A 288,358-nucleotide genomic window follows, 5' to 3' on the forward strand; every position below is an offset into this window, starting at 1 on the left:
GGAAAATGATAAAACTAAGACTAATTGTGACATACCAAACAGACCATGTGATCCTGAGATATACCTGCAAATTTGACTTAAAACTTCTTCAAAGGTCAAAGAAGGGAGGAAATATAGCTGACTACAAGATTTAGAGTCTCAAAAAGATGAAAAACTAAATGATATTCAGAAAGAGCACAGTGTTTACAGACTCTGAAATATGAGCAAAATTTCTCTTCCAGGCTCTAATAAAGAGGACGCTGTTTGCTTTCTTGGTATTATGACAGTAAATTAAGTAAGCGTATTCTCTTAAATTGTTCTTTAATGTCAAATTAAAATAATGCTGCTTAAATTTGGATTTATCTAGTATCTACTGGACTGCTCATATAAAAATTATTTTATAAATAGCATTTCTTCTGGTCTGGCTTTTGATGAGGTTTGGACTACAGAGAGTTAAAGGTTGTAGTCTCTGGTAAGGATCTGTATACAATATGTCAACAGGGCTGGGTTCCCTTCTGGAGGCTCTAGGGAAGACTCTTCTAGGGGACAATCTGTTTCTTTGCCTTTTCCAGCTTCTAGAGATGCTTGTATACTTTGGATCATGGCCTCCTCCCTGAATTCAAAGCCAGGAACTTTGAATGTCTCTAATCCTGTTTCCTTTCTTATATTACCCTTTGATTCTGACTTCATCTGCAAAAGGTTCTCCACTTCAAATGTTCTATGTGATTAGGTTGGGTCCCAAGTAATCTCTCCACGTCAAGGTCTTTAACCTTGATCACATTTGCACAATCCTGTTTCCTTGTGAGGTAACTTATTCATGGGTTCCAGTGTAAGGATTCAGATATCTTTGGTGGTCATTAATCTGCCTACTAAAAATGCTTTAGAGATAAGGAAACCTTATTTTAGCCCTTTTTCTCCTTCTCTATTCCACCTGCATCCTTGCCTGTTTCATGGATTTCTTGGGGACTAAGTTTCACCCTTACCAGTGAACACAGCAGTAGCAAATTTCTTACAAGGCTAACATGGTGGCCAGTTGTTCTCAACACTGGCATCAAAGGACTTGTAAAGGTTAACTCATATATCCTTGCAGGGCAGAAAGGGTGACCAAAACAGATCTTCAGGCATTTGTGAGTTCCCTAGAGAAGTAGGAACTATTTGAAGAAGAGAATCTGGGGTCAACACTGGTCTTTCTTGCATGAGCATTTGGAGGAAGAGAAACAACAGAATTTGGGAGATTAATTTAAATTTGAACTAATTTCTTCTCAAAAGTTGGTGAAGCTTGAGACATACCAGTTACAATTGAATAAATATATTGTTCCTTGTTATAGCTGCTTTTTATACTATACTCAAAGTCTGACTTGCTATTTATCAGAATAAATACCAGAGAAACACAACTGCACACGTACTCAAACACACACACACACACACACACATATATACATGAATAAAGAAAACCATTTTTAAAATGAAACCTCCATAGAGACACAAGATTTAACTTCTTTTCTTCATTTCCCTGCCGGGAGCCTGCAATAGTCTATTAATAGCATCCCCTAGCCTATGACGTTCTGCAGATGTGCCCATAAAGCTGAATTTTTTCACATCCAAGCATATTACCAATTGTCTGTATTTTCATTTTTGGAGGTTAAACCAGAAAGAGCATTAACTGCAGTGCTGTCGTAGCATTTCTTCCCAGTGTCAGCAAGGTTGTAGCAATTTTTACATAAAATATTTTGAAAAATTTAATTTAAAAACATTTCCATGGTTGAGTTTATTAAAACTCATCTATTGTAATGATATCCTCATATTGCAGAGTCATACATCTTCTACCTGTGAAATCCTTAAAATAAGGATAATAGAAATAGTAACAGTGGGCCAAATCAAAATGCAAGAGGTGGGAGAGAAAAGGGAAAGAAGGAGCAGAGAATGATGTGTGTGTTTTTCATATTCAGGGAGAAAGCATTGATTGGAAACAGGTCTCAACTCCCTAAGAGAGTTCATTTTCTAAAGTGTTTTGGGGATCTCTATTTTTGGCACCAGATGAAACATATCAATTTGAAAAGAGATTTTCATGTATTGATATGCAAAGAAACAAAGCATTCTGTACATTTGAAATGATCTTTTACTTTCTTTTGTTCAAATTTTGGCAGGACTATTGCTTGTGCTGATTTGATATACCCTCCTTAGATATGAGCATATGTTAGAGAGAAAAGGAAGAGACTTGATTAAATGCTTCATCTGTTCCATGAACCTTCCCTAAATGTGCATTTGCTCAAATTTTTAAGAGAAATTAATTCAATATATGTTTTGGATTTCAAATGTTATGCTTGATTCAAACAATAAAACAGACTGCATTCTCCTGTCTGGCTGAGCCTGAGTGTGACTCAGACCTATGTCAATCTGTATCCGTTTGTATTCAAGTAATGCACTATTAGTCTTACACATCTTTTATGAGAAAATTCTTGGCAACAAGGGTGAAGGATACTGGATGATGATCGGTCACTGATGTATGACAACACTTTGCTTTTTGTCATAAAAATAAATAAGGTGAATCGATAAGTTTATGCTTATTTTATGGGGGGAAGACACACAGATTCCCAGAAACTTCATCTTTCCTTTTGAGTAACTAAACTGGAACAAAACTTCAGGAGAAGGTTGGAGGTTCTGTGCTTTTGGCTGAGCTCCTCTTGAAAGCCATGGGCCTCTGTGGACACTGGGGATTCATTCATTACACTTTGCAAGACTTGGGGTATTAGTCACTTGCGCCTGACCCAGCTGCTGATCTTCACTTCATCTTCTATTTTTGTCTTCCCCTCAGGCTGGAGCTCTCTGCTTCAGAAGACAATGCACCCAACTATTTGATGTTTTCCCAGAAAAAGGTGGAATGCTTAAGTCCTTATCAAGACAAAGGGGGTTTTAATTCCTAGAGGTCAACCATTTGACAAAGAATAGACTAGATATGTCCACATGTCTATGGCTTACTCTAAAAAAAATAATTCAGGTTTTGAGTCAATAAATCAGAGCTGCTTACTAATGTATGTGACCTTGAGTAGTGAGACTAAATTTTATGTATTCAGTGTTTGCTCCATGATTGTTCCTTCTGACTTCTCATATGGTACCTTATTTAGTCCTTGTGATTACCCTTTAAAGTATATTTTGTTGTCATTTGTATTTTACAGATAAAGGAAAAGATGCTCACACAGGTTAAGCCAATTGTCCAAAGTCACACCAAGACTGAGTGTTGGGGGCATATCTCAATCTGAAAGTGTTTTACTCCAAAGCCTATGCTCGTTCTTTCTCACATATTATTTTCCTGAATCATAGTCTCTACAGTTATGAAAGTGGACTTGACAGTGTCTAACTTGCATAATTGCTGAGAAAGTTAAAAATAATATGTGTAGGGTAGTTGGCACATTAAGTGTTGAATAAATTTAACCATTCACTGAAAAAGTAGTTATTAAATATATGTTATATACTGAGCATGGTTCGAGGTGCTAAGGAGCACAGTGGCAAATAATCATAATGTGGCCTTTGATATCCCGAAACTTCTTTGTTTGATATTATCCCATTTTATTGTCCGTGATTTCAATGTATGGGTGGGGGTGGGTGAGGGTGAAGAGTGTATTAGTTAGCTAGGGCTGCCATAACACAAATACCATGAACTGATTGGCTTAAATGACCAAAATTTATTATCTCACAGCTCTTGAGGCTAGAAATTTGAGATCAAGATGTTGGTAGGATTGGTTCCTTCTAAAGGCTCTAAGGAAGAATCTGTTCCATGCCTCTCTCCTAGTTACCAGTGATTTTCTGGCAATCTTTAGTGTTCTTTGGTATGTAGAAGCATCAGCCCAATCTCTACCTTCATGTTCACCTGGTGTTCTCCTTGCATGTGTGTCTGTGTCTAAATGTCCCCTTTTATTAATATATAAAGGCACCAGTCATGTAGGATTAGAGCCCCATCCTACTCTGGTGTGACTTCATCTCATGTAATTACTCTACAACAATCCCATTTCCAATAAAGTTCACATCTGAGGTACTGGAGGTTAAGACTTCAACATACACACACACACACACTAAATATATGTGTGTGTGTGTGTGTTTCAATTTTTATTCATTTATCCATTGATGGACACGTAGGGTGTTTCTATATCTTGGCTATTGTAAATAATGATGCAATGAACATATGAAAAGAGATATTTTTCAAGGTACCAATTTCATTTTCTTTGTGTATAATTCAGCTTTTAAAAAGAAACAGATTCTGGTATTGCAACAAAATAAATGAAACTGGAGTACATTATGCTAAATGAAGTGCTAAACATAAAAAGGCAAATACTGCATGATCTCACTTATATGTGAAACCTAAAAAAGTTGAGTACGGGAGCAGAGAGAACAGTGGTTACTAGGGGAGGGGAGGTGGGAGAAATGGAAAGAGGTGGGTGAAAGTTATACTTTGGTAGGATGAATAAGTCTAGAGATGTAATGTACAGCATGGTGACTATAGTTAATAAAACTGTACCATGTACTGTAAATTTGCTGAAAGAGTAGATTTCAAGTGCTCTCACCACACACACACACACACATATACACATAAACAAATTGGTAATTATGTGAAGAGATAAAGTAGCTTGACATAGTAGCTTGACATAGTAATCATTTCACTATACATATCAGAACATCAAGCTATACACCTTTAATATATATAGTTTTTATTTTAAAAGAGACTTCAACATATCAATTTTAGGTGATACAATTCAACCCATAACAAGGAGTTTGTCAATACAAATAATATTTGATTTTCCTTTGTTTGGTACAAGAAAATATTTTGCAGTCAAGCCTTTCTGCAATGGAATAGGCACAGGAAATTTGTTCACAAAAGTGAATATACTATTGTGCTACTAGTCTACAAGTTCTGGGAATTGTAGCCACAGCCTCTGAAACATTGAACTAAGGATAGGTTCATAATGTTCCCTGAAATAGGATCAGCTTTCAAGGTAAGTGGCTTCTTTGAACACTGAATTGCTTTTTTCTGATGAGTCATGAATGGTAAAGTTGACTCCCACAGTGAATGCTCAGGGTGGCAATGCCAGTATTTGGCCTCTAATCTCTCTAAGGAAAGCCAACACCAGAGTCAACCACCACCGCTCGCCTTCAGAGGATGGAAGCTGGAGGATGATCTGGGAATGTTTGTTAAGTCATTTAAAAAGCATTTGGCTTTCTAAGTACAAAGCTTTCCACTAGTAAGGATAATTAATAGAGTGTGGTCTTTGTCCAATAAAGGCTAAATATTCTCCCACAAAATACTATGAAAACAGTAAGCCTGACCATTTGTCTATCTTATCTAATACTCACAAGAGAAGAGGAATTAAATGAGATTCAAAAGCTGATCTTAACATTTACAGACCACCCCACCTTCCATGTATGTTAACTTATTTACTCCTCAGGGTAACCCTGTGAGGGAAAAAAACAAAGTTCACAAAATTTAGTCACAAAATTGCCTCAAAATTGGTGGAGCTGATATCATGTCTAGATCTATTTGACATCAAGTTTCAAGCTGATTACACAATACCAGCTAGAAATAGCTGGGGATTATATAGCATGGATGGGAACACATGAACCCCAAATTTTATTATCATCTGGAATTTCTCCATGTCTGTAATTTTATTTTATTTTGTTTTATTTTTTGAGACAGAATCTCACTCTGTTGCTGGAGCTAGAGTGCCATAGCATCAGCCTAGCTCACAACAACCTCAAACCCCTGGGCTCAAGTGATCCTCCTGCCTCAGCCTCCCGACTAGCTGGAACTACAGGCATGAGCCACCATGCCCGGCTAATATATATATATATATATTTAGTTGTCCAGCTAATTTCTTTATATGTTTTTTTTTAGTAGAGACGGGGTCTTGCTCTTGCTCAGGCTGGTCTCAAACTCCTGAGCTCAAACGATCCGCCTGCCTCGGCCTCCCAGAGTGCTAGGATTACAGGTGTGAGCCACCGTGCCCGGCCCATGTCTGTAATTTTAAATTCTTGTATTCCACACACTGATCTCCACTTTTTATGCTTTCCAAACTCATGGAAGGTTTTCAGACCTTAATAGTCCCCATCCCCCTCCTAGCCACCTACCTAGTATATCATTTCTATTTTAGAGTCGTTTAATGCCATACTTAGAAAGGCATGGTCCACCACTTAACACTTCATTCTGAATCTCACCAACATACGCCTTTCTTGCTATGTGAATCTTCTAAAATCCTACATCCAACTACTAAATACTTGTTGAGAAGATCACAAAATCCTGTGATTTTATGCCATTTCCAATTTGTGACTTTTCACTGGGCCCATTTTCAGTTAGACACTTCACACTGGTTAATTCTTTTTCTTGCCCATGGTCAGATCACTTTCCAATTCCTTTGTTAACCTCTTTACTCCACTGGCTGCTGCTTTCTTGAAACTTTTTCCTCCTATGTTTGTTAAGACCAGAATTTCCTGATTTTATTTTACCTGGATGGTCATCCTAAGAGAAAGCCTGAAAATCATGCCTTTCCTTTCCTTCTCTTTCACCTCTCTATAAGTCCAAGTGCTTTTAGTTTCTAATGATCTCTGTGATACATCTTATACTATCCATAACTGTTGCCTCAGTCCTGGATCTGATCTTCAGTATCTCTTGCCTGGGTGAGGGAGGATAGCAGTGATTAAGAGCAATGACTCTAAAATTTAAAAAGACGTGAGTTTTGAATTCTGGGTCTATTAATTTTTGCTTGTGTGATTGTAAACAAGTTATTGAACTTCATTTTCCTTATCTGTAAAATAGGAATAATAATAATGGTAATAATGATGATGAGGGTGATATCTATTGTATAGGTTTGTTATAATCAAAACCTATGTCTGTCTAACACTAAGTCTCTGCACTTCACACCCTGCCTTGAATTTGGTACTTGGAGTTTCTTCCAAAACACAGTATTACCACCCTAGGGAGCCTGCCCTGTCCAGAATTTGGATGACATGATCTGCATCTACTTTGTTTAATGATAATCTCTGTTTCACTCCAACATTTTCCAGCTGGTTCTGATACCAGATTGCAGCAAGTAATAGATCTATAGGATCATATCTTTAAAAAGAAAAAAAAAACATTAAAATACATAAAAGAAAACATATTCTCTGAGAATCTCACTGATATTCTTAGTATAGAAGAAAAGAGACTATTAGTAAATATTCGTAAATTCTTTGATTATGACAGTCAACATTTTTTGTGTTCTCAGTATACGTCCTATATTGGGCACTTTAACACATCTTCCCATTTATTCTCAGGGCTATTGAATTTGGCTGTGCAGGTTGTCCATTCTACAAGGCTACCCCATCTAAAAGCACTATTCTCATCATAGACATCACAATCCTATGTATTTTTTGTGGTAATTTTCCATCTGATGAGTGTATAGTGGCTTAATTTAATAAAATTAGAATATTACAGATTTCTGAGATAAATATAGAATGTGCGAAAGAAAGTTTTAGCTTGCATTTCCCTGATGATTAATGATGTTGAGCATTGTTTCATATGTTTATGTTGGCCATTCGTCTTTCTTCTTTTGAGAAGCTTCTGTTCATGTCTTTTGTCCACTTTTTAATAGGGCTGTTTATTTTTTTCTTGCTGATTTGCCTGAGTTCTTTGTAAATTTTGGCTATTAGCCCTTTATTGGATGTGTAGCTTGTGAATATTTTCTCCCATTCTGTAGGTTGTCTATTTATTGATTATTTCCTTAGTGGTGCAGAAGCTTTTTAGTTTAATCAAGTCCCATTTATTAATTTTTGTTGTTGCCACGATTGCCACTAGGGTCTTAGTCATAAATTCTTTGTCTAGGCCAATATCTAGAATTTAGAATGGCTTTTATTAAAAAGTTCAAAAACCATAGATGCTGGTGTGGATTTGGAAAGAAAGGAATTGCTTATACACTGTTGGTAGGACTGCAAATTAGTACTGCCCTTATGGAAAACAATATGGAGAGTCATCAAAGAACTAAAAATAGACCTACCATTTGATCCAACAATCCCACTATTGGATAGCTACCCAAAGGAAAAGAAGACTTTTCATCAAAAAGACACCTATAGTTGAATATTTATTGTAGCACAATTCACAATTGCAAAAATATAGAATCAACCCAAGTGTCCACCAATTCATGAGTGGATTAATAAAATGTAGTATATGTATACCATAGAGTACTATTCAGCCATAAAAAGGATGAATTAACACATTTTGCAACAATCTGGATGGAACTAGAGACCATTCTCTTAAGTGAAATATCTCAAGAATGAAAAAAACACTATGTGTACTCATTATTAAATTGGAACTAACCAATGAGCACACATGTGCACAGAGGGAAGTAAAACTTAGTAGAAATCAACAAGGGGGGAGAGGAGAGGAGGGAAGGAGCAAAAACCTACCTAATGGGTCCAATGAACACCATTTGGGTGATGGGCACAGCTATAGCCAAGACTCAAGCATTACAAAAGCGATCCATGTAACCTATTTTTTTTATTTCAGCTTATTATGGGGGTACAAAAGTTTAGGTTATGTATATTTCCCATGCCTCCCCACCCCCCGAGTCAGAGCTTCAAGTGTGTCCATTCCCCAGACAGTGCACTATTAATAAAATATTTGTCCCCCTCTTAATATTTTGAAATTTTTAAAAAAGAATGTAAAAAAAAACACATGCTTATTTTATTTTACACATGCACTGACTGTGGACAATTCAGACAATATTGCAAGAATAAAGAATAATCTTTTTCCTTCCTATGAGCTTATTACAATAAACATGTATTTTAAAGAAAAAAATACAATGTGGAGGAACTAGGCAGACTTCAGAGAAGGAAAGCAGGTTTATATGATAAAAGATAAAATTGGAATCTTATCCTAAGAAGAAAAGATTAACAGATTATTTTATTTTGGCTTTAGATATTTAGAGGATCTTTATAAACTAGAGGCTGATTAGCTGTTCATGAGATTTGTGAAGGAGATAACAAAATGGAATACTCATAAATTAAAACATGAAGATTTAAAAATGCCAAAAAAATAAAGAATGTGCTAAAAAAGAGATGTTATTCTCCAATGGCACAAATGTACCACAGGGCCTGCCATGGTCATGAGTATCATCATTATCATCTCTTCACCTTTGTCATCTTCATCTTTATTGTTTCTTTTTTTGTTGTTGTTATCTTCTTTTCACAGGTGAGAAATCTGAGATTCGGGGAGGTTAAAAGACTTGCTCGGCATGTCACAGGCAGCAAGTGGCAGAACTGTGATTTGAATTGTCTGTTGGAATCTCTGCACCACACTACACTGCACATCTCCCATGGCCCCTTGTTCAGTGCTCAGCCTGTAGCAGTTGTCCAAGTGATACCAAAATGAGAGGAGTCAAGATGCTGAGTAAAACACAATTTTTAAAATGATGAAAACTCTAAGATAGGTGAATAAGGAGATTTTGATAATAGGCAAAAATCAGACATTCTGTGATTCTGATTCCATTTCTTTTGCCTGTGTCTACTTATCTGTAGGGCAATGATGACTTTGGATAATACAAGTTATTGAAGCCTTCTTTTGAAGAGAAGTGACATTTCAGAAAAGCCACAGCATATTGACTTAGTGAGGGAATCTGGGCACTGACTATCTTCTCAACCTTCCTATCAGAGCTGAGGCAGAGGACTATGGTACATTTTCCAGGACAGGGATAGCTCTGCAGTTTCAAATGATGGCCTGTTGGGGAATGCCAGGAATAGGTTGTGTTTGCAGCCCCAGTGAAATCATATGAATCATACAGCTAAGCATGTTCAATCACAGAAGGAGGAAAATAAATGCCCTGGAAGGTCAGGCACAAACATGAAATGAGCCTGATCTCAAGCCTCTTTGTCATCTGGGGCAATAAGGAATCCTAGCCAAGCACAGCAGCTGTCCCAGATGTCCTCCCTGCATGGTCTCTTACCTCTTTCAGGTGTGAGATCTAAAAATAGTAGTTCAAAGCACTGGAAAAAAATCCTCTCTGCAATGCTTTTAACTTTGAATAAAATGCTGGTATTATTTATTCCTCTAGCCTTCTACTTTATTTGGAATTTTAGATAAATGTTTTAATAAAACAGGAAAAGATAATGACGCTGACATCTCTATTACTTCAGATGGAATTAATAGAGAACCATGATGACTGGAAATTATAGCCTAGGCAAAATCATGAACAGGATGATGTTTTTCCTGGTGCTTTCAGCCATCTGATTCCGCATGCTTTCAATATGTTGGGAGCGTCCCTTATTTTTGGTGTATAATCTGATAATATCTATCAAGTTTTAAAGTACATGTAGCGATCACACTGAGTACAGGAAAAAAGCTAAAGAGATTAAATAAACTATTGGGTATAACATACAGTGTTCCAGCAATGGAGAAAAAAAATCAACTCAGCATAAAGATAACTCAAGTCCTTTAAGGAATTCAACAAATGAATAGGAAAGAGAATTTTCAAAGAGTCAACTGATTAAAATTTCTTTGAAATGAAGAAAAGACTATATTGATCAATTGTAGGAACTCTTGATATGCAAAAACAAATTGATTCAGAACTGTAGAAACTGAAATAGATCCTAGGTAAGTTATTGAACTCAAAGTATAAAGAAAGAATTCTTCAGTCATCTGGCAAAAAACCAAATACAACCCATAAGGAAAGAATATTCAAATGATTTCATTTTTTTCATATCAGTCTTCAATGGAATAATGTCTACAAAATGCTGAAGGATAAAAAGTGTAATGTAGGTTCATTGTATCCATAAAAGTCATATTTCAAGAGTAAAAGCCACAGACAGGCTTTCTCAAAGATGAAAAGAAATATGGCACCCAAAAGTCCCTCTGGAAAAAAGAAAAAAAAAAAAAAAAAAGCACTGAAATCCAGACAAACATGAACTGGATCAAAAGGAAGAATTTAACAGTGGAGTACTATGGTAAAATGGCTAAACGTAAGCATTTAATCCACTAAAATATGGAACCAAGACTAAATAATGAAAAGAATTATGGTGGCAGATGAGAATGTCAGAATGTAAATGCCACTTATCCACATAAAGTAAGAATACAAATATCAAAGATTGAAAAGTGAGGGGGATATGAAAGGGATGGAAACGTAAGAATGCCAATCAGTTCTCTCATCAAAGAAAGACAATAAAAGATGTCTGAACTGGAAATGCATTTCTTAAATGACATAATTGTTCTAATCTTAGCGGTTCAAATAATCTTTCTTCCTGAAACTTAGAGGGATATCGTAGAATTGCATATATTGTTAATGACATGTTTATCAGAAAAGACTGATAATTTCTTCTGTTTCTTTGTTAAATTGAAATAAATTTAATTATTTTTGTTTAAGGTATATATTTGATGATCTCATTGTTTTAGAGTTATTTCTATATTTTTTTGGATCTTTGTATTTATGCATCTATATATCATTCTGAATACGTTGTGTGTGTACGTATGTATGTATTTATATAATTATATATGTGTATGTACACATATACACACATGCAGATGAAGAGAGAGAGAGCTATAGGTAATAAGAGTGACTAATATTAATACAGTAAAATGCCCTCAGCAATGGCCCAGTCATCTACCTTGCATAAGAACTGTGTGCTCCAAGGCTTTCTCAAGAGAGATAGGTCACCACCACACAGAATTGAATTAGTAGCAATTTAATTGGTCAGTTTCTCTCTACTTCTTTATTAGAAAACCTCTGACTCTACAGCTAGAAGGTTTTTTACCTTTATGTGTCTCTACAAATCCTCCTTAATTTTCCCCAGTAGATCTTTGTGGCTAAGACATCTGACCACATATCCATAGATACTAATGATGATGAAGTCTCATGGTCCTGGTCTCTCTGGCCACAGCTGTTTAAGAATAGACATCTACTCCAGATGGGGCAATGAGCCTCTTCACAGGAATTTGGATATTTTCATTATTCTCTTCCAGCTTTAGCCTGGCTAGAACCTTGAATATAATGCCACAAATTGTGAAGGGCCACTTTCCACCACAACATCTAGGAAACCAAGATGGCCAGAGTGCAGTGAAACAGCAGACACAAAAGATGACTTATGGCATCTCAGTGTGTCTTTATTGCTCCACTTTTGTTTTTCTTTTGTTTCTGGCCAACAGACATGTTTATTTTGTGTTTGAACGTGGAACATAGCTATTAAAATTTTTTTCCCTTTATGTTTTATGCCTTTGGATTCTATGTACACCTCTGTTCCTTCATAGTAAATCCATCTATTTAAGTCAATTTGAGACAATTTTTTTCTGCCAAAATAATTCTTGTTAAAAATTCTTCAAATTTCATCATTGTGCAATCCATGTAAAAAAATTTATACTTGTTTCCCTTAAATTCATACAAATTAATAAAAACAAAATTCTTCAGAAGTGAAACATGTAATAAATCTTTTGTGACATTTGAATTAATGTAATGGGATTTATAATAAAAATATCAGTGCCCTTGGTTCCTGCCATATTTCAAAATGAAAATACTGACAATTCTTTAATCTTTCAACAAATATTTATTAAGCTTACTACAAGCGAAGTACTTTTCGAGGTATTTAAACAAAACAGACAAAATCCTTGTTCTTATGGAAGTTACACTTTGGTAAAGGCATATAGTCTTCCAGTTTTTGGATAGAATTAAAAAGTGAAATATTTGGGAAATAGATGAATTCATTTGGGAGTAATCAATTTAATCATTCCATAAACACAAAACAATTGAATAAAAATTAAGAGATCTCTCAATATATAAGAGAATATCACATATTTTGGGATTGTCAGATAAACTTAATAGAACAATAAAAATATTTCATGCACCTGTGTTTTAGTGAAGTTACTTAATGAAGGAAATTATGCCTCCAGGTTTCAGCTTTTATTAACACATAAAGAGAAGCTGCCCAAAAAAGCTCATTTAGAGGTAACTGAACAAAAAGTAAATGTTCAAGAAATATTTGTTGTATGGATGAATGAAAAGTTTCTGGTCTCAAAGAGCTAACACCAGAAATAGGGGGAACATCACTATATTTTCAACCTTTCAAGTTCTATTGAAAAATGTACATCAAATTTACTGATGCGTTCTTCAGCTATATCTAAAATTTATAATATCAATTTGGTTTTTTTCAATAAAATATCTTCATATTTAGGATTTATAATATATTCTTACTCTGCCTATTCTTCAATTATATTAATAACAATTTTAAGTTACGCAAAGGAGCATTATTATCCTCCTGAGTTAAAATTGATTCAATCCATAACAATGTGTTTGTATTGAGGAATATGGTGTGTTTTTTGCTGAGTTTATTTTACTACTCAGAAAATTCAAGCTGATGCTGATGATATCAATTTGTTCTTTTATTCAATTAATTTGAAGTATTCACTGAGTGAATTTTACCTTTGCAAGCTTAAAAGTTTCAGAGCATTGTTTTTAAAAATCACAATTATTTATAGCTGCAGCTTGTTATAATTGTCTAACATGCAGTTTTTTAGGCCTTTATAGGTATACAACTTAATGTAAATCATGCACTCATTTTTTTTCACTTCAAATATGTATTTAGTGCCTATGATATGGCAGGCGCTGGGCTAGGTGTCTGAGATGTAATAGTGAGCAAACACAGACGTGTTTCTGGCACTGATGAAACTGATACACCCTAATGGAGAAAATAGAAAATAATCAAATAATTACAAAATGAATGAAAATTAAAATTATTTTAAGTATTATGAATGAGTGATACTAGGTAATGTGTGGGGATAATTAGAAGATTTTACTAAATCAGGGATTCATGGAGGAATTCTCTGGGGAGAGAGTTTAAAGTTCACATAGAAGTAAATTCGGTATGGAGGAGGAGGCATATTCTCTGCAGAGGATAGGATGTGCCAAGGTCCTGTTGAAAGAAAACACATGAGTTTTTCAGTGAACCAAAATAAGATAGTGTGTTTGGAGAATTTTCATTATGGGGAAGAGTGTCTTAAGATGAGGCTGGAAGATCAGACAGGGCAGAATATGCATGGCCTTACAGTCCGGTTAAATTCTTTGGATTTTATCCTTGGAACAATAAAAAGGATTTAAAATATTCAAAAGTTGTTCTGGTTGCAGGATGAGAATGGACCATTGATGAGTGAAAGCAGGTGTAGGTAGACCAGGCTGAGGGGCTGTTATACTCCAGGCAAGAGAAGACAGTAGCCTGAATGAAGCAGTGGGAGTGGTCATGGAGGGAAGTGAATGAATTAAAGAAGAATTTAGAAAATAAAATTGACAGGAGATAATTAGAAGAAGGTGATCAGAATGGTTCCCCATTCTGCATATCTCCATGCAAGTTCTCCATCTTGGGTATCTGACCATGTAATGATATCTTTCATAGCAATAGGGATACTGGAAGAGGACTTTGTTTCAAGGAGAAGGTCCAATGGTGTCTTATTAGTTTGAGGTGCTTTTAAGATATTTGAGGAAAGATGTCAATAGGTTTTTGGACATATAGCCTTGGAACTCAGATGGCAGTTCTGGACTAGGATATAATTTTGTGAGTTACTTTCGTATAGTGGTGGGACTGGATTAGATCACCCAGGGAAAACGTATAGAGGAAAAAGAGAAGAAGGTTCAGGCTTGAAACTTAACCTAACAGATTACTGTTTGGATAAAGAATGAGGAGTCAACAGAAGAGACTTGAAGCTGTCAGAATGCAAGGAGGAAATTTAGAAGAGTGCTATGTGATCGGGTCCTATGAAGACAATGATTCAAGGACAGTTTGTTCAACACTGTCGATTGCCATTGAAAATATATATAAAAAAGAAGAAAATGGAATTTAGTGGTAGGGAGATCTTGGTGACATAATGAAGATGAAAGCCAGATTAGAAAAAGTTGACAAGAAAGTAGAAGGTGAGGAAATGTACCTTGTGGGAATAGAAAGAAACTTGCTCTGAAAAAGAAACTAGAGATACAGCTGTGTCTGAAGGACAGTTGGGAGAGTCTTGTGTGTGTTTAAAAGCTGATGTCAAGGAGAAGTATGGAGCAAGACGTCCTAGTAGAACCCTCCAACATCATTCTCCCACAGGGACACTGAATTCAACAACTAACCATGTAAGAAATCACCTTCAGAAGAACCCAAAATCAGGTGAGTGATCATAGTACCTGATTTTAACATTATATCAGGGAAAGAGACACTGAAGAGGGCAGGAAAGACAGTTTTTATGGACTACGCCACCCCTCCCCGTCCCTCGGCAGTGCCATGCCAGCACACTGGGTAGAGAGTGAATCTGTGTGTCGGGGGAGGGAGAGTGAAGTGATCATAGGAGTTTGCATTGGAACTTAGGGCTACTGTGTCACAGGGGAACACACAACAGGGCATAATTCTGCCAGCACCAATGAAGGGAGCATTTAGACCAGCCTAGTCAGAGTGGAATCCTCTGCCCCAGTGGTAGAAATCTGAGTTGTGGCTAGCCCCACCACTGGCTGAACGAAGCAGCCTGGGGCCCAGAACAAATTCATAAGGCAGACAGGCCACAAAGACTGCCCTCTGTGGGCAAGTCCTATATCTGTGCTGGCTTGAAGCCAGTGGACTTGGGGGATGCACATGACCCGGTGAGACACTAGCAGCAACTGCCAAGGGAGTGACTGTTTCTTCCCTCCCTAAACTCCAGGCAGTATAGCTTGGGGAAAGTCTTCTTCTTAGAGAAAAGAAAGGGAAGAACACATAGGACTCTGTTTTGCAACCTGGGTACCAGCTCAGCCACAGTTAAATAAAGTACCAAGCAGATTCCTGAAGCCCCTGAATCCAGGCCTTAGTCAACCTAAGTGTCCATCAACAGATGAATGGATAAAGAAAATGTGCATATACACAATGGAATATTATTCATCCATAAACAAGAATAAAATCCTGTCATTTGCAACACGATAGAAAGAACTGGAGGACATTATGTTAAGTGAAATCAGCCAAGCACAGAAAGACAAATCTCACACGTTCTCACTCATATGAGGGTGGTAAATATTAAAAACAATTGATCTCATGGAGACAGAGAGTAGAGTGATTGTTACCAGAGGGTGGGAAGGGTAGACAGGATGGGGGTAACCAAGGGGGATGGCTAATGGGTAAAAAAATATACTTAGATGGAATTAACAATATTTGATAGCACAACAAAGTGACTATAATCAATAATAAGTTAGAGATACTTTAAAATAACTATTAATAAAAGAGTGGGATTGAAATGTTCCTAACAAAGAAATGATAAATACTTGAGGTGATGGATACTTTAATAGTTCTGATTTGATTAATACACATTATATGCCTATATTAAAATACCACATGTACTCTATTTAATATATACAACTATTATGTACCAATAATAATTAAAAATAAAAAATTTTAAACATAACTTCAAAAAACAATGAAGTCAACAGTCACTTTTAAAGATGTATGTATATTATTAAGTAAATCTTTTTTGCTTTTGACATTTGAAAAAATTTTCATTTGGTCATGTAAGCAAGAGTAATAAAGCTCTGGTTTTTCATAATGTATTACAGTTTAAGAAAATGCTTCTATTCATAATCTTATTTCTATTCTTACAGTAATGCTGTGACTTAATATTATTTTTTACCTTTGCAACACAGACTCTTCCCGTCATGTTCAATATTGGGTCTCCCATGCTTACAAAGTGCCTGAAAACAGGACGCACTAGATAAATATTTATTGGAGAGATGTATAATGTTCATCATCTACAGGAGGAAACTGAGCCTTAGAGGTTAAGTTCTTGGTCAAGTTTACACAGTTGTTAGGGGCAATGTTGGGTCTTTTAAATCCAGGTTTAGTGGTTTTTCCATTTTAGACTACAGGAATATTAGAGATTAAACTAATTTAAAGCTTGGTTGGGTGTTTTGTAATCATTTTTGTCTTTTCTAGAGACAATAATTCTAAAACTTTTAAAAGAATAGCATTTGTAAGTAAAACCCAGCAACTATTTTGTCTTTTAAAACCTATGACTCTTGAATAATTAAATTGTGGCCACCATTACAGAGATAAGCAGGACTAGTCATTGCTCTGTGAAGTGTGAAGATCACCAACCTGATGCACTTTCATTTAGATTTTAGTGAAATTCTTTAAAATTGGTCAACAAATCCAATACAGGTAAAATGACAATTGATCTGTAACAACTAGCATAACAATGCTTCTTAGATATTTTCTACAATGTCCACTTATTTCTGGATGATATGAAATGAACAAAATATTCTTTCAATTATAACTACAATGTAAGAAGAGAGAGAGGGTTAGAGAAAGAGACAAAGTGACAGAGTGAGAGAGAGAGAAACACGGAGAAATTAGTTTTAGCAGTCAAGCAGGATATGTTACATCTTCAGTCTTGGGTATATACACGTTTACATCCAAAATATCAAATATTAATAATTAAGGATTAATCTGTAAAAGTCTTATGATACTTTATGTATTTTGCCTTGAACAATATTATTGAACCAAATACCCATTGGTTCAGTTACACGTTGTAAAGGGTAATTCAATTAAATTCACCAAAATAACCCATTTATATTGATTAAATTATGCTTTTAGCTAAATAATTTATGTATGTAGCATATACTCGTATATACTACAAGACACATAACTCTAAGCGGCATTATTTCCTTACTCTTTCCTAGTCTTGAATATCGTGTCTCCAAAAAATTCACTTCCAAATCATTAACTATTCTTTCTGATATTTAACCTTTCATTTATAAATAATATATTTTCTCCTTTAATTATTGTGGCTTTTAAATTTTAGAAATTGTCTAGATTGTCATTTACCTTATTTTTTATTTCAGAATGTTGCAGGGTACAAACAATTTCATTACATGTTTTGCTTTTGTGCAGTTTGAGTCAAAATTATAAGTGTGCCCAACACCAAGGTAGCATGCATTGTATCTATTGGGATGTAAATTTACCCGTCCCTTCCTCCTCCCTCCCACCTACTTGGTTTCGGTTGAGTTTTACTACCATATGTGCATGACTATTTGATCTATTAGTTTCAATTTAATAGTGAGTACATGTGGTGTCTGTTTTTCCATTCTTGTGATACTTCTCTTAAAAGAATGGTCTCCAGTTCCATCCAAGTTGCTGCAAAAGGTATTAGTTCACCATTTTTATGGCTGCATAGTACTCCATACTATACATATATCATATTTTATTAATTCAGTCCTGTATTTCTGAGTACTTGGGTTGATTCCACATCTTTGCAATTGTGAATTATGCTGCAATAAACATTTGAGTGCAAGTGTCTTTTTCATAAAATAACTGTTTTTCCTTTGGGTAAATATCAATAATGGGATTGCTGGATCAAATGGTAGGTCTAATTTTAGTTCTTTGAGGTATCTCAATACTATTTTCCATAGAGGTTGTACTAGTTTGCAGTCTCACCAACAGTGTTTAAGTGTTCCCTTCTCTCTGCATCCATGCCAGAGTCTGTTGTTAGATTGTCTTTTAGCTTTCAGTATTACCTCTAATGTCATTCTTATTTTCCATTCTTTAAATTTGAGTTTTAATTTTGACTTGTTTTTGGAAGTACTCAATTTTTGAAGGTATTCTGCTTTAGATGCCTTAAAATTGAGAAATTAGCTTTTATCTCTCAAAGGGAAGGAATTAGCATTAATATATTCTCCTTAAAGGTTTTATCTCCTACCCCCAGAAATTTTTCAGGTATTATTCATTAATATGAATTTGCCTTTGTAATTCTTTTTACTGTCTGTAGGGAGGTTTTTGTAGATTTATTTCAGAGTCTTTCTTGGTGCATATATGTTATCATAATAAAGTAAAAGCCAAATAAGCTAACATCTAAAGCGTGTAGAGAGAATATTTTGAAATACTGTCTAAGAATGCAGTAAAAAGCATGTGCTGAAATTTATAATATAGATTAGAAGATTCCAACCTTGCATTAAAATTATATGGGAGCATTCTAAAGACAATTCCAATTTCCATGACCTAAATTTTGATTGCATAGACTTCTGGAATACTATGGACAATTTTCTATTTTTAAAATCTATCTAGCTGATTCTGGTGAATAATCAAGTTTGGAGGACCTGATCAGTCCTTTAATCCTACAGATATACAGAAAAAGGATAAATGTAATTTATCATTCCTTGTTTAAGTGATATTATCTGTTCACAAATCTTCCTTTCCTCTGGGCCCTTGTCATAGCTTTCCTATGGGTAGAGTATAGTTCTCTATGCTATTGATTTGGAAGCTTCTGGTGACTTGCTTTGACCAAGAGTGTGTGGGCAGAGGTGATAATGTATTAGTTGTGAGAAGAGACTTTAAGATTCATTGCAAGTGTCCACCTGTAAGCTCGTGCAGAGCACGTACTGTGCCATGAGAAGACCTAATCTAACCCGCAGTCTGGAGTCCAACCCAGCCAAAACCAGCTGGCCCATAGCCAAACCACAGACAACTTGTAGATCTGTGAATAGGAAATACAATGCCTATATTTATAAACCACTGAGATTTTACTTTGTTATTTATCATTAAAGAAGCAAAGACTGGAAAAAATTACTGCCTGTTGGCTATTTCACTCTGGGTTTGTAAAGAGATAACTTATGGGGTTTGGGATTGCCTTAAAAAAATTACTCTAGAGAAGAATAATCCCAACGCCTTTGCTCAAGCATGAAAGCCAACAGAATATACTTAGTCTCTTCTGTTCTGCCCTAGTATGAGTTTCAGAGAGCCAGGGATGGGAAAAGTCATCTGGGATTTTGATGATATTAACCCCAACAGAAAATTGCTAAAGTGAAAGGTTGTATCTTGAGGCATCAACCCGTTCTAACCTTATATTCGTATTAGGTAAACAAATTGGAAAATAAGAAGAACCCTTTATGTGGAAACAGATTTTATTATTTTCTTAAGCAACTCTATTCTACAACTACTAGTGGCAAAATATAGCTGCAGTTTTAATTAAGCATTGGTCATATGACTTTACCCGAATTCCTACTATCTACTAATGGAGACAAAAGTCATCAAGGGAAGGTTTCAGAAACAATCCAGATTAAAACTTTTAAAATTAAAATATGACTCCAAATGGCTGTTCAAGTGACTTCTATATGGCTACAAAATATTTTTTTGTTTGTAAAATAATTACCTCTTGCCATTTTTTCTTGAAAATCTATTACTTTTATTATTTGTTATTTATTATTTATTATTATTTCCTCTAGCCTTAAATTCTATCTCTGACTTTATATGTCCCACATTTAAAGAATAAGTTTTTGTTTTTCAATGCTTTTGTTTGCTTGTGTTTTTAAAATTATTATTTGTAATGTGCAACACATTGGATTGCACATGTGTACTGAATCTATTCACATTTCCAGAAAATCTCAGATTGGTGCTAATCTATCTTTTGGGGCTCTCATGGTTGAGAAATAATTTATCACCATATGATTTATAGGCTATAGGTAAAGAAATAAATAGAGCTGGAACCCATTCTACTAAGTGACGTATCCCAAGAATGGAAAAATAAGCACCACATGTACTCACCATCAAATTGGTTTCACTGATCATCACCTAAGAGCACATTTAGGAATAACATTAATCGGGTGTCGGGCAGATGTGGTGGGGGGGATGGGTGTATACATACACAATGAGTGCAATGCGCACCGTTTAGGGGATGGGCATGCTTGAAGCTCTGATTCAGGGGAGTGGAGGGCAAGGGCAATATATGTAAACTAAACTTTTGTACCCCCATAATATGCTGAAATAAAAAACAGAAAAAAACCCAATATGTTATTAATGTTAATCTATATGTCCCTTGGGGAAAAAAAAGAGAAAATATATTAATAGCATAATAGTGGGTATCCCTGGGTGGAAAAAAAATAATACTGAATTTATACAATCTCACCTTAGATTGTATGTCAAGCTAGGTATTAGGGCTGAGAAGGAAACATATCTAAAAATACTCTTTTAAGTTTGTTTTTGACGACTAACACAAAAGATAATACTATGGTAAAGATCTTGATGGGAGGCTGAGGCGGGTGGATCGCTCGAGGTCAGGAGTTCGAGACCAGCCTGAGCAAGAGCGAGACCCCGTCTCTACTAAAAATAGAAAGAAATTATATGGACAACTAAAATATATATATACAAAAAATTAGCCGGGCATGGTGGCGCATGCCTGTAGTCCCAGCTACTCGGGAGGCTGAGGCAGTAGGATCGCTTAAGCCCAGGAGTTTGAGGTTGCTGTGAGCTAGACTGACGCCACGGCACTCACTCTAGCCCGGGCAACAAAGCGAGACTCTGTCTCAAAAAAAAAAAAATAAATAAAAAAAAAAAAAAAAAAAAAAAAGATCTTGAAATCTTTGTTGTCTATCATTTCACCGCTTTGCTAACAGTTATCTTTTCTGATTCTACTATACAGCATATTGCCACAAAAATAGAATAGAATAAAAACAATGGTGAAATAATACATGTATTGTAAGTTGGGTTAGAAAGTGGCTAAAATTTCTCCAAATTTCTGTTTCTTCATTTCTACAATGTTTCTTTGGTAAGTTATGTGAAAATTTAATGAGATAAAATATGTAAATGGAATCTAACACAAAGCAGGCCTCAGAGATTATAGCTACTTTTTACTTTTTGCACGAAATAATTATGAAAGTAAAAAGATGAGCAGGAATGTAGGTTTGCAGAAATAAATTTCCTTAAAATATTTGAAATAAAACTTTTGTAGTTAAAGGAGACTTCCAATGTAGAATTGGACCAACTGCAATAAAAATGTTCTTTCTTGGCAATAAATCCACATATTGCTATTAGAATAACTACTGCTCAGTGAGAAACACAAAGGTCTGCAGAATTGTGATAGAAATTCCAAATTGCTACAACCTCAAAAGACTACATCTAATGTTTACTTTACATTTTGCATATAAGGTAATTCAGAAGTTACATTAGATAGTGTTATAGCATATGTTTGTATTACTGCATATACTTCAACAAGCAGAATTCAATGCTCTGACCATGCCAGATGGCAGACTTTGGGCAGAGTATATTAACAAGAAATAAAGAATGAAGAACTTAAGAAATAAGATTTCCTGTAGATTAAACTATATTGTTTGTTTTTTGCATGCATCTCTACTACCTTTTGACACTAAAACAACAGTAAAGAATACAAGCACTGTAAACCCATAAAGACAAAGAATAATAGGAAACAAAAAAAGAAAAACAGAAAAAGAGGCTGAGAAACTGTCACAAATTCTGGAAACGTTGATAGTTTGTGCTGTCTTTGGATAAGGGTAGAATATTCAGACATTCAGAAACACTATATGCTTCATTTACAGTTTGATGTATGATAGGTTATATGGATATATTTTTTGAATTGTATGTGAAGAGGGTGTGTATATGTGTGGGGGTGTTTTATTAAAATAAGTGGAATTTAGTGGAAATCTTTATTTGTTTTGTAATACTCAAGGTATCACAACTCAATAAATAATTGCATAATAATATCAACAAATTATTAGGAGTTACATCATTAGACATATTATTTCTTTTCACAATGAGAGGAAATCTTATTTGATAATATTTTCTGAATTTCTTTGTGAAGCCAGGTGCCCATATAGAGTCATGGCCATGTTACAGTGTATATTATATATACTGTAACAAATGAGGCAATTAATTTGGATTTGTTTCCACAGAATAAGCCATTTGCTATTTCTGTACTCTTTATGGCAAATTAGTTTTGATCATTGTAGATTATTAAATTCTTTTTGTGTCATTAAGAGCTTTTACTGACGTGTATCAGACTGTGTTTTGAAGCATTGCCATTATGTTTAAAACATATAATTTGTAGATAGAAGTAACGGCATGAAGCTTGTCAAATATGCTTTTATTTCATATTGAAAAAAGGAAGCAAATGCTTCAATGTTGAATTATTACCAGATAGAGAAATCAGTAGAAAAATGGATACTTAAAAAAGAAAGTGTTGTTTCAATATGTGCAAGTGAACTGTGGTGAAGTTTGCTAATGTTTTTCCTATGTGGTTATTCTCTCCTTCCCGAGAACATAGCAGGAATCTGCTTCCCAGAACCCTTTGCAGTTATGTTAGACCTTGAGACTAACTGTAGCCAGTGAAATGTGGATGAGACTGATGCATTTTACTTCTGGCTAAGGCTTTTAAGAACAAGCATGCCAACTCCCTGAGCTCTCTTCCTTTTGACAGTGACTGTGGAGGCCACTTATTGAAATGGTGGTACTCAAAAAGTAATCAGCCTGAGTCACCACCTGGAGAAAAGCAGCTCCGGAAAGATATTTGATTGACACTAGACTCTGTGTGCATGAGAAATAAGCTTTTGCTATTTACAATGCTTTTGCTGCAACTAACTGAAACAGGTATGTTTTATTATACAAAATCTGTGTATAAATTTTAATTTTATTGAACAGGACCATACTTTAACAGGACAGAGATAATCACTATTTAAAGGAACCCCAAGGTAATAAATTGTTCCTTTAATAGAAAAATTAAGTGTAAATAAGCACTACTTAATTTATATAAGTTTTAACTAATACATGAGATTATAAAATTATATGATTAAAAAATTAAGAGGTTATGGGGTCAATTGTAGTCTTTATTGTTCAATAATAGAACTGTGTATGTATGTGTGTGTATGAGAGTGTCTGAGAAAAAAAGTTAATATTTACATGTGGTCATATTTTTTAGCCATTAAATTAGGTGACATAATTTGTTACAGCAATGTGTAAGCTTAAAAGTCATAAAATATAAACAAATCAATAGCATAGTCATCATCATTATCATCACCATCAAAACCTTGCTTCATTTAACATCTCAGGGCTGGCCATGCACTTCAGAGGGGTCTACATATAATACTCCATTAGTTGATATAATAAGATATTAATTCAGTCAATTGACTAAATTTACTTTCTGTACATGGTACTGAGCAACCTATTTAACTGATTTGCATGTTAATGGGCAATTCATTTCCTTGACTGATAGAGTACGTGGTCTTGGTTTCATGTAGACATGATAGTTGCAAATTGTTGTCCAAGCTCTACACGCCAAGGTAGATGCTCTGAAGCAGAACTGTGTCCCATGAGAGGGGACATCCAAAGGTACCATTGGGGGGCAGTGGCTCTGTGCAGAGGCACAGGTTATCTGTGTGTGTGTGTGCATGCATGTCTTCCCTAAAGCTTCTCCTACAGTATTATTATTATTTTTATTTTTTGCCAGCATTTTACATTCTGGTTTCATCAGACCTGCTTGTCTCATCACGTTTTATCTGATGTGACATAAATTTCTATTTTAGAGAATCAGTATCACTTATATCCACCTGTGATTTAGATCACATCAATTCCTTTTCTTCAGGCGTCTGCTCCATCAATGTACAAACTCTCTCCTCTTAAGCTTCAACTTCTTTCTCTCAGCCAGCTTCTTTATGGTTCAAAAAGTTCTCTGATCCCCAAATATCTTCCATCCCCCATACCAATATTCTTATAAATGAGATTTTCTCTCTCCTTTCCTTTCTCATTTTCCTTCAGTTTCGATACCAGGGATATGTGAGCTTTATAAAATGAATTCAGGAGCTTTTTCCTTTTTTTCTATTCTCAAAGATGATATGTGTGATATAGTAGTTAGTTGTTTCTTGAAGTGTTGATAAGACCTGTATTTAAAATCAGCTGGGCTTAGTATCTTTTAGAGCAAGAAAGGGTATGAATACTAATTATTTTCTTTGATGATTAGTGTTTTATTAAAGTATTCCATTTCTTCTGTTGTCTATATTAGTAAAATAATTTTTTCTAAAAATTGACCATTTCTTCTAGGTTTCAAAATTATTAGGAAATCATGTACATATAGAACTTAAAATTATAATTTGGAGATACATCTAGTTTTTTGCTCCTATTATTTGTGTTTTTTCCTCTCTTTTAATTGTCAAATCTTTCCAGGTTTATTTTATTGGGTTTTTTTCTTCCAAAAAAATGTTTGCTTTTGTTGATTATCTCTATCGATTTTTATTTCCTTCCCATATCTTCTTATTTTTATTATTTCCTTCTTTCCTCTTTCTTTAGGTTTATGAAGGTGGATTATTTATAGTAAAGACTGATGATAATACCAAGCAATGCATGCAGAGGATACCAGAGCCAAATAAACCTAGATTAAATACTGGCTCTGCTACTTACAGTTCAGTATTTTCATCTGTAAGTGGGGATCACTATAGAATGAACTTTGTAAAACTGCTTAGAAGGTTAAATAAAATAATTTATGCAGAGTACTTAGTAATGCCTGTTAATACAGTGAGCACTCTGGGGAAATGAGCTTGTATAAGGGCTCAGGGAACAGCGCAATCCCTGGGAAGCATCTGTGGACGCTGGGGCAAGTGGGAGTGCGTCAGGGAAAGCCTTGGATGACAGCAGAAGCATAGCATAGGCCTACGAGGTCAAGGACTGCAAGTCACTCAGCTCGGCATCCCTGGTCCGTAGCCCCATATCTGGTACGTATCACCCAGCCACCAAATCTGTGTTAATTGAATGAATACAAAAGGTCAAATTCTAAACATTGCATAAAGAATGATATCAGAGACATACAAGCAATGAAATATGTTTCAAAATATGTTCAAAGTTGAAAGTACTTACCAAAACATATTTAAGTAGAGGAGGCAGGAATCCTTGAAAGGAACAAAATATTGGCATTTTGGCAAAGAAAAAAGTAAAAAGTAATAATCTCTGTTTTCACTTATTCTTACAAACAGAAATGATTTATTTCTTCCTCTCAGAGACCTTTTATTCATTGGTATCCAACTAGCAGCTACAAAATGCAATCAGGGAGCCTGGCCTTGTGGATATGTGCCATACCACCTGGGTAAGGTAACGACATTGAAACAGCTACAGACAATATTTACTTTGTAGGATAGTTAGGGACTTGGGGTTGTTTATACAATGAATCACCCAAATAGAAATGGAAGGGAATTAGAGAGAAATGAGAATCTGTTCTCTCTTTTCAGAGTATAATCACCACTACTCACCTTTCTGACTTTCTATCTATATCTGAAATCTCTCTGTATCAGCCATTAATGAGGTTAATGCCCATTCACCCTCTCTTTACTATTCCCCACACAGATCCATATTCACCCTAAATTTGAGGGCTAGAATACATAGCTAAAGACATAGGGAATTGAGTCGTAATGTATTCTACCATTTTAGTCCTGACTGGGGAATATGCCAGAATCTTAGGGATATCAAAGAACATTAATAATTATAGTTAATCTTTATTGAAATCCTAAGATAATATGTATGTGTGTGTGTATATACAGGGGAAGGAGAGTGGGAGAAGAGGGGGAAAATAATGAATTAGGTAGGGTAGGAAGGATCCAGATCATGCAATATCTTGAGGGCCACATTAAGATTTTGGTCTTTGTCTTAAGGACATCGAGAAGCCTTTGAAAGGTACAAGATGATATCATTGGACTTGCCTGTGCCATGGCTGTAGAATGCTAGAATGCACTTTGAGGTATCTCCATATTACTTTCCACAGAGGTTGTACTAGTTTACAGTCCCATCAGCAGTGTATGAGTGTTCCTATCTCTCCATATCCATGCCAACATTTAATGTTTTGGGACTTCTTGATAAAAGCCATTCTCACTGGAGTTAAGTGGTATCTCATCATGGTGTTGATTTGCATTTCCCTAATGATTAGAAATGTTGAGCATTTTTTCGTATGTTTGTTGGCCATTAGTCTGTCTTCTTTTGAAAAGTTTCTGTTTATGTCCTTTGCCCACTTTTTAATGGGGTTGTTTGACTTTTTCTTGCTGATTTTCCTGAGTTCTATATAGACTCTAGTTATTAGCCCTGGATGTAAACAGGTGGAAAACCATACCATGCTCATGGGTTGGAAGAATCAACATTGTTAAAATGTCTGTACTACCCAAAGTGACCTGTAGTTTCAGTGCAATCCCTATTAAAATACCAACATCATTTTTGGCAGATCTAGAAAAAATAATTCTATGCTTCATATGGAACCAGAGAAGACCCCAGATAGCAAAAGCAATCTTAAGCAAAAAGAACAAATTGGGAGGCATCAGTTTACCAGGCTTCAAGCTATACTACAAGGCTATAGTAACCAAAACAGCATGATACTGTAACCTTTGCTTTCTTTACCCTAATGTGTGGTACATATGTTAATGCTGGTTTTTTTTTTTTTTTTTTTTTTTTTTTTGAGACAGAGTTTCACTCTGTTGCCCGGGCTAGAGTGAATGCCATGGCATCAGCCTAGCTCACAGCAACCTCAAACTCCTGGGCTCAAGCAATCCTCTTGCCTCAGCCTCCCAAGTAGCTGGGACTACAGGCATGTGCCACCATGCCTGGCTAATTTTTTCTATATATATTTTTAGCTGTCCGTATAATTTTTTTTCTATTTTTAGTAGAGACGGGATCTCGCTCTTGCTCAGGCTGGTCTCGAACTCCTGAGCTCAAACAATCCACCTGCCTCGGCCTCCCTGAGTGCTAGGATTACAGGCGTGAGCCACCGCACCCGGCCTAGTTTTTTTATTATTGGCAAATTTTGTGTACAAGATTAGGAAGCAGTCTTCTATTTAGTTTAACGAAAATCTATTGACTACCTATTATAATATTTTTGCACACTGACAGATTCTTTGCTTGGCCAAATTTTAGTCAAGCTTCTAAACCTTCTCTTGAGCCCATCTGTATATTTACTTATAAAATAAAATTTTAGCAAAGAGCCCTGCTAAGTAAGTTTAGCATGAACACTCTGAGTCTCCATACCTGATCACATTCAATATATGATCGGATCTTTCTTCTTCTACCATCCCCTGGGTGATGGATGTCTGATCAGCCTGGCCTATCTTCAGCAAGAATCCTGTTAGGTAGGCTTAGCCAGAATCCCCTTTACTCCTAATGTTTCCTCTTAGTCATTTTCCATCCACTGACTCTCACCCTGCTTCTTGGCTATAAATTTCTACATGCTTATGGCTGTATTTGGAATTGAGCCCAGTCTCTCTTCCCCACCACCAGACCCTATTGTAGTGACCCCTGTACTTACTTATCTTGATGATCCTGAATAAAGTCTTCCTTACTGTGCTTTAACAAGTATCACTGAAGAATTTTTTCTTTCATACACATACACATGTGTGTGTATCATCTATATCTATTTATCTATCTCTTTCTATATATATGAATAAATCTTCCTGTTAACATGTAAACTCTAAGAGGACAGGGCCATTGCCTATGTTATTCATCCCTGTATTCTCAGTTCCATGAATTATACCTGGCACTTGTGTGGTGCTTATTATATACTTGTAAAATGAAGCATTCTGACATATATTAGAGGTACGATTTATGACTATAACATGGCCTCTGCACTTGAGAAACCTGCAGATGAGAAGAAAGGTTTTCAGTCCATATTGTTCTCTGGCTGCATGTCTACCTTTGGGGACCCTGCGTGAGATAGAGCAGGAAGTGTGATTTATAATGAGTCTCCTGATATCCCCTTGTGTTTTTAATGGATCCTTAAGATAATTTCTAAGACCAAAAGGCTCCTCTTGGCCGTCATGCAGCAGCATTCACGTGGCTTTTTTCGAGGCTCCAGTAGGCATGTAGAAGGAGATGTTACAGCTTATATGCCTGATCATCCTCTACTGAGTTAAGAGGCATGTACCCAGTCTATTTTATTACAGGTTAAAGGTTGTGCTTTCTCCATCATTACAGAATCATTCACACAGAATCATTTTAGTCTGACCAATTGCCTGCCAAGTAGAATGACTGAGACTGACTGATCTGAGCAGAAATTGTGGTCTATAATGGTTTTTCTGCTTCATGTGCAGAAACAGCCTCCAGCTGGATCTAGTTGAGCCAGACTAAATTGCATTTGATTCATCGACTTTGCTGCAATTGGTCTATGTAACAATATGGCAGAGATTCAGAACTGCAATCCTTTTGTTCACATGGCATTAAAATGATACGTAGTAAGTTAGATAGACTGAATCTTTCAATCTCATTTTTTATTTGCTCTGGTCACTTAAATCATAGGAATTGCACACACATACAAATATCAAGACATTTTAACACCATCTACATGTGTTGAATCACAGTATCATCTTTAGAGAATTTTCTTTATCTAAATTTTATTTTTCTTAGGAATTTTTACCAGTAATATGTTAAATGATATGATAATTATGTGCCATATATTATGCTACATCCTTTTTGATTATTAGTTGTTTTAATCTCACAGAAAACCTTATCAAATCAGATACTATTATCACCATCCTCATTAACAGCTGATGGCACTGGGATTGGAGAGGTTAAGTGGCCTGATTAATGTCATACAGATACTAAGTAGTAGTTGGGATTTGAGCTCAGGCAGTTAGGGTCCACAGTTAGTTCTGTTACCCTCCCTGCTTACTGTTTTTCCGCCTTCTCTCCCTCCCTCCCTTCCTTCCTTTTTTTCTCCATAAGGCAAGCATTTTTTGAGGACGTATTCTTTTTAGGCACTTAACCACAAAGAAGCATGTATTTCAGTCTCTTAAAGGCCTTACAGACAAGTGAGGAAAATAATTACATAAACAAAATTTACATCAAAATATGGTGAATGCTCTAATAGATTAGAATAGTGTTCTAATATAATGCTCTAGTATAATGTACAATGTAATATAGGATTAGACCAACATAATCTCTATGAGGTCATGTTTAATGTCAGTTCTATTCACCACTCTAGTCTCAGACTGAGAACACTAAACTTGCAAGAAGCTCAGAAAATACGTGTTCATTGAATCACTAAAAGCAGTCTCACGAAAGAGAATATTTAACTTCGTTATCAAACATATCTCTAGTATGGTGATTTATCGTATGTCAAGTATTCGTTTAAGCATTTTGAAAATGCAAACATAAAAAATCCTCATAACAATTACCAGCCCCATTTTCTGGATGCAGACGTGGATCTGCAGAGAGGTGGAGGAATTTGCTGCAGCCGGAATGTGGCAGAGCCAGGACTCAAACGTGCGCAGTCTGGCTGCAGGACCTGGGCTCCCAACCACCACCCTGTGCTTCCCGGGAGTGCCAGGAGCTTCAGGCCACCTTCTCCAGCAGCTTAACAGTCAAACACGCATTTCTCTTTTCTTTCTAAATATTCTGTCCTTTTGTCTTGATATACATGACGACATATTTTCATCTTTATTTCCGTAAAGATAGAAAATTGGAATTCATGCTTTCAGGGTATGATTTATATAAATACAAGAAAATGGGTTTTAGTTGGCTTTTTTTATTTTTTTTATTTCAGCTTATCATCATGGGGGGTACAAAAGTTCAGGCCACATACACTGCCCATGTCCTGCCCATCCCCCCCGAGTCAGAACTTCAAGCGTGTCCATTCCCCAGATAGTGCGCATTGCACTCATCATGTAGTTATACCCCCATCCCCTCCCCTGGTTTTGACAAACTCCTGTCACAGTTGAGTGTACATAAGTGCATGAAGTACTGTTGGGGGTACTCTGGGGTTTTTGGTTCTTTTCTGAATATCTGATTCTCACCTAAGTAGCTGTAGTTTTTTCAGCTTGTCCTTTTGTATCTCCACCTGTACCTTTGTCACATCAGAACCATGTCAGGCATTAGGGAGAGTAAATGAAAGTGGTCCTCGACTTGTGGTTTACTGTCCTAGTATTGAGTTAAATGCTGCCTGGCTGTATGACCTAGTGCTTCTAGGCAAAACGTTTGGAATCGGGGAGAACTTTGCTGAAATTTCTAATTCTAAGTATGTAACTTGGGACAAATTATTGAACCTCTAGGAGTCAGTTTCTTGTCTGCATTACAAGAGACAATATTGCTCACTATGTCAGGTCTCATGAGTCAGTGCATATACAAAGTGCTTGGCTCTGCACCTGGCTCAGTAAATGATGGTTATTATTAAAATAATTTCAATCATGGAGAATGATTGCTGCACTTCTGAACTTACGTTTTTGCTTGTCACATCTTAGCAAACCATCTTTGACTTGGCTTCTTGGAAAAGATTGCTACTTCCCTCTGTCTTAGGCTTTCTAATAGGACTTTCAAAGGCTGGCTCTTCAGACCTCAGGTACTTCAGCCCTCATAAAAATGCTATGCACAAATCCATCTTGTTGATTGCCCCCTAGAAGAAGTAAAAATTTCTTGGTCTGAATTTCATAGCTTGCTATATTTTGATCTCCTCGCCTACCTCACAATATTTTTTTTCCCTCAGACACATTCCCTTTTCTCACTACTTTTTACCCTCAAAAAGACACGGTATTTCCTCTCATCTAAGGGATGTCCCTCTCATCTAGGTGATAATCAGAATTAATCACATTTGTAATTACAGTTGCACCTTCTTTTTTTTAACTTCTTTATTCAAGACCTGAGGAGATCAATGTGTCCAGGCAGAAGTCTGAATTTTAAGTGTAATAAAATACTTACTGTATCATCTAGTGGAAGCTATATTTTCTGGGAAACTAATACTTTTAAACCAAGAAAGTCCAAAGTTTCATGGCTGAGAAGAAAAAATTTTTGCTAGATTACTTGGAGTAATATTAAAAGGGACCACTTTCATTTCCATATTTGATTCCAAGGCTCATAAATTCTGCCTATGAAAGAAATAGCTGATTGCTGTTTCTGGTTGCTAATTTGCTGGTTGCTTATTTAAAGCATATCCTGAGGACATAACTAAGCCTGTCAAAGTATTGTCACCCAGCTGGTGCTGTGACTGAGACTTGAAAAGGCCATTCTGCCATTCCATCAGGCCAGCTACTTCAGGGTGATGGAAAATGTGGAAGACAAGTGAATTCCATAGACCTGCATCAATTATCACACTTCATTCGCTATGAGTTCCTGTGAAAGCAATGCTGTTTGAAAGCAATGCTGACAAGTACCAAGATGTGTAAAAGGAATTTATTGAGTCCACAGTTGGAGGATTTTCTGGAAGCATTGCAGGCAGGGATGAGAAGTCAGTATCCAGGATGTGTGATTCCAATGAAAGCAAAACCCTATCCCATCCATGATAGAAGTGATTGTGTATAATTGATTTCTCACTTGGTGGCTGCCTGATCCCCTGAGAAATGGCGTCATATTGAAGTCTCTGTTGGCAGATTAGACCTGTAGCAGTGGCTGAAGCGGATGGAAAACCTTGATTGCCTCCACAATGGCTGCTTTTTTCATGAGCCCATTGGCTGGGGAAAGAAGCTGCCTAAGGTCTACTGAATTAGTCTTCTTTTCTAATTAATTATTTAGATCCTCCTCTGATGAGAATGTGTCTTGGTGAGCATTTGCATTTGACACATATAGTTTCATATTGTGTCTATTCAGAGAAATTCATTCACCTATTCCTTCTCCAGATCTCTTTGTCGCTATGTGTTTTCCAAGTTCCTAATCATCCAAAAAAATCATTAAATATTGACTTTGAATCAGTGTAAATCCATACTTCTGGTCATCTCTCCTTTTAAGCAAAATGAATGACCTGGTATACTGCTCTACGTTCTGACCCCTGGGTGAGTTTCCTTCCACTGTCATTCAAAAATGGACCAGAAAGTGGCTGTAGTTTTGTGGCCATTTACCTCTGGGTAGTGCCAGTATACTAGACAGAACTATCTGCACAAATGCCCAATTATTTTTCTTTCCCAATCAACTCTCCATAAGGCTGTGGGTTCAGATTGAAAAGCAGGAGACAATGTAGAAGGAAAATGGGCCATGGACATTTGGGCCACTGGCCTATGCAACAACTTGTACCTTCAGAAACTGAACTCAATCTCATATCTACCAATTTCATTTGATGATGCAATGCAAGTATACTCTTTCAAGATTGTGGATTGGTGGATCATACAACGCCCAGATGGGTAGTTCAGGTCATAAGGTAATTTTAGGTAATTTGGTGGGCAATGGTTAGGTGTTGGGTTGTTACTAAGGCCCAGCAGCAAGTCAGAGATATTTTTCAAAAGGGCAATGATTATCTGCAAAGGAAAGCATAGCTCTACTTCAAAATCCTCAGGGTCTTCTCTGTGAATCTGGACCACTTTTACAGACTGAGAAAGGTTCCATACAGTCTTCCTATTTGACAAAGATGCTTCAAGTATGCTCATATTTTGTGGGTTCCATAGCCCAGATGATAAAAAAAATTTACTTGTCATCCTTTACATATTGCAGGACCTTCTTTTGTTCTGACCTCCATCAAAACTAAAAGATTTTTTTGGTTACTAGGGAAATGGGTAAGAGTAGCATGTCCAAATGACATATATTTGCATCCAACATTCAGAGAGGTCCACCTAGTGCTCTTTCTTTAGTAGTGGGAGAGGTCAGATGCAGCTATCTGTCCTTCATTTCGGAAAGGACATCTTGACATGCCCTAAGACCATTGGATCTCTAGAAATATAATGAATTTTTGTGGAATTCAGTTCCTATCTTCTAAGATATTTATAAACAATACCATCCTGCCCAATTAGCTAAATATTATAAATAAAACGGATCATTATGATATTCTACTGAATGTGGAGAGAATCAAGGTCCTACAGACTAGATTATAGCATAGGCTGGAGAATTGATGTCACCCTGAGGTATGATAGTTACGATGTATTGTTGGCTTAGACAGCTGAAAGTAAGCTGCTTCTGATGGACTTTACTAACAGGTATGAAGCAAAGAAAATTTGCCAGATCAATAGCCCCATACCATATGCCAGGGAATATGTTGATTTGCTCTAGTAACAAAACCACATCTGAAAGAGCAAATGCAATTGGAGTCACCATCTGGTTAAGTTTATGGAAATCCACTGTCATTTTCCAAGATCCATCTGTCTTCCACATAGGCCAAATAAACAAGTTAAATGGGATGCAGTAGGAATTATTACCCTTGCATATTTCAAGTCTTTAATGGTGGCACTAATCTCTCCAATCCCTGTAGAATGCAATATTATTTTTGGTTTACTGTTTAGGTGGTTCTAGGGACTTCTACTTGGCTTTTTCTAACATAACAGCCATTACTTCCCAGGTCAGAAAACCAAAGTGGGAATTCTGCCAGTTGCTGTGAATGTCTATTCCAATCATGCATTCTGCAATCTGGAAAATACCCACAGGATGAGTTTGGAGACTCACTGATCCACTACACAATAGACGCAAGCCAAAACTCCAGTGATCTCAGAGCTTCATCAACCCCACTATTGCTAGTATACCACAGTGACATGTTGGTCTCCAATAATTAGTTTAAGTTTAGAGCCAATATCTAGCAATCCCTCAAAAATATCATTATGTCCTCTTCTGCAACTCACAATTACCCTGGTAAAAAGCTACACATCCTTTGAGGGGAAGGCTAGAAGATTTATATTACAAATTTTCACCTGTGTAATAGGATTCTTTCTAAAGGTTATCTGGCCTTCCCTTCATTTAATGGGCTCTGGGTCTGTGAACCAGTTCATATCTGGAAATTTGTTGAAATGTATGTTCCTCAATTGTAAAATTTTGTCAGGTTTTCTATTCACTAAACCTAGAGTTTTTCTGTGTATGCAAACCAAGTAAGACTTTAGTATGTTGATCATCTATTTTAATTTGAGGATTCTATGATCAAACTAGCTAACTAGAACATTTAGCCTCTTGCTTTGACTCAGTTTCCATTAACTGTGTAATTGCGGGATTTGATTAAACAATTATGTACAGCTGGTGCTTGCCATGTCTCATTCTGGGCCTGAAGATAGCAGGGCAGGCAATAAAAAACAAAACTAAAAACCAAAAGTTAGACAGGAAGTGAGGTAGCAAGGACAAACAAAATCAACAGGGGTGAGCTGGAATATATATCTGTTTCTCATCACATCCAACCATGCCCCCGACTTCAATGATGCCAGTAACTAGCTGGAGAAGCTAATGCCCAGGATTTGGAGAGCTAATGGAGATCCAATAAGAGTTGAGTTGTTGCAATCCTAGATGTTGTCCCAGTTGCTGCAAACACAAGGATTTATTAACAGTGATGCAGGAGATTCAACTGAGGTTGAAGAAACTGCAGGGTTACCTGCAACAGCATTTGGTGCCCAGCACTGACCAAGTATAAGAAGAATGTGGCTGCTGTTTCACTTTTGCCCTCAAAATGTCAAGCAAAATGTCTCTTGTGGTCCACGCTAATAGGGAAATATGCAGGTGCAAAGTGAAAAGTGTATCAGATTAACATTAAACAGGGAAGGAATATTTTATTCAAGGCTATTACAATAGGAGAGAAAGATCAAAACTCAATCTGAGTTCAACTCCACTGAAACAAGTAGTAGTAGAGTTTTTAAGAGCTAGAGGAGTATGGGGAATCATAGACCATCTGTGTTTGCTAATTGGCCTTAACCTCCACAAAAGTAAACTTTCTTTTATCTTAATATCAGGAAGCAGTTTTACAACTTGGAGAAAGGTGTCCACTGAAGTTAGGTTACTATCCTTCCACAGAGACTGGGAGATAAGGCATTAGTTTTCTTGAGAATTACATTTCAAAAGAATGGCTCCAGACCCTGAGAAAGACAGTCTTTGGTTGTAAAACTGGCTTTTAAAACATTTGCATATTAAAGTGGCAGAGAAAAAATTTATAATTACAAGTTGTCTAAAGTAAATACTCTTTTTCTTTTTCTTTTATTTCAGCATATTACAGGGGTACAAATGTTTAGGTTACGTATATTGCGCTTGCCCCCGCCCCTCCAGTCAGAGCTTCAAGCGTGCCCATCCCCCAGACGGTGCTCATCACACTCATTGTGTGTGTATATATCCATCCCCTCCTCCCCTCTCCCATCTGCCCAACGCCTGATGAATGTTATTGCTATATGTGCACTTAGGTGTTGATCAGTGAAACCAATTTGATGGTGAGTACATGTGGTGCTTATTTTTCCATTCTTGGGATACTTCACTTAGTAGAATGGGTTCCAGCTCTATCCAGGAAAATACAAGAGGTGCTATATCATCATTATTTCTTATAGCTGAGTAGCACTCCATGGTATACATATACCACATTTTATTAAGCCACTCATGTATTGATGGGCAGTGGGGTTGTTTCCACATCTTTGCAATTGTGAATTGTACTGCTATAAACATTTAAGTGCAGATGCCTTTTAAAGGGAGGACAGGGCCAGAGTCTGGACAAAGTCTGTCTAAAGTTCATTTAGGCTGAGGGCCCATCTTGGTCTCAGGAAAGGGGACTTGAGAAAACTCAGTTTTAGCTTAGCTAAACTGATACAGCACACATCCAGTACAGTGCTCTGTTCTACATTCCTGTTGGCATGATGAGTCCTTCAGTACTTATCTGTTTTGTTAAGAAACTCTATCCAAACCTAGGAAATAGGATAAAAGAATGAACACATGAACTTTAAATGTCATACTGGAGCATAGCCTATGTGGGAATTATTTAATCCTTGTTGCAAATGAAAAGCAGCTATAAACCTATATGATGGATGAGTGTGGCTGTATGTTTCAGTGTATTTTCCTTAAAAAGACAAAACAGATGGTAGGTCAGATTTGGCCCACTGGTGGAAGTTTTCCAACCTCTGCTCTAGAGGAATGTAGGTTTGTTTGATTTAGCATTTACCATAGATTATGGCCTGGACTCGTGAAGTGAAATATTAACTTGCGGATTTATATGTTTTGCATGATTTTTGTCTAAAAGAGATATAATAGTTTTCTACTCAGTGGAAAAGATAATCTTAAATATTATAGTTTGTTTGCACTACAGGACATTAACCATTTTTGTGCCTTACATCGTAATCTTATTTCGGGAGTCTTTCGTTAACTATAAATACTTCCATTTCTCCTATATGCTCTTTTGAACTAGCTTTATCAACTCCTGTTTTCCTCATTATTACCCTACATAAATCTTTGATGCATGTTTACTGTATACTTGCTGTAAACTCAAAGTTTTAACTTTTAAAAGCTATGCTTTGATAGTTCTCTAGTTGTTTTCAGTATTGTACCTCCTTCCCCTTTCTCAGAAGCGAGGGCCTCTCCTGCTAAGCTCAAAGGAAAAGAAGAAACAGCTGAGCTTAACCTGTTTCCATGTTTTTCCTAATAAGATCAATTAGTCCTCCTCCTCCTAGTCACTCTGGAGAATTGAGTTAGGCTGTGAACTTAAGCAGAAGTTTCCCTCTAGCTCTGTAGTTCTCCAAGTGTGGTCCCCAGACCAGCTGCATCAGCAACCCCAGCAGTTGTTAACATTGTCAACCCACGGGTTCTACCCAGACCTACTGAATCAGAAATTCCCCATGGTGGAGTTCAGCAATCTTCATTTTGAGGAGCCTTCCAGGTGAATTTAATGCAAACTAAAGTTTGAAAACCTCTGCTCAAAAGATGTTCCATGGGAATTCAAGTACTACTTACCCAGTAGGCATTTTTTATAAAGTTTAGCCTTTTTCTATAGTATGCACTTTTTCAGGTGAGAGTCTACCCTCAGCACATCATGATGCTGCAGGTGGGAGGTTTTCAGGTGTGTTTTATTTTATAAGTGTGGCTTGTTCATTTTTTAATAACTTACTATTTAATTGACAAGTTAAATTTCATTTTCCTGTGGAATTTATTCTTTAAAGACAGATACAAATTAATATGAGAAAGTGGTGTGAGAAGCCCAGTCACTTTTCTCCTTGCCCTCTGCACCTATGATTTACAGTTGTTTTCATAATGACAAAGATTTAAAATGCATTTCTACATCATCTCTGATTCCTTTTCCATCCATAATTCATTTCCATTCAGACAGATGACCTAAAGGGAGAAAAGTACAGGGAGAGAATTGTAATGCAGCGTCAGAATGTGATGCAAGCATCTGTATACTTAGAGGGGGATACAGAGGTTGGTCCTCAGCAGAGCATTTCATTCTGTTGCTTTAAAAGTTATGGTGGGCTTTCTGGAAATGTCTGCTTCATAATAACCCATTGGGTACATCTCAAGTCAAGCTGAAGAATGAGTGAACAAACGAGACAAGCAATAATAATGTAGACAGCCTTATGGGGCTTTTTGATACAGTTCACTAGTGGGGTGAAGCCTTTCCTGCAACCATAATTAATCCAAATGGAAAGTAACAGATTGCCATGGAAAGCTCATGGTAGCAATGCATTTTCTTCTTGGAGGATCAGGCTTGACTACTGATCCAGGATACTAGGAAAACCACTTTATGTCACATTGACCCATTCTGACCCATGAAGGGTAAGTGGGCTGCATTTGCTGCACAGCTCATTACTGTCACAACCCTGGATGTCTTGCTGCCTTGTGAGGCTTGAAATGTTCCTGCAGTGCAGCAGCATCTCAAGCCTAGTGTTCAGATTTACAGCAGCACAGGGCAGGTCTCCTCGTGAGATAATTTCTTTCCATAATCAAGACTTCTATTTTTCATAAGGTATCCAAAACATATGCTTCCTTGAAGCAGAAGGCCCTCATGCAAAAAATATTTCAGAAAAAAATATTCCAGGAATACAACCCTTTTTTTCCAATCGTCATCATCTCTCTACAACAATCAGCAGCTTTGGTCACTTGGAAAGCTATCTGTAAGGTCATTCTGGATTCATCTTGGCTCTGAATAATCTAAATGACTTTGACTGCATTTCGGCAGGTCTATCAGACCAAGGCAGAGGGCAGCCCTTTACTAGTCCTCAGGCCGATTGTCATAGAGTGGGTGCTGCCCAGGAGAGTCTGACCTGGAATTCACTGGTCCCAAGTGGCTGTTCTGTCCTCTTTGCTACCTGTCTCCAGCCTCAGAGTTCACAACCGTAATTTCATCATTATGTATGATGCAGATCAGGCTCTAAAAGATGTTTCAGTCTAAATAAAATGAACAAAGAATGATAGCTTATTTATTAATTTGCAAGAAAAGGTAACTACTCATATTACAGTTTTAAGATATTTATGTTAATTGTTTGATGAGTACTAGATTGGCATTAGTATTAAATATTGATATAAATGTTATTTTAAAAATAGTGATAGGTGTGATTTATTGAATACTTAACATATTCCAGGTGCTGTGATAAATACTTACATTTGTAATAGGGTGTATTTTAAAAATTATATTTTAGTTCTTTCTTTATTAATTAGAAAATAAATATTGCACATATTTATGGTAGACAAGATTGTTTTTAATTTTATTTTTAACGGGCAAATACTTGCATGTATTTATGGGGTACAATGTGATGTTTTGATACATATTTTCACTGTGGAGTGATTAAATCAATCGAATTAACACCTCTGTCACTTCAAATACTATTTCTTGTGGTGACAAATGTTTAAAATATTTTTTTGCAATTTTGAAATATACAGTGCATTATTATTTATTATAGTCACCATTCTATGTGATATATCACTAAATCTTATTCCTCCTAACTGAAATTTTTTACCCTTTGGTCAACATCTCCTCTCTCCCCATTTTCCCTCCTCCCCCAGCCTCTGATAACCACTATTCTACTCTCTATTTCTGTGAATTCAACTTTTTTAGAATTCTACATATATGTGAGATCATGCAGTATTTGTCTTTCTGTGCTTGGCTTAAGCAATAGCTAATTCATGCTAATAAACATATTCATTATCTCCTATTTTTATCATATTTTTGTGGTGAGAATACTTAAAATCTATGCTTATCAATTTTCAAGTATACAATACATTGTTGTTAGCCATAGTCACCATGTTGTACAATGGATATCCTGAACTAATTCCTTCTGTATAACTGAAATCTTGTGTCCTTTGACAATTATTAATGTGCAAATACCTGTTGTCTTTGTGAGCAACTGACCCCTTACTATCATGTGCCTAGGGATTCAGAATAGTGATTATAATTTGCTCTCCAGAAGGAATGCTACAAGAAAGAGAGTATTAACATTAAAAATATTATCTACAGCAAGATGATACTAATCTTAAAAACTGTGAATGTCTTGATAAATGAATCTTTACCTTTCTTCATCTTACACTTTAATAACTCAATTGCCAAAGCTGGCAGAATAGAACAAAAGTTTTACCTAAAACAAAGAGGAAATGTATAATGATGATAGAGGGAGGGGAACTTAAGGACCATATATTTGCACTTGATAAGTGAAGGTCACACGAAGAGCAGAAAGGAGCTCTGGACTCTGTTCACCTTAAAAAGTTCTGGAAAGAGGTCAGATCCTGGGCTTCTCATTGGCCAATCTGGGAAGCAGTCCCATAGCAGGTGACCCTGATGTTTGCCTGCCTGATCTACCCTTGGGTCACATGTCTGCTGTAGACAAGAGTCAGAAGGAGCTGAGCATTGGCTGGGTTGCAGGAGAGGTGTTGTAAGATGACTCTCCAGCATGGGAGCAGAGTGGACCACAGATAGAGGGACAATCAGAGAGAACTAAGGTTTGAATCTAGTTCTCTTGAACTTCCAGCCTCTGCTCCTGTAGTGGAATGTTCTTAGGAGAGATTCCCTTTATGCTGACATAGCCTGTCAAACTTCACTGCATGCTGTACTGCCACTAAGAATGGAAAAATGCTATCTGATGATAGCCTGACCTCCTCTTCAGAGTACTGAAAGCTTCTCTCTTTTTCCTATTTTCTTTCTTTTCTTATGCTTTAAATATTTTTCATAAAGTCATTACATCAAGCCCTTAAAAATGTTTTTGTTCTAGTCAATACAAGCAGTTTGGGTTGATGTTTCCATGTAGATAGAGCCAGAACATAACTTTATACTTCGATGACTAGACCAGTTATTTAGAAAACTGCTTTGGTTATTGCTCCATTAATAAATATTAGAAAATATTTATTTATAAGAATTACATTAAGAGAATATTGACAATGAAAGCATTATTGACATTTCTTTAATTGTAGTAAAGGAGGAGTATAATAACCAAAGATGATAATAGCCAAATAACCAAACAGTGACTCAGAACATATACCCTTATCTAAGATCTTGAGTAATTTTATTAGTCTTAGGAAATAGGAAGACATTTGTACCCTAACAAAGACTTTTGAAACAGCTATATTATTGCTGGGTTTATTGATGTGTTTTGTGTGTGTATACATGTGTGCCCATTGGTTAGTTCCCAGTTTGTTTTTCCATTCTTGAGATATTCACTTAGGATAAATAATCTCTGGTTCCATCCAAATTGCTGCAGAAGGCAATAACTCATCCTTTTTTATGGCTGAGTAGTACCAGGTTATATACATATACCACATTTTATTAATGCATTCATGAATTGATGGGCACTTGGGTTGATTCCACTTCTTTGCAATTGTGAATTGTGCTGCAATAAACATTTGAGTGCAGGTATTTTTTGATAAGATGATTTCTTTTCCTTTGGGTAGAAACCCAGTAGTGAGATTGCTGGATAAAGAAAAGCTTCTGCACAGCTAAGGAAATAATCAACAAAGCAAATAGATAACCTATAGAATGGGAGAAAATATTCACAAGCTGTATATTTGATAAAGGGTTAATATCCAGAATCCACAAAGAACTCAAACAAATCCACAAGATAAAAACAACAACCCCATTAAAAAGTGGGCAAAAGATATGAACAGAAGTTTTCCAATAGACAAATGGCCAAGAAACAGATGAAAAAATGCTCCACATTATTAATCATTAGGGAAATGCAAATTGAAACCACAATGACATATCACCTTACCTCTGTTAGAATGGCTTTTGTTAAAAAGTCCAAAAACAATAGATGCTGGTATGGATGCAGAGAGAAAGGAACACTTATCCACTATTGCTGGGACTACAAATTAATACAACCTCTTTGGAAAACAGTATGGAGCTTTCTCAAAGAACTAAAAATAGACCTACCATTTGATCTAGCAATCCCATGACTGGGTATTTATCAAAAAGCAAAGAAGTCATTTTTCCTATTTTCATGAATAACACCATTTTTCTTATTGCACTTGTCATTACAGCATCTCTTCATTTGGGTATAATTTCAACATGTGCTATAACCACAATTTTATAGATATGCCACTGATTATATTTAAGCCCTGCTGTTACCGGATGGCATGCAGAAAGACACCTTTTTCCCCCCATCTGTATAATGATTTAGAATCAAGCAGTAGAATGAGTAACTTCTGGGAAGGGTTCCATATTCAACAAAAATCTTCTAATCTCCTTCAGGCCATATGGATTTTTTTTAATTATTATTATTTCAGCATATTATGGGGGTACAGAGCTTCAAGCGTATCCATCCCCTAGACAGTGCGCATCGCACTCATTATATATGTATATGCCTATCCCCCCCCCCATACATCTGCCCGACACCCGATTAATGTTATTCCTAAATGTGCTCTTAGGTGGTGATCAGTGAAACCAGTGTGATGGTGAGTACATGTGGTGCTTATTTTTCCATTCTTGGGATACTTCACTTAGTAGAATGGGTTCCAGCTCTATCCAGGAAAATACAAGAGGTGCTATATCATCATTATTTCTTATAGCTGAGTAGCACTCCATGGTATACATATACCACATTTTATTAAGCCACTCATGTATTGATGGGCACTTGGGTTGTTTCCACATCTTTGCAATTGTGAATTGTGCTGCTATAAACATTTGAGTGCAGATGTCTTTATTATAGAATGTCTTTTGTTCTTTTTGGTAGATGCCCAATAATGGGATTGCTGGATCAAATGGTAGGTCTACTTGTATCTGTTTAAGGTATCTCCATATTGCTTTCCACAGAGGTTGCACTAGTTTGCAGTCCCACCAGCAGTGTATGAGTGTTCCTGTTTCTCTGCATCCATGCCAACATTTATTGTTTTGGGAGTTTTTGATAAAGGCCATTCTCACTGGAGTTAAATGATATCTCATTGTGGTTTTGATTTTAATTTCCCTGATGATTAGAGATGTTGAGTATTTTTTCATATGTCTGTTGCCCATTCTTCTGTCTTCTTTTGAAAAATTTCTATTCATGTTCTTTGCCTACTTTTTGATAGGGTTGTTTGATTTTTTTCTTGCTGATTTTCCTGAGTTCTAAATAGATTCTAGTTATTAGTCCTTTATCAGATGTGTAGCCTGCAAAAATTTTTCCCATTCTGTAAGTTGTCTATTTGCTCTCATGACAGTTTCTCTGGCTGTGAAGAAGCTTTTTAATTTAATCAGGTCCCATTGATTTATTTTTGTTGTTGCTGTCATTGCCTTTGGGGTCTTCTTCATAAATTCTTTGCCTAGGCCAATGTCTATTTCTTGCTGGCTACATTCCCTGAGGGTGAGCATCCCTGCTCTGTCTCAGTCATCTAGTTTATTTCTGATTTTGGCCTCCCTCATTTATTGTCTTAAATTCTAGGCTCCATTTTCCTTCGAGGTCTCAATCTTTGTGTTCACTCACTGTATATATGACATATGCATTTAATAGTACATTATTCTCAAAAAGTTCTTTTCGATCATTTTTATTATTTCTTCTATATGTCCTAGTGAGGAAACAAATTGGACTTTTTCCCTAGTATAAAGAAGGGGAACTTGGAAGTTAAATGATGCTACTCAGGAGAGCTGGAGATATACCCACGGCAGAAGGATCCAAGGCCTTTAAAATCATGTATCTGCCTTACTTGACATGTCCTTTGACCATGATAAATAAAACATGAAGTTTGCATTTAAGCTATTTACATATCTCCTTGCTCTGAGGAAAATGCAGTCACACAGATTTCCCTCTTCTTGTTCCAGTGTATTTCAGAGCCTAGTTGATAGGACTAAACTGACAAATGAGATTCTTGGGCTTATAAGAATAGAGTGGTAGCCCACTGACCCAGTATTCCTTGAGCTGGACTTGCCCATGCCCCAGGATAAAGGTTCAATTTGGCATGCAATGAGGCGGGAGTCTGAAGAGCTTGATTTGGCAACCATTCACTTTTATTTTGTTCATGGTTTTTGTCCTATCCTGAGATTTTCTGATATGACTTTATTTTTCTGCTGGCCTTGAATTTTTATTCTGAATGTTAGGCTATTTTCAAGAACCTTTTGCCTATCTACTTCTGATTCTTCATTAAATTAGAATATTATTACTGTATACCTATAATTATGAGGCTTATTTTGCTAATTTAAAACATGAGAATAAATAGTAGCCACCTTATGTGATAGTTTTCTTCTTAGAGTCTAAAGATATCCAAATAATTTTCATAAATTATCAAACTCATTAAAAATACTGTTATTAATACTACCTCTGCCACCACTACCACCAATATTTTGTGCTACATTTATAACTAGTAATATATCCTTACTTGGAGGCCTTTATGTTATTAACACTCAGCAATATTTGGCACATAACAGATGTGTAGTACCTGTAGTTAAATTATATCAAATTCATTTCTGACATTGACTGCTTAAATTCATAATCTGTTTTTTGGTTGCTTTATTTTTTTTCATATTATTTGCTTTCATTGACATTTACAACTGAATGATTGATTGCTCAGAAAATCTGAGAGAAACATCTTTCCTTCATTTCATTTTCCATGATTTTGATTCTCACACTGTGTTTTGTTGTATTTTACAGTTAAGAGAATTATGAGTAAATCCAAGGATCACTCACAGAGATATAAAAGTGCAGAAATCAGATTCAGTAAATCTGAACTAATAGGGGTACTATGCAATTTCCTCTTATTTAGATTCAGTAATTATTGATTCTTAATCATAAGCAAGACATTAGTAGGGCCAGTGGTGCAAGGGGCCTGCTGTAGAAAGGCCCAGGACAGTACCACTGAGGATGTTAAAATTACATCTGGAAGAATATCCATGTGCCATCTAAACATTTAGTTTGGATTGTATTGTATTGAAGAATAAACTCATTCTGATAATCCATCAATTAATACACTCATTTTGACTAATTAGTTGATTGAATATATCAAATCAACTGGTTGATTGGGACATTATGAAAAAACAGTATGTTGAAACCAGGATCAGAGCCAATGTAAGGAGAGCCTCTCCCTTAGATTACAGAGTGTTTCTTATCTGCCAGGAACATAGTCACTGGAACTGCACCGGTGATGAGTAGGAGTGAGTCATTATAAGAGCTGTTTTGAAGAAAAAGCAAAAAGGCTTAAAATTAAAAGAAAACCATTTTTGAAATTAATGTCAAATAATTTATATATGGCTCATTTTTAGAAACCTCTGGTATTTGAAAATGTATTTTTATATTAAAATATAATAAATTGGGGTAACGAATATATCCATCCAAAGAAGTACAATTCCTGTACTAACAAAGTTCCCTGTACTCAAGTTTTATTTGTGGTTCTCTCTAAATTAAATATTTTAAAAATTTAAAGTACACCTTTGTAGTAGGGAATATTTATATTGTACCCTCCATATTCTCATCCGGGGGGTAAAATGTATACTTCAGTCCTCAGGAGAAAAGAGAATGCAAGAAATATTTCTATCTTCTTTGTATTTATCACTCATTCTTCCCCAAGAAAGGATAAATGGCTCTCCTATAGATAGATCATCTCTCATTTTTATACTTCCAGGGAAGTATCAAAAGCTAGACTGTAGCTTTCTATCCAAGTTGTGTTCTCCACATTCTTTTTTTAAACAATAACAAAGTTTATATATTTATCTTATTTCCATCTGCTGAATACTAGTTTTACTCCTTCAATGGTTCCTAACCCAGAGATAGAGGGAGACAATTGTAATTAACTATAAAATCAAACCCAAAATATCTGTATTTCTTCTTACCTATAAAAACAAGCTTTTAATTGCCACTTAGAACTTGATTTGCTTTCACAAGGAAATTGTAAGATACTGTATCCTAAATCAAAAACTTGTGATTAAACTTGTCTTGATTGAATATATTTTCAGTGGGGAAAAGATTGTCACCAAGTTATTGATATTCAGACTAATTGATTTTCATTTAACAGTTTTTGTAGGTTTTCAACTAACATTTTTATAAAACATACTATAATGGATACTTCTGAATATTTGCACTCTCATGTTCTTATTCAGTTGATTCAAATGCATTTGAAAAATTTGATGTGTGTGTGTATTGACACCATAAACTCTTTAGACATAATCTTCTTAGTGATTTTCCATGAAGTTTTCCATGTATTTCATATGTGCCAGAGTTGAAAACACTATTGTGGATGGCAGGCATGGAAATCTCTTTTGTAGATTACATGTCAGATTCACCTAGGAGCAGATACCTACAAAAATACACTCAAAGGCTTTAATACTGGGGATTATAATTAAGTATATCTTGAGTGTGGCTTTTTTGGTGATTCCAAAGTATGGACAGGTATGAGAACCTCAGTTTAGATCATCTCACTTCTTACAGCTACTTTCTAGCACCATGGACAGCACCATCCACTTAAAAATAGGAAGGTGGTATTCTAGAATTTTACATGATTTGAGTAAAAGGAATCTTTGAGATAATAAAAAGAGGTATCATATTTTCTAGGTTATGAAACTAAATCATATGAAAAAATTAAAATATTTTGCAAAGGTCACATAAGCAGGGAGTAGGTGCTGACAATCTTATCTCTCATCATTCTTCTCAATTCTCCATCTACACTGAACTTTCTTCATTGTGTAGGACACACAGTGCCTCCCATCTCCCAGACTTCATTTGCTTTTTAAACTCCTCCTCTTCCATCAGGTTTCAGTGTCATTTCCTCAGGAACTCATCTCTGACTTCCCTGACTGAGTCACTTATTGTTATCATATCCTTTATAGATACATGTAGCTACCTAGGATATCTTTTATCTCAACATTAATTATAGAATCATAAATATGATTATTGGGTTAAAATTTTCCCCTGTCAGGATATGAACTTCAGAGTTTTGGGCATTTTGTTGCTTATCTTCATGTCCTTTCCCTTAGCACAGTGCAAGGCAGACAATGAATATTTGTTTAATTAAATTAAATTTATTAGCAACCATAATATGATGGAATTTTCCCATTCCTAATTTAAAATCTAATAAATGTCTTGCTCATACCATTTACTTTTGACTTCACTGTGCTGTTTATGACCAATACTAACATGTGCAAGAAGATATTTCACTATCACATAAAAAGTTCTTTATGATAGTAAACTGTTTGCTGTTTTCAGTTATGTATGAGTTATAAAGAAAAATGTACTGGCTTGTTGGAAAGCAGAAAAATTTTAGTGAATCCATTCAGAAACCTACAAGATACATTTTAATTTTTTTTCTGCAGTTATATATAGAACTCTCTGTGGAGTGATTAGATAGATATAGAGATGGATATATATATGTGTGTATGTGTGTATACACACACACACCCCGCCACATATATGGTCTGCTTTTCTTTCTAATTAACAACCCTCCCTGTATGAAAAATGATGAAATTCAAATAATATACTAACAGAAATACATTTTTCAAATATTTACATTCAATGTCTAGGCAATCTTATCTGGGCCCTTAGCTTTAAATGGTACTTATGTTATTATGACTGGTAAATGTGTATTTCTAGTCTGACCTTTTCCTTGAACTTGAGGCTACTATGTCAACTTCCTTCCTACTCAAATTCTTCACTTGGATATCTAACAGGAATTTCTAATTTAACATGTCCAAAACTAACATCTTGATTCCCATCCACAAATTTCTACCTCCATCTTTCCCACTTCAATATATTCCAGTACAGTTCATTGAGATGCTCAAGTGGAATAAATGTAGTCATCCTAAATCAATATCTCTTCCTCAATTCTCATTTCCAAGCAAGCTGCATGTGCACTGACATCAAAACATATCCTATTCTTGGGATACTTCACTTAGCAGAATGGGTTCCAACTCTTTCCAGGAAAATACAAGAGGTGCTATATCACCATTGTTTCTTATAGCTGCGTAGTACTCCATGGTATACATATACCACATTTTATTAATCCACTCATGTATTGATGGGCACTTGGGTTGTTTTCACATCTTTGCAATTGTGAATTGTGCTGCTATAAACATTCAAGTGCAGATATCTTTGTTATAGATCCCAAGAATGGAAAAATAAGCATCACATGTACTCACCATCAAATTGGTTTCACTGATCATCACCTAAGAGCACATTTAGGAATAACATTGATCTGGTGTTGGGCAGATATGGGTGGGAGAGGGGATGGGTGTATACATACATAATGAGTGCGATGTGCATTATCTAGGGGATGGACACATTTGAAGCTCTGACTCGGGGGGGGGGGGCAAGGGCAATATATGTAACCTAAACTTTTGTACCCCCACAATATGCTGAAATAAGAATAAAAATAAAAAAAACAAAAAATATCCTATTTTTACCATTTCCAATGTTCTCAACTCAGACAAAGTTAAACTCATTTTCGCACTGGTCTCCCTGTGTCTAGTCTTGACTTCACATAGCAACCAGGGTGGGCAAATAATCAGATTATGTGACTTCTATCCTCTAACTCTCCAATAGCTTCCCAACTCTCACATCATAAATGCCATGCCTAAAAAAACTAATATAATATGGTTGCCTACAACTCTCTGATCTCATTTTCTGCTACTCCATCCCTCATTCATTTGCTTCAGCTCACTTCCCTTCTTGCTGGGAAATATTCCAGGCACATTTCTGTATCAGAACCTTTGGAATTTCTGTTCATTCTGATTGGAACAGACTTCTGCCAGGTCACCAGGGTAGCACCCCTCACCTCACTCAGATTTCTTCTCACAGGGGTCACCTTTTTAGAGCAAAGCCTTCCCTCCTGGTAAACTCTTTCAAATCACATCTCTGTTTCTACCCCTCCACCATGGTTTATTTTATATTCAAAATACTTATAGCTACCTGACATTTTATTATGTGACAGATTAAGTTTAACAAATTCTAGCAAAAAGAATCTTAAAGAAGTGATGAGCCCTAATTATGTATGCTTCTCTTTGAGGTCTGAGGGGCCTCGGATGATATGGGTACCTGCAGGGCCTGTGGAAGGGGCTCTCCTTGGGAGTGTGAAGGGGAATATCAATGGCCAACATAGATAATTTATTGGGAAGTGAGCAATGCAGTGTTCAGACTTGGTACTGGGAATGGAAGACAATTTATCAGATGAAAGTAATTTTATAAATCTTTTTCCTTAATGAGATGATTAGATTATCATTATTATTTATACATTACTCAACTCAAATTTCCTATGGAATCCAGTAATTTTTTGATGTTCTCTTTTGCTTTATTTTTCCCCTTTAAACTTGTTGAATTTCTTTATATTTCCCATGTATCCCATTTGAGAATATGCAATAGCAATATTGCATTTTGAAATTGTAACTTTTTTCATGTGGAACCAAAATACCCAAACAGTTTATACCAACAAATATTCTTTGAATGTCTCTTTTAGAAAAATTTTTGTCTCTGATTAAGCAGGGAATACAAAACTAAATAAGAAAAAGGACATGTCCTGTATGATTCCACTTATATTAAGTGCCTAAAGTAATCAAAATCATAAAGACAGAAAGTAGAATGGGGTTGCCAGGAAATGAGGGTGGTGGTGCAGAGAAGGGACTGGGAGTTATTGTTTCACAGGCATGGGGGTTTCAGTTTTGCAAGATGAAAAGATTTCTGGAGATGGGTGTAAATGGCTGCATAAAAATGTGAAAGTACTTAGTGCCATAGAACTGTACACTTAAACATGGTTAAAATGCTAAATTTTATATTAAGTACATTTTACTACAATAAATAGAAAACTAAGAGATCATGTCTGCCTTCAAAGCTCTTAATCTAGTTAGCATGAAATGTAGATGGCCTTGGCAACTTATGGCTAATGCTTAGTATCTTAGGCAGTTTATGGATCAAGTTTAAGACCTTGGTCCTAGAATAAGGTTTGACAACCTTAGTAGAATGTGGTCACTTCTACTGGGCCAGTGTAGTGCTGATTGGAAGACACAGTCTTGACTCATCAAAGTGAAGATATCTGCTAAATCAGGCAATTCACTCCAGCTAAACATGACTTTACAAAATGACTCAGTAAAATGTGCTTAGAGGTCAGTTTTTCTGTGTTAAGCAAGAAGGCAATGCCCAGTAAGTAATGCTATTGCTTTGGTAGGATGCTGATTAAGTGTGATATTGTCTTACTGTTTTAGAGTTCCTGGATTTTCTCCCTGTTTTCTAGCCTGATCCTGTACTTCACACAGAGTGGTGCAGATTAAACTTTGGTTTGTCAGTGAATATTGAGAATCTTAAGAAAGAATTCTATTGGCTTTGATTTCTTTTTTAAATATATATATATTTTTCAATTTAGCTGAGGCAGAAAGCTCTGCAAAACTCTCCAAGTAAAAGCACTATTGATTATTGTCCTAATCCAGCTGGGGTTACCATGGATACTTAGGATAGAAAACATAATGGCAGAAAGGGTTGGGTGTGAAATGTTTGTGTTGAGGCATAGGACTAACGTGGGAGAGTTATCAATAGGCAGAGAGCTGTGTTCTACCAGGATAGATCTGATTTAATAAAGCTTAGGTGGTACCCAGGAATCTCCATTTTAAGAACCCCAGTCTTTTTGTTTGTTTTTCATAGAAACCCTGAAATAAGATAAAAAGAAAACCTATCAGCTTAAGGAGAATGTTCAGCAATAGTGTCTATTGGCAACAAAGATAACAGGAATACTCAAGATTCGCGAGGGATACTCGAGATTCTCGTCTTCATTAAGCCACACTACTGTGGATAAAATATGTAAGCAATACTTAAAGCTGCAATGGCAAAGGGACAAAATGAGAAAAGTCAGTAAAGCGGTCAGTCTTTTCATTTAGATCACTACATCAGGGATCCTAACATAAGGTTGACTAACTTTTTATTAAACAGTTTATTAAACAGTGGTCAGTTATGACTATCGATTGGACTAATTGATACAATTAATAGGCTCTTTCAGTATCATTGAAACAATGTCTTTAATCTCCTTGTTTCTTGGCCTGTGTTTAATTAAATTTTTAAAAAATTAATGGTATGGTCACCAAGGGGTGTTGAAAAGCAATATGGTGTAGAAAAAAATAGATCTAGGGCTGAATCTACTCTATTTCTGTGCTGCTCTGGTATCACCATTACCACCATGACTACAGCTTTTATCACCTTCTATTTTTTGAGTACTATTAGATACAGAACATTATTCTGATATTCAGAACAGCACTTCTAGGTAGAAATTTTCAAATTCTTTTGCAGATATGTGAACTGAGGCTCAGAGAGGTTAAGTGACTTGCTTAAGATCACACAGCTAGTAAGTGATAATATGAATCAAAAGTTTCACCTGACAAACAGTGGACTTCCCCCCATTCTAGCTGGATAATCTTAGAATAATTTATAATCTTCATTTTAATTTCCTCATTTTCCAAGTGGAAATAATACTTCCCTCACCATGTCATTGTTAGGATTAGCAAAGGTAGTCCCTGATTTGTAGGTTATTGAGAAACTGTAGTACTATGGTGTGGCAGATATATAAGGTTTCTTCCAATATTCATTTTCTATTTATTTCATAGTATAAAAACTAAATTTTTATTGGACATACAGCTTCTCAGATTTTTCCTGCCCACTCCCCACCATCCCCCCACCTTACAGCTAAGTGGGGCCATGTACCAATGAGATTAAAGCAAAAACATGCGGCAGCTGCCAGCAATCTTCCTTTCACGAGAAACAACTGCTGAGTGTCCTGCCTTCAACTTCTTCCTCACCACTTTCTCCATGAACTTGCTTAGGGATGATAGAGCAGTTATAAGGAAAGGAGAGCCTGGGTCTTTGCACACCTCATGGAGAAGAGCTGCATATTAACCTGGGCTGCCTATCTCCAAACATTTACATGAAAGAGAAGTACACTATCCTCTTCTTCAAACTCTTGAATAATAAATATATATAATAAATATTGTAAATAATATTGTAATATTGTGTGGAATATTGTAAGATACTGTTATGTACTTTATGTAATATGTGATATAATATACTCCATATTAATACAGACATATCTATATATCTATGCACATAGAGAGATGAATGGATAGATTTGTTTTAAAAAATATATATATATACATATATATATAAATATCCTGTTGCTTCTGTTTTTCTGGAGAAGCCAAATACAGTAACACAAGCCAATTAGAAATTATTCCACTATTGATTTGATATTTCCTTTCTTTTTTTCTCTAGTGTTGACATTTTCAGGTTTATGAATACCGTGCTTAAGAAAAATTTGTACATAATCAGTTATCATTATTTGAATACCTACTAAATGACAGGCATTTATCTCATGAACTTCATTCCTCCAAAATTTTTTCTGCTATGAGTTAAATATTGTTTTTCACCTTACATCTGTATAGAAAAAGAGGCTATAACAATTAATACATTTTAAATAAAATCACATTAAACTAAAATAACTGAAATGCATTTTCTAGTCTTAAGAATATCAGCTTTTTTTGTATATTTATCTGAAATATTTAATTAATTGTTTTATAGTGTTAACTTTATTTTATTTAAGTATCTCCTCAAATCATTTGCCTCCTCACTAAGCTCTACTTTTCTAACACTTATCATCCATATGTTATTTATTAATATACTTACTTGTTTATTATGTCTTTACACTCTAGAAAGTGAAATCCATGAGAGTAGTGATTCTGTCCATTTGCTTTCCTGCTCTTTCACAAGCATCAAAAGGAGTTTATGCATAAAAATATCTGTTAGATAAATAAATTAATAAGATGACAAAACCAGAATTTGAATAGTGGACATTCAGTGTGTCTCTGTGGACACACTGCTTACATGACTACAATTCTCATTATGCCAAGAAAATGGCAATTTTTAATATAGATCCTTTCAGGAGCAGGAAGAATATTCGATATAGTAAATTCTAGACATGGTAACAGATAAGTCCTAAATAATTTTAAGAGTTTTAGTACTGTAGAAGTTTATTTATTGCTCACTAACCCTTTAATGTGGTTATTCAGCAGCAGACATCTATAAACCAATTCAGGGATGGAGGCTCCTTCCAATTTGAGTTTCTACCATCCCCTAGGGGGGTGGTCCCCAACGCCCCCAGTACTGGTTGGTGGCCTGTTAGGAACGGAGCCACACATCATTGCCTGAGCTCTGCCTCCCCTCTCCATCCCATCCGTGGAAAAATTGTCTTCCATGAAACTTAGGAAGGGGAGGGGTGGTCCGCATAGGAGGAGGTGAGCGGTGGGCCAGCGAGGGAAGCTTCATCCGTATTTACACTCGCTTCATTCCCCGTCCTTCACTTCACCATCTGAGCTCTCCCTCCACCATCCCGAAAAATTGTCTTTCATGAAACCAGTCCCCGGTGCCAAAAAACCTGTGGATCACTGCTCTAGGGGATCAATATCCTTGACAGGCAGACGGGGTAAAGAGTGAGAGAAGTTTGCATGAGGTTTCCAGTCTCCAATCAGAGGTGACATGCATCATTTCCTTCCACAGTCCATTGATGAGACCTATGCACAGGGCCACCAGTAAATGCTAAGGAATCTAGAAACATATTCTAGGTACATGTGATGAAGAAAAGAGAAAGAGATTTAAGGAAAACCAATGTCTGCCAGAGAATATCAGGTTACAAATACAGGTCATACAAACCTGCAAGGTTGTTATGGGTAATGTCTATTAAACTACTTTGTGTATCCAATAACTTTGGCTCTAAGTTTATGGCGTAAATACATAAATCACTAGCTTAAAGTTGCAGTCTTGATGGAGGCACCACCTCTATCCATCTCTGTACACCTTGTAATGCCTGATAGTTTGCCTGCCAGTCATTAAATTAGATTATTTGAATTCCCTTAACTAATTAACACAAAATTTTCCATTAAATTGTTGTAACCACAAGAAGTGAATAGGTTAGACTGGTTTTGAAATGGCTGTGTGGCCATTATTATTTCTGTTCCTATTCGAAGAGAGATGTCTGTTAACTATCCTTTTCTTCAGGAGTAATAGTTATGGCTCAAATGAAGATAGTCTGTGACAAAACTACATAGATATATAGAGAGAGATAGATATTTATTTTTATTTCAAAATATTATGGGGGTAGGGATGTTTTTAATTACATGTATCAATTTCCTTATACTTGAGTCAAAGTGTGCCCACCACCCAGATAGTGCTGTTTGGACCTGTTAGGTAGGTTTTCACCAATCCCTTCTCCCTCTCTCCACTACTTCTTGTCCACTAAGTTTTACTTCACTCTGTACACATGTGTGCTCACTGGTTAGTTCCAATTTATTAGAGAGTAAATGTGGTACTTGTTTTTCCATTCTTTAGATACTTAGGAAAATGGTTTGCAGTTCCAACCAAATTATTGCAAAAGGCCATAATTCATACTTTTCTTGGCTGAATAGTATTCCATAGTATACATATATCACACTTTGTTAATCCACTCATGAATTGATGGGCACTTGGGTTGATTCCACATCTTTACAATTGTGAATTGTGTTGCAACAAACATTAGAGTGCAGGTATATTTTTTTATAAAATGACTTCATTTCCTTTGGGTAAATACACAATAGTGGGATTGTTGGATCAAATGGTAGGTCAATTTTAGTTCTTTGAGGTATCTCTATACTGTTTTCCATAAAAATTGCACTAATTTTCAGTCCCACCAAGAGTTCATAAGTGTCCCTTTCTCTCTGCATCCATGCCAGCATCTATTGTTTTTGGACTTTTTAATAAAAGCCATTCCAACTGGGGAAGGTAATATCTCATTTTGGTTTTAGTTTGCATTTCACTGATAATTAATGATGTTGAGCATTTCTTCATGTTTACTGGCCATTTGTCTATCTTCTTTTGAAAAGACTAAGTTCATGTCTTTTGCCCACTTTTTAATGTGGTTGTTTTTTCCTTGCTGATTTGCTTGAGTTCTTTGTAGATTCTGGGTATTAGCCCTTTATCAGATGCATAGTTTGTAAATATATTATCCAATTCTGTAAGCTGTCTATTTGTTCTGTTGATTATTTCCTTAGTTGTGCAGAAGCTTTTTTAATTTAATCAAGTCCCATTTATTCATTTCTGTAATTGTCATTGTGGTCTCCTTCATAAGTTCCTTGTGTAGGCAGATATCTAGAAGAGTTTTTCCTACATTGTCTTCCAGAATTCTTATGGTTCATGCCTTACATTTAAGTCTTTTATCCATCTTGAATTAATTTTTGTGAGTGGTAAGAGGTATGGATACTATTTCATTCTTCTGCATGTAGCTATCTGGTTCTCCCAGAACCACTTATTGAATAGGGCTTCTTTTCCCGTGTATATTGTTGTCGGTTTTTTCAAAGATCAGTTAGCTGTATGTGGATGGATTTATATCTAGGTTCTCTGTTCTGTTCCATTGGTTTAAGTCTCTATTTTTGTGTCAATATCATACTCTTTTGGTTACTATTGCCTTGTAGTCTAATTTGAAGTCTGGTAATGCAATGCTTCCAGATTTGTTCTTTTGACTTAAGATTGCTTTGACTATTCAGGTTCTTTTCTGGTTCCAAATGCATCATAGAATTATTATTTTTTTATGTGTGAAACATGACTTTGGTATTTTGATGGGGATTGCAATGAATCTGTAAGCCACTTTGAGTAGTATAGACATTTTAACAATGTTGATTCTACCAATCTATGAGCATGATATGTTTTTCCATTTGTTTGTGTCATCTGTGATTTCTTTCCTCGGTGTTTCATAGTTTTCTTTGTAGAGAGCTTTCACCACCTTGAAAGTATATTCCTAGGTATTTTATTTTCTTTGTAGCTACTGAGAATGGTATCAAGTCTTTGATTTGACTCTCAGCTTGACTGTTGTTGGTGTATAGGAATGCTACTGATTTGTGTACATTGATTTTGTAACCTGAGAATTTGCTGAATTTATTTATCAATTCCAGGAGTCTCCGTCTTTGGGGTTTTCTAGATATTAGGTTATATCATCATCAAAAAGTGATAGTTTGACCTCCTCTTTCCCAATTTGGGTACCCTTTATTTATTTCTCTTGCCTGATTTCTCTGGCTAATACTTCCAGCACTATGTTGAATAGAAGTGGTGACAGTGGGCAACTTTGTCTGGTTTCAGTTCTAAGCAGAAATGCTCTCAATTTTTTTCCATTCAGAATGATGTTGGCTATGGGTTTGTCATATATGGCTTTTATAATTTCGATGTATGTTCCTTCTATGCCAGTTTGTTGAGGGTTTTTATCATGAAAGGGTGCTGAATTTGGTCAAATGTTTTTTCTGCATCTATTGAGCTGATCATATGGTCTTTGTTTTTGCTTCTGTTTATGTGGTAAATCACATTTATTGATTTATGTATGTTGAACCATCCTTGTATCCCTCTGAAGAAGCCTACATGGTGGATTATTTTTTTGATATGCTGTTGAATTTGGTTTGCTAATATTTTATTGAAGATTTTTGTGTCTATATTTATAAGGGATATGTTCTGTAGTTTTTGTTGTTGTTATTGTGTCCTTTCCTGACTTTGATATCAAGGTGATACTGGCTTTAACAGTACTATTCTCCTTTTCTTCTTCTGCTCCTCTTCATATTAGCTTTTAATGTGCCATAAATGTTAACACATCTTTATAGGGATTGTTTATTAAATGTAGAAAGTATTCATAGTCACTTGTGAGCCTAATCATCTTAATCCATGTGGGATTCAGTACTACTAATAAAATATTAGGCTCAATAATAAATGTGTTTACTATTCATGTGCCTATTTATTTTACTTTCTCTCAAATTATTCAGTATTATTTCAAAATTAAAAAGGAAATAATTTGTTGAAATATGGGTCTACAGAGTAGTAAAAATATTAAGCAAAAGTAACATTGAAAATAAGACCAGACTTTTTTGGGGTGTGTGTGTTTGTGTTTGTTGGCTTTGTTGCATAAGAGAAGGAAAGTTTCTTTGGGGTGGCTATTTTATATTAAATATATGTGTATACATTTACATATATTTACATTTATAAAACAAATATTACATTTATTTCCAGTGGTAGCAGAGTCTATGTGTAATTTGAGAGTTAGTATATCTAATACCAATAGATTTATATCACAGTGTACATGTGCTTCAGGGTTGGCCTCAAAGAGACATCTATGATAAGACATTGCCATTCTAAGTATAATCTTCTATTTCATAAAATAAGCTGTCTTACCTCTTCACAGTGGGACAAATTGGATTTCACTTTCCTTCCTTTCTCTTTCCCTTCTTTCAGTCCACAACTATTCATTGACAATCTTTCTGCTTTTGTTATGTTTTCTCTTCTCCTTTTCCTTTTTTTTCTATTTTCTATTTTCTTTTCTTTCTTTACCATATTATATTAATAGTTTTTCCAGCTTAGCAAATTTCCACCCAACTTATTTCCATTTAGAATAATTCATCCTCCTCCATTATTTCCAAACCTTTTTAAATAAATTGCCCCAAACTATTTATAAAGAGCATTTGTTTCCAGAAATCTGCTATTGGGAAGGTCAACATGGTTGTTCATCCTAAGCTGAGGGCAGGATAGTTAATATCATTTGTTGAGGAAAATCGAAATTATCTAATAAATGAGTCAACTTATTCTATAAAAAAATTGATTCAACTGATATCAAGTAGTATAGGTAATGAGAATTAATCGAGTTTTACAACTGGTTTTATTGTCGTGCTTGAGTACTTATTTATAAATGTGCATGTTGTATAGTGTGGAGCATGCCTGGTTTTTAGTATTTGTTTATAAATGTGCATGTTGTGTGGTGTGGAACATGCCTGGGTTTTAGTACTTGTTTATAAATGTGCATGTTGTGTGGAATGGGCATGACCATTTTCTAATGTCAGTCTTGGCTATTCTCACTAGCTGGAAGGACTTAGGCAGCAATTTACCATTCTAGTCTTCAGTCGACTCAGCTATAAAATGGCAGATTTAAGCTGAATCTTTAAAGTCACTTAGTTTGAGAATCTATAGTTCTTCAGAGATATAATTTATTTATTATTTTATCTCCCTAGGGGTTGTGTATCTGTGTGATTGAAATGTTGGTTCCAAACTGGTATGCTGGTGCTTTGCATAGCTCTTCCTAAAGAAAATACCCAACTGAAAGTCTCTTAATAAATCAGCGGTTCTCTGTGGTTATGGATTTTTGGCTGTGTATCTTCATACTTTAGCACAGTATAGTAATAATTTACTGTATCATAAAACCAAGAGCAAAAAACTGAATGTCACTGTAATTTTTTTGAAATGGCAACAAATGGTATAGAAATGTGCTCAGCATCTCAGTGAAAGAATAGATGGGGCCGGGGGAGAATACACAATTATCATTAAGAGGGGGCTGCACAGGATGTCTGTGGAGAGAAAATAGCCAAGCATAACCACTGTAACTCAGCCAGATGGCATAAAATACATATAGACTATTAATGACATAGGAATCGTTTCAGGACTGGGAGCTGTCAGATTTAATGGCTCTAAGTGAATAGGTGAGAGCAAACTTCCTGGACCAGTTGAAATGGCTTCACAAACAGTACAATTCTCTCTGATACTCATGTTTGATAGGCAGACAAGGTTGTTTCCTCTGAAGAAACTAAGAAGTTGCATGCCTCAGACTGAAAGTCATCAGTTTTGAGTATTACATTTAATGACACAAGCCTGATAGAGAAATGTAAATTAGATAACAAATGTGCTGAAAGATAAGACAATTGAGCATTTCCACTGAACTGCTTTGGCCTGGAAGACAATCCATTTACTGAAATGGAATGAGATCAATGAGTAACAAGGAAAGAAAGCCTAGGACTGGCCATACAGAAAAAGAAATATGTGTGTATGTGTGTATGTGTGTGTGTGTGTGTGTGTGTTTGCCTTCTGGTAATATAGAGTCTGAAAATGTTAAAGGAAATGACCAATAAACCAGGAAAGGAGACAGATTTTTTTGACACCAACACACATTAGATCACATAGTAGAATGTTTAAAATAAACCAAATTTCTATTGCGTATATATTATAGCATAATTAGAATTTATTTATTTTATAAACTTCCAGTTTCTCTTCCTGCTCCTTAATGTATTGGTAAAAACTATTGGCCAGGGCTAAGAAAAATTCCTATTTTTGTTCAATCTGAAGTTTATTTTTGCAATAATTAGATTATAGTATGTAGAAAACAGTTCAATGAATTGTCACAAAGTGAACACACTCATATAAATACCACCCACATAAATGGAATGTTACTAGTGTTACAGAAATACTACCCAGGCACCTTCCAGGCATAACATTCCCACTCTCTACTCTAAAGGTATCTACTGACTTTTAACAGATTATATTTGCCTATTTTTAATGCAATATAATATTTGCATTGTATATTAATGGAACATTATGTATTGCATTGTATATACATTGTTACATGTAATAATTTATTTTCATTCTCTCTAGTATTCCATTATATAAATACATCGAAATCTATTTATTTATTCATTCTGATGCTGGTAAACATTTGGGCTGTTTCAGCTGTAGACTACTATAAATAATGCAGCTATGACAACATAGAGAATTCATGTGGACCTTTTCATGTGGCTTTTTGAGATTCCTCACAGTATGATGGCTGTGTCCCAAGATGGAAGAAGTAGAAGTAGGTAGGTATTTTTAATATATAAGCTTGGAAATTTTAGAATATCATTTCTGCATTCCATTGTTCAAAGCAGTCACAGGCACAGCCTGGATTCAAGAGGAGGGCAAATAACCAACTTGTGGGTGTATGGGGCAGGGAAAAAGTATTGCGGGCAGTCATTCTACATGAGACTTCTGAAGATTCTGCTCAGCTTCTCAGCCACTCAGTCACCACTATGGATTACTCAAATGGTTTGCAGGCAAAAGTGGTGGTCAACGTTAGCTTCCTTTTTCTCTTAGAGTCTTGGCCCCTCAATTCTAATGGGCTTTCCATACCTCTGATGCCTTGAAATAGATTTTAAAACATTTATCCCACCTCTCTTAGGTATTCTTAGCCAGATGGCTTGTCTAAAACTAGTTACTATGCCAGTGTTCAAAGTAAAACAGTGGGGTTTTCTCTTAAAGATAACTCTGTTTCACTCACTTGTTGCAAATGTTTTAATGACTTCCTGTTACATATATGTTGAGATCCAATATTCATGTTAAGAATATGAAATTTTCAATGGTCTGACCCCTGTCTAACTCTCATAGAAGCAAGTAAGCACCAGACAAGTTAAATAAGAAAGGAAGACTTTATTTAAAGCTATTGCAACAGGGGAGAGAGACTGAACTCAATTCAGTTGAAACAAAAGGTGGAAATGTTTTAAGTGCTGCAGTGAGCTAGTGGAAATGTACTGGTGGACCTTAGGGAGGAGGTTGGTTAACGTGACTAGTCCACCTGTGTTTGATAATGGTTCTTATTGAAATTAGGTTCTTAGACTCCCACAGGGACTGGGAAACAGAGGCACTATTTCCTTCAATGATTATATTTCAAAGGGATGGCTTCCAGGTCCTTAGGAAAGACATTTCTGGGTTATAGAAGATTTATATTTCAAAGGGTCCAAAATAGAATTTATAATTGCAAGTTTTCTAAAGTAAATGCTCAAAGAAAAGGGAGATCAGGGGCCTGTAGTCAAGAAGAAACTGTCTAAAGCTTAATCAAGTTCAAGGAAATATTAAAGCTCTGCTGGTCACTCTCCTGCTTCATTCCATCATTTCAGGCTGTTCCCTGCATCTCTCTCTCTCTCTCTCTCTTTTCCGTTCAACTCAGCAGAGTGTTTGTATATGCAATTATTTCTACCTTAAACTCTCTTTGAGACTCTCTTTGGCCTTCTCCTACTAGTGATTTGTGTTTCTACTCAAATGACATTTCCTAGAAAGGCTTTTGTAGACCCATCAGTTTATACCAGGTGCCCCTGTTTTAGATATAGATATATATACAATTAATTATAAAATTATTTGGTTAAGTTTTCTTATTTAGCCATATATTAGGGCAGAGATAATCTTTATTTGTTCAACATCCAACATACTACCTGACATAAAGAAGCCATAAAATAATTTCTCAATAAAAAAAGGCTCAAGTCTCATTACCTCACCAGGTAAGCATGGTTTGAATCAACAGTCGTAAGTCACATTGATAGTGTGTACCTTTAGGATGACATGGTGAGAATGGCATTGTACCCCTGGGATGATGTGATGAGAACAGCACTTTAGCTCTGTGGCCTCCCGTTCAGAAAGCTCATAACCCCAGTCTGATCATAAAGAAAATCAGACAAATCTCAATTGAGGGATATTCTACAAAATACCTGACCAGTACTCCTCAAAACTGTCAAGGTCATCAAACAAAGAGTGTGAGAAACTGTCACAGCCCAGAGGAGCCTAAGGAGACAAGAAGACTAAATGTAATGCGTCATCCAGGATGGGATCCTAAAACAGGAAAAGTACATGAGGTTAAAACCAAGGAAATCTGAATACAGCATGGACTTTAGTTAATAATACTGCATCAGTGTTGGCTCATCAACTGTGACAAATGTATCATACTAATTTAAGATGTTAATAATAAGGAAAACTAGGTATAAGGTATATGGGAACTCTTGGTACTATCTTTGTAATTTTTCTATAAATTTAAAATTATTGTAATGTAAAAAGTTTATTTAAAAGTATTTGTTTCAATTTGGTTTCCTCCACATAAATATTTATTGAGCACATGCTTGTATCCTGGAGATATAGAAGGATTGGTTATAAGTTATTTGAGCTGGAATGGAGTTTAAGGATTTCATGGTTCTATTTTTTTTTTTTTTTCATTTTATCTATCCATGAAGACTCTAAGGTATAAGGGTATTAAATGACTTTCTCAAGATTAGATAGCTATCAAGTGCAATATTTAAGACTGGACCCTAGATACCCTTACTCTTTGTCCAGTGTTCTTCCTGACCCGACTTTCTGCCTCCTGGGATAAGACAGAATCCCTGGAACAGATAATGCAGTTTGATTGGGCCCATTCATAAAACTCTGTAAATACAAGGACCATCCAGCACCTTATATTTTTGACAAGCTCTTCAATATTGATTTCAAGCAGTGTCACCAAAACCCAAAGTTAGATGCCAGAATCTGTATCATTTCTCTTGGACTTATTCTGTGAAGAGATAGTTACATTGCCTAAATAATGGGAAACCTGATTAAATGGGTTTAAAGAAACAAGAAAAAATTCTCTACATAGGAATGTATTTAGAGGTAGCATAGTTTACCGTTCCAACTTTGGTTAATTGGGTGAAACAAGAAGAACTTTCCTAGAAGCCCAGTCATCTGAGTTCCCCAACATGTCTCATGGCCATAAGTGTGCTAAATGCCACTTGTATCCTGATCACTGTAATTTTCATAGTTTGTTTAGGCTAGTTAAGATTCGGCTCCTGGGCCTGGGGATGGGCCCAACATTCAATCTTTACTAAAATATATGACCACCTATATATAACACACACTCTCTTTCTCTCTTTTCATATATGTTAAGTTATACTACATATAACTTTATAACTTTATGTATAACTATACAACCCACTCTATAAAAACTACATATAACTATACAAAACTATAACTATAACTGCATATGTGCAGATATATATGTGTGTGTATATATACATATACACAGTAAAGTGATACACACACACAAACACACACACACACAACTATCTGGTTGTATTATAATGACCCTAGCGTGACCCTAGAGTAACTGTGTGAGATAAAAAGAACATTTATTACAATAGGTTCCATTTAGGCTTAACTCAAATATAGCTACGGAGATTAATTCTCTGAGGTGAAAATATAAAGAAAATTACATTTTTAATAAAAATCAAGCCAATAGAAAAATTCCAGTAAAAGCACTATGGTAATAAGCCAGTAATTCCTGGTTCACAAAAACATTATTACAATGAAGATTTTGCTATGATAGATTAACTTACTGAAAAAGAGTTACTTCTCTAATAATTAAAATGAATATAAACATTGTACTTAAGAATATGGGCCCTGCAGTCTAATTGCCTAGAATCAAATCCTATCTTTGGTGATTAATTGCTGTGTATCCTTTGGCAAGTTGCTCAACCTCTCTGTGCCTGTTTCTTCAGTTGCTAAAAGGAGATAAGAATAGTACTCACCTCATAGCGTGATTGTGGTTATGGACCTAAATGAAATTATACATATAAAGTGCCTAGAACATTGCCTGACATAGAGTAAGCCCTCAATACATGCTAACTAACTACTGTTGTTATAATTTAGTAATACTCCCATTGAGATATTTACACTGTTTCTTTTGCTGCATTATGCCTACATATTTTTATGTAGTTTAATTTATTTACTGAACAAACTGAAAATTATCTAAGACATTATTTTTCAGCATAAAAGGGGATCAAAAGAATAAATCCTAAAATATTTAAAATTGTTTGAGGTGCCATGAGTTTCAAAGAGTCAGTGTTTCAGAAGCCTGAAAAAGAATAATTGAATTAGCACATGTGAATTAGCTTTTATAGAGTAAAATTACATTGTCAAAATTTGAAAGTGAACCAAATCCTTAGGAGTGCACTCCTTATTTTCTAGTCTCCTAACATAGGATGATATATAATTCCTAGCATCTCTCTTCATGCCTTACAGATGTTAATCACTTCTACGTGTTTTACCTGTGAGGATTAAGGGCCATTTAGGAAGGTGAAATGACTGTAGCTGAATTACAACGTATACGTTGATAGGAATGTGGAAATGTAAGTTAGTATAGTCTTCATTCACACAGGGTAGGAAATATTGGGGGGGCGGGGACAACAATCCTGTTATACAATAGTAATTTGGAAATCCAGTTACTGCTTTGCCCCAGGATGCCTGTTGGGCAGAGTGTTGTGCTGATTCAGTGCTCAGAAATGTGTTTTGTGTTTAGCAAAGTATTTGGTGGAGGCTGCTGTGAGCAATGGATCAAAGAACTGATGGTGAGATAAGTGGAGTGATGAGAATCTCCCGAGTTCTCTGATGATTACACAGGAACTTTGCTAAAAAGATTTTGTGCTCTAGGATCAGGTCCAGGTAGGTATGAGTCACCATCCCAGCAGGGTGCGGCTTGGCAGTGGCAGTTAGGAGCTCTGGCTTCTTCTGCTTTTAAACTGCCTCGGGTTGAATCCTGCTTCCAGTCACCCCTTTCTAGCTGCATAGACTTTGACAAATCATTTGATACATCTGTGCCTCAATTTCCTCATCTGATTTAGAATAATACCCACCAAATAGGGTTTTTATGATGAACAAATAAAGTAATGGCTGTATATCTCTGTATCTATCATCTCTATCCATCTATCCATCTAGAGCTGAGATTAATGTCTGCCACAAAATAATCATCCAGTGTCTATTTTCATTATTTTTATGAAAGCTCCTATCATGTTTCCATTTTTTCCAGAAACCTCAAAAAACTCAGAGTCTATAGGATGCTGGGATCTTAAGGGCCCTCTCCCAGTCAAGGTGTGCTATGTAAATACTGCTGCGGTATCCATTTAAATGGAGTCTTCCACAGATTTAATAAAGAGCTGTCCTTTACCAGGCTGTCTCATTTGGTTATTTTAATTTACCCTAAAATATAAGACAGAGCTATATTTATATCAGACATTTAATCATTGAGAGATGTAATCAGGAAACCTGACTTGTGTAAAGGCTTCCGCTTGAGCGACTAGGTGCATTGTAAATTAGTGAACTCCTCCACCAGGGCCACAAGGATGGGAGAGGAAAGTCAGCCTCCTCATGGGACTAGCTATAGAGTCACTGACTGCACTGTCCAACTTGACCTTTAGGAGCCAGGCATTGAAACACTGCGGTGTAACAATGTCTTCTGTTATTTTCCATAGGTGGAATGATTTAATGTTTAAAACAGAATCATCTTAAGAAAGGCTATTGTAGTTGGACCTTTCTACCCAGGACAAAAATGTGGTAAGGCAGATACAAATAAATTGGTTTTGATCAGTCAGGAGCAAACTGACTTCGATTAATATAAGCTAATTTGTTTTGATAACTGTAATGTACCTATACAAAGGCAGTAAAGTGTATATCTATTTAATCATATCCAAAATTAGACACACTAAATGAGCAAGCATTCCTAAGCATAGGCTCCTATCAGCATAAAAACAAAATTCCATAAAGCATTTTTTCTTAAATGATTAGGTTTTTTTTTTTTAACTTCAATATTGAAGACAAGGCAAAGCTTCTAACTGCTTACTGCTGTAAATGATGACAATCAATTACTGAAAAGTAGACAGGGTCTTCTGCAAAGGGGCTAGAAAAGATCAATATGGTCTCCTAGCAACAGACCTGCATGCTGGAGATCCTGCAGCCATCTGGGACCTTTCGCTCCCTGACCTGACCCCGTGAGCCACAGTAGGGTCACTCTCTGCATTTCCATAAGGCTAACTCAGAGTGCATATTTTCCAAAGACAAAGGCACCCCTACTTATCAAAATAAATATGAGGGTGATTGAGTATCTAATGCACAATATATAGCTAATTAAATTATAATCTGTAATTATAAACTAAATAAATTATAATCAAACAATATTTGATTTGACCTAGATAGCGCTATACAAACTAAAACTGGAGGTACAAAGTCAGATGCTATTGCTCAGCAAATTCAAATCACAGAAATTAACATATTATGAGAATCACCAGGCTCTGGAGTCTGGTAGTGTTTATTTTGGTTACTATTCTAATCACAACTGATCTTTTACAATAATTGATGACCAAATTAATTTTCTAGCCATAAAAGGCCAAGTTATTTTGACCTTAGCCCAAATTGATTATATATTTTACTTCATTTTCTGTATGCAACTTTCTTCTTAAGCCCACTTATTTCTATTAGAGATGGCAAAGACAAACATTAAGGAATTTTTATATTATAATAAACTGTGATATTACAAAGTGCATGATATAATGTTATCCCAAGTAGAACATATTACTCAGCCTGCCTTAAGGGTAGTAGCTGGGACAACATTTCTGGAAGATTTGATTTCTGAAAAATTTTTCTGAGCAATTAAGTTTAGTGTCCTCTGGACCTAGTTTGTCTGGTTTCACATACCGGTTCCAAAACTAACTGCTTGACTAGGTAAACTACCTAATATCTTGGGGCTTCAGTTTCCTCATATGTATCATGGGCATTAGTAATTATTTTAAGTATTAAATTAATGTGTGCAGAGTATAAGAATAACAATATCTATCTAGCATATAGTTAGCACAATAAATATTAGTTTCCATGATTATCGTTAGGAATCATGCTAATATATATTAGGATATATGCTAATATAATTAATTAATTCAATTCCTGGGAGCCTGCTCTGTCAGGCACTGCTCTAAGCCTTGGTTCCATAGTAGTGAGCGTGAGATGAATTCCCTGATTTTGTGGACATTACATTTCTGAGATCAAGTCCATTCATTTCTGATATAGGGCACTGGGAATGGATATCCTGAAGTTTCAGGTTCCTAGAATGAACAAAATAATAGGAAGAGGGCTGTAAATAGAGATTGTGGTATCTACTACACTTTCAGCCAATTTTATTTTATTTCAAGGAAAAGATTAGGAAAAAGCAATGAAAGTTTTAGTCAAGCGTCTCTCAACCTTGTGCACAGGCTGTTGCTTATATGATGTGAATTGCAGGGCACGATTGAAAGATTTCCCAATCTTTCTTTAACCCTGATATTCTTATTATTAGAACTTCATTAGTTTGGGTTTTACAAAAAATTATGATTCTAGGAGCTCACTTTCAGCACATACCTTTTTTTTTAGACAGGATTACAAAGATTAAGCCATAATTATCTATTAGTACATCATGAAAACCAGTCTAGCAGACGTTAGGAAGCCTGTTACCTAGGAAGGCACTGAGAGCAAAAGGAGAAACAAATCGGAATGAGATTAGAGTTAGAAGAAATTTACTAATTTTCACCAAGAGTGGGAACACCCTTTCTGAGCACTGCAGAACAGGCCCCTGGACAGCCTGGGGTGGGCCTGGGGCTGCAGAGATCTGTAGAGGGGGGAGGAGGGCACTTGCAGTACAAAGAGGGATGAGTGGCTCTGCTCACCCCACTTTCTAATACTGAGCAAAACAAGACTAGCAAGAAAAAGAACATATTCCTCTGTCTTTTATAATAGGAAAATGACCTGAATTCTAACTGGAATTCCTTTGTTATTCACTATCTCTGTAACCTTGAGAAAGTCATTTAACTTCTCTGAGCTTCAGTGTCTTCACCTCTAAAATGGCAATGACAATATATCTCTTGCATGACTGTTAGAAGAATCAATAAGATAGCTCTACATGTAGAGCTGGGCTCGTATAATAGGTACTCAATACATGAAATAATGACAAAGATCATGATTTTTTATTGTTATCATTATCTAAGAGCATGAATGCCCAGAAGACAAAAAGAGGAAGACATGCTTCTTTCTCAATGTCATTATAGTACCCATGCAATGGACTCAATGGTTGTGTCCCCTAAATTCATTGTGAAGCCCTCACCCTCAAGGTGAGGGTATTAGGAGGTGGGGCCTTTGAGAGGTGACTAGGTCATGAGGGTGGAGCCCTCATGAATGGGATTAGTGTCCTTACAAAAGAGACCCCAGAGAGATCTCTCATCCTTTTTACCATGTGAAGACACAGCCAGAAGACAGCTGTCTAGGAGGAAGCAGGCTCTCACCGGGACGTAAATCTGCTGGTACCTTATTTTGGACTTCTCAGACTCCAGAACCATGAGAAATAAATTGCTGTTGTTTATGAACCACTCAGGCTATGGTATTTTGTTATAGCAGCCTGAACAGACTAAGAGAACTATGTGGAGAACATTATGTTAGGTACTTATGAATGATATATATTTATATTAAAATATTATTTATATATATAAAATACATAAACATTATTTATATGCAGTTCACCCTTGAACAAGACAGGGGTTAGGGCCATTGACACCCTGTACAATAAAAAGTCCATGCATAAGTTTTGACTTTCCCAAAACTTAACTGCTAATAGCCCAATGTTCACTGGAAGCCTTACTGATAATATAAATAGTTGATTAACACATATTTTGTAGTATATATGTATTATATAGTGTATTCTTATAGTAAGCTAAGGAAAAGAAAATGTTATTCACAAAATCATAAGGAAGAGAAAATATATTTACTGTTCATTAAGTGAAACCTACATTGAGTAGGTTGAGGAGGAGGAAAAAGAGGAGGGTCTGATCTTGCTGTTTCAGAGGTGGTAAAGTCAGTTCAAACCCATTCAGTTCAACCCTGTGTTGTTCAAAGGTCAACTGTATATTGTTTACATATATGTATATATATAAAATTTATAGACTGATATTGTTTATCATAAGATTGTGGATATAAAATTATATATATACAATATGAAATATAATATTAGATATATATTTATAAATATAAATATGTATATACACATACCTATAGGGCTTCTAACCAATATGTGAATATATGAGCATGAATGTATGCACTGTGCCTATTGCTGTGCAGGATATCATGGGAAATACAAGAAAAGTCCAAGATGGCCTTTACTCTCAAGTGATTTGCAATCCAGATGACAAGACAAAATAATCTACATAAATTCAGAGAGGAGTCAATGTAAGCAGAAGTCCAAGAAAGACTTCTCATAATAGGAAACAATTTATCTGTGTATTGAAGAGTGAAAAAAAATTGGATTGGCTGAGGGCAAGAACTAAGAGGAGAATTTCCAGATTGAGAGCAGCATACTTCGAGACAACCGATGGGATGTACAGAAAACCAGCCAGAGAATACGGAAAGTCAGAGAAAAATAGAAGTGAGACAAATGGCTTGAGTCTATAATGTGGAACCAGGTATGGAGGGCCTGGAGAGAGTTTGGAACCCATTCTACTAAGTGAAGTATCCCCAAGAATGGAAAAATAAGCACCACATGTACTCACCATGAAATTGGTTTTCCTGGAGAGAGTTGGAACCCATTCTACTAAGTGAAGTATCCCAAGAATGGAAAAATAAGCACCACATGTACTCACCATGAAATTGGTTTCACTGATCATCACCTAAGAGCACATTTAGGAATAACATTGATTGGGTATTGGGCAGATGTGGGGGGGTGGGATGAGTATATATATACATAATGAGTGCGATGCGCACTGTCTAGGGGATGGACACATTTGAAGCTCTGACTCGGGGCAGGGGGCAAGGGCAATATACGTAACCTAAACTTTAGTACCCCCACAATATGCTGAAATAAGAATAAAAAAAAAAAGAAATGACAAAATTTCTTTCATAGCTAGTAATCCTGGACAGGCTCACAAAAATTAAATTCAAAATCTTGAGGTTTTTGGGAATAGAAAACATTGGCAAAGCATTGACAATGATAGGAATCATTGGTTACACACACTCAGGAAATAAACCATAGCAAAGATGGTTCTTGTTTTCCTGCAAATTCATGTCATCACTTGATACCAAAACAATCATTTTCTAGAAAAAAACAAAGGACTTTGGAAAAAAGAATTACACATTTTGCAACATAATAGTTGCCTTTACTTTTTTCTCCACCCTTTCACTGATTTCAAACTAGAATTGACAAATGCAAATTACAAACAAATCTGGGCATTTCATAAACATCCCACACACTTCCAGGGAAGCTGAGAGCCAAATGCAGAGCCAAAATTCTGGCAAATATAATGTCACATCACCTCTTAGGAAAGCTGGTAGCCCCAAACTGCTTTTTTTCCCAGACTTGATGCTCTAACACTATGGATGCTTACCCTGAAGTTAAAGGAAGTCAGGCTACATTTCAGTGTCTGATCTGGCCCACATAGGCAGATGGGAGCCAGGCTGGAATACTATAAGTTGAACAGGGGAGAAGATGTGCAATAAATAATAAAATAATTTCTTTTTCTTCTTCTTCTCTTTCTTCTTTTTTGACACAGTCTTGCTCTGTCACGCAGGCTGGAGTGCATGTAGTGCAGTGGTGTGATCTTAGATTACTGCAAGCTCAAGCTCCTTGCATCAAGTGATGCTCCCACCTCAGCAAGAAAATGGTTTTAATGAGGTTGAAAATAAGCCCATACCAGGCCCTACTGGCTCAAGGAAGTTCAAATGTATCTCTAGCTCATACTGACTGTTGAGGGATCAGAAACATTGTTTGGAAAGACAAAGGTATCTGTTAATGCCATAGAATAACAGACAGAACTAATTTGGCTTTACTCTTAGCAACAAACAGCTTTATTTGTTTTGTTCCAGTCTCTTAGCTTAGTTATGGAGTTAATGTAAAGTAAATAGTAATAAAACTGATAATTCATACTTCTTGGGATTATCTGATCTGTTGCTACAAATGGATAGCAAGCATTTAAAATATTACTCAAGCCATAGACAAAAAATTAGGGGAAATAGCATTGCAATGTTTTTAGGAAGAGTTCTGTATCATGGAGAGAATTTTAAGCATGTCAACATTCAACAAAAAATTCATGTTTTAATACTTACTTTGATTAAATATCCAACATCATTAATTATAGAAATAGGGGAGAAAACATAGAAAACACTATCTTAATGTGATATAGGGCTTGTGAGCATGTGAGGGAGATATGGCTGGGAATGAGTATGTATTTTCCTTACCCATTGAGGCTTTCATAAATTTATGATTCATCTTATTCTTTGTTGGACCGCAGTACAGGGCTCATACTATGTTATTTTGTTTTCTCAAAGAGCAAATGCTGATTTCTTACTCATTTATCATCAACAAATAATCATTGAGCAATAAGCACTGTATGATTTTGAGAATGTTGCATAACTTGGCATGTTTTAGGAGTGTTTTAGGAGTTGCGTCTCATTAGGTCTCATTAGGTGAAATCCTACAGAAGTGAATAACACTGTGCATGGGCATGATACCAGACATTTCAGTCCCTGGCCTCTGCCCTGACATAGACCTTCACACCCCTGCCTGTCACCTTGAACATTTAATATTTGGTACAATATTTTATATTATCTTATATTTATTTATTATTCAAATCACTACCAATGTATCAATGACACAATGAGAGATGGTGATTTTTTTGGTAGAGAGAGAAAGTGAGAGCATAGCTAGAAAAACATGCCTGAATTATATGAGACAGAGAGGACAGAAAAAACAGGTCTGGGTAAACAAAAGGCAAGAGTAATAGTTATGTAATCAGAAACACACAAGAGTACCTAATACTAAAAGCATGAGAGAGATTAACAAAAAGACAAGAGAGAGAGAGAGAGAGAGAGAGAGATGAACAAACAGAAATCCCTCTCTTTTTTTTTCTTAACTAAATATCAACTCAGATTTAATTAGCATATATTACAATCTCTCCCCAGCAACAGCCTTTCATTGGTTGCCTAGTCCCCCTGCAATTTCATAAAATCCAGGTCTGCTTTATGCCTAAACACAGAGCCCCACCACCATCCTCATGATGCGATAAGCAGAAACAGCTTAAGGGGACAGCAGTTAGACCAATTTTTTTCCCAGTGATGGCCTAATGATCTTCCCTAAGGGTCTACCTTATCAAATATATCCAGACAGAACCAATCTCTTCCCACCAATTAAGCTCTCATTTTTTGAAGTAAGATCAATAAAACATTACTGAATTTTTGATTTTCTCAAATTTGAATATGAGCATGTGTAAGCTCAATCTTAAACTGCAGAGACACATCTGGAGAGAATATCTTGGGGCAAAATCTTCCAGGACCTCCTAGAGAGCCAAGTTCAATATCAGGCAGGACTCACTAGAACTGCCTCCATTAGGGCTTAATTATCAACACGGTCAAAGGAGATTTCTATTTTCAAATTACAGATTTACCTATAAGGAGATCATATGGCATAAAACCAAGAATTGCAGTATAGAAATTATAAAGAGAAGAATTTTAATGTCTAACTAGGTCATTACATTTTATGAAAAGAAAAGCAAAACGCTATCATTCAACAGAAAATTGAAAGACTGCTCAGGATTCAGCACGATTTTTATCCATTGCACATGCTGTGACAATGCCCAGGCTGCTTTAGCTTCTGAAAATTGCACTGTCTCTGATATTTTGTGTAAGATTGTACTGCCTGGAGTGTATCTATACTCTTACCTCTTTGTTCATTTACTCTCATAAGACTGCAGTGCCCACAGAAGGAGTCTAAACTGAAAACATATCTTAAGGCAGGTGAACAATATAAAGCAGAATCTAACATTTCCTTTTATTGTGATGTATAATTTCTCCCTCTATACTCAGTGTCCTTGAATTTGTGTCAAGTGGAGCATTCCTCTTAGTACCATGTCTCTCTGGAGATGAGGACAAACCACACACTGCTATGGTATTTGCTGAATTTATAAGGAAAAAAAAATGTCCACAGCAGGAAGACATCCTCACTCTTACTTTTTCTAGTGGAACATCTGGAAAGGGAATTAGGAGAGTGGCAAGATGGTGTAAAAACTGTGGATCGCAGCAATTCAGTGTGTTGTCAAATTCTTTCAAAAATTGATCTTCCTGCAAAATTCTATGAGACTGCAGCCTTAGATCTGAACATCACGGTTTTGAAGTTAGGAATTTAATTTCCATTGTTGTTCTGTTTTAAAGACAAGAAAATGGGACATTTTCTCCTTTCCCAGGAACTGACAACAGGGACACTATCTCAAATTGGTTTCACTTTGCTCTGAATGTGGTTTCCACTTCTCGTGGGACACTGTGATAGAAAGCAGCTATAGTCTGAACGTTATGTCAACCTCAATTTTCAACAAATGGACAAGAATAAAAGATTCTGGAGTCACAGAGGCTTCAGCCATTCCTAAGATATACTTTTGGAACTGATTTTAATTCTCACTGCTTTGATCTGGATCACAGTTTCTATTAGGTTTCTGTAGGTTTCTATTAGCTCAGTAAACATTGATGGAATATTTGCTGTGCTCCAAACATGGCACTAGCTATTGGGGGTATGAAAATGAATATTAAATCAGGGACCTGCCCTTGCAGAGTTAATAGGGAACACAGTTGTACTCATTCATAAATTCATGACAGCATGGTAAAGCGTGGGGAAAGCAAGCACAAGGCCCAGGAGAAGTGTGCTGAAGTCTGGATGGACATTTGAAGGAGAACGGTGTCTGCTCACTTATAAGAAGTGCTATGGGGAAGGCTGAAGTTGGGCATTAGGGTCTATGATCATTCTTTAGAGAATGCACTCACTCCTACACTCAGCATTCACCAAGTGGCTACCATGTATTCTGAGAAAGAAAATAAACTTTTTAATCTGAGCGATGCTAGCTCCTTTAAATTATCAGGCCCAGAGAGGCATTTAAGATGTGACAGCAGTCACGTCTCACTCCTGCCTTGAGCTAAATAATGACTTCTTGAAGTCACTTGCTAAGTGGGCTCTAGACTAACTGACGCCAAGTAGCCATAAAATGCCATATACCCTATAGGTCAATAATGTACAGTTAATCACTGGCCAATGTTATTTCTGTAAACCATGAGAATTCCTGATGAACAACTTTGTATCAGCCCACTGCTTATTCCTTTTTGCCCTTAAAAACCTGCCTGCAGCAAAGACTGCACAGAGCGCTCCCCAAGGCAACTTGAGAGTATGTCACGGACAGTTGTCTTCACTTTGACTCTAATAAACTCTTTCAAATTATATTTTGTGCCTCAGATTCTTCCTTTAGGTCTACAAGTTCTAATTATATCAAAGTCTAACTATGAAGAAAGGCAAACCATTGTAACACAATGAAAGAAGTTCTACAATAGAAATATAAGTAGTTGTTATGGTCTGTATGTTTGTGTCTCCTTCCCAAATTTATGTATTGAAATATCCCGGAAGGTGATGGTATTAGAAGATGGGAACCTTTTGGAAGTGATTAGGTTATGAGGCCAGAGCCTTCATGATTGGGATTAGTGACCTCCTAAAAGTGGCCCCAGAGAGCTAAACAGGTCCTTCCACTGTCTGAGGACACAAGTAGAAGACACTGTCTATGAGCTAGAAAGCAGGCCCTCACTAGATACCAAATCTGCCAATATCTTTTCTTGGACTTCCAAGCCTTCAGAACTTTCAAATAAATTTCTTTTCTTTTTTTTTTTTTTTTTTTGGAGACAAAGTCTCACTCTTTTGCCTGGGCTAGAGTGCCGTGGCATCAGCCTAGCTCACAGCAACCTCAAACTCCTGGGCTCAAGAGATCCTACTGCCTCAGCCTCTCGAGTAGCTGGGACTACAGGCATGTGCCACCATGCCTGGCTAATTTTTTCTATATATTTTTAGCTGTCCCTATAATTTCTTTCTATTTTTTTTATTCTGACAGCTTATTGATAATGAAGCATTCTACACAGATCATGCAAAAAAAATAGCAGGACATACATGAAAAATTTTTCTGAAACTTCTTTGAAGATACATTTTTTGGTCATAGTTGCATAGATAAAATACATGACCAATGTCAGATTTCACATGCATAGAATTGGCGTGGTGAACAACTGCCAGTTTATACTCCCTTGTTAACAAAATTATTTCAGAATTCTTCCATGAATTTTTATAAGTATACAGTGTCATGATTTTTTTTTTCAGCTTATTATGGGGGTACTATTTTTAGTAGAGATGGAGTCTCACTCTTGCTCAGGCTGGTCTCGAACTCCTGAGCTCAAACAATCCACCTGCCTCGTCCTCCCAGAGTGCTAGGATTACAGGCGTGAGCCACCGTGCCCAGCCAAATTTCTGCTTTTTATAAGCTACTCAGCTTATGGTATTTTGTTATGGTAGCCTGAATGGACTAAGGCAGTGGTTTAGTGTGAACCCCAAGAAAGGACTGCGAAAGCTCCAGCAATGGCCTTTTATATATGCTCTGTGTGAAATCCAGAAACACTATAAGATTATTAAATTCCAAAAGGAGAGACATTCATTCATTTAACAAATAATTATTAAATATTTATTATGTAACAGATACTTCCCAGGCACTCTGGGTAAAGTACAGAGCAATATAGACATGATCCTTCCATCCAGGGGTTTACAGTTTAATGGAGAGACAGGTAATAAAGTTTAAAATTAGAATGATTTCTACTGAGATAAAGCAGTGAAAAAATAAAAAATATGATATGATAGAAAGTAACCAAGGAGACATAAAATGTTCAGATAGAATTGTCTGCACAATTGTCTGAAGAATTAATCCAAATGCATCATTTGGAATTGTCCTTGTGATACCAGGGAATGACCTTCTTCATAGTACTCCTGAGGATTGTAATATTTATAAAAATATTTGAGGCATATGATGGTGAACTACACAGGTTTCTGGTCCCTTACCCCAAATATGAATAGATTTCAGGACATGATACACAAGAAATGGAGAAGTAAGTAGATTGTAGAATCCATCTCAGTAAGTAACATCAAAGGAGTGAGAAACTTTGGGGAAGACTGAAGGTGTTGTGTCTCAGAGTGTGTGTATGTTGGAGGGGACAGGTTAGGGAGGCATAGACCAGCAGCCCAGAGTGAAGCCACACAGTTAGGCTGGGGGAAGCTTTCTCTTTATGCCCGTATCTCTTACTCACACAGTCTGAGTGGATTGTTGCCTATCCCATCATTCCTATGGATAATGAAAGCCAATGACACAGGCCAGGGCCAACAATGGTATAAAGGTAATATCAGCACAGCCCGAGGGTTGGGTGAGCCCGTTGTTACAGTGATCACAGATGGACCAGCAGGGCCCAGAATCTACCCTGCCGCCATCCCCAATGGGGCTAAATAATGATGACGTAGCATGGTGGCTTTCCAGAGAAGGGCAGTGCCTACTGTGAAGTACTTGTTGGTTTTATCAGTCAAAAATGCCTGATATGGGGGAATAAGCAGTGGATGACTTAGAATGCATCACTAGAGGCTCTTTGCCTTGAGACCACTGCCCTTTAAAACTCACCCAGAGTTGGACAAGCTAAAACCTACACTTATTTTCCACCTGAGAGGCATTCCGGGTGATGACATTCGATAATCACATAAACCTCAAAGAGATGAGAGTTAGTATAAATAAGAACTGATTGGAAATACTGGGTATGAAAATACAGTCATGACCCCCCTAATGACCTTTCCGTCAAGGATGGACTGCATACGTGATAGTGATCTCATAAGATTATAATGGAGCTGAAAAATTCCTATCACCTAGTGACATCATAGTCATCATAACATCATATCTTAATACATGACTCACGTGTTTGTGGTGATGCTTGTGTAAGCAAATCTACTGTCCTGCCAATTGTATAAAAGTATAACACATACAATTATATACAGTACATAATACTTGATAAATGACTATGTTACTTTTTTATACATTTACTATACATTTTATGACTATTTTAGAGCATACCCCTTCTACTTAAAAAAAATGTGTATATGGCCCTTGCCCCGCGTGAGTCTGAGCTACAACCCTGTCCATCCCCCAGACAGTGCACACTGCATCTATTAGGTATAAATATACCCATCCCCTCCTTCCCTCATACCTGTCTGACATCCAATGAATGTTACTACCATATGTGCACATAGTGTTGATCAATTATTAATAATACTAATTTGATGGTGAGTACATGTGGTGCCTGTTTTTCCATTCTTGTGATACTTCACTTAGAAGAATGGGCTCCAGCTCCATCCAGGATAATACAAGAGGTGCTAGATCACCACTGATTTCTGTGGCTGAGTAGAACGCCATGCCCCTTCCTATGGGACAAGATGTGAATGTGGAAGACAGTGATATTGATGATCCTGACCCCGTATAGGCCCAGGTTAATGTGTGTGTTTGTGTTTGTGTTTTTGTTTTTAACAAAACAGTTTATGAGGTAAAAAAAAATTAAATAGAGAAAAGCTTATAGAATAAGGATATAAACAAATAAAATATTTTATACAGCTGTACAATCTGTTTATGTTTTAAGCCAAGTGTTATTACAAAAGAATCAAAAAGTTAAAAAAAATTAAAGATTTATAAAGTAAAATCATTGGAATCAGTAAGGTTAATTTATTACTGAAGGAAGAAAAATATCTTTTTATAAATTTATTGTAGCCTAGGTGGTTACATTGTTTAGAAAATCTACAATAGTGTAATGTCCTAGGCTTTCATATTGACTCATCACTCACTCATTCACTGACTTAGAGCAACTTCCAGTTCTGCAAGTTTCATTTATGGTTAAGTGCCCTATGCAGGTATACTATTTTGTATCCTTTATACCATGTTTTTGCTGTACCTTTTCCATGTTTAGGTATCTTTAGATACACAGATACTTACCATTATGTTACGATTACTTACAGTCTTCAGTAATATTACATACAGGTCTGTAGCCTAGGAACAATAGGCTCTACCTAACAATAGCCTAGGCGTAGCCTGCATGTGCGGTAGGCTATATCATCTAGGTTTGTGTAAGTACATTCTATTATGTTCACAAAATGATGAAATCGCCTAACAACGAACTTCTTAAAACATATGTAGTTAAGCAATGCATGACTGTATAATTTTAACATAAAGATCTCAGAATATGGGATAAATGTCTGAATAACTATAGCACAAAAATATATTCATAAAATGAAGATTGCCTTTCGGAATTCTTCCAGAAAATAACAGGAGGAGATAAAGGCATAAAAAGAAAAGAAAGACATAACAAATAAGATGTATGAAGGTAGAAATAGAAATGTGAACATTTGTGTAATTGGAATTTCAGAGGGAGAGAAAAAATGGAATAGAGAAACATTGGAAGAAATAATGAGTGGGGATTTTCCAGAATTAAAGAAATGTCAGTAATTAAAAGAGTTCGTAAAAGTGCCAAACAAGTAGATTTGGGAAAAAACAGCCGGAATACACCATAATGAAATTTTAAAATAACAAAGACAAAGTCTTAGAAAATTCTAGAACTTTTCCAGAGAGAAGAAATAAATTACCCAATGGAGAAAGAGCTGGATTATTTCAGTTAGCTATTGCTTCATAGTTTTGTATAACAACTAACCATACAAATCTCAGTAATATACAAAAATAAGAATTTATACCATATACATCTTCAGCTTGGCTGGAGACTGACTGATCGAAGCTGAATTCTCTGGCTGCCTCTGCTTTAAGCAGCTATATTTACTTTTGTCTGCTTGTTGGTTTCTTATATACTTTGCATTTATTCATTCTGTGGTCTAGGCTGAAAGGGCAGCAGCAATCATGGTAAGCTCTTTTCATGGTGATGGCAAACATGCCAAAGGGAAAGTGAAAAACCTCGAGGTCTCTGAAGTCCTAGTCTCAGACTGGTGCTCATTTCAACCACATTTCATTGATTGGAGTCAATCATGTGGATGAATCCAAATTCAAGGGGCTCCAGAGTACACTATGATTTTTGCATGAAGAACTGCAAAGTTATATGCAAAAGACATGAAACTGAAGAATGGGGGGCAGTATTTCAATTTACCACAGAGATTGTCACTAAACCTCACAACAGAATCATTGGATTTCAGATATCAATGGAAAATTATGGTCAAGGTGATGACAGAAACGAATGTTAAATGTAGAATTTTATATCAGTTAAACTAATATGGACATGTAAGTACAAACTGAAGATATTAGGAATAAAGAATTCATAAAATTGAACATACAAACCTCCTCTTGAAAAATAGTCTTGAAGAAGCACAAGAAGAAAAGAAATAAATTCAGAGTTATGATATAGGGGAAATATGGTGAGATAATACATTAGTGAGGAAGAATCAAATATAAAATATAAAAAAGTAAGGAAGGAAGAATCAAATATAAAAAAGTGTGTCCATATCATCCACAATTAAAGCCTAACCCAGTGTTATGCAACGGACCTCTCTGTGATGATAAAGACATTCCATATCTATACTGTCCAATATGGAAGCCACTAGTAAAATGGAGTTATTGAGCACTTGAAATGTAGCCATTGAGAATGAGAAACTAAATTTTAAATTTTATTTAATTAAAACAATGTAAATATTCACATGTGGCTAGTGCCACTGTTTTAGAAAGCACAAGAGCTATTTGGCAGATGGAAGTGGGGGTAGAACCAAGAGAATAAATTGAGGCGAGAATGTGCTAAGATTCTTGTCTTAATCCAGGAAATGATATAAATATTGATATGTTTACTATGTTGAGAAATGAATAGAAATATATGCATAGGATTTAATAAGTAACCAAAAATGGAAGAGAATGCATAAAGATTTTTTCCTCATAGAGGAAAAATCTCCAGTGGAAAGAAAAAGAGGGAAAAGTATTAATATTAATAGAAGTCAAATAAATATGACAAATGGGAAATATGAACTAATCTGCAGAAATAAGCACTGCTATCAATTATAATAGTTAATATAATTCTAAAGAGATTTTAAAAACCTCAAAAAATCACATTGGATTAAAAATTAATCCAACATATGTTGTTCTCATAAAAAGGAAGCATAAATATTGAAAAAAAAAAACGAGGATGGAAAAATTTAATAGAACTATTGCTCCTACATTAAAATAAAGATTTTTAATAGAAAAACTTGTATCGGAAGATTTTAACATCAGCCCTAATAAAGAAATACTCTTAATATTCTGAGATTATAGTGAACAGCCTCTAAATTCTCTTCCTACTGATCTTCCACTGTACAGCACAAAACCATTGTAATGTGGAAGCATAAAATGCTGGTACTCTTCAATCTCTCTTTAAGTTCTGCTTATTTGTCATCCATGATTAGCCTTTGACTGAGAAGGGAGGGATGCAAAGAAGCAGATCTGTGGGATGCATTCTGGAGACAGGTAGCAGAGGCTGAGCTTTCATCAGATTTTGAGAGACAACAGTGACAGCAATTCCTGTGGAAGCGTCTACTCTTTTTCTGGAGTTGGCTGAATCAGCAATACAAGATTTAGCGTCTGTTTCAAGATGCAATGATGTTTAGGGGAATTGTTCCTGGCTCTGTATTCTCAAACCTGGTTCTCTGACTTCTTTTGTCTTAACTTTGACCTGTCCCACTACTCCCACATTAAGATACTGTGACCTATTCAATATCCTTTTATAAAGTATTTTTTTGCTTAAATCAGTCTGGTTGGCCTCTATTTCCTACAACCAAAAACTCCATCTGATATAAAAGTGATTAATAACAATATCATAAAACTCATTTTTTTTCAATATTTCAAGTGACAGATATGAACTGCCGTATCTGAGAAGTGAGAAAGTATCTGTGTTTTATCTCTTGTGTCTGGGTAGGATGCAATGGAGGATTTCATGACAATTATATTTAATGTTCTACAGTGGACCTCTTCTTCAAATGCTAATAGTCTCATTTCTTTTAGAGAAGGGTATGTTCTGGAAGGCTTAAAGTTCATGTAAACCTTATTATTACAAACAGCAAGAAAAGTCCAATTTGAAAGAAAGCCCATTTATAACTTAAAAACAATTCTGTTTATCTCACCAAATATATATTTCAAATTATTAAGAGGGTTCAAAACTTTTTGTTATGGATACATTCTATAACGCTGAAGTCAGGGCTTTCAGTGTGTCTGCCACCAGGACAGTGTTCATTGTACCCAACAGGTAAGTTTTTATCCTTTGGTCCCCTCCCATCCTCCACTCTTCTTAGTTTCCAATGTCCTTTATGTCCTTTTGCACCTATGTGTACCCATCATTTAGTTCCACTTATCAGTAAGAACATGTGGTATTTGTTTTTCCATTTCTGAGATATTTCACTTAAGATAATGGTCTCCAGTTCTATCCAAGTTGCTGTGAATGACATTATTTCATTCCTTTGTATGGCTGAGTAGTACTCCATGGTATAAACATACACAACATTTTCTTTACCCACTCAAGTATTGATGGGCACTTGGTTTGATTCCATATCTTTGCAATTGTGAATTGTGCTGCTATAAACGTTCACATGCAGGTGTCTTTTTTCCTTTGGGTAGATACCCAGCAGTGGGATTGCTGGATGAAATGGTCTACTTTTAGCTCTTTGAGGAATCTCCATACTGTTCTCCACAGGGGTTGTGTTAACTTACATTTACACCAACAGTGCACAAGTGTACCTTTTTCTCTGCATCCACACCAGCATTTGTTATTTTTTGATTTTTTAATAAGGGCCATTCTGACAGAGGTAGCTATTAAGAAAACAAAATATTTAGAAATATGTTTAACCAGGGAGGTGAAGGATCTTTACAAGGAGAACTACAAACCACTGATGAAAGAAATCATAGATGACACAAATAAATGGAAAAACATCTTATGCTCATGGATTTGTAGAATCAACATTGTTAAAATATTCATTCTGCCCAAAGCAATTTATAGATTCAATGCAACTCCCATAAAAATACCAATGTTTTATTTTATAGATCTATAAAAAATAATCCTAAGATTTATTTGGAGCCAAAAAAAGAGCCCAAATAGCTAAAGGCATCTTAAGCAAAAAGAACAAATCTGGAGGTATCACATTACCTAACTTCAAATTATACTACAAGGATATAGTAACGAAAACAGCATGACATTGGTATAAAAGTAGAGACATAGACCAATGGGACAGAATAGAGAACCCAGAAATAAAACCATATAGCTACAATCGACTGATCTTCAACAAACCAGACAAAAACATATACCAGGGAAAGGACACCCTATTCAATCAATGGTGCTGGGGAAATATTAATAGGATAGCCACTTGCAGAGGAATGAAACAGGACTTTTATCTCCTGCCATATACAAAAATTAATTCAATATGGACAAAAGACTTAAATGTAAGGTATTAAACCATAAAAATTCTAGAAGAAAACATAGGAGAAACTCTCCTAGACATAAGCCTAGGCAAAGAATTTATGACTAAGACCTCAAAAGCATATACAGCAGCAACAAAAAATAAATAAACAAGACTTAATTAAATTAAAAAGTTTCTGTATAGCAAAGGAAATAATTAACAAACAGGCAACCTACAAAATAGTATAAAATACTCACAAACTATACATCTGACAAAGAACTAATTTCCAGAATCTACAAGGAACTAAAAACAGAAACAAAAACAGACAGCAAGAGAGAAACAACCAACCTCATCAAAAAGTGGCCAAAAGACATGAACGGAATTTTTTCAAAAGAAGATAGAGAAATGGCCAACAGACATATGAAATATTGTTCAATATCACAAAAGGGAATTGGAAATTAAAACCATGATGAGATACCACCTTTCCCCTGTCAGAATGGTGTTATCAACAAAGATATTTTGATGAGCATTTTATAATCCTTTCAAAATCTGTGGGAAAACAATTACATTTATATTGTATTTCTGCATAAGCTTTACATAATAAAGCTTAGTGATGGTAATGGTCCTGAGTCAAGTAGTTAGGTCTACTTACCACATGGAATTTTTTAAAAATCTACCATTTCATTTGGAAGGGGTAAAAGCACCATTTAGTGAGGCTGTTCATAGGAAGTCCATGAGGATTAAGTAACAGGGCATTTTAAAATACTACTGCCCTCCTATGCCTGTTTAATAAGGAAGGGAATTGCATAAATTGCTTCACTTTACTAGGCCTCCTCAATCTGAAAAAAACAAACACAAAAGCAACAATAGGAGTAGATTGGATTTGAATAATGAATAAATTCCCTGTTTCTTTTGTCATTGTACAAAAACTGACAGTGATAAAAACTATTGATATTATCCATTGTCGTAGATGAAGGTGTGGGGGAATAGTCACACCCATATGGTGTTGGTGGAAGTGCTGAGTTTTTCAATTGTCTTGCATAGTAATTACTATTATCTATTAATCTAAGATATTTATAATTTCTAGCTAGTAATTGCTTCTCTGGGAATTTATCTTACAGAAACTTTGCCACAGGTGCAAAAAGATAAATGAGGATGCTCCTTATAAGAAGAAATATTGTTAGTGATCACGAAATTCACTGGCTTACCACATATTCTGTTGTTTAGAAGTAGCCAGTCTAATAGAATGGTGGAATGGCTCATTAAAGGCTCAGATACAGCACCAGCTCTACGACAGCATCCTGTGGAATTGAGGAGCATATCTCTCAACATGCTGTATATGCATTGAACCAGTAGCTGCTATGTGGCACAACGATTGCTGTAACATTGTACTCCCCTAGAGCTTTGAACCAAAGAGCGAAAAAGTAGGAGTAGACCTCTCACCATCACATCTGTAAACTACTCAGGCAATTTTTGCTTTCTGTGCTTGTGACATTAGGCATGAATAGGATAAAAGTTGTGGTTCCAGACAGGAAATATTTCTATCAGGGAATATAGTAATTTCTCCCTGAATTGGGATCTATGACTATTACTATGGGCTCCTGAGGACACAGAACAAGTAAGCCAGGAAAGAAGATAATTCACTGCTTGGAATAATCAATATTGATTATAAAGATGAACTAGCATTGTTACTCTACCATGCTGGTAAGAATGTGTATGCCTGGGACCCAGGAAATTGACTGGGACATTTTTAGTATTACTATACTGGGTGATGATTACTAATGAGAATTTGCAACAATCACAACCTAACATGGGCAGGAAAACTAAGGGCTTGCCCATTTTAGAGATGAAAGCCTGAGCCATTAAGCAAAATCTTAGACCAGAGAAACTTAGCTCAGGGAAAGGGCAATCTAGAATATTTGGTGGAAAAGGCCAATAAAGAATGTCAATTACAGGCTGGGTTTAGTGGCTCATTCATCCTAGCATTTTAGGAGCCTGGCAGGAGGATCCCTTGCCGTTAGGAGTTCAAGACCAGCCTGAGCAACATAGTGAGACCTCATCACTCCAAAACAGAAAAACTAGCCAGGCATGGTGGCACATGACTATAGTCCCAGCTAGTCGGGAAGCTGAGGTAGGAGGATCACTTGAGCCCAGGAGTTGAGGTTGCAGTGAGCTATGATGATGCCACAGCCTTCATGTCTAGGCAAAGGAGCGAGATCCTGTCTCCAAAAAAAAAAAAGAAAAGTCAATTGCAATAATTGCAACTTCAGGACGAAGCTGCAGTAGTGAGTCTGTAAATTGTTTTTACTAACTCACTTGCTTTTAATGATGTAGCCTAGTCTACCTTAAGGAGGAATCTATGACTGATTGGACCTGTAGCTTCTCTTTTGAGGATGAAATGAGTACATTTTTTTCTCTACAACCTTAATGTAAATATGCTAACCCAAAGAGAGAGAGAGAAGAGGCAGAAAAAGAAGGAGGAGGAGGAGGAGGAGGAGGAGGAGGAGGAGGAGGAGGAGGAGGAGGAGGAGGAGGAGGACGACTCAGGGAAGGGAAAGGGGAGGGAGAAGAGTGGGAATATGTATTTGAAATATGCAAAGAAAGGTTTTTTTGTTTTGTTTTTTTTTCCTAGTCTTTTCTTTCCCCTTTAACTTTTGATCTAAATTTTTTGCAGAACAATTTTAGGATTTCAGTCTGGACATAAGTATGGCACAGCCAGGAAGAAGGGAGATTGAAGAACAAATACTGCCCAGCATTTGCACCATGTGCTTTTGCTACCTTTCTGTGGACAGGAAGGTCTGCTCATTTGCCAAAAGGGACATATTCAAAACACTAAACTTAGCCAGTCATCAAAATTATTCCTCTCTGGGGTGATTATTATTGTGAGCATGAGCAAAAAAAATAAAGACTTGTAAGGTACGGGGTGGGGGTGGAGGAAAAGCAGAATTGGAAGAGTGTTTAACACCTTTTTGCATATCCATTGATGGATGAGAAAATGTGTAGAGTAATGGGGCCATGGCATGGATATACTTTCTGAACACTGTTCACTTCCAGATCATTGAAGTCACATTTTTTGTTTACATTTTCTATGAAATCCTTCATCCGAGAGAACATAGCAGTCCCTAGGAGAGATAGGAAAAAGCAATTTTACGTGACTAGCATGACTACTTCTATAATGATTAGCATGACTACTTCTTGTATAACAACTTCTGTGTGTGGATATATATAGACACACACACATGTATATGTATAAGTGTATATATGTGGAGAGAGAGAGAGGGAGAACGAAAAAGAGAAAGAGACACAGAGACAAAGAATAATCCTTAGGAATATTTCAATCATAAGAAGTCTAAGAAGTCAAAGTAAATCACAAATTGAAAAGCAATGGAAATATTTTCTGATGTAAAAGTAATTCCATCATTCTTTATCTTTTCTTTATTATAAAATATAAACACGAATTGTACAAAATAATTTTTAGATGAGCTTTTAGCCTTTATCAATGTTATTAAAAATTTTAACCATTTATTTTTTGCTCTTTAGATTTTTGCTCTTTTTACCCATAGGTTCATTTGTATTATTAAGCAACAGTTTATAAAATGTTCTCATACAGAGCCTAATGGTCATTTGCTGAGCTTAAGTTTTATATATTGTCAAGAAATAGTGCAGGGTGTGAAAAGTTAGCCTTATTCCCTATATGACCCTCTCCACATCTGTAATATCATTAGCAAATTGGCAATAAAAGGAATATAGGAATCAGGAAAGCACACAGTAATCAGGCCAACAATTACTCTTTTGTTCTGAATTGGAAATTGATGGTGGTGTTAAACAGAACTGGAATGATTGGTGCCAAATGTAAATGTGGGAACTCAAGTAACTTAAATGGTCCTAGAAGGTCTTGGGATTTCAAACCCAAGACCCAGAGTTGGCAGGTCAGAAAGCCATTTGTTTTCACCTAAGGGAGAACAGAATGGTGATTAGAAGGCAGTGGCACCCTATAAAGGTATCCTATAATAGTATCCCACAGAATTGTACTTGTAAAGCCCAGGAAAGAGCCCAATGCTGGCCCTTGGCTACCTTCAGATCGTTCTATAAGTGAAGGAGCCCAGAGTGGAAATTGTGTTGTGGGAGGCGTAGCCAGAACTTGAACACCGAAACTTCTCTAAGAAAATTGAGCTCAACAAATACTAATTTCACATTTGAAATTCACTAATTACATTTCAGATGAAATCTCCTCACTTTCTAGCCTCTTCTGGTGTGTGTGAAGGTGTGTACCTTCTAAGCAGGTCATATAGGGAGATTCGTGTTTTGCTAAGAATATGCTCAAAGGGAAATCTGAATCTCTTCTCAGGAGGCAGGGTCTATTTAGATCTCTGAGTGGTACAGAATTTATTTCTGACATTCTGAATAACTGAGGGTAAGATGGAGACTACTGAATGCCAAATGCCTATTTCCTTGAGTCATTCCTTTTATATGGAATATAACACCAGGTACCGTGGGTAGGATGATCATCATCCTGCTTTGTCTTAACTGCTTTGCAGGTGTAATTATAAACAGCTTCCCTTTCACTCTCAAAAGTGCTCTTGTTTGGAAAGTAAGTTATGTGGCCCTTCTAGCCATGGGGAATAGAAACATGTTTGAGAGCACAGGCTCTGTGCTCCAGAGAAACACACAACAACTTTTACCTCCTGTGGCTGTTAATACTTCTCTTCAGAGGCATTGAACACGGCCTTCCTTTGATGTAGAGTTTTGGAGATTGAGTGGTCCCCTGATTTTTTTTTTTTTAAAGACACTTGTCTGGGAGTCAGGGCTCCAAGTCTTCCACAAAATTTCTACATGGATCTGTGCCTCAAAAAACCCAAAATAGTTTACCTGGGCATGGTAAAACAGGAAGCGAGGCCAGAGGAATAGTTTTCTGAGGAGTCTTGGGTTACATGGGGGCCTCAAATGTGGAGATTGGAGGGCTCTAGTCTCACAATCCTTGCGTCAAACAGCGCACCGGGGCTTCTCTGTTTATATATTGGGTCTCTGCCTAAAGTTTGATTTGAATACAAGTTTCTGCTTTAGTGTATAGGAAAATACATAAATGCTTGATGTTTGAAATTCTCTAACAAATGATCCAATAACTCTAACTGGGCAATAGGAAGACTAATACAGGGTAGCTGCTAGAGTGCTTGTCAATCCAGGGGAACTGGACGTTAATCACGTGAAGCAGGAGAAGCAATTAGAAAATGATTCTAGGATATATGATGCCTGCTTACCTTCCACATCTAACTGCAATAGCAGATGATAACGTGGCTTGTGCCTTTACAGGCTGGATGGAGAAAATTGAACACATTGTAATTCCCTTCTAAGAATTCTGGGCCAACAGGCTGGAGGCTGGGTTCTAGGCTCAGGCCTATATAAAACTATTGCTGTGGCAAAACAAGCTTTTTAGTTTGTCTGGTTGTCAGTTCAATTATGTATGTATATAAAATTGGGATAACATTTTCTTTCCTTCTCGTCTCACTTTGTTGTTGCCATTGTCAAGTAAGGTAATAGATGTGAAAGTACTTTGAAAATCACCAAACGAATGGATTCCACTATTACTATTTAGGGTTATTTCTTGGGATCATTGTTACGTAAGTTTTGTGGTTATTCGAATTACTTTTGAATCAACTTAACTTGTTCATTATCAAATTTTCTAAAAATATTATTTCTCAGAAACATTGTATTGTAGTATAGAGCAGAGATATTCTTGCAAGCAAAGGGGATTAATTCTGTCCTGCTAAGATAAAATAGCATTGAGCATCCACAGGACAAATGGAAACCTAGACAACAGGTCTAGAGAACAGACAAATCCAAGGAAGCAGGAAAAATACACTAAGCACCTGGAGTAGTTTGCTAGCACTTATCATTGTTTCTGCACTGAATTGCTTCTAACCAGCAATTTTCAAAATAGGTATCTCTTTGTGCAACCCAAGCTCCAATCTAAATGGTCTCTAGCTAAAACCCAGTGGGACCATAATGGTACACACCTGCTGGATGTCGGACGTTGCCTCCAGTTAGTTATTCCTCATTGTTCTGCTTCTCTAGCTCAAGGTCAAAGCTCCACCTAATACCACTAAATCAGATGATCTTGAATCACTTGTTAGACAGTGGTAAGAAGCTCAGGGAGTGTGTAGCCAAGGAACTTCTGTAGCCTAGAAGAGACATATCTCTGAACAAGACTGTATAAAAAAAGAACTTGGGGATATATTAGTGAGAGGATTAAATTCTGAACTGCCAAAATAACAAGTGTTCACAGAAAATGTGGTGTTTAGTTCCTATCTTGGTTTTTTTTATTTGTATTTTGGTAATGGAATTATCTGTTATCTCTCTAAAGTAAGAAAAAGTAATGCTGAGGTGACAGATACATTAAGCAAGACATGGAATTTTAGATGCTGATACTTATTTGTAGTGATTTATTCAATGTTATTTCACTGAAAAATCAAACAGTAAAATTTAATAAGACAAGGTACAGAAACACATGTGACAGATAATATTTAGCATGTCTATTTCAGAGATAGGAACCTCCTTTAATTTGGGTAAAGAAATGAGATTCCACAGAGAGGCCTTGACACGTTTGTAAGTGTAGATGACATGGCATATATGGAATTTTTGGCAGTATTTTGCATATGTGGGTTTTTGAGACATAATAAAATGATTTCTTCTATCTTGTTTCTATGGTAATAATGGATTGGTGTTAATTATCTGACCCCCCACATATAATGTAAATCTGGGCTAATTCTGCCAGGTTCCAGCTGAGTCTCCAATGACAAAGGCAGGCTCCTAAATTGTCAAAACTGATCCTCATTCCTCAAGCCCTCAGGGAGGCTGGCAACTAATGGGTGACACAAATTTAATCTGAGATCAAAGGCCAAAACCCAAACAACGGAGAATGCACAAACAGCTAATTTACCAACCAGAGGTGGGGAATTAGGTTGGGGTCAGAGAACTAAGAGTTAACAACAGACTAAAATTAGAATTTAAAAGAAGATGAAGGGGAACAGAACATGTCCTGGAAATTTACTGGTAAGGGCAACAGTTCACCTTTAGGGACCAGGAAATCAATCACATATAGGCCTGTTGGCTATTTTTAAAGGTCAGAATTAGAGAAGATGGATCTTTTCACATGCTTTTGCTATTCCAGTTTATAGGCCTGCTTCTAATATTTGAAGGGCTCGGGACTGAAGACCAAATAGAGGCCCATATAGAAGATGTCTAAATATGTATTTAAAAATCTATGCATAAAACTATCAAACTGTTAAATAAAATATGTTCTCTCTGCTCATTGAAAAATATACCTTAATAATAAGAAATTAAAAATATGTATATAAAGTTATGGTTTTATATGATGACCAGCAGGCAAAATATGTATTATGATTGAATTCAATTTTTCCAGGTATAACTAGGTATCCTGTTAATGGAACTGCAATGTTTAAATGAATACTAAAGAAAGACACACAATTTACAAATTACTATGCATTTATTTTTTCTTGCCTGATTGTGGTTTTATAATATGTACTCTTACATGTTTATATTCTTTTAGCAGTGATGATATGAAGGATCAAAAAATGCAATTTTTCAAATTGTTTAAACTTTAATATAATATACAAAAGTATAAATGAAAATGAATATAAAAAGTACAATTTTCATGAATTTTAAAATATCACTTTCTTCTCAAATATTCAAATTTTTCTAGTAAATAAAGTAAAATATAATTTATAATTAATATATGTCAATTTGAAAACTTATTTAAATAAATCTAAAGTAAGATGTTTTTAGAAAATTTTATTCATTCTTATTGAACATTTTTATCACAATAGAACTCCTCACAATTCTAGTTTTCAGTTTTCCACTATCATTGCCAATATCAAAAATAGGCATTCTTCTGGAATACAAAGAAAAGGAAAAAAATGGATGCCTACCATACTGGGAAATCATTTATCATTATGAAATGACTTATTACATTCACGTCCTGGAAGAGGAAAATTTGGACAATGTTTTGCCTCTAGCCCAAGGTCTTCTAACATTCAAATTTTTTCTGTGTCTATTTCCAATATGGATAGCAGGACAGCCCACAATCTTCACAGCATTCAGATAGAGGCATATTTTGTTCAAGAACATAGGGCAGGAGATGGAGAAGCAGTTTTCTGAGCCTGAATGGTCTCAGTCAAGGCAGCAACTTTAGAACTCTGGATACAAGATGCCAGCCTTGGGCACCAGATCTTAGCGACATAACTAGGTATTTGGCAATACTTTAATTTTGTGTGTTTGTAATATCCAGAGTCCTCTAAAGTATGGGGTCCTGAGCAAGACCCTCTCTTGCCTGGGTCTAAGGGTGTTACCACCAGTTAAGAAAAATAGCATCTATATCAAATCACTAACAAGGGCTAGAGGTGTAGTTTTCAGTTATACAAAGAGAAAAGTAAACCATCCATAGTTGATGAAACTACAATTTTGTAGAGAGAAAAAAAAAAAAAAACAATATGTTGGTGAAGGTTAGATACTGAGTTTTTAATTTGTAACTATACTTCTTGCAGTATTCCTTCATGGTCTTGACCAAGTATGACCAAACATGCTTCCAGATCTTTTGTATTTCTGTGTTTTGCAGGTTTTTGCAAAGATCAAAGCTCACATGTACTGATGCGTGTCTGTTGGGCTCCTGAGATGGGAGGAGAAAAGGGGAAGAGAGGGAGAGTATCTTTGAGAACAGCAAAAGGGTAGAGAGAAATTTCCTACAGGCTAGCAGGAGGATGGAAGTAGGAAGGTTCTGCAAGAGAGATTCACCCATGCTCTACTTTATGGCAGCAGGCAGGGGTGATATCAAGACTCCACAAAGGATGGCTTTCTGGTGCACATATGGACTTGGCCATGAGACAGGATCCACAGCCTGAGGAAAAAAGCCCCAGATATGGCATAGACACTGAAAAGCACCAAACTTTAAGAGTTCAGTAGGCATGGTACAAGATCTCAATGGTAATCAGTAGACCAGCCAGAGAAGATGTCTTCCTGAATATCCTGTTCTGCATAAGATGAAGGGGTGAGGAGTGCTATAGAATAATAATGCCTGATGTTGACTCTTCTGGTTTAGATTAATTTTATTTATTAAAAATGAAGAAATGTGGTTGCATACTTGAGTTTGTGTTACAAGTTAATTATCATTGCATGCTTTCATTTTTGTTCAGCTCTCCGTATTTTAGATTTGACCACTCATCATGGTCATCTAGATACTTATGATCCCGACACATTTAAACAGTATGTAATAGTCTAAGGACATGAATGTTGGACATTAATCTTACCATGTTGTTGCATCTAAATCATCTACATGAGTGGATATTACTTGTATCTGTATTTGATTTGTTGTATATTTACTCAGTAAAAATAAGATCCATACCCAAAAAGTCTGTGGAAAAATGGAATTAAAAGATAAAAATAAAAAATATAAACTTTATTTCTCAACATAAGCTCCATAACGTTCAAGACACTTTTGTAACAATAATGCCAGCCACTTAATCCTTCCCTAAAGATCCCTAAGTCCTGGCATGTCAATGTAATCTTTTTTACATTATTAACTAAAGAAAAATGGGTTCCCTTTAAAAATTTCTTAAGATTAGGAAACAGAAAGAACTCAAAAGGAGCTGAAACAGGACTTTAAGGTGGATGCCTAATGATGTCTCATCAAAACTCTCTCTAAATTGCCCTTGTTTAATGAGAGGAATGAACAGGAACATTGTCGTGGTGGACAAGGACTCTCTGGTGAAGCTTTCTTGGGCATTTTCCTGCTAAAGCTTTGGCTACTTTTCTTAAAACATTCTTATCATAAGCAGATGCCATCATTCTTTGACCCTCCAGAAAGTCAACAAGCAAAATGCGTAAGCATCCCCAAAACTGTTGCCATGACCTTTGCTCTGACAGGTCTACTTTTGCTTGGACTGGACCACTCCCACCTCTTGGCAGCCACTGCTTTGATGGTACTTTGTCTTTAGGATTGTACTGGTAAAACCATATTTCATCTCCTGTTATCATTCTTTGAGTAAATGATTCAGAATCTTGATCCCAGTTGTTAAAATTTCCATCAAAAGCTCTGCTTTTGTCTGCAGCTCATCAGGGCACAATAGTTTTGGCACACATCAAGCAGAAAGTTAGTTCAACTGTAATTTTTCATTCAGAATTTGTTAGCTGAACCAATTAAGATGCCTATGGTGTTGCCTATTTTTTGTGCTGTCAATCACTGAGTCTGTTCAATTAGGGAATGGACAAGATTAATTTCTTCCTCACAAATTGATGTGGATGGTCTGCCACTGTGGGCTTCTTCTTCAATATTATCTTGTCCTTTCTTAAAGCAAATTAAACTGCTAATTTCTTTGGGACATTTTTCCCATAAACTTTTCATAAAGCATCAGTGATTTTATCATTCTTTCACCCAGGCTTCACCATAAATTTGATGTTTATTCTTGCTTAAATGCTAGCAGAATTCATATTGTTCACAAAGGCTTTATTCAAAATGATATCTTACCCTTCTTAGTGCCTCACGCTAAATCCTGTTCAGATATGTTATAAAAAGTTAGTATGAGTCTATTGTGTTACAAAAAAAATTTTGAACTCCATGCATAGTTTTTTTTATAAAATGCATTCTCCATGAAATTTTTGCAGATCCCTTGTCTATAACCTCATTGGGAGATCATATTATCTGAAGACTCACTTTTAAATATTTTTTTTCACTGACCTCTTAAGGCTATATTTTAGAAATATAAATTAACTTTTAAAAAATAACATAAGCCATTAGCATATCAATTAGAAACTTGAGACTTGAGGAAGGATCCCCAGTGTTGTGACAATAGTGGGCTTCCTGGGGACATATGAAAAACAGGGTATATAAGGAGGCAAAAAGTCTACAAGGCAAGGCACTAATGATTCTATCTGAATCCAAGCTTGCATCTGTAGGCTCCAATTTGGCAAGGTTTCCAGTAATTTTTAGCAAATGCAAAGATGCAATGAAACTGAAAACAAGAGTGGGGCTCCGCAGTCTTTTAAAGGTTTCTCAGTAGTACAACCAATCAGAAAGATTTGAGGAAACATTCTTTGGGATAAATGAGAATTTTCCTCTTCTCTCTGCTCTACACCCTAATCATTGTTTCATCTCTCTTCCTGTCCTTGTGTCCAAAGGAGGCCAATGTACTGGAACCACACTATTTGATACAGATGCTATTAATCTCATGGTTGACTTTCCTGACTTTACAGTTATCTCTGTTTTGAAACGTGTATAAGGTCAAGCCGGTAGGGTGCATGTTCATAAAAGTGATTTGCATGAGAATGTAATGTAGTCTGCAAATGAAAGCTCTAATGACGCATTTCATGCTGAATTACTTTTTCAAATAGAAGAGAATCTTGGTCATGATATTCTTATATACTGTTGGCAGCTACAAACTATTCATCCTCTTTAAACTACTGTGAGATCAATATTGGTCTCATTTTGAAAATGTCAAAAGGCTGACCTCAAAGCATTACTGATCAGATGCTATTGCAAATTGGTAAACATGCTTTTTTTTTTTTTCATGTCCCTGTCTTTAGGGTCATCTTTAAAATGACAGATTGTGACACTGCAGTTAAAGTCATGTCAAAACATATGCCACTTGATTGAGTTTGTAATGACCGATATAATACTATCAATCCAGCCTTTTACTTCAATATAACTTTTCATGTTTTAAAGATATTTTCACACACATTATCTCATTCTATCTTTACATGGCCCTATGAGGTCAATTAAAAACGTATGATCATCCCTTCTTCAGGGTAAGAAAATAGTGTCAGGGAATGGAGTGGTTTCCCAAAAGTTACACAGTTAATAAAATAACACAGCTAGAATAGCAATTCAGGGTTTTTAAGTTCTATTATCTTTTCTGTAACAGTAACTGGTAATTCAAGGACATCTTCTTTTAAAAATATTTTCCCTCAAAGTAGTCATATTTGTCCTTTTTAATAGGTAATAAGCCCTCTTTAATAATACACTTTCCTCTGTTGAGTCACATTTTCATTTCAAATATATGGAATTCAGAGTTACAACATCCTTTCTCCTAACCTTTGATTACCTGGGACGTGATGAGTGAACTCAGGCAATTTCTATCAGTCTTACTGTCTTAATCTAAGTTCCTAAGCATTTTCTCTTTTAAAGTAAAAATTTTCAACAACTTCTTTGGTCTTCAAATACTGAAATTTTGAGGACTAAAAGAAAACTATTATTTTCCTTCACTTTTCCATGAATTTGTAAACTCTCATCCTCTTTTGCTTATAGACTCTTCTTCCCTTTATTATAGAGGGTAGTCAAAGAAAAAAAAATGACAGAGATGTTAAGAGCTAAAACTGGGACAGCACTAGATCCATATAAAGTGCTTCAATTATGAAGTGCCACAATCACTTAGTTTTGTACAGCAGTTTTGGTAGAACATTACAATGGCATTCTGATGTTCCATTTTGATGCTTTGAAGTGGCTCAGTGAGGACGAGGCCAAGGAAAAAAATTGAGATATTAAAATGTCCTCTGGTTGTAACTATTAAGGCTCTTTCCCATTTCCATCCCACTTCTTTTACAGTGCTAAAATACCAGAATAAAGGAAAAAATAAAGCAAAATGTTTAATTTTCTCATTTATACACTTGTGATGAATAGTTTTCATATGTAATACAAGACGTAACTATATTTGTTATCTATACAGTTCTAGAAGGAGGCCAGACTATTGTGGATAAGTAGCATTACAATATTTACTTTAAAGGTAAAGTTAAGTGCTGTATTTTTATGTCTTGATTTTAAAGCAAGGCAATAAAATTAAGTGACTATCTACCTCCACTTTCCATAGATCTATGTTAAGTACCTACTGAGTACAATGCACTTTCTTCGATCTATACAGATACATATACATCAATTAGAAGTTATGATAAAGCCCTGGGTCCATTAGAGTTAATCACGTATCCAGATAAAAATAGTAGAGCTTTTATTGTTAGAGGGACTACTTGATACTGTGCATCTAGTCCTGTGCAAGTCATAAAAATTGAGAATTTTATAAAAAAATCTGGAAGCCATGGTACTCCCATCAAATTAAAATAAAAGATAAAGAAGGCTGAAAATTTTACTTTGGCACTCGTAGTACCTCCGCTAAATGGCTGATGACATTTCAATCAAGAATAGGAGAGTAACAGCCACCTTAGACTGATGAGAAGGCTGAGAATAATCAGAAGGCTGTGAGTAATGGAAATTATTTTTTCCTTCAAAGCCTAAAAAACAGTTTGTAGAACTAAATCCAGCTAAGCGTATGCTTTGTCTTTATTAATCTTTTTATAGAAGAAACTTGTGTCATGTAAATAATTCAGGATATTTATGTAGAAAGACATATCTATGTAGTGGTTCTTTTAATTTATATTTTTCTTACAACCACCTACTGATTGTTATAGCTATGGTAAAATATAACCTTCTGGAATTTGTGTACTAGAATGCCTCCAAAATATTGTCATCAATTAGTTATTTTTTTTTTCTCCTAATACACAGCCAGAGCCTGTTATTTTCCAGCTCCCATTTTCTCCTTCATGCTCCATCTTTGATACAAACTCATATATGCACACAAACCACTTTCAAAGGTTGTTGTTTGGGAATTGTACTAGCAACCTTTCCTGCTCATTAATTGTATTGTGCTTCTGTTTCTGGGTCTATAGCATTTTCACTATCAGTCATAATGTATTATGAAAAGGTGCACTTAGGTTTCTCTATTGTAGATGTAGTGCATTGAATTGGGTGCTGTGAAAAATTCTAAAAGATTCTTAGTCAACACGTCTGCATGCGTAGGAATTGATTTTCTTTGTGTCTGAAGATGCTGCTGCTAATTATGTTGCTCTGCATCTCTAAGTGTGGTTGGAGAAACAAATCAATATGGGACTACTGCTCCCTATTATACTCTCTATGTGAATAAATAATATTTTGCTGTACACAATGTTGTGAGGCCAGAATATTAATACAAAATTTGTTTTCCATTTCAATAAATGATTCCTAATCTTTATTGAAAATGTGTAAATATATTGGATATAAAACTCAAAAATAAGGTTTTATTCCCACTTTTTAGAGAATTGATTTGAGATTGATTTTAGACACACGTACTTCCATTTAAATTATAGATCAGGCATATCAAATAGATTTCAACTTGCTTCTTAATCCAATTGATTGATAGTGACTGATTTGAAGCCATCTTCAAGCTCAGTAGGAAACGATGTTGAGATCAATTAGCAATGCCTGCTGTAGATGCAACAGTGGAAGGTGGCATGCCTTGCATATGTTATCTCAGCTATTGTTCTTTTGGGGACCCTTGTCTTCCTTCCATGAACAATGCCTGACAAGTGCTTGGCATCCAGTGCTGAAGGAATAAATGAATGAATCTATTATCTCTCAATAAAACTAAAAAAGCACACATTAAACCCACATGAAATAATTAGAGATCAATTAAATGCTAATGTATATGTTACTGACACTTGCTATAGAGAAGAAAGAGAACAGTGTGGACTGAAGAAGTTAGAATATGTTCACATAAGCAGAAGAATGTCTAAACAGAAAGTTTAGAGAAGGGGATAGAGGAAATAAAATTAGAAAAAGCATGGAGACATAAATACAGAAATAAATATTGTGTGTTTAAGGTAAAGAAAAGATCTAGGATGAAACATAACATGTAATCGTGAAATACTGGGAAAGAAAGGGGTGGGGGGTGGTATGTGTCAGGTGTCAGGGATAGCGGCAGATCATAGTGGGCTTTTAAACCAAGTAAAAGGATTTAAAATTGATGGAGAAGAAAATAATTTTGTATTTTAATAGAAAAATGAAATATTGAATGTGATAGTCTAGAAGGATGTGTCTGGCATTGGTGCACAAGCAGGTAGAACGTATGAGGAAATCCTTGAGACAGGAAGACCAAGCAGGAGGTCTGGTAACACAGACTTGGGGTGCTGAGGGTTACCCAGATAGCAATGAAGAGGAAAGGGAAAATGTGTTAGATATTTTTAAAGTTTAAAAGTTATGTTTTTGATAACTTTGACCTATAGACAGCAAGAGAAGGAAGAAACAAACATGATTCCAAGTTCTTGACCGAATACTGTTAAGTAATTTAAAATCTCCAAAGCACACATTAGAGACCCTGGGAGGCTGATATGGTTGGAGACTATGGGTTACTTACATGTGAGATGGGCTTCGGATGTCAGAGGGAACTGGGGAATATGGAAAGCAAAGGTCAAAAACTTCCCTTTCTGTTGTGCATTATGAGATGTAGATTGTTACGGTGATTGAAGGACAGGAAAGCAGAAGGAAGATCAGAGAAGGCATTATAATATGGGGCCTAAAAATCTATTTCTGTTTACTAAATCCTGGGCTGCCTTATTTGCTTCTATGTGTAACAGCAAACATCCATTACAGGGCCATAGATAATGGTGTGTTTGTTAAGAGGGGCTTGAAAGATATCAATCTTTCTTCCCTATTCTTATGGTTTCCTACCTAGAAGAGAAAAGATATGTTTGGGCAGGATGGTAAAGCATGGCCATTACAACATTCTTTTTCTTCCACCAAAAGATGCCAAGAATAAAGAGGAATTGGAGGGGACTATTTTCAAAAAAATGAAGGTATTATGCATGATTATATGTAAGGTATTTTCATGGTTCCTTATTCTACTCTCTGGAAAAGTCAGTGGTACTTTTGGTATTTGTTGGCTCTGAAGAAGGAAACTGTAAGTTTCAGATAACTGAGCATTGGGTCCCTGAAATAGCAGACCTTCCAAAATCAGCAATATCTAGGCTGAGATCACAATATGTGGATGTGAACCTACTGAAACTGTTAGGTAGACAGTGAGGGATTCCGAGTCTCCTAGGGACGAAAGTGGGTGCTGTTGCCCCCATCTTGGTCCTGCCCCACCCTAATTCTCCATACCTGGTGGAGGAGGGAATACCCTATGAATCTGCCAATAAGAACTTGGTGTATCAGCTGCAAAAGAATGCAGAGGACTCTCTAGCCCACGGGCCAAGCTGCATGGGTACCATAAAGTCTGGAAAGTGACCTAGAACCCACATGTAGTTAAGACTCAGATCATGTGACTCCCAACTGTACAATCAAAGTGGTTCCATGGTGACCTCTGAACCATGAGGGAAGTCCCTATCCAGGCACTATAAAATAAGATACAGACCATAACCAAGCTCTCTCTCTTTGCCTTTCCTTTTGCTTGCCCTTCTTCAACAATGGGTCCAGTCATCATCTGTGGCATATGCACCATGTTCTGTAAACCTATATCTTGCTCTTGCCCTATATTCCTATCTTTCTCTCCTCAATAAACCTCATTTTCGTGCTTGTCTAACTTTGGTGTGTCTGGTCATTCTTGGTCCATGAACACACCGAAAACCAACTGACAGTTTCAGACTAAAACCTGACAAACTATAACTAGCAGCTATCCAAACTGTTGGCCATGGTTCGCCTTCTCTACCATCATCCCTTCTCTTCACTCAGTCAGGCTTTTCAATGAGGAGCAGTATCGTCAGACCCTCAGGCCCTGACCCCAAGTAGAGCTGAGAGCCAGAAGAGGAGGCCATCTGCAGTAAAGCTGGCTTTCCCTCCTTTCCCTGAAATGTGTAGCCAGTCTGGCCTCCAGAATTTCTGTTCCAATTAAAATATTCATTATTCCTGAAATATTTTTTGAGTTTTAACAAAATATGCTCTGGAAAAGTACTAGTATAGAACATTACTTTGGGTGTATTCCTGGTCATCTGAACATAGGTTATCCTAGCAGCATTTTCTCATAGGAAAAATTTGATAGTCTTACAAAATGAAAAAAAAATGTTCAGTGACACTATATTCATTTTCTTTTTTACCTGTTTTATTGTGATATTATTAAAAAAGATGGGAATTAGGGTAATGGAAACAGAACTGCACAAAATAATCACAGGATGGTTGGAAATAATTTCATTGTCTTTATTAATTACTACTTGACACAGACTTCTTCAGTTTATTTAGCAAAATCAGTCAGTTTAAATACTCATGAGAGCTTGAACATCGTGGAATGATATTTCTTTTTAGGAATGAACATGCTTTTCTGACAAGCTAACAATAAAACATTCCATCAGTGTTCCAACGTATAAAATAGCATACTTGAAAAGTTCTTTTACTATCTCCTGCTACTTTTCGATGAATATAATACCCAATTGGCTTAATTATCATTTTCAACCATCCACATTTTCCTGATTCTAGTAAAGCCATTTTGAAATAAACTAATCATAAAACAGAGGCTGAAAAACTAGGGTTAATTCTTGATTTAGACTTTAATGCATGGCTCTTCAACCCCACATGTAGAGCAGCCAATACATCCTAAGCTCGTATATCATTCATGAAAGTTTATTTTTTACTGACCTAAATCATGGAGCTGACTCAATTCTTTATTCCTCATAAGGTGAGGTTAGCTGCAGCTTCAGCAAAATCCTTCCTAGTCCGTGAGTGAGACAAATCAATACCATGCTTTGTTGTATTGTCAAGGAAAAGAAAATCCATGGCAACCAGAAGCTGTAGCAAAATGGTAATCATTTGTGCTGCGCTTAAACTAAGAAAACCCTCACACTGAGACATTGGAGAGGTGGCTGGGAGAAAGAAGGCAAAAAAGTCTACGTAATTGACTTTGGGGGCCCCATTAGTCTTATTACAGAATTTATTTTAACTATTGGTAACTGTTCCTGTTTACCTTTCTGCTATCTGTAAACTGTACTGTTCTGATAAGAGGATTTCTATTTGCCAGGGAAGAACACAGGTACGGTTTCGCTGCTGATGGAGGACAATGCCAGCAAATGGCGTTTAGTGGCTTATTTAAAAGCCATTAGCTGTGTAAATGGAATTAAGGGCTACTTAGTGCTGGTTGGACACTCGCAATATTTTTCTTAGTATGCACCGAAAATTGGAAATTGCTGAAATGTCACCCTATTTTAAAGGATATAGGAGGCTGCATATACTGAGGGATTGTTAATATCACAGATTTATTGACATGTGGTGTTATCAGTCATCTAGTGCTCAAATCAGAGATAAGGAAAAAGCTGCATAATGTGATAAGTTAACACGTACTTATATAAAATATTGACTTAATTGGTTCTTACTATGCACCATGCAATGTCTAAGTCCGTGAGTTAACTCATTGTATTCCTGCAAAAGTCTGTAAGCTAGAAATCCTTAGTTCTCTCCATTTTATAGATGAAAAAACTAAAGCACAGGCAGGTGCTATCATCTGAATGTCTGTGTCCCCCTAAAGTTTACATATTAAAATTTAATCACCAAGGTGATTATTGGACTCAGAGGCTATTTCCAGAGGCTGCACTCTTCAACAATCTACCAGTTGTTGTCAGTAATGTGTAACAAGGCCACAGAAAGGTCATTATATTCATGTATTTTCAGGCTTCTTTAAAGGATTGAATAATAGGAAAGGCTTTATTAGGCTGAACAAGTTGGTGCATCTCTTTGCAGTTCTTATTCTGCCCCTGGGTCTTACTCCTCTGAAGAGAGTTACAAAAGATTTTTAACCTATCTTTCCAAAACAATACAGGTTTTACCTCAGATATATATATATATATTCATATATATTTTTATGTATTTATATATCATATATATTTATATATTTTTTTTATATAGAGACAGAGACAGAGAGAGAAATAAACATACCAATGTACGGATACAGATATAGATATAATCAGAGAACAAGGGAACAAGTTGCCTCTATTTAGCACTTATTCTGGTCCAGGCAATATTTTGGGACCTCTACATGGATTACTTTATTTAAGCCTCACCACAACCCTACGAAGTAGGTGCTGTGACTTTTACTCTCATCTTAAAGCTGGGAAAATTGAGGCTCAGAGTAATTTCCTGAGATGCTTAGAGTCCTACACTAGTGGAATAATCTTCAAACACAAGCAATATAGCTCTAGTTGCACTAAAATTTCTTTCATCTAACCACTACAAGTTCTGTTTTCTATAATATTCTAATTAATTAACGATGCTCAGAAACCATATGAAAAACCTATAAGCTGATTCTCCAAATTTACTTTCTCCAGCCTGTATAATTCATGTTTTTTTTTCCTATTGTGAACTTTCATATTCGCTGTGACCATGTTTATAAATGTTTTCTAACACAATATTGAAACTTATTGTGTAAGAACAGCTTCCTCCACACAGAAATTGCTGTCTTGCAAAGAATAGAAGATACATTTAAAGTAGGATTGGACTGCCTTTAGTGTCTGTGCTAGCAGATCAATATAAAAATCAATAAAAAAGAGAATATCTTAACTAATAACTAGAAAGGTTGCTGTGCATTTTTTTTAACTAAGGAGAAGGTTATCTCTTCTATTGCATCTGACATTTTAATTTAGCCTCTTTCAGTAACTGTGTTTGAAAGCAAGCATTTTTTTCTCCATTAGCTACATTTTACTCCAGCTTTGGCTTTTAATCATTCCTTCTGACTACTTCTACAAGCTCAAGTGATTTCAGCTCGCCTGTCACTACTCACAGGAATCCTGCACTTTGGGGTCAATACAGGAGGGATTTCATCACATCCTGAAATGCACTGGCCTGTGGGCTCTACTGAGAGTCAAGATTTATTACTTGGTGAGTGTAATTTTTTTGCTGATGAGTGAGTACAACGGTGATGATTTCTGAATCAAAAGAAAAAAAAAGAGGGTGCACCATCCAGCATATGTTCTGACAGTAAGATGGAATATATAATATCAGTTATGTCAATAAAATTTATGGTGCATTTTCAGCCTTTGTATGAGGGCAGTGTGGGCAGGTGGAAAATATGAAGGGCGATTTTTGATTTCCTTGGTTGATCTCTATGATAGGACAGAAAAATAAAAGGAAAGAAATGACTCTCTAAAAGTTGAACTCTATAGTGATCCTTTTCTCTCTCACTTCTTTCCCCATCCTTCTTTTCCCCACATTTATTGAGCATATATTATGAGTCAGACACTTTATTAAGCATTTGTGGAATATAGATGAACATTGCATTGCCTTTGCCTAACAGGAGTTAGTAGTCTGTTTAGAGAAAGAGTTATAGGAGAGTGCCATGCAAACACAATGTTTCATGAGAGAGGTAATATGAGTGAATGGAATTTGAGACAATTAGGTCAAATTGGCTAAAATATTAAGGGAGGAAAAGGGCTCACCAGTTCTAGGGGTAGAGCAACAACATCAGGCAAGGCTGAAGCAAAGAATTCTGGAAAATTTCATCCAAACTTGGCATCTCTTTCAATCTCCTAGTTATCCTTTTCTCTCTACTGCCTTCATTCTCAGACAGGCTGTATCTAGAGACAGCTGTAGGTGTACACCTTACTATTTTAATAAACCTATCGGAGAGGATTTTCTGGTTCATAATTCCAGAAGATCCCAGGATCTATGTGTATTGCTTAATTGTGACACATGCTCAGTCCTCTGTCGATCATCCTGGGTGTGTGTGCGTGTGTGTGAGAGAGAGAGAGGGGGGAGAGAGAGAGAGAGAGAGAGAGAGGTTCCAATGGTATATTTATTTTTGCCAACATAAGTTAATAATTTTTTAAACTATATTACCTTGAGTAAGGTATAGTGCAGTCAGATGCAGTTCAAAAGAGAGAAACTGAAAAGAGTTTTTCAGTCTTGTTAGACTCACGGTGCTCTGAGAAGAACACCACATGCCATGGAGGGCCACTCGGGGAAGCACCAAGGTCAGTTACAAGGCAGAGGGAGAGAGTGCGCTTTAGTGTGGTCTCTGTGGGGAGGAAAGACCAAGGCAGGGCAAGCAGACTTAGGATTGGCTTACTTCAATAATTTCAGTGAGCTCTGGTGCATAACCTCTGTCTCTGGTATTTTGATAACTGGCCCTGGGGTGAGCAGTATGGGTGCCCAGTGTCCTGGAGTATGAGAGTTGGATTATAGAGGTGGTTGGGGGTGTGGGCCTCACTGGTTGCTTGAGAAAGGGAATTAACTGGCTCTAGCCAGAGCCTCAAAAGTGGTCAAGACAAGCATTAAAAAAACTCTACTACAACAGTGAACACAGCTTCTCAAAATAATTATTCATTAAAAACCACTTGCAAAATGGCAAAAAAAGTCTGTTAAATCTAATGACCATTTCTATCATAAGCAAGATATTAGAGAAAGTAACAATTTAAACTCCAGTAAAAAATTTTGTTTCCATGAAAACAACACATATAACTCATGCATAACAAATTACACCGTAGTGACTTTGACTCTGTAATTATTCTGATCAAAATTTTCAATTATTAACATTATGTTTAATAATTTGGTTTGTGTCATTTATAGACAATGAATTTATGTCGTAATTGTTATTGTTGAAACAGTAAATAATCTACTACTTCAAAACAATTTTACTTGTAGAAGGGGTACCTTTTCCTATTTTGTACAAAGAAATAATATGCTAAGGGAAATATTAGTTTGATATCACCCCACAAATTATCTGCCTAGGTCAATTTTGTAGGCTATCAGGCAGGAGTTCCCCTCTTCCCCCATTTGCAAGCTGCACTCCAGGATGGGAATCCACCAGGACAGAAGGTTTAAAAAAGGAAGAATTGAGGAGTGACTGCCCAAAGCTGATTGGTCCCAGCTGAGTCTGCACTAGGGGCCTTTGCCACAGATTTCCTCTGAGAGAGGCAGACAATTCTAGTCCCAAGGCAGCCCACAGGGGAGAGGCAAGAGCAGACTTAGAAAAGCTGTCATCTTATTTATTCTGCCCTAGCTGTGCTGGCTGCCCCACCCTGTCCAAGGCTGCAGAACCCTGTCCTCCACGTCACTACTACCCTACCTCCCCAGGCCTATCTTACAGGTTTTGTTAGTAAGTTACACAATTAGTTTTCTCCTATTTATATTATTTCCTGGCCATTCTTTTCACCAAATTGTTTTGCAATGATTAAGCTTGTGGGAGAGAGCCCACAGCTCATGCGAATGTGGTAACTTGGCAAGATCCCTTCACTAAGGTTTGAAAAAGTTTCATGTTTCATCCCATCGAACTTGAAATTTTAGAGCAAACTCATGAAGTCTGCCTTGGAGTCATTGGCAAGCTGGGGATTTGTGTGTGATGAGAGAAAGGTAGCGGTAGGAAATTGTATTCCTAATTTTATTGTTTACTTGGTCACATTGCAATGTTTCTGAGGAAAGAAGATATTTTAGTACCTCAATGCCACCCCTTTGCTGCTTCAGGGCTCTTTGTTGTAATGCAAAGAGGTTAAACTTCATAAAGAGCTGGATGGGAAAAGTGAGTGTGTATAACTGTTCAAATTTAACTGCTTAACAGCAAATGTATAAAGGGGAATCTATATGGTAATCAGATCACCTCCATGAAAGATTTGGTACAAAAGGCCAGCATGCGTAACGCACCGGGGATGTAGAGATGTTGATAAGACTCTTTGATACAGTACAGGCTCCACTTAGCAGCAATTAGAAGTTCAAGTTAGTTGTAAAGAAATTAAATAGGTAAGCACACATTTCTATCTGTTCATACACATAGAAATATACTTACAAGCTTTTTGAAATCATTTTCTTTAAAGACATAAAAAATGCCTATACTACCTACTTTATGCTAATTTATATTTATACATGGTAGAGAGGCAATATTTTCAGGGGTGTTGAAAGCCTTTCTATTGTCTAGGATTCTGAAATAATTCAGTAAAACTAGAATACCATCTTCTTTAAAGTATAATATAATATTTATATAGGGGGATGTATGCTACTCTTCATTATTAGTAGCCAAGTGAGCATTAGCAAGCTTGGTTAAGATAATATTAATGCAATCTTGGACTTTAAAATTTCAGATAGATTTCGTAGACAAAGCGTTGAATCTCATTTGATCAGGTTTATGGTTTTACTCTGACTTGGTAATTAGGAAAAAATACAATGTTGCATCAGTATTCTTTTTTTTTTTTTTGCAGAGGACATCATGTAATAAATTTATTATATTTTGTTACATTTTCCACTTGCTCTTAATTCCAACTGTATATTCAACTGCTGTTTCAGAAATAAAATGTTTTAAACATAAAAATATAAATTCTGCTTCTTAAAAGTGCATACACCTTGAATAATAAAACATACAAATAAATAACAGAACTCAGTGACACAGCTCATGCACTTTGTTCTAAAATAATTTAAAATGTATGATACACTTTATGGTTCTACTTTAATTTTAATGTTGACTTAGAATAGAACACATCTTATCTTTCTGTTTGAAAAACACAGATATGCCAGGTTTTATATTTCTGTGCAATTCTAGATAAAAAGCATAAACGTTAGAAATATGAATTTCTGCTTCTTAAATCAATCTTTAAAATTATATTAAACTCAAGTGAGCTATCAAGTATTATAGTTCCGACCATAGGCCATGTTTACCTAGTAGAAGTAATTAGACTTAAAAACAGCTTGTGAGATCCTTTCTACTTTCTCTGTGTATCAGCCAAAATTTCTTTTGTTTGCATGTCTAGAGAAGTGCTAACTAGGAAAAATATGGCAAGATGTCTAAAAGGAGGCAGTCCCACATTGCAGCGGCAGCTTTGGTGTGCCTTTTATGCCCCAGGCTCCCACTGTCTTTCCACGATGTCATCCTTAGCATCTGGCTTTCTTCCTCTTGCTTGCAAAGAGGATGAGCTATAAGGGGCCAAAGGAAGATAAAGGGAGAAAGATTGAAGGGACATGCCTTTTAAAAGGCCTTTCTGGAAGTCCAGCCCAGCTACTACTGCTTACCTTGCTTTACACCAAACAAGATTATATAGACATTGCAAAATGCAAGGAAGTCTAGGAAGGTGGATTATTTGAAATAAGCATAACCTTCTTTTAAATGAATGCATTGTTACTCCAAAGAAAATCAAATTTATCATAGTGAGGAAGAAGGAAATAATGGATTTTGAGTAGGCAGCTGAGAATGTGTGCCACACTGCAATTAGTTGCAAGTGACAGAATTCAGAGGGCACTCTCTTAGGTAAGAGCTGATGAGTCTGAGTTGCCTAAAATGACTTTGACAATAACTGGAGATGAATATGTGTATCTGTGGTGGGTAGAATGGTTGAGAAAACAGGGGCTGCAGCAGCAGTAAAAATAGGTAGGTGTTTAGAGAAATTCCCTGGTGTTACTGAATAGAATATAAAGGATGAGAATGCAGAAGGCTGAGGCAGGAAGATCCCTTCAGCCCAGGAGTATGAGGCTGCAGTGAGCTATGATCTCGCCACTGCATTCCAGCCTGGATGACAGAGAGAGACCTTATCTCTTAAAAAATACAGTAAAATAAAGTAAAAGGTGCTTCACATCACATGTCATCAGGGAAATGCTAATTAAAACAACAATGAGATATTGCTACACATCTGTTAGAACAGCCAAAATCTAAAACATTGACGATACCAAATGTTGGCCAGGATGTGGAGCAACAGGAACCTTCATTCATTGCTGATGGGACTGCTGCATAATGGTACAACCTCTTTGGAATAAAATTTGAAAGTTTCTTACAAAACTAAACATACTTTTACAATATAATCCTACAATTGCACTCCTTGGTATTTACCCAAAGGTGTTTAAAACTTAACCACACAAAAAGCTACACACAGATATTTATAGCAGCTTTACTCATAATTACCCAAATTTGGAAGCAACCAAGATGTCCTTCAGTAGGTAAATGGATAAATCACGGTGCCTCCAGATAGTGGAATATTATTCAGTGCTAAAAAGACATGTACTATCAATCTATGAAAATACATAGTGGAACATCAAATGCAAAATGTACTATCAATCTATGAAAATACATGGTGGAACATCAAATGCATATTACTAAGTGAAGGAAGCCAATCTGAAAGATTATATACTATATTTTATTCTGGAAAAGGAAAACTATGGGGACAATAAGAAGATCAGTGATTTCCAGGGGTTAGGGGAAAGAAAGGGCTGATTAGGCAGAATACAGAGAATTTTTAGAGCAATGTGACTCACTATATGATACCACAATGGTGGATACATATGCATTATACATTTGTCCAAACCCATAAAATGTACCATACCAAGAGTGAAGGTTAATGTAAACTATGGACTTTGAGTACTAATGATTTCAAGGTAGGTTCATCATTTGTAACAGGTGTACCACTGGTTCAGAGTTGATAATGGGGGAGGGAGGAATACACATGTAGGGCTGGGGACATGTGGGAAATCTCTATACCTTCTGTTCAGTTTTTATGTGAACCTAAAACTTCTCTAAAGATGTAATCAGAATGATTTTTAAAAAGTTTTTTAAACAGAAATATCAAATGTACATTTTAGGAATTTAGAAAATATATGTGCACAACAAAAAAGAAAAGAAAAACACCATTTTCCCACCAACTTAAGGTGACCATTTTTAACACTTTATTTACCTTTCCACATTAATACATTTTCATCTTATCTATACCCAGTCCATACTCAAATTTTTCCAGATGTCCCCAACATGTTGTTTTAAAGCCAACCTTATGCAGTCTGTCTGTAATGCCACTTGAGGTTTTATAATCTAGTATAGAATTTTTCTTCTTTTCCCAGGACACAGATTTGTTGAATAGATCTAGTTAGATATCCTGCAGAAGGTCTTAACTCCTGAATTTGTCATTTTCAGAGTTGTCCAACAGAATTTTCTGTGATGATAGAAATGTTCCAAATTTACACTAAAAAATTAGGGAGTATATTACTCGGGGTTCTCCAGGGAGATAGAACTAACTATACATAGATAGATAGATAGATTATGAGAAGGGATTTATTAGGGGAATTGGCTCATGGAGTCGAGAAGGTCCACAACAGGTAGTCTGCAAGCTGGAGACCCTGGGATGTCAATAATGTGGCTCAGTCCATGTCCAAAGGGCTCAAAGCAAGGGATAACTCTCAGTCCAAGGCCAGAGGCCCAACAACCCAGGGGGCCACTTGTATAAGTCCTGGAATCCAAAGGCTGAGGAGCCTGAAGTTCTGATGTCTAAGAGGAGGAAAAGAGGGGTGTGTCCCAGCTCCAGGAGAGAGACAGACACATTCAGCTTTCCTTTGTTTTTGTTCTGAGTCCACAGAAGGTTGTATGGTGCCCATCCACATGAAAGGGTGGAACTTTTTCAACAAGTCTATTCAAATTCATATGATAATCTTATTTGGAAACACCCTCACAGACTCACCCAATATATAAAGCCTTACCAGGTTACTAGGTATCCCTTAATCCAATCAAGCTGACAGCTAAAATTAACCAATACAGGTAGCTACTTGACCCATGTGGCTATTGATGAGTATGTACTTTAAATATGGTTGGTGTGACTAAACAATTGAATTTTTAATTTAATTTTAATTAATCTAAATTCAAATTTAAGTTAAATTTGAATTTAAACAGCCACCACATGTGGCTAATAGCTATTGTTTTGAACAGCACAGTTTTAGTTGCTTCCTCATGCTCATGTTTAGCTTATTCTTCTATCCCTATAGTTCCTGTGAACTGGAAAATGTAGACTTAGGCCTAAAGACTTGATGGATTAAAATGAACAAGTCATCTGGAACACTTCCTAGAGATGTTATATATTGCATATTGCGTTATATCAGGAGACACAACTATCTGGTTGGCACACCATTAATGACACCCAGGATGAAAGTGATGACAGTCCAACTCCTTCAATGAACAATCACAATTTTCCCCTTAAGCCTAGAAAGTAATTTATGGAGTTGCTGGAGTGGAACTAAACAAATGTCTGATTCTTCTTCGATCATATCTTGTGATTTTTTTAAACACTAATTGATAACTCTTATATACATCCATTTTTTATGGATTGCAGAACTATGATCTTCTTGTTCTACCATTGCTACTACATTATTAGATTTCCTTTTTCTTCTTCTTTTCTTCTTCTTCTCCTCCTCCTTCTCCTCTTTCTCCTCCCCCTTCTTCTTCTTCTTCCTCTTCTTCCTTCTTTCTTCTTTCATCTTTCTTCTTTCTTCTTTCTTCTTCTTCTTCTGTAAAGAAGAGCTTTCCTGATTAGCTGAAGCTCTGTTTGGTTACCCTAGAGCTCCTACCTACATGAACACAGGTAAATGCTTTCTTTTCCTTTAGTTACCAATTTTTTAAGTAAGATTTTTTAATTGTCACCTCAAATGGTAAAATATGGGATTTTTCAGAACTTTTCTATCATTGTATCATGAAGGAATTTTTTAAATTAAATCAAAGAGTTTTAAATCCCCTACAATCACTTTTTAGAAAATTCCATCATTATGAGTTGAACCCATGCATTCACCTTCATGGTGGCTTCTGTTGCTACCTTTTAAAACTATTCCCATTTTTTATTGTAGAGCCTACCTAGGGATGTGCATCATAGATTTATGGAAACCATGCTTTGAGAGCCCATGAGACCCAATATAATGTCCCTTTTAACATCTCTTTTGTGGAGATCTAATACTACCACCCCTCCAAACATATTTCTCTTTTGAGGTATCTGGACAAGGCAGAGTTTAGTGGAAAGATAGCCTAATCTGAGATTGAAAGACTCTTATGTGCTTTAAACAGCATGATTCTAGGCAGTGGACACTGACACTTATGTGTAATTTTCAAGGGCATAGCTTTCCCAATACAACAAGTGCTGACATCATCTAAAGCAAAGAACCCAAGATGGCCCACACTGCACACTCCTGTATCCACTAGTACTTCTTATGGATAGAGTGTGAGATAACAGAATTGAAGTGCAGAAGAGACAAAAGAAACACGTAGTGAGTCTTGAGGTATAAGATAAAGAGCTATAATTTGTAAGCCACAAAATTGTGACTCTAGAGTTAGGGGTGCAGTATAATTTTGTGAAGGATTGAATAACATGGAATTATATAATGCATACCCTTATACTCCAGTCTGTACGTATACATACCAAAAGACTATAGTTTGTCATCTTGTAGTTTACACTGAGCTTTTTTGTATTTCAGAACATGTTTAGCTTGTAGGGAATAAATTTCCTCTACCAGTCTGTAGAATTAGGAGGTAGAGACTGAGGCTGAGAATTTTTATGGGAGTTTACAGGCGCAAGGCAGACATGTCATAGTTGGGTTTAGCAATAGGAGACTTGTATGCTGTGATTCTTCAGGATACACAATATGATTGTAATGGTTAATTTTAGGTGTCATCTTGACTTGATTAAGGGATACCAAGATAGCTGGTAAAGTATTATTTCTGGATATGTCTGTGAGGGTATTTCAGTAAGAGATTGACATTTGACATTTGAATCAATGGACTGAATAGGGAAGATCTGACCTCTCCCAATGTGGGCAAGCACTTCTAGATGGCTGAGGCCCAGATAGAACAAAAAGGCAGAGGAAATGTGAATTTGCTCTCTCTCTCTCTTTCTCTTTGTCTCCTGCCTTGGGTGTCAGAACTCCAGGTTCTCTGGACTTTAACTTCGGGACATGCACTAGGACCAGCATCAGCCCTCCCCCTGGGTTCTCAGGCCTTTGGCCTTGGGCTGTGAATTATACCATCAGTTTCCTGGCTTGAACTTGGTTCTGAGGCTTTTGGACTTGGACTGAGCTGTGCCACTGGCTTCCCTGGTTCTCCAACTTGCAGACAGCCTATTGTAGGATTTCTCAGCTTCCATGATCATGTGAGCCAATTCCCCTAAAAATCCCCCTCTCCTACATCTATATCATCTATATCTATATCTATATCTATCTATCTGCATTTATCTACTTATATCTATCTTCTTACACCTATCTATCTTTCTCTCTATCCTATTGTTTCTGTCTCTATGGAGAACCCCGACTAATATGGAGATAATAGTAATTTTTGATATTTCTGAATCATTTCATAGTTAACAAAGCACATCCATGTATAATACATGACTTGCTCTTCATAAAAATTCAGTGAATTAGACTTTATTTTATCCTGATTTTCAGTGAAGAAATTGAGGCCTATAGGAATAATTTGCTCACATTTTCCCATCTAGCAAGTGGATGAATTGAGATTTAAATTCAAGTTCATCTAAAACATTATAGTCGTTAACTCATGTAATAACAATTTATTAAACACTATTTGTCAAGCTGTCTGTTAGGCACTGAGAACGCAGTGCTACACAAAATGGGGACATATCGTCTTTTCCTTCAGGGAAAATCCAATCTAGCTCACAGCCTACCCTTTTAGGCACTGTTCTATAGAACCACTTAAAAGTATATTCCATACTTGTCTCATTATATTCTCTCCCGTCGTCACCATTGTCTCTCCTCACAAAAAGTAATAAACACTGCCCTTCTTCTTGTGTTTCCAATCATAGTAAATGTTTACCTGATGGCTCTCCAAAGAATCAGGGAGACAGTCTTTATTTTTCCTAATCACTTACCCCATCATATCCAATCAGCCACCAAGTCCTGCAGAATGCATTTTCTAATATTTTTCAAATCCCCATACCTCAAATTCTGTTTCCATTACCACTGCCACTGATTAACATGTTAATTGCTGTGAGTTGTATTTAACTCACACTAGTTTTGAGCCCAGGGCTTCGTGAAGCATATATAACTCACACGTCTCTTTACCTTGGGAGCCATGTGGTGCACAGGCAACTCACGCTGCCATGCTGTAGCATGCATGGTATGTGATGGGTGGCCCCCTGGGCAAAACTCTGCAGTTGGTTCATGAAAATCTCACTTGTTGATGTTCTTATTGCTACAATTAATATTGGCGATTTAATTCTAAAAATGTGGATTAAATGAATAGAAGTCAATAAATTTCATTTTTCTATTTATGTTTACCTTTAAATTACACTTAAGCCTGACAAGTCAAGAAAAACGCTTTATTTTTATGAATTGTTTTTCAAGTTTTCACATTACTTTTTATATTACTAATTTTCAAGATTTTATATTACCTTTTTATTGGAAAAAGCACAGAAAACAATAAAAAGTAACAAATTTTTCATTAAATTAGAAAGGATCATTTGTTTTCAAAGGTTTTTTTTCTATTTTCATTATAAAACACCATGGCCCAATGGAAAAAAAATATTTTTTCTAATGTGGCAGTCACTGTGTTAAAAACCTTTCTCTTGATCAAACTATTGCAACTATCTCTGAATGGGTGTTCCTGTCTTTAATCCATGATTTATGCCTCACATGGCTGCCATAGTGCTTTTTCTAAAATTTATATCTGGTCTTTGAAGCTTTCACTTTCAAAGGCTTTCATTGCATTCCAGACTTTTTTTTTTTTAAAGTGCAAACTTCTTAGCAAGAGACTTCAATATCTGGCTTTGCATAAATCTCTTGTTTTTTATTTGAGAGGAATGTGTGACCCACACTATATCCCCACACTCCATCACACTAAGATATTTATATTTTTCAAATGTAGAATGATCCAGGGCAGTCTTTCTTGTTTCACCCTCTTTACCATGCCACCACCCTAACTATCCCAGGGCATCGTAGGTAGTGTGATCAGGAAATTTATTGTTCAAACTCAAATTTCACTACTGAGAGTGAAAGAGAAGCTATTAATAATTATGTTGGGAAAGAAAGCTATACCCTAGTTTTGTACCAGGCAGCTAGTATGTATGTTTACTCTAATCTATGAGATTTTTCTTTTGCGCCCGTAACACCTTGAACTTATCTCTATGGTAATATTTACTGCATTCTATAAAAAGATTTGTCTGCCTTCTAGGTTCTTCATTTCAGAGACAAGTCTATTTGTTTGTCCTTCTCTCCAGAAGATTTTGCATAGTTTTTGATATCAGGTAGGTGTTCAGTATTTTTAAAATAAATACTGTTAAGTGAATACTTTCTGGTAGGCACCTCACTCAACATTTGGAAGAAAACTGAGTTTTTCAGCTACTGTGGCATATAAACAACCCTTAATATTTAGAGCACATGGAACCTTGTCCAAATTTGGAAAGGAGTCTGGTGGAAGATATTTCTATATCTGAAATTGCTTCTAAGATACTGCTCTTTGTCTTAAGAAGTACATCACTGTATTACCATGGCTTACGATTAACATCTTTAGAGACTTTTTGAAGTAATCCAAGCATATCTTTGTTGATGATGAATTATTTACTTTTAGGAGATAGCTCAATTTAATCATAGATGCCTAGGTGTTTCAGACTGATCTACTGCAGAGAAAGCTTAAAACCAGTGGTGAGTTTTAGTCTGAGTTCAACAGCCTGAAAACCAAGAGCCCAAGGACAGAAGACAAATGCCCCAGCTCATGTAGTCAGGAAGACAAAGAAAATTCTCCCTTCCTCCTTCTTTTTGTTTTATTTAGACTCTCAGTGGATTGGATTATGCCCACTCACACTGAGGAGTGCAATTTGCTCACTCCTCAATAACAATCTACCAGTTCGAATACAATATCTTCCAGAAACACTCTTAAAGACACACCCAGAAAGTAATGTTTAGCCAAATATCTGGGACCCTGTGATTCAGTCATGTGATTCAGTCAAGTTGACACATAAAATTAATCACATATCACCCTTGTATCATTTCAATGTCTTCTAACAAATTCAACATTGTTATTAGAAAGCTGCCTCCAATTATGTATTGGAACTGGTTGTAAAAAGAAAGTTTGTCCCTCATATCTCAATACTGATAACTGCCATTATCAAACTATTATAAAAATCTCCCAGCGATCACCTCTGAAGAACTGAAGCAATGGTCTATCTTATTTAAATCCATTTGGATCTGTAGCAGTTTTCATAGTGGAGGGTAGAGCAATTGTATTGAGAACACCCCAAGACACCCCACTGTTACACTGCCTCCCCACTTACTATGAGGGTATCTGGGACAAAGATTGTGTCTATTTGTCTTTGGAAGCTACTGGTACATTGAATGTTCCATGAAATTTTAGCCAATAAATCAATAAAAAAGATAAATGTTTATCAATAACTTGGGGGAAATATGAAAAAGCCATTCAATTCTTTATATTTTATTTTTATTATCAAGCCCCTTCTGCTTCCATTTGAATCACATTTCATTTCATTAAAACAACAGTGATGACAATATAACTTTATCTGATAGTGCAACAGAGTGTATAATAATAAATTTGGCCAAATAGAATTTTGGAAGAAAATACATAAGTATAGAGACCATTCTTGACATGGAAGCTTTTACATTTATAAATCTCTTTGCTGTAACATTTATGTTCTTTCTCAGTGGGTAATAGTAAAACATGTTCACCTATGGCTAGGCTGGTAATATTTCTCGAATAATGAAAAGAACAACAAATTATTAATTCATTAAAGGGCAAAAGCACAAGTGCTCTCCTTTCTGTCATTTTAATAAATAACATTACCATGTTTCTTTTATTCAATCACTGATTACAAAATCATACAGATGGGATGAACTTTGCAACATCTTAATAGTCATAGCTTCCAGTGAAGCTGTAACTATATTGTCCTGGTGACATGAACATCTACTTAGCCCTAATTTAATATTCTCTAAAGAAAGAGATTCCACAGATTAGTGCCACAAGCCAGTCTGTGTATAGTAATCCTCATCATTAATATCTTCCTTGTATTCCTTCTGTAGTTTATATGGATTTTATTCTGTCCAGAAATTAAAGCTCCCTTTATAGTAAGTCTTCAACATAGTCAATAGTTTCTTAGAAACTGAAAATTTAAGTGAAAAGATATATAATAAAATCAATTTTTTTCCTCATCAACGTTATAATGGAAAGACATTGAACAAAATATTAGTCAAGGACCTGCTGTATGTCATTTCACTTGAAGTCACTGTTTCCAAGAACCTATAGATGATGTTAAGTGAGGACTTACTATACATGATGCCAAACCTATTGATTGAAAAGGAAGAGCTCATTCAAGCCATGCATTTCACATAAATTAAAAATAAAAGTCATTTGGCAGAGTTGGACTAGGTGTTATGTGTGGAGTGTGTGTGTGTGTGTGTGTGTGTGTGTCTAAATTGACTGGGAATTCAATTCCAGCATTCATCAGCTTGTAAAGTATAGTGGATACCATCTTTCAAAAGTGTTTATTGAGTACTTGCTATGTACCAGGTATTTTTCTAACTGCGTGGACAAAAATTCTTGTCTTGTGGAACTTGCATTATACTGTACATGTGGGGAGGGGATACAGCAAATAAACAAATAAATGTATTGTATGTAAGAAGGCAATAAGTAGTTAGAGAAAAAATGTGACAGGGCATGGGAAGATGCGATTTCTAGAATGCCAGAGAGAGTATTCATTTTCTTTGTCATGTAACGTATTACCACAAACTTTGTGGCTTAAAACAATATGTATTTACTACCTCAGGGTTTTGGTGGGTCAGAACTCCAGGCATGGCTCAGTTGAGTTCTCAGTTTCACAGTCTCATAAGGCTTCAATCCAGATATCCACCAAGCCTGCATTCTCATCTGGAGGCTCAAAGGAGGGAGATTCTTCTTCCAAGCTTGTTCAAGTCACTGGTAGAATTAATTGTATTGTGTTACAGCATTCATGACTGCTTGCTTCTTCGAAGTCAATAACAGAAAGAGAGATTCTAGAATTGAGTCAAGCAGTAATATAGAGTCTTATATAATGTAATGGCATCATGAGAGGGATATTCTATCATCTTTTTCATATTCTGTTGGTTAGAAGCAAGTCACAGCTCTCTTGCACACTCAGGGGGAAGGGGTTATACTCGGTCATGCACACCAGGAGGTAGGGATCATGGGAACCACCTGAAAAGTTTGCCTGTCACAGAGACATTGGATTTTTTTTCATTGAGTGGATAGTGAAATCCTCATCGCGAAAGTGATATCATTAATAAATTAAATATTAAATTAAATTAAAATTAAAATTAAATTAAATTAAATATTGAAGGAAGTGGGGACGGCCTCCCAGATTCAGTGTAAACAATATGAAGTGGCAGTGTGTTTGTCAAATTTGAGAAATAGCAAGGAAGCAAGTGTGGATGGAGAAGACTAAGGAAGAAAAAGAGAATGGTAGAAAAAGTTGAAGTCAGAGGATCAGACAGCTACCAGGAATGGCATGGGGAGAGGAAGGATGGTGATCATAGTCAGAGAAGGTTCTCTAGGACTTGGTAGGGAGTTGTGAAAATTTCACCTTTTTTCAGAATGAGAACAGAAGCTAATGGAAGCTTGAGAGAAAAGCGATAATTTTATCTACCTTATTTAGTGGCATCCCTGACTGAGACTAGGCATAGTAGGGCATAGGTGGAAGGAAGTGTGGAGGTTAGCTCGGAGGCTATTGCCATAATCTTAGTAGAGTAGGCAGTGGAGGTGGTAAGAACTGGTCAGGATCTGGATAAAATCTGAAGGTAGAGCTAATTTCTTTTTTAAAATTTTCTTTCTCTATTCTCTAGAAAAAGCAGCAACTTCAGAATTTAGCACTAAATCTGCACTGCCATCAAGTTCTTTCCTTGAAAATTTGGAACTGCACATAAGAGAAGGTCAATTTAATCTCCCTGAGTAAACTGAACCACAACCTGTGAAACACAAGAGTTGGGAGTTGCCATTGTCCACCATGTTGCCTAGAATTAAGGGAAAAAAAAGAACGCATTCAAAAAGAAGAATGAATCTGATGCATACAAAAAGGTAGAGGAAGATTGAAAGTATTCAATAAATATCAGCTATTTTTATTTGACCCAGCCAGGCAAATTAACATTAACCTACTCAATCGGAGGAGTAAGAAAAATCAATTTGTAGAAAGTCAATTGCTAAGCAAATCTTTAAAATGATGTTTTTATCTTTTATTATTAGCTATACCTTGTTTCTGAAATATTGGTAAGTGTCAGAAAATGTTGTAAAGCTTTTGTGAGCCAGTAAACATTTTGGCAAAACAGATTTATAACAGTATTTTTATGGTCCTCTGAATCTTCTTTGAGCTTTACCAGAAGTCTTCAAAATTGTGGTAACTTACAGAGAACATAAATTTTTTCAAAGATCTTCTGTAGGTATGTACGATTGTTTTCTTTTTCAAATCACATAGTGGCCTGTAAAGAGAATAAGTTTTATTTTCTTTCTATTTTTATATCCTGAGATGTGGAGGCAATTAAGTGAAGTTCAAGTGCACAATGGTTTCATTTTATGTGAATTGTTACCTGGCCTCTAAACCTCTGTAGCCTGGAGTCTATTATTTTCAAAGCCTGCTCTACTTATAAGGAAATGTGAGAGCGGTAATTCATTAGGATGTTTTATTTTTGGTACCTGTTCTCATTGTTACACCATTTTCTTAATAGCTAATTAAATGGCAAGGAAAGTATTAATAAAGGAAAGATTTTATTTCCGCAAGGCTATTGGCATATCAGTTGCTTTTTCCATGAGTCGTCACAGTGCAGGTATAAATGCGTATCTGCCTTAAAGAGCGCAATGACTCTTGCCTTGTTAGAGTGTGACCATATGTGGCCAATTATATTTCTTCCATTTTTAATAATGTGGTTGTTGATTTACTGGGCCACATTCTTCTTTGATCATTAATTTTTATAGTCTTTCATCTTTTGAATCATCCTCACATGCTTTGTTACAGCAGCACTTTGTTGCCACCACATATTTTAAGCTTATAAACAGGACACAGAATCGTGTTGTTCCCATGGAAACCTTCAAACATCGCAGAATCACAGCTTTGAATCTGTAGCTCCCATTGTGTGTGGATTCATGCCCTGCAACAACGGCATCTTCTAATTTCCAATGCCCCTAACATGAAGATGCAGTTAACCTGTATGCCACAGGGCTAATTGTTTATTTTATTCCATTTTTAAAATACCTTGGTTTCAAGCTGTCATGGTAGAAAAGAGCTCGATTAGCCCATCACGATTAACCAAAAGGCAGATCCTTTGTGAACATAAGCGTTTGTTATGCAGAGGACAGTATCAGCTACTAGGGCAACATGTATAATTCTTACACATTAATTCATTCATTCAGCAATTATTTATTGGGCAAATGTAACGAGAGGGGCACTATTCTAGGCCTGCGAGTTGTTACAACAATGAACAAGACAAAATCTCTGACTTCATGATGCTTAAATTCTAGTGGAATATGGAGAACCAAATCAAACCAAACACAAACAGCAAAACAAAATTATATATATACACACACACTCATATGAACATATACACATATACATATCATCACACCAAGCTGCACTAACCAATAAGATGAAGAGTAATAGAGGTGGTATGTACGTGGTAAAGGGTTGTGATTTTAATTAAAGTCACCCATGGACACGTCATTGTAGCAGAGACATTGGAGCAAAGATTTCACTGAGTTAAGTGAGTGGGTCATGCAAATATCTGAGTGAAAGTCGTTCTAGGAAGAGGAAAGTACAAATGCAAATTCAAATGTCCTGACATGGGAACAAGTTTGATATGCCTCTACTTGACATATAGCAAGAGTTCTGGATCCCAGCACCTAATTACCAAGAGGGGAGTGAAGTAAGTGATGTGAAAGTAGAGATAAGAAGATGGGTGGGGGGAGGGGCTGGGAGAAGCCATCGTGTAGTGTCTTCAGGCCACAGTAAGAACATTCAATTTGGTTTTGGGCATGAAGGGCTTTGAGCAGGAAAATAATGTGATCTCATTTCCAGTTTAAATAAGATTAATCTGTTTGTGGTGAAGATAATTAAAGGTATCCAGGCAGCAGTAGAGGCTGGCAGACTAGTTAGGATGCTATTGCAGTCACTTAGGATTTAGGTAAGAGAAGATGGCATAAAAGAAAGTTAGATTTAGTATCTATCTGGTAGAGCCAACAGGACTTGCTGATGTTTTCAGCGCAGTTTGTGAACAAAAGAAGTGAAAAGTGACTTCTAGAGTATTGTGTTGAGTAACTAGGTATTAAATAATGGTGCCATTTACTTAAATGTATGAGTCTAAGGAAAGAGCAGTTTTGATCGGAGGAAACAAGAGTTCTGATTTTAGCATGTTAAGTTATGGCTGTCCAGTTAGACATCCTAACATAGATTTTGCTTAGGTGGTCTGGTATTCAAGTCTGGAGCTCAGAGAGTTTGAGGTAGGGAATGTAAGTCGGGATTCTGGGAGACATACCTGTAAAGATGCCATCTCTATGAATAGCTGAAGCTGAAAAAGATGCTGTTGGTGATTTCTAAGGATATCTTCCTTCTTATACATAAATTGGCTTTAGACCTTTTTTTTATTGATTGCCACAATTATGCTGCACTAAAACAACCACAAAGCCTCAAGGACACACATCATTGAGCATTGATCACATCTTTGGTCTGTTGATGGTCAACTGGGCAGCTTTGCTGTTCTTGACTGGGCTCACTCCCATATCTGGGGGTTGGCTCGTCATCAGCTGGAGCAACTGTGGTGACTCAGCTCTGCTACTCACACCAAAGTAGGTCAGGGGTACTTAGGTCAGAACAAGTTTTAAAATGAAGGTGATACATTGTATTATTTCTCAATATGCTAATACAAAATGGCAAAATACTTAAAAAGCTCCAGCTAAGTTGAAATTGTCTGAATCAGAGGGCAACATGGTCAAATTGATCTGTTTTGAAAACTAGTGCAATGAAGTCTAGCTACTTTATCCAGGCTACTTACTTTCTCCGAATAAGATTATCCAGCTTGTCAATTAGCTCTGGCCATGCATGCTTGTCATTTAAGAGTTCATGTGTTCACAAGAGCTTGTTCTTTTTTTTTCCTTGTAGATTGTAGAACTACTCCAGGAAAGCAGTAGTTCTGTCTGTTTTACTCACCATTTTGTTTTGAGTGTCTGGGCTTTTTATGGACCCAGACATTAGAACATGCTAAATCTATATTTGTTGACATATTTGTTCAATAAACATTTACATGAAGGACTTTTTTCCCTTATGTTCTGCCTAGTTTCTTTAGAGTTATCCTGGATTAAAATACTGGAGAAATAAACATGACAATTCAAGAATGGAAAAATATAAGAAGAATTTACTCCTCAATTTTTTTAGAAATAATTTTACACACTCCATCCTGACTGCTGGTGATATATTTACTTGTGCTGATGTACTATTAAGCTCTTCAAGGCTTCCTATTATTAACATGTTAAAAAACCTGGACCCATTACATAGCCACAAAGCCCTGCATGATCTGGCTTCTGCCAACCTCTCTTTTCTCCATGTCTCTCTGTACCCCAGCCACACTTTCCTTCTTTCAGTTTCTTGGATGAACAATGGTCCCTACCATTGTTCTGGACCTTTTGTCTGCCTGGAATACTGCTGGGAAATGCCTGGTCACCCTTCAGATTATAACTGGATTAAATCAGGTCTCCAGGTAAATGCACTCATAGTGTTTAGCATTTTAATTCCTAGTGATCATAGTGTAAATCATTATGTATTTATTTTTGCATGATTGTTTCATTTATGTCTGTCTTCTTTACCATGCCATAAACTCCATTAGAAGATGGACTATATCTGTTTAATTCATTCTTTCATTTCCAAGACTTAACATGGTGCCTGGTACAAAACACAAACTCAATAAAAGGCTCCTGTCTGAAACTAGCTTGTCATCAATGTGATTCATTCCTTTAATTTAGAAAAGTAATCAGATAATTCTAAAGCATTCTAGAGGGATTCATAGGGAGAAATACATTTGAAGGTACTCATTTGGTTATTTAGAATATCTTTTTCCTCCTTCTAGGACTTGTCTTAGTAAACTGTCAAAATCATCTTCTCTTTTTTAGATCTTTCCCAAGTCATTACTTTATCATTAAAAGAAAAAGCAAGCAAAATTTCATGTGAGAAATCATTAAGGCAGAAGACATTATATTTCTCTTCTTTTTTCTACTTTCCACATGAAAAAACCCTGGAAACCTAGATTTGATTTATATTTCTGGGACTATTAAGAACAGGGGACTTACTATAAAATTTGACTATCTGACATCTCAATTTGTTTTTAATGAGAAAATTTTTTTTAAAAACCTGAGTCCTAGACCTGGCTGAAGAGGATTTTGCTTATATCCTTAAAAATATCATATTTTCTTCTATGTGAAAATAAATAATTATAGAATACCTAGATTTAACATTTATTGGGCTCACTTAGACTCTATCTGATCACTTTTTTCCAAATTAAATCTTTCTTAATTCTTTCTATATGCATCTGACCAGTTACTGTCTTAATGAATTGATTGCTTTGTGTATTTTTTGAATCTTACCCAAGAATAGGCTTATCACCTGATAATAACAAGAGTAGTAATATAATTGGCTTATGGAGCATCAAATATTCCCAGGCTATTTATTGCTCCATGGCTACAACCCTGTACAGCATGTGACTGTACTGAACATCGTAGGCAATTGTAACACAGGGTTGTATATTTGTGTCTCTAAACATCTCTAAACACAGAAAAGGTGGAGTAAAAATATGGTATTATAAAAAAGAATATCCCCAAGCTACAATTCTTCATTCACACTATTTTATTTAGTTCTAATTCTTACTATAATTTTTTCTTATTCAGTGACCCTGCCTGTTAAGGGCACTAATCGTATCTTGACAATGATAACAATGTAATCTCCCTATGTAGTTGACAGACTTCTTCCTCAGAACTTCTCAAGCAATTAGGTAAGGAAGTTCGTACATATTAGCCCCAAAGTGATGGCACATTTCAACTCAAGGCATGAGAAGAATGTGTTTGGTGCCCAAACACAAGCCTACCCATCAAAGGATAGAGGGCTTTCAGCCTAAAATAACATCTGGAAATCTGTCTGTTAGGGAGCCTCTTTCAGATTTCTTTAAAACTAACCATGAATCAGAGAAGAACACAAAGCAAAAAAATAATTCTGAGACAACCTATTGCCACCTTTGGAGGAATTTCCCTTATTATAATATTGATATAAAACCAGTGGGGTTGCCTTGAGCTATACAATCAGTGGCTCTTCTTGATCCATGCCATGAAATTCTTTATGCCCCAAAGAAGATAGACAAAAATTTCCCCCTAACTTATCCTTCAATCTTTCAACAACAACAGTGATGCCTTGAGCTTCTTCTATGTGCAGCGTCTTCTATGTGCCAGATGCTGTAAGTACTGGGGGTACAACAAGGTCAGTACTGGGGATATAACAGTAAAGAAGACAATCCTGATTTCTATCCTCATTGAGCTCATTGAGTGTGTCAGGGGAGTCTTCGATTTTAAAGGAATATAATGATGACACATAAAGTACAAAGTGCCACAGAAATATATCATGGAAAGTAGATTATAAAATGATGTAACATCTAGTTTGAGATATAAAGAATGACTAGTTGCGTGAGACAAAATGGGAGGTCTGATTATTTCAACAGAATGAGTGTCTGACTTCATGTTGAGATTTTCTCTTCAAATAGGCTAAACTAGAAGTCTAATAAATTCTTCCCTACACATTATTAGAATTATACCTCTATGTATTATCCAAGATAAGATATATCAATTTAACCAACTGGTTTGAAGGCCTGGAGACAAGATTGAACATGATGCCTTCAGATACTTTTAAAAAGTTCAGTTTAGGTGGATTATGAAGGGTGAGATAGAGAGAGCAGTAGCATTCGAAATTGAAGAAGTCATTCAGAGCAAGATTAGAAATGATCTTTAAACCTTGCTAAGGAGTTTGGATTTTGTTGCAAGGCAACAGGAAGACAACTGGGTGTTGAAAGGATGAAAATGATATTGTTAGATTTGCCTTTTAGAATTATCATCATGGCTTTAGCAAGAAAAATAAATTTGAGAAGAGCAATATAAGAGTGAGAATAATAAAAAGAGACAGTTATAAACAATGACCTAAGGATGAGATAATGGTATCTTGGATGGTGAGGATGGAGGAATGTGAACAAATTAATTCTTATTTACTTAGGAGATGGAGCTGATAAGCTTTAGTAATTGGTTGAATGTAGGAATAAGAAGGAGAAAGTCAAATGTGGCTTGAACACCTGGATGCTTGATGCCTTTCACTGACATAGCAATCAGATGAGGAGGAATGGGTTTTCAGGGAAAGATGAGCTTAGTTTATTGCATCCTAGGTTTGTAGTTCTTGTGTCAATACATGAGGATACGCAGGACATGTACAACAGGCAGTTGGATAAACCATGGACATAAAAATGTGAGAGTCAGCAGCATGGGGAATAGCTGAAGTCTTAGAAATCATTGAGATTACTCTGTAAAAGTACATAGAATGAAAGAAGAAGAGGTAGAACAAAATTTGAGACACACTGATATTTATGGGATATGCAGAGAAATAGAGTTTTGCAAAGGTTAGTGAGAAAGAGTGGCCTATTTAGAAAGGAGAGATTAGCAGAGTAGGGATTCAAAAATTCACAGGTAAGACAGTGAGAAGGAAGGAGGGTCTATACTGTCAGTGAAGTCTAACCCCTAACTTAAGGGATGTATTGGCTTCTGACTAAGTTGTTGTTGTTTTTTGAGTTGGCAAAAGTGTCTCCATCCAAATAGGTTTATACCTATGAAAATAGAGAAAACATTAGTGCAAAAAGTGAATTTCAGAGGTACTGTAGATGGGAAATTATACATTGGGAAGTATAAAGCCCTAAAGTAAAACACTCTGAGGCTTGATAGAAATATTTAAGTGGACCATTAGCAAATAACCAACAAAGCTATTCATTCAGACACTTGACAAAAACATTTATAACATTCATCTGGGTGTTTTCATATGGGTAGGAGTCTATTAAAATTTTCTTTTGTAAAAAGAAAAGAAGTGGATAGTATGTGGTAAAGGTTGTGATTTTAATAAGGATCAATATTCTAGTAGATTTTTTTATTTGTACAGATATCTTTATTAAGTATCTGTACAATTTGGGTCAAACTTGTTATTACATTTCCTACCATACAAAATTTTGAAGTTTTATATTTATTTAGTCAATATCTATTAAAGTAATATGACAGCTCTTTTAACCATGATATTTACCTACATAGAGTTGAATCACCTTCTAATGAGTTCATTTATTCAAATGACATATTTATTGAGCAACTATTATGTAATCAAGTAGTAGATTCTCTGAAACATAATAGATAAGAATTCCCATCTGTAAGACACATTTTGGTGTAGGAAAATAGATAATAAACAATGAACACTAAAATATAAGAAAATTATGCATTCCATTGAAAGATGATAAGTGCTATTGGGAAAATAGTGGCAGAGTAAGGGAAATTGGGATTGCCATGGGCAAAACATGGGTGGAATGTCACCCATGTGCTAGGCGTTTGCTAGATGCTATTATTCAGACATTCCTTACTGTCAACAGTCTAGAGATGAAGATATATAAGTGAACAGACCACTGGAATTTCCCATGACATCCATATGCTGTACTGCAGAAGTACAAAACAGGAGTGCCTAATCCAAGCTAGGAATGAATTCTGATTAAGAAAAATTTCCTGTAAAAGATGGCACTTGACCTCAGTCTTAAAGATGAGCAAAAGTCAGCCAGGCAGAGAGATGGATGAAGCACATCTTAAGATTCCAGAAAAAAATGTTGGCCGAGACTTCCAGCACCTCTCTATTCCACATTAGGTGGCAGTAACATGACCCTTACAAGCCAGGCTCCACAATTTATACAACAGAAGGTCAATTTTAGCTCTTGGAAAACACATCAATCCTTCTTTAATCAACAAATGGGACTATGTCCTCTCCAGGCCAGGAATTGATTGCAATGAAGCAAATGCCAAAATATCTCTGAAAACATCAATTTTTTGATCCTAATAAATATATGTCATATATCTATCCCTATAAACTTCAGAAAGTGAGGTACCTAGACCATATTATCATAGTTCCCCTCAAAGATGCCATCATTTTGATAGTGGGCTAATATTAGAAAACTTATTTGAGCAATATATATTATCTCTTGCAAAGCAATTTCAGACATTGTGTATTTCATTACCTGATGCTTCTTAAACACAACTTAGGAACCCAACACAATAAATTGCTGCATTAATTCACTGCCCAGAAAATGGAATATCTAAATTTATTTTTATAATTTCTTCTGTTTTTAAACGCTTCATATTGGCTCATCATCAAGTTCTGTCAATTTTGGCTTTTTCCACCCCCACTCTCGCTGCTCTAGGTTGGGTCTTCATTATTTTCTCCTAGTCTACTGAAATCATCTACTCTCTTGGTCTTCTACCTCCAACCTAGCTCATTTAAATTCATCTTCCTTTCTGATATCACAGTGATGTGTTTAAAATAAAAATCTGACAATGTCATCATCCTACCTAAAAGCTTTCAGTGTCTCCTTGTTATCTACAGGATAAAGTTCCAGTTCACTACATGACTGAGGAGATGGGTCATTTCTGTCTCCCCAGACACATCTGCAGCCTCCCTAATCTTCCCCCAACCAAGTCCTCCTCCACTAGGGTCATGCAGAAACATGCCCTGTCGAATTTAACCACACACACACACATATGCGCGCACACACACACACACACAACACATGCCTCACAGAAGCATAATCTGTTAATCTACGGGATTGGGCTCAGGCACAAGTATTTCTTGAAAATTTCACAGCACTGGTTTCTTTTTTTTTTTTTTTTTATTTCATCTTATTGTTATGGGGGATACAGAATTGCAGGTTACATACGTTGCCCATGTACCGCCTTTCCCCCCAAGTCAGAGCTCCAGGCGTGTCTGTTCCCCAGGTAGTACAAGTTGCACCCATCAGGTAGGTATATATCCCTCCCTTCCCCACACCCCCTTCCCGAGTCAGCACCTTCAAGTGTTACCATTCCCCAAACGGTGTGCAATGCACTCATTGTGTAGGCATACCCCCATTCCCTCCCCCACCCCCCACCTCAGTCTGATATCCGATTGGTGTCGTTCCTAGGTGTGTATTTAGGTGATGTTCAGGGAAACCAATTTTCTGGTGAGTACATGTGATGCTTGTTTTTCCATTCTTGGGATACTTCACTTAATATAATGGGTTCCAACTCTCTCCAGGAGAACCAGAGAGATGTCGTATCTTCATTATTCCTTATAGCTGAGTAATATTCCATGGTATACATATACCACAGTTTACTAATCCAATCATGTATTGATGGGCATTTGGGTTGTTTCCACATCTTTGCGATTGTGAATTGTGCTGCTATAAACATTCGGGTACATGTGTCTTTGTTACAGAATGACCTTTTTTCCTTTGGGTATATGCCCAGTAATGGGATTGCTGGGTCAAATGGCAGTTCTACTTGAATCTGTTTAAGATACCTCCATAATGCTTTCCACAGGGGTTGCACTAGTTTGCAGTCCCACCAGCAGTGTATGAGTGTTCCTGTCTCTCCACACCCACGCCAACATGTGTTGTTTTGGGTTTTTTTGATAAAGGCCATTCTCATTGGGGTTAAGTGATATCTCATTGTGGTTTTGATTTGCATTTCTCTGATGATTAGGGATGTTGAGCATTTTTTCATATGTTTGTTAGCCATTCTTATATCTTCTTTCGAGAAGCTTCTATTCATGTCATTTGCCCACTTTTTGATAGGGTTGCTTGATTTTTCTTGCTGATTTTCCTGAGTTCTAAATAGATTCTTGTTATCAGTCCTTTATCTGATGTGTAGTATGCAAAAATTTTTTCCCATTCTGTAGGTGGTCTGTTTATTCTCGTGACTGTTTCTTTGGCTGTGCAGAAGCTTTTTAATTTAATCATGTCCCATTCATTTATTTTTGTTGCTGCCGTGATGGCCTTAGGGGTCTTCTTCATAAATTCTTTGCCTAGGCCAATGTCTGTAAGAGTCTTTCCTACATTTTCTTCTAGAATTCTGATTGTATCACGCCTAAGGTTTAAGTCTGTTATCCACCGTGATTTGATTTTTGTGAGAGGTAAAAGCTGTGGGTCCTGTTTCAGTCTTCTACAAGTGGCTAACCAATTCTCCCAGCACCATTTATTGAATAGGGATTCTTGTCCCCAGAGTATATTCTTTCCCGCTTTGTCAAAAATTAGGTGACTATATGAGGATGGTTCTATATTTGGATTTTCTGTTGTGTTCCACTGGTCTGTGTCCCTGATCTTGTGCCAATACCAGGCTGTTTTAAGAACCACGGCCTTGTAGTATAGTTTGAGGTCTGGCAAATTAATACCTCCCATTTTGTTTTTGTTGCTTAAAATTGCTTTTGCTATACGGGGTCTTCTTTGATTCCATACAAAGTGTATAATTATTTTCTCTACGTCTGTAAAGAATGATGTTGGTAATTTAATCGGGATTGCATTGAATCTGTAGATCACTTTGGGTAGTATAGACATTTTAACAATGTTGATTCTTCCGATCCACGAGCACGGTATATTTTTCCATCTATTTGCAAGTTCTGCTATTTCTTTTCTCAGTGTTTGATAGTTTTCCTTAGAGAGGTCCTTTACCTCTTTAGTTAGGTATATACCTAGATATTTTATTTTCTTTGTTGCTATTTTGAAGGGTATTGAGTCTTTAATTTGGTTTTCCGATTGACTGTTATTGGCATATATAAATGCCTCTGATTTGTGCATATTAATTTTGTAGCCTGAGACTTTGCTGTATTCGTTAATCAATTCCAGGAGTCTCATGGTTGAATCCTGGTGATTTTCCAGATATAACATCATATCATCAGCAAAAAGTGAGAGTTTGATCTCTTCCTTCCCTATTAGCACTGGTTTCTTAACCATTGTTCAATAATAGCATGCTGATTGAAGGTCCTGGCCCACACCTGGCTCACTCACAACTCTCAGTTTTTGAAATTCTTTTTCCGTTGGCCTGAAATGCTATTTCTCGTGCCACTCCCTTTTTTTTACATGGCAACTCCTTATCTTTCCAGGCCAAGATTATGCATTATTTCCTGGAGTAAGTACTTCTTCTTTGTCCCCTTGCCCCTGTGCCCTTAGGTTCCCCTGTTCATGTACCCTCAAAGCATTCTGGTGAAAGTTCTATGTTATCATTTCTACCATAGCATTACAATGATTAAAAGTATCAGTCTTATTAGACTATAAATTCTGCTATTTCAGGGATTGTAGGGGTTTTTAATTTGCCTATCTTTTAAAGAAGTGAATAATTAGAATGGCTAGATTTTTCAAACCTGATTAATTAGATTTTAGACAAAAATGATAAATATATCTAGCCATCAATTTATCATCTTTGCAGATATTTATATTACTATTATATACTGATACACACACACACACACGCGTGCACACACACACACACATGCACACAGTTGCTAACATGTGTTGGATGCCTTTTATGTACCAGACACTATGCTAAATGCATTACCTATATTATCTCATATCTTATTATCTCATTGTTATGATTACATTTCTCTACCCCACTTATCTAGCAGCTCGTTGGAGCTATATGTAATAATGTATTTATCTTAATATCCCTAATATGAAGCTCAATGAATAGAAGATATTTAACATATGCTGATTGATGTAGCAATCCTCAAACTTTTTGGCCTCAGCACCTCATTACATTCTTAAAAATTATAAAAAACCCCCAAGAGCTTTATGTGAGATATATAGATATGTACCATATTAGAAATTAAAACTGAACTGTGGCCCAACATGGCAGACTAGAGACATCACCAGCCAGAGTGTCTCAGTAAGAAGGAGAAGTTTTAAATGAAAGAGAAAAAATGGGCAAACAGGCATATATAGAGAAGATGTGGGTCTGAAGAAAGGGTACCAGAACCTTCAGGAGACTCCAGGGGAAGAAGTTATGGAGCAGAACTGGAAGGAGAAAGGTATCAGCAAAGAGCAACACCAGAGAGGCTTGGAGAGGAGCGAGAAGGGTAGGTGGGGTGGTTTGTTTATCCTTCCCTCACACCCCTGACAGTTGGTGGGTTCCTGGGCTGCTGAAGAGACCTTCTACCCACACAAGCTCAGAGACTGCTGCTGCCAGTGAGCTGGGACCTTCTTGCAGACAGGGAAACAGGTTCCCACCCACCCTAGGGTGCTTCCCACCCCAGAGACCCAAGCCAGATGGCAGGCACCATATTGCTTCTCTACCCACCATGTGCCTTCATCCTCCCCCGGGGGCTTCAACGCCTCAGGTTTTGTTTTGCTTGTTCCCACACAGACATTTTCCAACTCCAGCCCAGACTGCAGGAGCCACAGGGGTCCAGTGGGTCCCAGGTGATCTGCATGACTCCAAAGCCTGGTCATTCCAGGCGGACTGCCTCCAGGAGAGAGGCATGGACATGAGCAGAGTGCTAGCTTTACTCCATCCAGACTCTTTTTCTCCCCTTCCATTCTCCCACCCATGGCTGCCAAGAGAGAGAATTGAGCTGCTACACGGAGGTTTCCACAGAGAGTGGGGCTCAGATCTTTCCTTTTGGGGTCCTACAGCACACTGAGAGGTGCCTGAACTGTGAGCTCCCTGCCCACCAGCCATCCCTGATGCTGTTTACCTGGCGACCCATCAGAACGGGGCGTACGTACTCCAAGGCGGAGGGACATTGAACCTGTCTGGACACCCATGGGCAACTCGGCCCCAGCATGCTTCTCCAAGAGATGGGCAGGGATTGATCTCTGGGGCCCTGGGGATGGGCCCACAGGCCAGAGCCTGTAACCCCAGGACTTGATCCTGTTGCCCAGGGGCACAGAGGGGATATTTGTGAATTAGTCTCAGGAGTCATGGGTGCCCGCAGGAGCAGATCGGGGAGACAGTGCAATGTGGGTCCTAGCCACAGCATGCTTGTGGGGCACCCCTCCTCCAACAGGAGGGCCACACTCCCAGCTCAGGCCAGGATCCTGGGCAGGGAACCCCCCAGCCTGTATCATAATCATGCAGAAGCTTGGCTGGGTTGAGCTCCTGCCCACTGGCAGAGGCCAGGGGGAAACTGCAGAATAGGTGAGGGTGGAAAGGAGCGAAGCCTGCTCCAGACTGCTAGACTGTAGGTCTCAAACAGCCCCACCTCCACAGGCAGGCTTTCTGGTTGAGTGGGGCTGCTTCAGCACCTCCCTGGCAGCTTTGCTCAGAGGCTAGGAGCAAGGTTTACCCCTGCTGAAGCAGATCTCTTGCCAGCTTTTGTGGAGCTTGAGGGCAAGCTAACTCAGCCTAGCCCTGCCTAGCCTCACTTCCCCACCTGCCTCTGCTGTAGTGGAGATTAAGGACTCACCTGGAAGTTCCAGGGCCGCAACCACCACCACCTGAGGCATTTAAGCACTTCTCATGATGGACTACAGCTGGTCACAGGCCTCCCGCCACCACCCCCCCCCAAAAAAACGAAAAACCATTGCAGCTTGCTCCTTCCAGCAAGCACTACCTATTGATAGGGAGGATAGTTTGCACATCCTTTACTACATTTACTAACTCAATCATACAAGGTGTGGTTGATTCTCACCCAAAAGCATCACCACTATCTCAGAGATTAAACTGAGAGTGACATTATCTAAACAAAAGAAAATCCAAAAAAAAAAAAAAGAAAAAGAAAAAGCAGCAGCAACTGCTGCTCCAGAAGAGAAGGAATCAGTGAAAGAACTCCAGAAGTATGAAGAATCAGAGTGAAAGGACATTTCCAAAAGGAAGACCAAACAAATCAGCAATGAATACCAAACAAAATCAGAATATTGAAAAGACAGATGAAGAATATTGAACATGGATTATAAGGAAGCTCAAGGAAATACAAGAGACCCAAAACAAAGAAACCACAAAAACAATGCAGGAAATGAAAGAAAAATTCACTAAACAAATCGAATTATTAAAGAAAAAGCAAACAGAACTTCTAGAAATGAAAAATTCCTTCAAGGAAATATAAAACACAGTGTCCAGTCTTAAAAATAGACCAAACCAGGCAGAATAAAGAATCTCAGAACTTGAAGACAACAACTCTGAATTAAACAAGTCAGTCAAAGAGATAGAGTAGAAAAATAAGAGATATGAACAAAGCTTACAAGAAATATGGGATTATGTAAAGAGGTCTAACATAACAATCATAGGCATCCCTGAAGGTGAAGAAGAAAATACTCAAGGGATGGAAAATGTATTTGAGGGAATAATTGAAGAAAATTTTCCCGGCCATGCTAGAAATCTAGACATCTAGGAATAAGAAGTTCAAAGGACTCCTGGGAGATTCATTGCAAAGAGGCAAACCGCCTGACATATAGTCTTCAGACTGGCCAAAATAAACATGAAGGAAAAAAAGTCATTTTATCACAAAGACACATGCACTAGAATGTTTATTGCATCACAGTTCGCAATTGGAAAAATGGGATATCAACCCAAGTGCCCATCAATACATGAGTGGATTAATAAAATGTGGTATATGTATACCATGAAGTACCACTGAGCCATAGAAAAATGGTGAACTAATACCTTTTGTAACAATCTGAATGGAACTGAACACTATTTTTCTAAGTGAAGTAGGGCAAGAATGGAAAAACAGACAGCACACGTACTCACTGTTAAACTGGACTAATTGATCAACACTTGTATGCACATATGAAAGTAAAATTCAACAGAAATCAAGCAGGTGGGAGGGGTAAGGTGGAGTTGGGGAAATTCACATCTAATGGGTACAATGCACATTATCTGGTTCATGGACACACTTATAACATTGACTCAAATTGTACAAAAGGAACACATGTAACCAAAACCTTTGTACCCCTATAATGTTCTGAAATTTAAAAAAAATTAAATTAAATTAAAAAAATGGAAAAAGAAACCTATTATATCAATGAGAAAGGCTCAGATCATTTCATAAATGGCCTTGGGGCAATTGATTTGTTAAAAAAAAATATATATATTTTCAGATATATATATATATATATATATATATATTTCACCTAAATCATTCACCAAATAAATCTCAAGGTAATTTAAAAATTAAATATAAATTATCAATATACAAGAATTCAAGAAAATATATAAATTAACATTTAGCATCATTGGAGGATGAAGTTAGAATAAAGACATTAACATATGTAACTAGGTAAAAATTTAAGCTTATGTTCATTCGAAATATATAAATAGAGAAATATTAAAAAGTCCCTTATGTGAGGCAAAGTAATCATAGGAAATATTACATAGACAAAGTATTAATTTCATTATATATAAAAAATTTAATCAAATCAAATTGTAAAATACTGAAGCCTCAATAGATAAATTGACAGAGGACGTGAACAGGCAATTTCTAAAACAGAAATATAACTAATCAAGAAATATGTGCAAAATGCTTTTCTTCACTGGTAATCAAAGAATAGCACATTAAAATAACAATGAAGTAACATTTGACCCCTATCAAATTAGCAAAAATTTTTCAAAAAAAAATAATGATATCTATCACTGATAAGGATACTGTGAAAGGGTGTTCTCCAATATTGCTGATAGTTTGGTATAATCTTTTTGGAAAGCAATTTGGCAAAGAGCCTCATAATGTTTATGCTCTCCAACTCAGTAATTCCACTTTTGAGAATTGAGATTAAGAAAATAATCCTGAATGTCAAGAAACATTATTTTTAATAGTAAAAAATATCAGAAGTAATCTAAACATTGTTAGGTAGGGATAAGGAGGAAGGGGAACAGATGCTTTGTCTAGGGGGTGTCCATGGAGGAGCAGATGGCACTAGGTGATGCTGTGTCTACAACAGGAGGAACAATTGTCCAGAAGGGGCCTCCAAGAAGGAACAGATGACATGCCAAGGGGGCTTCCAAGGACTGAACAGATGTTTGGTGTATGACAGGGTGTCTCTAAGGACTGATCCACCAAAAAGATGTAGAAAGGCCACAAAGTAGAGATATGAACAAGTCCACAAAAAGGGGTCTTTGGAGTATGTGCACAAGTAAGGTGACAGTATCCTTAAGGGACCTACCCTCATTAACATAGGAAAAAATCTGACCCACCGGCACCATGACAGTTTACAAATACCATGGCAACCCCTGGAAATTGCCTTACAAGGTTAAAAATGGGAGAGTTCCCAGATCCAAGAATTCTCCACCCCTTTCCATGAAAAATCATGAACATTCCACCCCCCACTTAACATAAAATCAGGGAATCAGCATAAAATGGAAAATCTTGTTAAACTCAATGTTTCCTCCACTCACGGGGGTTGACCTGTTTCTTCTCTGGAATGGAGTATGCTTTAATAAACTTTGGCACTTTGCCCGCTTGCAAGGTCTGCTCATTTGCTCTGTCAACTCGGTACCAGTAACCATTCTTCGGTACCGGGAACCAAGAACCAGGGAACATGGACATGACATCTGGTCCCCACACCTGACAATATCAGACAAAAACATAACAATTATATAGATTACATAGATTCACTCCATTAGTTATGATGTATCTATAAAAAATTATATTTAGAAAGAATATGCAAATATGGAAATTATAAATGTTATAATGTTAAATTAAAAAGCAAGATAAAAATAATATATACATGACATTTATACTTAGATTGAAAACAAATTGAATAAATATTAGAAGCACATGTAAGAAAATACTGTATTGTCTCTGTCTCTGAATAGTGAAACCATGAATGAAATATATACGTATTACATATACTTTTTATTTTTATTTGTTTTAATTCAAAGACCTCTGACTATAATCTATCCTTTTGTTGTATTGTCAAATTCTTGTATGTCACATGAAGCTTTATTAAAAACTAATTTTTTAAATGCCCAAAATTAAATGTATTTTTCTTCTTTAAGATTTTCAGGAAATAAACATTTTCAACTTTTTGAGTAAAAAAATAAATTAAAATTGGAAAACTTTTTAAAATATTGATTAGTAATTTAAAATACAAATAATAGATCCATTGCATGTTACTATAAATTGATACCATATTAATTTAAAAATAACCATATTTACCAAAGCAAAACAACTTCATGAGAAAAGGGTCATTGTTTTAATTTTGCAAATCTCTTTAATGTATGGCTTGAAATAAAATAAATATAATAATCTGGATTTTCATATCTGCCTCTGTATTCGATTGGTTTTGATATGTTTGAGTTAAAGATATTAAGAAAATCAAGCCCTACAAAGATATGTAGTTCAAAAAAGGAGAAATATTTTCATAGACTTTAGAGAAACCTGTGGCTATTCTTTTTTACTACATAAAAACTCAACAAGTGGTAGTTTCTTATTTATTGCAATTTGGGATTTGAGTCCATTATCAGTAAAATTTTTGTTCTCTGTTACATTAAAATCCATTGCTCCATTGAATTCGAAAAGATCTTTTATCCATGAATGATTTTGCAACATCATGAGTTAATTATTTTGAAAACTTGTATCCACTTAGTAATGGAGATCTTTCAAATGTTGATATATTTCATCATACGATATAAAAAATCATATTTTTAAATGTTATCAATGGTTTCAACAAAAAAAGTCTTCAGATATTGGGAAACTGTCAAGCTTAATGGTGGTACGTATAAATTTTCCAAATTTCAAATTTAGCTTGAAAGCTTGAATTTTATCATTGACAGCAAACAATGTCAGTTGTTTTCTTAAGTGAAAGTCTTCACTCATTGCTGCCTCAAATCCACCTGTATAATCATAGTTTGTCTATTACACATTCTCTAAAGAAAAGTGGTAATTCATGGTAAGCATAGCCAGTTCAGCTGGTAATTCAAACAATTCCACTAGTATTTTCATCTAGATATCCATCAAACTTCATTATGCAGCAGAAATGATTTTTTGCATGCTCTCCATTTTGTTATAGAGATTGTAAAAAAGACATACACACAAAGGTGGAAATTTAATAAAATTATTAATTTACCACTTCAAAGATATTCTTAAGTGAAACTGGCATTATTTTGTGTGTGTTTGATGATGAAGAATGTGATGACTTGAATACTAATACTTTGATTTGAGCTAAGGCATCAGGACTTTTACCCTCAATGCAAATAACAATACAGTGAAAAAGGCAAATACCATCTTAGCACTATGATAAAAATAAGATTTTTTGTGTGTGCATACCTTAAAGAAGTTTAAGGATCCCTATGGATATAAAATCATAAAACAGTTTCTCTTTTATGTAATTGCTAGTGGAACACAAACCTAATTTCAGTTTATGCTACATTGTACAGAAGTTGCTGAAAACATTGCTTTTTTAATATCAGAGCTGAAATCTGTGATCTTCATGGATTTTCACATAAACCAAGTAAAAACACTGTTAATTCTCTGTTATTCCAGTTAAGCTCAAGTCTTTAAGCTAACATCAAGTTCTGTTTACTCTATTTTAAAAATAGATCTGATATATCCATGTTATTATTCCATCTCATCTTCTAGCCACCTAAACTGAGCCACAGTATCTATCTTCTGAACTATTATGTTTGCTTCCTAAATATTTTCTCTGGTTCCACATTTGTTCACACGAAATGTTTTCTCCATAGTAGGCAAAGTGATTTCAAATCAGATCTGATAATCCCTTTTCTGAAAACCCTCCAGTGGCTTTCCATTGCCAGTGGAATAAAATCCACATTTCTCACCATATCTTGTATAATTAGATATGGTAAGAAAGGTGCTTCTGACCCCTTTGTCTGATCTCATCATATAGCAATACTGACCTCATTCACTATTTGCCAGCCATTTAACTGGTCTTTCTGTTCCTCAAACTGACTTCCCACCGTCTAAAAAAAATGTTTATTATATATAAGATGTTCAGTAAGTCTGGTTGAAATAATAAATATGTGACTGTGCAGAATCTTGGTAAGATAGAGACTTAATGTGACATGACCTCATATTAGCAGTCTTGTGATCTGGAAACAAGATAGTGCCAGATAGGCTTGATTTTTTAAAAAAATATTCTATGTGTTCATGATGTCATTTATAGGCAGGACCACTAGCATTAAACCCTTATATTTGGGCTGTTTAGAAATGTAAAACCTAAACCTCTTTGCCTGCACACTTCAGTGAAAATCTGACAAGATCTCTAAATTCTGTCCTCAAGAAAAAAATAAAGCACATTTGCACAATATTTAAAATGCGATGTCAGGACATTTACAGATGCCTTATAGCCCACCTATAGGTTACAGGAAAAGCCTATGGATATCAATATGTTTTACACACTACTTGGAAGACAAATTGTACAATAGGTAAACTATTGCTGAGTATCTTGAGACTTAAGATTACAAACATTTCAACTGAGTACTAGAGACAACTTCAAGATCATCTGATCAAGACTACAAAATGCTAAAGTTTAGAGATCATCTTCAGGTCCAAACCTTCTATTCTCAACATGAGAAATATGGAGAAGACAGTAGGTTTTGAGTAATTTACTGCCATGCACACAGGATGTTAATGGCAGAGCTGTGACAAGGTTCTAGATCCTTTGACATCCACACCTTTGTTTTACCACTGCATGAGGCTCCATTTGTGTTGGGGAGTATTGACAGAAAAAGAAGTCAAACTTCAAACTGGAATTACTGGTGCAATTGCAGTATCATCTATAGAGGACTTGGCCTCACATGGACCCCACTTGATAATTTTTCTGGACCTTTTCACCAAATCTGTCAGAAGTCACAAAATAATTTTGTATACACACCATATTATATTATACACATATATAATGTATAACATATATATGAGATGGCACATAGAGTCTAGAGAAATAATACAAAGGTCTAGAAAAATTATATGTCTATATGTATATTCTACTACAACACACCTGTCTCAAATATAAGTCAAAAAGATTATGTGTGTATGTATACATGCATATACACACATACACATTCCAGATTACATACAAAAGTCATAGGGGTCTGAGACTTTAATTGACCCTCAATATGCAAAATTATACAATTGTATCTCATTGGAGTATATAAAAATGAGAAATAAATAAGACAAAGATATTTCAATCAACTATATATTATGTAGAGAAGAATTTTAGGCATTGTGCCATTAACTGTAAATAGAGAGCAGCCAAGGACATTTATTATGGGGAAAGCATTTATTATGCGTCTTTATCACTAGAGGTGCTTTGCTTTGGAACACAGTGTTCAAAGTACATTTTTCTCCTGCCTTTTAGATGATTGCATTTAAAAGCGTAATTCAACTGGATTTTTAAAAACTAATCAAAATGAAATAATCATAAGGCAACCAATGTTTATATTGGCTGCTTAATTATTATTCTAAATCATCTTTGAAAATTAACATTTGATAAAGACATAGAGTAATAATATTAGTATTTTCCTAACTGGGTAGTTTATAAAATGCCTTTGCCTGAATCTTTTCATTTGACAATCATGATCGACCTGTATAAATGGGAGTTATTTGTTCCCATTTTAAAGATGAATAAAAGTTGTTATCACTGAGTGATTATATATTGGCAGAACATTATAAAAATCTGTACTATTGTTCCCACTACGGTCAGATTAGTAAACAAAATATCAGAATAAGAAATGCATAATACTAAATGGATAGCATGACTCTTTCTTACAAATAGAAGGCATTAACTACAATGTATTAAATGACTAGGACTCTGCCACTTCACATATTGATTTTTCTTTCTTTCTTCACATGTACCTACTCAAGGAAACTTTATGTCTTTAGATTTGCATAGGTTATATATAAACATGAGGCTGTAATTACTTCCTCTAAATGATTACCCCCTCACCCTTGAAGAAAAAATTCCCCCTTTATTAGGGCCTTCCTTTGAAAAAAAGATGAAGATAGCAGATCCTCAACTTCTGGCCTTTTCTGGCACACGTACAAGTCAGTCTAAAAAATGTCCAAGGAATTATTTTGGGAAATATCAATTCAATTAGTTGTCTTTAGTGGAAGTCACATGGTTGAAATTTCGGCCAATACTTAATACACCATGCTCTAATTTGAGACTATTTAAAAACAACAAACAGTAATGAAGGATGGATTATAATTTTCTTTGGGAAGTTAGAGAATTTCCATTCCAAGAATTCGCTCTCTCCTATATGAAGAATTTCTTTATATTAAAAGTAAATAATAGTGTATTAGATAACAACATTTTTTCTAATGACCATATTGATATATTCTAGATTACATAATTGAAAATAAGACAAAAATTCCCCTTACAGTACCGATAAATGTGGATTGCTAGATTTTTTTTTTTTTAAATATACCAAACAAAAAGTAACATTACATAGCCATTATATGAAAGTCCCTAATTTTGTGTCTCGGTAGTAAATTACACAGTAACTGTTCTAGGTTAGGTTCACAAAATACCATTTACTAAAAATTAATACTATATTCATATGAATTGTATTTATTGATAGAATATTGCTAGCTCTAAACATCAGGCACAGCCTTCAGTTAGTCTGGATTTTATTCTAAGGACAAAGTGAAGTCATTTGGGACATTTCAACAGAGTGCCTGGAAATGTGGCAAACCGCTAAGTTTGTAGGCATGGCATTTAATCAGCTCCAGCCAGCTGTCTTACAGGAATATAGATCTAATCTCCAGTGTTGCCAGATTTTTTGAATTTCAAAAGAAAGATGTAAAATTTTTTAATCCTCAAGTGTTGGCAACCAATCCCAAAAATCATTTAAAAAAACACTTGGAGGTTAAAGAGAACATGTCTCTAGGCTGTATTTAACTGAAGAGTCACTAATTTACATACTCAGGTTTGAATTTCTATTTCAAGGTGTCTGCCTCTTTTCTTTCACTGAAGGAAGATTGAAACCTATTTTGTAGATTTTTTTAAGTGAGAGTTTTGTTTTGCTACTGGATGTGCAATATTTCAGGTTACTATTGTTGTCTGTATTGTGTACTGCCTGCTTCTCCGATCTGTAATACATAGAGTAGTAGGTACAGGATCATTCCCTCTCACCTAATGCTGCAGGGACAATAGGCATAGACAGAGAGAGAACATAATACAGACAACTTTCTGTTTTTGTTATTTTCCATTCCTCTATACCAGGTCAGGGTTTAGGCACTAGAGTGTACAAATCAATAATTTATGTTAATAAACTATAAAGAGAAAGGCTCATAAATACATTTATGTTGGATTTCTATTCAAAGCCAAACAATTCTCTGTGCCCTGGTTATTGGGAAAAAAGTCCAGAAAATACATGGTTAACTAAAACGTTTTAGGCAAGTTATGGTAGAAGATTGAAGTTACATTGATTTTAGTTCTGTTTTTTTTCTTTTTTTTTTTTTAATGTAAACCAGAGCTAGGGATCTCAATCTGTTGAAAGATATGACAGTCTAAAACTAACTTATGAATGATGTATGAACTGCAGTAAACTATGCTTTATCTCTGTCTGTCAAGTGCCTAACATAGTACTTGAGCTGACGCTTTCAGTGCTCAAAAATGTGTACTGCCTAAATATACTTGTATGTCCCAAACAACTTGACAAAATTTGAGGACAAATTTCTAGTCTGAAAAAAGTATTTCCTTATTTTTTAATACAACCTTCTTTTCATTTATTTTACCAGGCTAAACAGGGAGCATCACACATGTGATTCCCCTTATTCTATCTCATCTCCCACTTCCAAATTTACAGGAAAATCCTATCAGAACTGATTTCCTCATTTTTACCTGAATCTGCTTCTCACTATCCCTGGGTATTACCATCCTAATCCAAGCCATCATATTTTACCTAGGAGACTACAATAGATTTACTATTTGGTCTCCTTGTTTTCCACTCTTTCCACAATCGATTTTCCATACAGAAGTTAAAATGATCTATTTAAAACATAAACCAAATCATGCCTGTTCCCTGCTCAAAGTATAAGCAATGGTGCAATGATTTTGTATCACAAATTGATCAAAATCCAAATTCCTCAGCATTGTCCTCAATATTCTGTGTGATCATGTCCTTACCTAACTCTCTGACCTCATTTGCTACCATTATATCTCTTGGTCACAATGGTTTGGCAAATTAGTCACCTTGCCGTTTCTCAAACATGCCAAGCTCATTATTTGCTCTGAACTTGGCATTTGCTGTTCCCTCACCTAGACTATTCTTCTCCAAGACATTTTCATAACTCATTCCACTTTCTTTAAATGACTGCTCAGCTATTATTCCTTCCAAAGGGCTTTTCTTGACCTCTCCCTCTGGTGACACCCGCTGGTTACTCCTATCACCTTATTTGTTTCTTTCCTGAGACACATCACAATCAGAAATAATATTTGTTGTTTGTTTACTCATTAATTGTCTTTCTCCTCAACTAGAATACAAGCACCTTGAATATAAAGATCTTATGTATCCTAATCCCTAATATGCTTGATATAAAGAAGATTCTGGTAAATATTATGTTGAATTTAACTTATTTTAAATGTAATTGTCTTGGATAATATTTGTAACCAATAAAACCCAAAGTGCTTTAACAGTCAACCATATTTATTAAGCATGCAGCATATGTGGAAAGTTATACTCACAATTTTTAAGGATAAAAGAGAAATATAAAACTCAGTATCAACCTTCATGTCCTTATAATTCTATCTTACTTTCTACATTGAACATATAAAACAGTTTTAGAAGGTAGGGAAAATAGAATAGGCAAGGGAAAACAGGTACAATTATTCATAAAACAAAAGAGAAAGAAAAAGAATCAGTTACATCCAAACTTCTTTGGTGTTAGAGGCAGAATATTTCCTTATGCTATAAAGAATAATGTGAATAATTCTCTGGCCAACAATTTGGAAATCTGAAAAAAATTCAATTAAGAGATCAATTCTATTCAGCTGCCTTTTAGATGAGCAATAATTTTTTGTTCCCTCCTTCAAAACTCAATCCCAATATTATTTTTCTATTGTAAATAACTATGCTCTCAATATTTGGCTGCCAACTCATCAGGAAGCTGTAATTAGAATCAAGAAAGTCAATGTGGTTCTCTAGTTGTCTATCAGAATACTTTGGTTCAAAGCTATAAGTCTTTTGCTTTCTGTCCCTAATGCTAAAATAGTTTTAGGTCATTAGTCTAAAAAGATAACTTATTTTTATATTTCATTTATACCTATTTTCTTTACTCCCACTATTGTTTTCTGTATATTATCCACATTTTTAGGTCAAGTTGGTTAGAAATAACATAAACCATCAAAAAAAAAAAACCCACTAAAAAGTATTCCAGAATTTATTTCCTAATGAACAATGTTATTTATCGCTAAACTTGCTATAATTGCTTATAAATTATTAGGCTAATGTTAGAAGAAGAAGAGAGGTAGGGGTAGAAGAGGATAAGAAGAATAAGGAAAAATTAAGAGAATATTAATTCTTCAAACTATATTTTTTTCTGATGTAGACATCTCAAATTGCAATTTTTGGAAAAAAAATAAGATTTTTGTCATATAGTGGGGAATATCCTATACTGAAACTAAATTTACCAACAAATCTGAACCTGAATCCATGCTTTTTGCCTTTCCTCATATTAAAATGGAAGGGGTGCTTGCTTCTATTTTCACTGGATTCAATACTCAGTGCCATCTTAGGCACTCTGGAATTTCTGCAATTACTACTCCTTCTCAGATTCTAAATTTATATTTTCTTTCTGGATTATAGATATGTGCATAATAACATGATTTAATATCGCTTATCTTAAAACAAACAAAAAGCTATATCATGATTTCCAGCTATAATTTGATTTCTCTGAATCCTTCCACAGTAAATTACTCTACAGTGTTGGTCACTGTGGTCACTGTTTCTACTTAACTCACATTTTCTGTTCATTCCAGGTGGGTTCTCTGTCCCAACTCATTTGTCAAATCGCGACTGACCTTCTTGCTGAAAACAATTGGCACTTTGTCATTCTTGGTAATATTCAGCAGAGTTAAACACTCTGCCTTCAGGAAACACTGTCTTTGCTTTTTTAAAAAATAAAATCAATTTATTAAAGTCTAACTTATGTACCATACAATTTACACATTTAAAATACACAGTGCAATAGTTTTTAGTATTTTCAGAGTTGCAAAAACATCTCTGCAATAAACTGTTAGAGTTTCATAACTCCCAACAGAACCCCACACCCAGTTACTCCCCATTCTCTGTGCACAACCAACAAGGCAACCACTCACCAATCTACCAATCTACTTTCTGGAATCGTTTTTTTTTTTGTTTGCCTATCCTGGGTATTTCATATAAATGTGCATTTATATGCATGTATAAATATATGTGATATACCACATGTATTAGGCCATTCATCAGTTGTTTCTAGTTTTTGGTTATTATAAATAATACTGCTATGAACATTTATGTACAAGTTTTTGTGTGGACATGTGCTTTCATTTCTGTTGGGTATATACCTAGGAATAGAATTCATGGGTCTTATGGTAATTCTATGTTTTTAACCTTTTAAGAAACTGTCAGACTGTTTTCAAAAGTTGCTGCACTATTTTACATTCTCATAAGCAACTCATAAAAGTTCCCATTTTTCCACATCCCCATTCTTGTGATTATGTCTCTTTTTGCTTATAACCATACTAGTGGATATGAAGTGACATCTCACTAGGGTTTTCATATGCATTTTCCTGGTGACTAATCCATAGTTTTTGTGACAGAAAATATTTCTGTAGGTGGCCTAAGAGAATGAAGTATGATCACACTGCTATTTCTTTCAAGTTGCACAAGCCATTCTGTTGCATACTGTTGGGCAAAGGTTGCAGCAATTGCAAACTAGATTCAGGACACTGGTGCTCAGTTACCCAAGTTACTGAAAATCATGAGATGATTACTAGAAATATAAGAAAGAACAATACTGGTGCTTATAAGAGAGAAAATGTTGTAAACAAAAAATTAGCCACGTTATTAGGGCCATGAAACCACTCTGATATTGTAATGGTGGACAAATGTCATTATCCATTTGCCAAAATCCATAGAACTTATAACACGAAGATTGAAACCTAAAATGAACTATGTACTTTGGACGATAACGATGTGTGAATTAGATTCATCATTTGTAACAGATGTCCACTCTAGTGGGCGATGTTGAAAATGGGGAAGGTTATGCATGTGCGAGGGCAGGGATAATATGGGAACTCGGTACTTTCCGCTCAATCTTTCTGTGAACCCAAAACTTGTCTAAAGAATAGTCTTACAAACAGAAAAAAATACCCCAAAGTTTCCTCCAAATTTGCCAGCTGCTCCTTCTCAGCCTCATTGCTGATTTTTTTTTGTACCCAAACTCTAAATATTAGAATGCTCTGTTTTCTCTCCCTTAAGTGATTTTTGTCCTATGTGTTTAAATACCATTTATGTGCTGATTACTCTTACATTTTTTTATTTTCAACATTGACCTTTTATACCTACTTGACTTCTTTTCATTCAATTTGTACCTTGAATTTATCATTTCTGAAATTAAATTCTTTATGCTGGTATCCTCCAAATCCAATTATTTTTACCTTTCCCCATATTCTCCATTTAATTAAATGATGCCATCAGCCACTCGGCCATCCAAGATCCAAACCTAGAAGCCATCCATAATTTCTCTTTTCTTTACCATGCATAACCAATCTGTCAAGTTCGTATTCAATGCACCATCCAGATAATTCACTTCTTTGCTTCTTTGCTACCTACTTATTTCACCTCACAACACACGAAGGCAATAGACACCTAACATGTACTTTATTTCTACTCTTGCCACATCTACTAGAATTTACTCTCTACACATAAGTGACTACAAGCTTTTTAAAACTTAAATAGACCCTATCATATTTAAGCAGGAAATATTCTTGTGTTGTACTTCGTGTTTATTGGGTTCTTGAATAAGGAAATGGGGAATGTGTAAGGTCTGGGGACGCTGACCTTGCTTTATTCAGGAATCTGAAGATACTGAAATCCTGGGTCTGGTTTGGCCAGATTAGAGAAAGTGCAATAGTGATCTATTTATAACATTGGGTTGGGGGATAATTATAAAGAGAGTATGATTATTTTCCAGTCTGTGTCATTATATACCTCTATTCCTGGGAGTAATCAAAGTACGAATATCACGTTTTAAAACTAGTTACTGTTCTCGGCCGGGCGCGGTGGCTCACGCCTGTAATCCTAGCACTCTGGGAGGCCGAGGCGGGTGGATTGCTCAAGGTCAGGAGTTCGAGACCAGCCTGAGCGAGACCCCGTCTCTACTAAAAATAGAAAGACATTATATGGACACCTAAAAATCTATACAGAAAAAATTAGCCGGGCATAGTGGCGCATGCCTGTAGTCCCAGCTACTCGGGAGGCTGAGGCAGTAGGATCGCTTGAGCCCAGGAGTTTGAGGTTGCTGTGAGCTAAGCTGACGCCATGGCACTCACTCTAGCCTGGGCAACAAAGTGAGACTCTGTCTCAACAAAAAAAAAAAAAAAAAAAAAAAAAAAAAATAAATAAAACTAGTTACTGTTCTTCTTCGTGATATGACAGAGTGGAATAGGAAGTTATGGAATTGAATATAGAGAAGAATAAATGTCTCAGTTTGTCAATTTAGATAAGTCACTAGCTACCTGGGCTGCAGTTAACTCACCTGAAAAACGAAGTGGCTGAACGAAATAACCTCTGGAGCCACGTCAGCTCTAAAACTATGATAGTCATCTCCAATGATGTGCAATTACTCTAAATATCAAGTTATATAAGATCTTTACTGGAAATATTTGACTTCTACTGCCAGGAAATCTTTGGCACGTTAATTACAACTATTTTTCGGTACCTAGGAAAGCTGCCAAAGAGTGAATAAACATCAAATACAGAAACTTTCTGTTTATTACCATAGTAAATACAATAAAAGCAAAAGTGACTTTTATCTTTCATATCAAGTAATGAACTATAATAACTGATTAATTAAACTTGTCTCCTCAAAAGTGATACTTTTATAGACAAATGATCCATTCAGTTTTTGTACAGTTTTGATTAGTGGTTCAAGATAAATGTTCCTACCACCCCAAATCTGTGATAATTAGATAAAGCTTCAAAATAAGGAACTGAGTTGACACTAGATAGTTCATGTAATAACTCACTGACTTTAAGCACCAATTTTTCGAGGTTACTGTAACTTCAATCACAGGAGAAAAACAGAAGGAGCGTTATGCTAAAAGAGTCATAGAAAAACAGGAAAAGCAAATTGAAGAAAATCTGTCAGCAGGAAATGATAGTCCTGAATCATTTGCCTTTTAAAGAAAATGGTTTTTTACTGGTAATTTCAAGAATAGCATGTTAAAATAATGGTCATTGTGAAGCACAAATTGAAATAATTTTGTTGGAAGTTGTTTTCATTCATAGAGGGCAGTGTGTTTACATATCTTGGTGTGTTCATGTTTGTAGACATCAAGGAAGAAAATAATGTATTTCTAGGTGTGGAATTTTATGGGTTGTTGATAGGCAAAGCCAGGTGTAGAGGTGTTGTTTATCCTTTTGACTACCCCTGTTTACCAAAGGAAAGTGCTTTCATCCACCTGCTATTGGTTAGGGTTACAAGTTGTTATACTGTACTGAGCTAGGCAGACTTCTAAAAGGCTATGGAATAAATATTGATGTGTGACAATTTCATAACAAAAGAAATAATTTTCCTTTTCCTTCCTTATATACTTTTTATAACTTTATTGAGATGTGATTGAAATATAATGCCCCATTCATATTTAAAGTGCATAATTTGATCAGTTTTGACATGTGTATAAGGCTTTGAAACTATTATCATAATCAAGATAGTAAACATTTTCATCATCCCCAAAAGTTTCCTTGTCTCCTTTTATAATCTATCCTTTTCTTCATCCCCATCCCAGGAAACCACTAGTCTGCTTTTCTGTCACTGTTCATTAGTTTTATTTTCAAGAATTTTATATAAATGGCATCATATAGTGTGCATCCTTTTCTCATTGGCTTCTTATATTCATTAAAATGATTTTGAGATTTATCCATGTTGTTGTGTGTATCAATAGTTTCCCCCTTTTATTGCTGAATAGTATTGCAGTTTATGAATATGTCACAATTTGTTTCTCTATATCATAATTTGTTTCTCTATTCACCAGTTAATAAATATGTTTTTCCAGTTTGGGACAATTACAAATAAAGCCATTATGAACATTTATGTACAAATCTTTGTTGATGTATATACTTTCATTTCTCTTAATACTCAGTAGTAGTAGTCGACTGGATCATATGGTAAACATAGTTAAAATAAAGTTTAACTTTATGAGAACCACTGAGCCATTATCTAGAGTGGCTGTATTATTTTGTGTTCTTTCTGTACTCTATCACAGTTGTGCCAAATCCTCACCAACACTTGGCATTATTAGATTTTATTGTTATTATTTTAAAAATTCTAATAGTTATGCAGTGTCATCTCATTGTGATTTTAAATTTACATATTCCTGATTACTTATGATATTGAGCATATTTTCATATGGTTATTACCATTTTTATATATTATTCTGTAAAATATCTCTTTAAATATTTTCTCCACTTTCATTGGGTTATCTTCTTATTATTGAGTTTAAGTGTTCCTCAGCTGGGTGATGTGGCTCATGCCTGTAACCTTAACACTTTGGAAGGTCAAGGTGGGAGGATTGCTTGAGGCCAGGAATTCAAGTCCAACCTGGGCAACACAGTGAGACTTCATATTTACAAAGAAATAAAGAAAATTCGCAGAGTGTGTTGGCACATGCCTGTAGTCCCAGCTACTCGAGAGGCTGAGATGGGAGGATCACTTGAGCCCAGGAGTTCCAGGCTGCAGTGCTGCAGTGTAGTATGGTATAATCACACCACTGCACTCTAGCACACTGACAGAGGGAGAACTCCAACTCAAAAAAGAAAAAAAAAAGAGTTCCTGATATTTTTGGAGAAAAGTCCTTTGTCTGATATATGCTTCGCAGTTATTTGCTTCCTGTTTTTGGTGTTTTTCCTAGAGTAAACATATGATTTGGTGAGGTCCAATTCATCAGTTTTTTTCTTTGTGTGTTTTTAGTTATATATTTTTTGTTTTCTAGACAAGAAACATTGGCCTCTTATCAAATTGCTGAATTTGACCCATGAGCATGGTTTAAACTATTAAATTAACGTAAGTATTGATATGCTTTCATTTATATCTGCCATTTTATTATTTGCTCTGTACTTGTTCTCTCTGTTTGTTTTTTTAATATCTGTTTCTCTTTTCCTGTTCTCTTTATGATTGATTATTTTTTTCCAGATTCTAGTTTTATTATTGGATTTTTGGCTATATCCTTTTGCATTATACTTTTAATGATTGCTCTTCAGGTTACATAACACATATTTAAATTTTCAAAATCTACTTAGAGTTGTAATACTTCCCATAAAATGTAGAAACCTTGCAACTCTACAGGTCTTTTTAGTATTCCTCCCCCACTGACTTTTATGCTATAGTTGTCATATGTATTATACGTATATGTATTGAAGCTCCAACAGACAATGTTATAATTTTTGCTTTCTCAGTAATATGTTTTGTAGTATTAAGCATATCTTTTTATTCAGACATTTTGATGTCAGGGGCCTTACTGACCCTAGTGAAACTGCCCCTCCCAGGGCTAGCCAATTCCTGGAGATAGTAAACAACTTGCCTGTGAATGCACTTTTCATAATGCAAACCAACCAATCAGAAGCCCATACCCCAACCACCTCCTTAACTGGGCTCTCACAGGGCTTTCTGGCAAGTATCCCCCAGACAACTAGGAACAACCCCTATACCCCACTGAATTTGTTCAAGCTAGCGGATCCTAAACCTTCTTACCCTGCTTGCTGTGTCTTGCCTATTCCTTCCTATGAAAACCACAATGAAGGCTCTTGCCCACATTTTCCCTTCTCTGCTCTGCATCCTGACCAACACTGGTACTTCCCCGTATGTCCCTGATTGTTTGGGGTGGCCCCTTCTCTTGGGGATTGGGCATAACAAACTATCTTTCAGGGGCAGTCATCTCCTGATCTGCTGGTCTTATCATACCCTAATAATAATAAAACCTACATTTTAAAACAATTTTAAGCAACTTAAGAGCAAAAAAGTTGTCTTTTATATTTACCTGGCTATATAATATTTCTGTTAAACTTGCTTTATTCCTGAAACTCTGAGTTTCCCTCCAGCATTAATTCTCTTCAGCTTGAAGAACTTCCTTTGGTATTTATTTTAGAGTACAGCTGTTAACAATGCTTTCCCTCAGTTTCTCTTCATCAGAAAATTTCTTTATTTTTCCAGCCTCCATGGATTTTGATAGGAAATCAATACTCACTAAAATTATTGCTCCCCAATATGTAATGGGCCATTTTTCTCTATCAGCTTTCAAAGAGTATAGTTTATCTTTGGTTGTCAGCAATTTCACTTATATCCCTAAGTGGGGTTTCCTTGGAGTTTCCTCTCCTTGTGATTCACTTAGTTTCTCTAATCTATAAATATATGTGTTTCACCAAATTTGGGAAGCCTTTATCATATCTGGAAAGGTTTAGCCTATTTTTTTCAAATATATTAGATTTTTTTAAAAAAATATTTTCCCACAGATACTTGAGCCTCTGCTCATTAATTATTCAATGTTTTCTCTCTCTCTTTTTTTTTAATTGGATAATTTCTATTTATCTTTCTTTATCTTCAGTTCTTCTGTTACCTGTCTTCTGCAATTAAGTTCATTTAGTGAGTTTTTTATTTAAAATATTGTATTTTTCAGTTTTAAAGTTCCCATTGGTTCTTTTCATAGTTTCTGTCTACTAAGAATGCCTATATTTTCATTTATTTGCAATATATTTCCCTTTATCTTATGAAGCAAATTTTAATAGCTACTTTCTAGTCTCTGTTGTAGAGTTCCAGCATCTGGGTTATTTCTGATGTCTCCTGTCAATCAGTTGATTGTCTTTTCCTTTGGTAATTGGTCATATTTTTCTGATTCTTTGTATTTTGGTTTGTATCCTGGATAATGTAATTGTTAGGTTACATAGACCGAGGTTCCTGTTATAATGTAGTGGGAGATGATTTTTGATTTAGCAGAAAATCAAACTGAAAATATATGCACACAGCATAAGTCCTGTATCAGCTCCTGTAAGTAGTGATCACAACTTCATTAGCGTTCTTCTAGCCTTTTTTATGCTCATTGGGTCTCTCCCACAGATATGTAATCATGATTAGGCTGTGATTTGTGCAGGCTCATGCAGAAAATTAGGGGATCTTCTCTTCAGCTTTCTCCCTTCTAGGGATACCCCAATATTTTGTGTGTCATCCTGTCACAGTCCTGTTCACGGCTGAACTTTGAAGTGTTCTCCCAGTTCCTGGGCTCTGGGCTTGGAAGGATCACAAGCCATGGCCCGCACAACGGAGAGAGAAGACAGACACTCAGCAAGTACACTCGAAGAAATTATTGTAAGGAAAGTTTGAGGATGCAAAGTGAAAGACGTTTCCTAAGGGGAAATGGGTCTGTCTCCAGGAGTGGAGAAGACCCTAATTAACTCTAAAATTCCTCCTTTTATATGCTAATAGTATATGTTGACGTAAAGGTCAGTTATAATTACTTATGACTATATGTCACGGGTCTCGGGTTCTGGATTTTTCCAGGTATGGACATAACTTAAAGGTTATGTTCCAGTCATTCCTTTCTCCTATACGTGTGATGGGAAAGTCATTGTTTATGGTGTTTTCTTATTTTCTGGTTGGTGGTCACTGTTTCATGGTCTAATTACCCCATTCTTTAAGACTAAAATAACTGTTTTGCCCTGGTTATTTTTCTGTAACTATTTCCTTCTTATTGTTTTTCTTTAACTGTTTCCTCCTTCTTGTTTTTCTCCCTCTATCATTCCATTACATCTTGTTTTATGTCCCTAATAATCCTTTCCTGTTTTTTTTTTTTTTTTTTGTGTGTGTGTGTGTGTAATAATATGGGTGTTCTTTTGGCTTTTTAGCTACTCAGCAGCTACAATCCACTTGAGAAAAATCTATGAGAGAAAAAGAAGAATCTAGGGGACACCCCAGCATGCATGTTACTCCCTTAACTTCTGACTGCTCTCATATTCTGCCTGCTTTTGTGTATTTTATAGAATCCTCTGATAGTTGTTTTTTGTATTTTTCCCAGTAATTTTAGTTGCAATCATTGGGAGGGATGGATGGTAACAGCCTTACACTGTCATAGCATAACTGGAATTTCCCTTTTTCCTTATTTTAAACTATCAATTTAAAATGTCATTTTAAAATATAACTAACTTGGTAAAGAAAACACAAAACCCTTAATATCAACTTGGATATCATTGGTTTTTGGAATCGCTTGCAATGTCCTTCTAATGATATCCCTGCATTTTTTTATTTTATTTTATTTGAAGTAAAATGTTTAGTTTGGTGTGGTTTAGACTTCCAACTTTATTATTTTGCATATGGTATCCAATTTTTTATGCATAATTTATTAGCAAAATTATCCATTGCTTCCCCCCAGTGTCATCTTTTTCATGGACTTAAATAAAAAGTTTTTTCCTGCAACAAGGTTGGAAATTATACCTGACAATTAGAGGAATATTCCTTTCCTATTCCTCATGTTCCTCCCATGTGGTAAGAACTCTATAAGAATAATGCTCCTGGCCTCTCCTTTGCAACCTCACTTCTTACTTTGGGAAAGCTATGATTTAATATAATTATTGAGTTGAAATGAGAAATTAGGCATACTAACAGATATTCTTATTTTACTCTTAGTCTTGGAAGTGAGCTGTGTATAGCAAGCAACTGGCTGATGGATAATTTAGCCTACTTGGAGGTTAAGAATTGAGAAGCCCACATTCCTGCAGATTCTGTAGTATCAGCATCCACTAATGTATAATTCTAATGTTTTTGCCTTTTTTTACTTTGTACTTTAAAAATAATTTTGACTTACAGAAAATTTGAAAATGTAGTACAGAGAGGCTTTGTATGTCATTCATCCACCTTTCCCCAAGGCCAACATCTTACCTAAGCATGGTACGATGATCAAAGTTAGGAAATTGATACTAGCATAATACTATTAACTACAAATGTATTCAGAATTCCCCAGTTTTCCAACTATATTTTTTATATTCCAATCTAGGATTCAACATTGCTATGTGTCCTGATATTTTCCAATCTGTGGCATTTCTTCAGTCTTTCCTTCTCTTTTATGTCTTGACACCTTTAAAGAGCATTAGGTACTTTGTAAAGTGTCCATCAACCAGGGTTTATATGATGCTTTTGCATGATTAAACTAAGACTATGAATTTGAGGAAGAATTCCAAATAAGCAATGTGTCTTCTCATTCTATCATGTCTGGGAGTATTATGATATAAATATATATCACCAATGTTGATCACTTGGCTACAATGGTTTCTGCCACGCTTCTCTGGTATACAATGTCTATCTTTCTCTTCCCACGTTCAGTTTATTAGAAGTGAGTCACCAAGTCCAGTCCACATTCAAGGACAGGGAAATAAAACTCCACCTTCTGAAGGGAGAATTATCAAGGAATTTGTGGATATATGTTAAAAATTACCAAAGTAGTTGTAAATATTTTGAGGATTTTCTTTGAGGTTATGAAAATTTCATGCTTCTTCTTAAACTTTTGCCTATTAATAATAGGGAGCAGTCACATTTTTTGGATTTTTCATGGGAAAAAAATGGAAAGAAATGATCAACTGTCTAGTGAGTGTCAGAAGGTTTTACCTCTATAAATGGGAATTTGTATAAAGATCTTCCAGGACACTTGGGTTTGAATTATTGATAAATAGTTAAATAATCCTTCACAGGTTTTAGTTTCTACAATTGTGGAAAACTATTTACTGGAAACAAACAAACTTTTTTCTTGTGGTGAATCTCAGAGACCTATTGAGGAAACTATTTCTTGGGTTCACACACACATTTATTCTTCATAGATAATCAGAGCTTCAAGTTATATCTAAATAATATTTTTTGTGATCTTCCATGCCTTGCTTCAGCCACTCTGAATTTTCCCTTTCTTCTTTCCTCTGGGTCTGAAAATAATTCCTTACGTGTATACTTGAACTTACAACATACTTGAACCTATTGATGCTTAAACTAAATCTGCAAGAGGGAAAGGTATCATGACCTCTACTTTTCAAAACAAATTAGTCTAGATCATAGAGCTTAACCAACAAGAACAAAAAACAGAACTAGATTCACAATTTCCACTCATTAATACAGTACTTTCTGTACAACATCATACTATGGCTTCTATATTCATAAAAAGACCACAGAAGCTACTCAATATCCATGCTCTGCAAGATTACATGAGTAAGAGATAGGGAGTAATGCCCTCTATTTTCTTGTTGGCTTACTGGTGGCTTCATGATGGCACTTTCCTTCTGTTTTTATCTTTACAACTGGGTGAGATGCTTCTGTGCAGTGGGTACCATGAAGTCTGTGCTCATTTTAGGTCTTTATGAAGTGAATTGTAAATATTAATAAATGTATGTTAAATGACTGTTCAGGCAACTCATTCCAGACAGCAAGGCACTAACTAACATAATCTAATTAAAGGGATCATGTTTTAATTGATAAGTTTTTCTTCAATGTAATGTGTATGATAATGGATTATAACTGGGTTTATGACTAAGATATCCAAAACATCTCTTTGTGGTCGATTATTTTAGGCAGATGAGCCATATCTTAATATGAAGTGAATATTTTATTTTATGGACCACTAAATATTCAGGCATAGTAGTAGAAAGTGCAAGGATAACAGAGTCTATTACACTTTAGACATAAATCCTGAGCTGGAGAATGATACTTTTAGCACAAGGTAATGTAGAATTAAAGTCATGGCCTCTGTAATAAGACAGTCTTCCCAATCATGTCTCCTCATTCTGTGACCCTGGATAGGCCCCTCTCCTTTTCTGTGCCTTGGTTTCCTCATTTGCAAATACAGCATTAGTGAGGGTCAAATATGACAGTATTTGCGAAGTGCATCGTAGTTTCTGGCATAAAGTAAATTCTCAAGATATGCTAGCTGTAAGCATATGCTAGCATAATTGCCATTTTCAGTCTATACCATCAAATGTTTTACATTTAACATTTCTATTTCACTCAGAGATGTTGAAATGATGTGGTCTTTGGAGTTATATGGACAAATTCTACCACTTACTAACTTTTTGTCACCCCAGACCATTTATACAACCTGTGTGAACTTGTTTTCCCATCTGTAAGGTGGAAATAAAAAATAACAACAATCACTTATTGAAGACATATTATGTTTCAGTTATTTTGCTGATTTATTGTCTCCATGTTCTTATTTAATACCTACCCCACAAAATTTGATATTTAAAGAGGTCTTACATGTAAATCATCTCGTACCATGTCGGATACATTATTACATGCTAAATACATTTTAATTTTCTGCCTCTTTCCTCTATCACCCAATACATAGTTGGATTGCTTGTGCTGTTAACTGATTAACCCACATATTTATTCAATTTATGCACAATGAAAATAATTTTACTCTGCTTTGGTGTTAATATCTGAATTTCAGTTTCCTCACTTGAAAAACAGGAATTAATTATACGCACTGTGACATACGACCTACAAAGTGCTTACCAACATTCCTGGCACTTAATAGGTATGCAATTAATGATTCACATTATTTTCTCCTTCAAAGCTTTCTCCCAGACTCAATGTCAGGAATGACCCAATATGTTAACTCTATTGTGTAGTGAGGAGCTCTTTTATACAGAGACATTTATGAGTAGTGATTAATTACATCAGTCCTCAGGAAGACACAGTACAAAGTTTGCTATCTACTATTGTCTAGTAGTAAAATTTTTCAAAAAGTATTGTGTAAACCCTGGTTCAATTCAGATGATTCCCTAAGAAACTTGTTAGAAAAGTAATTGTTTAAACAACCGCTTGTTAACCAGAGTATTTAATTTAAATGTTCTGTGTTACATTGTCTAAAAAGTCTTCCTATTTGGAATGAGAATATATCACATGTGATTTCCTTCCCAGTTTAGATTGTAATAGTACCAAATAAGCAATGTATTTTTATTTGCATACTGTTTGGAGGGCCAGAAGGAGTCTGTCTCTCTTTTGGCCTAAGGCAAAGCTCTCCTTTACTCCAAGCAGAAAGTATAATTTTATTATATATGTGAGATGCTTCTGATGACAAGTTATTACTTTCTGGCTATGCATTTGTGTGAAGAATAAGTGGTTTTTTTTTTCGGTTATGCCTCATTAAAATGGGAAATATTAGGACAATTAGGACATTTATTATCCTTTTCATGATCTAGACATGCAATATGGTACATTTGTTAGGAAACATATAAAAGGAAATTGTGACCTCATTTAGTTTCACTTAATTTTTATATATCAAGGACTTTTTAACTGTAACAAAAATGCTGGAGATGAAGAGGAAGAGAGACCAGAGTATTAGGCATGAACATTCTCTGGCAGGAAGATCTTTCATGGACAAATAGTCTGAAAATAATATTTCTAAATATGTGTCCAGGGTATAATATTTATACCTTTATCTTCAAGTACCTATATGGTATTCCCTGCAACATGTTTTATTTCTTGATATGTGTTGAAGGAGAATGAGAACTGGTAAGCTTTTTCTGAGAGAATGAAGTTGTGGCAAACCCTTACCATGTTCATTACTTGGCATTTGTGCACAAAATACCCAGATTGGGTTGTGGTTTCAGGTAATGACCTCTTACCTATTCTCAGTCCAAATATTTCTGATGAATTTGACTCTTTGCTTTAGAAACTGACACAGATTCTGACTGGCACAGATTCTGATTGGCCCATGGTTACATAGTTGATTCAAGAATGAACATGTGACCCAATTAGATCCAATGAGATAAAAAGAGATCCTTGCTGAATTTTTTTTTTTTTTTTTTTGAGAAAAGCATACAAATTTATTTAGTACAAGTTTTATGTGGCGTGAGAACCCTCTTAAGGAAATGAAGACCCAAGGAAGCAGTTAGAGTCATTTACTTATATACTGAATTGGACAAAACATGGTAAGTTGTGAAGAAGCAACAGAATTATATGGGAAGGCTCAAAAGATAAGAATTACTTTAACAAAGTCTGTACAGAATTCTTTTGGTCTTGACTTCTTATCCTTCAGGATAAGGATATTGCATCTTTCACGTGGGAGTTGCATCTTTTACTTTTAAGAAACAGCAGGAAGTTCAGAGTGATCTTTTTGCACCTGCTGTTTTTCAAGTTCTTTTAACTTAAACAGTCAATATGTCAGAGTGGTATATTTTTAACATCTCTAGTACTTGCTGAAATTTTTGAGAAAGAGAATCTCATTCCTTCCTATCGGACCTGGAATCTGAGGGAATACAAAAACTAAATCTGCCACTGCTATTTGCCAACCCAGGTAGGGCCAATATTGCTGAGGAGACAACACAGATGGTTAGAAACATTGTTTGAGTTCTGAATTCAGCTTTGCATAGCCCATCCCTTGACTTTTCTGATGCTTACACTAATATACATAAAACCTTGTTACTTAAGCCCACTTGGGTTGGGATTTCTGTTACTTGCAACCTTGTTTCAAATAATGTGTCCTTCAGGAAGGCCATGCCTCCTTTCATTGTTCTGTTTGAAACAGCAGCTTCCTGGGGGATCTGCTTCTGTTTCCAGCAAAAATCCTTAGGCTCAATAGTTATACAAGAGTTACAGAGGTTCATTTCCATAGTCAATGTAATCTGGTATAGAATTACACTAATTGAATTGGAGATGCAGCAGAATTTCTCTAGTGAGCTTTGGCATTTCAAGTCCAGTCAACTGTAGACCTGTTAATAGGAGAAGAAAAACATAGGCTTCCTCATTCTGCCTCTAGTTCTCTTGTCTCTATTTCTTTTCTCCTAAGGAAATAATTCATACACACATATACATTCCAAGAGATAGTAATAATTCTCTGAAATAGCATAGTCTTTGGCCATATGAAATATGTGCATGTACATATATATATATTTTCCCTAAAAACATCATCATGCATAAAGAATTCCCTTAGTAAATGAAAAGACGTTACCATTAACAGGCAAAGCAATTTAGCTCTTCTTTGTCTCCAGCTTTCCTTTCCAGACCAGTTATGTGCCCATTAAATAAATGCAAAGGACACATTGAAGTGTTTTTCCAAACAAAAATTTAAAAAAATAAGTTCTTCTTTCACCTTTAGAGAAAACATTTGCAACTTTTTTGTTTGTTTGTTTGTTAAATTAGAGACACTTGTTTAGAGTGTAAACTGGTACAGTCATTCTAGACAGAAATCAAATCTGGCAGTGTTTTGTGAGATAACTCTGTGTACGTCCTGGGACCCAGCAGTACCACTCCCAGGTTAACATCCCAAAGAAACTGGCTCAGGACTCCAGGTTAACATGTGCAAAACTGTTCTTTTGGGTGTTTCCCAAGGGTAGAAATTGGAAAGCAACCTAGGTATCCATAAATAAGGGAGTAAATAAGTAAAATGTGGTAGTTAGGAATTATGGAGTATGATGGAGCATTCATAGAATATGGATACATCTCAGAAATATCTCAAAAAGTACGAAATAAAACATGAAAACATGAATTATGGCATACCATTTCTATAAATTATAAAACATAACTGTGGGACCTGATCAAATTAAAAATCTTCTGCACAGCCAGGGAAACTATCATGAGAGCAAACAGACAACGTACAGAATGGGAGAAAATATTTGCATGCTACACATCTGATAAAGGGCTGCTAACTAGAATCTGTATAGAATTTAGAAAAATTAACAAGAAAAACATCAAAAAAAACCATTAAAAAGTGAACAAAAGACAGGAACAGAAACTTTTCAAAAGAAGACAAACATTTTCATATGTTTCAACAAACATATGAAAAATTGCTCAGCATCTCTAATTATCAGGGAAATGCAAATCAAAACCACAATGAGATGTCATTTAACTCCAGTAGAATGGCTTTTTCAAAAAATCTCCAAACAACAAATGTTGGTGTGGATGTGGAGAGATACGAACACTCATACACTGCTGGTGGGACTGCAAACTAGTACAACCTCTATGGAAAGTAATATGGAGATACCTCAAAGAACTAAACGTAGAACTACGATTTGATCCAGCAATCCCACTACTGGGTATTTACTCAAAGGAAAAAAAAGCATTCTATAATAAAGACATCTGCACTTGAAGGTTTATAGCAGCACAATTCACAATTGCAAAGATGTAGAAACAAAATAAGTGTCCATCAATACAATGAGTGGATTAATAAAATGTGGTATATGTATACCATGGAGTACTACTCAGCCATAAAAAACAATAGTGATCTAATACCTCTTCTGTTATCATGGGTGGAACTGAAGCCCATTCTTCTAAGTGAAGTATAACAAGAATGGAAAAATAAGCACCACATGTACTCACTGTTAAATTGGCATTAATTGATAAACACTTATGCGTACCTATGGAAGTAGCATTCATCGGGTGTCAGGCAGGTGGGAAGGGGGCTGAGGGGATGGGTAAATTCACACCTAATGGGTGTGGAGCACACTTTCTGGGGGTTGAGCATGCTAGTAGACCTGACTCAGGAGGTGCAAAGGCAATATACGTAACTAAAGTGTTTGTACTCTCATAATATTATGAAATTAAAAAAATAACCATACAAAATATACCACATAATTTAAAAATGTATAAATATTTAAGGATACAATTGAAACATTTGAAGTTGGTGACTGATAGAATGAGAGAGAAATAGTAGTTGGATTTGGGGAAAACTTAAAAACAGACAGATTATCAGCCACTATTAGAAGAGTATGATTAAGTCAACTTTCTGCTACTGAAATTATAGCAACATAATAAAAACAAACTCCTGCTGACATTTTGGACTATTCATTGTCAAATGTCATTTTATAAAAATTTACTGTATCACAGTTAAAACACTCCTATTTAATAAAAATAGGAGCTTCCTATGTTTGAGAGTTCCCTCAGTCTGGTTATGTGAGGAGACATGAACAAATACCAGAGCAGGAAGTGCTAATAGGTTTTCTGACATCTACTTTTAGAATCATTTACTGTGATGAATTACTTTTGGGACACAAAGGCTAGATTCTACTATTGTGAATTAATATTTTATTAGGAACTATATATGTATAAATATAAATTGTTTCTTTTTCTTTTTAATCCCCATTTTTTTCTGATTTCAAAGATAATACATGCACATAATGAAAACTTTAGGAAATATTGAAGGTTCTGAGAAGAAAATGAAACTAACCCATATTTTTCCATTAGGAGATAAACTATCTGAAACATTTTAGTGGGTACACTTTTTAGGATTTTCTGTGTGTGTGTGTTGTACATGCACACATGTAGCTACACTTTCATGCACAATAAAAGAGGGAAAATACTATAATAATATTGTTTTAGTTCAGGCTGCTATAGCAAAGTACCATTGACTGGGTGGTTTATAAACTACAGAAAGCTATTTCTCACAGTTCTGGAGTCTGGAAGGCAAACATCAGTGTGCCAGCAGAGTCAGGTTCTGATGAGGGCCCTCTTCCTGGTTGCAGATGGCTGTCTCCTTTCATCACCACACAGCAGAGAGCACACAAGGGACCTATCTGGAGTCCCTTCTATAAGGGAACTAATGCCATTCCTGAGGGCTTCATCCTCATGACCTAATCATCTCCCAAAACCCCACCTTCTAATACCATCACATTGGGGGTTAGCATTTCAATATATGTATTTTGGGGGGACACAAATATTCAGTCCTTTGTAGCTGTTTTGTAATATTTTTGCTTTGCAGCATATTTTATAAATTTCCACACTTAATTAAGTATTCTTTGCAAGGCATTTGTGATGGTTGCCTAATATTCTACAACATGATTATTAATTTATATAGCCAATTTCTCCTTGTTGGATATTGAGATTTTTTTTTTTTTTTTTTTTACATGTTTGCAAGTTTCCTTACTGTCTGGGTTAACAGAAGATAGCCTGATTCTCACACCTGTTTCTATAGTCAATTGGTTGTTTTGGTTGAAATATATGAAAACAAATATGTCCTTACACAGATATGTAGTTGGAAAATAGAGTTGCATTTTAGTAGTATTCCCATTGTAGATATTAACTGTAGCTACAATCATAGACATTTTTCTTGACTTCTATACCCAAACTGTATAATAGGTAATTTCTTTTTTTTTTTTTAATTTTTTAATTTTTTTGTTTTTCAGCTCATTATGGGGGTACAAAAGTTCAGGCTATATACATTGCCCATGCCTCCCCATCCCCCCGAGTCTGAGCTTCAATTGTGTCCATTTCCTAGACAGTGCACATCACATGCATCATGTAGGTTTTTATAAGTATTTGCTATTATAGATAATGCTTTGACTAGCTTCGTGGAAAGATATATTATTTTTTTCTCATGATATATTCCTAGAAATAAATTTGCTGAGTTAAAGGGTATACACATGTTGATGATTTTAGGAGTGGGTCATGTCATAGTTGTAGACTTTAAATCTGCCATATGAAAGTCTTAAAAGTTTCTAAGTATCTGTAAACTTAAATTATTTTCTAGTTAATGACAAATCCAATGACACTTTCGCCTTGAGAATATTCAGAGACATGTTTCTAAGGATATAAAAATTATTAAAGAATGATGTTAAGCTAAAGATGAATAGCAAGGACACTGCAATCAGATCTTAGTTCTGACATTTGCAAACTGTAAACTTGGACAAGTCTCTTAACTTGTTTGTGTTTCAGTTTCCTCATCTTTAAAATGAAGATAGCAACAGTACCTGCCTCATGTATTTGTTTTGAGAATTACATGAGTGTGTGTGTGCGTGTGTGAGAGAGAGAGAGAATATGCACACATGCTTAAATCAATGCTTGACACATAATCATAGCTCTAAATAAGGGAGTTGTAGTTGCTATTAAGATAATGATTAGGCTGAATACTGAAAAAACACTCTGCTGTAACTTTGACACCTCTGTTTCTCTGTTGTACTGTCTGGTATTTATACAGTCACTCTGGAGGAGGAATAATTGGAAGAATGTCATTTCATTTCTAGATTACAAAACAACACACACACGCACACACAGCCGCCACGGAAAATGTGATTCCTTTGATCCCTCCTACACAATTGCTCTCCTTTCATAGCCTGCAGTGCATTTCTCAACAGTTCCTTTTCAAAGAACATCTAGTGCCAAAGAGCAATTATATATGACCACAGCTTGTAAACTCTACTGCTTTTCTGTATCCTTTAAACCTGGACTCTCCTCTAGCATCTAATGAAAACCAACCGTAATTGCAAAGATAAAATTTAGTGACTGGAACTATGTTGAATTGTAGTTATTGTAACAAGTTCTACCTTTTAATTAAACATCATGCCTCACAGGATTTAGTTTCCAATATTTGTTTACAATTTTCTAGTTAAAGATCTCAGCTCCAGAGATTGTTTAAAAAAGATTTAGGATGTTTATTGTCCATTATCTTCACCTTTCTTTTTTTGTCTCAATTCCTAAATGTCTGCCAACATATTAAAGGTCATTCCATTAAATGACTTTCATAAAGTAATTTAGTTTTGTGGGGATGCCAAACAGTTTGACTTAGTTTAGTAGTTACTCTTCTACCATATTCAATATATTATACTGACCATTGTTTTAAATTCATGTAAGTATACATTAAGCACTCACTTCAGATAGCTTACAAATAATGTGATAAGAAAGGACATACATGTCATTTACATATATAATACAATATGTATACATTATATATGTACATGGCATGTATATAAAATACTCCATGAAACATTGGGGTGCAATATAAAGTAGACTTTATATAGAGTAAGAATTGTAGGTAGTATTTAAAAGTTAAGAGTGGGAGAGAAACAGTCTGTGCTTGAGGTTTAAGAATGTCAATTATATGCCTTTTCCTATGGAGTTTGAGACCAGTTGAGAGAAACACAGAATATGGACAAATGGAGACAAAATGTCAGCTTTATTATTGATAAATCAATCTGGAAGGTGTAACTTTAGAGCTATGGGCCAATGAACTTCTGAACGTTCCATTCTTATTCTACCCCCTGCTCACAAACAGTGTCATCCTTGGAAAGTCTCGAATAAATGCTGGCATCGTCTGCCTTCCATAGAAAACAGGCTGACGCAAAGCTCCTGCTAAGGCTTTATTTGTAAATTCAATCTCAGGAAAGCAAGAAGGAGGAAGAAAAGAGAAGTGATTCAGGGAAGGAAGGATAGCAACAAAGTTGGTGGCTTCCTTACTAACCTAGTCCAAGCTTTGCATGAAAAGCTATCTGAGATTTTGCATGCTGGACACCTTCCTGACTAACTTCTTGAACCACTGATACTTGGAAGAGTGAGCTGGGAGCAGGAAGGGAAGACAATTTATTTGCTGGGTCCTTTCTCAATTCTCTGTTTTGCTGGGCAAAATTTGCCCCATGGGGCACTAAATCCCTCACACTTCTAGGTTGTGTTGTCTGGCTGTCTGGGCAGCATCAGAACCTTTCTCAGCTCTGCCCTTGGAGTGCTGTCCAGAACACCTTAGCTCTGGACCTTCCCTTTCTCTGCCTGGGCAGTCTTTCAAGAAGTATCACTTTTAAGACAACCTGAGCCTAATAGCCCTGCTGGAGCTTCTCACCTTTGGCTGGCTGGCAGAAGCTTGAGAGATCACTTCCAAGGTGGACCCTCAACTTTGCAATTGAAGTTGGCTTTGTTTTCTCGCTGAGTATCAGGCACCAGGTGCCTTGGAAAAAGGGAATACACAACCTTTCAAGTGGCTCTACTGAAGCTCTATTCATTAGGTTTGGGCTAAAGAGGCAGCACTCCCTACCACATGCCTTTAGGGTTTGAGATTAAACACTGGCCTCCCTCTAAAGAAATCCATCTGAGAAAACTCCCCTCTCAAGCGACTCCTTAACCCTTTTGTATACTCTTCCTGATAACCTAATTTTAGGAGAGTGAAATCTGTTATCTTGTATTTTCTTTGAAAATCTGCATCTTGGATTGCCAGGAATCTCACTTTGGAATTTCATGGTTTTTTTTGTATCTTTGTGCTCCAGTCAAATATTCCAATTTGATCTTCTGTAAAATCAGAGTACAATGCTGTAGAGCGTGAACCCTGGAGCCAGCTGGCTAGGGTCCATCCTTGGCCAGCATTTTCTAGCTGTTGTAATTTGAGGCAAATAACTTAACATCTCCATGCCTTAATGTCATCATTTGTAAGATACAAATAATATTATAGTACCTGACATGATTAGGTGTGAATCAACTAGAAGTTGATTTTAAAAATATCCCTACTGGTTGATTGATGTTCACTGATTCCTTCCCTCTTATAATAAAAAATTATCAGAAAAAATTATACTACAGAAATGAAATTCTTCCTCCTCTGAGAAAATAAAAGCCATAAAAACATGAATTGACAATTCATTTCTTCACACATTTTTATTTCGCTGACACAGCAGGATAAGTTCTCCTGAATGTCTAGATAAACTTCTGAGCGGCCGCAGGTGGGCAGCTCTTCACAGGAGGTCGTGTAGCTCTCTTAGCCCTGGAACGTCATGCAGCTGAAAGTCTATCGTATGTGAACATTCAAAATATTATAAAGCTTTTAAACTTCTCTATAGCAGTAGCTTTTTTTAAAAAAAAAATTCAGTATTCCCACATTCCTACCACTTCCACATTCCTATTGTTTCAGTGATGATCACAAATGACCCATCAATGTGACTTAACTCAGTGGTCAATCTCAGTGCTCACTTTAATTATCAGGAGCCCTTGACATGTCCATCACTTCATCTTTCTGAAATGCTTTCCCATGTGTCTTAGTTTTTCTTCTACCTCACTGGCCACGTCTTCACATTTTCTTGTGTTTCTTCCTCTTCTTATGCTCAACCTCTTAGTTTTTGGAGTGTCCAGTGCTTAGTCCTTGGTTATGGTGTATTCTTTACCTACAGTCACTCCCTTGGAGATCTCATTTTATCTTCTGACTTTATTTACCATCTTTTTCTTCCAAATTTATATTATGTTTAAATTATAAATTTGCTTCCAAATTTATATTTCTGGCTCAGACTTCTTTCCTGAAATCCAGATTTATATCTCCAACTGTTTATTCGACATCATCACTTGGATGTCTAATCAATATTTGAAATTAAACTTGTCCAAATCCTTACATCATCATATCCCTCACTTCCCCATAAAAATCCCTGCTCCTTCTACCATTTTATGATCTCAGTTGATAGCAACTACGTCCTTCTAATTGATTAGGCCAAATCACTTGACGTCATCCATAAGTTCTCTTTTCTCTCATAACCCACATTCAATTAATTGGGAAGCCCTATTTACTCTACCTCCAAAATATATCCAGAATCTTATCCCTCCCATGAATTACTCCATCGTCATCTCCTGGATTACTGCCATAGCATCCTAATCAGTTTTCCTGTTTCTACTGATTTCCAATTCAACAGCCAGAGAGATTTTTAAATGTCAGATTACATCACTTCTCTGCTCACAGTTTCCAATAATATTACACATACAACTAACCTATGCCCCAACAATTCCACTACTCAGTACGAACTCTAGGGAAACAAGTTTACATGGCAATAAAAAGTCTTATATAAGAATATTCATAGTAGCTTTAGTCATAATAGCCCAAACTGGAAACAATGTCTTTAAACTGAAGAATGAATTAAAAACATTGTGGTATATTCATGCAGTGGAATAATGCACAGTAGAAAGATAATCATTAGCTACCAATACATACAATAACAGAAATGAAAGTCAAAAATATTGTGCTAAGCCTAAAATAGCCAGATAAAATGCTACAGACTATAGAATCCCATGTATATGGAGAATAAGAATACAAAAAACTAATCTACAGTTACAGAAATCAGAATAGTGGTTGCCTCTTTGGAGATGTTGGTATTGACTGGGAAAGAACAGAAGGAAACTTAAATTTAAAAATAATATAAAATATTCTGGGGCCATAGTAACATTCTATGTCTTGGTCTTGGTGGTGTTGACACAAATGTGCAAATGGATTGAAATTCATTGAGCTTAATACTTTTGTAGTTTGCTGTATGTAATTTGTATCTTACAATTTTTAAAGAATCTGATCTGGCTGTCAAGAACCTTTCTAAAAAAAAAGATCTTACAGTAACCTGAGGTTTTAATTAACTTATTTTGCTGCTGATATTCTTCAAGCCTGTGTACTCAAAAACCCTCAGAGACACACTATTCAGGTGTATTTTAAATACCTGCATTTGGTTATTTTACACTATCCCAACTGTAGCAAAAATCTGTTTTCTCTTTGTAGGAATACAGATTTATCCTTATTGGGAGTCCCTGAGCCCATGCAGTAAAAGAATGAAAAGAAACAAAAGGCAGAAATGAAACCGCCCTTTACAAATCAACAAAGGGGTGTAAGGCGAGAACTGTGATAAGGGCCTAAAACTCTGCAAAGGCACAGGCCTAGCTAAAAATAGTGTTAATAATCAGCCACTGTCCCCTGTTTGCTTCTGTATAATTGCTACTCAGGAGTCACACAGCTGATGGTGATAAAGATTGTTAACTTACCCCATAGATAACATCACCCTTGTAAAACCTATGGCTAGTTTTTGAGGTATTTTCAGGCTCTGCATTCTTGTGGAACGGATGACCCACCCAGGAGGGTCATCTGACTCAACTGGTATTGTGACCCCCACCCAAGAACTAACTCACCAAACAAGACAATTTCTACACCCCTATGGTCCCACCCCAAACCCAGCCAATTAGCAGACTCAATTGCCTAGTCCTTTGCCCTTGAAACTGTCTTTAAAAACCCTTTCTCCCAAATTTTTGAGGAGGTGGATTTGAGGAATTCCTCCTATCTCCCTGCTTAGCGCTCTGCACAATTAAACACTTTCTCCTAATATCCTGAAAAAAAAAAAAACAAAAAAAAAAAAGAAGGAAAAAACCCACTTTCTCCATTGCAACCACAACTATCTCAGTGCATTGGCTCTTTTCTATGCAGAGAGCAGCAATACAACCTGGTTGGGTGGCAACAGAAATTCATTAGATTTTTCCTGCTGTCACTGAGAATTCCCAAAATCTCACATTCGTAAGGTCTGGTAGAATGTACTTTATCTCTTGGCCTACAGTTGTGCTTAAGTGACAGCCTGTAGTCAGTGGAGCCTTGCTTGGCACAGCTCTCTCCTCACTATGGAAAGATACCCATGTGAAATGACAGTATCTCTGCAGAGTAAGATTGACAAGAAAGCCTTTTTGAGGCCTGGAAAGAAATCTTTCTCTGCCTAACACCTGATTCCTGCTTTAGGTTCTGCTCATGTAAACTGTGAGTCCACATAAATTCTCTTTCTGAACTCAGCTGCAACCATCTACACTTCCTAAAACCATCAGATGTATGTATCTGCTGAACGGTAAGAGCTTTAGCACATGGTACTTTCACATTATACTTACTTGGCTTCTCACTGGGTCCCAATATGATGAAGGCTTAGATGGTGGGGAGCCGCCTTCTCTCTGGTGTTGTGAAGAACTCTGTATATGAGGAAAACCAAACAGCCAAATGGAGAAGTACCACATTACTAACGGGTTGGTAGTGCATGATAGCACTCTACCTAACAGGGCAACTTTTCTCTTTATTATCAATTGTTGATACTATTTATATTATTGAGCACTTGTTAAGTGCCATGCAAATTGGGGTAACACAGGTAATTACCACATTCTTATGAGTTGGGTTTTGTCATTGTCTTCATTTTGCAAAAGAGAGAAGTGAAGCTTAGAGCAATGAAGGAACCCTCTCAGCATTAATCTGGCATGTCTTCTCAACCACAGCCGTGGGTTCGGAACGCAGCCCCTCCAGTAGCTCCTCGCTATTTATGGTGTGAGAATTTAAAAATATTTTTAAACTTTGGTTTCCTAATTTGTAAAATCTTCTGCCTGGGTAATTGCAAGGTTTGAACGAGGCAATATAGGTCAAGCGCCGTGCACTGCACTAAAACTGGCACAAAGTAGGGTCCCCAATAGTGTTAGTTACTTTCTTAGGTTTCTTTTTGCTTGTTTTTGGAAATCAATACGTATTCACATTTTAGAATTGCTAGCATATCTCCAGTTCTTTTTTTTTTTTTTCAGCTTATTATGGGGGTACAAAAGTTCAGGTTACATACGTTGCCCATGTACCGCCTATCCCCCCCCCTCGCCCTCCCCTCCCCCTCCAGCCCATTCCCCAGACATCAGAGAAATGCAAATCAAAACCACAATGAGATATCACTTAACTCCAGTGAGAATGACCTTTTTTATCAAAAAGTCCCAAAACAACACATGTTGGCGTGGATGCAGAGAGACAGGAACACTCATACACTGCTGGTGGGACTGCAAACTAGTGCAACCCCTGTGGAAAGCATTATGGAGGTACCTTAAACAGATTCAAGCAGACCTACCATTTGATCCAGCAATCCCATTATTGGGCATCTACCCAAAGGAACAAAAGTCATTCTATGACAAAGACACCTGTACCCGAATGTTTATAGCAGCACAATTCACAATCTCCAGTTCTTGATTTCAAAATAATGGCTCCATTAAGAGACACATACTATGTGAGAACCTTATGGATGTACCAGCGCACTGGGTTTGTCACTGGCTATACGATGCAGTCACAATCCATTGTAGATAACAAACTTCTCCTCCAAAATGGAACCAAATGTGATAAATTTCATAATAGGTGTACCTACAGAACATTAAGTTATTTCAGTAGCCTGGAGTGTCATTCCATTTGAGTCATCAATTGTTCAAGATTATTTCATTGTCTCCTCATATATTTAAAAATTTAATTTCTTTTTAGTTAAAATTTTTTACTCATCTCAACAAGAAGACCATTCTACCTGCTAGTAAAATGAAAGTAATATAGATGTTTACTGTTCACCTTTCCCTGTTACTTTTGGAATCAGAAAAATCTGATTCCAACAACTCATTTATTGGTCATATAACCTCAGCAAATTGCCTAACTTCTCTGAACTTCAATTACCTGTGTGTAAAAGGAAACAGGGTGTGATAATATCCTTCTACTTCTGATTGTTTTTCCTGTCAAAGTTACATGTGGTTTCTTAGCTGAGTATTGGATGTATAAGAGATATTCCTTCAATTTGCAACTTCTCTAAACAGTGCTTTATCTCTTATTTGTATGTTTTCTTGCAGCAACACAGATAAAATAGCATTTTTCATTCTCTTCATTGTTTTTCCTCAGCATGAGCTGTAGCTTTCTTGACCTGTTCTCTAGGGTTTGTAATATAGTTTTATTTTAGTTTTATTGTTGGTTATATGAACATTACTGCATAGTCTTTTAAAATAAAAGGTCACAAACCAATTCTCTGTGTAGCTGCATTGGTTTATTTAATTATCCCCTTTCATATTATCTTTGTAATTTCATCTTAGAGCTTACTATTCTTTTGGAATAAGGTGCCTTTTTGACTCATTTGCCATAGTGTGTAGCTCTTTTTTTCTCTTAAACTTTAAATTATATGCCCATAACTAAAATGTAAGACATGTGTTGTAATGTGCCTATTATTTTCATTCTTGACTATTTAGAAACTAACAGAACCCATGACTTTTCCCTGAGATTTCTATCATATCCACATCATCCTTCAGTATTTTTATAATTTAGAATTAAATACAAATAAGTAAATTCCTTTTTGTTTCCTCTGCTTTTTAATGAATAAAAGCATGACAGTAAACAAGAATAATAATTTATCAGGCACTGTACTTTTACTGAAACTAGATTTCCAAGAGAAGTTCATATGGTTAAAGTCTCATAACACTATTTACTAGGTAGAGAACATATAATAGTCTATGGGATGAATCACTAGGTTGTAGAAGGAAGTTTTTGTTGTGAAGATTTGTTTGCAGGATGTGTCCACTGATCTCCATCGCTAGCCCGTCAGGTCCAATGAATGGAGCACTGAGTTGCAGGAAAGAGAGATTAAGGCATAGTTCCTTGTATTCTCTTGACCATGCCAGTCAAGGGAGTTTAAAATCAAAGTAAGGAGTAGCCTAAGGAGGCCCAAGTGTCTAAAATGGATATGCCTATCCTAATACTTGGGATGGAGATATAGGGGATGACAAATGTCCCATGGACTCCATCCATGTCAAAAGCCCAATCCCTACTTGGATTTTAAAGAAACTGTATCCCACATTATAGATTAAAACACAACCACTAAGTTCACCAAATCAGGGATAGACTAATTCTCATATTTTTAGTGATTACGGTGGCTTTATATAATAAAAAGATCAGATTATGGATATGGTATATTATAATTCACATAAAGATTTTACATTTTTTTATGACAAACCACATGAAATTCCTGTACTTGTCTTTATAAGTAAACCACTAAAGTATACCATTAACTGGATTGGTACTGGAGAAAAGGTGAAAGTAATATAAGTATGATATTACAACTGAGCTATGGTATAATCTAATTGTATATTTGCTATTCATGAGTTTTTCTTGTGAGTTAACATTTTGAACATTATGTGGACATATAAAAGATATTTTATGCTGTCAGTGTTAGATTTTCACAATGTAATTTTAGGTGTACTTTAAAAATAATTCTTGATATTAATTTAGCTATAAATTTTGTCACTAAAAATTGGCCCCTGGAAATTTGGACTGAAAAATAGTGAGATGATAAATATTTATCTGTATTTATCTAAAGGCTTTAAGAAATTAGAGTTTGATAGTAAAATTCCTTATGTTAAAAGTGAATAATTATAGTGATTTTGAAAGTGAAAAGTTGAAGAATTTTAGGCACATGCTCTTGAGCCTTTCTTTGTCTGTTCCCTTACCTGTTATTGCATGGGATTCTATCTGAAATACAAGGTGTTCCATTCCTGTATATATCACATTTTGGTTTCACCTGGAAGAAATTTATTTTTCTTTACAGAGTTGGTGCTTAAGAAGAGTGGTCACATGTCCATGTTTGCCTGAGATAGCCTTAGTTCACATCTGTTACCCCAGAGTGATTATTAACACAGTTTTCTTTCACTTTCAGAATGTCACAATTTGAGCAATAAATTAAATGACTGCCACATGCTTCTTTAGTTACGCCATGAAGGGAATTGGCTGGACCTTTATACTAATCCAGCATGCTTGATCCAAGAGTTGCAAGAAGAAAAAATAGGAGAGACTTATAAATTGGGTGAAAACATTTAAATATATGACATGGTTTGATATAAGAATATATAACGTGTTATCTCCCAAGTTAGTGGAAGATGGAGAAATGTATTCATATATACTCATATTAAAGCCATAATGAAAATCTTGTTAAAAAATAGAGTTAAGTTGAAAACCTCATCATGAACTCATGGCCTATTAAAAAAAAAAGAAAATATTTTTTCTTTTCTCTCACTAAAGGAGCTAGAATCTTCTGTGGCATTTTTCTTTTCCCCAGTGACTATGTGAAACCACATAATGTTCACTCTAGGCATCCAGACTTTGGTGTCTAAGCCAGTTTTTTGGAAGGCAACTCATTCTAAATTTGTAAAATAAAAAATCAAGGTGGGCCTAGAATATTTTCTTAAGAGAAAGGAAACAGTTCTGGGCATGGTAATCAGGAAGCCAATTGTAAGAGTTAAATTGTACACATTCTGAAAAACAGTAAGTACAATAAATGTGAATATGATCTGCTGTGATCTAGTGAAACAAGCTTGATCTATAAAAGGCTATAAATATTTAATGATGCTCTAGAGAAACCAATGATGTCAAATGTGTGAGAGGGAAGTCATATACACTAACAAGAGCCACTTGTTTACTGAATTCCCAAAAAGATAGCTGTGTGTAATACACGGTGTCTGCATGTATGACCACCCATCGGGGGTCAGCGAGTGGACTGCAGGAAGTCTTGATTTATGATCATGGTTCTCAACAAACGTAGCATCGAGGCCACCCATATAAAGAGGTACTAAGTCAGACTATTGTGGTTTACTGCAGGAAAGTAGGCTTCTAGGACAGCTGAAGCAGAGACATTAGTGGGGCGTTTTCTGTGCACTGATTCTTCCTTATTTCTATAAAATTAAGGTGTGGTCTAGGTAATGCGGTTTGGCTCAAGAAAACAGACCCTATTGGATTTATTTTTTAATTTAATTTAATTTAAAAATTTATTTTATGAATTTTTAATTAGTATGGGACTTCTGCAATATTTTCAATAAAGGCATAGACTATTTACATTCTTCCTAAATTGTAAAATATACAGAGACTGTGATGCAGCCAAAAAACCTGAGATTTTTCAGATCTGGCAGGACTTCATCCCCCATTGACAGTTCACTGTGTGCTGCGTGAACCCCCCGTGTGAGCGCTGTAGCCAAAGGAAAGTGACGGAGAAGGGCTGTTTCTCATCCTGCTCCGAAGAACCCCATTCCATGCAATTTGCAGCAAATTTGACTAAGTAAATAGGGATCTTAATGTAATCTTGAAGTGAATGTCTTCAAGTGGTCTTTTCTGAACAATCTGTAGCCTGCCTGAGAGAATACACTTTTTTTCTCTCCACTCATCCTTACATAAATAATCTCTATCAAGATATTATAACTTAACCTGTATTATCATCTTTTGTCCATTTACTATACCTAAAAGTTTCTTATTACATTGAGATTATAATAAATTAGAATTTTCATTTCTTCATTACTGGAACGTTTATTCCAAAGCCATTTATAGGCACAGTTAAATGATCTGTCTGTAAAAATGGTTGTCTCTTCTTTAAAGTAATAATTTTTGCCAAATTAGCTTTTAAAAACTATTTAATTTTCATTGCAATTAGATACAATATTATTTTTCTGCACATTATTTTTTTCTCTAAATTAGTGGGTCCATTTTCTCACATTATGGATCTTCTTGTGTAGTTTCTACAATGGCTCTAGTTTTGAAGATTTGGATATTTGACTCTCAAATAAAATTACTCACTCTTCTAAAGTTAAGAAAATTAGTTGTAATAATTATCCAACAAGACAATGGAAAGGTATTGTGTACATTAAAATCCAGGTTCAACCATAAATCATTGTATAAAGAAGTATTTAGAAGGTGAAGCAGATTTATCTAATGCTCAATCAGTCATTTTTCAGCAGATAGATCTTTTCATTTTAATTTCTTAGTGGAGTTTCTTTCTCCCAAATTAAATTTCACCTTGCAACAGATGGGTGTTTTCCCTGGAGCACAACTGATCACCACAAATGCTTAGGAGAACGTGTAATGTTATAAATCAAAATGTTCATTACCTTGATCCGATAACTAGGCATGCTACTCTTCATCCTATTTTGTTTCAGATTTTCACTATCTAATAACTAGAGATTTAGCTTTGTAATGCAACATAAGCTTTGCAGATATTTAAAAAAATGTAAATATTTATTGCTGCTTTAACATGCATTATGATGGAGCATCTTGAGCCAATGAACCTTATTACAGATGACCTAGTCACAACCATGATATCTAATTATGATCATTGATTTCATCAAAACTATTTGCTTTTACATGGATACAGATTAAATTTTGTATTATTGCATGCAGCAAATTTCAGCAATTCTATTTCTTATTCTCCATTTTGTTTCTACTTCCATTTTCATGGCCTAAATTATATGTTTAATAAAGGTCTTCTGCCTCTATAAATGAAGAATATATGACTTTTTAATCATAATACCTAGGATAAAAAAGTTGATAATAATATAAACAGTGACAGATGTGCATGTAAATTTGCTGTTCCTCTGTGTTAGGATCAGCCAAGATCTTTATCTTGACAGATATGCAAATTTAATAATTGTCCACTGAATAAAATTAACTTAGTATTATTTATTATTTTTTGCTATTTTTTATATATACCTTTTATTATCAAAGACAAATATCATCTGTTTTTATTATCCTCTTTACTCATTCCAGAGTACCTAACATCTATTTTAAAAGTATGACCAATACAAATATAAATGTACAGATGTAAACAGCTGTTTTAAATTATAGGAAATGTGTCATTTCAAAAAGTACAATAAAACCTAGCTGCCCTGCTTTCTCTCCTTTCTTATACTTGGCACAAAAGTATTCAGTGAAGACAAATGCCCACGGTATACCCACAGCAGACTCACTATCAATAGTCCAGGTCTCTATCGATAATCATAGTCTTTTAATAAGATACAGACTTTTTTTCATTTAGCTAAAAAGATAAAATAGTCTTGGAGGCTAAACTAAATGCTATGATCTTATCAATCCCTGAATTTTTTTAGTTATTGAGTATCTAATTCAAAGATAACCATAAATCTCTTAGTATACTTAAGCTTTTATATGAATTCAAGAAAAAAATAAAAACCAAATAAAAATTTTGGAAAAATGTCATATGTACTTGTATACATATATAATGTGAATAAATATTAATCTGCCTTAAGGTGAATAAGTAAAAGGATAAACACACCAATAAAAATGGACAGAAGATATGAATAGACAATTCACAGAAGATACAAAATTGTTCACAAAATAGAGGATGAGACAATATTCAGTCTACATGTAAACAAATATGTAGAAATCAGAGGAAATATATATAACTTTTTGAGCTATTAGATTTATAAGACTTTAAAAAAAATCATTTAATGACAATAACCCAGGTGTATTCAGGCAACCAAAACTCATACCACTGTTATGCAAATTTATATAAACTTTTGAAGGGAAATTTGCCATTTTTATAAAAAAATTTTAAGCTTTATATATGCTTTGTAAAATAATTTTCACATAGTAATTTATCTTTAAAATTTAATTAGGGATATTTGTAAAGTTTTAACTTCAAGGGTGTCCTTAAAGTATGGGAGCATTTTAAACATTCTAAAAGTGGAGATGGGCTAAATACGTTATAATGTACTATTGTACAGCTAAAATTAGGTTGGTGCAAAAGTGGTTGCAGTTTTGGACCATGAATTTCAAATCATTACAACTAGGCTCAAATACATCTTTGCTGATCAAAATAGGAGCCACTACAATCAACATATTTTTGCCAACAAGAAATAAGTTCGTTTATTCCTGTAGCATAAAAATCCGTGCTTTGGGATTCAACAAATGCTTGGAAAGCATTTTCTGCATCCTGCTGGTTGTGGTAGCATTTTCCCTGCAAAAAGTTGTGGAGATGCTTGAAGAAATGGTAGTCGGTTGGCGAGAGGTCAGGTGAATATGGAGGATGAGGCAAAACTTCGTAGTCCAATTTATTCAACCAACAGTGACCATGACCCTTTTTGGTGCAAGATTGGCTTTGGGAAGTGCTGTGGAGCTTCTTCTCAGTCCAACCACTGACCTGGTTGTCCCAGGTTGTCATATAAAATACACTTTTTGTTACACGTCATAATCGAGTCAAGAAATGGTTCGTTCTTGCATAAAAGAAGAGAAGACAACACTTCAAAATGACAATTCTTTTGATTTTTCCTCAGCTCACGAGGCACCCACTTATCAAGGTTTTACACCTTTCTGATTTGCTTCAAATGCTGAAGGACTGCAGAATGGTCAACCTTGAATTCTGTGGCAACTTCTCATGTAGTTGTAAGAGAATCAGCTTTGATGATTATTCTCAACTGGTCGTTGTCAACTTCCGATGGCCAGCCACTGCGCTCCATCTTCAAGGCTCTTGTTTCCTTTGCAAACCTTCTGGAACCACCACTGCACTGTATGTTCCTTAGCAGTTCCTGGGCCAAATGTGTTGTTGATGTTGCGAGTTGTCTCCACTGCTTTATGATCCATCTTCAACTGGAATTAGAAAATCGCTCAAATTTGCTTTTTGTGTAACTTCATTTCCATAGTCTAAAATAAATATAAAATCAACAGGAAGTAATACGTCATTAGCAAAAAACCAAAATGAAAAATGCACATTAAAATGATGTATAACATAACCACATTTATTTAAGAATATATTCCAGTATCAAATGGCAAATTTCAACAATGCTAAAACCACAATTACTTTTGTACCACCCTAATAAAATAGTGTAGTAGAAGAATATGTAATATTATGCAAAGATATTCATGATATAAAATAAAAAATCAAGTTGTTGTTATAGCATTCATTTCTATGTAGTGAAGACTGTCTCTTTCTCCCTCTTTAACTACACATACATATGACAGGACTTATTCTAAAATGTTAGTAGTGATATCATCATTAAGAGTGATTATAAATAATGATTATTAAATTCCCTTGTTTTGCTCATTTGTATTACATTTTCTAAAGTTTCTATATTGTCTACCTATATAATAGGATATTTTCAAACATTAAAAAGATGTTTTCTACAAAATCTGTCCTGTTACCAGTGACCCATCCCCAATATTCATATTATATCAATAACTTTTTATATAGACTAACCTCAGAGGAGAGCCAATGCAGCCCAGCGAAGAGCAGGGAGCTGACTGACATTCTGAATGCATTTTTAAAAATTGATGGTAGAAACAACAAAGCAAGGCTTTCGTTTTTCAAGAGCCAGGCTTTGCTGAGAAAGTAAATAACAAAACAAAAATCAGAAAAACAGTTGATATATTTTTAAAGGCTAGAACCTAGAAGATTTTGTGGTTAGAATAATTAAAAAATGGCCCCGGTTCTTCATTCTTCACTCACGCTGTTTGCACTGAGGCTGTGTCGGTTCTCCAGTTAAGAGGTAGAATCTCTTTTCTGATCCTCTGATTTTTGCTGGCCTTGTGACTTGCCTTGGCCAAGAGCACACAGCAGAAGTGGGAAAGTGCCGATTCTGATCCCTTTAAAGGGACTGGGCCCTTGCAGAAGACAGAGAGCATGATAGGGCCTTTGATTGAGGGGATCCCTAGGAAAAGATCTAAGAGGGGTCGTAGGCCCTCGTAGTGGTCCTTGGCAGACAGCTAGACAGTGAACTTGGCATTTAGTTATAGAACTATAAGAAAAGGAAATGAATTCTGCCAACAATCTGAGGGAGCTTGGAGGCAGATCTTTGCCTAGTCCAGTCGCCCCCCCTGAGAACACAACAGCTGACCCCTGGGTTTCAGCCTGTGAGACCCTGTGAGAGAACCCTGTTAAAATGTGCTGGATTCTTGACCCATGGAAATTGAGTGATAATAAATCTGTGTTTTAAGCCATTATTGTTTATGGTTGTTATGAAAAAATAAACTAATAAAGACCCAAAGCTTAAGCTTCTTAGCTTCACAGTAACTACCTCCGTAATAGTAAGGAAATGTGGTCCCCCTGGAACTCAGAAGTCAAAGAGAACCAGATATTGGTGACCAACCATAATGCCTGCACAGAGGTCATGGCAGCAGTCCGGTCACCAGCAGCACATGCCAGAGTGTGATGATCAGGGTTCAGTTGAGACAAGCCACAGGTCCGTGGAGGCTGATGTACAACATCCAAAAGCAGAAGGGGCCAGTGAAAACACTGCATGATAGCACACAGAATCAACGTCCATAGCCTTTGATTACCTGGAGAAGAAAGAGAAAGATGTGATGGGGTGGGGGAGGGGGAGGAGGAGGAAGCTGTCTTGAATAGCTCAGATTTAAATCCTCAATTGATCACATTTAAACCAGAAGTGAATGAGACACTTCAAATTATTAAGTCCAAGGTTCTTACTATTAGTGAAGAAAAATCTGCCAACTTAAGTTAAATTCAGTGCTGGAGATGTACATAAAGTAATGTTTTTATTTATGCAAGTTGGTGCCTCAATACTTAACCCACTGTTTTATCTCTCAGGCAATAATTTAGAAAAGAAAGATTAAAAGCAGTTTGTTTTATGACCTTGTTTATTGAGGATATATACAGGTAGAAAATATTATAATGTCAAGTTTTTAGAGGATCAAGGTAGAAAAAATAAAATTGCATTATAGAAACAGCAATTTTGAAAGTCCAGAGACCCCACTACACTGAACTGGGAGGAACACAGAGGAGGGAAGGCATGAGATGTGAATCGTACTTGCTCAAAATTTAGATATGTGATTCCTTTATAGGCCGTTATGTAGTCTCAGTTAAGGCAAAGTGTAAATAGCTGTCTTTCAAAGGTAACTATTGAAAGCTCTGGGCCCGTGGGTCTGTGTAGAGTACTTACACTCTGAGCTTTTAAAGAAGTGCTTTCAAACCCTTTTCATAGACTGGCACAGATCAAATCAACGGCATCTATATAGAAAGGGAACATGGAGAAGTATATGTTTTGGCAAAACATTTATTAGAGGTTCTTCATGTTTTATAATTATGAGATAAATAAAATCACAGAGTAAGAGAAGACATTAAATATTAAATGCATATTATTTCAATATTATTTTTATAAACTCTAAAAACTTGAACTTCTATCCACCACAGTTCCCTGTGAGCAACTTTTAAATGATCTTTTTAAAGGCTTGATTGCCATCATCTAGGTCAAACATTGGATGCACAAGTGTAGGAGATAAAAGTTTTTTAAGACATATTTTACAACTTTTTAAAATTTTACTGTGGTTAAAATTATATGTAAGAAATTTAATATTCTTCCTTTTTAAAAACATGGTAAATACAGTTATATTTCCTCTGAACGTATGAAGAAATTTTCAATCAAGTTGAACTTCTCATATTAAGTATTTCAAGACAAAGACGAAGCCATAAATTATGCAAAGTGCATCCAATTTTAGAGCTGCTGCTGTAAAGATAACTAGAACACCTCTAAAACGGCATATAAGTGACAAACAGAAGTGTCAGATTCCAGAAGGATTGAGAATCCAGTGCCTGCCAGGAACCTCTCCCATCCCCCAGCCTTCCTGCCCTGCCCTCCCCTGAATGGTCACACCTGCCTGCTCCTCCCACACCTCCACTGGCCACCTGTCCCAGTGGGCAGTGACATTCCCTCCATCTGTCTACTGAGGGAGCTAACACACTGTGAAGCTCCTCCTAGCTGGGCACAGCCCACCACAACAGCGCAGCAAAGGCTGGTGTCCCTGCAGCGGTTACTGATCGATGCCAGCTCATTGGGAACCACCACCAGACCCTGCCCCAGTCCGGCAGCCTTCATGAGCCACAGGGAAGGCTGCTGGGGCTAAAGACAGCCAGCCTGGGGGCTCTTGCAGCAGCGACCCCACTGTTCTAGAAACACTTTGTTGAGAATCTCTGACATGACTCACAGTTATACTTTGTAAAAGTAGTGACTGTGAAAATATTCATAATATCATGAAAATCCAATTATGTATCTTGTCCCTAGAAGCCTCTGACAATTAAGGTAATTATTTAATTGGTATGTGTATGAACCTTTCTCTCCCTAAAATATATGCCAAACACAAAGGAAGGGAGAAATATGAAATATAGTAGCCAAGGAGTTCACTTAGAATGCAGATTTTTAAGTTGATTTTCCTTCTAAAATCTAAAGTAGTTTTTCCCCCACTGGGCTCCACTTAACTAATCAGTTTTTATAAAATACTATGTTAGGCACTGTGAGGAGTGATGAAGGGAAAAGGGGAAAAATGGTTTTATATTTCAACTCTCAACCAGTTAATGAAAGAAAACACATAGACTTAAGTAGAGTACAGGATGTAAATGTGGATGGGCTTGAGTGGTGCTGGCACCCCTAGCCCGACCGCCCCACCCCGAGTTCCTCTGGTTTCACGTCTCCATCCCTGGCACAGAAAGGAACCAGCATCTGGACAGCCCCCACCCACCTGGAAGGAATTGCTGAGAATGTGAGTGAACTTTACAAAACTATTGCTCTTGGAGCATCTGAGCTCCACCTGGGTCTGCCAAATTCATGGCATAATATTAAAAGAAAAAATTGAGGATAGTATACTAATTTTTCTCCAGTTAATAACACATTCAGAATAGGGCAGGTATTTAGTAATATCTATAGAGATGAATTAGGTCATTTTTTTCATTAATAACAGAAGAAAATCAAAATCAGAGCATATAAACATTAACGATACAATGTAAATGTCTTCAGCATGGCTAATGAAAATGCTTTTACTAGAAAGAAAAAAGACAAATAGCATTCAAGTGAAGGAAGTTTGTGTGTATAGCATAAGACTGTATTCTCTTTTCAGTCCACAAATTGCTGATTTTATGAAAAATAAAGATCAGGATCAGATAATCTAAGGCATATGCATCTAATGTAGCATATGGGGTGATTGAGGAGTAACAGGTGGGTGACTGTGCAATTGTGAAGTAGTGCTTTACTCTTCCTTTTCTTCTGACTCCATCGAATGTCTTCTCTCTTTACCCAGTTGTTTCTTTAGTTTCCTACACTCTGTCTGTGTTGACAATTACCTAGATGTTGCTAAAATTTAAATCAATAGTTGATGAAACTTGATACTCTCTATGCTAATATTGGTATCAATACAGAAAGATATTAAACTTTTATCCAGCTGAATTTGCAATAAAATACAGCTCATGGAGCTGCCACAGTTTCCAGCTCCTCAAATTAATACATTCTTCTCAAATTTTCTAAAACAAGGTGGCTGACAACATGGGGAAAATTTCAAAGGCATCTGAAAGGAGTGGGACCTGATTGGGCGACTGTGTGAATCTCTTCAGCTTTGCTTTTCCGTTACCATTGGATTTATTTTTCCACCAGGCAGTGTAATATGGATTTATAAATCAGCGAATGTCTCTCTTAGGAATCTTTGGCATCACTATAACTATTTGATAGAAAATACATTGTTTTAAAGATGGCAATTTTTCACGCATATTAAACCAACCATCCGTAGGAATGTATCTGATGTATTTTATATTGATGTTTGTGGAAAGTTAAAAAATAGCAAACAAATGAGTACTGAAGCAGGGTTCAGAATGACATTTCAAACGTGACTGCTGCAGCATTAACATATTTTCCCCATGAAAACAAAAAAGGTAGTGGTGCCAGTTTTGCATTTTAGAATCTTTTTTTTTCTTTGTATCATTTGTCTCCTGGAAATTATTTTATCATGAGTGTTATTATCTTTTGGTTGATTTCACTAGAGTGTATCCACTTTCATGTTAAGCATATTTTGATAATATGAATAATAAGTTCTTTTTCTTGAAGAAGTGGAGATTTGTATTTGAAATCAGTGTTTGCCTTCAAGTTTCTTTTTGTAAATATTAGGGAGAATTAATGCTATGGGATAGGGAAAAGTTGTTTCATATGCCAACAGAATTCAGAGGGACCCAGTGTGCCCTACTGGTCTCTGTGGTTTTGCCCTTAGATTTTTAAAATATAAATAATAGACTACTTTTTGAACAGTTTTCGATTTACAGAAATATTGAGCACTTTTAAATAATTTTAAGTAAAGCTGCTATAAACATCATGTGCAGGTTTTTGTGCAGGACAATTTTCAACTCCTTTGGGTAATTATGAAGAAATTCGAGAAGGTAACAGAGTTCCCAGACGGCTCATTGCTTCTTACCCCTGGGTTTTCTCTACTGATTTTCATTGATGTGATACATTTTTTAAAATTGATGAGACAGGATTGATACATTATTATTAACTAAAGTTCATAGTTATATTAGGGTTCACTCTTGGTGTTGTGCATCCTATGGGTCTTGACGAATGTATAATGACATGTATCTATCATTATAATATCATACAGAATAGTTTTGCAATCCTAAAAATCCTCTGGTTTCTACATATTTATTTTTCCCTCCTTCTCCTGAACCCCTAACAACCACTAATCTTTTCACTTTTCCATAGTTTTGATTTTCCAGAATGTCATATAGTTGGAACCATATAGTATGTACCCATACTATACTATGGCTTTTTTCACTTAATAGTACACATTTTAGATTCTTCTATGTCTTTTCATGACTTGTCAGCTAATTTATTCTTAGCACTGAATAATATTTTATCGTATAGATGTACCTGTCTATCTATTCGCCTACTAAAACATATCCTAGTTGCTTCTACATTTTGTAAATTATGAATAAAGCTGCTATAAACATCACGTGCAGGTTTTTGTGCAGACATAATTTTCAACTCCTTTGGATAAATATGAAAAAACTCAATTTCTGGATTATATGTGTAAGAATATGTTTAGTTTCGTGAGACAATTCCAAATTTTCTTCCAAAGAAGCTGTACCATTTTACATTTTCACCAGCAATGAGTGAAAGTTCCTGTTGCGCCACATCCTCACCAGCATTTGGTGTTGTCAGTGTTTTGGATTTTGAGCATTTTAATAGTGTGTAGTAGTATTTTGTTTTTATTATTTTTAATTTCTTAGAGATATATCATGTTGAACATATTTTAATATGCTTATTTGCCATCTGTATATCTTCTTTGGTGAGGTGTCTGTTCATATCTTTTGTCCATTTATCAATTGGGTTGTTTTCTTGTTGTTGAGTTTTGAGAATTCTTTATATATTTGTGATACCAGTCCTATATCAGATATGTATTTTGAAAATATTTTCTCCGAGTCTGTGGCATATCTTTCCATTTTCTTAACAATGTCTTTTGCAAGGCAGAAGTTTTTAATTTTAATGAAGCCCAACTTATTAATTTTCTTTCATGGATACTTTTGAATCTAAAAAATCATTGCCAAACTCAAGTTCACCTAGATTTTCTCCTATCTTACCTTCTAGGAGTTTAAAAGTTTTGTGCTTTACATTTAGGTGTATGATCCATTTTTAGTTACCATTTGTTAAAGGTGTGAGATCTGTATCTAGATTCTTCTTGCATATGGATATCCAGTTGTCCCAGCACCATTTGTTGAACAGACTGTCCTTTCTCTCCATGGAATTGCCTTTGCTTATTTGTCGTGGAAAAGTTGACTATATTTGTGTCTATTGCTGGGCTTTCTATACTATATTTGTTGGAAAATGTTTTCCTATGGATAATTACTAACTGAACTGAGAAAAGTTGAGGGTCATATTTCAAAGGCACTCTCAACCCTCATAAAATGGCAACCATGTCCCCACTTGATAACTCTATGAAAGGAAACATAAAAATCTATATTTCAGTAATTATTCAATATGCCATGATCTCTGAAGCCATATGGATTTATACCATACCATACTATCTTGAGTACTTCAGTCTTACAGTAAGTCTTGAAGTCAGGTCGTATCAGTCCTCTGATTCTATTTTTCTCCTTCAATATTACTCTGTTTATTCTGAGTCCTTTGCCTCTCTATATAGACTTTAGGATCAGTTTGTTGATGTTCCAGTGTGCTTTGCTGATCCCTGTGGCTTTGCCCTTAGATTTTAAAATAACAAATAATAGACTACTTTTTGAACAGTTTTAGATTTTCAGAAAAATTGAGCAATTTTGAACAATTTTGTTTATAGCAGCTTATAGCAACAAAATAACTTGATGGAATTTTGATTGAGATTGCATTGAATCTGTAAATCAAGTTGGGAAGAACTAATATCTTGACAACATTGACTCTCCCTGTTTATACACATGAGATAATTCTATGTAGATCTTTGTTTTCTTTTATCAGAGTTTTGTAGTTTTTCTCATATAGATCTTATACATATTTGGTTAGACTCATGCCTATTCATTTTTTATTTTTATTTATTTTTCTTAGAGACAGGGTCTTAGTATTTTCCCATGCTGGACTCAATTTCCTGGACTCAAATAATCCTCCCACCCCAGCCTCCTAAGTAGCTAGGACTACAGGCACATGCCGCTGCACCTGACTGTTTCATTTTATTGCTGCCAATGTACGTGTATTGTGAGGGTTTTTTTTTTTTTTTTCAGAATATTACAGGGGTACACACGTTTTGGTTACATAATTTGCTTTTGTACAGTTTGAGTCAAAGTTATAAGTGTGCCCTTCACCCAGATAGTGTGCATTGTACTTGTTAGGTGTAAATTTACCCACCACCTCCTCCCCCTTCCCTCTTACTTGTTTTCCATTGAGTTTTAGTTCCATATGCGCACGTAAGTGTTGATTGATTAGTTTAGTATTGAGTGCATGTAGTGTTTGTTTTTCCATTCTTGTGATACTTCACTTAGAAGAATGGTCTCCAGTTCCATCCAGGTTGTTACAAAAGATACTAGATCACCATTTTTTATGGCCGAGTAGTAAGTACTCTATGGTATAAATATACCAAATTTTATTAATCTACTCATGTATTGATGGGCACTTGGATTTTGAATTCCAAATTCCCATTGTTCACCATTGATACATGAGAATGCAATTGACTTTTGCATATTAACCTTGTCCTGCAACTTTATTATAAACACTTATTAGTTCCAGGAATTTTGCTGAAGCTGTTGTAGATTCTTTCAGGTTTTCTACACAGAGAAGCATGTCATCTTCAAGCAAAGACATTGTATTTCTTCTTTCCCAATCTGTATACCTTTTATTTCCTTTTCTTATTGCACTGGCTAAAACTTCCATGTTGAATAAGAGTCTTGAAAGTGGGCATCCTTTTCTTCTTTCTGTTCTTAGCAGGAAAATATCTAATTTCTTTCCCTTAGATTCCAACTGCCTTGCTGAAATCCTGGAACCAATTTCATTAGTTTCATGAAACCATCCTTCCTTAACATCTTAGCAAATACATAGAAACCTTGGCAAATGGTGAGCTGTGATTTTTTTTTTTTTTTGTTATGTAACATTTTCTTATGTGTAGTTTGCAGGATTTTAATACCTCTTAATGGAAAAAATATGTGGCCAAATAAATTTCAGAACTATGTAATAAAAAACAGAGTATGTTCTGTAAACCCACTTTGGGAAACATTGCCATTTCATAAGCTACAGATGCTGTGGATGATCATTATCATGACAAAAGATGTATCAGTAATCCTTTGTGCACAAAGTCTTGGAACCAATGCTGCCTCTCTGCCTCCTTCTCCCAGAGCAGTCCTACACACAGTCACCAGAAAGAGTCTAGTTGCAATGGGGGATGTGAGTAGTGCATTGTGCAAATACTAGCACCAGGAAGCATGGAAGAACAGATGCCTGGTACTGGATGTAGCCATACATCTGCCTTCGCAAGTCTGATTGACTTTGTACACTTTTGTGCCCCCCAAAATCTAAAGAGAAATTATTGCTGAAATCTCTATTACTCCAGGCTTTTATGTTTCCTTTTATAAACAAAGTTATCAAGTGGGGACATGGCTGCTATTTTCCGAGGCTTTGGAGTGCTTTTGAAATATGACCTTCAACTATTCTCAGTTCACTTCATCGTTAATCACCCATAAGAAAACATTTTCCAACATATATATATATATATATATATATTTTAAAAGCAACAAACTGCCTTTCTGAAGCATGGCTTGGGACTATAGCGGTTTGATGGTGGGCAGTGACATGTTTTACAGAGACAGGGCTATAGAGAATTACTTTGACCCAGGTTGGTTGAGCAGGTTGAGCATTTGGGTCACTAACAAAACCCTTCATTTTGGCTGTGTACAGTCTTTTATTTTTCCTTTTCCAGGATCTATGAAAAAGCTGTAATTTCTTCAAGTTACGCCTGTTTTCCTCCAGAGTCCAGGCTGAGTTTTTCTGATACAAGATAATGGTAATAAAAATGTATTAACTGTCATTTACTCAACATCTACTGTGTGTAAGGCACTGTGCTAAGTGATTTACTCTCATACTATCCTGTAGTTGTTTTTCATACTACACACTATTTCATACTCATACTATCCTGTAGTTGTTTCTTGCTGCTTTGGCTGAGCTGCCTTCATGGCCTGGTACCTCCGAGCCTCCCAACAGCAAGTTTTCCTGAGTCCCAGCTCCCACGGAACACTTCTATGCCTGACCTCCAAGCTGTGCCTTCTCGCTCCTACTTGGAGATCTGGGTTCCAGCTCCAATCTATACTTCAGTCTTGAAGCCATTGTATATTCTCTTATAACACAATGCTAACCATTGTAACAGGTCCAAGTAACTCAGAAAGTTACATTAGGTTTTGTTTACATAAATTGCCACATTATATTAATAGATCAGAGGTCAGTAAACCGCCTGTTTTGTTTTGTTCTGTTCTGCTCTGTTTTGTTTTGTTTTCTTAATAGCCTGTGGGCTAAGAATGGTTTACATTTTTAAATGGTCACATTTTAAGTCGTCATATCAATACCTACATAATAGCCTTGATTGTGATTTTTGGCCCACAAAATGGAAAATATTTACTATATGACCCTTTAAGAAAAAGTTTGCTGCCTCCTGTTCTGGATTATATAAAAGATAAAGTCTTGGTCATCACATCAAGAAAGTATGTAGCCACATTTCAGAGCACTGTGCAGTTCGTGTACAGCTCACCCAAATATTAATATTATGAGAATTAAGAATTAATTACATATAGAAGTGGAATTTAATTTAGTTTGGAACAAGATATAGATGTTCTTCATTCCCTTTTGGGTGATTGATTTCATTGCCTTTTTAAAATAGCTATAGACAGAAGCACTGATTTGTCACCAGAATTATATTTCCTATTCCTAATCTTTTCCATCTCTTTTTCCCCTCTCTCCATCTGTTTTCTTTCTTTTTTTCTCTTTTTTTTTTGACAAGTGGAATGTTGTAGTAGAAATATGACCTTATTTGGACATACGGTCATTGCACATGTAGTTAGTTAAGAGGAGGTCATGCTGGACGAGGGTGAGCCTCTGACCCAGTATGACTGGTGTCCTTATAAAAAGAAAACTTTTGGTTATGTACACACACACACGCACACACACACACAGGACCACATGCGAACATAAGGTACAGATAAACTGATGGATCTACAAAGCATGGAACATCAAAGATTGCCAGAAAACCAGCAGAAGCTATGAGAGAAGTATGGAACTGATTAACTATGACAGCCTTCAGAAGGAGCCAGCCCTGACCACACCTGAATCTCACACTTTTAGCCCCCAGAGCTGTGAGACAATACATTTCTGTTGTTTAAGCCACCCAGTTCATAGTACTTTGTTACAAAAGCCCTAACAAATTAATACATTGTGCTCAACTGGAATGTCTTTTTTCATGGACCAGAAAAAACCTCTCTTTTAGAGAGTATTTCCAGTTCTCTTTCTTTCTGAATTCAAGTTTTATTTATAAGTCTTTGTGGATCTTGGATCACAGGGGAGCAAATGACATCAATAACACATATTGTATTATCCCTTTTATAAAACTGCATAACCACTATAAGATCTCATGCAATGAAATTCCTCAGGTAAAGAATTTCCATTCCAATTCTAATATTTCTTTATGACTGACATTAGATTAGAATTTCAATCTGCATATTTTCATTATTAATGTTACATGATATTGGATTATAGAATAATAATTACCATTTTAACAACTTATTTTATTGGCTTTTAAACTTAATTTGAGCAGAAAAGTAAATGCTGAGTGGGGTCTATCTGAACCTTGTGTGTTGTACTGACTCCTCTAATACTGGGGTTTCAGAATCATTGAAACCTGACGTTAGTGTCGCCTTTCAGCTCTATCAAACTGGAAACTTCACCTTCTTAAAATTCAGTTGCCATGGAAACAGCAGAGTTCTAGGATTTTTGTTTTCAGAAAGTATTGAAAGACTCAATGCCAATATATGAGCACACAGCATGACATATTAACATGTGCAATTCGGTGCTATTTTTAAATTAAAGAGAGGAGAAGAAAATGGCACCTAAATGTTTTCAATAAACCTGCCAAGAAACACTTGTTTAATCATCGTACCATATTTGATTCGTTTATTTATATCCACTCTTTGTTCCGAAAAGTGATTTAAACAGCCTGAGTCTTTGAAGTTGTTACCAGATAATTGGACAAACATATACAATATGTTTTCACCACTTATAATCACATCCTCTGAAACGGTATTGTGTTGTTGAACCTGAGGCTAAATAGATTTTTCTTTGTCAGGGCCATAGCTGTACTACTTCTTCTTCCTTACTCCAGTGCTGTCTGTATGTCATGGCAAACCCTGCTTTAAAAAAAAAAAAAAATCTCTTTGTAATCTTTTAATTAGGTGTTTCATTTTGCTACTCCTTTTTCCCTAATGAAGAGAATTGAAACCTCCCTACTGCTTCACTTAGACCTCTCACTGTTGATACATCTTTAAACACCCAAAAGCAAGGGCACGAGACCCCGTGTGTAGAGCTTTTGGGGGTTATGATTTGGAGGTGAAATCTCAGAAAACTGCATTTCCATCTGATCCTCAAACTGACCTTGAAGTAAAGTGAAAGAGATAATGTATTGTAATAAGAATGGCTGGTTTGAACTGATATTCCTAATTTAAAAAAAAAAGCTTATGCCAGGTCATCAATCAACATAGGGGTCTTTTCCTGATTCTTTCCATTGACCTACAGGTATGTTCCAAAAAGATGTATTTAACAGAAGGTTAGCAGGCATGTACACAGTGTGAGTGACTTTTACTAGAGCACTTTTGGAGGGGACAGACTGTGGTAGATGCATCCACAGTGTAGTGAAACTGAACAAATCAGGGTTCAAATCATGGTCCGCCATTTTCTCTGTTTCCACAGCAACAACATTTTAACGTCAGATAGAATGGTTAATCATGTCAATTTGAAATGATACAAAACCATGGTGAGAGGAAGGCTCATATGAGAAAAGAACTAAATATAACAACTGAAGTAAGTCATCTAATCTCTCTGTTTTACCTCTGATCCCTGCAGCTAGGAACCTTACCTAGCACATACCAGATTCTCTACAAGGAGCAGCAAATGATGGATTCACTCGAATCCTCGATTTATTCCTCCCTCAAAAGGTGACAATAAAGCTATTCCACAGTATTTTCTGAAGGTTAGTGAGAATGCATAATGAAATGGCCTGTCACATTACTAATTTTCAATAAATGGCACTATTTAATTCCCAACTAAACAACAGATTACTTAAGGACAACCACTGTTAACTATTTGGGTTTTTCTCCAGGTCCTATCACAGTCCTTTGGTCATGGTAGACACTCATTTTTTGTTGAATGAGTAGCTAAAGAAACATAAGTGAATAGTAACTGATCCAGGTATTGGCACATAACCCAAGTTTGGCCAGAGTGTCTTTTCATGAGCTTTCATTATAAAAACCAGAGCTAATGGGAAAGAACTCTCTACTCACCTTTCCAGTAGGGTTATAAGCTTGGTGGTGCTTGTAGTCGTAGTTTCAGGCTCAAGTAGACAACCAGCACCTTAGAAGATTAAACTAAAGGATGAAAAGAAGTAATAATGAGAAAATGATGCAAAATCAAAAACATAAAAATAGTATTTCTGCATCCAGCTTTCCAAGAGGCTGACTCTACCCCTGCCCTTTCTATGTGTGGGTTATGTGAGTATGATATATTGGGTGAAGGATAATAATACAACTTCATGTGGTATGGGAGATGTTTGACTGGGAAACCTTGCAAGCCTCAGAAGAGGAGGCACATGACTTCTTGCTCTCTCATCATCCCTTCAAGGGTGTGTGGAAGCTATGGTGGTGCTGGAACTGGAGATCTCTGCCACAGGACAGTTTCACTGACCTTCTGCAAGCATGGGAATAGTATCGTACAGAGAACAAACATTAAAGCCTAGGTGACTAGGCAGTTGGAGCAGAGCCTAGATACCAGCTTTGTAGGGTCTCAGAAGGCCGTCTGGCAACTTTGTAGGGAATTTGAATTTGAGTTATACAAAAAGGAATCCCATTCCCGCCCCCTCCACAATGTGGAAAGCTGAATTTGAGCACAGTTCCTCCTTACGATCCAGCAACATGAGCTCCAGGACATAAACTGGGCAATCCTACTCATCTTTTCACAGTAATCTAATATATTAATTTTCCCAATTTTTGCATAAGTTAGATAAAAGTGGATATTCCTCACTTGCAACTGAAGAAGTCTTGACTAATATGGACCTAATTTATGCCAAGGACTGTGTTTGTTGTGAGCACAACATGAGTATAGTTTCAGACTGTGTTATTTATTCACTGGTATATCCCAAGCACTGAGCCCCATGCCTGGCACCCAATGGACATTAATAAATATGCATTAAATACATACAAAACTCACCAAAGTTTATATGCAATATATTTTCATCTTCACAGTAATAGTTATAATCATTATTTTTGCTCAGAAAACGAGGATTACAGAAGTCAAGACACATAGCTGATAAGCAGCAGGGTTAGAATGAAATCCTGGTCTGATGCCCAGAGTTAGCTTCCAATCATTATTCCTCTCATCACTGCATGAAAAGTGATTTTTAAATTGCTAAGAGGTAGCAGAATTCAGTTTCCAGGAACTGAGAGTTGAGTTATTTATACTACGGTAACCCCTGGCTCTGTTGATGTTATGAACAAAAAGAGTTACATCTTGTGCCTCTTGGTGTTTGTCTTCTTACAGAGGGAAGTATTTTTCTCCTCCATGAGCAAAATTTTAAGTGGAAGGGAGAAGAGGTCTGGTTGGGAAATATTTGTTGTGACTTTCATATTCCCATGGTTATTTTCCACAAAAGTAATCATGGCTAGCATAACAGAAGGATGAGCGTGTATTTAGCCCTATTGGTTCTTCCTTCTAGCCCAGTCTTCCCTGGCAGCAGGCAAGAGTCTGTATATTGTACACATTTCCCTTGGCGGAATTAGCACATAAAATGTACAGAAGCTAATGAGTCCGATATTTATATTAGTGTAGTCCACTTGTCTTGTTTCAAGTAGAAGTTTGGGGAGATCCGGAAGACCTTCCTCAGTCATTCATCAGATTGATGCCTCTAGGCTGCTGCTGGTGAGCATGCCCCAGACCATAAATGTCTCTAGGAAAGTAGGCACAGCATCCAGTAGATGTTGGTAGTTGCAATCTAAGCCACCAACAGATGGTTGCTATTCTAGCCACTCAACAGATCAAATGGAATTGAAATGTCTTGTGAAATTTATTTCCAAATGACAAGGGTCCAAAATACATGACCTCTTACACAAGAAAATATTTAAGAGATTAAAATTTTCTCTTCTGTTTTCCTCAGTCCTCCTCTGAAAATGCATGGAGAAGACCCCTTTCTGGATACCATCATCATGTTTCAATTCTTTTATGCTTTCTTCTAACCAGAATTTCTCTGGGAAACAAACGGATCCCATCACCTCTATGATATTGCCAAGGCAAGCAGGGAACAAGGATTGAGGAAGAGAGAAATGTGGAAGCAATTCACACAATTAGACATATCCTTAGTTTAACACCTAAACATACAGTGTTTATAATTACATAGAAAATACCTTTAATGTATTATATTGATCAAGGTTAAAATCATATCAAATATGTTAAATTTCGCCATTTATTTTATCATTAAAGATTTCATGATTCACTTTTAAATTTGTCATATTTCAAATCAAAATGCATGATCATATTTTCCCATACAGTTTTGTATCTCTATTTGATATTAATAATATACACTAAGAAATAATTACAAGCAGAAAATTTCCTTCTAAAAAAATTCCAAATATCACATTACAAGTTGAATTTATGAAAGCATACACTTATAATCCACTAAGTAGATACATATTTAATATCAGGACCATAGATATTATAATAATGATCAAGTCTTTTACATTAATTAAAGTTATTCTTTGAGCTTTGTTTTCAAAATTGCTTCTCTGAAATTTACATAATGGTTTTATTCATACTGGTAGTTCACAACAAGGGAATATGGATTTCTAAAAAGTAATTAATTCTCCCCAAGTTTCCTAAATATGAATCCTTAGGCAATAGTTTCTCTCTCATTTGGAGACCCATGCTTAATTTTTTTCATTTGTGAATTTTTAATTGCTTAAAACTATTTCAGCCTAGCAAAGTATTAAATACATGTATAATTCATATACAACTGTATCTATAAGTAATTGGGGGACAAATTATTTAATATAAGATAACAAAATGTATTTGTAACAGCACTAAGGTTGAGGAACTGAGGGACTTATTTCTTGAGCCAAATATATAAATAGATAGACATATACATCATACAAATTCTAGTTTACTTACTAGATGAATGGCTTTAAATAAGTCATTTAATATCTTCTAGCCCATTTTTCCATATATAAAAAGGACAATTAAATTTGTTCTTAAAGTTGTTGTAAGGACTAAAGTAGATAAGTGCCATTCACTTAGGGGCAAAGGAGAAAATGAGTTCAGTGTGGAACTTCCCGAATTTCAGTTATATATGAATTATACATAGGAGATAAGGACAAAATGCATAACTTTAAATATATTCAGTATTTAAACAGAGAAAAGCACTCAAATCCAGAGTATATAAAATGAATAACTAAAAATTCATATGAGAAGCATAAGAAAATACAGGTATTCAAGAAAAACAAATGAAATTAATAAACATATTTCAGAGACGGTTCTTCATAGAAAACAGTAAAACAGAAAAATCTCTGGAAAATATTAAGGGAGAAGTTAAATTACAAATCAAATCAGAAGAAACATTTGACCATCCCAGTCTCTGAAATTTTTTTGTTTAACATACTTTAAGTTTTTTGAAAAATTCTAAGAAATATGAATACATTTTAAGGCCTGGAAGCATAATTTCCTTGAAAAGTAATAGCAGTTATTACGTTAGAATTAGAAATGTACAGAAGATATGCTCTGATAAATTCTCAACCATCTAAATCCCCCTAAATTATTTTTTTTTGAAGGTGAAATTCTTTCAAACTTTTAAAGTGTAGGTAATTCACATGTATATATTGTATATGAGAAGAGAGTCAGACATATTCTTGAGACAAAAACAAAAAGAGCAAAATAGTTCAAGTATACTTATGCTATTGAAGCAAATTCCTAAATACAACATTAATGAATATAATTTAAAAGCAGTTTTTAAAGAATAATGTATCTTTGATATAGTAAAGTCTATCTCAAGAGGAAGTTGGTTCTATAGTGGAAAATATGTTCCTATAAGGCACCATTAGTACAAGAAAATTAAAATAACAGTAATCTCCTTAAAAGAGATTAATAAAACCAAATTCTCAAGTGGATTATCTTCTATTCAAATTTCTAATAATTATTCATAGAATGATACTTTTTCAATATGAAAGAGAGCATCTACTTCGAATCAAGAGTCAATATTCTGTTTCCTGGTGAAACTATTTTCTTTAAAGAATAGAATGCAACAAAAGCACCTATGATTATCATTATTCACCAGTGTTTTAGTCATTCTGCAAAAACAATAAGACATAATACAGAATATATATATATATGAAACAAAGAGACAAGATATCATTATGAGCAAAAGGTAAGTTGAAATGCCTAAAATTCCAAATGGAATTAACTGAAAATCCAATAAGTTTTATAAAATATTTCAGTAAAGTGACTATATTAAAATAATTTTAGAAAAAGTCCATGGCATCCTTGTATAACAGCAAAAATCAGGTAGAGAAAATGATGGGGCAGTGCAATCTTGGGTATAGCATACTTGGTTATCTCCTTTATATGGAGGAAGAAGGGACTCTGAGGTAAGAATATACACTTACATTTGGACAGAGGTAAATGATGTGTTTTCAGGCTTGGCAAACCATTGCCTGTAGGTCTGCTGCCTGTTTGTATAAATAAAGTTTTATTGGCACACAGACACACTCATTTGTATATGTATTGTCTATGGCTGCTTTGGGGCTACTGTTGCAGAGTGTAGTAGTTTTTTTTATTTTTTAATTTTATTTAAGAATATTATGGGGGTACAAATGCTTTGGTTACACATATTGCATTTGCACCACCCAAGTTAGAGCTACAAGCGTGCCCATCCCCCAGACAGCACACACCATACCAGTTAGGTGTGAATTTACCCATCCCCTTCTCCCCACGCCCACCTGACTCACACTAGATGAATGTTACTTCCACATGTGTACATAAGTGTTGATCAGTTAGTACCAATTTAATGGTGAGAACATGTGGTGCTTGTTTTTTCATTCTTGTGATACTTCACTTAGAATAATGGGCTCCACCTCCATCTAGGATAATACAAGAGGTAGTTAACCATTTTTTATGGCTGAGTAGTATTCATGGTATACACATACCACATTTTATTAATCTACCCATTGTATTGATGGGCACTTGGGTTGTTTTCACATCTTTGCAATTGTGAATTGTGCTGCTACAAACATTCTAGTGCAGATGTCTTTATTATAGAACATTTTTTTATTCCTTTGAGTAAATGTCCAGTATCCAGGGATTGCTGGATCAAATGGTAATTCTACTTTTAGTTCTCCATATTACTTTCCATAGAGGTTGTACTAAGTTGCAGTTCCACCAGCAGTGTATGAGTGTTCCTGTCTCTTTGCATCCATGCCAACATTTGTTGTTTGGGGACTTTTTGATAAAAGGCCATTCTCACTGGAGTTAAATGATATTTCATTGTGGTTTTGATTTGCATTTCCCTGATGATTAGAGATGTTGGGCAATTTTTCTTATGTTTCTTGGTCATTAGTCTGTCTTCTGTTCATGTCCTTTGCCCACTTTTTAATGGGGTTGAACAAAAGAACTATACAGAAGATTAATGAAGCAAAAAGTTGTTTCTTTGAAAAGATAAACAAAATTGACCGGACTCTTGCTAGATTGACCAGAAGCAGAAAGGAAAGGACTTTAGAAAGCACAATTAGAAATGAAAAAGGAGAAATCACAACTGATATCATGGAAATACAAAACATCATCTTTGAATACTATAAGAATCTCTATACTCAAAAACTTGAAATTGTGGAGGAAATGGAAAAATTCTTAGAAACATAGAACTGCCCTAGGCTCAATCAGGAAGAAATAGGATTCCCGAACAGACTGATATTGCACTGAAATTGAAGCAGCAATAAAGAGTCTTTTGACAAAAAATGTCCCAGGCCAGATGGGTTGACACACAAATTTTACCAAACCTACAAAGAAGAATTGGTACCTTTACTACAGAAATTATTCCAATAACATTGAGAAGGATCAAATCCTACCCAACTCATTTTATGAAGCCAATGTCATCTTGATACCAGAGCCAAGAAAGGACAGAACGAAAAAAGAAAACTACAGACCAATATCCCTTATGAATACAGATGCTAAAATTATCAATAAAATCTTAGCTATCCAAATTCAACTACACATCAAAAAAGTAATTCATCACTACCAGGTGGGCTTCATCCCAGAGATCCAAGAATGGTTCAACATATGCAAATCTATAAATGTAATTCACCATATAAATAAAAGCAAAAACAAAGACCATATGATCCTCTCAATAGACACAGAAAAGGCATTTGACAAAATTCAGCACCCTTTTATGATCAGAGTTGAGTAGTTGCAAGGGAGACCAGATGGTCTGCAAAGCTTACCATATTTGCTATCTTGTCCTTTACATAACATGTTTGTCCACTTCTGATGCTGATCATTGGTAATGGATCAAAAGAAAAAAGATTGAAAGATCAGACACATGAATATCATTGGATAATGTGTGTGAATGTACATATGACAGTCGGCAAAAAACGTTCAGATCCTGGTGTCTCATCTTAATGCCTACCAGTCATCATCTGCTGGTGAGGACACAATTAACAACTGGGGAGAGAGGATGTCTCATTCAATGGTGGTTAGCCAGCCTCTATTCTCAGACACCCCATAGCTTGGAATGGAAACTGTATGTGAGATCAACAGCATGGACTCCCTTTCATGAAGGCTAATCTAGCTATTACAATTTCTGTATGGGGGATATCTATACATACAGAGAGTAATGTGTCCCAGATATTGGGTCTACCTCTACTAGTACCTCAGAGTTTACAAAAGACCTTATATGCCTGATTGATCATCATGAGATGCTCAAATATTAATACTATAATTGTATCATATCAAGGATCCCATTTTACTGCTAAAGAGGTACAACAATGAGCACTGACTGAAGGAGCCACTGATTCTTCCATGTAACTCAAAACAGTTATAGAGCCAGCCTGATAGAGAATTGGAATAGATTCTTAGAGGTTTAGCTATGGTTTCAGTCTGGGGACAACATCCTGCAAGTTTAGAACACTGTCCCCTAGAATATGGTGTATATGTTAAACCAGAGGTCTTTATAAAGTACTCTATAACCAATAGCTAAAATACACAGGTTTTTCCTCTTACTATTACTCTCGGACTCGGTTGGGGAATCTATGCTTTCTATCCCTGAAACTTTAGCCTATGTGGGAATAGAGGTCTTGAAACACTGAGGTGCCTGGGATGTAGGAATGAAGGCTAATGTTTCTATCATAGACATAGTAAGTGTGGTAAGTGTTTTGCTAAACCTAATGATATGCTACCACCAAGTCATTTTGAATTCTTCATGCTAGTAAACAAGCAAAGAAAGGAGTTACTATACTGGTGGGAATAATTGGTCTGATTTTCATGAACAGCTATGATTGCTGCTAAATAATGAGAGTAAGGACTATATCTGGAACTCTAAGGAATATTAAGTTTTTATTGATGTTCCCATGTCCATTGATAACAGGAAAGGGACCATTGTGTCACTGTGACCTGAAAAAAGCAAGGTAACAGAGGCTCAGAACCGTAAATAATGAGGGCGTCTTATACAAATAAAGTGTTGACAGAGGCTTGGAGAAATATAGAATGGGTAGAAGAGGAGGCAGGTGATAAATATTAAGTATGCTCTTGGGACAAACTTCAGATTGTGTAAGTCGTAATGTTTTCCATTCTTTTCAGTGATTGTGGCTGGGCACTGCCCTAATTAATCAATGTCAGAATTGGACTCATTTTAGAGCACAAGTAAATCTGAGTGATGCAGGGAATGGATGCAGGTACAATTGATGCCCCACCTCACATCTCCTTGGCCCATTTTGAAGCTGACTTGCAGCTCCAGGATGGACAGTGTTTGCCATGCTGACAGTGTCCTATCGCAAGTGCTAGGGTCTCTCTTCTCTTTCTAAAGGCTCCTTCCAGCACTGTGGAAGCTTGTTCAGTTACACCAAGACACAGCCTGAAAGTATAGGGGAGTAAAAATCTCAAGGGCACATGAAGGACTGATGATAATGTTTTACATCATTTTCTGTTAGTCTCCAGTAGGATTGAGCCTTGACTGGCCACAGTAGCAACCTGCATGTTAATGCATCCTTCATTGCCTTTTCACCCTTTCCTGTCTCAAATTTCCCTTCCCTTACTTGTTATTTCCAGAATCACCTCTCAAGTAAACTATCTGCACACAAGTCTTTGTCTCAGGGCCACTTTGGAAAAACCAAAAGAAGACAAAGACTCTCTCTGTCTCAATGTGCATATTTCACATTTCAAGGATGAACAACATCTGGTACTTTACTTACCAGGCCATAGAACACCTCCTAACCCAAGCCTATCAGGACAGAGAGAAGAGCCTTTTTAGAAATTAATTTGATCTCATATACAAAAATTCTTAACATTCTTATATATTTGAACCACGAATTATAAATCTGTAAGTTTACACAAGGTTATTGAAGCTGGTGGTACCTGTGAGGCACTCCCTAAGGGATATTTTTATGATATAATCTGTGAAAATATGGTTCTGGTAATCTATTTAATGACAGGATTCTGGGGATCATAGATATAATAATTTTGAAATAAAAAATAAGTGTAAATTTTTACTTCCAAATGTATGTACTAGGTCATAAAACACCAGATAAATTATAAGTAAAAATATAAATATATAGAGAGAAAGATGTAGTCAAATATTTAGTTATAAATAGAGATATATACATAGACACAAACATAGACATAGACATAGATATGGATAGCATCCAAGAGCTGTGGAAGGAGTAAAGTCTAAATGAACCAAAATTCGAAAAGAAGGGAAGGACTCTTTCTAAGTGAGCTGAAGATTGTTGCTATGTCTGGGTCCAAGCTGAAGCTTGGGCTTGGCTTAGGCTCATTTCCTTGGCTTAGGGAAGTGAGCAAAATTTTAGCAGCATTTAGAGTTGAAATGACAAGTTGCACACTTGAGAGTTCTCAAATAGGCAGCCAGATTTTCACATGCAATTTTCTGAGTCCTGGGCCACACAGGACAAAATATCACACATTCACAAAAATCACTTCCAGATGGTTGTAGATATAAATGTAAAAATGAAAATATCTAAAGTATTTAGAGTAAAAGTAAGTAGAATATCCTTATGAACTTGAAGTAGAGAAAGGCGATACACAAAACAATTATTTAAAATATTAATAAATTGGATTATATTCAAACTAAAATGTATGTTTATCAAAAGACATCATTAACAGAAATGTGTACATATATTCATTAAAAATGCATACGGGAATCTTCATAAAAGCACTATTTGAAATAAACCAAACCTGCAAATTACCTGAATTCCATTAATAATAGAATTGATAAAATAATTATTGTATATTCATACAACTAAATATAGCAATGAGGATGAATAATCTACAATTACTTGCAACAGTAAAAATAAACCTCACAATCATAATGGTGAATGAAAAAACTCAAACACAAGAATGTATACTGTGTGATTCCATTTATATAAAGTATAAAAATAGGCAAAAGCAATCAAGGCTGTTAGAAATTATAATTCATTTTCCTTAGGGAAGGGGTGAGGGGTAGGTACTGGAATTGAGAGTAGCTTCTGGGGTTCTTCTATTAACAGCATGGTTTTTTGATATGGTTGTGTTTGTCTTGTGAAAATTTAGTGATCTACACACTTTCACATGTCTTTCTATATATTTTAATATATTTCAATGGAAAGTTTACAGAAAGACATAAACACTATAACCTCGTTTATTATTATAAAGTTAAGGACGTCTGGATCACATGATTAAAAGATTAGATATTTATAGATAAAATACTAAATTATTAATAATGGCTGTTTAGGTATGGTACTCTAAATGAGTTTTCTTCTATTTGTATGTATTTAATAAGCAAATATAGTTTCAAAACAGAAACTCTTAAGCTGAAGCTGCTTTTTCATCATCTTAAATTAAATCTATTTATCATTTTTTAGTCATGAGAACATTATTAAAAGAGATTTGGATATACTAGCCTGGTGATAGTTTTTAGTACCTCTACATGCTTTTATTATCTACAGCCATGTTGCTGGTATTGTTGGTACCAACCAAGCAGTAGATGAAAAAGGAATAAAAGAAATATGTCCTGATGGTTTTTTTTTTTTGCTCATTGGTCATGATGGAGTTTTTGTCATAGCACTGAAGTTCAGAGGCCTTGACCACACATTCTTTTTTTTAACAGCTTTATTGAGGTATAAGTGATGTATGGAAAAAATACTGTGTGTGTTTAATGCATACAATTTAATGTGTTTGGATATAACACATGCACTGATGATATCATCACCACAAAGTAGTAAACATATCCATCACCTCAAAAAATTGTCTTGTGTCCCTTCGTGTGTGTGTGTATGTGTGTGTGTGGGGGGGTTATATGTGTTTTGATGGTGAGAACAATTAACATGAGGTCTATGCTCTTAAAATTTTAAGTGTACAATATTGTATTGTTAACTATAGGCACTGTTAATCATCAGATATCTGGAGCTATACTTAACCATTCCCTCTTCCGACTTCCAACATGTTGAGCATGTTCCCCTTTACTATAGCTCTAGTCTTGCACACTGTACTCTAATCTTTCACCCTTGCTTTTTCTCCTCTTCTGCTAGTCATTTCCATGACATCTCATGAAGTCTTAAAACAATAGTTATCTCCTCAGGAAACACCTGTTGAAGAGTGATTAAAATTCAGCTGAGATCATTCCAACTGTCCTAAATTGGAGGAAATTTTTTAAAAAAATTAAGAAAGGGAAGCTTCACATTATCTTATTTTGTTTAATTTTTATTTTTAACCAGCGATATACATTGTAATAATTATTATTTTATATAGAGAGAAACTAAAGATCAGAAAGAGTAAGGTATGTAATCAGCAACCAAGATCTGCATGCTAGACATACTTGTTGCTACTGGAGTGTCATTGCTTTCAAGACCTCTTAGCCAAAAGAGAAGATGTATGTGTTTGTTTTAACCCATGTATATTCATATCTGTAAATTTATCTATCATCTCTCTATCTATCCATCACCCATGTGGATCATTCTAAACTTCTCCGTTTGTCTGTATCCTACCAATACAACAGTGAAAAATCTGGCTCTACTATCTGTCATCCATTTACTTGTTTATTCAATTCCATTTGAATCAACAGGCAAGGAAGGGGATTACTTTACTGGCTGGGATGGTTGATCCTGACACCCCAGGGAAAATTCAGTTGCTATACACAATAGAGATAAGTAAGGATATGTCTGTAGTACAAGAGATACCTTAGAGCATCTCTTACTAGTACCATATCCATGATTAAAGTCAATGGAACACCGTAATAATGCAATTCATACAGGACTGTTAATGGCTTATAATCCTCAAGAATGAAGGTTTAAGTCGTCCCACTAGAAAAAGATCAATGACCAACTACATTGCTTGCTGAGGGCAGAAGGAAAAATGGTACATAGTGAAAGAAGGCAGTTATAAATGCCACATATGATCATGTGACCAGATGCAAAAAAAGAGAAATGCAACAGTTATAAGTCATAACGTGGGTCATTTTCAAGACTAAAATCACCAGAATGGAACTTTTCAAACCACCGATGTATTGTGCACTCATCAGCCACATCTTTCCAAAACAATTCATTGATATTTTTTTCTGTGCTGTATTTTGTTCCATGACAGAACTTAATTTGAAAATAACACGAAATTTTGACTTATGAATGGTTTCATAAAAATTGCTGTAAAAAAATTTGGAAGATAATCACAAGCCAAACCATGTGTTTGAAAGAATGAGGACGTACCTTCATGATAAAAAATAAAAGAAGTGTCAAAGTGAAATGTCAGCGATATCAGTTGTTAAACTTAGTACTTAAGGACATTTCATACTTAATAACCTAATATAATAGTTAACTTTACATCATGGTAAATTACAGGATAAATGAGGAGAGTGAACTTTACCCAATGATTTTACATCCTCTTCTGGGGACAGGGTTAATGTGTTTTAGATGTATGCTGAATAGCTGTATCATCTTACCCAGAAATACATCTTTGTTATTGTCTTTATTTGAAAATTAAATATAAGTTAAGATGTGTATAGGTACTAAATAGACAGGTGAACTATGATGGTATTTTTAATATGTCAACTTGACTAGGCTACAGTCCTCAGTATTCAATTAAACACTAATCTGTGTGTTATGAAAGTATTTCATCAACATTACAATCCACAATCAGTTGACTTTAAATAAAAAGAAATTTTGCTAGATAATATGGGTGGGCCTCAATCAATAAATTGAAAAGCCTTAAGAACAGAGTGTAGGCTTTCCTAAAGAAGAATTAATTCTCCCTAAATTCAGGTAATTTCTGAGAGCTCGAGTTTGCCCTTCCTAATGGTCTTCCCTATGGATTCTGGGCTTGCCTCGCCGGCCCCAACAAATGCTTTCGTCAACTCCTTGAAATAATCCTCCTAATGTTTATATTTCTCTTGTTGCAAATTGAGAGTCAAAATACTTAAAACATTTATTTTGAGGGTGCTATTGCTTAATGATATTATTGTTTAATTTTCAATATTTTCATTGTTGGTATAGAGGAAAACATCTAACTTTTATACATTAACTTTACATCCTCATAACTTGCCATACTCACTTATGAGATCTAAAAGGTATTTTTTTTGTTTTGTTTTTATTTTTGGTAGATTATTTGAAGCTTTCTAGAAATACATTCATATAATTTATAAAAACAGTTTCTTTCTTTCTTTCCAATTAGTATACCTTTCATTTTTTTTTCTTGTCATATTAACATTAGTTAGAACTACCAGTATATTATTGAACGGGATGGTAACAAAGTCCATCTTTGCTTTTGTTCATTTCTTCAGGAGGGACATGTCCCATTTCTAACTATTAGATATCATATTAGCTGTAGGGTTTTTATAGATTTTTTTAAATCAAGATGAGGAAGTTATCCAATATTCAGAGTTTTCTGAGTGCTGAGTGTTTTTATTACAAATGAGTGTTGGATTTTTAAATTATTTTTTCTATGTCAATTGATATGTTCATATGATTTTACTTTTCTGGCCTCATGATATGATGATTTACGTTAAGTGATTTTCAAATGTTTAACCAATCTTGCATACCTGGAATAAATCCCACTTGATTGTGTTATATGATTCTTTTTATACATTGTTGCATTCAATTTGGTAACATTTTGTTGAGGGTTTTTCCTTACATGTTTATGAAAGATATTGAGTTATTGGTTTGTAGTTTTCTTGCAAAGTCTTTATCTGGTTTTGTTATTAGAATAGTGCTGTCTTATGGAGTTGGGAAGTGCTCCCTCTGCTTCTATTTCTGCTCAATGTTGTGGATTATGGGTATGATTTATTCCTTAAATGTTTGCTAGAATACACCAATGAAACCCTCTGAACCTAGTGCTTCCTCTTTTGGAACATTATTAATTATGGATTTAATATTTTTGTAGATATGGCCTATTCAATTTATCTATTTCTCTTTTTGTGGTTTTTAGTGGTTTCTATCCTTTAAGAGATTGGTCCATTTTGTCTAAGTAATCTAATTTGTGACCACAGATTTGTTTGTAGTGTTCTTTTATTTTTCTTTTAATGTCCATGAAATCAACAGTAGTAATCCCTCTTCATTTCTGATACTGCTAATTTATATCATTTCTCTACTTCTCTAGACTGCATAGAAGTTAACCAATTTTATTAATCTTCTCAAAGAACAGCTTTTGGTTTTACTGATATCCTCTACTATTTTCCTGTTTTCAATTCCATTAATTTCTATGCTTTTTTTTAATTATTTTCTTACTTCTTGCCTTACACTTAATTTTCTCTCCTTCCTTTAGTATATTTTAGTGAATGCTCACATTGTAGATTTTAGAACTTTATTGTTTTCTAACATATGCATCTAATGCTACAAATTTCACTCGACACAGCTTTTGCTAGTAATACATTCCATAAATTTTATAAGTTGAATTTCAATTTAGTTAAAACTATTTTTTATTTCTCCCGAGAACCCTTCTTTTACCCAAGGTTTATTTAGGAGTATTTTTTTTTAAGTTTACAAATATTTGGGATTTTTCGAGCTGTCTTTCCATTATTATTTCTAGTTTAATTCCAAATGGTCTTCATTCAATTTCTAATTTGTTTAGTCATCAGAGATTAAGTTTATTTTTAAATTCTGGGACAATTTAACTCATCCCTATGTTCTGATTAGATGCGCAAAAGGATCCAATATTTTCCTTTCAAGAGATAATTGGGAATTGATTAATTGCATGCATTTCCCCTTACCTATAATTATCTTACTTTGAAATTTTTAATCAGGGCTTCTAGTACAAAATTACTGGATGAACATATATGATTTTATCTCATCTCCCTTCCAAGAAACCATTAAAATCATCACATAAAATTTTAGAAAGGCACACATTTCCAATAACAAAGAAAATAAGGAAGAAGCTAGCAATGAAAAAAGGAGATTTTAGCACGTTTCCAGAGGAGAGAAAGTAGACGGGGGAGTGATGATCGGTGAGGTGGGCAGAGGAGCTACAGTGTTCACAGCGGTAGATGGAGACAGCAGAGTCCTCGGAGAGACCCTGGACCTGGTAGAAAGTGGGAATAAGATGGAGAATTTAAAAACAAGAAGATGAGTTGACAGTCTGTGTATGAGACAGTCAACTTCTCTATTCTCCTTGCTATATCCAGAGAAGGTCACTCACCCTCAAGGCGCCCCACTGCACACCTTCAGGGGCACTGAACAGATCACATTGCTGTCTGCCCACAGCCAAATTTCAGGGGTGGGCACATTGTGCAAAGTCATTTATCTCCAGCCCCACATTAAACCCACTAAAATAAAAGAAAATTAATTAAAAAAATAAGGACAAACAGAGCAAAAGAGGAGATGACAGCAGATGACAGATGTCAAATTTTAGACAGTGGGAAGCTGATGAACAAGAGGTACAGATTTACCAGAGGAGAAAAAACATAAATACTCAGCCTTGGGGGTGAAGTCAACAAGAAATAAACCACTGCATTCCCAGAAGTTGGGAAGGAAACGGAAGCACCAGGGACCCATAAAGGTGATGGGGCTGAAAATAGGAGGACTGGTTGTAAGTTTGATGGAACCATAACAATTAAATGCTCAGATTGCCTTTCCCGCTGCAGGAAGATGGATGACCTGGGCCAATTTACTCATTAGACACAGCCAGCAGAGCGCACAGAGCCTATTATACTTGTAGCACCACCTCCCCCAAAAATGTTTTAATTTATTTTACAATCAGAAATAAAAAGTGAGAATTACACAACCTGGGTTATATTTGTCTTTCTACAAACACAGTCATAAAATATAATTTTTATTTTATCTTATCTTTTTAGGGAGCAAGGAGTCCATGAAGGCAAAAGTGGCTAGTGTCTACAACAGTTATAAATCACTGTAAATGACTGCCCCTGTAAAATGGGACAGATAATTTGATTTCAGAGCATTGGAACAGGGAGTTCTAGATTCAGGCACTTCATTCACAGAAAAGCAGGCTTATTATGCTCATAAAGGGAAGAGTAAAGGAGTCTGCTTACAAAAATTTCTGTTTCCTAGGCCTTTCTCTACTTATAACAAGAATGGCCACAGGCAGGTTTGAACCACACACCCCCATCCTCACCTCATGGAAAGGAATGGAGGATTCTTTTTGAGGGGATGGATAGATTACAAAGAAAAAAACTATAATTATCCAATGAAAAAGCTACTTGTCGTGCTGCAGCCCTAGAATAAAGCCCATCAGCTCACAAGTCCTAGTCTCATAAAACAGATAGCTTCTAACTCATAAATCCTTTCACATTTATAATAAATATGACAAAAAAGCATCACCATATACTTATAAACTCTTTATTTTAAAAAAAGGCAGAAAAAATGTGGAAGCCAAGATAATGCCAATGCAGGAGGCTTTAAGAAAGCTTCCAGAAAAGAAAGGAAGTGAGACAGGAAGGGAGGGAGGAAGGAAGGAAGGGAGAGAGAGAGACAGAGAGAGAGAAAGGGAGAAGGAAGGAAGTAAAGGAGGGAGGGAGGGAGGCAGGAAAGAAATTTATACCGGGGGTAGTGGCTCACATCCATAATCCTAGCACTTTGGGAGGCTGAGGCCAGAGGATCACCTAAGGCCAGGAGTTTGAGAACAGCTTGAGCAGCACAGTGAGACCCTGACTCTACAAAAATTAGAAAAATTAGCCAGACGTGGTGGCATTACACTACAGCTGTGCCTGTAGTCCCAGCTACTCAGGAGGCTGAGATAGGTGGATTGTCTGAGCCCAAGAGTTTGAGGTTGCAGTGAGCTATGATGACTCCACTGCACTCTAGTCTGGATAGCAAGCAAGACCCTGACTCTAAAAAAATAAAAAAAAGAAAGAACGAAAGAAATCTAAAGTTAACATTCTCAGAGAGACAAAAGACAATACACTACTTACTAGAACAGAGAGTTTGTGCACTTGATATTTTAAAAAAATGTATAGGCAACAAGATTGAGTTCCTGAAAATTAAAATAGGGATATTTAAAATGTGATAAACATAAAAGATAATATAAGGTAAACCGCCCAGGAAACAGATGAAAAAGAAAAAAATATGAGGTGATTAAAAAATATGAAAAATAAGTGAATCACATTAGGAGGACCGACCTTTATGATTAATGGGATTCCCAAAAGATGAGAGAGAAATTTAAGAGAAAAAAATATAATGAACATAAAATAAACTTCTTACAACTTAAAGACAAACACTTCCAGATTTAGAGGGCTTATGAAGTACCTAGAACAAGAAATAAAAATAATCACACCAATGCATATTATCTTGAAATTTTAGTACACAAAGAAATAAAAGTGTATTAAGGTTCTCCAGAGAAACAGAAGCAATAAGATGTATATAGATATGGAAGAGAAGATCCATTAGGGAAATTGGATCATGAGGCTGAGAAGTGCTGTAATTTACTGCCTATAAGATGGAGAATGAAGAAAGTTGGTGGTGTAATTCAGTCTAAGTTCACAGGCTTGAGAATGGCGCAGCCAGTGGTATTCGGTCCCAGAGATCAAAGGCCCAGAAATGACCAAAAGCAGGAAAAGATGGATGCCCCAGCTCAAGCAAAGAGAGAAAGACTTCATCCTTCATCCAAATTTTTGTTCTGTTATTTGACTCTCAACAGATTACGTGAGGACCACCCACATTGGTGAGGGTGGATCTTCTTTACTCAGTCTACAGATTCAAATGTTAACCTTTTCTGGAAATGCTGTCACAAACACACCTAGAAATAGTGTTTTACCAGCTACCTGGACATCCCTTAACCCAGTCAAGTTGACACATACAATGAACCATCATAAAAAGTTTCCAGAAAAAAAAAACAAAACATCAGAACAGACTTTTTATCAGTAATATCAGAAGCTGGAAGAAGAACAAATGCCTTCTAAATGTACAACTGTAATTTTATGTCTAACATACAATCTATTCTAGCTTATAATTTTATATCCAGCCAAAATATCAGTGAATTGTGAAGTTAGAACAAAAACATCTATACATCTATAGATACACAGTTTTCTAATTCTTTGCTATATATCCTTTCTCAGGAGCTCCTGGACAATACAGTCCTTCAAAACAAGAAAATTAACGATAAAGAAGGAAACACAGATGCAATAACATAGAAGGGAGGTAAAAGGAATTTCCAAAATGAGGGTAAATGGAGAAACAAGTACAACAGCTGTGTTGTTGAGCTAATAAGCAATTACTACAGATTGGAGGGGATCAACTGATCTCTTCAAAACAAGATATTGCAACTAAATTATCTGATGTATTTTGAACTGATTGAGAAAGTTTACAGAGCTCTGGAAGATATCATGACAATGAATTATTAATAGTTGTAGTTAGAAAAATTAAGCAAATAAAAATAATTATTAACACCAGTGAAAACAAGAATTGCATAATATAGGAAATGTAGTATGATACATGGCTCAAATGTGAATAAAACATTTGCATATAATAATGAAAACACTGAATATTGATTTAAAAATGTGTTACATCTATATTAGTACATGTGAGGGAGGTAAATGTGTTTGCATATGGGATATGGAAACTACTCATCCTCCCTACTCTTTTGAATATATCCACCTGTTTTGATCTCAATCATCACCAACCTAGTCTTTCACCTTTTACTTGGACTCCTCAGATAAACTTCTAAGTGACTGCTCCATCCCCACTCTTTCTTCCCACAGTGTGTTCTGCATTCTAGCATTCTATAGTCATGGCACAGGCAAGTCCAATCATATCATCTTGCACCCTTCAAAGGCTTCTCTATGTCCTTAAGACAAAGACCAAAGTCTCAATGTGTTCCTCAAGGTATGGCATGATCTGGATCCTTTGTATCCTACCTAATTCATTATTTCTCCCCCTTGTCCTCCACTCTCTTTTACTTCTCCAGCCTTCTTACAAAAATGTCTTAGAACTTTTTCTGTATGGAAGTGTTTCACATGCTATTCCCTTTTTTTGAAAAGCTTCTCTGCCCCCAATATTTCCTCCACCTAGTTGGCCCCTATGTCTTACACATCTTGGCTCAAATGTCACTTGCTTAAAGATGTGTTTTCTGATCTTCAATACTAGGATTTTTTGTTTGTTTGTTTGTTTTTGAGACAGAGTCTCACTTGCATGCAACCACCACGCCCAGCTAGATTTTCTATTTTTAGTAGAGACAGACTTTTACTCTTGCTTAGGCTGGTCTCAAACTCCTGGCCTCAGTTTACTCTTGCTTAGGCTGGTCTCAAACTCCTGGCCTCAAGAAACTGACCTCTCTGCATGAGAATTTGGTATTTGGAATGTTTTCTGAATCTTGGGGCGAGGTTCCTCGCCTTACCATTCTCACTGTGGAGTGATGAGGATGGGGAGGAGAATCATCACCAGAAACTGGTTTTGTGTAGTAAACTTTCTTTTGTGGGTTTTTGTTTTGTCTGTCTGTGCAAGACCTGAAGCTGCTGAAATCAGCTTTGCCTTTAATTAAACCATGTTCTCTCAAAAAAAAAAAAAAAAGAAAAAAAGAAAAAAGAAAGAAAGAAACAGACCTCGCCCTTCCAAACTGTTGGGATTACAGGCGTGAGCCACCGTGTCCAGCCTCAACACTAAGTCTTGTGGTTATTCCCAGTAATTCCCTTTTATTAATTCTTTCCAAAACATCATACTTAGATCCAAAAGGAATAATTTTCTATTTGAATTCATATGACGTCAAGCTATAGTTAATCGAATTATTAATATGAAATCATAATAACAAATACACCTGGCATAAATTGTTTTAAGAACCAACTCAACTGATAAATGCACAATTCCATTAATGGGTGGGCATGAAAGTGGGCATATTAGTGAGTAGCCTTCTCCTACCTAGTATTCAGCCATGACTGGTGCTTTAGTCAATAAGGTTTATAGAATAATGGAGAGCACCAGGGCATTAGGAATGTCAGTTAAATAGTGGTCAGGTGAGAAAGCTTATCCTATAGTTGATTCATTCTTAAAAGCTCCATGAGGCAGGGACATGTCTGCATTCACTCATCAGTACAAGACCAGTGTCTAGCACAGTGAGTGTGTAAAACACAGTAGGCATGCAACGAATAATTCTCAGGTAAATGAATGCAAAAATACATGAACAAGTTGTAAATAGTCTCTTGACACTTAATCACATATTCTTCACTGCTACAGTGTGCAACATTGGGGCTGACCTTCTCTTTCTTTACCTTGCTAATAATTTCTACAGCATTCTATTATTGTGCTGGTGAGTGTGTTGATCAAAGCTATATTTCACAAATTTTGTCTAAAGAGCAAGGTTAAACTCCAAAAAGCAAAATTACTGGGGAAAATCCATTATTGTTATTTAAACAGCTGAATCTCTTTCCAAAATATTCATAATACAAACTGCTCTTCTAAAGGGAAAAAAATAAAATTCATTCATGGTCTACAGAGAGGCTAAGTTGAGTAAAATTTTCATCAAAGTGTAAGGGGGAAAGATAATATATTCCCTGTGTAATTGAGCATTTTTAAACTCATTTTAAACATTAAATGATTTAAAATGGGACAAAAACTTATTATGTATGGAAATTTATTTAGTGAGTTCATTTTGAATAATAAGAATGAACTTGAAACTATAATTCATAGAATTATATTTGTGTTGATATTATAGGTAATGACTTCAATTACACTTATTGGGAAACAAAAGGAAAGAAAGCAAGCACATTTTATCAAATACAAACACAGTAGGGCATACTTGAACTTTCTTCTTATTTTGTTTTGTAGTTGCTTATATTTTATTTATTACTTTTTATTCTTAATTGCAAAGATATTACATGCTTGGGGTAACAACTAAAACTATAAGGAGAATTATTTTAAAAGTTAATCTATGTGCATACACCTGGATAACCACTACAATCCCTTTATCCCTGCACACACAAAAAACTTATATATTGTATATACTTCTATTTAGTTCTATATAAGCATATATATATTTAACTTTTTCAAAAATTGGTTCATACCATATCCAATCACTTGAACTTTGTGTTTATAGTTTTACTTAAGAGTATATCATAAATCATTATATGAAAGGGGTAACTGTACCCCAAAATTTATTGTAGCTCTGTTCACAATAGCCAACATATGGAATCACTCCAAATGTCCATTCACAGACTAACGGATAAAGAAAATGTGGTATACACACAGAATGGAATATTCAACCATCAGAAAGAATGAAATCCAGTCATTCGCAATAGTATGTATGAGCCTGGAGAACACTATGTTAAGCAAGATAAGTCAGGCATAGAAAAATAAATACTGCATGTTTACATTCATGTAGAAGAACCAAAAAAATTTAGCTTATGGAAATAGAGAGTAGAACTGTGGGTATTAGAGGCTGGAAAGGGTAGTGGGGAGGGGAAGGATAGCGACAGGATGGTTAATGGATACAAAGTTACAGCTAGATAGGAGGAATGAGTTCTGGCATTCTGCAGCACTGTAGGGTGAATATGGCTAACTCTAATGTATTGTATATATTTTCAAAAGCTAGAAGAGAATTGTGAATGTTCTCAAAACAAAGAAATGATTAATGTGTGGAGTGATAGATATATGAATTACCCTGATTTGATCATTACATGTTATATATATATACACATATAGAAAGAGAGAAAGAAATATCACTATGTATGCCATAAATATGTTCAATTATTATGTGCTGAATAAAGAAAAAAAGGCTATATCATAGATAGTCCTCTAGTTTAGTATAGAAGTATCTCATTTTTTAGATCTATTTGATTTTAAATTAGTATTATTTTACCTACTGAAACTATAAAATTGAATACCTACTGCTGAAAAACATGCCTGTAAGACTAATAATACTTTTGTTTTATCTTTTCTATTAGAAATCCAATATAAAAATCCTTCACAAATATTTAACATTTCTAAATTATTACTTGTAGCATCTAACAGTATTTATTGTTTCAAACATGCAAACGTTGATCAAATAATATTAAATTTTGTGTTACCTTTAATTGTTACCCCGTCAAAACACTAATAGGATAATTACTTGGATAAATCAATGCCTGCTTCTTCAAATTTCATTTTTAAAATTCTCAGCCATACATTTTCCCTGGTTGCATAGGGCTTAAAGAGTTTATCATGAGCTAAGAGACATTAAAAGAAGAAACTAAAAGAAAGGCATCAACTAAAGTATTTCACAGCACTACCCAAATAATTTCTACAATATTATTCCACCCACACCTCAAATATATTGGCCTATTATGCCATTTCTGCAGGGATCCCGGTATAATAGCATGCATGGAAAAATTATGATTATAAAGCCTAGAAAATAGTATTCTTTTTCTTCTTTGTCATAGTTTCACAGCAGAAATGTTTTTAGCAAACTTCATTTCCTTTATGACAATTCACATTGAAATAAAACCGTTTTTCCTCCCCTAACCCCCACACAGATGCAATATTTGAAATGTTATTTATTCTGTCCTATATTACAAGGAGACTTTGAAGGATAAAGAAGCCAACATAAAGAAAGGTATCATCTTTTTAGAATTTGTCTCTTAGAGTCCTCACAAATAGAGATAAAGCAATAGCAAAGCTTTCAGAGAATACTCACACAGGATAGAAATCTACTTCATCAGTACTCTGGCTGAGAAAGATGAATGCTTTAACCTTGAAACATCCTTTTATTTTGATTCTATGGGGAAGAAGATCTCTTAGAGAGAGCTACTACAAAAGAAATAGGCAAATAGTCCAAGCCATATTCATTCAGTGTTGATGCCCACATAAAAGCGTCCACATTGATTGTACTGCACCTTTAAATTGTAAGCATCTTTACAAGAGTTCCAGATCCAAATCAACTGCATTTCACCTAGTAACATATTTATTTAAAATATCAAAGTGAAACTAAGAGCCACTGTCAGCTGTAAGTTTATTTATAGAGTCAATTTTATAAACAAATTTCTTCATAAAATTATATACCCCTCCTCTACCTCACAATCACCCAGGGAATGGAAAGAGCAATTTCAGTTTAAAACTCTATTGAGTTAAATATAATCTGACAAGAGATTTACATAATCTATAATGAATCATGATCTGTAAATTCCTTGCTCAACCTTAAATACATGGTGATGAAAAGCAATTTTTTTCACAAAGGATATTCTACTTCAATCTTACTTTCCCACAAGAATCAGTATCAGTCAGGATAAGCTAAATTATGCTACAGTAAAAGGCAATCTTCCAAATTTCAGGGATTAAAATATTATGGAATACCTTCTTATTCATATTATATGTCTATTGTGAATGAAGGGCCCACTCTCTGGAATATGGCTGAACCCAGGGGCAGAACTGAAGGGCTTTGGAGGATTTAAACATTTTTTAATTTAATTTAATTTATTTATTTTATTTCAAAATATTAAAGGAACACAAATGTTTTAGGTTAAATGGATTGCTTTTGTAATGTTTGAGTACTGGCTATAGGTGTGCCCATCACCCGAATAGTGTTCATTGCACCCTCAGGTAGGTTTTTGCCCCTCTCCTCTTACCCCCAACCCCCACTTGATTTCCACTGAGTTTTACTTCCCTCTGTGCATATGTGTGCTTGTCAGTTAGTTCCAATTTAATAGTGAGTACATGTGGAGTTTGTTTTTCCATTCTTGAGATACTTCACTCAGGAGAATGGTCTCCAGTTCCATCCAGATTGTTGCAAAAAGTATTAATTCATCTTTTTATGGCTGAGTAGTACTCCATGGCATACATTACCACATTTTATTACTCCACTCATGAATTAATGGGCACTTGGGTTGATTCCACATCTTTGCAATTGTGAATTGTGCTGCAATAAACATTCTACTGCAGGTGTCTTTTTGATGAAAAGTCTTTCTTTCCTTCGATCAGATAACCAATAGTGGGATTGTTGGATTGAATAGTAGGTCTACTTTTAGTTTTTGAGGAATCTCCATACTGTTTCAATAGGGGTTGTACTAATTTGCAGTCCCACCAACAGTGTATAAATGTTCCTTTATTCTGTAAGGAAACAATCAACAGAGCAAATAGACAACCTACAGAATGGGAGGAAATATTCACAAGCTAAACGTCTGACAAAGGGCTAATATCCATGATTTACAAAGGATTCAAATAAATCAGCAAGACAAAAACAAACAACTCTGTTAGAAATGGGCAAAAGAAAAGAACAGAAGCTTTCAAAGGAAAAAAGACCAATGGCCAATAAACATATGAAGAAATTCTCATAATCACCAATCATGAGGGAAATGCAAATTAAAACTGCAATGAAATATCACCTTACCCTAGTTAGAATGGCTTTTATTAAAAAGTCCCAAAACAATAGATTCTAGCATGCATGCAGAGAGAAGGAATGCTTAAATTTTATTTTTTAATTGACATATGATAATTGTATATATTTAGGAGGTACATACTGATGTTTTGATACATATAATGTATAGTGATCATATCAGTATAATTAGCATATCCATCATCTCAAGTATTTATCATTTCTTTGTATTGAGAACATTCAATATCCTTCTAGCTATTTTAAACTATACATTTTTGTTAACTATAGTCATCCTCTAGTGGTATAGAATACTAGAATTTAATTCTCCTATATAGCTATAATTTTAGATCCTATAACAAATCTCTCCCTATTTTCCCCTTCCCCCTACTCTTCCCAGCCTCTAGCATCTTCTATTCTACGTTTTACTTCTATGAGATTAACTTTTTTTAGCTTCCACAAATGAGTGGGAACATACGGTATTTAACTTTCTTTTTCCTGGCTTATTTCACTTAACATAATGTCCTCCAGTTCCACCCATGATTCCACAAATGACAGGACTTCATTCTTTTTATTGCTCAATAATATTCCACTGTGTACATATACCACATTTTCTTTATCCATTCATCTGTTGTTGGACACCTGGTTGATTGCATATATTGGCAATAAACATGCAGGTGCAGATATCTCTTTAATATATTTATTTCCTTTCCTTTGGATAAATGCTGCCAGTGATAGGACTGTTGGATCATATGTTACTTCTATTTGTAGTTTTTTGAGGAACATCCATACTGCTCTCCATAGTGATTGTACTAGTTTACATTCCCACCAATAATGTATGAGTTCCCTTCTCTCTGAATCCTCATCAGCATTTGTTATTTTTTGTCTTTTTGATAATTGCCATCCTAGCTGAGATGAGATGATACCTCATTATGGGTTTAATTTGCATTTCCCTGATGATTAGGGGTGTTGAGAATATTTTCATATATTTATTGGCCATTTGTATGCCTTTTTTTTTTTGAGAAATGTCTGTTCAAATCATTTGCCCATTCTTACATCAGTTTTATTTTATTGTTGTTGAGATGTTTGAGTTCCTGCATATTCTGCACATTAATCCCCAGTCAGACGATGAATAGTTTGCAAATATTTTCTTCCATTCTTTAGGTGGTCTTTTCACCTTGTTGATTGTTTTCTTTTCTGTGTAGAAGCTTTTTAGTTTGATATGACCCCATTTGTTTATTTTTGCTTTTGTTGCCTGTGATTTTGAGGTCTTATTCAGAAAATCTTTTCCCAGATCAATGTCCTGAAGCTTTTCCCTTGTGTTTTCTTCTAGTATTTTCATAGCTTCAGATCTTACATTTAGGTCTTTGATCTATTTTGAGGTGATTTTGTGTATGTTGAAAAGTGGGGATCTAGTTTCATTCTTCTGCGTGTGGGTATCCAAGTTTCCCATCACTAGCACAACCTGCACTGGGTTTCATACCCTGGTGTTGTGAGAATTGCTGGGCTAAAGCATGGAAGGACATCTTATTTCTCTAGGCAGGTGACTAGAACAGAGTCCAGCTGTCCTAGCCAGTCTCTCCTTATCTCAGGATATTACATTCCTAGCACATTCTACAATTATTCTTGAGAACTATAAATAAGAAAAGGGGAAAGAACTGGGTTGGTCCAAAGCCACCTCAAGAATTGTCTTGTATCAACCTCTTTCCCTAGAGTTACAAATTCATTTGGTACATTATCTGCTTTCCAAGTGAATTTAAATATGTAGACAACAGTTTTATCATGTATTTCATCACAAAATAATATGAGTTGTCACCCTTCCAGCTTCAAATACCACTTCTCTTACTTTCTACTACCTGTCCCCTAAACTAGTGACAGATTTTTACTCGTTGGTTATGACAATATGTCAGTTATAGGTAACACCATTTATATTAGTAGTATAGACTAAGTTATACTGTGATAATGCTTTTTAAATTTAATGGCTGAAGATCATAATAATTTATCTCTCATGCTCAAGAGTTAATTGGAAGCTCTGTGCTGGTCATCCTTACTCTAGAACCCAGACTGAAAAAAGAGCTATAATTTGGAGCATTTCTGAGCATTGAAGAATCTTGCACCAACAATTAAATTCTCTGCCAGGAAGTAATATAGATTGCTTTTGCTTATAAGTCATTATGGAGAACTAGCTACTCTGCTACACTTGAGCTAAATATCTTCATTAACCCCTCCAGACACATACTGCACACTTCTCTATACCACTCTTTGTCCTAAAAGTCTAATTCCTTGTCTTAGGTCTTCCAGTTGGGTTCAGCCAGCGGAGGCACCATCAGGAGATTGGAAGGCAGGTTGAATTTTTATCCCCCCAGTTTCCTCCATTCTGTGTCACAGTGGATTGACTGTGCTCCTCTACTGGAGGCTCTATTTCCAGTCAGCTAGGCCTCTCTGTATAGCTGCACTTTCTGAATTCTATCAACCACATAACCACTTTCTCCCCTTGTCTCTTCAGGCCTAGGGATAGTAACTCTCTCCTGTTGCTGGCCCTAGGGTTCTGCATTGACATTCATTGGGTAATGCATACTCTGCCACAACTTAGCAATAATCTCTTTATTAAACACCCAATTGTTATTTTTCTGTTCTTTGTATCTTATTTTTTTCAAGATTTAGACTGATATACCATCCAACCAAGAAGGAACCAGGAAGTGCAATCTTACCTACTGCCAGAAAGTGGAGAGCCATAAATATTTAACTAATAGCACTAGTAACAACCAGAATGTTCTGTTCATCAAAGCTCCAGTTGTATTTAGGGTGATTTTATCACTTTAAGAAAATATCTTTAGCATAGTGAGATTTGCCAAACCATGCATGAGAAATGGTCAGGGTAGATCGGACAATTCTCATACTCAATTCCTGACGAGCTCACATTTGTATAGCTGTTTCAGATAAGCATCACTGACAATCATCTCTACACTTCATATAAACCAATTTTTCCAAGCTCTATCCTTAGTCCCAAATTGGCCTTCTAGATTCTGCTCAACTACATTCTCAATGTATGTCTTTTAACCTGTATTTCTGCTACCTAAAAAACTTTCTCCTTCTATAGTAAATTTAAATTTCTAAGTGAAAGAATTTAACAAGTTCGATTTAGTCATTCCATTTTCATTATTTAGAAAGAGTATTACTTTTTAAGAATATGTTTACATTAGCTGTTCTCCAATTTTATATCTTAATATGTACCCTGGTTATTTTGAGCCTCACGACCAGCCCTGATCTAATCAACTATAGCTAAGAGGGTCATATGAAATACAGCATAGATCTCTGCAATTAAAGTGTCACCCAGGACAGTTGGATATCTGCTTATAAGGAGTCTGAAACTAAAATATCCATCCTGGGATTTATCCTTATATTATAATAAACATTGCCAAGGGTGGTCTATTATATCTAACATGTTATATAGTAGGAAATTAAAGAAAATATGAGAACCACATAACTGAATCACAGTGGGGTTTTTAATTGAGATTTAAAAAAAAAAGAAATATGGAAGTCAGAGGGCTATAACAGAGTTTGCATTGCTTAGACTAGTACTTCCTAAAATTTGGCCCCTGGACCAGCAACATTAGGAACTCCTTCTGGAGAATCTATTAGAAATTCTAATTCTAGGGCTTTTCCCCTAGATTTATTGGATCAGAAACTCTGGGAATGGGGTCCAGCAATCTGTGCTTTAATATACCTTCCGGCTGATTTTGATACATGCTGAAGTTTGACAACCCCAGCCCTAGTCGTATGCTTCTCAAACTAATGAGCATTATGATCACCCGCCTGTTAAAATACAGATTGTGATTCAGTAGGTCCGGTGGGCCCTGAGACTCTGCCTGTATAACAAGCTCCCAGGTGATGCTGATGCTGCTGGGCTGTGAGCTATACTTTGAATTGCCATCTCCTTCAGAACACAGAACCCATTTTGTCATTTCTAGCCTTTGTTCAGAAGAAGTTTTTTCTTGGTATTGTTGGAAACACATTTGCAGCAGAGAAAGAGGATCTTCTAAAGAGAGCTTTTGTGTCTTCTAGACCACCATGTTGTTCTAATAAACTTCGACTATTCCACTGCCAACAGCTTTCTGTGGATTCTCAAGTATTGTTTTTTTTTTTTTTTTTTCAAGTTAGCTTGCTTAATTCTTAGTAGTCACCTCTTCACTAGAACCCTTCAACGCCAAATCCTAACCTCCAAGCTAATGACTACATCTTGATGTTTGCCCTCCCCTGTCCCCCCCCCCCCCCAAGAGACATCTGGTCACCCAGACTGCTAAAGGAGCTCTGCTTGTGTGGGCAGCCCCCTGTTGCCCTGACCTGCCAAAGGTAATTACAGTCCCAGACCCCCAACTTCCTTCCTACCCGCACCTCTCATTTTTAGTACAAAATGCCTACTTTTGTGAGGTAGCTTAAATTGATCTTCTAAGCATCAAAGTTTTCTTCTCCTTCACACAAACTTCCTCTCTACTCTTTCCTTGTATCGATTGTACTCAGTTCTCTCCATAGGGATCCAGAGTGCCTCGCAGAAGTGCTCACCTACACCTGGTCCCATAATAAACCCTTTCTTTTTCAGGAACCTTCAGGAATCCAGTTCTTGAAAATTCTTCAGTATTCTATGCTAAATTAGGGCTAATATGTAATATTGCGGTCCCCAACCCCTGGGCCGAAGCTTCATCTGTATTTACGGCCACTCCCCATAGCTCACATAACTGCAAAAGCTTTATCTCCTGTCAGACCAGCAGTGGCATTGGATTCTCATAGGAGTGCGAACCCTACTGTAAACTGTGCATGTGAGGGGTCTAGGTTGTGTGCTCCTTATGAACATCTAATGCCTGATGATCTAAGGTGGAGCTAAGGTGGTGATGCTAGCACTGGGGAGCAGCTGCAAATACAGATTATCATTAGCAGAGAGGTTTGACTGCACAATAAATGTAATGGACCTGAATCATCCTAAAACCATCCCCCCGACCCTGATCCACAGAAAAATTGTCTTCCATGAAACTGGTTCCTGGCGCCAAACAAGTTGGGGACCCCTGATAATATATTCTCAGTCAAGTGATAGCAGTTGATAATAATTTATTGTAATATCCCACTTAAAGATATTGATATTTTAATGTAAAATTCCTGTAAAAGAAAACACAGTTCTTAAACTTTGGTAATCATAAGAATTATTATACTTGGGATGCTTGTTAAAAAGGTAGACTCTCAGGCACTGCCTCAAACTTGATCTACTGAAATCTCTGAGGGTGGGGCACAGTGTTTCTGAGTGGGGATTTTTTTTCCTGACATTTCTTGGAAAATGTATCTGTTTTTCTCAATCCTGAAAAAAAAAATCATTCAAAAAATCAGGAACATAGGAAAAGGTATTATAATTCTCTTGTAAAACTTAAAGCTTACCAATGGGCATGGAGTCTATCCTGGTTCAAAGAAATTTACTAACTCAAATCAAGCAAGAGCAGGAAACAGTGACAGATGGAGCTGAAAGTCGGGGTTGACAATTCTGGGATCAGAGACAGGAGGAGGTAGGAGAGAAGTGGCTCAGCAGTCAGGATGCCATTAGTCAGTCTTGCTTGTAGCTGTTGCCATATTTTGAGCATGCACTCATGGCCCCGTCTGTCGCTAAGAGTGAGTCATTCTTGAAATTAAAATAAATATTTGTGTGCTTACACATATTTTATACAAATTCTAGGTGTCTAAAAATACAAGTTTTGAAAGCAAAATTAATCTTTCCCAACATGTGATTCACTGTACAGCTATTAATCTTCCCATGAGATCCAGATATTTTGTTATTCTAATACTGCTCAATAATGTTCTCTGGCATTTTCTGGTATTAAAATATTCACTATAATAAATATTAACTCATGAAAATTATATCAATTTCAACCAAAAACAAAAACAAAAACACAAGGAAAGTCAGAGCAAGCAAAATATTTTTTTCTTGGTAAAAAAGAAAATATCTCATAAAAAACAATGGGAACCTACCCTAATGCCCAACTGGACGATGCTTTTGGAGACCCTCTTAACAATTCAACCAAAATGAAAGAAAATTTTCTTCATCTTGAATATTAATCAAGAAACAAACATCAAGAGTATCAGACAGAGAAATGAATGTTTTGTATGTTTTTCATTTTAAGAATAATTTTTAGACATTTAATGCTTGTACTGGTATCTCTGTTTTTAGTGATTTTTATATGATGTTTATTTCTCATTAATGTTCTCATATTTTAATGTTTTCCATTCTCAACATCTGTGTCAGGTATAGAACAATTTTGTATGCTATCGAAATATGTAATCTTGCCACAATATATTGGTGGCAAGATTATATATTATAATAATAATAAACTATGCATCTATTATTCTATCTTTTTCACAGAAAACCACTGAAATTTTTAGTATAACCATGTCACAAAAAGAGTCACTATTTATTATTATGATCACTTATTAGTTAAAAACATAAATAAAACATTATGAAAAATACAAAATGATTTATGATTATGGACAATCCAATTTCTCATTCCCAAATCCCAAATCCTAGCAATTTGAAAACTCCAGTGAGGCATAGGAATTTGCATCTTTTGTGGGCACCCCAGGTCATGCTGATGCAAATGTCCTGAGTGGGCAACCCTGCAAAATACTGCTCTAACCCAATGGAGTCTATCTGAAGTCTTAGGTGTTTTAGAGGAGTAGCTGGAAAGATTGGGGTTAGAGAGGTATTGGGGAGGAAGGCTCCCTGGTACTTGCAGTCGATCCCTCAGATAACACCACAGAGATTGCAGCTACATCAGAGAGCTCAGATATGACGTGAGGATAGTATTAGCTATTTCTATGGTTTATCATGATAATTGATATAAACCACACATCAAAGTACCTTCTTAGGACATGCTTGGCACATGCAAATTCCCTCCCTCCTTTCCCTACCTTAACTACCTTATCCTTCCATGAACCCAGAGCTATTTGTAAACCACATATTTAAGCCATTATCTCTAGGTAAATCACACTGTGCCTCTAAGGCATCAATGAAAGCCTGTGCCTTTGGAGGAGAATGGCAATAATGTCCCCACCTGACAGCCTTGAGATGTGTGTCCAATGAGACTAGATTGTTTGGGTTGCTTTGCATTTGTTAGAATTCAGGTCACACCTTTGCTGTAAACACGGATGCTGCTGTTCTTTACAGCAGATGCCAGACAGTTCCAGATTCCTGAAGTGATGGCTCTCCAAGCTTGTGCTTTGAGAATTACAGTCATAAACACAGAAAAGTGTGCCCATAAACAGTAGTTTAGGACTCTTGTTTGCTTTATACTCTACATTAATTGACTTAACCAAATGATTTATGTTTATGTAAAGTGTAATTTCAGAAGGACATTAAAAAGAATCCAAGCTAATGCATTAAATAAACTAACTTTACACGAAACATTGCATATCACAAGACATTTTAATCTCACAATCTTATGTTTGTGAGTGTGTGAATTTTTCTACGCATAATTTATAGGAAAGTAAGCAGTGTAATGTTACCTCTCAGCTAAATTGTATTAATTATTGAATATTTTCTAATTAGAGGGGCAGTTAAATAGATAGTCTTATGAAAAGGACTAAATACATATTTCCACATCCAATCAGTTAGTTTACCTGGTTCCTAGAGCACTTCTTATCCCACAGACCTGAGTCACTGACATTTCAGATCATGCTACATCTTTAATTCCTAAACACATACTTACTAATATTTAAAAGTACTTAAAACATTTTACTCTGTTGGGAGGAATGAATCTCTGCAAATAATGGTTGTGTCTACCTGGAGCTTCCAAAGTAATAATTTTAGGTATCTGCATGTGGATTTATTTTCACAACTGAATACCCTAATTTCTCTCCTTTTATGGAAAACAGAACTTCATCCAACTTTTGAATTAGTGTGCCTGGTGCCCTGCCTCTGCCTGGTGCTTAGGATGTGTTTAGTAAGTACGTGATGAACGAAAGCATTCACGAAAGTCAGGTGCCTATATTCTTCTTTCATTAGGGTTCTGGGAAAGTGCTTGTAAGTTTCCTCTGCCATCATTCTGTTAATAGTGTCTCATTGTACTGAACTGACTTGTTGGGGGGTTTCTTTCTTGTGTATGAACACTGTGTTCTGCAGTGAGGGAACATTCTCCTTGCTTTGGGTGTTGGACTTCTTCAGGCTAAATATCACACACCCTTCAGGGTCTCCAATCAAGCCCATAATGGAGGGAATAGATGCTGAAGTACAAATGAATCAGCACTGCGCAGAGCTCTTATCCAGGGCATTGCTGCAGGCTAAGTTGGAATCCAACAGGAGCTGAGTCACCATGGGACAATTTTCATATATATTCAAAGTCACATTTATGGGGAAGCAACCGTTCATCATATATGGACTTTTTTTCCCCCACTGAAAAAATTATAAGATAATTTACATACAGTAAAATGTACTGTTTTTAGTAATGTTTATTAATAATTCCACAAGTTTTGATAAACAAACTGTTCTGTAATTACCACCACAATCAAAATATAGTACAATTCCTTCCCCCACTCCAAATTCTCCTATGACCCTCTGTAGTCAACTCCCCCACCAACGCCTAGTCCCTTATAACCCCTGATCTGTTTTACCTCCTTATACTTTTGCCTTTTAAAAGATATCATATAAATGTGATCACAGCATGTAGACTTCTGATTCTGGACTCTTTTACTTAGTAGAATGCATTTAAGAATCATCCAAGTTGTTGTGAGTATCAACTGTTTATACACTGCTGAGCAATATCCCTTTGTATGAATGTGCCAGATTTGTTTAAACATTTTACAGCTGAAGGATATTAGAGTGGGTTTCAGTTTGATGCAACTATGAATTAAGTCGCTATAAATATTTGCAGAGATTTTTGTGTGAGCACAGGTTTTCATTTCACTTGGGTAAATATCTAGGAGTATGATTGTTGGGTTTTATGGTAAGTGTATATTTAGCATTTTGATTCTACCAAAGCATTTTCCAAAATGTCTGTATCATTTTACATTTCCACCAGCAACTCAGGAGAGTTCCAGTTGCTTTGCATCGTAGCTGGCACTTGGGATTGTCAGTCTTAAATTTTAGATCTTTAAATATGTACAGAGTGTTATCTTATTGTGGTTTTGTTTTTCATTTCCCTAATAACTTATGATGTCAAGCATTTTTTCATATGTTTATTTGACATTTGCGCATCTTCTCTGGGAAAATGTCTTTCAATGTTTTCTCATTTTTTCATTGGGTTTTCGTTGTCTTATTACTGAGTTTCAAGACTCTTTAAATAATCTGTATACAAGTCATATTTTAGATATGGGATTTGCAAAAGGTTCTCCTTTGAATATATTTATTCATAAAATAAATCTTTGTCTTGTCTTTTCATTCTCTTAACAGTGTCATTTGAAACTCAGAGGTTCTTAATTTTGATGAAATGCAATTATAATGTTTTCTTTTATGGATCATACTTTTAAAAATCTCTGTCTAGCTCAAGGTCACAAATGTTTTCTTTTATGTTTTTTTCTAGAAGTTTTGTGTTTTTAGAGTTTATATTCAGACCTATGATCCATTTTGAGTAAATCTTTATATGGAGTATGAGGTATGAATAAAGTTGTGGGTTTTTTTTTTTTTGCATATGGACAGCCAATTTTTCCAGCACCATTTGTTGAAAAGACAATCATTTCTTCATTGAATTCCTATTGTAATTTTGCCAAAGTCAACTAACCATATATCTATATATGAGTCTATTTCTGAAATCTCAATTCTATTCATCTGTCTACTTTATGTCAATACTGCTCTTAACTATTGTAGTAGCTAAACAGTAAGTCTTTAAATAAGTTAATGTGAGTCTTCCAAATCTATTCTCTTTCAGAATTGTTAAGGCCAATTTTGGTCCCTTGCATTTCTATATGAAACTTAGAATTACAAAAAGTATTTTATCATTCTCTTTTTGCTTCAGAGATTTTCAAGCATACACATTTAAAATAATTGGAAATTTCTAACACCAATCTATCACAATTAAATCTGTTTATTGATTATAGCTTTACATTCTCTAACAGAGTTACTGATAACAGTGTATATCTGAGTAGTTGATCTTGGTGAATCTTAAAATAAGGAGTAAGAATTCATGCAAAAAAATCCTGAAGCAGTCATGAATGAACATTTCTGCATTATTAAAGATTATTAGAACTAAAAGTATTATCCTATGTCAATTAATGAGTAATTCTAAACATGTCACAGGAAGAGTTCCTCAGTTCTAATGATGATATCAAATCAAATTTTTGTATTGTCTTTGTCCTCTAGTATTTATATATACTCATATTGTCTTTGCTTAATAAAAAAGTCTAGTTTCTTCAATTACTTATGTCATATAGAGAAACATAAGAATTGGCAGGTACTTCTCACACGCCTAACTACCTTACCTTGGACATGCATAAATATATGAAAACAAGCATCAGCTAACTCAATATGCTTCCAAATTCATCATTTCATAGATGAAGAAATGCATCTGTTATTTGGAAAAACAAAAAAACTCTGTAAAATAATTTAAAGAGGTTTATTCTGAGCTGAGTATGTGTGACCATGGCCCAGAACACATGTTTTCAAGAAGTTCTGAGAAAATGTGCCCACAGTAGTAAAGTTACAGTTTGTTTTTATAAACTCATGGATACAGGAATCACAAGTAAGATCATATGTCTACACATGGAAGGCATACATTTGTTTGGCCAAAAAAGTCAGGACATCTAGAAGGGCAGGGGCTTATCTTGGCAAAGAATTTTTACCTAAATCAAGAAGGAATACTATCTTATTTAACACTGTTCTTATATTAATTTTCCTGTCAGTTTTCTCAGTGAAAGATGTTGGGTTTATTTATATACAACCCTTATGTTAATTAGAATCCTTGGTAGAGTAACTTTCCTCAGCCATACTCTACTTCCTATGTCTTCAGTCAATAAACTGCCTTACAATAGAATATTCCAGAAGTTGTTTCCTTCATATCTAGTATCCCTAATGTATTATATGTGAATATTTTTAAAAAGTCTCCACTAGGATAGATTAAGCATTTACTATGTTCCAAGTACTGTGCTATGCCCTAAAGTTATAAGTAAATAAATAAATAAAATGGATCCATGCATGGAGTTGTTGATATTATAGTAAATTACAAAAAACCCAATTTGCATATCTTTCTAACTCTCAAGTGAATGCACCATCTTAATAAGCATTACTTTTAGATTGTTGTCTCAGATTGTGGAAATTACCCAAAGAAAAGTTTGTATGAGAGAAAAATTTGTATTTTCAAAGAAGTTATACCAGTAAGAGTTTAAAACTTTTACTATACTCTGCCTAACCGATCACATAACTCAACTAAAAATAAATCTAAAAAGGAAAAAATACATTGAATGTTTGGTTTATCACCTCTATAGAGAAAAAAATTGATTGATCTATCAATCAATTTTTCAAAGGGTTATTTTGATGTCATGTGCAAATAATCTCATTACCTGGGAGATGAGATAAATCAGCTATTGTCTGCTCTTGAGTGAATATTCCTTAAGGTCCTAATGTTTTGCTCTCCTTTTCTACAGTAACATTGATTTAGTAGAATCAGAGAAATAAGTTAAAACAGATTAAATGAAATATGCCTTTTTAAAATTTTTGCTGAATTTAAATGCTTTCATTTCCAGAGAAACAGCTACAATATGGTTATGGCACAGATTGAAAAAAATCATGTACCCCTATGAAATGATCATGTATTGTGCTACTAAGAAGACGTTAAAGAGTCCACTGTTTTGTCCTGAGCTTCTAGACCCCTACTGGACATAGAATAAAAGAAAGAAGGAAAGGAAGGAAAGAAAGAAAGGAAGAAAAGGAAAGAATATTTGGCCAAAATTCTGCCTCAAAAATTTAACTTGTACATGGTATAGAGCAAACTCTCATTTGTACAAACCTAGTAGCTAATATCTATTTACCCTCTTACAAGTACCAGGAACTACGCATACAAAGAATTATGAAAGAAATGCTAAGAATTCTAAGACCCAATATCTGACCCTAAGGAGCTTTCATTTACAATGGAGGGAATGGAAGTATAAAAGTTGACCAGGATGCCAGGCAGTGTGCTGGAAGTTCTAACCCAGATCAGGGAAAAGTAAAATTCCTTATTTCTCAAATCACACATCCTGGTTTCCCAGGACAATCCCAGTTTATGTCTGTGTCTCAATTTAGGGAGAGATACAACATTATGAGGCATATGAAAGAATGATAGATATAAATATTTGCTTATTCCACAAATAACTGATTTTCTTCTTTCCATTCAGTCAGGGTAATTGGTATTTGGCATCTACATTGTCAAACAAATGATCTGTCATCTGTAATTATGATAAGAATTTGTGAAAGACAAATTTCTGAAAGACAAGGGGAAAATGTTACAAAAACCAGTATTTGGTCTTATTGAAGTCTGGTGAATTGACATATAATTAAGAGACACGATTGGGAGGAAAGAGTTCCAGATTCAAATGTCATTTCTGCCATTTATTGTCTCTGTGACCTGGTTAAATTATTTAGCATATCTATGTTTTGTTTATTCTTAAATTGAGACAGAGTTTATAAGATTTCAGAATTAAATAAGATAGAATATACGAAAGCACTCGGTAGAGTGGATGGCTAATTGTAGATAATCAGTAAAAATTAGTTAACTCTATATATGACACAGCAACCTCAGGCTCTTGAAATATAAACAATTCTGTGACTCTGTTAGTAAAATCATTGAAGACGAAGCAACCCTGCACTTGGCAGTCACTCTGCTGGAGCCAGAAACATGTAGGATAGGCAAACTCATGCTCAACATCAGATAAGGAAGTTTCTGGCCTTATTTGACTTGCATGTTTCCTACACCATATGCTTCTAGGCCTGTATCAGTAACCCTTAGAAAGTTTTAAAGTCATCATCACTGAGAAAATAAAAATAAAATGGAGACAAAATGGAAGTATTTCCACAATCTGTCCCACACTGATGGCTGCTTTAAGATATTCTGACTTCTTTTACAAGCTTTGAACTGCCTCGATGACTCTTCATTCTCCAGGGTCCCTTCCTGGCATAAGATCTGTGGTGGCCTGAGAGTTCCTTCTCATGATGACCATTAACTTAGTCATCATATTGTGCCCAGATCTGCCTTTCAGTTAATAGACTTTGGACGAATAAATAATCTGTTTCCGAAATCTTTGTATGTTTACTCCCTGAAAGACTCACCACACTGATTCTTTTTATGTTCTGATTCACAGCTTTTCTTGTGGATTTTGGGAAAAGGCATTCATACCTGAAAATAGAATTAAGGTTTTACATTCAGTTAAGGACATGGCCACTATCTGACATTGCATTTGGGATTTTAAAGCAAACTTTTACAAATAAACAATTGTGCTTTCTTTTCTACATGGTAACCAGGATTTATGTACAACCCAAAGTTCTAGAAAGGGTATTGCTAGAAAAATTTCTTAGTAAACATCTAAGCCACCCAGATGGAATTTTTTACTTTGTCATGACAGGTTTTACAGCAATTTTCTAAGTAACAAATTGAGAAGAGGAAGACTTGGGCCAAAGTTTCACCTCTGTCTTTGAGCTGTTGTATGACTTCGGCAATTTGTTTAGCTTCTCTGGTCCTCAGTTAACTCTCATGTAGAATAAAAGGGTGGGGTCAGACTATATCTCAGCCCCATCTAGATCTCAAAATTCTATAATTGTCCCACTCTAAGTCAATCAGGCAACTCACACATATTTAGGAAACGTCTATGGTATTAAAGGGACATGTTTAACCTTTCCTTGAATACCCATTTTACAACAATATATTTTGCTTTAATACATAATTATCATTTGAGATGTGGAGCAATCCTCATTAGTAAAGCCAATCAATGAGTATTCAGCACCTGCTCAATGTCAGCATAATATCTCATAATTGTTATTGATTAATTTTATATCAATAATGAATTAAACCCCTTTTAAAAAATTAATACCATAATATTAAAAGAATTGTCAGTGAGTTAAAGCATAAGTTCTAGTAACAAAATATTTTTGTTGGAGTTCCTTTTTCCATTTATTTTTCTAAAAATATCAGATATTTTCCTTTTTGTAAACAAATCATTGATTTCAATTTTTCAGAAACTGTCTGTTCCATTTAAAATAACTAGAAATGATGGATAAGATTTTTTTAAATTTAAATACAGACATAGATTGACTAGAAAGTAAGGAATCACAGAGACGTGGTGACCATAATAGAGCTCCTTAGCTCTTATGACATACAGTGAACACCTGTGAATTGCTATTAACTTTTCCACAGAGGGATTTCTGAATGTTTGTGGTGGGGTCTTTGAGGTCAATTAGGTCATGAGGGTGTAGCATTCATGAATGGGATTAGTGCCCTTCGAAAGAGGTTCCAGAGAACTGCCCTGCCCTCCCACCATGTGAGGGCACAACTAGAAGATACCATCTGTGAACCAAAAAGCAGACCTTCACCAGACAGCGACTCTGCTGGTGCCTTGATCATCTTCCTCATCCTGCAGAATTGTTACTATGAGAAATAAATTTCTGTTGTCTATAAGCTACCTAGTTTATGACATTTTCTTATAGCAGCCTAAATGGACTAAGATACAGATTATTGAGATATTCAAATAGATGGAAAACAACACCTACAGCCAGCCCAAGGTGGGAAGGAAGTCTGACCAGAGGTCTCGCTTAAAAAGCCCAAATAAGTAAGAATAAGGATGAACTAGAAATAAATCCATCCCCCAGTTACCTCAATCCTCAGCAAAGAAACTTGCATATCTCCAAACTTGTTGATTGGTAAAGAGGAAAATCAAGGAATTCTTTATGAGGAAGGGAAAACTTATTTTATAGTAGCTATACAGGAGTGCTATAATCACAATGTGAAAACCATCCTTTGGATTTCTGCAAAGCACAACCTGAACAACCACGAGCAGCAGACTTGCAACAGGATCCTCAATGAATGCTCAGAGGCTAAGTTCCAAAAGAGGGTAGGTACAGACAAACACAAAACAAATTGAAGGACACCAACACACAAAATATACCAGGAACCTAAAACATCGTGAATAAGAAGACATCATGCAGAAGAAACATGGGCAGCAATATCAGAAGGCAAGTACTTTAGATATTTAGTTTATCAGACACAAAATATAAAATGAGAAGGTTTCATAAGTTTAAAGAAATAAAAAAAGTGATTAAAAATGTGAGTGAAGAGCAAGGAGCTATGAAATGTGATGAAGAAGACATTTAAAAGGACTAAAGAGAAAAATCTATAAAAATACAATCATTAAACAAGTATTAAATAATAAAACTCAATGACAGCCTTTAGACTCAATTAAGCATTTGAACTTGATTTAAAAACTGAAATAAGAGCCAAAGAATTTTTTTAGAATATATCACAGAGATGAAAAAAGTGAAAGAAAGATTAAAACACATGAAAATGGATTAAAATGACTAACACATGCCTCAACAAAGTTCAAAGAGAAAAAATAAAATAATGGCGAGGGGAAATAGTTGAAAAAATAAACACTTGCTTTTAAGTGAATTGATAAAAGATGACAATTTTGAGATTTAGGAAGGCCTGTAAATCCCAAGCAGGACTAATAGAAAAGAATGACACATCTAGACAAAAACAAAACAAAACAAAACTGCAGAACACCAAAGATGAGCTTCTATTACCATCCAATAAAAAAAGGACAAGTCTTTAAAAAGGAATGATAGCCGGACTTAGAGCAGACTTGTAATAGTAATAATAGAAGACAGAAGTTGGTGGAATCATATCTTTGATATGTTCCCCGGAAAAAATCTGTGAACATACATCAAAACACCATCGAAGAAATAAAAGAAGAGGTGGAATTTTCATACAAACAAAAATAAAATTAAGTTTGCTACCAACCAGTCTCCATTAATTAAAGCAGGAGAAAGTGTCTCCACACAGATGTCTGAGATGTTTGAAATGCAAGAAGGAATAATAATTAAATAATGTGAAAAATATGTGGATTAGTCAAATCACATAGGCATTGTGTAAAATAATAGTAATCAACTCTTCTGGCTGAAGAGAAAATAAGACCAGAAATCCAAAATACTTGAAAGTACTAACAAAAATGTTGGACAGCAGAGGAGTACAGAATTTCATTTTGGAGTGATAAAACATTCTAAAATTGATAGTGGTGATGGTTGCAAAACTCTGAGAATATACTGTGACTATACTAGACACATTGAATTACATACTTTATATGGTAAATTGTATGGAATGTAAATCATATCTCAATTAAGCTGTTATGAAATAATAATACATTATGACAAAGCTGAGTTGACACAAATGTGAATTCAACACATTAATAGCATCAGGAATAAAAACCATGTGACCCTCTCAATACATAAAGTGTTAACATTCAGTATTCATTCATGATAAAAAAATAATAAGCTTTTAGCCTGGGTGTGATGCCGCACGCCTGTAATCCTAGCACTCTGCCCAAGGCAGGAGGATCACTTGAGGTCTGGAGATCGAGACCGGCCTGAGCAAGAGCGAGACCCCATCTCTACTAAAAATAGAAAAGAAAAAAATTAGCCAGACAACTAAAAATAGAAAAAATTAGCCAGGAATGGTGGCATGTGTCTGTAGTTCCAGCTACTCAGGAGGCTGAGGCAGTAGGATTCCTTGAGCCCAGGAGTTTGAGGTTGCTGTGAGGTAGGCTGACGCTGCAGCACACTAGCCCCGGCAACAGAGCAAGACTCTGTCTCAAAAAAACCCAAAACTTTCCAACAAAGGAAAGAAATATGCTTTCTTAATGAGTTAAAGAATATCTACATGGATTAACAAAAGCAATCCATGTAGATATTCTTTAACACATTAAGAAAGCATATTTCTTTCCCCAAACAGCATGCATTAACAAAAGCGATCCATGCAACCAAAAACATTTGTACCCCCATAATATTTTGAAATAAAAAAATAATTAATAATAAAATAAAATAGCATGCAAAAAAAAAGAATACTACAACAAATATTATGTAGGCAAATGGAAAAAAATAAAGCATTCCTGCTAATATCAGGAACGTGACAAAAATCCCCACTGGTCAACATTTTTTTTCTACGATGTATTGGAGAAACTAGCTAAAGCCATAAGGAAGGAGAAGAAAAGGTCTAAGGATTGGAAATAATGAAACAAAACTGTTACTAGTTTCAGTCGATATGTCTATATTCAAAGAAATTCCCAGAGCATATATAAATAAATCATTAGTATTACTAGAATTGCTGTTTATAAATCAATCTACAAGAAGCATTACATTTCTCCATGCCAACATCAAGTAAAAAGAGTAATTTGTAAAAAGACAATAACAAAAAACACATGCAAAATCTATAGGAATAAATCTAACAAAAGATGTACAATATCTACACGGAGAAAAATTATAAAATTTAATTGGAAAATATTAAATAAAACTTGAATAAATATGAAGTAGTACTATATCCATTGAAAGACACAATATTATAAAGATATTAATACTCCCAAATTAATCTATCTAATTCAGTGCTTTGTTTATGTAACTCGACAAACTAGCTCTAAGCTTTATATGGAACAGCAGAAGTCCAAGAGGGAGTGAACAATTCTTTTGAAGAAACAGTAAAAAGTAAAGAAATTTCCTCAAATATCAAGATTTATTTTAAACATATACACTATAAGTCCTGAGATAAACAAATAATCCAGTTAAACAGATAATAGCACGCAGATAAAATCCACACATAAATATTTCATTAATGAAAAAACTGATATGGAAATTCAGTGAATGGATAATGAACATTTCGATAAATGTTGGTAGGACAATTGACTATTCATTTAGAGAAAAAATGAAATGGGGTGTACAGAAAAATTAGATTCATATGGATTTTGACTCTTATGTGAAAGATAGTGACAATAATTCTAAAAGAAAATATAAGAGAATATCTTTATGGTAAGACCCAAGAGGCACCAAGATTGAAAAATACAACTACAATAAAATGTAGAACTTTTATTAGTGAGACACCCCAAAATTAAAAATTAAACAATAAGAATATTTGCAACTGAAAAGAGATTAGGATGTAGAATATACTAAGAACTCTAATATATTAGTTTAAAAAGTCAGATATCTCAGTGGAAAAAAAGGCAAAAGAATTAAGTGGACACTTACCAAAGGTGATAGCTGACCAATAAACATTTGATAATATGCTTAATATCATTAGGATTCATGGAAACACAAGTTAAAACTGCAATGTGATAAATTGTCACCCCCACCTATTGTAAAGCAATAGGAGCTCTCATATAATTTTGTAGATATGCTAATTGCTGTAATTTCTTTGAAAAACAAATGCATAATATCTAGTAGAGGGAAAGTTCACATGTCCTAAAATCCAGCAGTTCCATTCCTAGATATTAAATATATACACCCTCAAGAAATCTTGCACATGAACACCAGGAGACATGGATAAGAATGAATGGAGAAGAATCATTTATGATAGCAAGAAACTGGAAAGGCGAGTGCAAATGTGTAACAAAAAAAAATAAATAATGGTAAATTTATCCATAGTAGTGCATTAGTAGTGAAAATGAGGAAGATATTTTGAGTGAAAAAGTGAACAATAGAAGAACATAAATGGAAGTAGGATTCCTATGATTATAAACTTTTAAAAAGATGCACAGACATGATAAAGCTATTGAGAAAATCAAGGAAATGATAAACCCAGATTGTGGTATAGTTGTTATTTCAGAAGAAGAGAGAATAGAATAAGTGTAGGGCAAAGAAGGAGCTTCAAATATCATGATAATTTACTATTTCCTAAGCTGGTAGTGATTTCACAGGTGTTTGTTATATTATTTTCTTTTCTACCTCTACATGGTATACAACCTTTTTGAATGTACTCCACATTAAGTAAAAACAAAAAGCGAAAAGAAGATATTAACATCTATATCTGTTTTGTTCACAATTCACTCTCCAATCAGTATTTTGTGTGAATGTCTATGAAAGACTACATAAAGCAAATTGGATTCTAAAATCAGTTATTCAATTTATTACTTTATGCATGTTTTACATGTTTTGCATATTGGTTGGAAACAAAATAATAAAAAATTCAAAGTTTCTCTTTTTATTCTGTTGTGATTGAATAGTGATTGATAAGGTGTTATTCTTCTGGGGGACCAGAGGAAATCAAAACAGTATCACAATGTACCTTACATGTCACAAGTTGCCAATAAGTTTTATTTTAATTATAGGATTTGTAGATAAAGGATTCAGAAAAATATCATGAACTGTGGAATATAATAAATATCCTTGATTTTTTTAAGTTTGCTGACAGTTCTATTGTGCTTTGACAATTAATTTCCCTTTTGTTACTTCCATACAATGTATTTCTCTACTCTGCAAGAAAAACAGAAGCTAATTACATAAAGTATAACAACAGAAAAATTTACCCAGCTGTGTGACCTTAGGCAATGTCATTACTCACCATAGGTTTTAATTCTTTTCTTTTTTTTTTTTGAACTTTGAAATTATCTTATATTTTCATCCAGTTGACGTTATAAAAAATATTTTTTGATTATATGTTATGTTAAGATAGCATTTTTCAAAAGAGTATCTCTTATGTAAATGTAAATTTTTTTTTTATTTCAGCTTATTATGGGGGGTACAAAAGTTCAGGTTCCATACGTTGCCCATGTACCGCCTGTCCCCCCAAGTCAGAGCTCCAGGTGTGTCCATTCCCCAGACAGTGCGCATTGCACTCATCATGTAGGTATGCACCCATCCCCTCCTCTCACCGCCCCCCCTCCCCGAGTCAGCACCTTCAAGCGTGACCATTCCCCAGACGGTGCGCAACGCACTTATCATGTAGGCATACACCCATCCCCTTCACCAACCCCCACCTCAGTCTGATATCCAATTGGTATCATTCTCAGATGTGAATTTAGATGATGATCAGGGACATACCACCCTGAACGTGCCCGATCTCGTCTGATCTCGGAAGCTAAGCAGGATCAGGCCTGGTTAGTACTTGGATGGGAGGTTTTAATTCTTTATTTGTAAAATCAGAGTGGTGGACATAAGCTTTAAAATTCTTTGTCTCTGAGGATAATCCATGGAGATGGAAAATCTTGCACAGATACATCATTCTCTACAATTACAAACCTGCAAGTTGTATTCTAATATAAGAAATGTGTAGCAGAGAATTAGTTTCAATAGTGTTCACTGCATTGCAGCAGTTTGAAATGAATAATAGCATACCTTTTTACAAATATCTGTGAACATAAAGGAGCACTGGGTTTCTTGTTCCCATGGAAATATAACCTTAATTAAAATTCTATTCTCATCTCTATGAAACTGTGCACAAGTAACCAAGAATCAAGAATGATACTGAGAAAGCTACTGAGCTTGGTAAAAGTCCATACTCTCCTTTTGTACTGATTTAATTCAGCCCTTATTAATCAGAGGTGCACATCATAGTCAATCCTGAGGTATTTTCAAATTATATACTCCCAAAGCCCACCCTAGGACCGCTGAATCAGAATTTCCTGGAGTGTGGCCTAGGCACATGTGTTGTCTTGGATGATGCATGGATGGAAACAATGATTTAATTTAATTCAGCTTCCAGACATGGTCTTTGCTGGATAAAGCAGGAGAGAATGATCTAGGATCAAGCCATTTTCTACAACAAAAGGGCTAATAGCTCCCAAGGAGTAGTCCATTACTCATTAATGTCATTTGCTGGAAAATTTTCACAACAACTGTACAAAATAACAGTGACTATGATGTGAAGTGGGACCCTAGAATGGTGGAAAGAATAATTTGACCAACTGTCTAGCAGCTATTGATAAATATCAGGCCTCAAAGCAGCCCATCTACTAAAATATTTTTCTTTTTTTTATTTTTATAAAGTTAAGGGGTGCAAGTGAAGAAATACTGTGTAGTGGTGAAGTCTGGGCTTTTGGTGTAACGATCACCCAAATAGTTTACATTGTACCCAATAGGCAATTTCTCATCCCTCATGCCCCTTCCATTCTCCCTGCTTCCAAGTCTCCAATGTCTATTATTCCACACTTCATGTTCATATGTACACATTATTTAGCTCCCACGTATAAGTGCAAACATGTGGTATTTGACTTTCTGTTTCTGAGTTATTTCACTTAAGATAATGGCCTCCAGTTCCATCCATGTTGCTACAAAACATGATTTCATTCTTTTTTATGGCTGAGCAGTATTCCATGGTGTATCTGTATCCAATCATCCACTCCACATGAATAACTTCCAACACCAGCTCGAACTGTGACAACCACATGAGAATGGGATGATGTGGAAGACAAGCTGTGTTATAAGCTCTCAGCTTTTCTTCTGCCAGGTCAATCCTCCAGAGTAGGACACAGTTGTGTCATCCAGGGGCCTCTCTTTCTTTGCACTAAGTAGGAGAGTTGCCAACAGAGGAGAACAGATGCCCTACAAACTTATCTGACTTAAGTTGAGAGAAGAGGTTTCAGATGAGAAGGAACCAGGAAAAGAACTCTGGAAACATGATAAAACATGCTGCTTTGACACCCTCAAACGATTACAACAGGTCTCCAGCAATGGACACCAACCTAAAGGAAATTGTTGAAATGTCAGATATGATATTCAGGATATGGATGTCAAACAAGATGAATGAGATAAAGAGAAAGTTAAAAGCCAACACAAAGAAACCAAAAGAATAATAATAATTCAGGATGAGAATGAAAAAATTTCTGGAGAGATAGATAACATAAGAAAAGATATAACAGAACTTAAAGAAATGAAAGAGTCATTTAGGAAATTTCAAAATACCATAGAAAGCTTTAACAAAAGACTATACCAAGCAGAAGAAAGAATTTTAGAGCTTGAAGACATGGCTGTTGAATTAACTCAATCAGTCAAAAATGTAGAAAAAAGAATAAAGAAGAATGAACAATAACTCAGAGAAATATGAGACTATATAAATTGAGCTACTATGAGAATCACAAGTATCCCTGATTGAGAAGAGAAAAAACAAAAAGCATGGAAAACTTATCTGAGGAAACAATAGAGGAAAATTTCCCTGGTATTGCCAGGGATTTAGGTATCCAGATATAAGATGGTCATTGAACACCTGGAACATTCCTAGCAAACAGGACATCATCAAGACACATAGTCATCATTCTGGCCAAAGTCAAAGTGAAGGAGAAAATCCTACAAGCTGCAAAACAAAAGCAACAACTAACTTACAAAGGAAAACACATCAAACTTACAGCAGATTTCTCAGTAGAAACCTTACAAGCCATAAGGGATTGGGGTCCTATTTTTAGTCTTCTTAAACAGAATAACTGTAAGCCAAAAATATTGTGTCCTACAAAACTAAGTTTCATAAATGACTTTATTCACAAATAAAGTCTTTGTCAGACAAGCAAACACTACAGGAACTTGTTGCCACTGGACCTGCCCTATAGGAAATGCTCAAAAGTGCTCTATACATGGAACAGAAAAATCAATAACCAACAGTTTAAAAAAACCTGAAGGTTAAAGTTCATAGCACTTATAAAACAGTAGCAAAAGGGAGAAAACAAAACAAGGTATCATTCAACATGATGAACAGAAGTGTATCTCACATATCAATACTAACATTGAAGGTAAATGGTTTTAATGCTCCATTTAAAAGAGATAGATTTGCTGAATGGTTAAAAAAAACAAATTCTACTAGATCTAAGCAAAGAAATAAACAACAGTATCATAATAGCCGGGAACTTCAACCTTCCACTGACGGAACAGGACATATCATCAAGGCAGAAAATCAACAAAGAAACACTGGATTTTGGTCATTTTTAATGGGGTTATTTCTTTTTCTGCTATTAAGTTGTTTGAGTTTTTATATATTTTGAATATTAACCCCTTAATCAATATGTGTTTTGTAAATACTTTCTCCCATTGTACAGGTTGTTTCTTTACTTGTTGATTGTTTTCTTTGCTGTGCAGAAGCTTTTTAATTTAATATAATCCCATTTGTCTATTTGAATATCCCTGTGTTTTGGGGTTCATATCCAAAACATCATTGTCTACACAATGTCATGAAACTTTTCCTTTATGTTTCTTTTCTAATAATTTTATAGTCTCATGCCTTATATTTAAAATTTTTATCCAATTTGAGTTGGTATTGTATATGGTATGAAATAAGGGTCTAATTTCATGTGGCTATCCAGTTGTCCCAACACCACTTATTGAAGAAACTTTTCTTTTCTCATTGTTTACTCTTGACATCTTTGTACAAAATCAATTGACCATAAATGTGAGGGTTTATTTTTGGGCTCTCTTTTCTGTTTCATTGGCCTATGCATGTATTTTTATGCCAGTAACATGCTGTTGATTACTATAGCTTCATAATATTTTTTGAAGTCAGGTAGTGTGATACATCTAGCTTTATTTCTTTTACTCAAGATTCCTTTGGCTACTTGGGAACTTCTGTGTTTTATACAAATTTTAGGATTTGGGGGCTATTTTTTTCTATTTCTGTGAAAAAAATGCCATTGGAATTTTGATAGGGATTGCATTGAATCTATAGATTGCTTTGGGTAGTATGGACATTTTAACATTATTAGTTCTTCCAGTCCATGAACACAGGATATTTTTTCATTTATTTGAAATGAAATAATTTCATCAATTTCTTTCATCAATGTTTTATAGTTTTCAGTGTATAGGCCTTTTACCTTCTTGGTTAAATTTATTCCTAAGTATTTTTTAAGCAATTGTAAATGAGCTTGTTTTCTTGATTTCTTTTTCAAATAGTTTGTTGTTAGTGCAGAGAAATGCTACTGTTTTTATATGTTGATGTTGTGTCCCACAACATTACTAGATTTGTTTATTAGTTCTAAAAATTTTTTGGAGGAGTCTTTAGGGTTTTATATATATGAGAGCATGTTATGTGCAATCAGAGAATTTTAACTTCTTTTCCAAATTTGAATGACTTTTATTTCTTTCTCTTGCTTAATTGCTCTGGCTAGGACTTATAGTACTATAATGAATAGAAGTGGGTATATTTTTCTTGTTCCTGATCCTTCAGGAAAAGCCTTTAAGTTTTCATTGTTCAGTATGATGTTAGCTATAAGTTTGTCATATACAACCTTTACTTTGTTATGGAACATTCCTTCTGTACCTAATTTGTTAGAGTTTGTCAAATGTTTTTATAAATATATTGAGTTTATCATATGATTTTGTTTTTCATTCTGTTAATGTGGTTGGTGCATCAAATTCATAGATATACAAATGTTGAACCACGATTGCATCTCTGAAATAAATCTCATTTGATAATGATGAATGATCCCTTTAAAATGATATGAATTTAGCATGCTAATATTTTGTTGAGTATTTTTACACTTACGTTCATAGGGATATTGTCATGTAATTTTCTTTTAAGTGTTTTTGTCTGACTTTGATATCAAGGTAATGCTGGCCTCATAAAAGTTTCAAAGTATTCCCTTCTCCTCAATTTTTTGGAAGAGTTTAAGAAGGATTGGTATTATTTCTTTAAATATTTGGTGGAATTCAGCATGAAGCCATGAGACCCTGGGATTTTCTTTGATAGGAGACTTTTTATTACTGATTCAATCTCCTCACTATTTTTCTGTTCAGATTTTCTATTTCTTCGTGATTGATTCTTGGTATGTTGCATGTGTCTAGGAATGTATCCATTTCTTCTGAGTTGTCCAATTTGTTGACATATAATTGTTCAGAAAGTAGATTTTAAACTTTATTTAATTTAAATTTAAAAACTCACATTTTATCCAATGATTAGAAAACTTTGAAGTGTATTTGGAGCAACTTGGGTATATAAATCTTTTTCAACCATAAATTTTATTTAATATAAATACAAATCAATTTTTCCAATAAAAATTAGCCTTCAAAATTATATGTGCTATAAGTGTTTTATAAACTGAATTTTAAAGAAAAATAATATGAAATATCTCATTACTAATTTTTTATATTGATTACATATACAAATGATACTACTTTGGATATGTTAGGTTAAGGAAATACATTTTAAATTAATTTTGTCTGTTTCTTTTTACTTTTTAAAATATGAAAATTTTAATATGAAAATTTAAAATTATATCTGTGGCTCACCTTCTATTTCCACAGGATATACCATTCATTAGGATATCTCATCAAGATAGCTAATTTTGCTGGTGAGAAAAGCAAGGTTCAGAGAGTTTAAGGGGCTTGTCCAAGATCACACAGCTACTCAGAGTCAGGACGAGGTTCTAGAACTTTAACTTCTAGTCCAGATCTGCTAGAAAACACCTTGATGGTCTAGTGGCTAATGGTGTGCTAGATCTGAGTGGAGAAAATTTTCGCAAGAACTTTTCATTGATGTTGCTCTTTCATTTTTTTTATACATAACAAAAGAGTAATTCTCAGAGGAAACCCCCATTTTATGTTGTAATTATGTTTATTTCAGTCTCACATGGAATCAAACTCTATACTAACTTTTTGTTATTAAATTTGGGCTAGCTCAACAGATTTCTGAAAGTTCTTTTTGCCTGGATAAGCAGGTCTCATTTTCTTTCTTTCTTTTTTTAATAAAAAAAGAGCTTTAATTCTTTCTTCCTTTCATCTGGGAAGTGAGTGACTGCAATTGCTTTCTGTTGGCTTCCTGCTATTGCTCTCCCATGACCGCCTTCAATAAAGAGTCCTACATTGACAATTACATTGTATTCCTCATAATGTCCAGAATGACTCATCAAATATAAAATGACCAACTTCTTCATTTCTAAGATATAAAAATATACCTTCCCTAAAATGTTCATATTTCCACTCCAGGTAACATCAAATTTGCCACAAGAATACACTCAGAGATGCTTTATTAGTTTTCTAATTTGCAAGGTTTCTTTAATCTCCCATCTTATTCTTTCTCTTTCCTGCTCTCCAACCAACAAATGAAATATAGTTGAATCCGCACTCCAAGGGCTGCTCAATGCTGTAATTAGGAAAGCTCAATGCTAAAAACTAGAAACCACTTAATAATACTTAGATCTGATAATGCTTAAGAAAAGCATGAAGGGGATAAGGGGTTCAAGATTTCTCTACAGAGAAGCTTTCCCTGAAAAAGGTTAAGAGTGAAAGCCAGAATTTTCAGATTTGCAGATTAAATCTTGGCTACAGTGGCAATAATTCTAATACTAATGTAAAATTTTTAATAAGGCAAATACATGCACCCAAACAAAATATTTTGACAAAGGTCAAGTTGACAACTTATACAAATTGTTATACATTGAGATCTATAAATGTTTCCTCCTGACATAGTAGATGTGGCAGGACATTTAATGGTCTCCGAATGAATATTCATGTACTTTCCCACATTTGACAGCCCCCTGTACACTAGCTCTTTCCAATGGGCTATAAAGGGAAATCCCAGGTCCTGTCACATAAAAACTGGGATGTGGGTGATGGTTTGTGTCAATCATGTTAATTAACTAAGCTAGAACTATGTTTTGAAGAATTCTCTTTCCTTTATGATTCTAAGTAAGAGCTGGCCTAATAGGAAATTCACATATGGTTTGAAAGGCAGAAGTAAAGTTGCTTCCATCTCTTTATGAAGGTCTTTGAAATTAAATGCAATGAAAGATTAGTGGGGGTGGGGGGTGTGCATTCTCACAGTCTGCCCTTCACATCCATCTCTCCTTCTTGACTGCTGGGATCAATGGCAGACCCAGGTCCAGCATCACATGCAGAGGCAGCAGCCTTCGACATGCTTCTCTACCAGCAACACTTTGCAGCACTACTCTGGCAACTGGATACTCCCAGCTTTCCAAATTTTTTGTAAGCTCTGACTTCTCCATGCAAAATAATGCTCAAAGTAGGATTATTTGTGACTTTGCTCTGATTTTCTAACGGGCTGAAAAACGCAGCCCCTCCAGGGTCAGCAAGGCCATAGATTTCAAAACATCAGAAACACATGATTAATTCACCCAGATAGAGAAAGTGTACAGCAGACACGACACAGCAAAAACCTGGAGAGAAACCCCTCATTCCGTCCAAAGCACAAGATATATGGAACCAAGGCAAACCATATTCTAGGCTATAAAAAATTTAATAAATTTAAAGAATAAAAATCATATAAAATATGTTTCTGATAATGACATTGGACTAGAAATAGTAACAAAAAGTTCTCTGGAAAATCTACGTATATTGAGCAAGTAAATAACATACTTCTAAATAAACCATGAGTGAAAGAAGTCTCAAGAAAAATTAGAAAATATTTTGAACTGAAGAAAAGTAAAAGAGCAACATATCAAATTTTATGAGATTCAAAGTTGAAAGGGGATGTGCAGGCATAGTTGTATATATTAGAACAGAGGAAGATGTCAAATAAATAATCTAAGCTTCTACTTCATAAACTAGAAAAAGAAGAGCAAAATAAATCCAAAGCAAACAAAAGAAAGGAAATAATCAAAACAAAAGAAAGCATAAGTAAAATTAAAAATACAAAAACAATAGACACAATCAATGCAATCAAAAGCTGTTTCTTGAAAAGAACAATGTAATTGATAAACTTTTTACTAAAATGACCAAGGCAAATAGAAGGTGTATGCAAATTACCATATTAGAAAAGAAAGAGGAGATATAACTACAGACACTACAAACATTAACAGGATAATAAGAAAACACTTGTGAACAATTTATTTCCATAAATTCAACAACTTCAATGAAATGGATCAATTTGTGAAAAGACACAAACTATTTAATACCAAAATAGTCTCAGGAAGAAACTTAAAATTGAAATAGTTCCATATTTACTTTTAAAAGGAACACATACTTAATAAACTTATAACAACAAAAGCTTCAGACCCAGATGGTTTCACTGTTAATTCTACTAAATATTTCAGAAAGAATTAATACCAATTTTGCATATCTTGCAGGTAAAAAAGAAAAGGAAGATACATCCCAATTCTTTTAATGAGACCAGTATTACCTTGATACCAAAAGCAAACGGCCATTATAATAACAGAACACTGCAGAAAAATACCTCTCATGAGTATACATGAAAAATGCCCCATAAAGTATTAGAAAATCATATCTAGCAATATATAAAATAGGATAGTATATCACAAGCAAGTGGCATTTATCTCAGGATGCAAGATCGTTTCAACATTTGAAAATCAAGAATTATGATTCATCATGTGAACACAATAATCAGAAAAAAAAGGCACATGATTTTCTCAATAGATTCAGAAAAAGCATGTGAAAAATTTCAACATCCATTCATGATAAAACAAACAAAAACCACTCATCAATCTAGGAATAGAAGGGCTCTTCCTTAACATATTAAGCACATAAAAGAATGCTCAACATCATTAATTATTAATGAAACACAAATTAAAACCACAATGAGATAACATTACACATCCATTAGAATATCCTAATTTTTTTTTAAATGCCATGTGTTAGCAAGGACACAGAGCTACTGAAACCCTCATACACTGTTGCAGGTATTACAAAATGGTACAACCTCTTTGGAAAATATATTGGCAGTTTCTTCTAAAGTTAATCATACATTATCCATGACCTAGCAACCACATGATTAAGAATAATGAAACTTATGTTTGGACAAAATCTTTTATGTGAATAATTACAGCAACTTTATGTATAAAGTTGTTTACACCAAAACCTGAAAACAACTTAAAAACAAACTTGGTACCTCTACACAATAAAATACTATTCATCAATAAAAATGGATGGACTATTGATACATGCTACAATATAGGTATCTCTCAAATGTATTATGCTAAGTGTATAATGCCAGACTCAAAAGGGTATATATTGTGTGATTTCATTAATTTGACATTTTCGAAATAAAGAATAGACCAGTCATTGTCAGATGTTAATGCTGGTGGTGGTGGGCCATCTAAAAAGGGAAGGCAGCATGAGACAATTTTAGGGGGTGGTGGAAATGTTCTGTTTCTTGACTATGGATGAGGGTCTAGCATTTACCCAAACCAACAGAACTATATAGCAAAAAATTAAAGTTTCTGTATAAAAATTAGAAGGATAAATTTTTTAAAATATTGCTAAAATTGCTGCAAGACAAAATATATTTTTTTTTTTTTTGAAACAGAGTCTTGCTTTGCTGCCCAGGCTAGAGTGAGTGCTGTGGCATCAGCCTAGCTCACAGCAACCTCAAACTCCTGGGCTTAAGTGATCCTACTGCCTCAGCCTCCCAGGTAGCTGGGACTACAGGCATGCACCACCATGCCCGGCTAATTTTTTCTATATATATTTTAGATGGCCAGATAATTTCTTTCTATTTTTAGTACAGATGGGGTCTCGTTCTTGCTCAGGCTGGTCTCGAACTCCTGACCTCGAGCGATCCACCTGCCTCGGCCTCCCAGAGTGCTAGGATTACAGGCGTGAGCCACCGCGCACGGCCTTAAGACAAAATATTAATATTGATTAATCTGAGGTGATTAAGTGAAATTTCATTAAATTATTCTCTATATTCTCCTAATAAAAGCTAAGTTATGATATTAGAAGTCAGAATAATGGTTAGCAGGAGGAGTAGCAAGAGGGTCTTTGGGCGTGCTGACTTTGTACACTTTATGTAAATTAACTGAGCTGCACAATTGTGATTTGTACATTTATCCTCTATATTTCAATAAAAACTTCATGTATAACTGCATGATGAGTGCAATGTGCACTGTCTGGGGAATGGACACACTTGAAGCTCTGACTTGGGGGGATGGGCAGGACATGGACAATATATATAACCTGAACTTTTGTACCCCCATTATAAGCTGAAATTAAAGAAAATTAAAAAAAATGAAATAAAATAAATAGAAAACTGAGTAGTAAACACAGGCAAAATGTAAAAAAAAAAAAACTTTACGGAAAATAAAAATAAGAGTAACATATACTTTGTGCTCTTTTGAACTAAGCGATTTTTTAGTTGTAGGAAGTATAAATATTATATCATCAAATTTAACCATAGCATACAGGATATGTGATCTTGGGAAAATAATTTAATCATCTTAGCAAAATGCAACAATTGGACTGGTTTCCTTCTAAACTCCTCATTCTAAATATTAATGATTATAAACACATTTGTAAAGACATGTTTAGTAAATCCTTATTAGCTAATTTTCTTAGCTTCTAAATTTGACTAGCAAGGACTGTGAAACAAAGACAGGTTTGAATTTTTTATTAAAAAAGTATTTTCAACTGATTAAAACTTATATTTTCTACCTTTCACCTTTTTTATTTAACTTGCACTATTTGCTCTATTTTTAATCCTACAATTTTTCATAGTAGCCACTGTGAAAATCCATTGACAAATTTTTTAAGGAAAATGTTTGTTTTTGTTTATTTTTATAAACAGCAAACATGATTCTGGAGGGTTTAGAAATATGTTCTCATTGGCTGTGGACATTGGTGGTGACTGAGATGACAGGTCTTTCTCTTAGATATCTGTCTCCTTAGGGATAGAGGTGGCATGCGGGAAAGGGGTATGGAAGAAAAGGCAAATGACAAAAAAATTTTGCAGAACATTTTATAAACTACTTCAAATTTAACAAAAGCAAATCTAAAAATAATTAAACAGATGATATTGCTAAATGCTTGAGGGTTAATGAGAATAGGCACGATCATGTTGAATGTAGCTGATGGCCTGGTGTAACTCTACAGGTTTTTTTTGAGACCAATATTATCATGATTCCTTCACTCTTATACTATGAAGGAGACAGTGTCTCAACAGAGCATGGTGTGAGAGGAACTTGGGCTCCAGAAGAAAGCTGACTTGAGGTTTGAATTAGGTTTGGCTACTTTGTAGCAAAGCAGCCACTCTTGAGGATCAGATGGCTCACAAGAGATAGTAATACTCAACGACTTAGGTGTCATGAATATTAAATAGAACTTGCATAAGAAGTGCTTATAGGAGACATTTAATAAATGTGAATTTATTTCTTCTGTTCCTTTCCTGAAATTAGCAGATTGAGGGTTCTAGATAAAATACTAATTAATTAATATTGATAAATGTCTAAGTTGAATTGAAAAATATGTGATGATAATCAATTGAAACAGATGTCACATGCCTGGGATATTTTAAAATTTCAAAGAAAACCCGAGACCCTGTTGTGTAAAAGTGCCCCACCATGAATAGAACCCAACATTTAAAAAAGATAAATGAGGAACCTACAGCAGGGATACAAATTGATCAATCTAATATTTGACATCTATAATAGATAACTACATTATAATCAGAGGACAAGAACTTTTAAAAAGCATTAACACTGTAGTCTTATGAAACAAATTTCATACACATACACACAAACTCATCTGTGGGCATACATTTATGAAGTCTGGAAAGACAAAAATAGCAATTGTAGCTATCTTTAGAAAGAGGTATAATAAGGTATTTTTTCCCATTTTTTATAATTAACCTTATAAAACAAATTTTATACTTTAATAAAAAGAAGAAAATACGTTAAAATATCTTAGAAATAGGTTTCCAACTTTGGCCAGGCTTTGCTGACTTTAATTCTCAATAACCTGCTATGGTGGATGCTAAAGAATGACTTTGGAAGAGAATGTAAAGAGACTTATTCCCAAAAGGATAGACACCTGCTTCAAATCCTGGCATTGAGATAAAGATTTTTTTTTTTCAGTGTGCTAGGACAGCAGACCTACACTTCCTCTATAACACAAAAGGCAGGCCACTTGTGGGGCTGGAGGGAGAGCAGACCCTGAAGCCCACTGGACAAGAAGAATGCACAGGCATGGAGAGGCCATGTGGGAACTGCAGCTGGGCTTAGTGTTTGAAACACATCCGCAAACCCCATGAAGGCAGGGAGGTCCATAAAAGTGAGAACAGCCAGTGACCACACCACATATTGACCCTGAGCAGTAGAAAACCCTGACATCAAAGAAAAAGTGCAGCTGTGGATGCAACTCTACAGGACAGACAGAATAAGAGAGAGACTGAAACCTTGGAATCGGGCAAAGCAACAGAAAAATGTTGGAAGCCACTGGAGAATATGCAATAGTACAAGCCACTGAAGTTACGGTAACAAAAGTAGATTATAAAGACAATATGTATGAATTATATGGAGGCTTGAGATTTACGTGATGCAGACTATTATGAAGGGGACACAAAATTTAATCCAGTTTCACCACCCTGAAATAATTGATTTCTTTCTTTCACTCTTACACTTGACATACATAGAATAAAAAATTTAGATTTTACTGCACAAGATGTATATTATGTATAACACATATATATTCACATACATATGTACATATCCACATACATATACATATATGATATACATCATGTACATAATTTTTGCTAATTTAAAATCATAATGTTCATTCAGATTCAGCTTTGTCTCATTTTTATCTAGCATTTAATCATGATTATTTCCCTAAGCCATTAAGCACTCCTTGAAGACAAGCTTTCCTTCAGCTCACTATTGGATTCTATTATTAACACACCAAATTTGATTAACCATTTCTTTCAAAAAAATTGTGATCAAAATTCTTGTACATTAAGTATTAGTGTGCATTGTTAGTTTATCCTGGAAAAAAACTGGATTGAAGAGGTTTAAAATCTTACCAAATTGTCCTCCAGAATGTAAAAATTTGCATATCCATCAGGGCACTACAATACTGAACATATCTTTTTCAATTGCCAATTTTTTGTGTTAAAAATAAAATCTCCCAGTAGCTTTAATTTTAAATGATGAGGGGTATTTTCCATAATTTTTAAAATTTATATTTAACCTGAGAATTACTTGGAATAGTTTTAATTTATAATATCCTGGTGTTCTTGACAATTTCCATGAATGTTTTAATAAGTTATTTTCAATTAATGTACCTTGGGATGAATCACAAAGTCAATGGAGTCTAATAAACACAGCTGGGCAGGTGGCAGTCCTGATGTGGTTGATCAAAAACCTGTTGATATTCTCTGGAAGGATTAAGAAGCACCAGCATCTTAGATTTAATGAAATGCAGTAGTTTGTTGAAAAAATAAAGCATGCATATTGAAAAAATTAACAAATAAGAAAGACTTTAAAATATAAAATCTCTTTCTGATTGCCAGTCCCAATCCTCAATGATTTCATAAACTATAAATATAAACATGTGCCTACATTTACTTTATTTATACATTCTTATATATAGTTACTATTCTTTTATAACTGTTTTGTTTTCTGCCTAAAACTATTTTTGAGATCTTTACAAATCAGTAATATTGGACTGAATATCCCTTGGCAAACATGCATGAATATTTATCCAAGATAAATCCTTAGAACCACAACCACTGGGTCAGTGGACATTGTGCACATGTTGAATTTTGGTAGACAATGCTAAACTGATCCCCACCAATGAATATGAATTATTTTACATTTTACTCAATATTGCTAAGAGCACTCTTGTTACCCTAAATTCTTGAAAGCCTTGAAAGTCGGAGACAAAGAGGGGGAAACCATCTAACTATGTAACACCCTGGATGACCCGAGTAAAGTGAACACAGACTCTTTCATGAAACACTTGCAAAATGAAATGAGATCAAGTTTTAAAATCTGAGGGACAAAGTTTTGGATCAATACTCACCACCAAATTGGTATTAACTGACTTAACTGACCAACACTTAAGTGCATATATAGTAGTAACATTCATTGGGTGCCAGCAGATGGGAGGGGGGTGAAGGGGATGGGTATATACACACCTAATGGATGTGGTGTGCACCATCTGGGGGATGGACACACTTGAAGCTATGACTTGGGTGGGGCAAAGGCAATACATGTAAGCTAAACATTTGTACCCCTGTAATATGTTGAAATAAAAGAAAAAAAAAAGAAATCTAATTCCATCAGAAAATATCTGAGTTGAAAAAAGAATGGTTCACATAGAAAAATTTAAAAAGTTGTTAAATTTATTAAATTTTAATGACAAAAACTATAATAAGAAAGCACATATGCACTTTATACAATGTATACCAAAAATTGGGGGCCTTGCTATCTTCAAAAGGCAACATTGTCAGGGGATATAAATGAATTCAAAACATATATGAGAAAAAATTATAAATAATGTTCTTAAATGGCTTCTGAGAGCAATTAGGCTCTATTTAATCTTTTAAGGATAGATTCTGGAAAGATGATTGTGATATTCCTTGCATATCCTTCCATGGATCTGTATAGGGAACAGAATACTGTCCTGCATGCCTGATTCATTTTTTATATCTTTGGTATACTGAATGGTTAATTATGTAATTGACAAGGATAACTGGCAAAATTTTATATGATTTTAGTTTGCCAAAAAAATAAAAACATGACACTAAAATTCACAGTGTTGGCATGGTTGACAAATAGAAAACATCTTTAAAACTAATCCTTTGTTGACTTTTTATTGCTTAATCCCTCATTTTTGTTTGGTTTTTCTAAAACAAGTATAATGGTTCTGGGATTGAGGAATTCTACTTTCCATAGATGATGATTCACTGGAGATTACCTTCTTCCAAATTCTTCCCTTAGACACAAAAATCCCTTTTCCTTCAATGTGGACTTGTTTTTATGGGGGTGGAGGTGCAATTAGACTGATCTGTTGTAATAAATAATATCTACTCAGTCCCAGCTCCTTCGACTCTCCTTGCTCTCTAAGATGGGGTGATTAAATCTTCAAAGGCATAACCAAGAATAATTTCAGGGCCAAAATATACCTTTTCCTAGGAGTTGAAGGTTAACACTGCTAATTAGGCAGAAGGCATTTCTCCACAGTTTGATCTTGCGATGCCAGTGAGGGGAATAAAAAAAAGAAACAAGAGCTCATGTGTGCCTGAAAATGGAGACTGACTTTTCCAAGCAGTCTTCGTTTTGCTCTTGTTAAAAGGTGAGCATAGTGCAATCTAATTTTCTTCCAGTTCAGCAGCCTGGGTCTCAAATGTAGAGTAGGATAACTTTCCCATTCTACAAAATGGCAAACATAATATGCACAAAGAATGGTGAGCTAATACCTCTTGTATTAACCTGAATGGAACTGAAGACCATTCTTCTAAGTGAAGTATCACAAGAATGGAAAAACAAACACCATATGTACCCACCATTAAATTGGAACTAATAGATCTTATGTGCACATATGGAAATAACATTCATCAGAAATCAAGCAGGTGGGGGGGAGCAGGGGATGGGTAAATTCACACCTAAAGAATACAGTGCACACTATCTGGGGGATGGACACACTTATAACTTTGACTGAAATGATACAAAAGCAATTTATGTAACCAAAATGTCTGTACTCCTGCAATATTCTGAAATTTAAAAAAGAGCAGGTTCTTTTTGTTCCACCTCAATAAAGTCACATTAGTCTTGATAACTTGAGGAAGAAGGGAGATATTACAATGTGTCTTGTGCTGCATAATAATCTGTAGAATTTGCATTCCAAAAACTACTATGTTGAAATAACTTAATCAGAGTGGGTCTGGCAGAGCAGGAAATGATGCCTTAGAAAATATATATTTCTTTGTAGAGAGATCCACTTTCTAAAAACTACTCAGTGAAAAATTGTTCAGTCTGGCTAGTATCTCATACATCTCTTGTATTATTCATTATCTTTTCAGGAAATTGGTAAATGTTTATGAAAGCCTGTAATTCAAACAACCTTGGACAGCATGTAAGGAGATAAGTATTCTGCTTCTAGATATAACATTGTATGAATATTTGATATCTCCTATAGAAATATGCCAGGTCACCAAAAGCAAGGAACTCTTCCTCTGTTTTTAACTCATAAATTTATCCCCAGTCACTAGCACATAATAAGTGTACAATAGATATTAACCAAATGGCATAAAAATTAGCATATTATATTTTCTCCATCTGGAAAAAATAGTTATTTTTATCTTTAGAAAAATAAAGACCTTCTATCAGAAATGTACAGATTCAGCAATCCAAAAAAAATAGTAAGGACAAAGTTCAACTCAGTAGCACCATCAATCAAATAAATATAGTTGACATCTATGGACTAATTCATGCAACAGCGACAGAATACATTCTCTTCTCAAGTTCACATGGAACATTCACCAAGTTAGACCAAATTTGGAACCATAAAATACACCTTAACAAATGCAAAAGAATAGAAATTATACAAGTCTGCTCTCAGACTGTAGTAGATTTAAAGTAGAAAACAATGGAAGGAAGATAGCTAGAAAATCCCCAAATACTTGGGGAATAAACAGCACATTTCTAAATAAAACATAAATTAAAGAAGAAGGCTCAAGAGAAATTAAAATATTTTGAACTAAATAAAAATACAAATTTTAAGCAGCAAAAGATGTGCTTAAGAGGGCAATTCATGGCACTTTTTGCATACATTAGAAAAGAAGAGAGATTTAAAATTAGTAATTTAAGCTTCCACCTTAGAAAACTAGCAAAAGAGGAGCAAATTAAAGCAAAGTAAGAAGAAGAAAATAAATAATAATAATTAGAGTGGAAATTAATGAAATTGAAAACAGAAATCAATCAAGAAAAACCAATAAACCAAAAGCTGATTCTCAGAAAACAAAAATGAAATTGATAAGTCTCTAGCCAGACTAAGAAGAAAAGAGAGAAGATACACATTACTATTATAATATCATAAATTAAAGAGGTAGCATCACTATAGATCCCAGACATAAAATAGATAATAAAGGAATATTGTGAACAACTCCATACCTACAAATTTGATGACCTAGATAAAATGAACCAATTCCTTAAAAGACACAATCTGTCAAAACTCACATAAGAATAAATAGGCAATGTGAATAGGCTTATAGCTATTAAAGAAGTTGAATCAATAATTAATGACTTTCCAAAATAGAAAGCACCAGAATCAGGTGGATTCACTGATGAATCCTATCAAGCATTTAACAAAAAAATTACACTGATTCTCCACAGTCTCTTCCAGAAGATAGAACCAGAGAGAATACTCTCTAACTCATTGTATAAGGCAAACAATACTCTAATACCAAACCAGACAAAACATTATATAAAATAAAAACTATGAATCAATATCTTTCATAAACATAAATGCAAAAATCCTCAACAAAATATGCAAGGTTGGTTCAATGCTCAAAAATCAATTGATGTAATCGTATCATATCAACAGAGTAAAGAACAAAAATTGCATGATCATAGCAGTAGATGCAGAAAAAGCATCTGACAAAATCTAACATTTATTCATGTAAAAAACTCTCAGCAAAGTATAAGTAGATGGGGACTTCCTCAACTTTATAAAGAATAACCACTAAAAACCTACAACTAACATCATACTCAGTAGTGAGAAATGTGAAGCTCTCCCACTCATATCGGGAGCAATGCAAACATATTCCCTCTCACTACTTCTTTCAACATCATACTGGGAGTCCTAAATAATGCAGTAAGACAAGAAAAGGAAATAAAATTGTATACATTCGGAAGGAAGAAATAAAACTCTTATTTGCTGATGACATAATTATCTAGGTGGAAAATCTGAAAGAATTGGCAAAAAACAAGCAACAAAACCCAAAAAATAGCCTGGAACTAATAAGCTATTGTGGCTTGTTTGCAGAATACAAGGTTAATATACAAAAGTCAGTCTCTTTCCTATATACCAGAAATGGACAAGTGAACTTAAAGTTAAAAATACATTACCATTTATATTAGCATCACCCCAAATGAAATACTTAGATATAAATCTAAAAAAATGTATATAATATCTGTATGAGAATAGCTACAAAACCCTGATGAAAGAAATAAAAGCAAAACTAGAGAGATATTCCATGTTCACGGATAGGAAGACTAAATATTGCCAAGATATCAGTTCTTCCCAACTGATCTACAGATTCAACACAATCCCAATCAAAATACCAGTAAGTTCTTTTGTGGATTTCAACAAACTGATTCTAAAGTTTGTATGCAGAAGCAAAATACCCAGAAGAAACAACTTAATATGGAAAGTAAAGAAAAAAATCAGAAGGCTTTCACTAACCAACTTCAAGACTTACTATAAAAGTACAACCCTCAAAACAGTGTGATATTGGCAAAAGATGTTCAGTGAAACAGAACAGAGACCTCAGAAATAGGCCCACACAAACATAGTCAACTATTCTTTGATGAAGAAGAAAACGCAATAAAATGGAGAAAAGATAATCTTTATAAGAAATGGTGCTTGGACAACTCAGCTTTATTGTGTCTGCCATAGTTTTTCCATCCTGTTTCCCAGGACACTATTCTTTCCCCGGCAGTGCCTTTTTCTTACCATGAGACCTAACTGAATTAATTATATCACTTGCACTGCAACTATAACTTTGATAATCCAGTCTTGATATTGGTCCTTATCTTCTCTACTCTGGCACTCTAAGAGGTAAAGGATTTGTTCAAACTTTTCATCAAGGTTTTCTCATTTTCCACTTATATTCTGAGTTGGAATTTCACAGCCTCTTATTCCTCTTATTTTGGTGTAGGCTCTGTAGGACATTTATAAAAATTTCATATATATACCATGTTGGCTCATTATTATTTTCCTAACAACCAAAGTACCCAGCCATCTGATCTCTCAATGGCTTGCCTTCCATTTTTATTATTCCATGCTGCCACCAGTGGAAACCTGAATATTTGTGAAGCTAACACATGACATAAGTTACAACTCTTCCTTCTCCCAGCAAGAAGGTTATTTATGCACACCTCAAATATGAGAGAAACACCAATCTAGAGTCTTACTTTGAGGATCTGATTTCTAAAGCCATACCTACTATAAATGACTATATCAGTTAGAGATCTCTAAATATATGGCTCCTTAGGTAACTTGAGTATTATTTCATAAATTATCTTTTGTAGAAAATTATCTGCAGGATTTAGTAAATACACCAAGGAATCATGCAGAACTCTAGTGCCACTAAAAGCTAGATCTGTTGCTAGCAATTACTAATCTCAATGGCCAAAGGAAAGAGCAGTTGTTATTAGAATCAGAGGGAAATCTATATTTAAAAAGTTGCCTAATGGAAATTATGGGAGAAGCTGGGAGAAAAAAAAAATCTCTATATCTCTTCCACCACCTTCCTAATTTGTTGCCAGGACCTCCTATTGACCAAAATTATCTGAAAGCCCTAAGATGAGGAGGCTTATTGATGTAGTCCACTTGGGGCAGCCTTCCAAAGCACAGAACAGGATGGAGAGAGCTAAAGATTGTACCTGGAGGGTAATTCAGGGGATATCAAGTCATCACTCAATAATTTATAAAACTTACATCTGAGAGTATAGAGATGTGCAAAGGAATATTTCAGACTAGTACCTTCTACTGAGGAAAAAATTATCTGTCAATTTAACCAAATTCTCTAGGAAATTATATGACTTAATAAATGAAAGAAAATGTATTTCAAATGTTTTGACATCATATTCTTTTCTTTTTTTTTTTCATTTTAAATAGACTTTATTTTTAGAGCAGTTTCAGATTCACAGTAAAATTGAGGAGAAAATGCCAAGGGTTCCCATATACCCTGTGCTGCTGCCCACCCACCCTGCCGCCCCCACCTTTGCTGTTTTCCCCTGCAATCAACGCCTGGCACCAGAGAGGTGCACCTGTTACAGCTGATGTACCTCCACTGACACATCATTATCACCTAACGTTGATAGTTTTCATTTGGGTTTGCTCTTGGTATTGTGTATTCTGTACATTTTGACAAATGTATAATGACAGGGATCTGCCATTATAGTATCATACAGAATAATTTCATTGCTCTAAAAATTCTATGTGGTTGGCCAATTCATCCCGTCCTTTCCACCACACTATGGCAACCACTGAATTTTTACTGTCTTCATAGATTTGTCGTTTCCAAAATATTATACGGTTGGAATAATACAAAATGTAGCCTTTTCAGATTGGCTTCTTTCACTTAGTAATATGCATTTAAGGTTACTCTATATTTTTTCTTGGCTTGATAGCATATTTCTTTTTAGTGCTGAATAATATTTCATTGTTTGGGTATTATCTTAGTTCATTGTGTGTTGCTATAATAAAATATGTGAGGTTAGCTAATACATAAAGAAAAGTAGGTGAATGACTAAATGAACTGTGGTACTATGCAATGTATCCAGGTAATAAAGTTGCACTCGTACCCCTTATATTTATACTAACAAAAAAAGAAAAATGAATAAACTGTGGTACATCTGATGGTTTGGATATGATTTTTTATTGCCACCAAAATTCATGTTGAAATTTGATCCCCAGTGAAGCCGTGTTGGGAGGTGGGGCCCAGGGAGGTGTTTGGGTCCATAGGGGCAAATCCCTCACGAATGGCCTGGTGCCATCTGCCAGTAGTGAGTGAGTTCTCGTTCTGTCAAGACTGGATTAATTCTTTGAACATGTATTAGTTCCCTCAGTTTCTCTCTCTTCACACGTGCCTGCTTCTTCTTTCTCACCTAGGTCCAACAGGGGCTGATCAGTCAAATCCTAGAGAATAGAATATATTTGGTCAATAATCTGAATATAATAATAAAATGAGGAATGAGAGTCCATAGGCAGCAGGGTGACTGGATTTAAGGCAGACACCACTTTCAGAGTTATATTAGGATTATCTAACGAAGTAACCTGATATTTACCCATCTGGCCACTCACTGGCAACCAAAAGTTTCCCTTTTGTTCTAGTAGGAGTAATACATAATGCATGGTGTGAACAGTCACCAGTTGCCCAAGAGTAAACTTTTCAGCTTCCTGTAAAATATTGTAAGTAGCAGCTACTGCTCTCAGACAAATAAGCCATCCTTTCATTATTGCATCCAGTTGCTCAGAGAAATAAGGGTGCAGATTGCTTATGATCTCCCAAAGCTTGTGTGAATACCCTGAGTCCAATCCCTTCCCTTTCTCAAATGAACAAATCAAGCCCAGAGGGCCCAATGTACAGGCTGTCATTAATATTTCTTAAATAGTCAAGAAAGCCTTGTGGCATTTCTCTGTCCAAGTGAGTAGTTCTTTTTCTTCCCTTTTAAGACGTCATGGAGGGGTTTTGCTATTAGCTTCAAGTTAGGAAACTCACTCCAGCAAAACACACCCATACCCAAGAATCCTGGCAACTGCTTGTGGGTGGGATGGGCTGCTATTTGATTTACAACTTCTCTGCAATCTGGAAGGAGGTTCCAAGTTTCAAGAGACAATTCAAAGCCCAAGTGTTTGACAGAGGGAAGCAAGATTTGAGATTTTTCTGAGATGCTTTATATCTTTTGTCAGCCAGTAAATTTAATACAATTATGGCATGTTGCCTCCCTTAGCTTCGGTCTCACTGGTTATCAGAGTATTGTCTGCATACTGTAAAATCATTTCCTTGCCTAAAACTATTTCCCTCAAATCTCTGGCTGGGATTTTTCTGAAGATTGTCGGGGAGTTTTCTTAAACCCCTGAAGAAGGACAGTTCAGCAATACTGGCATTGGGCTTTAGACTTTAACTCTTCCCATTCAAAAACAATAGTACTTGGGATTCAGGAGCAAAAGGAATGCAAAAGAAAGTACCTTTTAAATCTATTACTGAAAATCAGGCAATATTTCTAGATAAAGTGGTAAGGAGGCTGTAACGATTATGTATCATAGGAAGAATATCCTCCCCTAGTTGGTTTATTGACCTTAGCTCTTGAACAAACTACTATTCCTGAGTTCCAGGTTGGTTTTTTTTTTTTAATTTTTTGATTGGCAGAATGGGGGTATAATGAAACTTTCTGACTTCCCCTCATGGCCAGGAACTCAGTTTTAAGTTTATTGGTAGGGAGGGTAATCCCCTTGGCCAAGAGGGGATCCATTCAGTCAGCAGGGGTTATTGCCTAGGATTTCCTTTTAGCCTACATTTCCACCCTTTTAGCCAAGATTTTCCAGGGGCAACATCGATGGCCAAACTTTTATTTTGTCCCATCATTGCTGGGATGGTGTGGCTACCTGCCCCGGTCTCTTCCTGTCTCTGGGTGGAACCCTGTGGCCAGGGGGCTTAGAGTCAAAAGACTTATACCAATTAAATGTTCTGGGCGAGATGGGAATGGAGGTGGACAGGTATTTATCAACCTTTAAAACATTTTAAACAACATAAAAGCCAGAAAAAAAAAAAAAAACCAAAGCAAGGCTATAAAATTAACTTATCTATAAGTATTGAGCTACTGTCAGACTCATAGGAATTCACTATACAAAACATAAGAATTTCTTAAAACCATTTAAGATGGTTTTAGCTAAGGATTTAGAGACTCCTGTATCAGAATGAACAAACAACATTCTAAACAAACAAGTTCTAAGTCCTGCCTAGTTCTGACAATGACAGGAAAACAGAAGTTTATAGGTAGCTAAACATTCAAATTATTTAGGTTTTGCAGACATATGTCAAAGATGTTAAAAGGCTCAAAACATTTGATCAAAACAGAATCCCATGTTATTGTAAAGTAATATTAATAATAATTTGCTTAACCAAGAGCGATAATCAGAAGACTTCAAAGGCAATACAGAAAAACACTTAACTTTTTAAAGCTGTTTTCCCAAGTAAACAAAAAACCTAATAAAAACAACATAGAAATTATTTTGATAAAACATAAAATCTTTCTTTCTTAGGCCAGTTACTAAAATGTAAAGAAAAACCTTCTTTAGTGCAATAGTTGTTATTTTTTATGAGAAACCCATTTAGACAACTTGGAAGTCAAACCTTATGACAAGGATACTAGAATTTATCAGACATACGAAGACTATGTACAGGATCATGAGTGAACATTATATTATAAAGGAAACAAGAAACTAGAAAACTAATACTTTGAGAAGGGAAATACCCAACTCTTAGTAACAGCATAGGAAGATCATTTGAACATGTTGAACAATTCAGCCATATCAAGAACCTAAGAAAAAAAGTATTGCTTTTTAGACCTTTAATGTAAACATATCAGCATCTGAACTTAACAGCAGACTTAGAACCATGGCGGGGGGAGGGAAGTTCCAGGAGCTGATGAAAAAGTCGAAGGAGAGGGTTATCATCTCAGGCCTTTTCAAGGGCAGGAAAAGCTGGCTGGGCGTGGTGGCTCACGCCTCTAATCCTAGCACTCTAGGAGGCCAAGGCAGGTGGATTTGAGCTCAGGAGTTCAAGCCAGCCTGAGCAAGAACGAGACCGCCCCCCCCCCCCCCCGTCTCTACTAAAAATAGAAAAAATTATATGGACAACTAAAAATATACATAGAAAAAATTAGCTGGGCATGGTGGTGCATGCCTGTAGTCCCAGCTACTCGGGAGGCTGAGGCAGAAGGATCTCTTGAGCCCAGGAGTTTGAGGTTGCTGTGAGCTAGCCTGATGCCACTGCACTCTAGCCCAGGCAACACAGTGAGACTCTGTCTCAAAAAAAAAAAACAAAAAAAAAAAAACCCAAGGGAAGGAAAAGCTGAAAGGAATATGACACAGCAAAAGTTGAACTTCTGAGATACAAATCTGAGAAGTTTTAAAAGAAGCAGATTATATTAATAGCAAATCTCTTGCAATTTTATTACATTTATCTCATTTACACTGGGCAGGTCGTGGTGTAACAAATAAAGGACTATGTGCTTTGGGGGCAGTTTGTTGAGATGATGAATCTTGGCACTAGGAAGTGTGCCTGGGGCCTTCAGAATCACAGCACTTTGTCTTGAAGAAAATCCACCATTTCTAGGAAACAACTCAAGATGTCAAGTAGTTAAGAAAGGATTTTTAAAAAGCACATAGGGGTCATTGAAATTTGTTCATAGAGCTGGTTACAATACAATGATTGTAAATCTATGCCATTTTTAGCTCATGTGTAAATTTGTGTATAACTCCACTACATCCAAGATATTTGTATGTTCGATCACCCCAATGATCTCTCTCATTTTACCTTTTTATAGTCACACCCATCTCCTTAATCCCCTTTCACTAGTCCTGATATTCTCTCATTTTGAGAGTGTTATATAAATGGAAACATATATATGTGACCTTTTGAGAATGGCTTTTTAAAGTTTATCATAATATCCTTGAGAGACATCCAAGTTGGCACATGTATGAATACTTCATTCCTTTTTATTGTTGAATAGTATTCCATGGTGTGGATGTATCATAGTTTATTTACCCATTCACCCATTAAATGACAACAGGGTTGTTTCCAGTTTTGGGGTATTATAAATAAAGTTGCTATGAACTTTCATTTACAGGTTTTTGTGTCAGCATAAGTTTTAATTTCTCTAAGATAAATGTCCAGGAGTGTAATTGTTGGATCTTATGATAAGTATATGCTTAGTTTGGTAAGAAACTGCCAAACTATATTCCAGAGTATCTGTATCATTTTGCATTCCCCCAAGCAATATATGAGAGATTCAGTTTCTCCATGTCATTGCCAGCATTTGCTCACAGTATACTGGTGTTGACATTTTACCAGTATGATTAAATTTGTAAAACTTACCTCCGTTTACCCCACTATGCTCTCTCATTATTTATAATGTGTCTCAAATATTTCCTCTACATACGTTGACAACCACATCAGAGAAAGCTATAATATTTGCTTCAACTGGCAAATACCATTAAGAAAACTCCACAGAAGAAGGAAAATGACACCTTGGGGGCACCTTATTGCTGCTGGGCTGGGGTGGTTCAGGTTCCTCCAGCCTCTACTCATACCAACATAGGAAGGGCAGGGTGCCTTGTTACTGCTCCCAATGTGGCCTCCACTAACGCATGATGCATGTGGTTTCATCATCACTGGACATTTGTGAAGACCCTGACTCTCCACTAGGAGTCCTATGGCACTACCCCATCAGGGAGAGAGACAGGTGTCTCATTACTGCTAGGTGGGGTGGAGGCCCAGGGGCTCCATGTCTTGTCGTGTGACATTGTGGGGGAGGGAAGTTCACTTCTGTCTGATGGAGATGGAAGTATGACTCCCCACTTGGTCTTTTCTGACACCAACTTGGTAAGGGGAATGTCTTGTTGTGAAGGGTGAAGGTGGAAGTCTAGATTCCCCACTCAGCCTTGCTGGTGCGGGTCTAGGTGGGGCTGCAAATGTGTCTCTGGTGTTTGGTTGGAATAATGTAGTTATGACCTAATTTTTTTTTGTCTTGCCCCTTTCCTGGTCCTGTATCTAGAAATAACAATATTTTCATTGATTTTTTTTATCCTATTTCTTTCTGTTAGTGTTTTTGATTTGCTACCTTCTCCAGCACCCAGTCGAAGAATATATGTGGGAAAAAGAAAACCCAGGAGACTCAACACCATGCCATTCTTCAGGTGCTGTGGTACCTAGCTGGTCTGCCTTTCCCTTTCCACCTTTCCTAAATTTTTGTTTTGTATATAATATCCAGGATTTTTAGCTGACCTTAATGGAAGGTATAGGGAAAAACTGTATCTACTACATCTTTCTACCATGGTATTTTATTGATATGTCATCATTAAAGTTTTTTTTTATTCGGTCAACAGTCCCTATGAAGAGAAAGAAAAATAGACTTTGGAAGAAGAGACAATGGAAGGTAGAAAGAAAAATGAAAAATCTTGGCTTTGACAGCCACAGAACTGGACCAGCCTGGATCCCTGGAAATTTACCCTGTTTCAGAGTCTCCTCCAAAGCCTGGAAATTTTCTATCAAGAATCACAAACATCCCCAGCTGTTTAAATGGCTAAACAGAGGAGGAGGATGTGGTAGGGCAGGGAGGGCAGTAGGGATATAGATAGGGAGGATCCACTGTGGAGCAAGAAGGTGAATCCCACTACATCACACAATTAAATAATGAGCTTGATTAGGGAGGCTTATAAGCCATAAAATGAAGGCCTCAGCCTCCCTTTCCTTTCCTAAACCCACAGAGAAGAGTTGGACCCAGGCACTGGTGGACTCATGGTGGGCCCTTGAGTGAAGAATCCCATCTTCTTTGGTGTTCTTCCTATTCTTTTTGTTGTTCATTCTTCTGATGAACAGAGAATTGAACTCCAATCAGTTTCAGTTTGGCATTCAGTACTGCCTGAGTTGGCTTGAAAAACTCTGTGTCCAGCAATGAAAGACCTTGGAGTCCATGGAAAGTATAGTCTTTTCTTTGATTTTGTGGGAAGGTCTGCTCAGGTGTAGCCTCTCCAGCCAGAGAAGGAGGAACTGTTCCCCAGTTCAGCCTGCACATGGATGGTATATTTTCCAGGTAGCACAGAGTGAGATACAAACATAACCTCCAGATCCTTCAGCTCATTGGATCACATTCACTCCAATATATATATTTTATAAATAGTTCCTTTACTTCCTCCCCAGATACAAAATCCTTTTCATTTCAAATTATTGGTCATAAAAGATTTATTTTAGTCAGTCTGTACAATAAGAGGGACTTGATAAAATAAATTTTCTTTAAATTGGTCACACAAGTGAAAAATAGTACAGTTCCTTAACAAGATCAGTAAAATCACAAAGCCTCATGTCAGAGCAGGAAGCAGGATCCAAGCTTGAACTTCAATGTCAGATCTTCTATAATGCCATACATCCTAAGCTGCCTCTTCTGCAAGGAAGATGATGACATTTTCTCTATGAGTTTCAAGAAAATGCTATTGTCTTTCTTCTCAATTATTGTAGCAAACCAGACAGATGTGCACATTTCTTTTTTTTTGTATTAAGCAATTTTTTTTTATTTTAATAGATTTAGGAGTACAAGTGGCTTTTAGTTAGATAGATTAATTGTATAGTGGTGGTGTCTGGGTTTTAGTGTACCTGCCACCCAAATAGTGTTTAGTGTACCTCATGGGTATTTTTCATTCTTCACTCTCCTCCCACTCTTTCCGTTCTGAGTCTCCAATGTGGATGATGACACTCTGTACAACCATGCATATCCATTGCTTAGCTCCCACTTATAAGAAAGAACATGTGGTTTCCTATTCCCGAGTTGCTTCACTTGGGATAATGGCCTTCAGTTCCATCCAAGTTGCTGTATTCTTTTTTATGGGTGAGTGGTATCCCACGATATATATATATATATATGTGTGTGTGTGTGTCAGTTTCTTTATCCACTCATCAGTTGATGGGCACTTAGATTGGTTCTGTATCTTTGTAATTGTGAATTGTACTGACAAACATATGAGCGCAGGTGTTTTTAATAAAATAACTTCTTTTCCTTGGGTAGATGTCCAGTAGTAGGATTGCTGGACTGAATGGTAGATCTATTTTTATTTTATTTTTTTTATTATTTTTATTTCAGGATATTATGAGGGTACAAACATTTTAGTTACATTTTATGTCTTTGCCTCACCCAAGCGAGGATTAGAGGCATGCCCTTCCCCTCTACAATGCTCATCGCATCCATTAGTTGTGAGTTTACCCCCTCCAACCCCCTTATCCCTGGAGAATATTACTACCGTGTGAGCACCATAGAGTTGATCAGTTAGTGCCAATTTGATGGCGAGTACATGTGGAGCCTATTCTTCCAATCTTATGTTACTTCACTTCGGATAATGGGCTGAAGCTCTATCCAGGAAAATATAAGAGGTGCTAGATCATTGTCATTTCTTATACAAAATATTTTATCTTAATTATGATAGTTAAGTTTGTTATTCACTGCTACTATTAAATTCTTGATAAAATTTACATCATTTTACTGTGACAAAACAAGTAGTCACACTAATATTTTAGTCCTGTGTAAACAAAGTAATTAACAGACAGAACTTTCCCTTTTACAGCTGATTGTCATTAAGCTGTGATGCTAGTGTCAAGGAAAAAGAAAAATAAATTTATAAAGCTAGAGATTGTCAGCATTTATTTCAATATAAATCAGCACTAACTAGAATCAATATGCAACACAACAGATATTAATTTACCAAGAAATATTTACCATATATCATATGTTATTTGGAAGGCTTAAGAAGACTCCTAACACATGAATGCTGATTAATTGGTGATGATTAAATGGACTGAAAGATATCCAAGGTAAAGAAATGAGTTAGTGATACAGCAAAGAATATAACAAAGGAATATTCTATTAAAAAACAAATCTCCTTTTTTTCCCCAGCATAGATGTATCAGCAACCTATAGAAAAATTGGCAGTGAGCATGCAATATTTATAAACATAAATGCACACTTTTTAATGGAGTTCTTTGATTTTTTTTTTTTTTTTTTTTTTTTGCTGATTTGCTTAAGTTCTTTGTAAATTCTGGTTATTAGCCCTTTGTTGGATGTATAGCATGTAAATATTTTCTTCCATTCTGTAGGTTGTCTATTTGCTCTGTTGATTGTTTCCTTGGCTGCAGAAACTTCTTAATTTAGTCAAGTACCATTTTTTTACTTTTGTGGTTGCTGTAATTGCCCTTGGGGTCTTCATATATTGTTTACCTAGGCTGATATCTCTAAGAATTTTTCCAACATTTTCTTCTAGAATTCTTATGGTTTCATGTCTTAGATTTAAGTTTGTTAAGCCTTAAATTAATTTTTGTGAGTGGTGAGAGATATGGATCCTTTTTCAATCTTCTACAACATGGCTATCCAATTTTCCCAGCACCATTTATTGAATACAGACTTTTTCCCCAGTGTATATTGCTGTTTATTTTGTCAAAGATCAGATGGCAATATGTGGATGGTTTTAGATCTGGGCTCTCTGTTGTGCTCCATTGGTCTAGATTGGAAACAGCACATCTATTTATCATTTGTAGTCCCTGAGTCAGTCATTTAACTTCAATATAATGTAGTATTTCTCATCTAAAAGATACACAATACAAACAGGATATTGGGCAAGTTCACCCACAAGCTATATAACACACTCTCAGAAAGTTTTTTTGCCTCACCTAAATAAAAAATTACAAGATCTCATGGTCCTTTGAAGTTTGTTTTGTGAATAGTGAAAACCTGGGATGGTAAAACTCTGACTATCAAAACAGTCTATGCTATAATGCTGGTCTCATTTTAAATTTTCAGCCTATACATGTGCATTAAGTATGCATATAAGGGGCCCTGTGAGAATATGCAATGCTAAGCATGGAGCCTTATAAGGTAATGGGGAGGATTAAATGAGTATGCAATGCACTTCCAACAGTGTTTGGCACCTACTTAGCACTACATGAGCATTTACATTATTTTTGCAGTTGCTGCTGCTGTTAGTACAAGGATGGCTGTCAGGCAGCGAACCAGTATCCCGAATCCGAGGCACAGCCGACCCAAGAGTTAGCAAGCAATCACTTGCTAACTCACTTCACACATCAAGAAATTGAGTTTTCCTGGCTGAAGCATTAGTCTAAAGCCAAGATGAATGGCAAAAGATCGTGAGAGAGGCAAAAAGGTTATATTAAAACTTTAAAAAAAAAACTTGAAGTTTAAAATATTTAGAAAGTTGGACTGTCAGCCCTGACTCTTACAACTACTGAAGTGTTTGCCTCCAGAAATTGTTTCCTGGCCTTCCCAATCCTAATTTCCTGCTTCTAATCTACTGTGCATTAAAATTTTAGCTACATTAAAATTGATTCTAAAATACCACCTTAGCAAGAGACAAAAATAATATAACATGGATAGAATAGAAAAGCCTAATTTAAGATACCTTTGTTATACGTATTTTGGAGCTACTCAATTATTTGCCATTTGATTTCTATTTGTTTGTTTATTATTGAGGTTTGGTTTTGGGGGGCAGGGGGCAGGTTATATTTCAGTTAGCTGCATCAGTGGTATAGATATTCTAGTAAATAAAATATAGCTAAAGAACCATTTTTTTCCTGCCAACCAACAATCTCTTCCGACCTCCCTCACTCTGAACTTGGAATGATCTCTTTTCTCCCAACATTTTTAGTCATCAAATGTCAGCATTTTAATTATTCGTAGTCTCTTCTCCACTCGCGTCACTAACACTTTCCTTTTTACTGATGTGATCTCATAGCAGAATTACTACCGTAGTCTTCTGTCTTGATTCCTAATTCATCACCAATACATCCTGTATCAACATGAACAAGAGAATTCTTTCTTGCAACATAACTGTCTTCTCTTTGAAATTCTGAATTGCTCAAAAACAGGGACCCTCTTACATTCATTTCCATATTTCCAGTTTTTAATAATGTGTCAGAACAGAGCAATTGGAGGGTAGAGGATTGGGGACAGGGGGAGTCTTGAATTTAAATTTTACTTTCAGAGCTAAGAATGTTGTCATCAAGCTAAGTGCCTTTACTTTAGTAAGATCAGCTTACAAGCCCTTTTGGGGATCAGGTGATTGTTTAGGAACGATAGGCTTTCTATGCTTTTGTCTTTTCAACCTTCTCAAATGTCTACTGCACGTGCCAGGAGGAAAATTTAAATCTCTGTGTGGTCATGCATGAGTACTTGAAAACCTGTTTCCCCAACTGTTAGAGACAAAAAGATTCCCTGTACAAAAAAGTATCACGACAATAATCTGATTTTAATACTAGAAATAACAATTTGGATGAGTAATTTATGTTCAAAGGAGAAATATTATAAATGAGTCCTTTATTTGGTGGAACAACAGGTGGCAGCAAAGAGAGATCATTTTGGCATCTTAACTTTTTACAACAATGGGAACGGAAAATTGTTTTTTGTAGTCCGTTTTTGAAGCCTGTCCTAAAATTAGCAGAATTTCCAAAATATCAGTATGCACTTTTGTTCACAAATTTTATTATAAGGCATTTAGCTTTTGAAAATAATAGTGTTTGTAGGACAAATGGACAGAAATGTGGATCTTTTTAGAGTTTCCTTGGAATTTTCACTTAAAAAGAAAAGTTACTATTTAGTAGCTCTAAAAAGAAGAAAAATAAACCAACTGAACAGATGTTTGGCTTCCAAGCAGATGCTCAAGGGACCTTACTCTTGCATTGGCCAATTTTTTCTCTTCCTAGTAAACAATTTGTCCACTGAAGCAATTTTTCAGTTTTAAGTAACCAAATTTAGTTAATTGTAGTGTTTGGTATATATTGTTTTTTTAATCCATAACTAATATCTTCTGACAAGAAATATTAAATTTGAATAAAGAGTATTAAAGTAGTAAAATAGGGACTGGGATTTATCTGCAAAATTAAAAGAATTATGTCCATTATCCTAATAATTTCTAAGGTTAAGGTGCACCTGGACATGAATTATCTGGATAATTGACTCAATTTTGCTTTTTACCATTTATGCAATTGTAGCAGTGACAACAGCTCTTCCTTTTAGAGAAATCCTCTTTTCACATGTAGTCTTGTTTGCAGAGGTGACTAAGGTCAGAGTGAGGGAAAGGGCTAGGATTCTTTTTGTACCTGAAGGGGAACTGAAAGAAAACAGTGAATAGTCTCAGCAAATCACTGAAGTAGCTCCAGATGTACCAAAAGTGATGATGGTTACAAGTCACACATTTGAAGGCTAGACCGAGGTTTAATTATTGGTACAATTTTGAACACATTTAAGACTCCCAGGCCACTTAATGCATGTAACAGTTCTTTTCCCCTCCCCCCCTCCTTCTTTCTCGTTCTTCTTCCTCTTTCCCTTCCCCTTCATTTTCTTCCTTTAAAAGAAATAATCTGTACTTTTAGAAATGGATCTTGCTGGAATGGTTTATAGGCACTTTCTTTTTTTTTTCCTTTTTTTTTTAAACTGGAAGTGAAAAAAAAGTTTTCCAGAAAACAAAGGTAATTTCAGGAGAGGTGTAGATTCACGTAATGCTATAAAATAAGCAGTAAGGTGTTTATGGTCCCCGGCTTTCCTCTCATCACCTTGTTCCTCCCTCCTGCAAATGCCACCTCTACCCACGTCGGGCACCTCTACCCTCCTCCTCCTTCCTTCATCTACCCTTTAAAAGTTACTTTTAGATCCCACATTCAGGCAAAACATAAATAACTTACAACAGGGTCCAAAGCCTTAGGGTAAAAGTTCTACTGAGTAGAATTTCAGGCTCCCAACTATCACATGGGCAGAGCTTAAAAGACATAAAGTCAGATGTGAGAGCTAATGGCAGCAGGCTGAGATTACTCCATGTGGTTGCTCCTTCCTCTGTGTCTACATACAACTAGCCGAATCCATCATAACTACACACAGCTAAAACCATTTCAGACAGGACCATGGTGTTTGTTTCAAGGCAAATGACCTCTGTATTCCTGTAATACACACCTATGGCCAATACAATCAGAAGTTTTACAATTCACTTAAATGGTGTGAAGGATACATGTTCACAAATGGCAAATTAGATCTTCTCTAAGTAGTCTTAAGAAACAAGATCAGCACCAACACTTATGCCTTTGAAGATTTCCTCTCTCAAAATTTCTGGGCTGGCTTTAGAGTATCTGTTTCTATCGCACAGCAATGGCTCTCTCCCAAATACGGAATCTCTAAAGTCAAAAATGCGACTTAACATGGGAAAGATAGCAAGACCAGTGAAAAGGCAATCGACACAAAGGAAGAAAGAAAAGAGAGTCATAATAAAGGAATTTTGTTTTCAGGGCAGGAAGAATCGCACTCACCAGGACTGTCAGGTTTCATCAAAAACATGTGGAAAATATGTCCCCTAGTCGGGCCACTCTTGGCAATGAGTCATAACTGTGAGCGCTGGGTTGACATCAAGTCCTGAACACCAGGGCTTACAAACAGGAAGAAAAGGAAGTCTCTGAGTCAGGTTCAAAAAAGGACAACAATGTGCATGTCCTCACTGTGTTTGGTTATCTCTACATGAAAATAAATCCAGTGCCACCTGGATTGCCACCAGAATAAGGGGATGATCTAGAGATGGACTCATTCTGCTCTCTGTTCTCTTGTAACTCAGGTGGGAAAGAAGAAAGAAAAGCTGTTAGTGCGTAATTATGGCATTAAAAACAAGAGCAGAGAAACCCCGATGACATGAAGGATTCCTCACGGATTGAGAGCAACTCTGCTTCAAAACACATTAACATCTGTGGAGAAAGTGCAATTTGTGACATAGGAATTAAGCCACAGAGTTGAGACATCTTTCAGTTTGGCTCAGTTCCACCAATCAATCACATTCTTGCATAGATCCAATCAATAGCTTAAGAGCTCAAATGCATGGATACAAGCTAATGTCTCTCTAATGACCACATAATGAAATTTTTTTTTTTTTTTTTTTTTGTAAATGTAGAGATACAAACACACATTTCACTTCTTGTTACCCAGCAGGAACTATGGATGCACGCCTCATTGCAGCCTGGCACAGCTGAGGCTATACTGCGGCTGGAGGGTCCTCGTCTGAACCCCGGCTGCTGTCGCTCTTCCTGAGGCCTTCCCTCCTGTGGCCCACAAAGGTGGGGCTGATGGGAAGTAGCTGAAGCATCTGTATTTTTTAATAAAGTTCATGCCAAATGGCAAGTGGTAGGATCCCAAGTCGTGGAGTGACTTGTTCCTTTTGCCCACACCCTTCCACTCCCTAATGCTCTTTCCTCTGGGATATCTGGGATGGTGTCATCCAAAATAAAAGCCACGCAGCCTCCCACAAACATAGCACTTGTGGGAAGGACATTCAATACTTGACAGCTTCCTGTTATCCCTGTGATAGGAGGGTTCTGTCTGAGGCAACTTGGAAAGAAGAGAGCCCAAAGAAGACTGAAAATCCAAGCACAAAGAGGTTCCAGGGAGAATTCAAATCAATGAACTGCAGGTTAGAGAGGCCAACATCTGTGATCATTCCGAAGCATGTGCAGGAGAGGGCTCCGAGCACAGGGTCTGGAAGAGACGCCAAGGAAGGCACTGAACGTGCCAGTAATGGAGGCCATGAGCCCTCACTGGAAAACTATATTTCTTGGTTTTGGGTACTAGAAACGCTCCAACTTTTCCAAACAGCTGAGACCTCTTGGGATTTCAGAATACACAGAGGACAATTTGTTTGATTTATGGAATGTTAGGAAATGTAACTGATAACAATAATTATATTCATAACATCCCTGTTTTGGATGCATATTGTGTGCCATGTACTGGGGTTAAATCTGTTATGTGAATCATCTCATATAATTGTCACCTGTGGGATTGATCCTAAAGAGCCACATTTACTGATGAACATCCTTGAGGGAAAACGAGTTCTGGAATTCCAAATAGTTTGGATTTTAAAAAGGACTTATAGATACATATCATCATCACTTTGTAACCATCATCACTTTTGGTACCTCTGGAGCTACTTCAGTGATTTGCTGTCACTATTCACTACGCTCTTTTTGCTCTTCTTTGGGTACAAAAAGGATCTTAGCCCTTTCCCTCACTCTGAACTTAGTGACCTCTGCAAACAAGACTATATGTGAAAACAGGATTTCTCTAAAAAAAAGATCTGTTGTCACTGCTACAATTGCATAAATAATAAAAAGAAAAATTATACGTACCATATATTTTGTAACCCCATTAGAAGGGTTTGGAACAGGACACTGTGATCAGATAATAATTTCCAAATTAAAGCACACAAATATCTACTGTAAAGTGAGATAAATAAAGATGGCAAAAAGGTCACATTTCCCATCAAATGAAATTATTCCAAATCTGAAAAACATTTTTTAGAGATTTTTGTATTTTAAAATTGTGTATAAAGGTTGTACTAATTTGCATAGAGGTTGTGCAAAGTAGTACAACTTTTGTGGAAAACAGTATGGAGATTCGTCAAAGAGCTAAAAGTAGACCTAGTAGTCAATCCAGCAATCCCACTACTGAGTACCTACGCAAAGGAAAAGAAATCATTTTATCAAAAAGACACCTGCACTCAAATGTTTATTGCAGCACAATTCACAATTGCAAAGATATTGAATCAGCCCATCAATATATGTGTAGATAAAGAAAACGTGGTATATATATGTATGTGTGCATACATATATATATATATATATATATATGCACACACACACACACACACACACCATGGAGTACTACTCAGGCATAAAAAGGAATGAAATAATGACATTCACAGCAACTTGGGTGGAACTGGAGACCACTATCCTAAGGGAAATATCTCAGGGATGGAAAAACAAACACCACAAGTTCTCACTAGTAAATGGGAGCTAAACAATGGGTGCACTTGGGCACAAAAAGACATGGAAACTAAGAAGGGGGGAGGAAGGAAGGAGGATGAGGGATAAAAATTTAGCTATTGGGTACAACAAACACTGTCCTGGTGGCAGGCACACTGAAAGCCCTGACTTCAACATTATAGAGTGTACCCATGTAACAAAAACTCCCTTAATATTTTAAAATAAAAAACAAAATTGTGCATAAAGATTTTAGACCTAGTTTCCCCATTATGAATACTAATATCTAACATCAGTGTGATACATTTTCCACAATTAACCAACCAATATTGATATGTCATTACTAACTTAAGTTCATACTTTATTCAGATTTTCTAGTTTTTACCTAATGTCCTTTTCTAGGATACCACACTGCATTTAGCTGTCACGACGTCTCTGTAGGCTCCTCTGGTATACAACAGCTCCTCACAATTTACTTTACTCCAGGACAGCTGGCGTGGCTGGGAGACAATTGTTCCTTCCTCCCTCTGACTCAAAATTATCACTGTGCAACAAAATATCATTTTATCATTGCCTATTCCTACAAACTCCTCAAATAATAATAGCTTCTTTACTTTTATTTTGTTTCTCCTTTTACCATATGGCTCAAGCAGAAACAAAATGGATCAATATCTGAAAAGACTCCACTAGCCCCTCCACCTCCTTTCCCCTACACTGTCTCTTTTCAGAGACAACAGCAACAACAAAATGCCTCATAAAAATTGCCTCCTGGAAGCCCTTCCCACTGGCCCATCAGGCGTACCCAAACCTGTCTCACTCCCAAAGTCCAGGCTGCCGTACACTTTGGTATATGCGTGTTTTCATCACTAATCCAGTTGTAACTGCGATTACCTAGGATATTTCAAGACAAAACTGTTTGTGTATATAAAGAACATTATACCCAATTTAAGCAGATTTTGAGAGATCCCATGGTATTACTTCCCTGATTTTCCTGACCAACATATGAGATGCTAAATAGGTATCTCAGTTTGTCTTATAAAATTTAAAGGCCTCTTTTTAATAGTACCTGTCAATCTTCTTATATAAGACTTTAAAAAAGAAAATACAAGATTTTGTTTTTTGAAGCCCTGAAGCCAATGTCTAGGGAATGGACATGCTTGAAGTTCTGACTCGGGGGGATGGGGGATGGGGGATGGGGGGTGGGGGGGTGGGGATGGGTGTATACTTACATGATGAGTGCGATGTGCACCGTCTAGGGAATGGTCACACTTGAAGCTCAGACTCGGGGGGATGGGGAGGGCATAGGCAATATATATAACCTGAACTTTTGTACCCCCATAATAAGCTGAAAAAAAAAATAAAAAAATAAAATCTTGGAAAAATTTCTCCTCTTCCAACTTATTAATTTTTCAGTCCCCAATGGGTGACAAAAAATGGATTTACAAATAAGTGTGCAGCCCACAATGGTGTCTGTTATTTTTTTCTTTTTTCCCTCTCAAACCCAATACCCAAGCTGTTGCCTCATTGGCAAAGACACTATTTCAGCTACGATCCCCCACCTCAGTCAGGAGAACTGCTACTGTGAGCACTTCTTCCTCTTCTCTTGGACACTGCCGGAGCCACAGGGTACCCCTGCCTTTAGTAGGCATCTCTACTCTGTACCCAAGACTTCAAGGTGCCAAAATTATGCAGCATCGTGTGGGGCGAAGTTGGAGAGAATACTTTCCTTCTGATCTCTTAAAAAGAAAGCGAAGAGCTGTTATTTATATCCCAATGTCTGGAGTTTTCTAGTAAATCAGAATTTTTAACTTTAATTATGATTTTCTTTCTCTGTAGGACCCAGACAATCACCTAGGCATAAGTAAGTGACAAGCAAACTGTTCTCAGCTTCATTAGTTCTGCCCATCTGAGGTTTAGTTGTCACGCCAAGCTTGTGTTGGGATAGTTCCTCTACCAAGGATCTTTTTATCTAATGGAAATATTCCAACATTTTTGGTATGATCATAAGTACAACTGTGACACAAATTGGGGGACACTTGGGGAGAAATTTTTGGAAGTTATCTTAATAAAAGTCATGTGCCAATTGTCAACGAAGCACAGCATAGATTTTGGAAGACCCAAGTAGGATTATAATGGGAAGATACAGATATAAGTTTCTAGATGTAACTGTATAACCACAATGAGAATTAGTCCAGACTCAATAGTCTCATTAGGGTACCAGTACACTCTTTTGTCTAAGGTGCCTGTCGCAGCATCTATTCCAGTTTTGGTTCAAGTCTTCAGCTTTTTTAGACGTTATGGGTCTTCAACTTTCTGTCTTCCTCTCTTCACCTTTTATACCACTTCACCTTCTCCTTTTCCCTCTTTCTGTCACATTTGTTAAACATTTAGAAGCATGTTTTAGGTACAGAGCTAAATTTTGGTCTCTCACCACAGTACTAATGGAATGGTAGTCTGCCATTCCACAAACTGCTTGGTTCTGGTCAATAAGGTGAAAAGCACAGAAATTGAAAGTAACCATTTAGAAACTTTTATAACCATTGAACATGTCCACAGCACCTAATTTTAAGCTTGATGAATTTAATAATAAAAAGTGGAGCTTATCTTTTTCTATGTATTTTTTTTTCTTAATTGCATTTGTCTAATAATTGTTTTTCTTAATTTAATACAAGGAACAGTCTGTGACAGACTGGAAATTAAAAAAAAAAAGGAACTATCATGGTTGAGTAGACCTACTTGAACCTGCTGTAACACTCCTTTAGCAGAAGATGAATGTGTTACAAGCATATTGGCTGGCTTCCAGAATCCATGACATGAGTAAAGTTTCAAGCTTGGATAACTGTAAGGCACTCAAGGAAACTGAATGACCAGATGTGCCACCAAAATAAGGCCTCATAATAGTCTGATGAGGATGCCAATAACACTGTTGCTGCCGCCACTATCACCAGAGAGCCAGACACAGGACCTCCTGAGGTCTGCTGCTGCCTCCTGCACCATCCCTGGAATAGGGTCTTCCCTTTCCCTGATTCTTTGCATCATTCATTCTAGATTCAAACTACTGGGTTAGAATATCCAATTGGACATGCCAAGATCCTTCTTTAATGTGCCTTTTGAAAATGCTTATTGGATCTATGAATACTGTGTGCTACCAATGTCTGTTCCATTTATGGTAGTTCAGCTTTTCCCAGAGCCAGCCTTCAGTTATAAGCAATGGACCAGCAGAAGCTCCCTGGGTAGTTATTGAAGATACTGACGGGATTCAAACCAGGATTTGAGACGCAATTGTCAAGGTAACATTCCTACAGCATAAGACACCTATTGTTTTGTGGTAAATAAAACCACTCATGGATCATAGCCTGTAATGCAGGAGTATCTGTGTCCTCACTGACCATGTTTAATTAAGGATATAAAGCCTTACAAGTCCCAGAAGTATAAACTCCAATCAATACTGTTTTATATTGAGTTCTCATCTCCTAAAAGAAAGAGGGGTCATCTTATATGCAAGCCAGTGTTCTCCAGAATCCATGATAAAAGAAACATCAAACCTTTGTGGAAGCTGATGGAACATATAAGATTCTGCACAACATCCATGTTGTGCTGGCATGTAATGCTGGCATAGTGTCTCCTTGATATCTTGTTTTCCTTTGCAAAATAAATATTAATACAGTAATTTCATGCTTTCTCACAAGAGAGACAGAATTATGTATCTAATAAGAAGCTGCTATTAAGGAACAAGGCAAAAGAAGTCTCTAATATCAGGAATAAAATAACACATAATAATGTATCATAGGAGACCTAAAATACTCAAAACTTTTTTGTGTGTGATAGAAAATAGTGTGTTTTGATGGTGGGAGGTGGGGAGGGAAAGAGAAGAGGCTTGGGGAGAGTTTGTTGTTTTCTTTACTGTAGAATTGAATAGGAAATAGTTTCAGTGACTTAGCATGCGACGGGCTCTTAGTTATTATTCAAATTAAGGTGATTTTCTGGAGCAGGCCATGTCTGTGAGCTTGACATTTGTAGAAATGACAGTGTGTCTGAGAAAAAGCTTTCAGCATATTCTCAGCAGTAGCTAAACGTGAAAGGTGAGATTTCTCCCTGCTCTGCTGAATGACTTTTTATGGAGAAATGATGAATGATTATATTATTTTTGAGAGTAAAGGAGAATTTACAATATCCTTAGTGTATTTTGCTTTGACGTCCCCTTTGTCCCTATTCTACAAATGAGCCAAGTTTAAAATTCACAGAAACACGTAACAATTATGATACTATACAAAAGACAATGTCATAGAATGCCAAAGCAGTAATAATTTTGGTGATGTAGAAAGTGGAAAATAACATTTAAGCAAAAGCAGGTCTAACCTATGATGTCTTAATTATGATGTGGAAAATGTAGTTGGTATGATCTGTAAAAAATATGTCAATGGCCAACATTACTATTCCAACTTCCCTATTCATGCTCATATAAAAACTTCTCAATGCTTGCCTGTTATGGAACATACCACACCATTAAAACCCTATGGCTTGGACCTGAAGCATCCAATTCTACCTCTGTGCTGTCAAGAGAAAGCCACTCTTATGACAGACTCCAAGAACTACTCCTAAAAAGCCCAATCTGAGTGAGCACTATTGAGATAATCATTGTAGTGTTTTCACCAGATTGGGCTCTTCTCACAAATGTAAAGCATAAATTATAGAATCCCCCAGTGGGAACACACAATAACAGGTCAATCTTTTCAAGTTTAAATGTCCAGATTGATAACATTGGGTAGAATAAATGATCTGATCATCAACCTGCCTTGCTGGAAGTTTGCAAAAACAGCTAATTCCCTTTTGCTCTGAATTGATGGAAGTTCTCATTCTAGTTTAGGACTATTTCCCAAGTACTTTCAGAGTCATTATTCAAAGATCTGGCTAAGTGCACCTTTTTTTTCTGGAGATGTGTATTAAACAAGGAACAATACTGATAGCAGTTATACGTGTATGTTCTTTCCATTGCACTGACTGCTGTGAAGGGGAGAGGAAAGAGAGGTGAATTCTATCAAAATTAATGGAATGCTATTTTCACGTCAGCAGATAAAATTTCACAAGGGTTTTATAAGCAATTCCAAACCCATCCACTTTGAGTGCTCATGTTATTACAAGTTGTTGAGTCTGTAGGGCTTGTCATTTGAGGACAAAGCCTATTTTTCTATTTATTTTTGTGTGTCCACTGCCTCACTTATTAATACTTAAATCTGAATAGGTAAAAGCAGACATTGAGGTATGGATTGCTGTGAGAACCACAGTTTTTCTGGCTTTATTTTCCCCCTTTATAAACAATAATAACTAATTTATTAACTGATTTCATATGACAGGCAGTATTCTAAGTGCTTTGGATTCCAATTTACTGAATCCTTATAATGACATTACAAGCTTCCACTGTTACTGCTACACGTGAATAAACTTTGGCATGGGAAGGTTAAGTAACTTGCCCGAGATACCGTAGCTATTGTGTGTCTAGGCCATGATTTAAACTAATGCAGCCCAGGGCTGGAGCTGTGTTCTTAATCATTCTACCATGCCGCTGAAACCACAGGTGAGTTTAAAATGGAGTACAAAAACTGACGCCCTCAAAAATTTATGACTATTTTGGTATCTAATCAGTTTATTACCTGTTAATTACTATAGCTTTTCCGTGAGAGTACTTTATTGAAAATTAACTAGAATTTCTACTTTTTATAAATTTAAAATAAATTTCTTTCTTATAGCATTCAACTTTGCAAACTTGAAACACCACTAATAATGTGACATAGGATAGACTGTACTTTATTAAGATGATGTTTTAAGCCATGTTTCTACCAGTCCACTTGGAAATCCTAGTGTGTGAGAGATAAGATGGAGTAAAATATTTGAAGACATAATTAAATATGTCTTTTAAAGTATTTATTGCATATGCTTAAAAAACAATTCAATGTTTGTCATTGCAATGGAAAGAACAATGACTGCTTCCATTATAAAGCCAGACTTTCCCTGGCACACGGACCCTGGTCAGCATGCTCTGTGTATTAAAGCACCATCATCCCTGGGTGTGGCAGGGGAGAGGAAGCATCTGCAATTCCATGCAAGCTTCTAATTTTAAATTTCTTCAGGCATTAATTAAATTCGTGTAAAAATCCCTGCAGCACTTAAATCTCATTTCAGATTAAAGTGTTCTTGGTGGTGGTGGTCTTCTGTTGTTGTTATTTTTTTGTTTTGCTTTGTATAGGGACTGATTTCTGTGCTGCTGCCTTTGGAAAGGCTAATTCTGAAATAACTGCCATTTCCCAGTGCAACTGGATAGAGCAGTATTGCATTAATGTTTAAAAAGCATTGACTATGGCGTTAGCATGTATGCTTTCAACTACTGCATATTGTCTGTGCAACAATCCAATTGCTTAACTTCACTTGCTTCATGCCCCTTATTTGTCCTATGGAAATTGTGATTCCTAATAGAGCTGTTTGTTCATTCATGAATTCATTCTGTAGGTCAACAAAGAGTTCTTCAAAATCTGTAGGACCCAGGTATGGTTCTAGACACTGGGGAACCTATAATGAATAAACCAAGTCTCTTCCTTCAGAAAAATGACAGTGTAGTATTGTTGGAATTCAACAAGAAAAATGTATGTAAAGCCCTCAGTGCCTGGTGCATGATGAATCCTGAAAATGCATTAGCTATTTTAATAATTAACCCAGATCATTTGCTTTGCCTGTAAGAGATTATAAGGATAAGGAAACTTATTTTCAGGCCCTGATTACCTCTGGGAAACACAGAGACTACCAAGTAAAGAAAAATGGGGAGTGGAAGAGTGTATGGAAGCACAATATGCGTGATTAATTCTGCTTAGTTCTATGGAAAGCTGCACAGAGAAGGGTATCTGATAGTTGATATTTGAGCAGAATGTGAGGAACAAGATTTGACAACTAGATAAAAAAGGACAGGGCATTTGGGCATGAGGAACAGAGTAAGTACAGGTTGAGAGATGTGAAGCTGTGTGGCATGTATGGGAAACAGGAACAAATTGACCAGAGTACAGAGAATCAGAGATGACACGAGCAAGGCAAATTATGGTTGTATTATAAATAGCCTCAAATGCTACCCTAAGTCGGAAGTTGGAAATCATCCTAAATATAACATGGAATAATATGAAGTTTTAAACAGGAAATGATACGACCAGATTTTAAAAATTTCACAGTTAGCAGTACAGATTGGAGCATGAACGCCTGGAGATGAGAATGTACCTTAAGATTTATGGTAATAATTTAGGTAAGATATAAAAAGCTACACAGTGAGGTGGGAGGGTAGACAGATGACAGAATCACTTCAGAGGAGAATCAGAATTTAGTGAAAAGGAATAGGTAAGGAAGAGATTGAGGAAAGCAAATCTTTCCAAAGGACCCTTTACTTGTCCTTTTGGAGGTGACATTGAACATTGAAGGAGTCAAGAGTCCAGAGGGACAGAGAGAGAAAGAGAGGTGGAAGGAAAGGGAGGGAGAGGGTAAGAATGGGGCAGGGAAGAAACAGCTGGGTATGGACAGATAGGTGACAGTAGGTTAGAGATTAATCAAACTCTATATACATAAATATGTATACATTCATACATATATACACTATTGTTATTTGGGGAATGTCTCTTTTAAATGGCTATGTTGCTATAGTTTTTAAAAATTAGGAACTCAAAAATCCAAGCTGACACATGCAGAAACAGGATACAATGAAGAAATACAGTCCAATTTCACAAACCCCATTCACAGTGGATTCACGAATGAAGAGAGCACATTTGGGGACTAGATGGTGAGATTAACGAATAAGACCTAAGAACTGAAGACTTAAACAATTGAAAATGGCATCACAGAGGGAAATATATTTTGTTCTAACATTTCAGCGTGTAAAAGAGAAAGATAATCTAAAAACTAGGAATTAAGGAAGTCAGTGAAACAGGCAGGGTAATTATAATTTTACATATTAGAAAATTAAGGTTCAGAGAGGCGTCACAGCTGATAAGATGATCTGACACTCAAACTCCAATCTCTCTTTTTTTGTTTTTATAATTTGAAAGACCTTTCCATTGTACCACTCTTTATTTTTCAGATGGAAGATAAGTTACTTATGATAAAGGAGAATACTGACATTGTTTTGTAAGATGAGGTGGACTTGGTTGGAATAGAAGGCAATTGTATTTTCTCTTACCATTCCCTGTAACACTAGCTATTCAATAATGCATAATAATTAACATGACCAGCAAAGTCCAACATTAAAACTCAACTTTCTGCCAATTAAAAATATGTTTTAATTGGCACATGGGCCTTTCTTAGGTGGAATGCACGGGCTTGCTGTCCCTCCCCTACTCGCCCCAGTCCCCGGCCCTTTCAGAATGGGTAAATTGGAGTGTTGCAGAAAGGTCAGGGGCAGCAAAGGTCCTGAGAGATTGACAGGGTTTTAATTTGGTCTTCTGGCTTCTTCTCTCATAAGGAGTCTTTATGTATTTGTCGGAAATATCTATTTCCAAGGGAGACCTCTAATTAAAATATATGCATACAATGGAATACCAGTCCATTACAAAAAATGATGGTGATCTAGCACCTCTTATATTTTCCTGGATAGAGCTTGAGCCCATCCTTCGAAGTATCACACATGTCAGAAGTTAAAAATTGTTTATTAATTTTCTGCTGTTTTGTGCTGATCATCCCAGAGCAAATGATGAGCACCTATATTTTCTTTCTTTATGGGACATGTGGCATTACAGGAAAATAAACAATACATGATGTTTGGTGTCTCAAGCTTTAATCTGTGACAAATTAACACTTCATATACTATCTACCATAGTAGGAAAACCAGAAACAAAATAAGCATTCTGAGTACATTCAAATACATACTCCTGAGGCCAATTATAACAAAGCTCTTACTCTGCACTTCCTCTTGCCAGTACATCCTGTTTGCCTCCTCTTCCTCTCCATTCTTCCCTGGCCTTATCCTGATTTTCATTCATTCCAGTTTTTCCTTATGACATTTTTTTAAAAATTTTTTCAACTCTCCTCCCTGAAAAATGATTGCTATAGAAGGTTTATAGAGCTATTTTCATTGCAGTTTAAGCTGTTTTTCCAGTGCATGACAGTAAATTTGTTTCAAGAGGGGTTGCATCACATGAGCTGGGTCAAGAGCCACAGAGAAATCTGTTATTCCTCAAACCATCTCTGTCAACAGCTTTGGGCAGGAACAATACTCGGTCACTGCCATCTTCGTGCGTGACAGACAACTGTTTTCAACAAAGAAAGAATAAAAGATGAAAAATATTAAAGTATTAGCTCGAGTGTATGAAAACTTGCCAGTGAAATGATTTCCCTATGGAATGTGCACCCCCACATTCACAAATATGATGATTAGGCATATTTTCAGAGAGAGAAACATAGGATATGGTGTTAGTATTGATAGCAATAATCTTTTACTTTTTAATATAGATGTACAGTTTTTAAAATTTTTAAAATAATATCTGATGCAAAATGCCTGCTATTCCTCAGCTCTTGATTTTGGCTTTCCTGTCTTCTGTCAGTAATAACACCGTGGCCTACCAACCCCCAAATACTCTAGCCCCGCTGCGCTTCATGCAGTGTAATGGACAGGCAATGCCCTCTTACTTTCATAGGCTTTATACTGTTGATCCCTGTGCTTGCAGCCCTCCCACGTCAGCTGTCTCTCCTACCAGACGTTTCCTCTGTTCCTCTGAATACATACCAGCACTTGCACACGCATTAGTCTGCATGCACGTGCTTAGCAAGTGCTCACTATTTATCACAAAGGACATATGTTTTGTGTTCGATAGCATGGACCCTGGAGCCACACTGCATTCAATATTGGCTGCAGCACTGCCATTGGTATGACTTTGAACAGGGTACCTAACCTCTCTGTGCTTCACTTTCTCATGGGTAAAGTGGGAATAATAATGTCATGTCCTGTTTAATATTGTTACGAAAGATTAAAAGGGGTCGTTCGTGTAAAATATTTAGAACAGTGCTAGATTGCTAGCATATAGCAATCACTATAAAGATTGGCCATTATCAGCCAACATTCCAGTTACCACAAATAATCTATATCCCCCCACAAAAGAATGTGCTCCATGATGGTAGGAAATATTTCTCATTCATCTTATCCCAGGTTCCGGTGCCCTCATACATGGGATTAGTGCCCTTACAGGAAGCTCCAGAGAGCTCTCCCATTCTCTTGCCATGTGAGGATACAGTAAAAAGTTGGCATTCTGCAACCTGGAAGACAACCCTCACCGGAACCCAACCATGCTGATATGCCCTGATCTTACACTTCCAGCATCAAGAACTGTGGAAAATAAATTTCTGTTTTTTTTTTTTTTTTTTTTTTTTTTTTGAGACAGAGTCTCACTCTGTTGCCCAGGCTAGAGTGAGTGCCGTGGCGTCAGCCTAGCTCACAGCAACCTCAAACTCCTGAGCTCAAGCGATCCTCCTGTCTCAGCCTCCCGAGTAGCTGGGACTACAGGCATGAGCCACCATGCCCGGCTAATTTTTTCTATATATATTTTTAGCTGTCCATATAATTTCTTTCTATTTTTAGTAGAGATGGGGTCTCGCTCTTGCTCAGGCTGGTCTCGAACTCCTGAGCTCAAACAATCCGCCCACCTCGGCCTCCCAGAGTGCTAGGATTACAGGCGTGAGCCACCACGCCCGGCCAAATTTCTGTTTTTTATAAGCCACCCAGTCTATGGTACATTGTTAGAGCAGCCTGATCTAAAACACTATCTCACTTGGGCTACTGAAATCACTCACTAACTGGTTTCTCTGACAAGACCCTTACAGATATCATCTCTAGGTTCCCTTTCTAAATAAGAAAAAAAAAAATGAACATGTTACTTCCCAGGCTGAAAGCCTCTGTTGGTTGCCTGCTGCCCACAGAATAAAATCCAAACTCCAGAATACAATGCACTCTATCTGGAGGATGGGCATACTTGTAACTTTGACTCAAAAGGTATAAAAGCAGTTTATACAACTAAAACATTTGTACTCTCATAATATTCTGAAATTTAAAAAAAACTTAAAAAGGAAAAATAAAATGAAGTTGAACATAACAAAAAATTTTGTTAAAAAAAATAATTAATTAAATCCAGGCTGACATTCAAGATGTTTCAGACTCTGGGTCCACCCTGCACCATCTCCTGCCTCTTCCCTCCAGGCTCCTGCCATGCTGAACTTCTAAATGTTCAGCAAATATGCCAAGTTCCTGCAGCCTCCAAGTCTTTTGGAAGCTTTTTTTCACTATGACCTTGAGATGGTTTTAGTCATCATTTAAAATCCAACTCAGTGCTAGCACTACTGCAGGCCTTTCCTGACTCCTCAGGAGAAATTGTCATTCTCCCCTCAATGATTCCACAGCACTTTGTTCCTATTGCTTAATGATATTTATCATATTGTACAGTTTTTTTATTTACTTGTATGTCTCTTTCATTAGACTATAGTAAGCTCTTCTATGAAGTGACTGTCTCCTCTCACAAAGACTGACTTGTAGGTACTCAAAAAATCATTGCTAAACCCATCACCAATCCAATCAATCCACTCATCAGCTGTTTTAGCACCTACTCTCTATTAGATATTTTTTATCTTTTTTTTTACTCACTCTGAAAGAACTACTTGGTCTATTAGATATTGTGTTAGAATTTTTGTTCAAAAAAATAAAATGCTCCCCATATAAATTAAATATAAGCTGTCCAATTATATAATAATAAAAAGATTTCTTCGTTTCTCTTTCAATTACAGGAAGTAGGTTGATTAAAGACAACAAGATATCTGGGAGGTGGACTGGGGCAGAGAGGACGTGACAATAGAGACATTATTTTTCCATTGGAGAAGTGAGATCTCCAAAAAATAAAAGGCAGGTGCTGTGAACCCAAGACAATTAATTTATTTCTAGTGTGAGATTCCAACAGTTTCCTTCCATACATGCTGAACGTCATTTGCTGAGGTCTATTTTGCTTTCCCCCTGACCACTTCCTGTATTCTCCCTCCTCCTTTTTCCCCAACTCTCAGTACTGGACACTTCCTGTAGGATAGCAAGCTTGGGCAAGGAAAAGAGGAGCTTTGGAGGCTGGTGGTAGGGAAATGCTTTATGGATTACAATGAAAGAATAATTTGCTCTTGCAGATTTTGCATCAGTCAATGAGGTTTTATGCCCAGACATATGTGTGTCTCAATGCGAGGCCTAGGCTTAGCTTCTCTGTCACATACTAGTACCACACACGAGGGCACAGAGAAGAGCTGCAGCAGCAACTGGGTGCTTGCCACCTTCCCTATCCTCAGTGACAGACGGCAAAGGAGTCCTTGTCTCCTTTCTGCATTGACCGTTTAGGAAAAAGATTAAAGAAACTCAGATATTCAAGGTCAAGTAAATTAACAAAACGTTTTGCGTACACCAATCTGTAGTCAATGAAATGGAAAGATGTAGCAGTGGAATGGGACCGAGATTACATCCCAAGCGCTGGTAACCAATTGTAGGATTTTGGTTGAGACATTTGTTTTCTCTAGGCCTCAGTTTTCTTCTTTAAAAACGAGGAGGTTAGATCATATGGACGTTTCTTTCTGCTTCAGTCAGGGGTCAGGACTGAATAAAGTGCAGAATTTTTTCATATTGTTTCAAATGTAGCATATGCTGAAAAAAAAAAAAGTGAACACAATAAAGTCCGAGCTTAGACAAATGATAAGTAAACATATAATTGCCACATAAAAACTCAGGTAGAATTTTCATTCTTCCATTCTTAAATTGTAGTTCAAGCTGGTGATTACTTAAGCAAAACTGCAGCTTTGGGGAGGAAACTGAATTATTTCCCAGGATAGAGACTTTTAAAAATGGCAACGCTAAAATTAATCATGCCAGGGTTCTTGTTTGTACTTGAATATGTGCATGACTCCATGTTCTTTTCCAGTGCCTTCCTGTCCTTGACATAATTTTGTTTTTTATAATTAACACAATTAGCACTTTTTCATAGAAAGGAAAAAAATGTCTCCCTTTCTGGAGAAGCAAATTATATGAATTGAACCCATTGTTACTCCATGAACAAAGGGCAGAATTATTGTTACATTCTCTCTTTAAAAATTATGGACTGAGAAGACTGAATGTTTCAGCCCTTTGACCTTTAACCCACCCTTGGGAAAATCAAGCACTAGCAAGAACACCTACTGGGTTACAGTTCTCACTTTTGCCCCCAAGACCCTATGTGTCCTTGGATGTAGATTTAGTACTCAAGATCTCCATCTGCAAAGTTGCACCATAACCAGCTGAATCTAAACCCCAATAAATCTGCTTGTTCTTATTTTTAGACTTTAGTTCCCTAAATGAAATAAATGAGAGTAATATTAGTTACATCAATGGCACTACTAAAGCACTCATTGAGCTTCAATAATAAGAGTAACAATAACAGTAAAATTTTATGGCTCCTTTTCTCAAAGGAAATTAGAACACTTTACCAACATTATTGTCTCATTAATCCTCACATCTTTGAAAAATGGTGTAGCAGTGTGTGGATGGAAGGGTATGAGCCAGGGAGTCAGACAGAGCTGTTTTCCATTTACCTACCTGGAAATTGTCTAGGTAATGAGTAAATGAGATAATGTACATAAAGTACGTGCCTGCATGGAAAGCACTCAACACATAATTCCCTCTCTCCTCTGTCTCTCTTCCCACCAGCCACTTACCCCTGCTCTTCCCTCCCTCCTCCTGCTTCTGCAAGCTCTCCCCACTTTCTTCTTTTTCTAGTAGTGCAAGCTGAGACAAATTTTTTGGATTTGTTTTTTGTTTGGGGCCCAAAATTATTCTGATCCTCTCTGAGAGAAATGCGTAAACGTTTATTATCGTTGTGTAACCAGTATGCATAGGCATGGCCAGTTCCCACCTTCAGTAAAGTCTTCAGAGGTAGGACAAGTAACTCCTCTCCCTGCATAACTCTTCTTAGGTTCAGAAGAGTCTTAAATTTGTGACATTATAGTATCTATACTGCGGGCTCCTGGGTAGAAAAAAATCTTTAAGTAGAAATAGACCCCAAAACTAACATGGATGAGACCTACAATTTCAAGAATTCAGGCTGTAATCTGCATGCCAGTGTCTCTGTATGTATGTCCCTATGGTTGCCCAAAAACCTTTACTAAAATCTTGTCTAAATGTTGTATTCCTGCCCTGGGACATCATAGGAAAGACTGCATGCCCATGCCCATGTCAGGATGTGCAACAGTGAGTGGTGCACTGCTGGAGGCCAGCAAGATGGTGCTTTGGACGCTGGTGGTGGTTGTAGGAGGAACAAGTATAAGAGCCTCTCCACTTTCTAAGGCAGAGTATCTTGAAATCAAAATTAGGTCTTCAAATTCAACTGACTTTTGCCTCACCCAGACACCTGAGTCGAGATTTTCTCTTCTTTCCCAACCTGGTAGAAATGGGGGTTTTGGAACTGCAAGATGTGAAGTTTTATCCTCTAGAAGGTAGTGTAATACATGGCATTTTGAAACACATGTAGATGGAATAACTTATTCAAGAAAAAGTCAGTCACATAGCTGTGCTCAGGCTGTGCCCAGAGCAAGAATTATTAAATGACAGTGTTTCTTCAGGCACATACTTGGACAGCCTGACACACCAGGAAGTGTTTAGATTTGTGGCATACTGAACTTGCAGATGGCTTAGGAACTTGTGGTTTTAGGAAAATAAATCACAGTTATGGGAGTTACCCAAATCTTAATGGAATTGTGATGTCCAGTGACTTCCTTCAGCATCACCTTCATTTTATGCATGAATGGAGCAAACCTCTTAATTCTATAAGCATGCATGAAAAATGAAATGACAAGCAACAGCTCCTGATCACAGCCAATGAGAGTGCAGTGAATAACCTTTTAGGAAGACAGTAGATTGAGCTGGGGATTGATTAATAAGTTAGTATTTTAAAATACAAATTGTATAGCTTGGCCCCAATAATTACAAAGGAAGACGATAATAATGTAGTATTACAAAGTTGTAGGTTTTATAGATGCAGGAGCAAAAGAAAGTGTGTCTGCAGTTTTAAAGGACATAGCAAAGGAGAAGAATGTGAAATTAGGCAAAAGGAAAGCTGGACTGCTCTCTGCGACATTTTCTCAACAGGGAGATGTATTACCGAGGGCTAGAGTCTCCCCAGGGCTGCTGGAAATGCTTCACTGCTCTGTCATTTCACACGAAATACACAAAGCTGCCACAGGAGGTGGACAAGGTGACCTGACGGGTCTCCTGTCTCTAATTTCTGTGCTTTAAAGGTTCTGTGCTATTACCCAGCAAGACACACTGTTTTTTAGGGATTCCATTTGCAAAATGACCCTATAATTGTTTTCTCTTAGCTCCCACCTTTGCAGAACTCTTTTTATTTTTTCTACCTGTACAGTGAGACTCAAAGATCATAGCATTCAGCATCACAGAATTGGGGAAGGTGAGGAAGGAGGGTTAATTAAACAGGAGTAAATGTTTGCTTACTAGGGGAATTTACTCCCTAAAGAGTAAGGGAGACAGGAGGAAAGGTGAAAAGATTATCACACACTAAAAAAGATCATTGTGAGTTTCCCTGCATTTAAATGGAATTTTGATTTAGACACCACATTCCTGTAAGAAAAGCTATACTGAGTGCACATGAATCTTCCTTTTGACAAGACTAAGGATAAACAAACAAAGATACTAATTTAACACTGGCTTATTGAAGTTCTCAGATTGTAAGTTAATTCTCTAAGAAGTCACAGGGTAGTGACAACCTTTGGTTGACACCGAGCATATCCAAATTGTTAAAAGCATTTTAATGACAATTCTGGAATGTAATCCATGTGTGTCATTGACATGATCTATGAAAAGCTTTATCTTTGATCGAGATGGACTTGGGTTTACAAGATGTAAAACCTTCAGAAAGCTACCCTTGCTGGGTTTCAGTTGGCATAAGAATTAGTCTGAATCTTTTCTTCCTTTTTGTGAATGAGGCACATTGTGAATAGCGTGTCTGTTACAAGAGACTATGGAATACTGGAGGCTGCAATATACTTCAGCAGGATTCAAAACTGATTATGGGTTGCCATAATAAAGAATTTTTACCTGGATTTTAATGCTGTAAGCTAGACTACAAACAGCATGAAGACTTTTTCATTAATTACCTACTAAGATACATTCTATCACAGAAGCATTTGGTCTCAGAGATAATGTAAAGCATTAGTGACAGACTCCCTGGCTCTGGGATCCACAAGGAAAGACAAATAATATAATATCTCTTCTTCTTACCTAGCTCCCAATCTTGTTTCCTTTTCTTTCTGCTACACTTTCGGACATTGTCTCAGAAACATCCACCAACTTGAAAACCTGTCGTCACAAAGCAACCGTAGGTAATCAAACCACAGGAAGAGGCAGAGCAATGGTCGTTGGACTTAACAAGGCACACAGAAGATTTCTTTTTTCTCAAGATGTGGATGGAATAAGAAATCCCAAGCTTTCCCTAAAGAACATGAGCACGATTTTCCACATCTGCCCAACCTTGCAACCTTTGGCTCTGCTGCTGTTCTTCACTGCACACTCCTTATAATGGACCTGTCCACCAATTCACATCCACTATTTCTGTAAAGGTTAATTGTGGGTGTATTTTCCAATATTCTTTCCCCAACACTTCGTACATACCTCCTTGTAGCAGTTACTGTATAATTCTATAACAACTAATTGTTATATGTATACATTTGTCTCCTCACATAGAATATATGTTTTGTGTCCTTAAAGTTTAATCCAGACTTAATGATTTTAAAAAAAAGTTTATTGAGCAAAGAAAATAAATAAATGAATTTGTCAATAGATGTATCCCCGTTTGACGTTATTGGGACTGAAGGCAATATCTAATTCTGTGAGTACAATACAGGCATGGGAGGGTCCTATCTTTGAGATAATCTCAAATTATCTTTACAATATACTTATCAAGAAGTTGGCAAGTCATTTCTTGGAAACTTCCATTAACAAAAATCCCAAAGCCTTATAAAATAGCACAACAATTACAAATTTGATACATATGTGGCTGATATATGCCCCTTAGAAATGTACGCATACTGAAATTAGTTATTGTACATGAGGCCCGAAAAAAATTAATTCTCATTAAAATCATAAATAAGACTAAGATGCTATAACTGCTATTATTCAACACCATATCAAAAGTCCTAGTTAATACAATAAAACAAAGAAAATAAATGAGGGAATAAATAATGAAAAGAAAGGTATAAAATCTCCCTTAGAATAAGACAGTATTCATAAAAATTCCGTAGAAATCTATTATGCTATTTGAACTAACAAGGAAAGTCAGCAAGCTTCTTATAAAAATACCAATATATAATCATTAATATCAGTATAAGTCAGTAATAAATGCTTAGAAAATGTAATTGACCAGATCTTCTGTTTACAAAACCCTAATATCCATTTGTCTTGTCTACAAGGTAGACACCTGTTCCATTTTCCTTACTAGCAGCACTCTGATGGTGTTCAGCTTCTTATCTCTCAAAGTAGAGGACACCATTCTCAGCTCAGGAGTAAATTCTAAAAGGACAAAGTCAATCACTGATTTTTACCATTCCCTTCACACATGACTGGCTTTGTGGTGGCCAGTGAGACATGTAGGAAATGTGACAGTGTTCCTCAGAAATATTTCTTTGCTTTTAAACTGTTACACCTGCAGCTCTTCAACTAGTTTTTTTTTTTTCTTTCACGTCTGTATGTGCAGCCTGTGTGATAGCTACCTAATGACAAGGAAAAGAACAAGCCAATGGACAAAAGATAAATGTTAGCCATGACTGAGCTGAAAGATGGAAAGAACCTGAATCCCTGAGTGGCCACTGAGTTGACCAAACTAAGACAACTAATCTGGAGGGTTTGCTATATAAGAAAACCATACATGTGTTTAAGCCACTTGAATGAGGTTTTTAGTTACTTTTGGATCTTCACAAGACAGCCAAAACAAGAGAAGCAATAAACTCAAGATGTTATTTGCAATACATCTAACTAATCAAGGAAGTAGCATCCAGAAAAAAAAAAAAAAAAGAAAAAGAGTGAGAGAGAGAGAGAGATCAAGAGAGTAAAGTTCTTATAAATTAATAAGAAAACAATAACCAATCCAGTAGAAAAATCAGCAAATGATATGAACAGGGAATATAAAGAAGAGGACAGCAGAATATTAATGAAAATAATATGAAAGGATGTCCAACTCAGGAGAAATTAAAGAAATGCAGAGAAAACACAATGAATATCATTTTCAACTCATCCAACTGGCAAAAGAAAAAAATTTCTGACAAAATTAAAATCACATTGATGATGGTATAGATAATTATGAACTCTTAAGGAGGCTAATAGGAAAATGAATTGATAAAACATATATGAGAGGAAGTCAACCACATCTGGCTGAAGATGCCCATATGCTTCAACCAAGTAGTTTATCTTCTAGATATAATTCCTAAGGAAACTCTAACACATATGCACAAAAATATATATACAATAATATCTGCAGCATTTTTATGATAGAGGAAACTGCTTAGATATCTACCATAAGAGGAATGCGTTAATATTATTCATTCACTGGCATAGTAGACAATTCTAAACAAATTTAAAAAATACATACATAACCTGGATAAATTGTGTACAATAATGAAAGAGTAAAAAATGCCATATTATCTATGCAATATGCCATCTATTATAATGTCCATTATATAAAGTTTTAAAATATGCAATATATGCATTGTTTTCGATGTATAGTTATGTAGTAAAAATATAAAAGACACGTGAGAACGATAGCACTAAACTAAGGATAGTAGTTTCCTCTGGATCATACAGGGAAGATCCAACTTTTTTTTTTTTTTTTTTTTGAGACAGAGTCTCACTCTGTTGCCCGGGCTAGAGTGAGTGCCGTGGCGTCAGTCTAGCTCACAGCAACCTCAAACTCCTGGGCTTAAGCGATCCTACTGCCTCAGCCTCCCGAGTAGCTGGGACTACAGGCATGCGCCACCACGCCCGGCTAATTTTTTCTATATATATATTTTAGTTGTCCATATAATTTCTTTCTATTTTTAGTAGAGACGGGGTCTCACTCTTGCTCAGGCTGGTCTCGAACTCCTGACCTCGAGCGATCCACCCGCCTCGGCCTCCTAGAGTGCTAGGATTACAGGCGTGAGCCACCGCGCCCGGCCAATCCAACTTTTTAAAATCTTTTGTCTTCATCAGCCATTTTCGATGGTTCTAATACCAAAGGACAGTAAATGTACAGTTAAATGACTACTTACCAATTTCACCTCCATCCTGGTTATGGTTACCACTACCCCTTGTGTGGACCATGGCAGTAGCCTTCTTGCTCATCTCCCTCCCTGCACTCTTGCCCTTCGTATCTGTTCTCCAAACAGTATTGAGACATTTCCTTTAAAAGATTAGTTCAATCAGGTCACTACTCTGCTCAAAGAATTCTATTGTTTTTCTCTGTCTCTCAAAATAAAACCCAGGGACTCTGGTCTCCTCGATGCTCCTTTAACAATCTGAGCATATTTCCACCTCTGCAGGTCTTGGACTTACCCTTCCAACTTTTAGGAACACCCTTCTACATGAATTCTTGTCTCACCTCACTCTGTCCTAAACTCTGCTCTAATGCCACCTCATCAGAGAACACTTCCCTGACTACTCTTATCCCCTGTCACTCTCTTCTCTTACCCTCTATGAATTTGTCCATGGTACCTCTCATCTCTGACATATTATGGGTTATTTTGTATCAGCATTTTGGATTACGGTGTGCTCTCCCATTAGAATGTAAACTCCAAGGAGCAGGGATATTGGCTCATTGTTCTGTCCTACCTTCTACAACTAGAACAGTATCTGGTATGTAGTAGAATATCAAAATAAAAAAGTTGAATGGCTGAATTTACTGAATCTGTATTTTTTAAAATTTAAAACACGTATGACAAAATTTTAGATTTGATAAATCTATGTATTGTCATGACAGAATTTTGCTATATTTTATAAAAATTTAAAATAATGACAACCTCTTGGTCAAGAAAAGACCTAATCTAAAAACATAGGTTTTAGATATGGAAAGGGGTAGATAATAAATAAAAGAAATGACAGAAGGAGCCCAGTTAAAGACAGATATTTCCCTTAATTTCACCTAAAATAATAAATCTACCAATTCTTGACATTGTTAGAATATTATGTAACAACATACATTTATTATAAAAAAAGGTAACACTTAAACAGTTAAACAATATCATACTCATCAGTCGGCAAAACCAACATTGCTAAAATGTCCATACTACCCAAAGTGATTTACAAATTCAATGTAATCCCCATCCAATTATCACAGTCATACTTCACAGACCAAGAAAAAGTAATTCTACACTTTGGAACCAGAAAAGAGCCCAAATAGCCAAAACAATCTTAAGCAAAAAGAACAAATCTGGAGGCATCACATTACCAGACTTCAAACTATACTCCAAGGCAGTAACTAACACAGCATGTTACTGGCACAAAAATAGAGACATGGACCAATGGAACAGAACAGAGAACCCAGATATAAAACCATCTACCTATAACGAACTGATCTTTGACAAAGCAGACAACAACATACACTGTGGAAAAAAGTCCTATTCAATAAATGGTGCCGGGAAAATTTCACAGCCACATGCAGAAGAATGAAACAGGACTGCTGCATCTCATCATTCACAAAAATTAATTCAATATGGATAAAATACTTAGGTCTAATGCATGAAACCATAAGAATTCTAAAGAAAATGTAGGGAAAACTCTTCTAGATATAAGGTGAGGCAAAGAATTTATGACTAAGACCCCACTGGTAATCATGGCAGCAACAAAAATAAATAAATGGGATCTGATTAAACTAAAAAGCTCTGTACAGCTAAAGGAACAATCAATAGAGCAAATAGACAACCAACAAAATGGGAGAAAATATTCATAAGCTATACTTCTGATAAAGGGCTAATAACCAGAATTTACAAAGAAATCAAGCAAATCAGCAACATAAAAACCAAACAATCCTATTTAAAAAGTGGGAAAAAGACATGAATAGAAGCTTCTCAAAAGAAGAAAGACAAATGGACAATAAACATATGAAAAAATGTTCAAGATCACTAATCATCGGGAATATGCAAATTAAAACCACACTGAGATATGACCTTACCCAAGTTAGAATGGCTTTTATCAAATAGTCCAAAAACAATAGATGCTGGCATGGATGCAGAGAGAAAGGAACACTTATACACTGTTGGTAGGACTGCAAATTAGTACAACCTCTAGGAAACAGTATGAAAATTCCTCAAAGAACTAAAAGTAGACCTACCATTTGATCTAGCAATCCCACTATTGGATGTCCACCCAAAGGAAAAGAAGACTTTTCATCAAAAAGATACCTGCACTTGAAGGTTTATTGCAGCAGAATTCACAATTGCAAAGATGTGGAATCAATGCAAGTGACCATCAATTCATGAGTGGATTAATAAAATGTGGTATATGTGTACCATAGAGTACTACTCAGTCATGAAGAAGGATGAATTAAGGCCTTTTGCAACAATTTAGGTGGAACTGGAGACCATTCTAAGTGAAGCATCTCCAGAATGGAAAAACAAGCGCCACATGTACTCTGTAGTAAATTGGAACTAACTGTGGGGCACACATGTGAACAGAGGAAAGTAACACTCAGTGGAAGGCAACCAGAGGGAAGGGGGGAATAGCAGAGGGGGAAAAATCTACCTAATGGGTACTATGAACACTCTTTGGGTGATGGGCACACCTATAGTCAGGACTGAAGCATTACAAAATCAATCCATGTAACCTAAAACATTTGTACCCACTTAATATTTTGAAATAAAAAAACAGTACTTCTTGTGTACCAGACACAGTTCTAAGAATTTTGCATACATTAATTCATTTAATTAGCCCTTTAAGGAAATAGAATAGATATACATACAAAGGTACAGAAAGGTTAAGCATCTTGCCCAAGATCATTCAGGACCATCTTCATGGGCATGTAACCTATGCATTTGCTTTGCAAAGACCTCATACTTAGAAGGCCCCCACTGACTTTAATATTCTACTGCTGCTGCCTAAAAATTCATAATAAATTTTTAACAAGGTGTCCTGCATTTTTAACTTTGTATTAGGCTCTACAAATTGTGTAGTTGATCCTGCTTGAATTTGAAACTGGGCTGTCATTCTCCGGTGAACTTGTTTTTAATCAGTACTTTCTAGTACGTTTCCTTTGAGACAAGCAGAGGACTATTATCATTCATTTATTCAACCAATATCAACTTGCATGTCTGCTGTGCACTAGGCATTGTTCTAAATATTATGTTCCCATAATCATGAAGCTTATTTTAGTGGAGATACAGATAATAAAAAAATAAATAAACAAAAACATAGTATCACAATAAATTCTATGAGGAGAATTACACTATAATAGAAGAATAGGGTTAAAAATAACTGATGGCTTCTGTAGATTGGTCAAAGAAGGATGACATTTATGATCTAACCAAGAAGAAGGCACCTTTTAGGAGAATATCCAACGGAAGAATGCTTCCCTAAGTTCTACTTTTATTCTTTATTGTTTACTTTCAAGTGAAAAAGGATTGACCAAACAGACAAAGAAAGTATTGCCTAGTCTAGTAAATGGATTAATACTATGACATTCTCTTCCTCACTGCACATGCTTTTTTTAAAATTTCATTTTGGTTTCTGGCTAATTCATTTTTCAAAATGGAAATGATATTCAAAAGATCCAATGAGGGAGCTTAGTATCTCTCATATTGAAATGCCAAAGGAATTTGTCAGTGATTTATGTGTCTGTAAATTGAACTTGGTATGCTTAGTAAAATCTGGCCACCATGCTAATTAATTGCAATGAGAACAAGATAGAATTGGTTAAATTATTGACTTATTAAGTCCGGGTTGCTGTGTGCTCCACCTGAGGTGTGGCACCTGGAGTTGTACAATGTGGCATCATTGATTAGAAACTGACTCACAGCATGTACTTTCCAAAATCGGTAAAAATATAAAATACAAGAGCTTAGATGCATTATTTTACAGATGAGGAAAACATAAGGTCCAGCAGGTTTTTGTAGATGGTGGAAGGCAATTCAGGCCTCCTGATTCCTGCCTAGTGATTTTTTTTTTTTAATTCAAGAAAGAATAATCAATTAAAGATGAGACATCATGGCACATTCCTACTGAAAATAAGAACCCTGGAGTAAGTCAGGATCACGTGCAGGAAAATGAGCTCTTTCAAAATGCCAATTATCCCCCACCTGATATCTCCTTACCTGTGCCACACCCAGACCCTAATCCCACCTCCCCTTGCAACCCCACATACACCCTTCATTCAGGAAGAAGAGCATAGGATTCTTATTTAACATTAATGCTTGAAATTTTAGAATTAAAACAAGGCCCCATTAATGAGGTCATTTCATTCTTCCTTACATTCTCTGCATATTCAGGTGTTTCGGTATAGCCTACATTAAATTGCTCTTCACAAAAGTAAATATATTAATAATTATTAGCATATCTTGCTCAATTAATAACAGTTCCTTTCACATATTTTTAAAAAAAATTGTTCTTCTCTTATACTGGTGATCAATTATTTATAATTGAAACCTACTTTCCTTCATTTATCAAACTGTACATTACTGAAAATGATAAATATCCCCTGAAAATTTGAACAAACAAGAAACAGAGTCAGAAATATGAAAATCCTTGTGTCTCAAGGACTTTGGGAAAGTAATGCTCTTGGATTTCCAACTACAGCTTTTCTCAAGCC

The sequence above is a fragment of the Eulemur rufifrons genome, chromosome 3, assembly GCF_041146395.1.
Source record: "Eulemur rufifrons isolate Redbay chromosome 3, OSU_ERuf_1, whole genome shotgun sequence".
NCBI lineage: Eukaryota > Metazoa > Chordata > Mammalia > Primates > Lemuridae > Eulemur > Eulemur rufifrons.